General features: G+C 42.1%; 7 protein-coding genes, 1 long non-coding RNA gene and 1 pseudogene across 9 annotated transcripts in view; 2 read left to right on the top strand and 7 right to left on the bottom strand.

Moving 5' to 3' along the window:
• The window catches only part of LOC139410968 (butyrophilin subfamily 1 member A1-like), a 22,291-nt gene extending 9,211 nt beyond the window's left edge, over positions 1-13,080 (top strand). Inside the window, exons 2-6 of the mRNA XM_071156751.1 lie at positions 1,693-1,704; positions 9,386-9,478; positions 9,852-10,202; positions 10,347-10,628; positions 12,947-13,080. Of these exons, the coding sequence (XP_071012852.1) occupies positions 1,693-1,704; positions 9,386-9,478; positions 9,852-10,202; positions 10,347-10,628; positions 12,947-13,080 (872 nt within the window). The remainder of the gene's footprint in view (positions 1-1,692; positions 1,705-9,385; positions 9,479-9,851; positions 10,203-10,346; positions 10,629-12,946) is intronic.
• A 40,193-nt stretch (positions 13,081-53,273) lies between these two features.
• On the top strand, positions 53,274-54,560 carry LOC139418182 (butyrophilin subfamily 2 member A1-like). Its single transcript, XM_071167442.1, has 3 exons — positions 53,274-53,506; positions 53,708-54,058; positions 54,197-54,560. The coding sequence occupies exons 1-3, from the start codon at positions 53,419-53,421 to the stop codon at positions 54,484-54,486; spliced, it is 729 nt and encodes a 242-aa protein (XP_071023543.1). The 5' UTR covers positions 53,274-53,418; the 3' UTR covers positions 54,487-54,560.
• A 22,766-nt stretch (positions 54,561-77,326) lies between these two features.
• Positions 77,327-123,608, bottom strand: LOC139410912 (butyrophilin subfamily 2 member A1-like; annotated as a pseudogene).
• A 1,462-nt stretch (positions 123,609-125,070) lies between these two features.
• LOC139410854 (aftiphilin-like) lies at positions 125,071-140,092 on the bottom strand. Its single transcript, XM_071156484.1, has 6 exons — positions 140,016-140,092; positions 139,299-139,415; positions 135,413-135,482; positions 132,156-132,240; positions 131,854-131,987; positions 125,071-125,255 (listed from the first exon to the last, which is right to left on the bottom strand). The coding sequence occupies exons 2-6, from the start codon at positions 139,410-139,412 to the stop codon at positions 125,071-125,073; spliced, it is 588 nt and encodes a 195-aa protein (XP_071012585.1). The 5' UTR covers positions 139,413-139,415; positions 140,016-140,092.
• An 8,146-nt stretch (positions 140,093-148,238) lies between these two features.
• On the bottom strand, positions 148,239-176,492 carry LOC139413662 (butyrophilin subfamily 2 member A1-like). The gene is made up of 7 exons (XM_071161301.1): positions 176,414-176,492; positions 174,226-174,576; positions 173,804-174,085; positions 170,894-171,007; positions 167,147-167,188; positions 150,898-150,924; positions 148,239-148,796 (listed from the first exon to the last, which is right to left on the bottom strand). Exons 1-7 carry the CDS (start codon positions 176,478-176,480, stop codon positions 148,267-148,269), a joined length of 1,413 nt encoding a protein of 470 aa, XP_071017402.1. The 5' UTR covers positions 176,481-176,492; the 3' UTR covers positions 148,239-148,266.
• A 9,859-nt stretch (positions 176,493-186,351) lies between these two features.
• Positions 186,352-190,475, bottom strand: LOC139418178 (uncharacterized). The gene is made up of 3 exons (XR_011635282.1): positions 190,349-190,475; positions 189,632-189,748; positions 186,352-187,325 (listed from the first exon to the last, which is right to left on the bottom strand). It is a non-coding gene; the product is annotated as an uncharacterized lncRNA (long non-coding RNA).
• A 13,473-nt stretch (positions 190,476-203,948) lies between these two features.
• LOC139413670 (butyrophilin subfamily 1 member A1-like) lies at positions 203,949-236,121 on the bottom strand. Its single transcript, XM_071161313.1, has 8 exons — positions 236,027-236,121; positions 235,818-235,886; positions 234,934-235,284; positions 234,509-234,790; positions 232,562-232,675; positions 232,256-232,292; positions 213,361-213,407; positions 203,949-206,135 (listed from the first exon to the last, which is right to left on the bottom strand). Exons 2-8 carry the CDS (start codon positions 235,882-235,884, stop codon positions 205,606-205,608), a joined length of 1,428 nt encoding a protein of 475 aa, XP_071017414.1. The 5' UTR covers positions 235,885-235,886; positions 236,027-236,121; the 3' UTR covers positions 203,949-205,605.
• Positions 236,122-250,153: 14,032 nt separating this feature from the next.
• Positions 250,154-270,900, bottom strand: LOC139418168 (aftiphilin-like). Its single transcript, XM_071167425.1, has 10 exons — positions 270,714-270,900; positions 259,920-260,391; positions 258,602-259,716; positions 257,722-257,984; positions 257,462-257,588; positions 256,633-256,689; positions 255,144-255,260; positions 252,975-253,044; positions 250,481-250,565; positions 250,154-250,316 (listed from the first exon to the last, which is right to left on the bottom strand). The coding sequence occupies exons 2-10, from the start codon at positions 260,356-260,358 to the stop codon at positions 250,166-250,168; spliced, it is 2,424 nt and encodes an 807-aa protein (XP_071023526.1). The 5' UTR covers positions 260,359-260,391; positions 270,714-270,900; the 3' UTR covers positions 250,154-250,165.
• A 9,189-nt stretch (positions 270,901-280,089) lies between these two features.
• LOC139418159 (galectin-related protein B-like) overlaps positions 280,090-288,358 on the bottom strand; it is an 8,438-nt gene continuing 169 nt past the window's right edge. The window contains exons 2-5 of one of the 2 annotated variants that reach the window (XM_071167406.1): positions 287,736-287,819; positions 287,451-287,539; positions 284,306-284,492; positions 280,090-282,158 (exon numbers count right to left, since the gene is read on the bottom strand). In XM_071167406.1, the coding sequence (XP_071023507.1) occupies positions 282,015-282,158; positions 284,306-284,492; positions 287,451-287,539; positions 287,736-287,819 (504 nt within the window). In that variant the 3' untranslated portion in view covers positions 280,090-282,014. The remainder of the gene's footprint in view (positions 282,159-284,305; positions 284,493-287,450; positions 287,540-287,735; positions 287,820-288,358) is intronic. The other variant, XM_071167416.1, reaches the window with a different exon arrangement.

Genomic DNA, 288,358 nt, shown 5'->3' with positions numbered 1-288,358 from the left:
AGCGTTATTAAACCACCATCAACTGGAATCCTACCTGTCTGACATCTGTGTCCTTACTAGTGTAACAGTATAACTTTAGACCGTCCCCTCGCCCAGACCCGGGCACGAACCAGGGACCCTCTGCACACATCAACAACAGTCACCCTCGAAGCATCGTTACCCATCGCTCCACAAAAGCCTCGGCTTCAAGGTCAAGGTCTCAGAGAAAGTGACTTCACCGATTGAAATGCTATTTAGCGCGCACCGCTAACTAAGCTAGCCGTTTCACATCCGTTACACTAGCACAAGGGAGAGAACACATGAAGTCAAATCTAACCTAAATAATACACAGTCCACCAAGTCCTCACTTACAACTCATAACAACCTAAGCATTACGAAACTTCAAATAAGCCTCACGTGTAACAAAATAGCAATTGATGTTTATCTTGACTAGCCTGCAATCGACACTCTCGTATCGCCCATATACAAAACTCATCACCTCCTTAATAATTAAGTATCTGCTTAACACAAACCGATTTTGTCCATAGATAGTTCTGAAAGAGCGGCACGGCCCATTGGAGCTACCACATCACAAAGTCCAAACCCAAGCGTATTTCTACAATTTGTCTTCTTAAAATGTGATTTTAAACCAAACCTAAACCTCACTTCATAACCTTATGCCTAACTCTAACCTCGAATTAAGACTAAAAAGCAATTTTTTGTTTTTTGTTACATTTTCAAGACAGACCACTTTGTGGCTGTGCTATCTAGTGGAAACCCATAGGCCACGTTACACCGTGCTTCAAGGACTGAAAGGCTCATTTCATTTTCACTCTCCACACCTTTTTCTTTTCCCACGCGCTGTAAAGACAGTGAAGATACAGTTAAAAGTGGTTTATGTTAAGGATTTCCTTGTCAGTAATCCTTAAAAAAATACAAAAATAAAGCAGAGCTCTATAGCATAGTTAGGCCAATCATAGTGAAACATGAAAAGTTGAACATCCTGTGAAATGGAAAACTGTAAATTGCCATGCTATGTCTTTTCTAAGGTATTAATTTGATAATTAAAAAAAAAGTACTATCAAACCACTTCAAATGTTTTTATTTTATTGTAGACAAAGAAATGTTAATTGGAATTAGGCTACTGTATAATCACTCTTATCTGTTGATTTTCAAATTAAATGGAGCATAGTACTGTAGTCAAGTTTACTGGTTAATATCTGTTCTTGAACCATCAACCTTAACAAAGAACCCTTGAAGAAACCTCTTTTATAACTGTATAATGTTACAGTTGGTGGCCAACCTGTAAAAAAGGCCGTCTTTCTCCTCTCCTCTCTACATAACTTCCCCTCACAGTCTTACCTGAGTTCTCTCAGAGCCCTGCCATTTCCAACCAATCAGAGCGTTTGGAAATGTATATATGAACACTGCACCAGCCCACTCAGGTCAGAGCGTTATCGTCGTCTGATGGGAGAGGACACGTGTTTCTGAGGACTTTTTATTGTCGATAGTAACAAAAAAACGTCTGAACATTGCGCGGGCATCGAATTGTAAGTTGTAGGGTGGGGGAGTTATTGTTTTTTTTTACATGCTGTGTAATAAGAGGTCATTACCACTAATTACTTCATGTTACTTTGATTGGTTTCAGCCAAATCAAAATCCGATTTGTATTGTTCACATACACATATTTAGCTGATGTTATTGCATCTGTAGTGGAATTATTGTGTTCCAACAGTATCTACAACAGTGCAGTAGTATATAACAGTTCACCACAATACACACACATCTAAAAGTAAAATGATGGAATTAAGAAATATATAAATATTAGGATTAGCAATGTCGGAGTTGCATCGACTAAAATGCAGTAGATTAGAATACAGTACATACATATGAAATGAGTAAAGCAGTATGTAAACATTGTTAAAGTGACTAGTGTTCCATTGTTAAATTGACCTGTGATTCCATGTCTATGTATATGGGGCAGCAGCCTCTAAGGTGCAGGGTTGAGTAACCGGGTGGTAGCTAGTGATGGCTATTTAACAGTCTGATGACCTTGAGATAGAAGCTGTTTTTCAGTCTTTCGGTCCCAGCTTTGATGCACCTGTACTGACCTCGTCTCCTGGATGATAGAGGGGTGAACAGGCAGTGGCTCGGGTGGTTGATGTCCTTGATGATCTTTTTGGCCTTCCTGTGACATCGGGTGCTGTAGGTGTCTTGGAGGACAGGCAGTGTGCCCCCGGTGATGCTTTGGGCAGACCACACCACCCTCTGGAGAGCCACTGTGGTTGCGGGCGGTGCAGTTGCCGTACCAGGCGGTGATACAGCCCGACAGGATGCTCTCAATTGTGCATCTGTAAAAGTTTGTGAGGGTCTTAGGGGCCAAGATTAATTTCTTTAGCCTCCTGAGGTTGACGAGGCGCAGTTGCACCTTCTTCACCACACTATCTGTTAGGGATGCCTTATTCCCTATATATAGTGCACTACTATGGGCCCTGGTCAAAAGTAGTTCACAAAATAGGGGATAGGGTACCATTTGGGATAGGGATGCACGATATATCGGTAAGCACATCGGAATCGGACGATATTAGCTAAAAATGCCAACATCGGCATCGGCTTGATGTATAGTTCAACGTCGATGTGAAAAACCGATGTCAAAGCTGGAGTGCATACCTACAGTATATAACGTAGGTAGATGACGTACATACCTATATAACGTAGGTAGATGATGTACATACCTATATAATGTAGGTAGATGATGTACATACCTATATAACGTAGGTAGATGATGTACATACCTACATAACGTAGGTAGACGATGCACATACCTATATAACGTAGGTAGATGACGTGCATACCTACAGTATATAACGTAGGTAGATGACCTACATACCTATATAACGTAGGTAGATGACGTACATACCTACATAACGTAGGTAGATGATGTACATACCTATATAACGTAGGTAGATGATGTACATACCTATATAACGTAGGTAGATGATGTACATACCTATATAACGTAGGTAGATGATGTACATACCTATATAACGTAGATAGATGATGTACATACCTATATAACGTAGGTAGATGATGTGCATACCTATATAACATAGGTAGATGATGTACATACCTATATAATGTAGGTAGATGATGTACATACCTATATAATGTAGGTAGATGATGTACATACCTATATAATGTAGGTAGATGATGTACATACCTATATAATGTAGGTAGATGATGTACATACCTACATAACGTAGGTAGATGATGTACATACCTATATAACGTAGGTAGATGACGTACATACCTATATAATGTAGGTAGATACAATGTAGGTAAATACAGCGCCTCACACAACAAAAGCTACACTTCCAACAACTGAACAAGTTCCAGTCCAGCAGTCATTTGAAAGAGTAAGAACATTTCAGCGAGACAACTCAAAGGTGAAATCCATTAACACCAAGATAATAGAATTCGTTGCCCTTGACAATCAACCGTCCTCTGTCGTGGATGAGGTTGGCTTTTGCCGACTGGTCGAGCCCCGGAACACACTATTTTTGAGATGTTCCCCTAGCGGAGTTACACAGTATTGTTGAAACTCACATCCATGAGCGTCACTGCTATTAGCTTCACGACTGACATTTGGACCAGCGATATCAGCCCCATGAGCATTATGAGTCTGACAGCACAGTGGGTCCACAAGGATTTTCTATTGAGGAAAGCCATATTGTATGGTCAATAATATATTGGTTCTCATACCGCCGCTGCCATTTCAATGCCATTTGAGAACATGTTTTGAAACTTGGAAACACGAACACTCCTAGCTTCATTCAAACAACTGACTCGAGAAATAAGCTCAACTGCGTCTGCAGCAGACATGATGCCTTCTGTCAGGGCATTGAAACGCTCAGATAAACTGCCGGCACAGACCGTGGGGTTAAAACTTACAAAATAACTCGCGATTCGGTAGCATTCCCTCTGAGCCTCTTTACTGTGTCGTCACCATGCTCAATACAAGGTACAAGGACCGCTACTTCCATGCTCAATACAAGGTACAAGGACCGCTACGTCGATGCTCAATACAAGGTACAAGGACCGCTACTTCCATGCTCAATACAAGGTACAAGGACCGCTACTTCCATGCTCAATACAAGGTACAAGGACCGCTACGTCGATGCTCAATACAAGGTACAAGGACCGCTACTTCCATGCTCAATACAAGGTGCAAGGACCGCTACGTCGATGCAGACAAGAAACAGGGTTTACCTGAAATGTTACATACACAGCTGGACAAGATGGAAACGGACACAGTGACAGTGTGCACCAAGGAAGAGAGGCCACGGACAGACAGAGCTGAAACTTCACTGCTTGACATGCGTGATGAAATCCTGGTTGAGAATGAAATGAGTAAACAAATGAAAATGAAACAGCACATCAAGTAAGTGAAAGAAATAGGTTTTGATTATGTTTAACTGGTAATTGTGACATACATAAATACCAACAAAATAACTTTTTGCTCAGTGTGGTGTGTGTGTGCGTGTGTGTGTAACCTTGTTTTAAACTAAGCAAGTCAGTTAAGAACAAATTCTTATTAACAATGACGGCCTACCCCGGCCAAAACCCGAAAGACCCTGGGCCAATTGTGCGCCCCACTATGGGACACCCAATTACGGCCTGATGTGATACAGCCTGGATTCAAACCACGGACTGTAGTGACGCCTCTTGCACAGAGATTGAGTGCCTTGGACAGCTGCGTCCGTGTGTGTTAACTGTTTAACTGTACTTGAATGCTTAAAAGGCCACAATTTTTTTTTTAAATATCGGTTATCGGTATCTGGGTTTTTTTTTGCATGGAAAATATCGGTTATCGGTATCAGCCAAAAATGTCATATCGGTGCACCCCTAATCAGAAGGTGCTCTGTAAATGTGTTCTGAAAATGAGCCATGTTGTGGATACAGTCCCTAAAGTGGTAATCTTCGTAAGGGCAAAATCTTTAAAGGGCAAAATCAGATGACCAGCGGGAGAAGTATACATCGCTGCTGCTTGCTTTGAGCTGTGAGTTTTCTCGTCGATTTGAGGATTTTCAAAAAAGTGAATTTTCAAAATGACATGCTGTTGGTTTCCTCTCCTTTCACCTTCAATGTGGACAACGCTCCCACTGACCTGCAACTTGAGCTTATCGATCTTCAGTCTGATGCGGTGATTGGAGGACTATTCAAAACAATGTCACTGACGAGGTTCTATGCATCTCTCGATGAACAAAACTTTCCAAAGAATAAGAGTCATGCTCAGAAGATGTTTGTACTGTTTAGGTCAACCTATGTATGTGAACAGACATTTTCAGTGGTGAAATATAACAAGTCAAGGCACAGATCATCTCTTACTGACTGTCACCTCTCAACAATCCTATGCATAGCAACATCAGAAACTATACCTAACTTCACTGCTCTAGTCAATGCCCATCAGAGACTTCACTCCTCACACTGATTGAGTGGTTAAATGTAATGTTGAGCTCTCTCTCTTTCTTGTGTTTTTGTGCATCCCCGTTAACAAGAGTTCTGTCCGTGGTACTGAATGCACAGTGTACCTCTGTGTAGTTCATTGCATGTTTAATAATGAAAATACCTCCCAAAAGGAGAACATGGATGTGGTTTATTTCTGTGCATGTTAAACAAGTAAAATAAGTAGCATATCTGGATGTGATTTACAGTAGATATATCTGTCAACACAGTCATACACATGATGTATCATCCTGTACTATGATTCTGGCCCGCGATGGAAAAAATATGTTCTAATGTGGCCCTCCATGGAAAATAATTGCCCAGGCCTGTTCTAGAGTCATCCCAGACAGTTCTTGGACCTAGCTCATGCACAGAGTAATATACGACCCTGTGATGCCAGGGCAGATCGGATAAGATCTCAGCCTGGCAGATTCTCACACACAGCTGTAGAGAGAGGATGACATAAATCTTGACACTGTCAATCCAAGTAATTTGTTTTTCTCTTTCTCCAAGAGGTGAATATTTATGTTTATATTGATGCTGTGTTTATAGCCCTGTTATAAGTTTAATGCCATTTGTCATCTATTCATGTTTATACAACAGGTGTGTCTAATCCTGAATGCTGATTGGTTAAAATTGCATTCCAGCCAGTGTCTATTCCACATGTTGCCACCAGCTAAATATATGACGTTAAAAGCCTACTCCACTGTCTCATCATCCCAGCCAGGCAGTGTTGTTGGCTAGCTCCTCTGAACAACAAGTGAGCACATTTTATGTGCAAGGTGAAATCGCGCCTCATTAGCTCACTGTTATGGATGTATCTAAATCAATGTCACTAGAAAACACCTTAAGCAAATGCAAATACATCTACTTTGCTGTTATTCTGGTTGTACTTTTTTGACGTGACTGTAAGTTAACCGTTGACAGCCAGTATGGCAATGGAACACTTAGATCGAACGACTGGGTCGCGTCCATAGATACAGAACAAACAGACTTAACGACTGGGTCGAGTCCATAGATACAGAACAAACAGACTTAACGACTGGGTCGAGTCCATAGATACAGAACAAACAGACTGAACGACTGTGTCGCGTCCATAGATACAGAACAAACAGACTGAACGACTGGGTCAAGTCCATAGATACAGAACAAACAGACTGAACGACTGGGTCAAGTCCATAGATACAGAACAAACAGACTGAACGACTGTGTCGCGTCTATAGATACAGAACAAACAGACTGAACGACTGGGTCGAGTCCATAGATACAGAACAAAAAGACTGAACGACTGGGTCGAGTCCATAGATACAGAACAAACAGACTGAACGACTGGGTCGAGTCCATAGATACAGAACAAACAGACTGAACGACTGGGTCAAGTCCATAGATACAGAACAAACAGACTGAACGACTGGGTCAAGTCCATAGATACAGAACAAACAGACTGAACGACTGTGTCGCGTCTATAGATACAGAACAAACAGACTGAACGACTGGGTCGAGTCCATAGATACAGAACAAAAAGACTGAACGACTGGGTCGAGTCCATAGATACAGAACAAACAGACTGAACGACTGGGTCGAGTCCATAGATACAGAACAAACAGACTGAACGACTGGGTCAAGTCCATGGATACAGAACAAACAGACTGAATGACTGGGTCACGTCCATAGATACAGAACAAACAGACGGAACGACTGGGTCGAGTCCATAGATACAGAACAAACAGACTGAACGACTGGGTCGAGTCCATAGATACAGAACAAACAGACTGAACGATTGGGTCGAGCAAATAGATACAGAACAAACAGACTGAAGGACTGGGTCGAGTCCATAGATACAGAACAAACAGACTGAACGACTGGGTCGAGTCCATAGATACAGAACAAACAGACTGAACGACTGGGTCGAGTCCATGGATACAGAACAAACAGACTGAACGACTGGGTCACGTCCATAGATACAGAACAAACAGACTGAAGGACTGGGTCGGGTCCATAGATACAGAACAAACAGACTGAACGACTGGGTCACGTCCATAGATACAGAACAAACAGACTGAACGACTGGGTCAAGTCCATAGATACAGAACAAACAGACTGAACGACTGGGTCGAGTCCATAGATACAGAACAAACAGACTGAACGACTGGGTCGAGTCCATAGATACAGAACAAAAAGACTGAACGACTGGGTCGAGTCCATAGATACAGAACAAAAAGACTGAACGACTGGGTCGAGTCCATAGATACAGAACAAACAGACTGAACGACTGGGTCGAGTCCATAGATACAGAACAAACAGACTGAACGACTGGGTCGAGTCCATAGATACAGAACAAACAGACTGAACGACTGGGTCACGTCCATAGATACAGAACAAACAGACGGAACGACTGGGTCGAGTCCATAGATACAGAACAAACAGACTGAACGACTGGGTTGAGTCCATAGATACAGAACAAACAGACTGAACGACTGGGTCGAGTCCATAGATACAGAACAAACAGACTGAACGACTGGGTTGAGTCCATAGATACAGAACAAACAGACTGAACGACTGGGTCGAGTCCATAGATACAGAACAAACAGACTGAACGACTGGGTTGAGTCCATAGATACAGAACAAACAGACTGAAGGACTGGGTCGAGTCCATAGATACAGAACAAACAGACTGAACGACTGGGTCGAGTCCATAGATACAGAACAAACAGACTGAACGACTGGGTCGAGTCCATAGATACAGAACAAACAGACTGAACGACTGGGTCGAGTCCATAGATACAGAACAAACAGACTGAACGACTGGGTCGAGTCCATAGATACAGAACAAACAGACTGAACGACTGGGTCGAGTCCATAGATACAGAACAAACAGACTGAACGACTGGGTCGAGTCCATAGATACAGAACAAACAGACTGAACGACTGGGTCGAGTCCATAGATACAGAACAAACAGACTGAAGGACTGGGTCGAGTCCATAGATACAGAACAAACAGACTGAACGACTGGGTCGAGTCCATAGATACAGAACAAAGGTTTGTGTTGGGACTATATCTTGTAGAATGATAAAATATTATGAATAAATTAATAAAAATAATGTTTTTGATGAAAATATGTCAGTCATTATTTGAATATGTTGGTAACCCATTGTATAAAAGCGATAATGCCCTTGAAGACGGTGTTTGGAGGACATATTGGCACAGTTTGACGGATCTCGACTTCGTCTCGGGACTAACAACACCTTGGCAAATATATCCTCCAACCACCTTTGGGCATTATCACATTAGCACGCAACCACTTACTTACACAACTAACTACACACAACATTACTTGTTCATAGTTTACTAATGTTAAATATATTTTTGTTATTCCTTGATCTCCATGTTGTCTCCCTTTTTGTTGTGTCGGTTTGTGGCAGCAGGTGTGTATATATAGTATATAGCAGGTGAGGGCTTTCACAGCAAACCTCTCAGATGGGTGAGAGCATACCAGCCAACAGTTTTTACATGGTCCTTCATTTCTCTGGATTTAGAGACCAATAGTTTTTACACTACCAATAATCAGTAGGCCTATAGTGTAATCTATTGGTTTTATCTGAAAGGAGCCATAGTAAGATACTGAAGGTCTATTGGTTTTACCTGAAAGGAGCCATAGTAAGATACTGAAGGTCTATTGGTTTTATCTGAAAGGAGCCATAGTAAGATACTGAAGGTCTACTGGTTTTATCTGAAAGGAGCCATAGTAAGATACTGAAGGTCTACTGGTTTTATCTGAAAGGAGCCACAGTAAGATACTGAAGGTCTATTGGTTTTATCTCAAAGGGGCCATAGTAATCTACTGAAGGTCTACTGGTTGATATCTGGTTCAGATCTTTATAATTGATGTTTATTTGTTAGACCTATTGTCTCTTTCAGGAATAATGGAGTCTGGACCAGACAGTCTGTTTGTGACTCTCCTGCTTCTCCTCCACAGTTCACACTCTGAGTCTGGTAACTACACTGCTAATTCCCTCTGTGTATGGTAACTACACTGCTAATTCCCTCTGAGTCTGGTAACTACACTGCTAATTCCCTTTGTCTGGTAACTACACTGCTAATTCACTCTGAGTCTGGTAACTACACTGATAATTCTCTCTGTCTGGTAACTACACTGCTAATTCCCTCTGTGTCTGGTAACTACACTGCTAATTCCCTCTGTGTGTGTGTGGTGACCCATGCAGCAACTATTGCTTCCTCTTTGTGTGTGTGCATTATTACGTATATTTTGAATGGCACGTTTCTATGAATTACATTTGACTGTCTGTGTGTCTTTAGTGGTGGGTAATGTCCTAAATACTCCTTCATTTCTGTCTGTTCTCTTCAGAGAGGTTTGAGGTTCTTGGTCCAACCGATACCATTGTTGCTGTGGCTGGTGATGACATCATTCTGCCCTGCTACCTCAAACCCAACATCAGCGCTGAGGACATGACAGTGGACTGGCTGAACCTGGACTTCAAAGATGGTCGTGTCTATCGTTACCAAAACAGAAAAATCATACGAGAGGATCAGATTCCCTCCTACATTGGAAGAACGTCACTGTTTGAAGAGGAACTATGGAGGGGCAACACCTCTTTAAAACTGTCCAGGGTACAAGGCACTGATGAGGGACATTACAAATGCTTTATTAAGGCAAAGAGCTGGGATCATGATCTCATTATTCAAGTCCTCGTTAAAGGTGAGGTTTATTTTCATGTTCATTTAATAATCTAACTACAGTACAATGACATCACCTCTTTCCTTCATATTACTGGATACAGTATGTGTCTATTTGTTCACAGCCTGTCACCAGGTAACATCCAGTCTGTCTGTGGGTCTGTAGCTGTAGGATCCAAGCCAGTGGTGTCCATTGTGGGACACAGAGAGGGAGGGATGGGTCTGCTGTGTGAATCAGAAGGCTGGCACCCTGAGCCTGAGCTGGTGTGGTGGGACAGTAAAGGAGTCCATCTCTCTGCTGGTCCTCCTGAGATACATAGAGACTTCAAGGGATTCTACACAGTCAAACAACATGTCATTGTCCAGGAGACTGACACCAACCGCTTTACCTGCAGAGTCCAACAGAGCCAGATCAATGAGAAGATGGAGACAGAGGTTCACCTCCCTAGTGAGTAACACAACATAATATTATTTAGACATTGTTAGATATTACTACACTGTTGGAACTAGAAACACAAGCAATTCGCTACACACGCTTTAATATGTGACCAACAGTTTTTTACATGGTCCGTCATTTCCCCCGGATTTAGTGACCAATAGTTTTTACACTACCAATATTCAGTAGGCCTATAGTGTTATCTATTGGTTTTATCTGAAAGGGGCCACAGTAAGATACTGAAGGTCTATTGGTTTTAACTGAAAGGGGCCATAGTAAGATAATGAAGGTCTACCTGAAAGGGGCCATAGTAAGACACTGAAGGTCTATTGGTTTTAACTGAACCGGGCCATAGTAAGATACTGAAGGTCTATTGGTTTTAACTGAAAGGGGCCATAGTAAGATACTGAAGGTCTATTGGTTTTAGCTGAAAGGAGCCATGTGATTTGATTTGACATTAAACGCTGGAGAAATGTATGTGTTAATGTCCAGTATGTGTTTTAACCAAAGGCTTTGAGACGACAATACAGAAGGAGAGTATTTATTATGATACACTCCACTGCTGTGTGGTAGTATTAGTACCAAACCCTGTTGTTGATGTGTGGTAGTATTAGTACCAAACCCTGTTGTTGATGTGTAATGATGTGTGGTAGTATTAGTACCAAACCCTGTTGTTGATGTGTGTAGTATTAGTACCAAACTCTGTTGTTGATGTGTGGTAGTATTTGTACCAAAACCTGTTGTTGATGTGTGGTAGTATTAGTACCAACCCCTGTTGTTGATGTGTAATGATGTGTGGTAGTATTAGTACCAAACCCTGTTGTTGATGTGTAATGATGTGTGGTAGTATTAGTACCAAACCCTGTTGTTGATGTGTGGTAGTATTAGTACCAAACCCTGTTGTTGATGTGTTATATGTGTGTGGTAGTATTAGTACCAAACCCTGTTGTTGATGTGTAATATGTGTGTGGTAGTATTAGTACCAAACCCTGTTGTTGATGTGTGGTAGTATTAGTACCAAACCCTGTTGCTGATGTGTGGTAGTATTAGTACCAAACCCTGTTGTTGATGTGTAATGATGTTTGGTAGTATCAGTACCAAACCCTGTTGTTGATGTGTAATGATGTGTGGTAGTATTAGTACCAAACCCTGTTGTTGATGTGTAATGATGTGTGGTAGTATCAGTACCAAACCCTGTTGTTGATGTGTGGTAGTGTTAGTACCAAACCCTGTTGTTGATGTGTGGTAGTATTAGTACCAAACCCTGTTGTTGATGTGTGGTAGTGTTAGTACCAAACCCTGTTGTTGATGTGTAATGATGTGTGGTAGTATCAGTACCAAACCCTGTTGTTGATGTGTAATGATGTGTGGTAGTATTAGTACCAAACCCTGTTGTTGATGTGCAATGATGTGTGGTAGTATTAGTACCAAACCCTGTTGTTGATGTGTGATAGTATTAGTACCAAACCCTGTTGTTGATGTGTAATGATGTGTGGTAGTATTAGTACCAAACCCTGTTGTTGATGTGTAATGATGTGTGGTAGTATTAGTACCAAACCCTGTTGTTGATGTGTAATATGTGTGTGGTAGTATTAGTACCAAACCCTGTTGTTGATGTGTGGTAGTATTAGTACCAAACCTTGTTGTTGATGTGTAATATGTGTGTGGTAGTATTAGTACCAAACCCTGTTGTTGATGTGTGGTAGTATTAGTACCAAACCCTGTTGTTGATGTGTAATGATGTGTGGTAGTATTAGTACCAAACCCTGTTGTTGATGTGTGGTAGTATTAGTACCAAACCCTGTTGTTGATGTGTGGTAGTATTAGTGCCAAACCCTGTTGTTGATGTGTAATGATGTGTGGTAGTATTAGTACCAAACCCTGTTGTTGATGTGTGGTAGTATTAGTACCAAACCCTGTTGTTGATGTGTGGTAGTATTAGTGCCAAACCCTGTTGTTGATGTGTAATGATATGTGGTAGTATTAGTACCAAACCCTGTTGTTGCTGTGTGGTAGTATTAGTACCAAACCCTGTTGTTGATGTGTGGTAGTATTAGTACCAAACCCTGTTGTTGATGTGTGGTAGTATTAGTGCCAAACCCTGTTGTTGATGTGTAGTGATGTGTGGTAGTATTAGTACCAAACCCTGTTGTTGATGTGTGGTAGTATTAGTGCCAAACCCTGTTGTTGATGTGTAATGATGTGTGGTAGTATTAGTACCAAACCCTGTTGTTGATGTGTGGTAGTATTAGTACCAAACCCTGTTGTTGATGTGTGGTAGTATTAGTGCCAAACCCTGTTGTTGATGTGTAATGATGTTTGTGTTTTAGGTGAGTTATTTGATACAACCCCATGGAAAATATCCTCTATTGTGTTATGCTGCCTGGGAGCCATCATTGGGATTGGGTTATCTCTGGCTATCTGCTGGATATCTTATAAGAAAGGTAATGGAGAGATGATATGAATGTTTCATTGTTAGAAATAAATGTCTGCAATGCTTTTTTCAACCTCACCATATTCACAGTGGTTGTATTTTATGGATACAGGATAATATACTACACCTGCAGGTGATTAATATGTTATCACTGATGAATGATTTTAACCTGCAGGTGATTAACATTGTCATCTCTTTACTATCATTAAATTGAACACTTAGTTTTATCAAAGATTCTCTGTAATTAGTATTACGCGATCAAACTTGTTAATCATGTAACTGTAATTAACTAGGAAGTCGGGGCACCAAGGAAAATATTCAGATTACAAAGTTATCATTTCCTAAAATAACTTTTCAGATATTTTATATATGATCAAATAGTCTTCTGATTAATGAATTATTTACTTTACCTCACGTTAGTCTCATTCCAAACGTCGTAAATTGTTGGTTATCTGCACGAACCCAGTCTTCACTATGAGTAATCCATACATCAATTGTCTTAAATCATTTATTTATTATTAACTAAGTAATTCACAGAAATGCATAAACAAACAAACAAAGTCAATATGGTTACAAGAAATGATAAGGGAATGTGCCCTAGTGGGCTAAACCGGCATCGCGGCTTGTTAGACAAAAGGGGAAGTGGGGGTCAACTGAGATGAGACACTACAAAGTTGATAATTATAACAATTGAAATGCTAATCCTTTGCACATGAACACTCACTCATTTGGGAACAATTGCAATCAATATATATACTTACGCTCAGTGTGTCGTCGGGATTTTTGTTGAAAAGTTTGTTTCTGTTGGAGAGTTTTGTCCGTCTCTCTCTCTCTGTATTGGTTAGAGGGGATAGTTCAGAGCGACATTCAGTCATGTTGTAGAATGGATGTTTCGGCGGTTGTCGTTCTTCGCGTTCAATGATACCGAATTCCTTGCTGCAGACTAGTAATTAATATCAAAGACTTGTTCTTATTCTGTCTGTATCGATAGTCTAAGAGTTTAACCACGTGGTATGATTAAAATATTCAGCAAAGGTCTATAACCTTTGTCCTCCCGTGATTGAGCGAAACATGGTCTGGTGATAATTTCTCAAAGTTGGGTTTTATTCGGGAATTGCAGAAAAGGGGCTGTCCCAGGATGCCTGACCCTAACTGGGCTCAGGGGCGGTCCTCTGATTTAGTTCAACTCAAAAGGGAAATGGGGTTTCCTTCATTAAACAGTCCAAAATCACATTGTAAAATTGTGTAAACAGTATCATACTCACTCATTCATCTTATACAACAATTAGATGTAAACCTCATATCTGAGGCTATTATGTAAACAGCGTTATGGTAATGTGGCCACACCGTCTCCCATGAGCTTCCCCAAGTTGTAACAAACAGACCAGTTCGTAGCTGGATTCTTCACCGATCTTTTATACTTTCTCCGGAACATGAAATTTGTTCAGACCTCCAGTTCTGTGAGGTGGAAGAAATTCCTTTGTTCTCTATGAAACTTCACTCTGTCTCTATACTGTGTGACCCTGAGGCAGGGTCTTCTCAGGAATTTACGACCTCTCTCTGACCACAGCAGCCTAGTTGAAGGAGGCAAGGGGAGGCAGGGGGAGGCAGGGGGGGCAGGGAGAGGGGGATGGGGCTTGCTGTACCCAAAGAGGGCAACGTCATGACAACATGATGACACTGATGACTGATTTTAACCGGCAGGTGATTCACATGTTAACACTGGTGACTCACTTTTCTTTTTATCTGCAGGTGTGATAATAGATGAACTCAAACTGCAGCCTGTTAATCCTCTTAAGTCTACCCCTTCCTTTTTCGAACATTCTGTTAAAAATCGCGCAACTTTTCAGCGTCCTGCTACTCATGCCAGGAATATAGTATATGCATATGATTGGTATGTGTGGATAGAAAACACTCTGAAGTTTCTAAAACTGGTTAAATCACGGCTGTGACTATAACAGATTGTGTGTTTCATTGAAAAACGCAAGAAAAACTGCTCTCTGAAAGCTAAAAATAATTTCCATAAGTCACTTTCATGGGTTGTTAAAAGGGCACAAAATTTTATATCGACCTGCATGCAATTCATACAGATTCCACACGATGTCGCCATTGTCGTCATTTTCAATGGAGTTTTTTGTTTCCAACTAACTGGATTCCGTTTCTTCCGGTCTCCACCAGGATGTTTTCAATGTGCACATTGGCAGCCATTGATTTGCAGACGAGGAGCTATTGAATATACATCGCCCTGTAATCATTTTGATAGATTATAAACGTTTACTAATACCTAAAGTTGGATTACAAAAGTATTTCGAAGTGTTTTGTGAAAGTTTATCGTCGACTTTTTTAATTTAAAAAAATGACGCAGCGTTTAAAAACAATGTTTTTTTCTGAATGACACAGCTTCCATAGAAAGCTATTTTGGGTATATATGGACCGATTTAAACGAAAAAAAGACCCAATAGTGATGTTTATGGGGCATATAGGAGTGCCAAGAAAGAAGCTCGTCAAAGGTAATGAATGTTTTATATTTTATTTCTGCGTTTTGTGTAGCGCCGGATAAGCAAAGTCTTTGTTTACGTCGCATTCAGGCATTTTGGGGTGTTGCATGCTATCAGATAATAGCTTCTCATGCTTTCGCCGAAAAGCATTTTAAAAATCTGACTTGTTGGCTAGGTTCACAACGAGTGTAGCTTTAATTCAATACCCTGCATGTGAATTTTGATAAAGGTTTGAGTTTTAACGAGTACATTTAGCATTTAGCGTAGCGCATTTGCATTTCCAGGTGTCTACTTGAGACATCTGCGTCTCAAGTAGGAGCAAGAAGTTTTAACTTGATGACGCTACCCATCCCGGTAGCGGGATAATTGTCATCAGCAACCGCTGAATAGCATAGCGCCACAGTCAAATAATATTACTAAAAAATATTCATATTCATGAAATCACAAGTGCAATATTGCAAAACACAGCTTAGCCTTTTGTTAATCCACCTGTCGTCTCAGATTTTGAAATTATGCTTTACAGCGAAAGCGTTTGTGTAAGTTTATCGATAGCATAACATAACATTATGTACACGAAGCATTAAGTAGCTAGGTCACGAAAATCAGAAAAGCAATCAAATTAATTGTTTACCTTTGATGATCTTCAGATGTTTTCACTCACGAGACTCCCAGGTACACAACAAATGTTCCTTTTGTTCCATAAAGATTATTTTTATACCCAAAATACCTCCGTTTGTTTGTCGCGTTATGTTCAGAAATCCACAGGAAAGTGCGCTCATGACAACGCAGACGTATATTCCAAATAATATCCATAATGTCCACAGAAACATGTCAAACGTTTTTTATAATCAATCCTCAGGTTGTTTTTAAAATGTATATTCGATAATATATCAACCGGGTGTGTAGATTTTTCAATAACACCGGGAGAAACAATGGCCGCTTTACTCTGTAGCGCAAAACTCACTCTGAGAGCCCCCACCTATCCACTTACGCAATGTGATCTTTCACGCTCATTTTTCAAAATAAAAGCTTGAAACTATGTCTAAAGACTGTTGACACCTTAGGGAAGCCATAGAAAAATGAATTTAGTTGATATCCCTTTAAATGGAGGATAGGCATGCATAGGAACAGAGGAACAGGAACAGTGCCTCAAAATAAGAGGCACTTCCTGATTGGATTTTCTTCAGGTTTTCGCCTACAATATCAGTTCTGTTAAACTCACAGACAATATTTTGACAGTTTTGGAAACTTTAGAGTGTTTTCTATCCTAATCTGACAATTATATGCATATTCTAGCTTCTGGGGATGTTTCAAATGGGTACGTTTTTAGCCAAAAACAAAAATACTGCCCCCAACATGCAAAAGGTTAAGTAGTGGTTTTATTGTTCCTGACCCAGATTACACACATGCATGTAAAGATTCACAACGCAGACTAAACCATATAATTGACATGTTTATTGAATGACATTAAGAGGTGGTAGGGTAGAATATCTTTATTGGGGAATTTGTCTCAAAGGTACGCTGGACTCATTTAGGTGGTGGAACTCAGTTAGGATTTGTGCCATTAGTGAAGTGATATGAGACAAGGAGTCCCAGAGAGAGACTACATCTTCTAGTGTTCAGGTTAATGATGTTCTCACTGTCTTCCATCTACTCTACATGTTCACAGATGACCTCACTAGGAAGCTAGGTAAGTAGTGGTTTTATTGTCCCTAACCCAGATTACACACGACTGTAAAGATTCACTAAGCAGGCCACAGCTTCCAATTGACATATTCATTGTTATTGCATTGTTAAACCTGCAAGTAAGCATGGACAGTGAATACCATGTGTATCCCGTACATACATCAAATGAAACTGGAAACTTGAAGTGGTATATCCCAGTGCCTTATTAGTGTCAGTATCTTCAGACCATAGATTGATGTTCTAGAACAGGATGTGTTGAGGCTGTAGAGGACCACTAGACTAGAGAGAGGTAGTCTCTGATACACCTGGATCACTGATACCTGTCACATGTATTGAGTGAATTTAAGAGGTAAATGATAATGTTGTAGATCTCTATTGGAGAGAGGATGTCTCACACACAGAGGTAAGCTAGACTCATTTAGGTGTGTGGAACTCAATTTAGATTTGTCCCATAGTATGATATTAAAGAAGTGATATGAGACAAGGAGTCCCAGAGAGAGACTACATCTTATAGTGTTCATGTTGATGATGTTCTCACTGTCTTCCATCTACTCTACATATTTGCAGATGAACTCAAGGCAGAAAAGGGTAAGTAGTGGTTTTATTTTCCCTAACCCAGATTGCATATTTAACCAGGTAGGCTAGCTGAGAACACCTTTATTTAACCAGGTAGGCTAGTTGAGAACAAGTTCTCATTTACAACTGCGACCTGGCCAAGATAAAGCATAGCAGTTCGACACATACAACAACACAGAGTTACACATGGAATAAACAAACATACAGTCAATAATACAGTAGAACAAAAGGAAAACGTTAATATGCAGTGAGCAGAAATGAGGTGAGTTAAGGGAGTTAAGGAAATAAATAGGCCATGGTGGTGAAGTAATTACAATATAGCAATTAAACATTGGAATGGTAGATAATGGTAGATGTGCAGAAGATTAATATGCAAGTAGAGATACTGGGATGCCAAGGAGCAAGGTAAATATATAAGTACAGTATGGGGATGAGGTAGATAGATAGATGGGCTGTTTACAGATGGGCTATGTACAGCTGCAGTGATCTGTGAGCTGCTCTGACAGCTGGTGCTTAAAGCTAGTGAGGGAGATATCAGTCTCCAGCTTCAGTGATTTTTGCAGTTCGTTCCAGTCATTGGCAGCAGAGAACTGGAAGGAAAGGCGAACAAAGGAATAATTGGCTTTGGGGGTGACCAGTGAGATATACAGTGCCTTGCGAAAGTATTCGGCCCCCTTGAACTTTGCGACCTTTTGCTACATTTCATGCTTCAAACATAAAGATATAAAACTGTATTTTTTTGTGAAGAATCAACAACAAGTGGGACACAATCATGAAGTGGAACGACATTTATTGGATATTTCAAACTTTTTTAACAAATCAAAAACTGAAAAATTGGGCGTGCAAAATTATTCAGCCCCCTTAAGTTAATACTTTGTAGCGCCACCTTTTGCTGCGATTACAGCTGTAAGTCGCTTGGGGTATGTCTCTATCAGTTTTGCACATCGAGAGACTGACATTTTTTCCCATTCCTCCTTGCAAAACAGCTCGAGCTCAGTGAGGTTGGATGGAGAGCATTTGTGAACAGCAGTTTTCAGTTCTTTCCACAGATTCTCGATTGGATTCAGGTCTGGACTTTGACTTGGCCATTCTAACACCTGGATATGTTTATTTTTGAACCATTCCATTGTAGATTTTGCTTTATGTTTTGGATCATTGTCTTGTTGGAAGACAAATCTCCGTCCCAGTCTCAGGTCTTTTGCAGACTCCATCAGGTTTTCTTCCAGAATGGTCCTGTATTTGGCTCCATCCATCTTCCCATCAATTTTAACCATCTTCCCTGTCCCTGCTGAAGAAAAGCAGGCCCAAACCATGATGCTGCCACCACCATGTTTGACAGTGGGGATGGTGTGTTCAGCTGTGTTGCTTTTACGCCAAACATAACGTTTTGCATTGTTGCCAAAAAGTTCAATTTTGGTTTAATCTGACCAGAGCACCTTCTTCCACATGTTTGGTGTGTCTCCCAGGTGGCTTGTGGCAAACTTTAAACTACACTTTTTATGGATATCTTTAAGAAATGGCTTTCTTCTTGCCACTCTTCCATAAAGGCCAGATTTGTGCAATATACGACTGATTGTTGTCCTATGGACAGAGTCTCTCACCTCAGCTGTAGATCTCTGCAGTTCATCCAGAGTGATAATGGGCCTCTTGGCTGCATCTCTGATCAGTCTTCTCCTTGTATGAGCTGAAAGTTTAGAGGAACGGCCAGGTCTTGGTAGATTTGCAGTGGTCTGATACTCCTTCCATTTCAATATTATCGCTTGCACAGTGCTCCTTGGGATGTTTAAAGCTTGGGAAATCTCTTTGTATCCAAATCCGGCTTTAAACTTCTTCACAACAGTATCTCGGACCTGCCTGGTGTGTTCCTTGTTCTTCATGATGCTCTCTGCGCTTTTAACGGACCTCTGAGACTATCACAGTGCAGGTGCATTTATACGGAGACTTGATTAGACACAGGTGGATTGTATTTATCATCATTAGTCATTTAGGCCAACATTGGATCATTCAGAGATCCTCACTGAACTTCTGGAGAGAGTTTGCTGCACTGAAAGTAAAGGGTCTGAATAATTTTGCACGCCCAATTTTTCAGTTTTTGATGTGTTAAAAAAGTTTGAAATATCCAATAAATGTCGTTCCACTTCATGATTGTGCCCCACTTGTTGTTGATTCTTCACAAAAAAATACAGTTTTATATCTTTATGTTTGAAGCATGAAATGTAGCAAAAGGTCGCAAAGTTCAAGGGGGCCGAATACTTTCGCAAGGCACTGTACCTGCTGGAGCGCGTGCTACGAGTGGCTGCTGCTATGGTGAGATAAGGCAGGGCGTTACCTAGCAGAGACTTGTAGATATCCTGTAGCCAGTGGGTTTAGCGACGAGGGCCAAGCAAAACAAAACGGATGGCACTGTGATAGACTGCATCCAATTTGTTGAGTAGAGTGTTGGAGGCTATTTTATAAATGACATCGCCGAAGTCTAGGATCGGTAGGATGGTCAGTTTTACGAGGGTATGTTTGGCAGCATGAGTGAAGGATGCTTTGTTGCGATATAGGAAGCCGATTCTAGATTTAATTTTGGATTGGAGATGCTTAATGTGAGTCTGGAAGGAGAGTTTACAGTCTAACCAGACACCTAGGTATTTGTAGTTGTCCATGTATTCTAAGTCAGAGCCGTCCGGTGTAGTGATGCTGGACGGGCGGGCAGGTGCGGGCAGTGATCGATTGAATAGCATGCATTTAGTTTTACTTGCATTTAAGAGCAGTTGGAGGCCACGGAAGGAGAGTTGTATGGCATTGAAGCTCGTCTTGAGGTTAGTTAACACAGTGTCCAAAAAGGGGCCAGAGGTAAACAGAATAGTGTCGTCTGCATTAGAGGTGGATCAGAGAATCACAAGCAGCAAGAGCGACATCATTGATGTATACAGAGAAGAGAGTCGGCCCGAGAATTGAACCCTGTGGCACCCCCATAGAGACTGCCAGAGGTCCGGACAACAGGTTCTCCGATTTGACACACTGAACTCTGTCAGAGAAGTAGTTGGTAAACCAGGCGAGGCAATCATTTGAGAAACTAGGGCTGTCGAGTCTGTCAATAAGAATGTGGTGATTGACAGAGTCGAAAGCCTTGGCCAGGTCGGTGAATAAGGAGTCCCAGAGAGAGACTACATCTTCTAGTGTTCATGTTAATGATGTTCTCACTGTCTTCCATCTACTCTACATATTTACAGAGGTCCTCAGGATGGAGAATGGTAAGTAATGTCTTCAGATCATCACTGCTAGATTTACGTAATCCATTTTATGTTTATTTTTTGTTGTTGAGCACAGAGGTAATTGGTAATTGATACATCAATTTTTGGACTAATAAATTAATTATATGTACACATTGATTCTTGAAGAATATAACTTATACATTATTAAAGAGCTTAGTTAAACTGTTGTACCCCTTCAGAATCCAACATATAACCTTGTTTTATCTCAATGCTTGTAAACAAAGTAAATATATGAAACACTATACAGTCTAAAACCTATTTAAAACTATAATTTTGTTGTCATGAATGGTCAGTCCTTGCATCCATAGCTCTGTCTATGAATTTGAGAGTGATGTTAGTTCTCCAGCCCCTCCCTCAGCAAAACAACAGTGGCTGGGTTCACACTTTGTTATTGTTTCAACTTCTGATTGGCCCTAGATGTTCCTTCTGATGTTGGAACAGTGGTATGAAAAAGGGTCGGGATTCAATTCAAGTCACATTACAACACAGCACACTATAACAGACTTTTACAGGTATTTTACACTTGAGACGACATGTAAAGTGTTTACCATAAATGTGATCTCTGTGAATGCCGGTGGAAAATGCATTTAAAAACTGAATTTTCAGCTGTGAAGTACCCTGCAGTATAGCTGTTGAAGGAATTTAATTCCTCTGTTTTAATTCCCAATCAAAATTAAACACTCTGTCAATGCATAAGGGTTTGTAAGACCCTTATTTTATAAGAGCCCCGGTCTTAAAAGTCAAGTAACAGCCTTTACTCAAGAGAGTACTGAGTACTTACACATTTTACCACAGGTTATAAACTGAAAATGACGTCAGCGTTTTCTAAATGTTCCGTCTCTTCTTGACACTGGTAGAAAGGCCCTATAGTTCTCAAGCCTTCCCTCCTCGCCTAGAGCCAAGGTCAGTCAGTGTAGATAAGCATTCTAGACAGTCTGGAGATAGTTCATTCATTTGTACAAAGGAACAGACCGTCATTGTTCTAACTTTTGCCCACGTTCACACACACACACACACTATTTTCAGCACTGGGATCAAGAATGAAAACTCATACATATACAGTAACATTTAGTATTCTGATTAGTACATGTATAGTAACATAATAGTATTCGGATTAGTCAGTCCTGATTGAAATGTATACATAATTAGTCATCATTGATAAAAATTCCCTTAACAATAGCGCACATTGGCTTGAATCCCGACCCAGGAGTCCCAGAGAGAGACTACATCTTCTAGTGTTCATGTTCATGATGTTCTCACTGTCTTCCATCTACTCTACATATTTACAGAGGACTTCAAGAAGAAGTGTAAGTAGTGTCTTCAGATCAGCACTTTTATATATATACATCTTCTAGTGTTCATGTTAATGATGTTCTCACTGTCTTCCATCTACTCTACATATTTACAGTTAACTTCGAGAACCTCTGGAACCAGAATAGTAAGTACTGTCTTCAAATTATTACTTTATGTAAACCACAAAAATACAATTTTCCATAATTTACAGACTTTAAGTAAGAAAACATTTAAAGAAGGCTATTCTTAGCATATATAAGATGCTCCTTCTGATGTTGGATCATTGATATGAGACAAGGAGTCCCAGAGAGAGACTACATCTACTAGTGTTCATGTTAATGATGTTCTCACTGTCTTCCATCTACTCTACATGTTTAAAGATGACATCACTAAGAAGCTAGGTAAGTAGTGTCTTCTGATCATCACTTTGCTGGAATTATGTCAAACAATTATGCTAATTTTATTTATGTAATCTCAACTGTAATCCAGGTAATTTGGTTCTGCTATTAGATATAGCACAGGGATATTCACATTAATCTGTTGTATAAATAAACAACATATCTGACATTGTATTCCCATTTCAACTTGTTTGTGCTTTAAATTAGTTGAAAGATAGATATTTTTTTTTAAATCCAACATTTGTTTTTCCACTGGAATTTGGTTTTAGATGGTTGAAAGGATAGAGATAACACATTAGAAATTAAACTAATGTTTGGCTCTTTTTGAGTGGGTGAACATACTGTAGGTTGTAATATCATTGATCAACGTCTCAACCAAATACTACAATTATCCACGGTGAAATTACGTAGTGTGCCCAGTGGTTAATTTCTGATATACCTGGATCACTGATAGACCAGTCCCATTTATTTAATGAAATTAAGAAGTGGTGGCAGAGTAGAATATCTTTATTGGAGAAGTTGTCTCACAGAGACTGGACTCATTTAGGTGGTGGAAGTCAACTAGGATTTGTGCCATTAGAGAAGTGATATGAGTCAAGGAGTCCCAGAGAGAAACTACATCTTCTAGTGTTCATGTTGATGATGTTCTCACTGTCTTCCATCTACTCTACATATTTACAGATGAACTCATTGGGAAGTTAGGTAAGTAGTGTCTTCAGATCATCACTTTGTTAGAATTAAGGTCAACCATTTTATGTTTATTTATTTGTATTTAATCTCAACTACAATCCAGATCCTTTGTCTCTGCTATTAGATGAAGCACAAGGATATTCACATGAATCTGTTGTATAAATAAACAACATATCTGACCTTGTATTCCCATTTGAACTTTTCTGTGCTTTAGTTGAAAGCGCAGTGACAGACATTTGGGTGACAACAAAACCATAAATCCAACGTTGTTTTTCTACTGGGATTTGGTTGTGCTTTTAGATGGTTGAAAGGATAGGGAAAACACATTGGGAATTCAACTAACTTTTTGTCTTTTTGAGTGGGTGAATATACTGTAGGTTGTAATCTGATTGATCAACTTCTCAACCAAATATTACCCAGTTATCCACGTTGAAATGATGTAATATGCACAGAGGGTAGTTTCTGATACACCTGGATCACTGATGGACCAGTCACATTTATTTAATGAAATAAGAAGTGGTGGTAGGTAGAAAATCTTCATTGGAGAAGTTGTCTCACCGAGATACGCTGGACTCATTTAGGTGGTGGAACTCAATTAGGATTTGTGACATTAATGAAGTGATATGAGTCAAGGAGTCCCAGAGAGAGACTACATCTTCTAGTGTTCATGTTGATGATGTTCTCACTGTCTTCCATCTACTCTACATGTTTACAGATGACCTCACTAGGAAGCTAGGTAAGTAGTGGTTTTATTGTCCCTAACCCAGATTCCCAGTCACATTAATGTTGATGTGCTAGAACAGGATGTGTTGAGGCTGTAGAGGCCCACTAGACTAGAGAGAGGTAGTATCTGATACACCTGGATCACTGATGGACCAGTCACATAAATGTTGATGTGTGTGTTGAGGCTGTAGAGGACCACTAGACTAGAGAGAGGTAGAATCTGATATACCTGGATCACTGATGGACCAGTCACATTAATGTTGATGTTCTAGAACAGGATGTGTTGAAGTTGTAGAGGCCCACTAGACTAGAGAGAGGTAGAATCTGATACACCTGGATCACTGATGGACCAGTCACATTAATGTTGATGTTCTAGAACAGGATGTGTTGAGGCTGTAGAGGCCCACTAGACTAGAGAGAGGCAGTATCTGATACACCTGGATCACTGATGGACCAGTCACATTTAATGAATGAAATTAAGAAGGGGTGGTGTGTAGAATATATTTTGGAGAAATTGTCTCTCAGAGGTACGCTGGACTCATTTAGGTGGTGGAACTCAATTAGGATTTGTGACATTAGACAAGTGATATGAGTCAAGGAGTCCCAGAGAGAGACTACATCTTCTAGTGTTCATGTTAATGATGTTCTCACTGTCTTCCATCTATTCTACATGTTTACAGATGACAACAAGAAGGGGAGCAGTAAGTAGTGTCTCCAGATCATCACTTTACTAAAATTATGTCAACCATTTCATGTTTTTACTTTTTTCCAGAGCACGTTAAAGAGGTTCTTTCTGATGTTAGAACAGAAAACTAACTTTTGGCTGTCTTTTTGAGTGGGTGAATATACTGTAGGTTGTAATCTCATTGATCAAAATCTCAACCAAATATTACCCAATTATCCACGTTAAAATTACCGGGTGTGCCCAGTGGGGGCGGCAGGTAGCCTAGTGGGCCAGTAACCGAAAGGTTGCTGGCTCAAATCCCTGAGCTGACAAGGTAAAAATCTGTTGTTCAGCCCTTGAGCAAGGCAGGTAACCCACTGTTCCCCGGGTGCTGAAGACATGTATGTCAATTAACGCAGTCCCCTGCACCTCTCTGATTCAGAGGAGTTGGGGTAAATGCGGAAAACACATTTTGGTTGGAAACTCACTAGGCATCCCCCTTTCACCTGTGGGTTGTTTCTGACACACCTGAATAACTGATGGACCAGTCACATTAATGTTGATGTGCTAGAACAGGATGTGTTGAGGCTGTAGAGGCCCACTAGACTAGAGAGAGGTAGTATCTGATACACCTGGATCACTGATGGACCAGTCACATAAATGTTGATGTGTGTGTTGAGGCTGTAGAGGACCACTAGACTAGAGAGAGGTAGAATCTGATATACCTGGATCACTGATGGACCAGTCACATTAATGTTGATGTTCTAGAACAGGATGTGTTGAAGTTGTAGAGGCCCACTAGACTAGAGAGAGGTAGTATCTGATACACCTGGATCACTGATGGACCAGTCACATTTAATGAATGAAATTAAGAAGGGGTGGTGTGTAGAATATATTTTGGAGAAATTGTCTCTCAGAGGTACGCTGGACTCATTTAGGTGGTGGAACTCAATTAGGATTTGTGACATTAGACAAGTGATATGAGACAAGGAGTCCCAGAGAGAGACGACATCTTCTAGTGTTCATGTTGATGATGTTCTCACTGTCTTCTATCTACTCCACATATTTAGAGGGGCCTCGGGAAGGAGAGGGGTAAGTACAGTACATACATACAAACATGATATCCCACTGTCTTATCATTGTCAATGTCCTTAGACCATATAGAACAGGATGTGTTGAGTATGTAGAGGCCCACTAGACTCTAATAGAAGTTTCCTGGAGGCACCTTTAGAGGTGATTACTCAGATTGCAACAATGGCAACAAGGTGCTTCCAGGAAACTTATCCATATGGATCCTTTTAAAAGGGGTGTTACGTTTCCTGTAGGAACCTTTTATGTCCCATGTTCTATGTTAATAATAATAATAATATTAATAGATGGTAACTTAACAAGTAAAGTTTTGGGCATGCTAAAGCTCTTTTTTTGTGGTAGTCTTAGAAGTTTAAACATTTTACTTGACTATGTAAAGCAAAAAAGTATTTATGGTTTTGAAAAACTCTATAGTCGTGGTAGTGGTAGTGTCTGCAGTAGTAATTGTGGTGTCTGGTTATAGTTGAAATAGTAGGTAGATGTGTCACGTTCTGACCTTTATTTCCTTTGTTTTGTCTTTATTTAGTATGGTCAGGGCGTGAGTTGGGGTGGGCAGTCTGTGTGTTTTTCTATGTTGGGGTTTTGAGTTCGGTCTAGTATGGTTCTCAATCAGAGGCAGCTGTCTATCGTTGTCCCTGATTGAGAATCATACTTAGGTAGCCTGGGTTTCACTTTTGAGTTGTGGGTGTTTGTCTTCCGTGTCAGTGTTTGTCGCCACACGGGACTGTTTAGTTTTTTCAAGTTTATTGTTTTGTTCCAGTGTTCCGTTGTGTTTTGTTATTAAATCAATATGAACACTTACCACGCTGCATTTTGGTCCGATCCCCGCTACACCTCCTCAGATGAAGAGGAGGAAATCCGTTACAAGATACATTTAGAATAGTCTGAGAATATGAATGTTAGTTTGCTATATCTATCTTGAATGGTTCAAGACTAACTCTTGGTGGGTTGCCTTTTGCTCATTTATGGTAATGTTATTTGTTAATGGTAGAGTTATTTGTTAATAAAAGTTTTAATGAATTTTAAGTTAGCATAGTCTGAACATATGAAAGATGGTTTTGTTTTAACTAGCTTAAACGGTTCAAGAGTTAAAATTATTGTTGGTACTATTTCAGTAGTTATAATTTATCTAGCTCGAGTGCAAGCCAGAGCTAGATAGCTACAACCAGGACAAGAGTGAGCTAGCTACACCCAGGACCAGCGCGAACTAGCTACACCCAGGACAAGAGCGAGCTAGCTACACCCATGACAAGAGAGAGCTAGCTACACCCAGGACCAGAGCGAGCTAGCTACACCCAGGACCAGAGCGAGCTAGCTACACCCAGGACCAGAGCGAGCTAGCTACACCCAGGACCAGAGCGAGCTAGCTACACCCAGGACCAGCGCAAGCTAGCTACACTCAGGTCCAGAGCTAGATAGCTACATCCAGGACCAGAGCTAGATAGCTACACCCAGGACCAGAGCGAGCTAGCTACACCCAAGACCAGAGCGAGCTAGCTACACCCAGGACAAGAGCAAGCTAGCTACACCCAGGACAAGAGCGAGCTAGCTACATCCTTGACCAGAGCTGGACCAGAGCTAGTGCAGACCAGAACAGTAGTTGTGGTCAGTCGTTATGATCAGTTGTTGTGTGGTTCCCGGTCAGTAGTTTTGTGGTCGTGGTCAGTAATTGTGGTCAGCAGTTGTTTTCTTGTGGTCTTTAGTTGTATTCATTAGTTTTGGTCAGTAGATGTGGTTTGTAGTTCTGTTCAGTAGTGGTCAGTAGTTTTGGTCAGTAGATGTGGTTTGTAGTTTGTAGTTGTGTTCAGTAGTGGTCAGTAGTTTTGAGGTTGGGGTCAGTAGTTTTGTGGTTGTGGTCAGCTGTTCTGGTCAAAGGTTGTGTGGTTATGGTCAGTAGTTAGATATGTGATCCGTAGTTGTGTGGCCAGACATTGTGTGGTTGTGGTCAGTAGTTGTGGTCAACATTTCTGTAGTTGTGGTCAGTAGTTCTGGTCAACAGTTGTGGTTGTGGTCGGTAGTTGTGTGGTCAGAAGTTGTGTGGTTGTGTTCAGTAGTTGTGTTGTTGTGGCCAGACATTGTGTGGTTGTGGTCAGTAGATGTGGTCAGAGTGAGGCAAATACACGTTTATTCAATAGAGGATGTTGACAGGGTTCTAGTAAGGTATGGATGGCTGTCTTCTGACTTATAAAATGGTGGGAAATCAATTAAATAAGTCATGTAAGCATATACATATTATTTTTTCAGTAATTCTAGTGCCCGATTGCAGGGACTGTCAGCATATTTAAGGAGAACAACAAGCACAAGTAAAGATGTTACAGCTGCTGTATTTGAAGCGCAACTTCCTTCTGCCCAGTTTCACTGATGTTGCTACGGCAACTCGAGCTGTTTTTACCATCAATGTAACTGTTCAATGTAACTGTTCAATGTAACTGTTCAATGTAACTGTTGCTTCTGCAGAGAGATTATTTTCTAAACTAAAACACATAAAGAACTATCTAAGAAGCATTAGTCTCTCGGTCTGATATGCGCTTTTGAACACCTAACAAAGCTCCACTCATTACACTGGTGCTGTCGTAGCCTTGACCACAGCATCTGTTCAATGATTTATCCCCTCATACTATCAATCAGTTTATTTTTGTTCTTTTTTTACTTTTTTCAGTCACATTCCTGAAACCCAGGAAACAAATATTTAGCTTCTTAGTACATATGGAAATGAAAAAGGTTTATGGAATTACTTTTTGGAGGGTTACTGTCAAAATGATGCATTATATATACAGTACCAGTCAAACGTTTGGACACACCTACTCATTCAAGGGTTTTTCTTTATTTTTACTATTTCTATATTGTAGAATAGTTGGTGCTATAATGTTTTGTTATATCCATCAGTATGTTGCTAATTTTCACAACCAACAGTCTCTCACTCTATATTTCAGATGTTGAAACCATCAGAAGACATGCAGGTGTGTTTTATACTATGTGACTCTAGCTGTATTTTAGGGAGGAATTAGTGTCCTCACTGTCCTGTTGGTCCAAACTCATCAATACTCTACATCCAGTGTATTAGTCTGGGATAACTATCATGTATGTACTGTGATCACCAGCCATGTGTCTTTGACAGCTGTAAGCATGGGCAAGTAAGGCTAAATCATGTATTAATATTAGTTTAGAGGTTGTCACACATGACCTAATGAGAAGTGCTATAGGATCTCCTGTTATCTCTACCTCAGTTACACATGGACCACTAATAGTGAAGACCGTATGATGTGTCAGAGATCAATACAGTAACATGTTGTCCTCCACTTGTTTTATACCCTCTGATGTCATTGTGTTTACCATAGTGTATTATAACCACTGATGATGATGTCATTGTGTTTACCAAAGTGTATTATACCCACTGATGATGATGTCATTGTGTTTACCATAGTGTATTATACCCACTGATGTCATGATGTCATTGTGTTTACCATAGTGTATTATACGACTGATGATGATGTCATTGTGTTTACCATAGTGTATTATACCCACTGATGTCATGATGTCATTGTGTTTACCATAGTGTATTATACGACTGATGATGATGTCATTGTGTTTACCATAGCGTATTATACCCACTGATGATGATGTCATTGTGTTTACCATAGTGTATTATACCCTCTGATGTCATGATGTCATTGTGTTTACCGTAGTTTATTATACCCTCTGATGTCATGATGTCATTGTGTTTACCATAGTGTATTATACCCTCTGATGTCATGATGTCATTGTGTTTACTATAGTGTATTATACCCACTGATGATGATGTCATTGTGTTTACTATAGTGTATTATACCCTCTGATGTCATGATGTCATTGTGTTTACCATAGCGTATTATACCCTCTGATGTCATGATGTCATTGTGTTTACCATAGCGTATTATACCCACAGATGATGATGTCATTGTGTTTACCATAGTGTATTATACCCTCTGATGTCATGATGTCATTGTGTTTACCATAGTGTATTATACCCTCTGATGTCATGATGTCATTGTGTTTACTATAGTGTATTATACCCACTGATGTCATGATGTCATTGTGTTTACCATAGTGTATTATACCCATTGATGATGATGTCATTGTGTTTACCATATTGTATTATACCCACTGATGATGATGTCATTGTGTTTACCATAGTGTATTATACCCACTGATGATGATGTCATTGTGTTTACCATAGTGTATTATACCCACTGATGATGATGTCATTGTGTTTACCATAGTGTATTATACCCACTGATGATGATGTCATTGTGTTTACCATAGTGTATTATACCCATTGATGATGATGATGTCATTGTGTTTACCATAGTGTATTATACCCACTGATGTCATGATGTCATTGTGTTTACCATAGTGTATTATACAACTGAAATTGATGTCATTGTGTTTACCATAGTGTATTATACCACTGAAATTGATGTCATTATGTCATTGTGTTTTGCAATAATATATGTTTCTCTCCACAGTGGATGTGACTCTAGACCAGGAGTGCTCAAGTACTATTTGAGACGGTCCGGTGACACACATTTCCTAGGTGGCAAAGGATCAGATTTATTTAGCTGTTTTATAGCTCATGTGCTGCAATTCTCCACATTCCTCCATGTCTTATGTGTGTTTATATGATACCAGGGGTCAAAGCCCGACCTTGTAAAATAAAAGAGCCCATTCTGCTCCTTCACTGAGAAACGCTCCATTCTTCATCCCTGGTATTATTGATAGTATCTCAGTGGTCATCTGTCCTGTAGATGTCACTGTCTGACTGTTTTAAAACAAACAATGCAGGTATAAACAGTCAGCAAAAGCATGTAATAGGAGAGTTCATGTACATGAGTCCTCAGATTTCCTGTCAATCTTTGTTGTTGTTGTAGAGTCGGCCAGTTGATTGTTTATTGGATTGGACAGAGAGGTAAAGAGTGAAGGTAGGAATGTTGAAAGATAAATTGGATGGTTCTGAACGCCTGCTGGTACTGGACCATCCCAGACCACTGATTTCTTGTTAATGTTTGACGAATCTTTGACGTGTCTTTCACCCGTCCCTTGGACTGTTCTGTCTTGAGGAGAATGTGCTACATATTTTTATTCTCTGTGTTTTCTAACAGTATTTGTTGTTTTATCCATTCTGCTGTGTGCTTCTATATTTAAATAAGAATGTATTTGATTATAACATTTTCAAATAAAGTGTGTTTAAAATAGTTTTATCTCTATCATTGCCATCAGATAGACTCGTGTACTACCGCATCCCTAGTCTCTAGTCTCTAGTGGCCATCCTTCCTAATCCCATCTCATTCACTATTGAAGTATGAAGAACTTCAGTTTTGCATTTTGAGTTTCAATGGGAGTGTCGGCATTCAACATTGGCATTTTGATTGGCTCTAAGTATTTTACTTGTTACCTATGCAGCATTCATTTGGTCTGTTATGCATGCTAACGTGTTACAAGTTTGAAACTCCAACGATGCAAGATACTTGATTGGTTTGATAAGTGGCCACTCGTCACTAGTTTCCATCTAGACTCTGCTCTACTCCACCCTTTTGATCTTCTTTTTTTCCCAGGTTTCCAAAGGTACACTACATGACCAAATGTATATGGACACCTGCTCGTTGAACATCTCATTCCAAAATCATGGGCATTAATACAGAGTTAGTCCCCCCCGTTGCTGCTATAACAGCCTCCACTCTTCGGGGAAGGCTTTCCACTAGATGTCGGAACATTGCTGTGGGGGCTTGCTTCCATTGAGCCACGAGCTTTAGTGAGATTGGGCTCTGATGTTGGGCAATTAGGCCTGGCTCGCAGTCGGCGTTCCAATTCATCCCAAAGGTGTTTGATGGGGTTGAGGTCAGGGCTATGTGCAGGCCAGTCAAGTTCTTCCACACCACTCGACAAACCATTTCTGTATGGACCTCGCTTTGTGCACTGGGCATTGTCATGCTGAAACAGCAAAGGGCCTTCCCCAAACTGTTGCCACAAAGTTGGAAGCACAGAATCATCTAGAATGTCAATGTACGCTGTAGAGTTAAGATTTCCCTTCACTGGAACTAATGGGTTTCATGAACCATGAAAATCAGCCCCAGACCATTATTCCTCCGCCACCTAACTTTACCGTTGGCACTAGGCATTCGGGCAGGCAGCATTCTCCTGGCATGCGCCAAACCCAGATTTGTCTGTCGGATTACCAGATGGTAAGTGTGATTCATCACTCCAGAATGCATTTCCACTGCTCCAGAGTCCAATGGTGACAAGCTTTACACCACTCCAGCCATTGTGCATGGTGATGTTAGGCTTGTGTGTGGCTGCTCGGCCATGGAAAACCATTTCATGAAGCTCCCAACGAACAGTTATTGTGCTGACGTTACTTCCAGAGGCAGTTTGGAACTCGGTAGTGAGTGTTACAACCGAGGACAGACGATTGTTACGCGCTTCAGCACTCGGCGGCCCCATTCTGTGAGCTCGTGGCCTACCACTTTGCGGCTGAGCCGTTGTTGCTCCTAGAAGTTCACAATAACAGCACTTACAGTTGACTGACTTGTTTGAAAGGTGACATCCTATGACGGTGCCGTGTTGAAAGTCACCAAGCTCTTCAGTAAGGCCATTCTACTGACAGTGTTTGTCAATGGAGATTGAATGGCTGTGTGCTCGATTTTTATACACCTGTCAGCAACGGGTGAGACTGAAATAGCTGAATCCCCTAATTTTGGCCATGTAGTGTCTGTGAGAAGCCTGGTCTTCCAAGGCTATTGCATCCTCTGTCACCTCTGTCTAGCCACACTACGGCCTGACGCTGCCCATCATTCGACTGTGTCTCCTAATAATATCTCCTGAAGTGGCCACTCGTTCACTACTCCCCAGATATTTAAAAGCCTTTGGATTGGTGTAGGCATGAGGGCTAGAGGGAGTTTACATATACCAGTAACTTCCTTTCATTTCTATAAAGGGAAGTGAACAAGTGCACACTTTAGGAGAAAGAGATTATTGGGATGCAACAAGAGTTTAAGTTCTCAGATTCCAGTCAGAAGAGGGCATCAGTGTGGGTGGTTACAGCAGTGTGGTGTTATGGCAGTGTGGGTGTTACATTAATGTGCGTAGCGATAGAGGACTAATTTCTTTGTTTTGTTTTATCTGTGCCATTATCGCACCTATGACAGCATGGGCAGCACTCTAGAGGCTATCTCCATTTTAAACTGGTCAATTTTCTTATTCACGATTGGCTGATCCTTCCTGATGATCCGGTTAGACATGAATCCAACGGGGTCACTAGGAGGCATCAGCCAATGTAGTTGAAAATCCCACCAAGTTGACTACTTCTCAACACATGCTTTTTTGGCTTTTTGGCCACTAGAGGTCTTCATCATGCTCTATGGTAGCACTGTTCATTTGGTCGACGAGGAGAGGGTGTGTCTATGTTCTCTGTGCAGCAGACCTGGGTTCAGATACTGTTTGAAATCATTTTAAAATACTTTTTCCTGTGCTTGCCTGGCAAAATGGAGTGTCATGACTGGCCTGTGAGGATCAGGTTACAATGGATCACAATTCTACAGAGATCTCTCTTCCGCAGAGGGGGAGAGGTGTATTTAAAAAAACATTTTTAACTAGGAAAGTCAGTTAAGAACAAATTCTTATTTACAATGACAGCCAAGGAACAGTGGGTTAACTGCCTTGTTCAGGGGCCAAACAACAGATTTTTACCTTGTCAGCTCGGGGATTCAATCTAGCAACCTTTTGGTCACTGGCCCAACACTCTAACCACTAGGCTACCTGCCACCACTAGGCTACCTGTCACTACTACTAGGCTACCTGCCACCACTACTAGGCTACCTGCCACCACTACTAGGCTACCTGCCACTACTACTAGGATACCTGCCACCACTACTAGGCTACCTGCCACCACTACTAGGCTACCTGCCACCACTACTAGGCTACCTGCCACCACTGCTAGGCTACCTGCCACTACTACTAGGCTACCTGCCACTACTACTAGGCTACCTGCCACCACTACTAGGCTACCTGCCACCACTACTAGGCTACCTGCCACCACTACTAGGCTACCTGCCACCACTACTAGGATACCTGCCACCACTACTAGGATACCTGCCACCACTACTAGGCTACCTGCCACCACTACTAGGCTACCTGCCACTACTACTAGGCTACCTGTCACCACTACTAGGCTACCTGCCACCACTACTAGGCTACCTGCCACCACTACTAGGCTACCTGCCACCACTACTAGGATACCTGCCACCACTACTAGGATACCTGCCACCACTACTAGGATCCCTGCCACCACTAGGCTACCTGCCACCACTACTAGGCTACCTGCCACTGTAACAGATGTGAAACGGCTAGCTTAGTTAGCGGTGGTGTGTGCTAAATAGCGTTTCAATCGGTGACGTCACTTGCTCTGAGACCTTGAAGTAGTAGTTCCCCTTGCTCTGCAAGGGCCGTGGCTTTTGTGGAGCGATGGGTAACGATGCTTCGTGGGTGACTGTTTTTAACTAGGAAAGTCAGTTAAGAACAAATTCTTATTTACAATGACAGCCAAGGAACAGTGGGTTAACTGCCTTGTTCAGGGGCCAAACAACAGATTTTTACCTTGTCAGCTCGGGGATTCAATCTAGCAACCTTTTGGTCACTGGCCCAACACTCTAACCACTAGGCTACCTGCCACCACTAGGCTACCTGTCACTACTACTAGGCTACCTGCCACCACTACTAGGCTACCTGCCACTACTACTAGGATACCTGCCACCACTACTAGGCTACCTGCCACCACTACTAGGCTACCTGCCACCACTACTAGGCTACCTGCCACCACTACTAGGCTACCTGCCACTACTACTAGGCTACCTGCCACCACTACTAGGATACCTGCCACCACTACTAGGCTACCTGCCACCACTACTAGGCTACCTGCCACCACTACTAGGCTACCTGCCACTACTACTAGGCTACCTGCCACCACTACTAGGATACCTGCCACCACTACTAGGCTACCTGCCACCACTACTAGGATACCTGCCACCACTACTAGGATACCTGCCACCACTACTAGGCTACCTGCCACCACTACTAGGCTACCTGCCACCACTACTAGGCTACCTGCCACCACTACTAGGATACCTGCCACCACTACTAGGATACCTGCCACCACTACTAGGCTACCTGCCACCACTACTAGGATCCCTGCCACCACTAGGCTACCTGCCACCACTACTAGGCTACCTGCCACTGTAACAGATGTGAAACGGCTAGCTTAGTTAGCGGTGGTGCGTGCTAAATAGCGTTTCAATCGGTGACGTCACTTGCTCTGAGACCTTGAAGTAGTAGTTCCCCTTGCTCTGCAATGGCCGCGGCTTTTGTGGAGCGATGGGTAACGATGCTTCGTGGGTGACTGTTGTTGATGTGTGCAGAGGATCCCTGGTTCGCGCCCGGGTATGGGCGAGGGGACGGTCTAAAGTTATACTGTTACACCACCACTACTAGGCTACCTGCCACCACTACTAGGCTACCTGCCACCACTACTAGCCTACTTGCCACCACTACTAGGCTACTTGCCACCACTACTAGGCTACCTGCCACTACTACTAGGATACCTGCCACCACTACTAGGCTACCTGCCACCACTACTAGGCTACCTGCCACCACTACTAGGCTACCTGCCACCACTACTAGGCTACCTGCCACCACTACTAGGCTACCTGCCACTACTACTAGGCTACCTGCCACCACTACTAGGCTACCTGCCACCACTACTAGGCTACCTGCCACCACTACTAGGCTACCTGCCACCACTACTAGGATACCTGCCACCACTACTAGGCTACCTGCCACCACTACTAGGATCCCTGCCACCACTACTAGGCTACCTGCCACCACTACTAGGCTACCTGCCACTGTAACAGATGTGAAACGGCTAGCTTAGTTAGCGGTGGTGCGTGCTAAATAGCGTTTCAATCGGTGACGTCACTTGCTCTGAGACCTTGAAGTAGTAGTTCCCCTTGCTCTGCAAGGGCCGCGGCTTTTGTGGAGCGATGGGTAACGATGCTTCGTGGGTGACTGTTGTTGATGTGTGCAGAGGGTCCCTGGTTCGCGCCCGGGTATGGGCGAGGGGACGGTCTAAAGTTATACTGTTACACCACCACTACTAGGCTACCTGCCACCACTACTAGGCTACCTGCCACCACTACTAGGCTACTTGCCACCACTACTAGGCTACTTGCCACCACTACTAGGCTACTTGCCACCACTACTAGGCTACTTGCCACCACTACTAGGCTACCTGTCGGTATAGAGGGGGCGCACCTCATGCCCATTGTAAATCTTAAGGCAGCAGACGAGTCCTTGTTCCTTTAGTTTTCGGGACTGGAATGTCTGTGTGGTCCTTATGGAGAATCTACCTAACTGTTTGTAACGAGAATTTCTATCCCAATGTTCTAACTGAATTACTTTATATCTCTGTCTAATTCCTGAAGGCTGTAAAGCTCCAGTTCAAAGAAATAGACAGAGTCTCAGCCTGCAAGAGATCAATTCTTTATTCAGAGAGCACTCTCCCCCCCCCCCCTTTTGAAATTTGAAAGAACGAGCATCTGCGATATCGTCCAATTGATCAGTGACAAATCTGCGTCACGGAAGAAAGTTCCTTGTTAGTTTTCGCATCCCACATCCTGTTGACAGACACCACAATGTCAGTTACGTAACATGTGTCTGTGTACGGGAGATTAGAAATACAATTTTTCCCAGTTTGAGATCTATGACGATGGTTTACACTGTCCTAAACTGAACTGGGGAGAGGACTGGGGACCAGTGATGGAGTCTGTGTCCCATATGACACCCTATTCCCTATGTAATACACTACTTTTGACCAAAGCCCTCCTCAGTCAAAGGTGAGGAGCGATATCAAGAATAAGGTGCCATTTTGGGACGTACCTAGATTATCTTGTTATCTTGTCTCTTCTTAGTGACAGTCAAATCAAATCAAATCAAATTTTATTTGTCACATACACATGGTTAGCAGATGTTAATGCGAGTGTAGCGAAATGCTTGTGCTTCTAGTTCCGACAATGCAGTAATAACCAACAAGTAATCTAACTAACAATTCCAAAACTACTGTCTTGTACACAGTGTGAGGGGATAAAGAATATGTACATAAGGATATATGAATGAGTGATGGTACAGAGCAGCATAGGCAGATACAGTAGATTGTATTGAGTACAGTATATACATATGAGATGAGTATGTAAACAAAGTGGCATAGTTAAAGTGGCTAGTGATACATGTATTACATAAGGATACAGTCGATGATATAGAGTACAGTATATACGTATGCATATGAGATGAATAATGTAGGGTAAGTAACATTATATAAGGTAGCATTGTTTAAAGTGGCTAGTGATATATTTACATCATTTCCCATCAATTCCCATTATTAAAGTGGCTGGAGTTGAGTCAGTGTCAGTGTGTTGGCAGCAGCCACTCAATGTTAGTGGTGGCTGTTTAACAGTCTGATAGCCTTGAGATAGAAGCTGTTTTTCAGTCTCTCGGTCCCAGCTTTGATGCACCTGTACTGACCTCGCCTTCTGGATGATAGCGGGGTGAACAGGCAGTGGCTCGGGTGGTTGATGTCCTTGATGATCTTTATGGCCTTCCTGTGACATCGGGTGGTGTAGGTGTCCTGGAGGGCAGGTAGTTTGCCCCCGGTGATGCGTTGTGCAGACCTCACTACCCTCTGGAGAGCCTTACGGTTGAGGGCGGAGCAGTTGCCGTACCAGGCGGTGATACAGCCCGCCAGGATGCTCTCGATTGTGCATCTGTAGAAGTTTGTGAGTGCTTTTGGTGACAAGCCGAATTTCTTCAGCCTCCTGAGGTTGAAGAGGCGCTGCTGCGCCTTCTTCACAATGCTGTCTGTGTGAGTGGACCAATTCAGTTTGTCTGTGATGTGTATGCCGAGGAACTTAAAACTTGCTACCCTCTCCACTACTGTTCCATCGATGTGGATAGGGGGGTGTTCCCTCTGCTGTTTCCTGAAGTCCACAATCATCTCCTTAGTTTTGTTGACGTTGAGTGTGAGGTTATTTTCCTGACACCACACTCCGAGGGCCCTCACCTCCTCCCTGTAGGCCGTCTCGTCGTTGTTGGTAATCAAGCCTACCACTGTTGTGTCGTCCGCAAACTTGATGATTGAGTTGGAGGCGTGCGTGGCCACGCAGTCGTGGGTGAACAGGGAGTACAGGAGAGGGCTCAGAACGCACCCTTGTGGGGCCCCAGTGTTGAGGATCAGCGGGGAGGAGATGTTGTTGCCTACCCTCACCACCTGGGGGCGGCCCGTCAGGAAGTCCAGTACCCAGTTGCACAGGGCGGGGTCGAGACCCAGGGTCTCGAGCTTGATGACGAGCTTGGAGGGTACTATGGTGTTGAATGCCGAGCTGTAGTCAATGAACAGCATTCTCACATAGGTATTCCTCTTGTCCAGATGGGTTAGGGCAGTGTGCAGTGTGGTTGAGATTGCATCGTCTGTGGACCTATTTGGGCGGTAAGCAAATTGGAGTGGGTCTAGGGTGTCAGGTAGGGTGGAGGTGATATGGTCCTTGACTAGTCTCTCAAAGCACTTCATGATGACGGAAGTGAGTGCTACGGGGCGGTAGTCGTTTAGCTCAGTTACCTTAGCTTTCTTGGGAACAGGAACAATGGTGGCCCTCTTGAAGCATGTGGGAACAGCAGACTGGTATAGGGATTGATTGAATATTTCCGTAAACACACCGGCCAGCTGGTCTGCGCATGCTCTGAGGGCGCGGCTGGGGATGCCGTCTGGGCCTGCAGCCTTGCGAGGGTTAACACGTTTAAATGTCTTACTCACCTCGGCTGCAGTGAAGGAGAGACCGCAAGTTTTCGTTGCAGGCCGTGTCAGTGGCACTGTATTGTCCTCAAAGCGGGCAAAAAAGTTATTTAGTCTGCCTGGGAGCAGGACATCCTGGTCCGTGACTGGGCTGGATTTCTTCCTGTAGTCCGTGATTGACTGTAGACCCTGCCACATGCCTCTTGTGTCTGAGCCGTTGAATTGAGATTCTACTTTGTCTCTGTACTGACGCTTAGCTTGTTTGATAGCCTTGCGGAGGGAATAGCTGCACTGTTTGTATTCGGTCATGTTACCAGACACCTTGCCCTGATTAAAAGCAGTGGTTCGCGCTTTCAGTTTCACACGAATGCTGCCATCAATCCACGGTTTCTGGTTAGGGAATGTTTTAATCGTTGCTATGGGAACGACATCTTCAACGCACGTTCTAATGAACTCGCACACCGAATCAGCGTATTCGTCAATGTTGTTGTCTGACGCAATACGAAACATGTCCCAGTCCACGTGATGGAAGCAGTCTTGGAGTGTGGAGTCAGCTTGGTCGGACCAGCGTTGGACAGACCTCAGCGTGGGAGCCTCTTGTTTTAGTTTCTGTCTGTAGGCAGGGATCAACAAAATGGAGTCGTGGTCAGCTTTTCCGAAAGGGGGGCGGGGCAGGGCCTTATATGCGTCGCGGAAGTTAGAGTAACAATGATCCAAGGTCTTTCCACCCCTGGTTGAGCAATCGATATGCTGATAAAATTTGGGGAGTCTTGTTTTCAGATTAGCCTTGTTAAAATCCCCAGCTACAATGAATGCAGCCTCCGGATAAATGGTTTCCAGTTTGCAAAGAGTCAAATAAAGTTCATTCAGAGCCAACGATGTGTCTGCTTGGGGGGGGATATATACGGCTGTGATTATAATCGAAGAGAATTCTCTTGGTAGATAATGCGGTCTACATTTGATTGTGAGGAATTCTAAATCAGGTGAACAGAAGGATTTGAGTTCCTGTATGTTTCTTTCATCACACCATGTCACGTTAGTCATAAGGCATACCTAAGACGCCCCTCTTTTTACCAGAAAGATGTTTTTTCCTGTCTGCGCGATGCGTGGAGAAACCTGTTGGCTGCACCGCTTCGGATAGCGTCTCTCCAGTAAGCCACGTTTCCGTGAAGCAAAGAACGTTACAGTCTCTGATGTCCCTCTGGAATGCTACCCTTGCTCGGATTTCATCAACCTTGTTGTCAAGAGACTGGACATTGGCAAGAAGAATGCTAGGGAATGGTGCACGGTGTGCCCGTCTCCGGAGTCTGACCAGAAGACCGCCTCGTTTCCCTCTTTTTCGGAGTCGTTTTTTTGGGTCGCTGCATGGGATCCACTCCGTTGTCCTGTTTGTAAGGCAGAGCACAGGATCCGCGTCGCGAAAAGCGTATTCTTGGTCGTACTGATGGTGAGTTGACGCTGATCTTATATTCAGTAGTTCTTCTCGACTGTATGTGATGAAACCTAAGATGACCTGGGGTACTAATGTAAGAAATAACACGTAAAAAAACAAAAAACTGCATAGTTTCCTAGGAACGCGAAGCGAGGCGGCCATCTCTGTCGGCGCCGGAAGTTTGATAGTCTCTATGACTTGGTTCATACAGGTGGTACCCAGAGTCTCCTGTTATCTTGTCTCTTCTTGGTGACAGTTTAATAGTCTCTGTGACTTGGTTCATACAGGTGGTACCCAGAGTCTCCTGTTATCTTGTCTCTTCTTAGTGACAGGCTGATAGTCTCTGTGACTTGGTTCATACAGGTGGTACCCAGAGTCTCCTGTTATCTTGTCTCTTCTTGGTGACAGTTTAATAGTCTCTGTGACTTGGTTCATACAGGTGGTACCCAGAGTCTCCTGTTATCTTGTCTCTTCTTAGTGACAGGTTGATAGTCTCTGCGACTTGGTTCATACAGGTGGTACAGATGTACAACACATCTGACACTTCAGTTGTGACACAAATAATACTTTTTAGTATTTAAAAAATGTTGAGTTTGTATGCATTTGTTTTGTCTCCACAAAAAAAGTGCAGATAAAAAAATGGTGATCTTTGTATCAAGACTGTGTGTGTGTGTTGTACCACCTGGGTGAACCTGGCCTATAAGGTCAATGTATCATTTTGACTGGTCCACCTATCCATTGTTCTTGTCAGTAACCTCCAGTATAGTGATTGACATTGTATTCTATAGCTATCTCTGTCACTACTTTGGTAATTTTCCAGTACCCATGTTGGAGAGTCTCCAGTCACCTGGTACTATTTCCTTTGAAGTAGGAAGAAGAAGCAATATGAGGTTAAACATTAGACATGTGTAAGTAGAATAAAGGTTGAAACAATGTGAATGTGCAGGAGTGGTCCAAGAGTTAACCATTAGACATGAAGAAACATGACTAAGAAGTATCTATGTGAATAAGCTAAGCTGAACTAACCTAGACCAGACTGTCTGGGGCCACATAGAATCTAGTCAAGGCTACTAGACAGGTACATGAGTTAATCATTTCCAAGTGACACAGACTTGAACTGGTGTGGGACAGTGACTATGCATTTTTACCAACTAATACAGGGGCCACAAGCTATGTATATGTATTGGGAAGACATGGTTGTATTCATTAAAAACTATTGGAAATGTACTTATAATGGGAACATATATATGTAATAAATGTATTATTTTATATAGTAAACCTGTGGTGGCGCCACCAATATAATCTAAACTGAGTCAGATGTGGGCGTAAACAAGCCAGAATTAAAACAGAAAGATAATGGTGGCGCAAGGCCAAGTGGAGTTAATCATTTACATAGAAAGGAGGGGACATGTCTGGTGGAAACGTATTAATAATGATGTTTTGAACAAAATGGAATTTCTCGGCTTCTGTTACTCTTGTAATAAAGTATTTTTGAATTTACAAGTTCCGGTCTCTGAGAAATATTTGATTCAATATTTCCATGACAAATTGCATCCGGCCGTTGTCTCATACCACTGTTCCAACATCAGAAGGAACACCTGGGGCCAGTCAGAAGTTGAAACAATAACACAGCGTGATCCCCACCACTGTTGTTTGGGTAACTGAGGGAGGGGCTGGAGAAATAATATCACTCTCAAATTCATAGACAGAGCCATGGATGTAAGGACTGACCATCCGTGGAATTAAAATTATAGTTTTAAATATGTTTTACAATGTATAGTGTTTCTTACATTTCCTTTGATTACAAGCATTGAGATAAAACAAGTTTATATTTTGGATTCTTAGGGCAATGGTCTAGCTTCCTGAATTTCCACCTGACTGACGTGCCCAAAGTAAACTGCCTGTTACTCAGGCCCAGAAACCAGAATATGCATATAATTGGTAGCGTTGGATAGAAAACACTTTGAAGTTTCTACAAATGTTCATGTCTCAGACTATAACAGAATTGATATGGCAGGCGAAAATCCGAAGATAAACCACCAGAATATCTTTTTTTTTATGTCCCAGGCTCTTATAATGGAAAGCTATGGATCCTATGTAAGTCTGGCTCCCAGTTTGCAATTCCTATGGCTTCCACTAGATGTCAACAGTCTTTGTTCATTGTTTCAGGCTTGTTTCTTCAAAAACGAGCAAGAATTTTGAGTTTTTGCATAGAGACCACCTGAACAATATCAGTCTTTGGGTGCACGCGCTTACTAATTTTACTTTCCTATTGAACATATTACTTTCCATATGAAATATTATAGTTTATTTACATTTTAGGGTACCTGAGGATTAGATAGAAATGTTGTTTGACTTGTTTGGATGAAGTTTAGCGGTAGCTGTTTGGATTCCTTTGTCTGCATGTTGAACAAGTGGATTACTGAAATCGATGGCGCCAACTAAACTGTATTTTTGGGATATAAAGAAGGATTTTATCTAACAAAATTACCATTCATGTTGTAGCTGGGACGCTTGGGATTGCAAAGTGGAAGATTTTCAAAAGTAAGTGATTTATTTAATCGCTATTTGTGATTTTGTGAACCCTGTGCTGGTTGAAAAATATGTTGATGTGGGGCGCCGTCCTCAAACAATCACATGGTATGCCTTCGCTGTAAAGCCTATTGTAAATCGGACAGCAGAGTTAGATTAACAAGATTGTAAGCTTTTAAATTATGTAAGATACTTGTATGTTCATGAATGTTTAATATTACGATTATTTATTTGAATTGCGCACCCTCCAATTTCACCGGATATCGTCGACTGGTGTCCCGCTAGAGGGATGACAAGCCTTAATTAATCTCAGCTCTTTAATAATTTATAAGTTTATTCTTCAAGAATAAATGGGTACATATAATTCGTACATGTCCAAAAATGAATGAATGTAGCATACTGGTTGCCACCTTGTGCTCAGCAAAAAAAAAGAAACGCAAAATGGTTGACATAAATCTAGCAAAGTGATGATCTGAAGACTCTACTTACCTCTCTCCTTCTTGAGGACATCTGTAAATATGTAGAGTAGATGGAAGACAGTGAGAACATCATTAACATGAACACTAGAAGATGTAGTCTCTCTCTGGGACTCCTTGTCTCATATCACTTGTCTAATGTCACAAATCCTAATTGATTTCCACCACCTAAATGAGTCCAGCATACCTCTGTGAGACAACTTCTACAATTAAGATATTCTACCCTAGCACCACTTCTTAATTTCATTAAATAAATGTGACTGGTCCATCAGTGATCCAGGTCTATCAGAGACTACCTCTCTCTAGTCTAGTGGGCCTCTACAGCCTCAACACATCCTGTTCTAGAACATCAACATTAATGTGACTGGTCCATCAGTGATCCAGGTGTATCAGAGACTACCTCTCTCTCCTCTAGTGGGCCTCTACAGGCTCAACACATCCTTTTCTAGAACATAATGGGCTCTATGTTAAGCTGGTGTTAAGCGATAGTGTCAAATGCACATTAGTTTGCAATGTCGTCATGTAAAAACTGACGCACTGGCATTTTCCAGCCCTAATGGCAGGTTCTGGCAGTTTATACAGTAAGGTTGCGCTCAGATGGGCGGAGTGAAAATATTTGAGGGGTGTCCTTAAAAACATGATCCAGAGTGCTAATTTCAGGCAGCGCTGATATGGATATTAAGACCAACCAAAAGCTGTTATTAGCGGTAACGCAGTTGGTTATGCCATGAATTTTGCGGAAACGCAGCTTATCCAGCCGTGACACATACTGCCCATATGTGCATGGAACAAGAGTAATGTGCTTTTGGTGCCTGTATACTTCGGTTTTTAGAAACATTTCGTTTTATTTAATTAAAAACCAAGCTTAGCCTACCATCCTCTCAATTAAGCCATTTTTTTGTCTTCCCATTGCAATCGCAAAGTAGTCAAGACTGTCGATAAAGGGTATGGCACCTGAAACCTCTTGGAAATAAATCTTAAATCACCAAAGCTTTATTAAAATATTAAGTTTGAGAGGAGTAAAACAGTGAGCTGAAATTCCCTTTTCATCTACGCATTGTAGGCAGACACACGTAATTTTAGCCATGCTGGTCCCGTTTTGGACGTGCGTAAAACCCCCTCCACGATGTAGGCTACGTGTCCTAACCCATCATGAAATGAGAGATGAGAACCTCTGTGAATACCAGTGAACCTCATATTTAGTGATCTGTAACATGTAAAAATCGCTTGTTTTCCATTTCATATGTTCAAAACCTAAGCCCTCCCTTAGGTTCAACAGCTATGCGTGTCTTTTTTTAAATCCTGGCCGTTTTATGATATCATTACATTTTACATGTATTTATTGTTGTTGTTGTATTTTAAAAACCGATAGCTTGTTTTTCGTTTGTTTTTACTACAACCAGACTTATTAGAATGATTCACCTTCCTGGTATTATGGTGAAATCGTTAGTGGTGCGCTTGCAATGCAACTTCTGGAGATGTGGGAATTAGAAAACTGTTTGGATGTGCGTAAAAACCCCCATAGTCTGCGTTGTTTTAATATTACATGCCCACGGGGAGACATTATGGAACCAGTAACTGTGACATAGCCTATTTAAAATAAGTTGTTGTTTCGTTTTGTTTAGAATTTGATTAGAATTGTTTATCTTTTTAGGCCTTATTAATAATTAATTGAATCTTGCTTATTGCCAATGTTTGGCATGTCCATGCTCAGCCATAATGTTATTTACAGTAGGCCTAACCCCTATATCAGTGTGAATGCCATTGAAGACATGCAGTTAATTAGAACAACGTGGACTGCAAATGGGTTCAAGATACAGTAGGTCTACATTTATTTATTTTGTTTCTGTTAGCCATTTAACTACCTATGAGGCCTAACATTGGAATTGGAGTTGATTCCAAGGCAAAACATAAAAGACTGTAAATACACAAGTTGAAACAACCACATATTTAACCATGGAGCACGTTCTGATTGGCCAGTGAGGGGCCAAACCTTGACACACCTACAACTTGTTAATTAATCCAAACCCAGGCCTTTGGCGCCAACACCAGCCAGTGCTCCGATAATTGTGATGGTGAAAATAGTAAACATTTTTCTGACACACCCCTCAACATGTAGCGCTACTGCTTGCGCTGAGATGGACCATTGCGGTAGGTTTGTTAAATAGAGCCCAATGTGTTTTTCTTCTTCTCTTGAAGTTAGTGCCTTCAGAAAGTATTCACATTGTGTTACAGCCTGAATGTATTTTGTGTCACTGGCCTACACACAATACCCCATAATGTCAAAGTGTAATCATGTTTTCAGAATGTTTTACTAATTCATTAAAAATGTCTTTAGTCAATAGGTATTCAACCCATTTGTCATGGTAAGCCTACATACTTTCAGGAGTACTTAACAAATCACATAATAAGTTGCATGGACTCACTCTGTGTGCAATAATAGTGTTTCATTTTTGAATGACTACCTCATCTCTGTACCCCACACATTCAGTGCATTCAGAAAGTATTCAGACCCCTTGACTTTTTCCACATTTTGTTGCATTACAGCCTTATTCTAAAATGGATTAAATTGTTTTTTCTCTCTCATCAATCATCACACAATAACCTATAATGAAAAAGCAAAAACGGTTATTTTTTTCTTCTCTGCAGATCCTCTCAAGCTCTGTCAGGTTGGATGTGAAGCTTCACTGCACAGCTATTTTCAGGTCTCTCCAGAGATGTTCGATCCAGGCTCTGGCCCACTCAAGGACATTCCGAGACTTGTCACAAAGCCACTCATGTGTTGTCTTGGCTGTGTGCTTAGGGTCATTGTCCTGTTGGAAGGTGAACCTTCACCCCAGTCTCAGGTCCTGAGTGCCCTGGAGCAGGTTTTCATCAAGGATCTTTCACTCATCACCACCGTAATAATGAAGTATCAGCTTAACATAGAGAGATTTTGGGCAGAGCTAGTTCTGAAAGAGCGGCGCGGCCCATTGGAGCGGTTGTTACTAGTTACCACAGCCACAAAGTCAAAACCCACGCAACCCGGCGCGCTGTAAAGACAGTCAGAATATTTGTAAATACAGTTCAAATTAGGTTATGTTAAGGCTTTCCTCGTCAATAATCCTTATAACAAAATTAATCATAGTTGATCATGAAAAGTTAAACATCCTGTTAAATGGCAACCTGTAAATTACCATGTTATGTATTTTCTAAGTTATTCATTTTATCATAAAAGAAAGTACTACCAAAGTACCACTTCAAATGTTTTTATTTTATTATAGACAAAGAAATGTTAATTGGAATTAGGCTACTGTATAATCACTCTTATCTGTTGATTTTCAAATTAAATGGAGCATAGTACTGTAGTCAAGTTTACTGGTTAATATCTGTTCTTGAACCATTAGAAGAAAGAACCCTTGAAGAAACCTCTTTTATAACTGTATAATGTTACAGTTGGTGGCCAACCTGTAAAAAAGGCCGTCTTTCTCCTCTCCTCTCTACATAACTTCCCCTCACAGTCTTACCTGAGTTCTCTCAGAGCCCTGCCATTCCCAACCAATCAGAGCACTTGGAAATACATATCTGAACACTGCACTCGCCCACTCAGGTCAGAGCCTTATCATCATCTGATGGGAGAGGACGCATGTTTCTGAGGAATTTTTATTGTTGATCATAACACTGAACATTGTGCGTGCATCGAAATGTAAGTTGTAGGGTGGGGGAGTTATTGGGTTTCTTACATGCTGTGTAATTGTATTTTTATTTTACTAGGCAAGTCAGTCAAGAACAAATTCTTATTTTCAATGAGGCCTAGGAACAGTGGGTTCCAGTGTTCAGGGGCAGAACGATACATCTTGTCAGCTCAGGGATTTGATCTTGCAACCTTTCGGTTACTAGTCCAACACTCTAACCACTAGGCTACGCTGCCGTAATAATAGGGAATTGCCACTAATTACTTCATGTTACTTTGATTAGTTTCAGCCAAATCAAAATCAAATTGTATTGGTCACATACACATATTTAGCTGATGTTATTGCATCTGCAGTGGAATTATTGTGTTCCAACAGTATCTACAACAGTGCAGTAGTATATAACAGTTCACCACAATACACACACATCTAAAAGTAAAATGATGGAATTAAGAAATATATAAATATTAGGACAGCAATGTCGGAGTTGCATCGACTAAAATGCAGTAGATTAGAATACAGTACATACATATGAAATGAGTAAAGCAGTATGTAAACATTATTAAAGTGACTAGTGTTCCATTGTTAAATTGACCTGTGATTCCATGTCTATGTATATGGGGCAGCAGCCTCTAAGGTGCAGGGTTGAGTAACCGGGTGGTAGCTAGTGATGGCTATTTAACAGTCTGATGACCTTGAGATAGAAGCTGTTTTTCAGTCTTTCGGTCTCAGCTTTGATGCACCTGTACTGACCTTGTCTTCTGGATGGTAGCGGGGTGAACAGGCCGTAGCTCGGGTGGTTGTTGTGCTTGATGATCTTTTTGGCCTTCCTGTGACATCGGGTGCTGTAGGTGTCTTGGAGGGCAGGCAGTGTGCCCCCGGTGATGCGTTGGGCAGACCACACCACCCTCTGGAGAGCCACTGTGGTTGCGGGCGGTGCAGTTGCCGTACCAGGCGGTGAAACAGCCCGACAGGATGCTCTCATTTGTCCATCTGTAAAACTTTGTGAGGGTCTTAGGGTCCAGGATTAATTTCTTCAGCCTTCTGAGGTTGAAGAGGCGCAGTTGCACCTTCTTCACCACACTATCTGTTAGGGATGCCCTATTCCCTATATATAGTGCACTACTATCGGCCCTGGTCAAAAGTAGTGCACAAAATAGGTACAAGGACCGCTACTTCGATGCAGACAAGAAACAGGGTTTATGTGAAATGTTACTTACACAGCTGGACAAGATGGAAATGGACACAGTTACAGTGTGCACCAAGGAAGAGAGGCCACGGACAGACAGAGCTGAAACTTCACTGTTTGACATGCGTGATGAAATCCGGCCAATTCCGGCCAAATCCAGACGGCGCTGTGGGAGTCCCAATAATGGTCGGATGTGATACGGCCTGGATTTGAACCAGTGACTGTAGTGACGCCTCTTGCTGCGTCCATGTATGTGTGTGTGTGGTAACTATTTAACTGTACTAGAATTCTTAAAAGGAAGCAGAAATTGTAAATATCGGTATTGGTATCTGTTTTTTTGGGGCAAGGAAAACATTGGATATTCATGGCCCTCATGAATGAACTGAATTACAAACTACAAGGGAAGGGCCTTGTTGCACATCAGATGTACAGCCTTGTTATTAAGGCCTTCAAGGGAAAATTACTCCTCCTGATCCGCCAAGTAGAAACCAACGATCTCACCCACCTTCTGACACTACTAGTCTGTTCCCTATCAGATGACAACAATCTCACCCACCTTCCGACACTACTAGTCTGTTCCCTATCAGATGACCAGCGGGAGAAGTATACATTGCTGCTGCGTGCTTTGAACTGTGCGTTTTCTCGTCGTTTTGAGGATTTCAAAGTGTTGGGAAATGACATGCTGTTGGTTTTCTCTCCTTTTCTCTCCTTTCACCTTCAATGTGGGGCGGCAGGGTAGCCTAGTGGTTAGAGCGTTGGACTAGTAACCGGAAGGTTGCGAGTTCAAACCCCCGAGCTGACAAGGTACAAATCTGTCGTTCTGCCCCTGAACAGGCAGTTAACCCACTGTTCCCAGGCCGTCATTGAAAATAAGAATTTGTTCTTAACTGACTTGCCTGGCTAAATAAAGGTAAAAAAAATAAATAAATAAAAAAATTAAAAAAAAATTTAAAAAAAAAAAATGTGGACAACGCTCCCACTGACCTGCAACTTGAACTTATCGATCGATCTTCAGTCTAATGCAGTGATTGGAGAACTATTCAAAACAATGTCACTGACGAGGTTCTATGCATCTTTCAAAACTTTCCAAAGATTAGGAGTCACGCTCAGAAGATGTTTGTACTGTTTGGGTCAACGTGTGTATGTGAACAGACATTTTCAGTGGTGAAATATAACAAGTCAAGGCACAGATCATCTTTTACTGACTGTCACCTCTCAACAATTCAGCGCATAGCAACATCAGAAACTCTACCTGACTTCACTGCTCTAGTCAATGCCCATCAGAGACTTCACTCCTCACACTGATTGAGTGGTTAAATGTAATGTTGAGCTCTCTCTCTCTTTCTTGTGTTTTTGTGCATACCCGTTAACAAGAGTTCTGTCCGTGGTACTGAATGCACAGTGTACCTCTGTGTAGTTCATTTCATGTTTAGTAATGAAAATACCTACCAAAAGGAGAACATAGATGTGGTTTATTTCTGTGCATGTTAAACAAGTAAAATAAGTAGCATATCTGGACGTGATTTACAGTAGATATACAGTGCCTTGCGAAAGTATTCGGCCCCCTTGAACTTTGCAACCTTTTGCCACATTTCAGGCTTCAAACATAAAGATATAAAACTGTATTTTTTTGTGAAGAATCAACAACAAGTGGGACACAATCATGAAGTGGAACGACATTTATTGGATATTTCAAACTTTTTTAACAAATCAAAAACTGAAAAATTGGGCGTGCAAAATTATTCAGCCCCCTTAAGTTAATACTTTGTAGCGCCACCTTTTGCTGTGATTACAGCTGTAAGTCGCTTGGGGTATGTCTCTATCAGTTTTGCACATCGAGAGACTGAATTTTTTTCCCATTCCTCCTTGCAAAACAGCTCGAGCTCAGTGAGGTTGGATGGAGAGCATTTGTGAACAGCAGTTTTCAGTTCTTTCCACAGATTCTCGATTGGATTCAGGTCTGGACTTTGACTTGGCCATTCTAACACCTGGATATGTTTATTTTTGAACCATTCCATTGTAGATTTTGCTTTATGTTTTGGATCATTGTCTTGTTGGAAGACAAATCTCCGTCCCAGTCTCAGGTCTTTTGCAGACTCCATCAGGTTTTCTTCCAGAATGGTCCTGTATTTGGCTCCATCCATCTTCCCATCAATTTTAACCATCTTCCCTGTCCCTGCTGAAGAAAAGCAGGCCCAAACCATGATGCTGCCACCACCATGTTTGACAGTGGGGATGGTGTGTTCAGCTGTGTTGCTTTTACGCCAAACATAACGTTTTGCATTGTTGCCAAAAAGTTCAATTTTGGTTTCATCTGACCAGAGCACCTTCTTCCACATGTTTGGTGTGTCTCCCAGGTGGCTTGTGGCAAACTTTAAACGACACTTTTTATGGATATCTTTAAGAAATGGCTTTCTTCTTGCCACTCTTCCATAAAGGCCAGATTTGTGCAATATACGACTGATTGTTGTCCTATGGACAGAGTCTCCCACCTCAGCTGTAGATCTCTGCAGTTCATCCAGAGTGATCATGGGCCTCTTGGCTGCATCTCTGATCAGTCTTCTCCTTGTATGAGCTGAAAGTTTAGAGGGACGGCCAGGTCTTGGTAGATTTGCAGTGGTCTGATACTCCTTCCATTTCAATATTATCGCTTGCACAGTGCTCCTTGGGATGTTTAAAGCTTGGGAAATCTTTTTGTATCCAAATCCGGCTTTAAACTTCTTCACAACAGTATCTCGGACCTGCCTGGTGTGTTCCTTGTTCTTCATGATGCTCTCTGCGCTTTTAACGGACCTCCGAGACTATCACAGTGCAGGTGCATTTATACGGAGACTTGATTACACACAGGTGGATTGTATTTATCATCATTAGTCATTTAGGTCAACATTGGATCATTCAGAGATCCTCACTGAACTTCTGGAGAGAGTTTGCTGCCCTGAAAGGAAAGGGGCTGAATAATTTTGCACGCCCAATTTTTCAGTTTTTTATTTGTTAAAAAAGTTTGAAATATCCAATAAATGTCGTTCCACTTCATGATTGTGTCCCACTTGTTGTTGATTCTTCACCAAAAAATACAGTTTTATATCTTTATGTTTGAAGCCTGAAATGTGGCAAAAGGTCGCAAAGTTCAAGTGGGCCGAATACTTTCGCAAGGCACTGTATCTGTCAACACAGTCATACACATGATGTATCATCCTGTAATATGATTCTGGCCCGCGATGGCAAAAATATGTTCTAATGTGGCCCTCCATGGAAAATAATTGCCCAGGCCTGTTCTAGAGTCATCCCAGACAGTTCTTGGACCTTGCTCATGCACAGATTAATTTACGACCCTGCGACACCAGGGCAGATCTGATAAGATCTCAGCCTGGCAGATTCTCACACAAGGCTGTAGAGAGAGGATGACATAAATCTTGACACTTTGTCAATCCAAGTAATTAATTTATATCTTTCTCCAGGTGAAGGTGAATGAGAGGTGAATGTTTATGTACATATTGATGCTGTGTTTATAGCCTTGTTATACGTTTAATGCCATTTGCCATTTATTCATGTTCATACATGTTTATACAACAGGTGTGTCTAATCCTGAATGCTGATTGGTTAAAATTGCATTCCAGCTGGTGTCTATTCCACATGATGCCACCAGCTAAATATATGATAGATAGATAGATACAGAACAAACAGACTGAACGACTGGGTTGAGTACATTGATACAGAACAAAAAGACTGATTGAATGTGTCGAGTTTACCAAAATCAGATGACCAAAATCAGATGACCAAAATCATATAAACATTCTCAAATGGAAACAGCTGTGTCTGTGTGTGGTGGTGACTTTCAAGAGTATAGTGATGGACCTGAACATCATGTTCTAACTGGTCAGCACTACAGAGGACAGAACCAAACCAATCAGTTATAAGTATATACAGTAGCGAGCGGGTGAGGGCATTCACAGCAGACCTCTCAGACGGGTGAGGCTATACCAGCCAACAGTTTTTACATGGTCCTTCTAGCCATATTCAGTGACCAATAGTTTTTTACATAGTCCTTCTAGCCATACTTAGTGACCAATAGTTTTTACATGGTCCTTCTAGCCATACTTAGTGACCAATAGTTTTTACATGGTCCTTCTAGCCATATTTAGTGACCAATAGTTTTTTACATAGTCCTTCTAGCCATACTTAGTGACCAATAGTTTTTTACATAGTCCTTCTAGCCATACTTAGTGACCAATAGTTTTTTACATAGTCCTTCTAGCCATACTTAGTGACCAATAGTTTTTACATGGTCCTTCTAGCCATACTTAGTGACCAATAGTTTTTACATAGTCCTTCTAGCCATATTTAGTGACCAATAGTTTTTTACATAGTCCTTCTAGCCATACTTAGTGACCAATAGGTTTTACATGGTCATTCTAGCCATACTTAGTGACCAATAGTTTTTACATAGTCCTTCTAGCCATACTTAGTGACCAATAGTTTTTTACATAGTCCTTCTAGCCATACTTAGTGACCAATAGTTTTGTACATGGTCATTCTAGCCTTATTTAGTGACCAATAGTTTTTACATGGTCCTTCTAGCCATACTTAGTGACCAATAGTTTTTACATAGTCCTTCTAGCCATACTTAGTGACCAATAGTTTTTACATGGTCCTTCTAGCCATACTTAGTGACCAATAGTTTTTACATGGTCATTCTAGCCATACTTAGTGACCAATAGTTTTTACATGGTCCTTCTAGCCATACTTAGTGACCAATAGTTTTTACATAGTCCTTCTAGCCATACTTAGTGACCAATAGTTTTTACATGGTCATTCTAGCCATACTTAGTGACCAATAGTTTTTACATGGTCATTCTAGCCATACTTAGTGACCAATAGTTTTTACATGGTCATTCTAGCCATACTTAGTGACCAATAGTTTTTACATGGTCCGTAATTTCTCTGGATTTAGAGACCAATAGTTTTTACACTATCAATAATCAGTAAGCCTATAGTGTAATCTATTGACTTTAGCTGAAAGGGGCCATAGTAAGATACTGAAGGTCTATTGGTTTTATCTGAAAGGAGCCATAGTAAGATACTGAAGGTCTACTGGTTTTATCTGAAAGGAGCCATAACAAGATACTGAAGGTCTAATGGTTTTATCTGAAAGGAGCCACAGTAAGATACTGAAGGTCTATTGACTTTATCTGAAAGGAGCCACAGTAAGATACTGAAGGTCTATTGGTTTTATCTGAAAGGAGCCATAGTAAGATACTGAAGGTCTACTGGTTGATATCTGGTTCTGATCTTTATAATTGATGTTTATTTGTTAGATCAAATGTCTCGTTCAGGAACAATGGAGACTGGACCAGACAGTCTGTTTGTGACTCTCCTGTTTCTCCTCCACAGTTCACTCTCTGAGTCAGGTAACTACAGTGTTAATTCCCTCTGTGTGTGTTTGGTGTCTCATGCAACAGCAAATGCTCCACATTTGTGTCTGTGCATTATTGCATAGATTTTTAGATGTTTTGAATAAGACGTTTCTCTCAATTACATTTGACTGTCTGTTTGTCTTTAGTGGTGGGTAATGTACTAAATACTCCTTCATTTCTGTCTGTTCTTTTCAGAGAGGTTTGAGGTTCTTGGTCCAACTGATCCCATTGTTGCTGTAGCTGGTGATGACATCATTCTGCCCTGTCACCTCAAACCCAACATCAGCGCTGAGGACATGACAGTGGACTGGCTGAACCTGGACTTCAAAGATGGTCGGGTCTTTCGTTACCAAAACAGAAAAATTATACGAGAGGATCAGATTCTCTCCTACAAAGAAAGAACTTCACTGTTTCAAGAGGAACTGTGGAGGGGCAACACCTCTTTAAAACTTACCAGGGTACAAGGCACTGATGAGGGACATTACAAATGTTTTATTAAGGCAAAGAGCTGGTATGATGATTTCACTATTCAAGTCCTCGTTGAAGGTGAGACTTACTTTCATGTTAATGTAATAATCTAACTGTACAATGACTTCACCTCTTTCCTTCATATTACTGGATACAGTATGTGTCTATTTGTTCACAGCCTGTCACCAGTTAACATCAGTCTCTGTGTGTCTGTAGCTGTAGGATCCAAGCCAGTGGTGTCCATTGAGGGACACAGAGAGGGAGGGATGGGTCTGCTGTGTGAATCAGAAGGCTGGCACCCTGGGCCTGAGCTGGTGTGGCTGAACAGTAAAGGAGTCCATCTCTCTGCTGATCCTCCTGAGATACATAGAAGTTTCAAGGGATTCTACAGAGTCAAACAACATGTCATTGTCCAGGAGACTGACACCAACCGCTTTACCTGCAGAGTCCAACAGAGCCGGATCAATGAGAAGATGGAGACAGAGATTCACCTCCCTAGTGAGTAACAACATAATATTATTTAGACATGAAACACTGGAGATATTGATGTGTTAATGTCCAGTATGTGTTTTAACCCAAGGCTTTGAGACGACAATACAAAAGGATAGTATTTATTATGATACACTCCACTGCTGTGTGGTAGTATTAGTACCAAACCCTGTTGTTGATGTGTAATGATGTGTGTGGTAGTATTAGTACCAAACCCTGTTGTTGATGTGTGGTAGTATTAGTACCAAACCCTGTTGTTGATGTGTGGTAGTATTAGTACCAAACCCTGTTGTTGATGTGTGGTAGTATTAGTACCAAACCCTGTTGTTGATGTGTAATGATGTGTGGTAGTATTAGTACCAAACCCTGTTGTTGATGTGTAATGATGTGTGTGGTAGTATTAGTACCAAACCCTGTTGTTGATGTGTGGTAGTATTAGTACCAAACCCTGTTGTTGATGTGTGGTAGTATTAGTACCAAACCCTGTTGTTGATGTGTGGTAGTATTAGTACCAAACCCTGTTGTTGATGTGTAATGATGTGTGGTAGTATTAGTACCAAACCCTGTTGTTGATGTGTAATGATGTGTGTGGTAGTATTAGTACCAAACCATGTTGTTGATGTGTGGTAGTATTAGTACCAAACCCTGTTGTTGATGTGTGGTAGTATTAGTACCAAACCCTGTTGTTGATGTGTGGTAGTATTAGTACCAAACCCTGTTGTAGATGTGTAATGATGTGTGGTAGTATTAGTACCAAACCCTGTTGTTGATGTGTAATGATGTGTGGTAGTATTAGTACCAAACCTTGTTGTTGATGTGTAATGATGTGTGTGGTAGTATTAGTACCAAACCCTGTTGTTGATGTGTGGTAGTATTAGTACCAAACCCTGTTGTTGATGTGTGGTAGTATTAGTACCAAACCCTGTTGTTGATGTGTAATGATGTGTGGTAGTATTAGTACCAAACCCTGTTGTTGATGTGTAATGATGTGTGGTAGTATTATTACCAAACCCTGTTGTTGATGTGTAATGATGTGTGGTAGTATTAGTACCAAACCCTGTTGTTGATGTGTAATGATGTGTGGTAGTATTATTACCAAACCCTGTTGTTGATGTGTGGTAGTATTAGTACCAAACCCTGTTGTTGATGTGTGGTAGTATTAGTACCAAACCCTGTTGTTGATGTGTAATGATGTGTGTGGTAGTATTAGTACCAAGCCCTGTTGTTGATGTGTAATGATGTGTGGTAGTATTAGTACCAAACCCTGTTGTTGATGTGTAATGATGTGTGGTAGTATTAGTACCAAACCCTGTTGTTGATGTGTAATGATGTGTGGTAGTATTAGTACCAAACCCTGTTGTTGATGTGTGGTAGTATTAGTACCAAACCCTGTTGTTGATGTGTGTGGTAGTATTAGTACCAAACCCTGTTGTTGATGTGTAATGATGTGTGGTAGTATTAGTACCAAACCCTGTTGTTGATGTGTAATGATGTGTGGTAGTATTAGTACCAAACCCTGTTGTTGATGTGTAATGATGTGTGGTAGTATTAGTACCAAACCCTGTTGTTGATGTGTAATGATGTGTGGTAGTATTAGTACCAAACCCTGTTGTTGATGTGTGGTAGTATTAGTACCAAACCCTGTTGTTGATGTGTAATGATGTGTGGTAGTATTAGTACCAAACCCTGTTGTTGATGTGTGGTAGTATTAGTACCAAACCCTGTTGTTGATGTGTGGTAGTATTAGTACCAAACCCTGTTGTTGATGTGTGGTAGTATTAGTACCAAACCCTGTTGTTGATGTGTAATGATGTGTGGTAGTATTATTACCAAACCCTGTTGTTGATGTGTGGTAGTATTAGTACCAAACCCTGTTGTTGATGTGTGGTAGTATTAGTACCAAACCCTGTTGTTGATGTGTAATGATGTGTGGTAGTATTAGTACCCAACCCTGTTGTTGATGTGTAATGATGTGTGGTAGTATTAGTACCAAACCCTGTTGTTGATGTGTAATGATGTGTGGTAGTATTAGTACCAAACCCTGTTGTTGATGTGTAATGATGTGTGTGGTAGTATTAGTACCAAACCCTGTTGTTGATGTGTAATGATGTGTGGTAGTATTACTACCCAACCCTGTTGTTGATGTGTGGTAGTATTAGTACCAAACCCTGTTGTTGATGTGTAATGATGTGTGGTAGTATTAGTACCAAACCCTGTTGTTGATGTGTAATGATGTGTGGTAGTATTAGTACCCAACCCTGTTGTTGATGTGTAATGATGTGTGGTAGTATTAGTACCAAACCCTGTTGTTGATGTGTAATGATGTGTGGTAGTATTAGTACCAAACCCTGTTGTTGATGTGTAATGATGTGTGGTAGTATTAGTACCCAACCCTGTTGTTGATGTGTAATGATGTGTGGTAGTATTAGTACCAAACCCTGTTGTTGATGTGTAATGATGTGTGGTAGTATTAGTACCAAACCCTGTTGTTGATGTGTAATGATGTGTGTGGTAGTATTAGTACCAAACCCTGTTGTTGATGTGGAATGATGTGTGGTAGTATTACTACCCAACCCTGTTGTTGATGTGTGGTAGTATTAGTACCAAACCCTGTTGTTGATGTGTAATGATGTGTGGTAGTATTACTACCCAACCCTGTTGTTGATGTGTGGTAGTATTAGTACCAAACCCTGTTGTTGATGTGTGGTAGTATTAGTACACAACCCTGTTGTTGATGTGTAATGATGTGTGGTAGTATTAGTACCAAACCCTGTTGTTGATGTGTAATGATGTGTTTGTTTTAGGCGAGTTGTTTGATTACGCAACCCCGTGGAAAATTACCTCTATTGTGTTATGCTGTCTGGGAGCCGTCACTGTGATTGTTTTATCTCAGACTATCTACTGCATCTACTGGAAACTCAATACGAAAGGTAATGGAGAGATGATATGAATGTTTAATTGTTAGAAAAAAATGTCTGCAATGCTTTTTTCATCCTCACCACATTCACAGTGGTTGTATTCTATGGATACAGGATAATATACTACACCTGCAGGTGATTCACATTTTAACACTGATGACTGATTTTAATCTACAGGTGATTAACATGTTAACACTGATGACTGATTTTAACCTGCAGATGATTAACATGTTACACTGATGACTGATTTTAATCTGCAGGTGATTAACATGTTACACTGATGACTGATTTTAATCTGTAGGTGATTCACATGTTACACTGATGATTGATTTTAATCTGCAGGTGATTAACATGTTAACACGGATGACTGATTTTTTACCTGCAGGTGATTAACATGTTAACACTGATGACTGATTTTTAATCTGCAGGTGTGATAATAGATCAACTCAAACTGCAGCAGGGAAAGTAGTGGTTTTATTGTCCCTAACCCAGATTACACACGACTGTAAAGATTCACTAAGCAGACTACACCTTGTAATTTACATGTTTATTGAATGAAATTAAGAAGTGTTGGAAGAGTAGAATATCTTCATTGAAGAAATTGTCTCACAGAGGTACACTGGACTCATTTAGGTGGTGGAACTCAATTAGGATTTGTGACATTAGTGAAGTGATATGAGACAAGGAGTCCCAGAGAGAGACAACATCTTCTAGTGTTCATGTTAATGATGTTCTCACTGTCTTCCATCTACTCATGTTTACAGAGGTCCTCAGGAAGGAGTGGGGTAAGTAGTGTCATCAGATCAACACATTGATAACATTATGTAAACAAATGTCTCTTCTATAGATGTAACTTCTAGTGAAGTAGAAAACACTTCATGTTGATCATATTAATGTTCCCTGACTTTTATCTGATGTTGGAACATTGATATGAGACAAGGAGTCCCAGAGAGAGACTACATCTTCTAGTGTTCATGTTAATGATGTTCTCACTGTCTTCCATCTACTCTACATGTTCACAGTGGACCTTGCAGGGAAGCTAGGTAAGTAGTGTCTTCAGATCATCACCTTAATAACAACATTATGTGAACCAATGTCTCTTCTATAGATGTAACTTCTAGGGAAATAGAAAACACATTTAATATTGATGTTCTAGAACAGGATGTGTTGAGGCTGTAGAGGCCCATTAGACTAGAGAGAGGTAGTCTCTGATACACCTGGATCACTGATGGACCAGTCACAGAGAAACACATGTTAAACTGACACTATTACAGGAACAGGCTTAAGCCATTATATAGATGCCTCACCTGTCTGCATAGACTCTAGACTTGCTGACTTCCACAGATTCATATGCACATACAGTATGATCTATTGAGTTAGATGATGTAAATTATTAAATATGATTAGAGCTAGATTAATCATCATTGGAGAATGAAGTCAAGAGATGGTAGGAAGAACCATCTTTATTGGATCAGTCTCCTCTACAGAGGAACCCTGGACTCGTTTAGGGTTAGAGGTGGTGGTAGGGAGGAACATCTTTATTGGGTCAGTCTCCTCTACACAGGAACCCTGGACCCAGTTAGGGTTAGAGGTGATGGTAGAGAGGAACATCTTTATTGGGTCAGTCTCTCTCTACAGAGGAACCCGGGACTCAGTTAGGGTTAGAGGTGATGGTAGAGAGGAACATCTTTATTGGGTCAGTCTCCTCTACAGAGGAACCCGGGACTCAGTTAGGGTTAGAGGTGATGGTAGAGAGGAACATCTTTATTGGGTCAGTCTCCTCTACAGAGGAACCCGGGACTCAGTTAGGGTTAGAGGTGATGGTAGAGAGGAACATCTTTATTGGGTCAGTCTCCTCTACAGAGGAACCCTGGACCCAGTTAGGGTTAGAGGTGATGGTAGAGAGGAACATCTTTATTGGGTCAGTCTCTCTCTACAGAGGAACCCGGGACTCAGTTAGGGTTAGAGGTGATGGTAGAGAGGAACATCTTTATTGGGTCAGTCTCTCTCTACAGAGGAACCCCGGACTCAGTTAGGGTTAGAGGTGATGGTAGAGAGGAACATCTTTATTGGGTCAGTCTCTCCTCACTGGGAAGCTAGGTAAGTAGTGTCCTCAGATCATCACTTTACTAACATTATATAAACCAATATATATTCTATGTACCTTCTAAAGAAGTAGAAAACACATAATGTTGTTAATGTGAATGTTTTCTGACTTGTATCTTATGTATGTCTACAGAAAAGATTGAAAAGAATCTCACTAGTCAACCGGGTAAGTAGTGTCCTTCATATCCCAGTGTCTTCAGACCATAGAATGATGTTCTAGAACAGGATGTGTTGAGGCTGTAGAGGACCACTAGACTAGAGAGAGGTTGTCTCTGATACACCTGGATCACTGATACCAGTCACAAGTATTGAATGAATTTAAGAGGTAGTGATAGTGTGGGAGATCTTTATTGGAGAAAGGATATCTTACCCACAGAGGTAGGCTAGACTCATTTAGGTGTGTGGAACTCAATTTAGATTTGTCCCATAGTGTGACATTAGAGAAGTGATATGAGACAAGGAGTCCCAGAGAGAGACTACATCTACTAGTGTTCATGTTAATGATGTTCTCACTGTCTTCCATCTACTCTACATGTTTACAGAGGTCCTCAAGATGGAGAATGGTAAGTAGTGTCTTCAGATCATCACTGCTAGATTTACGTAAACCATTTTATGTTTATTTTTTGTTGTTGAGCTCAAGAAGGCAATTGGTAATTGATACATCAATTTTTGGACTTATAAATGAATTATATGTACCCATTGATTCTTGAAGAATATAACTTATACATTATTAAAAAGCTTAGTTTAAATATTGTACTCAATCAGAACCCATAATATATCCTTATTTTATCTCAATGTTTGTATACAAAGTAAATGTAAGAAACACTATAGTCTAAAACATACATAAAACTATAATGTTGGCATCATGGATGGTCAGTCCTTACATCCATAGCTCTGTCTATGAATTTGAGAGTGATATTATTTCTCCAGCCCCTTCCTCAGCTTTTTACCAAAACAACAGTGGCTGGGATCACACTTTGTTATTGTTTCAACTTCTGATTGGCCCTAGATGGTCCTTCTGATGTTGGAACAGTGTTATGAGACAAGGGCCGGGATTCAATTCAAGGCACATTACAACACAGCACACTATAACAGACTTTTAAAGGTAGTTTACGCTTGAGACGACATGTGCAGTATTTACCATGAGTGTGATCTCTGTGAATGCCGGTGGAAAATGCCTTTAAAAAGTGCATTGTTAGGTGTGAAGTGCCCTGACGTTTATCACACATTGGATTGAATCCCAACCAAGGAGTCCCAGAGAGAGACGACATCTTCTAGTGTTCATGTTAATGATGTTCTCACTGTCTTCCATCTACTCTACATGTTCACAGTGGACCTTGCGAAGCTCTGGAACCAGAATAGTAAGTACTGTCTTCAGATGATCATTTTGTTAACAGTATGTAAACCACAAAAGTAAAATTCTCAAATTTACTGACTTTAAGTAAGAAAACATTTTAAGGATGCCTTTCTTAACATATATACGATGTTTCTTCTAATGTTGGAACATTGATATGAGACAAGGAGTCCCAGAGAGAGACTACATCTTCTAGTGTTCATGTTAATGATGTTCTCACTGTCTTCCATCTACTCTGCATGTTCACAGATGACATCACTAAGAAGCTAGGTAAGTAGTGTCTTCAGATCATCACTTTGCGGGAATTATGTCAAACAATTATGCTAATTTTATTTATGTAATCTCAACTGTAATCCAGGTCATGTGATTCTGCTATTAGATGAAGCACAGGGATTAAACAGGGATTAAACAGGGATTAAACAGGGATTAAACAGGGATTAAACAGGGATTAAACAGGGATATTAACATGAATCTGTTCTATAAATAAACAACATATCTGACATTGTTTTCCCATTTGAACTTTGCTGTACTTTAAATTAGTTGAAACCGCAGATATAGATATCAGATGGGTGACAACAAAACCATAAATCCAACGTTGTTTTTCCACTGGAATTTGGTTGTGCTTTTAGATGGTTGAAAGCGTAGGGATAACACATTGGAAATTCAACTAACTTTTGGCTGTCTTTTTGAGTGGGTGAATATACTGTAGGTTGTAATCTCATTGGTCAACTTCTCAACCAAATATTACCCAGTTATCCACGTTGAAATTATGTAATATGCACAGAGGGTAGTTTCTGATACACCTGGATCATTGATGGACCAGTCACATTTATTTAATGAAATTAAGAAGTGGTGGTGGGTAGAATATCTTTATTGGAGAAGTTGTCTCACAGAGGTAGTTGTCTCACAGAGGTAGTTGTCTCACAGAGGTAGTTGTCTCACAGAGGTAGTTGTCTCACAGAGGTAGTTGTCTCACAGAGGTAGTTGTCTCACAGAGGTAGTTGTCTCACAGAGGTAGTTGTCTCACAGAGGTAGTTGTCTCACAGAGGTAGTTGTCTCACAGAGGTAGTTGTCTCACAGAGGTAGTTGTCTCACAGAGGTAGTTGTCTCACAGAGGTAGTTGTCTCACAGAGGTAGTTATCTCACAGAGGTAGTTGTCTCACAGAGGTAGTTGTCTCTCAGAGGTAGTTGTCTCACAGAGGTAGTTGTCTCACAGAGGTAGTTGTCTCTCAGAGGTAGTTGTCTCACAGAGGTAGTTGTCTCACAGAGGTAGTTGTCTCACAGAGGTAGTTGTCTCACAGAGGTAGTTGTCTCACAGAGGTAGTTGTCTCACAGAGGTAGTTGTCTCACAGAGGTAGTTGTCTCACAGAGGTAGATATCTCACAGAGGTAGTTGTCTCACAGAGGTAGTTGTCTCACAGAGGTAGTTGTCTCTCAGAGGTAGTTGTCTCACAGAGGTAGTTGTCTCACAGAGGTAGTTGTCTCACAGAGGTAGTTGTCTCTCAGAGGTAGTTGTCTCACAGAGGTAGTTGTCTCTCAGAGGTAGTTGTCTCACAGAGGTAGTTGTCTCACAGAGGTAGTTGTCTCACAGAGGTACGCTGGACTCATTTAGGTGGTGGAAGTCAATTTAGATTTGTGACGTTAGAGAAGTGATATGAGACAAGGAGTCCCAGAGAGAGACTACATCTTCTAGTGTTCATGTTAATGATGTTCTCACTGTCTTCCATCTACTCTACATGTTTACAGATGAACACAAGGAGAAGTTAGGTAAGTAGTGTCTTCAGATCATCACTTTGCTGGAATTATGTCAGCCATTTTATTTATGTTTTCTCTGAGAACATTAGATGTTCCTTCTGATGTTAGAACAGTGGTATGAGACAAGGTCCGGGATTCACTGCAGGGCGCATTACAACACAGCACACTATAACAGACCTTTAAAAGTATTTTACGCTTGAGTCGACATGTGCAGTGTTTACCATGAATGTGATCTCCGTATATACTGGTGGAAAAATACTTTTAAATAGTGAATTGTCATCTGTGAAGTACCCATGTGGTACACTGCACATGAATCCCGACCAAGGAGTCCCAGAGAGACACTACATCTTCTAGTGTTCATGTTAATGATGTTCTCACTGTCTTCCATCTACTCTACATGTTTACAGATGACCTCACTAAGATGCTAGGTAGGTAGTGTCTTCTGATGTTGGAACATTGAAATGAGACAAGGAGTCCCAGAGAGAGATTCCATTTTCTAGTGTTAATGATGTTCTCACTGTCTTCCATCTACTCTAAATGTTTACAGGTAAACTCAAGGAGAGGGGTAAGTAGTGTCTTCAGATCATCACTTTATTATGTCAACCATTTTATGTTTATTGATATTTCAACTGTAATCCATGTCATTTGATTCTGCCATTAGATTGAGCACAGGGATATGAACATTAATCTTAAACATTATGTCGGGCCTCCCGGGTGGCGCAGTGGTTAAGGGCGCTGTACTGCAGCGCCAGCTGTGCCATCAGAGTCCCTGGGTTCGCACCCAGGCTCTGTCGCGACCGGGAGGTCCGTGGGGCGACGCACAATTGGCCTAGCGTCGTCCGGGTTAGGGAGGGTTAGCTACTGGATACCACAAAATTGGGGAGAAAAAGGGGTAAAAATAAAAAAACATTTTGTCACGTTCGTTATATGAATCGGACCAAGGCGCAGCGTTGTATGTGTACATTCTATATTTATTAAAAGAATGAACACTGAACAAGACAACAAAACAAACCGTGAAGCTAATATGAATAGTGCAGACAGGCAACAAAACATAGAACAAGAACACAAGAACACAAAAGGGGAAATGGCTACCTAAATATGATCCCCAATCAGAGACAACGATAAACAGCTGCCTCTGATTGGGAACAATATCAGGCCACCATAGACATACAAATGACCTAGACCTACAAAACACCTAGACCTATAAAACCCCTAGACATACCCTAGACAATACAAAAACTAGCATACCCACCCTCGTCACACCCTGACCTAACCAAAATATAAAGAAAACAGAGATATCTAAGGTCCTATTTGTACTTTGCTGTGCTTTAAATTAGTTTAAAGCCCAGGTGTTGACATTTTTACAACAACAAAACCAAAAATAAAACATTGTTTTTCCAATTGAGATTGGATGTGCTTTTAGATGGTTGAAAACATAGCTACTAATTCAACTAACTTCTGGCTGGGAACCAGTTTATATAGGCAATATGTAATCCAATTCAAAACTTATCTTGAGGCCACAGGTATGTGATGTCGACGTCAGACACGCTTCCAACCACAAAACAGGGAACCCAAAGCTCCGATAATCTGTAAAATACATTTGTTTGTTTTTACACTAAGGCTCCACGTTTCCAAAACACAGGTAATTTCATAGGCTACAGAGTCCATCCATGATCAAAGCAAAGATGATCGGATTTCAACATAGAACAAAAGGGTATATAGTAGCAGCTTTCTTAGTTCATGTACTAGTGATACAAATAAAAATGATGATAACTCCATACCTGAGTCCTAGCTGACCCATAATGTATGGTAACGCCATACCTGAGTCCTAGCTCACCTATAATGTGTGGTAACTCCATACCAGAGTCTTAGTTGACCCATAATGTATGGTACCTCCATACCTGAGACCTAGCTGACCCATAATTTATGGTAACTCCATACCTGAGTCTTAGTTGACCCATAATTTATGGTAACTCCATACTTGAGACCTAGCTGACCCATCATTTATGGTAACTCCATACCTGAGTCCTAGCTCACCTATAATGTGTGGTAACTCCATACCTGAGTCTTAGTTGACCCATAATTTATGGTAACTCCATACCTGAGTCTTAGTTGACCCATAATTTATGGTAACTCCATACCTGAGACCTAGCTGACCCATAATTTATGGTAACTCCATACCTGAGTCTTAGTTGACCCATAATTTATGGTAACTCCATACTTGAGACCTAGCTGACCCATCATTTATGGTAACTCCATACCTGAGTCCTAGCTCACCTATAATGTGTGGTAACTCCATACCTGAGTCTTAGTTGACCCATAATTTATGGTAACTCCATACCTGAGTCTTAGTTGACCCATAATTTATGGTAACTCCATACCTGAGACCTAACTGACCCATAATGTATGGTAACTCCATACCTGAGTCTTAGTTGACCCATCATTTATGGTAACTCCATACCTGAGACCTAACTGACCCATAATGTATGGTAACTCCATACCTGAGTCTTAGTTGACCCATCATTTATGGTAACTCCATACCTGAGACCTAACTGACCCATAATGTATGGTAACTCCATACCTGAGTCTTAGTTGACCCATAATTTATGGTAACTCCATACCTGAGTCTTAGTTGACCCATAATTTATGGTAATGGACTTTTAAAGGTATTTTACACTTGAGTCGACATGTAAATGCCTTTAAAAACTGAATTGTCAGCTGTGAAGTGCCCTGCGGTATAGAGCACATTGGATTGAATCCCGACCAAGGAGTCCCAGAGAGAGACTACATCTTCTAGTGTTCATGTTAATGATGTTCTCACTGTCTTCCATCTACTCTACATTTTTAGAGGGAACTCGTTAAGGTGAAAGGTAAGTAAGGTACTGTCGTGTCTTTGGCTATGCTGAATTAAGTGATATGACATGCTATTCTATAAAATTAATATTACCTGATTGAGCTAATCATGTAAATGTAATTAACTAGAGAGTCGGGCACCACAAAATAATATTTATAGAGCTGTTATCTTCCGAATAAACTCTTAAAGACCTAGTAATATTTTACATCAATAGCAGTCAATATTAATCGTCACCTTAATTCAGTCTCATCTGAAAGTTTCAAATTCTTGGTTATCTTCACAAACCCTGGCTAACAAGTTGAATCAGCAATACAAAATTGGGTTTAATTATTTATTTACTAAATACCTAACTAATCACACAGAATCACACATACACATCATTAATCATAACTTGATTACAAATGACATCATAAAGGAAAACGTCCCTAGCGGGCAGAACAGATATGACAGCTTGTTACACAAAAGAAAAGGGGCTGGGTTTGAGTGAAAGAGCAGGAAGACTGAGTAACAAAGGAAGGAGCTGTGCTATCGTAAATACAGTATCTTATGCATTCTAAATTACCGCCCATATGGAATAAGAAAATGCAATAAATATTTACTCTGAGATGCGCTTCGGTAGGTTGGTGGTAGATGGAAGGCCGTGTTGCCAAACCGAGTCCTTTGTCCTTTGAAGAATGTCTCTGGTGGTCAATTGGATACGTTGTAGTAACGTCATTGTGTGATAGACGGGATACTCTGTCTGTTCCTTCCTAACCCTCGTTTGCAGCTGCTGTTGCTAACCCAACGGCTAGGAGGTATCACTCTGCAGTGAGTAAGAGGTCAAAGTTCATACCATTCGCAACCAAAGCTCACGCTGAGGTTGGCTTAGTTCTGTAGTTGACATGTTCGTCCTTTTAAACGCAGAGGCTGCAGACCTCGGGTACTTGGAAAAGGTTACATACTCGTCAAGGCTTTATATAGTGGATCTGGATCACTGATGGACCAGTCACATTAATGTTGATGTTCTAGAACAGGATGTGTTGAGGCTCTAGAGGACCACTAGACTAGAGAGAGGTAGTCTCTGATACACCTGGATCACTGATACCTGGATCACTATACTATTTAAAGCGAAACAGTTTTAAAGTATGTATGGTTATGAAAAACTTCATAGTGGTGTCTGCAGTAGTAATTGTGTAGACTGATTATAGTTGAAAAAGTGGGTAGATGAAAGTTAGAATAGCCTGAGAAGATGAAATTTGGTTTGCTATATCTAGCTTGAACGGTTCTGTTGGTGGAGAATTTGGAGAATTTGAACTTAGGATAGCCTGAACATGTGAACGTTGGTTTTGTGGATCTAGCTTGAACGGTTCAACAGTTACAGTTATTGTTTGTAGGAATTATATATATATATATATATATATATATACAGTGCCTTGCGAAAGTATTCGGCCCCCTTGAACTTTGCGACCTTTTGCCACATTTCAGGCTTCAAACATAAAGATATAAAACTGTATTTTTTTTGTGAAGAATCAACAACAAGTGGGACACAATCATGAAGTGGAACGACATTTATTGGATATTTCAAACTTTTTTAACAAATCAAAAACTGAAAAATTGGGCGTGTAAAATTATTCAGCCCCCTTAAGTTAATTCTTTGTAGCGCCACCTTTTGCTGCGATTACAGCTGTAAGTCGCTTGGGGTATGTCTCTGAAATGTTTTCCCATTCCTCCTTGCAAAACAGCTCGAGCCCAGTGAGGTTGGATGGAGAGCATTTGTGAACAGCAGTTTTCAGTTCTTTCCCACAGATTCTCGATTGGATTCAGGTCTGGACTTTGACTTGGCCATTCTAACACCTGGATATGTTTATTTTTGAACCATTCCATTGTAGATTTTGCTTTATGTTTTGGATCATTGTCTTGTTGGAAGACAAATCTCCGTCCCAGTCTCAGGTCTTTTGCAGACTCCATCAGGTTTTCTTCCAGAATGGTCCTGTATTTGGCTCCATCCATCTTCCCATCAATTTTAACCATCTTCCCTGTCCCTGCTGAAGAAAAGCAGGCCCAAACCATGATGCTGCCACCACCATGTTTGACAGTGGGGATGGTGTGTTCAGCTGTGTTGCTTTTACGCCAAACACAACGTTTTGCATTGTTGCCAAAAAGTTCAATTTTGGTTTCATCTGACCAGAGCACCTTCTTCCACATGTTTGGTGTGTCTCCCAGGTGGCTTGTGGCAAACTTTAAACGACACTTTTTATGGATATCTTTAAGAAATGGCTTTCTTCTTGCCACTCTTCCATAAAGGCCAGATTTGTGCAATATACGACTGATTGTTGTCCTATGGACAGAGTCTCCCACCTCAGCTGTAGATCTCTGCAGTTCATCCAGAGTGATCATGGGCCTCTTGGCTGCATCTCTGATCAGTCTTCTCCTTGTATGAGCTGAAAGTTTAGAGGGACGGCCAGGTCTTGGTAGATTTGTAGTGGTCTGATACTCCTTCCATTTCAATATTATCGCTTGCACAGTGCTCCTTGGGATGTTTAAAGCTTGGGAAATCTTTTGTATCCAAATCCGGCTTTAAACTTCTTCACAACAGTATCTCGGACCTGCCTGGTGTGTTCCTTGTTCTTCATGATGCTCTCTGCGCTTTTAACGGACCTCTGAGACTATCACAGTGCAGGTGCATTTATACGGAGACTTGATTACACACAGGTGGATTGTATTTATCATCATTAGTCATTTAGGTCAACATTGGGTCATTCAGAGATCCTCACTGAACTTCTGGAGAGAGTTTGCTGCACTGAAAGTAAAGGGGCTGAATAATTTTGCACGCCCAATTTTTCAGTTTTTGATTTGTTAAAAAAGTTTGAAATATCCAATAAATGTCGTTCTACTTCATGATTGTGTCCCACTTGTTGTTGATTCTTCACAAAAAAATACAGTTTTATATCTTTATGTTTGAAGCCTGAAATGTGGCAAAAGGTCGCAAAGTTCAAAGGGGCCGAATACTTTCGCAAGGCACTGTATATATATGCTAATCATTTTTGGTTCAAATGCCAGATTTGAGGAGCAGAGAAGTAAACAAAGATGTAAACCCTAACTCTGTCTAAGTTGTTGCAAAGTGGTCAAAGTATCAGATTTGTCAAAAGTTGCATTATTGCATTTACAGTGAATACTAGTTTCACTTTTTAATGTTTGTAGCTTAAACGATGTTAGAGAAGTAGTTATTTTGTGCTTTTTGCTTAATAAATCAATGAATGGCGGAGTGGGATGGACACACATGTCCTTGTCAGAGGATTCATGTATTGGTGCGCAACGGGTTCTTGTACCCTCTTTTATTTATTATGCATTGATACTACCTCAGTCACATGACTTAATGAAAAGTGCTATATGATGTCCTGTTATCTCTACCTCAGTCACACATGGACCACTAATAGTGAAGACAGCATGATGTGTCAGATATCAATACAGTAACATGTTGTCCTCCACTTGTATAAAAAATACCCACTGATGTCATGATGTCATTGTGTTTACCATAGTGTATTATACCACTGATGTTGATGTCATTGTGTTTACCATAGTGTATTATACCCCTGATGATGATGTCATTGTGTTTACCATAGTGTATTATACCCCTGATGATGATGTCATTGTGTTTACCATAGTGTATTATACCCCTGATGATGATGTCATTGTGTTTACCATAGTGTATTATACCCCTGATGATGATGTCATTGTGTTTACCATAGTGTATTATACCCCTGATGATGATGTCATTGTGTTTACCATAGTGTATTATACCCCTGATGATGATGTCATTGTGTTTACCATAGTGTATTATACCACTGATGTTGATGTCATTGTGTTTACCATAGTGTATCATACCACTGATGTTGATGTCATGATGTCATTGTGTTTACCATAGTGTATTATACCACTGATGTTGATGTCATGATGTCATTGTGTTTACCATAGTGTATTATACCCACTGATGTCATGACGTCATTGTGTTTACCATAGCGTAATACACCACTGATGATGATAATGTCATTGTGATTACCATAGTGTATTATACCACTGATGATGATAATGTCATTGTGTTTACCATAGTGTATTATACCCACTGATGTTGATGTCATGATGTCATTGTGTTTACCATAGTGTATTACACCCCTGATGTTGATATCATGATGTCATTGTGTTTACCATAGTGTATTATACCACTGATGTTGATGTCATGATGTCATTGTGTTTACCATAGTGTAGTATACCACTGATGTTGATGTCATTGTGTTTATCGTGGTTTATTATACCACTATTGTTGATGTCATTGTGTTTACCATAGTGTATTATACCACTGATGTTGATGTCATTGTGTTTACCATAGTGTATTATACCCACTGATGTCATGATGTCATTGTGTTTACCATAGTGTATTATACCACTGATGTTGATGTCATTGTGTTTACCATAGTGTATTATACCACTGATGTTGATGTCATTGTGTTTACCATAGTGTATTATACCCCTGATGATGATGTCATTGTGTTTACCATAGTGTATTATACCCCTGATGATGATGTCATTGTGTTTACCATAGTGTATTATACCACTGATGTTGATGTCATTGTGTTTACCATAGTGTATCATACCACTGATGTTGATGTCATGATGTCATTGTGTTTACCATAGTGTATTATACCACTGATGTTGATGTCATTGTGTTTACCATAGTGTATTATACCCACTGATGATGATGTCATTGTGTTTACCATAGTGTATTATACCCCTGATGATGATGTCATTGTGTTTACCATAGTGTATTATACCACTGATGTTGATGTCATTGTGTTTACCATAGTGTATTATAACCACTGATGTTGATGTCATTGTGTTTACCATAGTGTATTATACCACTGATGTTGATGTCATTGTGTTTACCATAGTGTATTATACCCACTGATGATGATGTCATTGTGTTTACCATAGTGTATTATACCCCTGATGATGATGTCATTGTGTTTTCCATAGTGTATTATACCCCTGATGATGATGTCATTGTGTTTACCATAGTGTATTATACCACTGATGTTGATGTCATGATGTCATTGTGTTTACCATAGTGTATTATACCACTGATGTTGATGTCATTGTGTTTACCATAGTGTATTATACCACTGATGTTGATGTCATTGTGTTAATAATGTATGTTTCTCTCCACAGAGGATGTGACTCTAGACCAGGGATACTCAAGTCCTATTTGAGACGGACCGGTGACACACATTTCCTAGGTGACAAAGGATCAGATGGAGAATCAGCGTAGTATCAACCCCCCAACTCACAACCCCACGCAAACTGTTCACACCCCTCTTGTTGGCGACGAGAACATGTTGCAGTTTTAAAGCTGATTTCCTGCAATTCTACACATTTTGCATGGGGGCAGAGATTTCTTTAGCTGTTTTATAGCTGATTTCCTGCAATTCTCCACATTCCTCCATGTCTTATGTGTGTTTATATGATACCAGGGGTCAAAGCCCGACCTATTAAAAAAATAAAGAGCCCATTCTGCTCCTTCACTGAGAAACGCTCCATTCTTCATCCCTGGTATTATTGATAGTATCTCAGTGGTCATCTGTCCTGTAGATGTCACTGACTGACTGTTTTAAAACAAACCAGGCTGGTATAAACAGTTAGCAATAGGAGAGAGTTTATTTAACCTTTATTTAACTAGGCAAGTCAGTTAAGAACAAATTCTTATTTTCAATGAAGGCCTAGGAACAGTGGGTTAACTGTATTGTTCAAGGGCAGAACGACAGATTTTTACAGCTCAGGGATTCAGCTCAGGGATTCAATCTTGCAACCTTCTGGTTACTAGTCCAACACTCTAACCACTAGGCTACCTGCCTCTAACCACTAGGCTACCTGTACATGAGTCCTCAGATTTCCTGTCAGTCTTTGTTGTTGTTGTAGACTGGGCCAGTTGATTATTTATTGGATAGGACAGAGAGGTAAAGGTAGGAATGTTGAAAGATAAATTGGATGGTTCTGAACGCCTGCTGGTACTGGACCATCCCAGACCACTGATTTCTTGTCAATGTTTGACGAATCTTTGACGTGTCTTTCACCCGTCCCTTGGACTGTTCTGTCTTGAGGAGAATGTGCTACATATTTTTATTCTCTGTGTTTTCTAACAGTATTTGTTATGTATCCATTCTGCTGTGTGCTTCAATATTTAGGTAAGAATTTAGCACCAACACAAAATACATGTTTATGAATGTATCATTTGATTATAACATTTTCCAAATAAAGTGTGATTAAAAGAGTTTTATCTCCATCATTGTCAACAGATAGACTAGTGTACTACCGCATCCCTAGTCTAAAATGGCCATCCCAAGTCTCAAATGGCTGCCCCAAGTCTCAGGTGGCTGTCACCTAGTCTCAGGTGGCTATCCCTAGTCTCAAGTGGCCATCCCTAGTCTCAAGTGGCCATCCCAAGTCTCAAGTAGCCATCCCAAGTGGCCGTCCCTAGTCTCAAGTGGCCGTCCCTAGTCTCAAGTGGCCGTCCCTAGTCTCAAGTGGCCGTATCTAGTCTCAAGTGGCTGTCCCTAGTCTCAAGTGGCCGTCCCTAGTCTCAAGTGGCCGTCTCAAGTAGTCGTCCCAAGTCTCAAGTTTAATTTTATCTCATACGCAGGAATCAGGAGGATAGAATTATGGTCAGATTTAGCAAATGGAGGGTGAGGGAGAGCTTTGTACGTATCTCTGTGTGTGGAGTAAAGGTGGTTCAGAGTTTTTTCCCTCTGGTTGCACATTTAACATGCTGATAGAAATTTGGTAAAACGGATTTAAGTTTCCCTGCATTAAAGTCCCCGGCTACTAGGAGCGCCGCCTCTGGGTGTCACGACTTCCGCGGAAGTTGGCTCCCCTGCCTGTTCGGGCGGTGCTCGGCGGTTGTCGTCACCGGCCTACTAGCCGCCACCGATCCCTTTTCCTTTTTCTGTTTGTTTTGTCTTATTAGTTGCACCTGTGTCTAATTATGTTTTTCAGATGTGCTTCTTTATTTTAGGTTAGTGAACCCGCCCTTGTTTTGTGCGGGATTGATTTTGTGTTACGTGTTGTTGTCGTTGGGTGGGTTCGTACTCCAGACCGTGTACCCTGTGTTTTGGGTTGGTCAGTATTTTTCGCGCCCTGTGTTTTGGGCATTGGATTTTGGTGCCATATTAAAGTGCACTTTTTCCCTGTGGAACTCTCTGCGCCTGATTCTTACCTCACAAACCCAGTCTCGTGACACTGGGTGAGTGTTTTCTTGTTTGCTTATGGCGTAATATAGCTCATTCAATGCTGTCTTAGTCCCAGCCTCTGACTGTGATAGTATGTAAACAGCTACAAAAAATACAGATGAAAACTCTCTCGGTAGGTAGTGTGGTCTACAGGTTATCATGAGATACTCTACCTCAGGCGAGCAATAGCTCGAAACTTCCTTAGATATCGTGCACCAGCTGCTATTCAACCAAAATACATAGTCCTCCACCACCAGACGCAGCTGGTATCCTGCCGGTACAGCGTATAACCAGACAGCTGTATGTTGATAGTGTTGTCGTTCAGCCACGACTCCGTGAAGCATAAGATGTTACAGTTTTGAATGTCCCGTTGATAGTTTAATCTTCCGCGTAGGTCATCTATTTTATTTTCCAAAGATAAAGGAAACCACACACTGCTCTTGATAGTATCACTGATCTTTAATAAGCTTACGTATCGGCCTCACCGCCTTCATCACAGCTTTTGTGATTTAATGATTTTTTTTGCACCCTTATGTAGACCTAACCCTAACCCTAACCCTAACCCTTATGCAGACCTAACCCTAACCCTAACCCTAACCCTTATGCAGACCTAACCCTAACCCTAACCCTAACCCTTATGCAGACCTAACCCTAACCCTAACCCTAACCCTTATGCAGACCTAACCCTAATCCTAACCCTAACCCTTATGCAGACCTAACCCTAACCCTAACCCTAACCCTTATGCAGACCTAACCCTAACCCTTATGCAGACCTAACCCTAACCCTAACCCTAACCCTTATGCAGACCTAACCCTAACCCTAACCCTTATGCAGACCTAACCCTAACCCTAACCCTAACCCTAACCCTTATGCAGACCTAACCCTAACCCTAACCCTAACCCTAACCCTTATGCAGACCTAACCCTAACCCTAACCCTAACCCTAACCCTAACCCTTATGCAGACCTAACCCTAACCCTAACCCTTATGCAGACCTAACCCTAACCCTAACCCTAACCCTTATGCTGACCTAGCCCTAACCCTAACCCTAACCCTTATGCAGACCTAACCCTAACCCTAACCCTAACCCTTATGCAGACCTAACCCTAACCCTAACCCTAACCCTTATGCAGACCTAACCCTAACCCTAACCCTAACCCTTATGCAGACCTAACCCTAACCCTAACCCTAACCCTTATGCAGACCTAACCCTAACCCTAACCCTAACCCTTATGCAGACCTAACCCTAACCCTAACCCTAACCCTAACCCTTATGCAGACCTAGCCCCACCCACATCCGTTCCACGCATCGAAAGGGGTTGAGGTGAAGGAAAAACAAGTGCAAGTACCAAATATAACAATATACATTTCATAAATATTAGAATAAAGTGTGTAAATAAGACGTATTAAACACGTCTGTAAAACCACAATGAGGATATAGACCTACCGAGCAAGTTTTCATTAATCATTGGTTACATCATACGAAAAACAGAGTAATCTTAAATAGGAGCATGTTCAAATTCACGACATAACATACATAGGTATTTCATCATTAAGACCTTTAGGAAATAATGTCTGGAGGGTGAAAATCCCCAAACATTCTCTTTTACTCAGAGTATTATTAATATCTCCTCCCCTGTCTGATATCTTAACTTTCAAAATATAAAGGTAGAAATGTCATGCCTTAGGTCATTAAAATGTACTGCGACTGGATAATCCCTGTCGTTTCTCCTGATTGAACTTTTATGTTCACTGATTCTCTGTTTTAGAGAACGAGAGGTTTTACCTAAATAGCACAGCCCACATGGACATTTCATAATGTCCATTGGGAAATACCGGGACTTTCTACAAGCAACAACGATCAAGAAATGTCAGCGAGACACGGAGGACTACCTGCTCAACCAGGTGTAGACATGGGAAGGCATGGGATTCTGTTGAATCTGACAATTCATCTTAATGGTTGTACAGTCGTCTCAAATAAAACTGTGAAGGACCTCGGCGTTACTCTGGACCCTGATCTCTCTTTTGAAGAACATATCAAGACTGTTTCAAGGACAGCTTTTTTCCCATCTACGTAACATTGCAAAAATCAGAAACTTTCTGTCCAAAAATTATGCAGAAAAATGTATCCATGCTTTTGTCACTTCTAGGTTAGACTACTGCAATGCTCTACTTTCCGGCTACCCGGATAAAGCACTAAATAAACTTCAGTTAGTGCTAAATACGGCTGCTAGAATCCTGACTAGAACCCCAAAATTTGATCATATTACTCCAGTGCTAGCCTCCCTACACTGGCTTCCTGTTAAGGCTAGGGCTGATTTCAAGGTTTTACTGCTAACCTACAAAGCATTACATGGGCTTGCTCCTACCTATCGCTCTGATTTGGTCCTGCCGTACATACCTACATGTACGCTACGGTCACAAGACGCAGGCCTTCTAATTGTCCCTAGAATTTCTAAGCAAACAGCTGGAGGCAGGGCTTTCTCCTATAGAGCTCAATTTTTATGGAATGGTCTGCCTACCCATGTGAGAGGCGCAAACTAGGTCTCAACCTTTAAGTCTTTACTGAAGACTCATCTCTTCAGTGGGTCATATGATTGAGTGCAGTCTGGCCCAGGAGTGTGAAGGTGAACGGAAAGGCTCTGGAGCAACAAACCACCCTTGCTGTCTCTGCCTGGCCGGTTCCCCTCTTTCCACTGGGATTCTCTGCCTCTAACCCTATAACAGGGGCTGAGTCGCTGGCTTACTAGGGCTCTTTCATACCGTCCCTAGGAGGGGTGCGTCACTTGAGTGGGTTGAGTCACTGATGTGATCTTCCTGTCTGGTGTTGGCGCCCCCCCTTGGGTTGCGCCGTAGCGGAGATCGTTGTGGGCTATACTCTGCCTTGTCTCAGGATGGTACGTTGGTGGTTGAAGATATCCCTCTAGTGGTGTGGGGGCTGTGCTTTGGCAAAGTGGGTGGGGTTATATCCTTCCTGTTTGGCCCTGTCCGGGGGTGTCATCGGATGGGGCCACAGTGTCTCCTGACCCCTCCTGTCTCAGCCTCCAGTATTTATGCTGCAGTAGTTTGTGTCGTGGGGCTAGGGTCAGTTTGTTATATCTGGAGTACTTCTCCTGTCCTATCCGGTGTCCTGTGTGAATTTAAGTATGCTCTCTCTAATTCTCTCTTTCTCTCTTTCTTTCTCTCTCACTGAGGACCTGAGCCCTAGGACCATGCCTCAGGACTACCTGACATGATGACTCCTTGCTGTACCCAGTCCACCTGGCTGTGCTGCTGCTCCAGTTTCAACTGTTCTGCCTGTGATTATTATTATTTGACCAATACTGGTAATTTATGAACATTTGAACATCTTGGCCATGTTCTGTTATAATCTCCACCCGGCACAGCCAGAAGAGGACTGGCCACCCCACATAGCCTGGTTCCTCTCTAGGTTTCTTCCTAGGTTTTGGCCTTTCTAGGGAGTTTTTCTTAGCCACCGTGCTTCTACACCTGCATTGCTTGCTGTTTGGGGTGTCACAAAGTGCTATACAGAAACCCAGCCTAAAACCCCAAACAGCAAGCAATGCAGATGTAGAAGCACAGTAGTCTGTCTGATACAATAGTATGTCTGATACAGTAGTCTGATGGTTAGTCTGTCGTATACAGTAGTCTGACTGATATACTACTCTATCAGACTACTCTGTCTGACACATTAGTCTTTCTGATACAGTAGTCTGATGGTTAGTCTGTCGTATACAGTAGTCTGACTGATAGACTACTCTATCAGACTACTCTGTCTGACACATTAGTCTTTCTGATACAGTAGTCTGATGGGGTAGTCTGTCGTATACAGTAGTCTGACTGAGAGACTACTCTATCAGACTACTCTGTCTGACACATTAGTCTTTCTGATACAGTAGTCTGATGGGGTAGTCTGTCGTATACAGTAGTCTTTTCTGATGGCAATGATGGAGATGAAACTATTTTTAAACCCTCTTTCAGAACATTTAATTATCAAATGATCAATATGTTGAACACATTTTTTTTGTGCTGTTGCTACATTGTTACCTAAATGTAGGAGCACACAGCAGAAAGGTTACACAACCAGTTGCAATTTTAGCATGTAAATCTTGTGCATTCCAGCAACGCCACTACACAACACAACACTAAACAATACATGAATTGCACGGTAACGGTTACAAACGGTGCCCACAAACTATCAGGACCTACATTAAGCTGTCCCATCAGCAGAGTCCCAACAGCAGAGTCCCAACAGCAGAGTCCCAACAGCAGAGTCCCATCAGCAGAGTCCCAACAGCAGAGTCCCAACAGCAGAGTCCCAACAGCAGAGTCCCATCAGCAGTCCCAACACCTTACCACTACACCTGGCTATCAGCCATGTCTGGCAGTGAAACGGGGTAGCCTAGTGGTGAGAGCGTTGGACTAGTAACCGAAAGGTTGCAAGTTCAAACCCCTGAGCTGACAAGGTACAAATCTGTCGTTCTGCCCCTGAACAGGCAGTTAACCCACTGTTCCTAGGCCGTCATTGAAAATAAGAATTTGTTCTTAACTGACTTGCCTAGTTAAATAAAAGATTTAAAAAACAATCTGCCTCATTTTCTGCCTTCTTAAAAAATATAGCTCATATGGCTGACTTGTTTAAACAAATGTGGTTTCTACTGACAATTGAGATGTACAAACTATGGCATAAGGGAACGAGGAGCGGATAAGAGACAATCCGTAATTTCGATTAAGACATAAATGAGCGAGCTAGGACAGACGTTGTCAATATAACTACTTGTTCAGCACTTTTTTTTAAATTATATACAGTATATTTACTGCACATTAGTAGAGTAACAAGCATTTCACAAATAACAATTGCACCCTGTTTGATTTAAAACAGTCAGTCAGTGGCATCTACAGGACAGACGACCAGTGAAATACTATCTGAACCACCAGGGTTGAAGAATGGATGGAGTTTCTCAGTGAAGGAGCAGCCAGTGAAAGAGTAGATATGAGACCTGTCCTCCACATTGTAGAAGGAGACCTGACCCTTCTCATAATCCACAAACACCCCCACTTTCAGGGGCTTCTCTCTCAGTAAGAGGGTGAGAGGGGAATCTGCATTAGCTGTGCACTCTCCATCCTTCAGCTCCACAGTCCAATATCCATTATGAGGGATCGATCTAAACCTTTCATTCCTATTGATGGACTGTATGACCACCCCCAAAGTCCACTCAGTCTTCCCCTCCACTTTCACCTCATAGTAGAACTTCGCTGAGAAGCCCTCGATTCCCAGGACACAGGACCAATTTGTAAACCTCTTCCCGTTGTCAGAGAGAACCTGATCTAGTTCTCCATGTCTCACTTGTTTCCCGTCATCAGACAGGATGAGTTTACAATGTGCAGAATCAGGGTCTAGAGTCACATCCACTGTGGAGAGAAACATACACTATGGTAAACACAATGACATCACCATCCGTGGTATAATACACTATGGTAAACACAATGACATCATGACATCAACATCAGTGGTATAATAGACTATGGTAAATACAATGACATCATGACATCAACATCAGTGGTATAATAGACTATGGTAAACACAATGACATCATTACATCACCATCAGTGGTATAATAGACTATGGTAAACACAATGACATCAACATCAGTGGTATAATACACTATGGTAAATACAATGAAATCGTGACATCACTGGTTTAAAACACTATGGTAAACACGATGACATCAACATCAGTGGTATAAAACACTATGGTAAACACGATGACATCAACATCAGTGGTATAAAACACTATGGTAAACACAATGACATCAACATCAGTGGTATAATACACTTTGGTAAACACAATGACATCAACATCAGTGGTATAAAACACTATGGTAAACACAATGACATCATCATCAGTGGTATAATAGACTATGGTAAACACAATGACATCAACATCAGTGGTATAAAACACTATGGTAAATACAATGAAATCGTGACATCACTGGTTTAAAACACTATGGTAAACACGATGACATCAACATCAGTGGTATAAAACACTATGGTAAACACAATGACATCATGACATCAACATCAGTGGTATAATACACTATGGTAAACACAATGACATCACTACTATTATTCTGTAAGTAAATCCTAGACACTCTATTTGGTATAATATGTCACGTTTCATATGGTATGTATTAATTTGTGGATGTCACAGAGTATAAAACACACCTTCATGTCTTCTGATGGTTTCAAAATCTGAAATATAAAGTAAGAGACTGTTGGTTATGAAAATTAGCGACATACTGATGGATATCACAAACAACTGTAAGTGCACATTTGTGTTGTTCAACCCAGACCTCAAACTATGAAGACCTATAATAATTTGAATCTTAGTGAACATATGGGGAGAAACACTGGCATATCTGACACCCAGCAGTGCCAGGAAGGTGGGGAGACCAAGAGCCAATTTGTTATACAGTATACGCACAGTATATATAATAAATCATTTTGACAGTAACCCTCCATTAATTCATTCATAAACCTTTTTCTTTTCCATATGTGATAGGAAGCTAAATGTGTTTTTTTTGGCTTCAGGAATGTGACTGAAAAAGTGAAAAAGTGAAAAAGAAACTGATTGATAGTTTGATGGGATAGTCAGGGATGGTAGAAACAGCTTGAGTTGCCGTAGCAACATCATTGAAACTGCGCAGAAGGGAGTTGTACTTCAAATACAGCAGTTCAGTAACATCAATAATTAACTAATATTTGTTTTATTTAACTTCTATTTAACTATGCAATTCAGTTAAGAAACAAATTCTTATTTTACAATGAGGGCCTACCCCGGCCAAAACCTCCCCTAACCCGGACGACGCTGGGCCAATTGTGCGCCGTCCTATGGGACTCCCGATCACAGCCAGTTGGGATACAGCCCGGGATCAAACCATGTAGTGACGCCTCTAGCACTGAGATGCAGTGCCTTAGACCGCTGCGTCACTCGGGAGCCCACAAGCTGACAGTCCCCGAAAACAGGCACTAGAATTAGTTTACATGACTTATTTGTTTATGTTTACATGACTTCTTTGTTTATGTTTACATGACTTCTTTGTTTATGTTTACATGACTTCTTTGTTTGATTTCCCACCGTTTTATAAGTCAGAAGACCATCCAGACCTTACTAGGACCATGTCAACATCCTCAGTAAAATAAACGTGTATTTGCCTCCCTCTGGTGGTAGAAAGTATCACTACATCCATGTATTTTACTTCACTGCAATGTTACTTCAAAGGGGCAGTCCTTGGAAAAACATTTTTTAATTCATAGTTCTTTATTAAACATTTTAATCTAGGCGTTCACTGCCAAATGTTTTTTTTTTTTAATCAGCCGTGCAATGATGGGCTGCTCCTTCACACAACAACTCCTTTGGCAGAGGTCCCCTAAAATGCTACTTTAATGAACTACAGATTTCAGCAAACAAAGAAAGGCAACACAATTACACAGCACAAACAGGTTCACGGTAAGAGTTTAAGAATAGACATTTTTACAAGTATCGACTGATAGTCGGAGGTACAGTCCACACACACTCATCACCACTCAACTCCATTGACAAAGCTAACATTTATAAGCCATCATATACAGTAGGTAACAAAGCCTTAATACTTACCCAGCTGAGAAGTCAGGATTTCTACAGATAAACACATACATATAGTCAATTAGACACATCAGTGGTGTCCAAGGGGGAATCAACATGTGTTAGCTACCTCTCTAGTCTACACTCTAAAAATAAAAGGTTCCTGTATGATCTTTTTGGATAATATAAGGTTTAAAAAAAACAAAAAAACCTTACGGTTAATTTAAGAACCTATACTCTGCCATCAGGTCGTATTTTATTTTGTGTATTTGACCCCTTTTTCTCCCCAGTTGGTAGTTACAGTCTAGTCTCATCGCTGCAACTCCCGTACGGACTCGGGAGAGGCAAAGGTCATTTTTTCCATTTGTTCCGAAACACAACCCAACCAAATCACACTGCTTCTTGACACAATGCCCACTTAACCCGGAAGCCAGCCGAACCAATGTGTCGGAGGAACCACCGTACAGCTATCAACGGTGTCAGCGTGCATGCGCCCGACCCGCCACGGGACGAAAGGTTTATGAGCATGATCCCTCATCAGACCGGAGGTAAAGAGGCGAACATGTCATCTGACCAAGATAAAAATAATGTCGCTCCTCAACTGTAAATGAATGTTCCCTGTGACAGTGTTAGAAGTGACTGATGCTATTGAAGCTCTGTGACTGTTTGATTTGCGCTTTTCACTGTGAATAAAGGTGAGAGAATTGTGGTTGTTCTTCCGTTTTGGTTCTGCTCTATGTGTTGGATGAATTTGTGGAACTTGTAAGCTTGGAATCGATCGCTCGTGGAGCTTGGAATCGATCGCTCGTGGAGCTTGGAATCGATCGCTCGTGGAGCTTGGAATCGATCGCTCGTGGAGCTTGGAATCGATCGCTCGTGGAGCTTGGAATCGATCGATCGCTCGTGGAGCTTGGAATCGTGTATGTCTTTTGTTTGCACGCTGAGTTGAGAACTCATTGTGGAGCGGTGAAAAGAGGACGCTTTGCTGATTTGCTGCTGTGTCTGAGTTGTGATGATGTAGTTTTTGGCTCATTCATTAACCTATGCCGTGCTAAAATGTGTTCATACCGTGCTGATGGTTGCAAATCAATGGAATTGAATGGGATTTGATGTTCAGTGCTCTTACCTGCCTTTACAATGGATCCAATTGAAACTTTGCAAAAGTTAAAATGATCGAGAAGTGCTAAGTTGGGTGCACTTACTAAAAGAGAAATGGGATCACACAACTTATGGGAGATGATGGACATTTTGAAATCTTTGCTGACACAAAGATTACTCAAAGTTGGTTAAGTTGGTGCATGATCTCAATGAGTCCATAAAGGCTTTGTTATCTGCTGAGAAGGCAAGTGTAATGTTGAACGGTATGGCCCAAACGCAGCAACACTGGATCGTTTTGCAACCATTTTGGACACATGGATGGAAGAAGCACAGTAATAAACAATGGCTAAAAAAAACTGATGAGGAGGTCCAGCCAAGTTTCTCCAATGTCTCATCAGAACATGTAAATAGATCACAACACAGCAGGCACTCAGGACAATCCATCACGTCTTCTACCAGGCTCTATTTGAAGGCTGAAAGGGAATCCTTACTGGTTAAAGCTGAAGCATTGAAAAGTAAACAAGCACTGGAGAAACAGGAGGCTCAACTCAAGGCACAAAAGAAAGGTTTGGAGCTTGAAGCTGAAATATTGGCTAACAGTGCTGAGATGAATGCATTCCATGAGTATGAAGCCACTCAAGGAATGGGAAACAAATCAGATGATTTAATGAACGATACCTGAATGCAATGGGAAGGCCTTATAGACTTCTGATGGAACGGAACCAGCACTGACATTTCCTCTCTTACAGTCCAGCAAATCCCCAGGAGACGATGGCTTTCCAGCAGGGTTTTATAAGGAGTTAAAGGATTTGCTTATTCCTCTCTTGATGGATGTTCTAAATTTAGCTGCTGAGACGCAGAGCCTGCCGGACTCCTTTTCCATGGCTATTATAACAGTTATGCATAAAAAAAGAAAGATCCTCTACAATTATCTTCCTGTAGGCCGATCTCGCTCCTCAATGCCAACTATAAATTGATTTCTAAGGCGATGGCTAATAGATAAGGACAATATTTGCCAAACCTGATTAACACCGATCAAACAGACTTTATACAGAAAAGATCCTCCACCAATAATTTGTGCAGGTTATTCAACGTAATTCACATGGCCAGTGTGAGGAGTATAGCAGTATCTCTTAACGCTGAAAAGGCCTTTGATTGGCTGGAGTGGCCATACCTATTCAAGGTCCTTGCTAAATTTAACTTTGGTCCTTCGTTGTCAACTGGGTTAAGACTTTATACCATAAACGGCACGCCAATATCACCACGAATGCTATGATGTCAGCCACATTCCCACTCTTTAGAGGTAGTAGACAGGGCTGTTCACTTTCCCCACTCCTTTTTGTGCTAGCCATAGAACCCCTGGTGGAGGCCATAAGAACGGATCCTGGCATAAAAGGCTTTCAGGTGGGCCAGATAACGCACAAGATGTCATTGTTTGCAGACAACATTATTTTGTTCCTCTATGACCCGACCGGATCCCTCTCAAAACTACAGACGCTTATGGGTACATACAGCTCTATATCAGGTTACAAAGACAATATGGACAAAAGTTAAATACTTCCACTGACTCGTTTAACTATAGCATCTGTGAATGAACAGGTCCCTTCAGATGGTTCAAATATCTAGGAATCACAATTGATAATGACTTAAGAAACTTGTACAAGCTTAACTACTCTGTCTTGGTTTAAAAGGTGGTGGATGACTTGAATAGATGGAGAGATCCGCCTCTTCCATTCTTTTGGAGAACAAAACTCTGCCATGGCATGTAATTCGTAACTTATTTGATCTAAAACCAGACTTGTCACCCAAAGAAACCCTGTGGCAAAACAAACTCCTGCCAATGATCTTGGATAGCAACATTGTTCAGCATTGGCATGAGTATGGAATGAGTAATTTTTGAAAGTGTTATATAGATGGGGTACTTATGTCATTTGAGCAACTGAAAGAGAAATATCAGTTATCCAATAATCATTTACTTTGTTATTTACAGTTAAGAAACTTTCTCAGAAGCATTCTTGGAGATATGACTTTACCAAATCTATCAACTACTGAACAACTACTCCATGATAATCATGACACAAAAATATTTATATCCAGAGTGTACTCATTGCAAATGCAATAATGCCAAAAAACAGATGTACATAAGTCAAGAGAGCGATGGGAATCCGATTTGAATTCTACAATTGATGAGGGTCTATGGTCAGACCTATGCCAAGATAGTGTGTAAGCAACCATCAACTCTAGATACAGACTTCTACATTACAACATCCTCCACCAACTCTCTGACACTTCAGAGATGTAACCCTGAAATATCAGAAATGTGTTTTAGATGTGGAACAACAGAAGGCACTTTTTTGCATTGTACTTGGCAGTAAACTAAATTACAAGCCTTCTGACATGATATTACACCCTGGCCTTTATTATGGAGGTCCCTTTCCCACTTGACCCTGAAATATGCCTTCTGGGTAACTTCACAAATGTGAATTTGAGGAATAACTTCAACATCAAATTGACAGAAAATCGCCTTTGCCCCTGCAAGAAAATGTGTTGCATTGACATGGAAATCAGATTCCCCTCTCCCAATTACAAGATGGCTCTCTGAAACGAATACGTGTATTCCTTTGGAGAAGAGTGCATTTGCATTAAGAAAATTTAAACTCCTTTGTGAAAATATGGCAACCCTTCCTGGACTATATGTAAACACTTCCATTGGGGTTGGTGGGTGTGAGCTTGTAGATCGATGTAGCTATTGTCTCTCTGTAATGTACTGTTTCTATTGCTTTGTGTCTATGTTGGTCTCTCTTGTCATTTGTCTTATTTAGTAATTATTATTATTACTATTCTAATTTATTTTGTAATTTTTCATTGTTTTAATAAATGTTTTATTACCTTTTGAATTACCTTTTGTCATAGTTCTTACTCTTGCTGCATTGTACTGTTCTGTTGTTGAATAACAATAATAAAATAATAAAACACTATCAACAACCAGGAAGTCATGAGTACCTTTGTTGTCTCTGGCTTGGAGATAAGCAACCTTGATGACAGCAGTGTTGTTGAAATCCTTGCAGTTTTCACACAGAAGGAAATCCCAGTAACTAAGAAGAACATTCCTACCAGTGGCAGCTGGTGGTAGGAGCTATAGGAGGATGGGCTCATTGTAATGGCTGGAGTGAAATCAATGGAATGGAGTTAAACATGAGGTTTTCCATGTGGTTTCCACAAGCAATAACAACTGCTAAATATGTGAATGGCACCAATAAAATTCAATTTTATATGATTGATGTTTAATACCGTTCCATTTATTCCACTACAGGCATTACAATGAGCCTGTCCTCTTATAGCTCCTAACATCAGCCTCCACCAATTCCTAACCAGACAGATGTGAACATATGACCATATTTTTAAAAGGTGCCTCTCAAGCAGATTGATTCTGATGTTGTATTGTATTGCTGACAAACATACCTCAGGCCATTGAGCCATGGATGGTCATAAACAGCCAAGGAAATGGCCCATACGCTGTGAAAACCACTCTGGTCTGGATTGTGAATGGGATTCTAAGAAAGGGGAATGTCTCCACCTATGGGCGGTTTCACGTAATGTCATACAGAATCTCTGCTGTAGAGCTGGAAGAGCTGCTGCAGCAAAAGGTCCAGCATGATTTCCCAGAGCACCACCATGAGGAGCAGCTTGAAATATCAAGAGAAGAGCATCGCTTTATGGAGCGTGTCAGACAAGCTAGTGGATGTCCACTATAGGATATGCCTCCCACTGAGGAATGAGGATGCTGAATTTCCCAACAACTGCTGTGAGGCAGTACATCGTGCTCTCAACCTGAAACAGAAAGGATCCCTGGTCCTGTAAGGACTATACCAACTTCATGGCAGACATCCTGGACAAAGGCTTTGCAGTGATCATGCCAATAGACTTACAGAACGACAGCAGCAAGATATTTTGGTATATTCCTCACCAGAGAGTATATCATCCTAAGAAGCACAATCTGAGGGTGGTACTAGACTGTGGAGCCACCTAACAAGAGACATCACTGAATGCTCAGCTTCTACAGGGTCCAGACTTGACAAACCATATCATTGGTGTTTTGTCCAGATTCCACCAAGAGCCTGTTGCCTTCTTGACAGATACTGAAGTCATGTTCCACCAGGTGAGAGTTCCAGAGCAGGACACAGACCTGAGATTTCTCTGGATTTTCTCTGAACTTACTCAGGACAGCACGTCGGTGTGTTCTAAGGGAGGCTTTAGACTGAACAAATAGATCAGTCAAGTTGTTGCCGTTGTTGTATTCCTGAAGAGGAGAAAGCAAAGGAGATAAAGGATCTGGACTGGGATCAGAACATGCTACCAGTAGAAAGAGCCCTTGAGGTACAATGGTGCATTGAATCAGACTCAATAAAGTTACAAATATCCATTCAGGACAGACCACTTACCAGAAGAGGCATTCTATCTATGCTGGGCTCTGTTTACGACCCGCACAGTTAACTAGGCCAATAACTCGCTAACTAGCAAAGAATATAAACAAAATGTGTCCACACTCTGATCTGCACTGATCTGAAAAGCACATTCACTGGTGGGTGATTGAAAGGTTTTCAGGTACTTTCGGAAGATGGGCAGGAACTCTGCTGTCCTAGCTTCAGAGGCAGCTGGTTCCACCATTGGGATGCCAGGACAGAGAAGAGCGTGGACTGGACTGAGCGGGAGGGCCATGAGACCAGAGGTGGCAAAACGGAGTGCTCGGGTTGGGGTGTAGGGTTTGCTCATAACCTGAAGGTAGGGAGGGGCAGTTCCTATTGCTGCTACGTAGGCAAGCACCATGATCTTGTAGTGGATGCAGGATTTGACTGGAAGCCATTGGAGTGTGCAGAGGAGCGGGTTGACATGGGAGAACTTGGGATGGTTGAAAAACAGGTGGGCTGTAGCATTCTAAATAAGTTGCATGGGTTTCATGGCACAAGCAGAGAGCCCAGTCAACAGAGATTTCTATTAGTCAAGACGGGAGATGACAAGTGCCTGGATTAGGACCTGTGCCACTTCCTGTGTGAGGTATGGTCGTATGGATGTTGTAGAGCAGGAATCTGCAGGAGCGAGTCACTGCTTTGATGTTTTTAGAGAACGACAGGGTGCTTCACGTCAAGGTTCTTTGCACTCTGGGAGGGCGACAATGTGGAGTTGTCAATTGTGATGGAGAGGTGTGAGTACACTTCAACTATGAGAGACGGAATCTAAAACAAAAATGTAGAAAATCACATTGTATGATTTTTAAGTAATTAATAGCTCTAGGCGACCAGTTTTGATAGCCTTTAGCCGCACCCTCATCCTACTCCTCCTCTGTTCCTCGGGTGATGTGGAGGTAATTTGTTGACTTCTGTGATCAAAAAACCTTGGTTTCATGCATGTCAACATCAGAAGCCTCCTCCCTAAGTTTGTTTTACTCACTGCTTTAGCACACTCCGCCAACCCTGATGTCCTTGCCGTGTCTGAATCCTGGATTAGGAAGGCCACCAACAATTCTGAGATATACATACCCAGCTACAACATTTTCCATCAAGATAGAACTGCCAAAGGAGGAGGAGTTGCAATCTACTGCAGAGATAGCCTGCAAAGTTCTGTCATACTTTCCAGGTCTATACCCAAACAGTTTGAACTTCTAATTTGAAAAATTAACCTCTCCAAAAATAAGTCTCTCAGTGTTGCCGCCTGCTATCAACCCCCCTCTGCTCCCAGCTGTGCCCTGGACACCATTTGTGAATTGATCGCCCCCTATCTAGCTTCAGAGTTCATTCTGTTAGGTGACCAAAACTGGGATATGCTTAACACCCCGGCAGTCCTACAATCTAAGCTAGATGCCCTCAATCTCACACAAATCACCAAGGAACCCACCAGGTACAACCCTAAATCCGTAAACATGTGCACCCTTATAGACATTATCCTGACCAACTTGCCCTCCAAATACACCTCCGCTGTTTTCAATCAGGATCTCAGCGATCACTGCCTCATTACCTGTATCCGCTATGGGTCCGCAGTCAAACGACCACCCCTCATCACTGTCAAACGCTCCTTAAAACACTTCTGTGAGCAGACCTTTCTAATCGACCTGGCCCGGGTATCCTCAGTCGAGGATGCCTGGTCATTCTTTAAAAGTAATTTCCTCACCATCTTAGATAAGCATGCCCCGTTCAAAAAATGCAGAACGAAGAACAGATATAGTCCTTGGTTCACTCCAGACCTGACTGCCCTTGCCCAGCACAAAAACATCCTGTGGCAGACTGCCATAGCATCGAATAGTGGCCACGATATGCAACTGTTCAGGGAAGTCAGGAACCAATATACGCAGTCAGTCAGGAAAGCAAAGGCTTCATTTTTTATCTAGCAGAAATTCACATCCTGTAGCTCTAACTCCAAAAAGTATTGGGACACTGTAAAGTCCATGGAAAACAAGAGCACCTCCTCCCAGCTGCCCACTGCACTGAGGCTAGGTAACACGGTCACCACTGATAAATCCATGATAATCGAACATTTCAATAAGCATTTCTCAATGGCTGGCCATGCCTTCTTCCTGGCTACTCCAACCCAGGCCAACAGCTAACAGCTCCCCCCCCCCTGCAACTACTCGCCCAAGCCTCCCCAGCTTCTCCTTCACCCGTATCCGGACAGCTGACGTTCTGAAAGAGTTGCAAAACCTGGACCCGTACAAATCAGCTGGGCTAGACAATCTGGACCCTCTCCTTCTAAAACTGTCCGCCGCCATTGTTGCAACCCCTATTACCAGCCTGTTCAACCTCACTTTCGTATCATCTGAGATCCCCAAGGATTGGAAAGCTGCCGCGGTCATCCCCCTCTTCAAAGGGGGTGACACCCTAGACCCAAACTGTTACAGACCTATATCCATCCTGCCCTGCCTATCTAAAGTCTTCGAAAGCCAAGTTAACAAACAGATCACTGACCAATTTAAATCCCACCGTACCTTCTCCGCTGTGCAATCCGGCTTCCGAGCCGATCACGGGTGCACCTCAGCCACGCTCAAGGTACTAAACAATATCAAAACCACCATTGATAAAAGACAGTACTGTGCAGCCGTCGTCATCGACCTGGCCAAGGCTTTTGACTCTGTCAATCACCGTATTCTTATTCGGCAGACTCAATAGCCTTGGTTTTTAATGACTGCCTTGCCTGGTTCACCAACTACTTTGCAGACAGAGTTCTGTGTGTCAAATCGGAGGGCATGTTGTCCGGACCTCTGGGGGTACCACAGGGTTCAATTCTCGGGCCGACTCTTTTCTCTATATATCAAAGATGTTGCTCTTGCTGCGGGTGATTCCCTGATCCACCTCCACGCAGATGACACCATTCTGTATACTTCTGGCCCTTCCTTGGACACTGTGCTAACTAACCTCCAAACGAGCTTCAATGCCATACAACACTCCTTCCGTGGCCTCCAATTGCTCTTAAATGCTAGTAAAACCAAATGCCTGCATATCAACCGTTCGCTGCCCGCACCCGCCCGACTAGCATCACCACCCTGGACGGTTCCGACCTACAATATTTGGACAACTGTAAATACCTCGGTGTCTGGCTAAACTGTAAACTCTCCTTCCAGACTCATATTAAACATCTCCAATCCAAAATCAAATCTAGAATCGGCTTTCTATTTCGCAACAAAGCCTCCTTCACTCCTGCCGCCAAACTTCCCCTAGTAAAACTGACTATCCTACCGATCCTCGACTTCGGCGATGTCATCTACAAAATAGCTTCCAACATTACTCAGCAAACTGGATACAGTCTATCACAGTGCCATCCGTTTTGTTACTGTTGTAGTTATTGTTACATATAGAGACAGATATGACACTATTGAGCAAAGATAGGTATACATTAGACCACAAACAGAAAGCGGACAGGAAACCAAAGATTAAACAGACGTAAGTGTAATGGCTGAAGCCATACGTGCCTTAAAGTGCATAAGGGCTTATGGCAAAGAGGAGGAGGTGACACTTAAATACATTATCTATTATGGAAAGAGCAGGACACCATTATAAAGATTAGATAGAGAGGAACAAACATAAGTGCTTAGGGTAAAGACCATAAGTGCTTAGGGTAAAGGACATAAGTGCTTAGGGTAAGATAGACATATATTAATTTTAGGACACGAGAGGGTCCTGCCAACATTGTAATCTAATCAAGAGCGGATACAGGCGTTATTAGGCATGAACAAGCTGGAAGCCTGGACTGAACGATAATGGTGGCCGATGACCTGAGGGAAGTAACTTAATTAACATATGGAATGGACTCATATACTGTGTGTGTATAAATACAGAGCCAGTGCTCTGGGAAAGTGTGTGTTCCGCGGACCATCTAGGCTTCTGATATGTTTGTATTAAAAGCCTATATTGAATTCACAAGTTCTTGTAAGTGTTATATTTTGAAACGATCCTCCACGACATTACCAAATCACCTTATACCACCCACCACTGCGACCTGTATGCTCTAGTCGGCTGGCCCTCGCTACATATTCGTCACCAGACCCACTGGCTCCAGGTCATCAATAAGTCTATGCTAGGTAAAGCTCCGCCTTATTTCAGTTCACTGGTCACGATAACAACACCCACCCATTGCACATGTTCCAACAGGTATATCTCACTGATCATCCCCAAAGCCAACACCTCATTTGGTCGCCTTTCCTTCCAGTTCTCTGCTGCCAGTGACTGGAACGAATTGCAAAAAAATCGCTGAAGTTGGAGACTTTTATTTCCCTCAACAACTTTAAACATCAACTATCTGAGCAGCTAACCGATCACTGCAGCTGTACATAGTCTCTCTGTAAATAGCCCACCCAATCAACCCCATACTGTTTTATTTTATTTACTTTTCTGCTCTTTTGCACACCAGTATCTCTACTTGCACATCATCATCTGCTCATTTATCACTCCAGTGTTAATCTGCTAAATTGTAATTATTCACTCCTATGGCCTATTTATTGCCTTACCTCCTCATGCCTTTTGCACACACTGTATATATACACTTTCTTTTTTCTACTGTGTCATTGACTTGTTTGTGTTATTGGCTTGTTTGTTGTTTACTCCATGTGTAACTCTGTGTTGTTGTCTGTGTCACACTGCTTTGCTTTATTTTGGCCAGGTTGCAGTTACAAATGAGAACTTGTTCTCAACTAGCCTACCTGGTTAAATAAAGGTGTTCTCAACTAGCCTACCTGGTTAAATAAAGGTGTTCTCAACTAGCCTACCTGGTTAAATAAAGGTGTTCTCAACTAGCCTACCTGGTTAAATAAAGGTGTTCTCAACTAGCCTACCTGGTTAAATAAAGGTGTTCTCAACTAGCCTACCTGGTTAAATAAAGGTGTTCTCAACTAGTGTACCTGGTTAAATAAAGGTGTTCTCAACTAGCCTACCTGGTTAAATAAAGGTGTTCTCAACTAGCCTACCTGGTTAAATAAAGGTGTTCTCAACTAGCCTACCTGGTTAAATAAAGGTGTTCTCAACTAGCCTACCTGGTTAAATAAAGGTGTTCTCAACTAGCCTACCTGGTTAAATAAAGGTGTTCTCAACTAGCCTACCTGGTTAAATAAAGGTGTTCTCAACTGGCCTACCTGGTTAAATAAAGGTGTTCTCAACTAGCCTACCTGGTTAAATAAAGGTGTTCTCAACTAGCCTACCTGGTTAAATAAAGGTGTTCTCAACTAGCCTACCTGGTTAAATAAAGGTGTTCTCAACTAGCCTACCTGGTTAAATAAAGGTGTTCTCAACTAGCCTACCTGGTTAAATAAAGGTGTTCTCAACTAGCCTACCTGGTTAAATAAAGGTGTTCTCAACTAGCCTACCTGGTTAAATAAAGGTGTTCTCAACTGGCCTACCTGGTTAAATAAAGGTGTTCTCAACTGGCCTACCTGGTTAAATAAAGGTGTTCTCAACTAGCCTACCTGGTTAAATAAAGGTGTTCTCAACTAGCCTCCCTGGTTAAATAAAGGTGTTCTCAACTGGCCTACCTGGTTAAATAAAGGTGTTCTCAACTAGCCTACCTGGTTAAATAAAGGTGTTCTCAACTAGCCTACCTGGTTAAATAAAGGTGTTCTCAACTAGCCTACCTGGTTAAATAAAGGTGTTCTCAACTAGCCTACCTGGTTAAATAAAGGTGTTCTCAACTAGCCTACCTGGTTAAATAAAGGTGTTCTCAACTAGCCTACCTGGTTAAATAAAGGTGTTCTCAACTAGTGTACCTGGTTAAATAAAGGTGTTCTCAACTAGCCTACCTGGTTAAATAAAGGTGTTCTCAACTAGCCTACCTGGTTAAATAAAGGTGTTCTCAACTAGCCTACCTGGTTAAATAAAGGTGTTCTCAACTAGCCTACCTGGTTAAATAAAGGTGTTCTCAACTAGCCTACCTGGTTAAATAAAGGTGTTCTCAACTAGCCTACCTGGTTAAATAAAGGTGTTCTCAACTAGCCTACCTGGTTAAATAAAGGTGTTCTCAACTAGCCTACCTGGTTAAATAAAGGTGTTCTCAACTAGCCTACCTGGTTAAATAAAGGTGTTCTCAACTAGCCTACCTGGTTAAATAAAGGTGTTCTCAACTAGTGTACCTGGTTAAATAAAGGTGTTCTCAACTAGCCTACCTGGTTAAATAAAGGTGTTCTCAACTAGCCTACCTGGTTAAATAAAGGTGTTCTCAACTAGCCTACCTGGTTAAATAAAGGTGTTCTCAACTAGCCTACCTGGTTAAATAAAGGTGTTCTCAACTAGCCTACCTGGTTAAATAAAGGTGTTCTCAACTAGCCTACCTGGTTAAATAAAGGTGTTCTCAACTAGCCTACCTGGTTAAATAAAGGTGTTCTCAACTAGCCTACCTGGTTAAATAAAGGTGTTCTCAACTAGCCTACCTGGTTAAATAAAGGTGTTCTCAACTAGCCTACCTGGTTAAATAAAGGTGTTCTCAACTAGTGTACCTGGTTAAATAAAGGTGTTCTCAACTAGCCTACCTGGTTAAATAAAGGTGTTCTCAACTAGCCTACCTGGTTAAATAAAGGTGTTCTCAACTAGCCTACCTGGTTAAATAAAGGTGTTCTCAACTAGCCTACCTGGTTAAATAAAGGTGTTCTCAACTAGCCTACCTGGTTAAATAAAGGTGTTCTCAACTAGCCTACCTGGTTAAATAAAGGTGTTCTCAACTAGCCTACCTGGTTAAATAAAGGTGTTCTCAACTAGCCTACCTGGTTAAATAAAGGTGTTCTCAACTAGCCTACCTGGTTAAATAAAGGTGTTCTCAACTAGCCTACCTGGTTAAATAAAGGTGTTCTCAACTGGCCTACCTGGTTAAATAAAGGTGTTCTCAACTAGCCTACCTGGTTAAATAAAGGTGTTCTCAACTAGCCTACCTGGTTAAATAAAGGTGTTCTCAACTAGCCTACCTGGTTAAATAAAGGTGTTCTCAACTAGCCTACCTGGTTAAATAAAGGTGTTCTCAACTAGCCTACCTGGTTAAATAAAGGTGTTCTCAACTAGTGTACCTGGTTAAATAAAGGTGTTCTCAACTAGCCTACCTGGTTAAATAAAGGTGTTCTCAACTAGCCTACCTGGTTAAAAAATAAAACATCTTGCAGCACAACGGGGGACTGTGAAGAGACAGACATTTTTATTTGTTTTGTATTGTATTTTATAGTGTTATGTAAAGTATGGATTTTATTGTTGTTTTTTGTTTTGAGTTTGGAACCCTGGAAGAGAAGCCGTTGCCTTGGCAAAATAGTAAATACAGCTAGGACTCAGGTATGGAGTTACCATACATTATGGGTCAGCTAGGACTCAGGTATGGAGTTACCATACATTATGGGTCAGCTAGGACTCAGGTATGGAGTTACCATACATTATGGGTCAGCTAGGACTCAGGTACGGAGTTACCATACATTATGGGTCAGCTAGGACTCAGTTATTGGAGTTACCATACATTATGGGTCAGCTAGGACTCAGGTATTGGAGTTACCATACATTATGGGTCAGCTAGGACTCAGGTATGGAGTCACCTTACATTATGGGTCAGCTAGGACTCAGGTATGGAGTTACCATACATTATTGGTCAGCTAGGACTCAGGTATGGAGTTACCATACATTATGTGTCAGCTAGGACTCAGGTATTGGAGTTACCATACATTATGGGTCAGCTAGGACTCAGCTATTGGAGTTACCATACATCAAGGTTCAGCTAGGACTCAGGTATTGGAGTTACCATACATTATGGGTCAGCTAGGACTCAGGTATGGAGTTACCATACATTATGGGTCAGCTAGGACTCAGGTATGGAGTTACCATACATCAAGGTTCAGCTAGGACTCAGGTATTGGAGTTACCATACATCAAGGTTCAGCTAGGACTCAGGTATTGGAGTTACCATACATTATGGGTCAGCTAGGACTCAGGTATTGGAGTTACCATACATTATGGGTCAGCTAGGACTCAGGTATGGAGTTACCATACATTATGGGTCAGCTAGGACTCAGCTATTGGAGTTACCATACATCAAGGTTCAGCTAGGACTCAGGTATTGGAGTTACCATACATTATGGGTCAGCTAGGACTCAGGTATGGAGTTACCATACATTATGGGTCAGCTAGGACTCAGGTATTGGAGTTACCATACATTATGGGTCAGCTAGGACTCAGGTATGGAGTTACCATACATTATGGGTCAGCTAGGACTCAGGTATGGAGTTACCATACATTATGGGTCAGCTAGGACTCAGGTATGGAGTTACCATACATCAAGGTTCAGCTAGGACTCAGGTATTGGAGTTACCATACATTATGGGTCAGCTAGGACTCAGGTATTGGAGTTACCATACATTATGGGTCAGCTAAGACTCAGGTATTGGAGTTACCATACATTATGGGTCAGCTAAGACTCAGGTATTGGAGTTACCATACATTATGGGTCAGCTAGGACTCAGGTATTGGAGTTACCATACATTATGGGTCAGCTAAGACTCAGGTATTGGAGTTACCATACATTATGGGTCAGCTAGGACTCAGGTATTGGAGTTACCATACATTATGGGTCAGCTAAGACTCAGGTATTGGAGTTACCATACATTATGGGTCAGCTAGGACTCAGGTATTGGAGTTACCATACATTATGGGTCAGCTAAGACTCAGGTATTGGAGTTACCATACATTATGGGTCAGCTAGGACTCAGGTATTGGAGTTACCATACATTATGGGTCAGCTAAGACTCAGGTATTGGAGTTACCATACATTATGGGTCAGCTAGGACTCAGGTATTGGAGTTACCATACTAGTCTTGACCAAACATGAACAAAAAAATAAATGCTACTATACACCATTATGTTTTCTCTTTAAATCTGACTATTTTGTTCTGATCATGGATGGACTCTGTAGCCTATAAAATGATCTGTGTTTTGGAAACGTGCTTTTACCCTATCAGAGATTTGTATTCCCTGTTTTGGGATTACTTTGAAGTCGCCTCTGACGGCGATATCACCTTGGGGCCTCAACATAAGTTTTGAATTGGATTATGAATAGCCTTTATTAAATGGTTCACATAATTCTGTCAAAGTGATGATCTGAGACTCCTTGTCTCATATCACTTCTCTAATGTCACAAATACTAATTGACTTCCACCACCTAATTGAGTCCAGTGTACCTCTGTGAGACAACTTCTCCAGTAAAGATATTCTACCCTACTACCACTTCTTAATTTCATTAATTAAATGTGACTGGTCCATCAGTAATCCAGGTGTATCAGAGACTACCTCTCTCTAGTCTAGTGGGCCTCTACAGCCTCAACACATCCTGTTCTAGAACATCAACATTAATGTGACTGGTCCATCAGTGATCCAGGTGTATCAGAGACTACCTCTCTCTAGTCTAGTGGGCCTCTACAGCCTCAACACATCCTGTTCTAGAACATCAACATTAATGTGACTGATCCATCAGTGATCCAGGTATATCAGATACTACCTCTCTCTAGTCTAGTGGGCCTCTACAGCCTCAACACATCCTGTTCTAGAACATCAATCTATGATCTGAAGATTGTGAGATATGAAGGACAATACTTACCCAGTTTACTGGTGGGATTGTTTTCAACCTCTGTAGACATAGATAATATGATAAAAGTCAGGGAACATTAATGTAAACAACATTATGTGTTTTCCACTTCTTTAGAAGTTACATGGAAGAGGCATTGGTTTACATAATGTTAGTACGGTGATGATCTGAAGACACTACTTACCTAGCTTCCCAGTGAGGTCAACTGTAAATATGTAGAGTAGATGGAAGACAGTGAGAACATCATTAACATGAACACTAGAAGATGTAGTCTCTCTCTCTGGGACTCCTTGTCTCATATCACTTCACTAACATCACAAATCCTAATTGAGTTCCACCACCTAAATGAGTCCAGCGTACCTCTGTGAGACAACTTCTCCAATGAAGATATTCTACCCTACCACCACCTCTTAATTTCATTAAATAAATGGGACTGGTCTATCAGTGATCCAGGTGTATCAGAAACTACCCACTGGGCAAACTACGTAATCTCAATGTGGATATTTGGGTAATATTTGGTTGAGATGTTGATCAATGAGATTACAACCTACAGTATATGTAAAGACTGGCAAAAGTTAGTTGAATTTCCAATGTGTTATCACTAGGTTTTCAACCATTTAAAATCACAACCAAATGACAGTGGAAAAACAATGTTAGATGTTTTTGTTTGGTTGTCACCCAAATGTCTATCACTGCACTTTCAACTCATTGAAAGTACAGCAAAGTTCAAATGGGAATACAATGTCAGATATTTTGTTTATTTATACAACCGATTAATGTGAATATCCATGTGCTTCAACTAATAGCAGAGACAAATGACCTGGATTGCAGTTCAAATGTTAAAAACATAATATGGTTGACATAATTCTAGCAAAGTGATGATCTGAAGACACTACTTACTTAGCTTCCTAGTGAGGACATCTGTAAACATGTAGAGTAGATGGAAGACAGTGAGAACATCATTTACATGAACACTAGAAGATGTAGTCTCTCTCTGGGACTCCTTGTCTCATAACAATGTTCCAACATCAGAACTAACATCTTCAATGAGCTGTAAATAACCTTCTTAAAGTGTTTTCCTACTTGAAGTCAGTAAATTAAAGAAAATGTTACTTTTTGTGGTTCAAATAATGTTATCAACGTGATTATCTGAAGACTGTACTTACTATTCTGGTCCCAGAGGTTACCTGTAAATATGTAGAGTAGATGGAAGACAGTGAGAACATAATTAACATGAACACTAGAAGATGTAGTCTCTCTCTGGGACTTCTTGGTTGGGATTCAATCCAATGTGTGCAGTATACCGCAGGGCACTTCACATCTGACAAAGCACTTTTAAAGGCATTTTCCACCGGCATTCACAGAGATCACATTCATAGTAAACATGTCGACTCAAACTACCTTTAAAAGTCTGTCATAGTGTGCTGCGTTATAATGCGCCTTGAATTGAATCTCAGCCCTTGTCTCATACCACTGTTCCAACATCACAAGGACCATCTAGGGCCAATCTGAAGCTGAAACAATATCAAAGTGTGATCCCAGCCACTGTTGTTTTGGTAAAAGCTGAGGGAGGGGCTGGAGAAATGTCACTCTCAAATTCATAGACACAGAGCTATGGATGCCATGTTTACAAACATTGGGGTAAATAAAGAGCCATTTAGTAATTTGAAAGGCTGGTCATGGCTTACATCAACACCATCATCCCAGAAACCCTAGACCGACTCCAATTTGCATATCGCGCCAACAGATCCACAGATGATGTAATCTAAAACTCACTCCACACTGCCCTTTCCCACCTGAACAAAAATAACACCTATGTGAGAATGCTGTTCAATGACTACAGCTCAGTTTTCAATACCACAGTGCCCTCGAAGCTCATCACTAGCTAAGGACCCTGGGTTCCCTGTTTACCTACCCTTACCACGGGCCGCACCCCAGGTGGTAAGGATAGGTAGCAAAACATCTGCCACACTGATCCTCAATACTGGGCCCCTCAGGAGTGCGCGCTTAAACTATCATGGTCCAAACATACCAAGACAGTCGTAAAGAGGGCAAGACAACACCTTTTCCTCCCCTGGAGACTGAAAAGATTTGGCACGGGTCTCCAGATCCACAAAAGTTCTACAGCTGTACCATCGAGAGCATCCTGACCAGTTGCATCACCACATTGTATGCCAACTGCTTGGCATCTGACAGTAACCGTACATCACTGGGACCAAGCTTCCTGCCATCCAGAACCTACGGTCAGGTCCATAAATATTTGAACATTGACCAAGTTATTATTATTTTAGCTGTCTACCACAGCATATTGGAGTTGAAATTAAATAATGAAAGTGAGCTGAAAGTGCAGACTCCCAGCTTTAATTTGAGGGTATTTACATTCAAATGTTGTGAACAGTGTAGGAATTACAGCATTTTTATGTTGACCCCCCCCCCTTTTTTTAAGGGACCAAAAGTCATTGGACAATTGGCTGCTCAGTTGTTCCATGGCCAGGTGTGTGCTTTTCCCTCATTAGATCATTTACAAGTAAGCAGATAAAAGGTCTAGAGTTGATTTGTGGCATTTGCATTTGGAATCTGTTACTGTTAACCCTCAATAAGAAGTCCAAAGAGCTGTCACTGCCAGTGAAGCAAGCAATCATTAGGCTGAGAAATCTTAACAAACCCACCAGAGAGATAGCAAAACCATTCGGTGTGGCCAAATCAAACTTTTGGCACATTCTTAAAAAGAAAGGACACACTGGTGAGTTCAGGGACACCAAAAGGCCTGGAAGACCATAGAAAACAACTGTGGTGGATGATAGAAGAATTCTATCCCTGGTGAAGAAAAACCCCTTCACAACAGTTGTCCAGATCAAGAACACCCTCCAGGAGGTAGGCGTATCGGTGTCAAAGTGACTTCACCAGAGTAAATACAGAGGGTTTACAACAAGATGTAAATCATTGATAAGCCTCAAAAACAGGAAGACCAGATTAGAGTTAGCCAAAAAACATGTAAAAAAGCCTGTACATTTCTGGAACAACATCCTATGGTCAGATGAAACAAAGATCAACTTGTACCAGAATGATGGGAAGAGAAGAGTATGGAGAAGGGAAGGAACAGATCATGATCCGGAGCATACCAACTCATCTGTGAAGCATGGTAGAGGTAGTGTTATGGGGTGGGCATGTACGGCTGCTAATGGAACTGGTTCCCTTGTATTTATTGATGATGTGACTGCTGACAAAAACAGCAGAATGAATTCTGAAGTGTTTAGGGCTAATGTTATTATCTGCTCAGATTCAGCCAAGTGCTTCAAAACTTGGCTGAACAAAATGGAAGGCGCTTCACAGTGCAGATGGACAATGACTCGAAACATACTGCAAAAGCAACCCAATACTTTTTTAAGGCAAAGAAGTGGAATGTTCTGCAATGGCCAAGTCAATCACCTGACCTGAATCCAATTGAGCATACATTTTTCTTGCTGAAGGTAAAAATGAAGGCAAAACACCCTGAGAACAAGCAGGAACCGAAGACAGCTGCAGTAAAGGCCTGGCAGAGCATCACCAGGGAAGAAACCCATCATCTGGTGATGTCTATGGGTTCCAGACTACAGGCAGTCATTGACCGCAAAAGGATTTGCAAGCAAGTATTAAAACTCGCAATTTAATTTATGATTATGTTAGTTTGTCCAATTACTTTTGAGACCCTAAAATTAGGGGGACCACATATAAGAAGTGCTGTAATTAACACTGTTCACCCAATTAGGATGTAAATACCCTCAAAATAAAGATGAAAGTCTGCACTTTCAGCTCATCTTGATTGTTTCCCTTCAAATCCATTGTGGTGGCGGTCAGAGCCAAATTGATAATAACCAAATATTTATGGACCTGACTATACAGTATATACTAGGTGGTGTCAGAGGAAGGCCCAAAAAACTGTCAAAGACTCCAGTCACCCAAGTCATAGACTGTGCTCCTTGATACCGCACGGCAAGCAGTAAAGGAGCACCAAGTCCAGGTCCAAAAGGCTCCTTAACAGCGTCTACCCCGAAGCTATAAGACTGATGAACAATTAATCAAATAGCCACTCGGACTACTTACATTGACCCCCCCCCCCTTTGTTTTTACACTGCTGCTATTCGCTGTTTATTATCTATGCATATTCACTTTACTCCTACCTACATGTACAAATGACCTCTGACCTGTACCCCGGCACACTGACTCGGTACCGGTACCCCTGTATATAGCCTAGTTATTGTTATTTTATTGTGTAACTTTTTTAATCATATTTTTTATTTAGTTTATTTAGTAAACATTTTCTTAACTCTATTTTCTTAAAACGGCATTGTTGGTTAAGGGCTTGTAAGTAAGCATTTCCCGATAAGGTCTACACCTTGTTGTATTCAGCGCATGTGACGACAACTATTTGATTTGATTTAAAACAAGTTTATATTTTGGCATCTGAGGGGGTATAACAGTTAAACTAAGCTCTTTAATCATTTATGTGTTATACTCTTCAAGAATCAATGGGTACACATATCATTCGTCTAAGTCCAAAAATGGATGTCTCAACTACCGATTGGCCCTTTGTGCTCAGCAAAAGAAAATATGTAAAATACTTCACGTCATTCTAACAAAGTGATGATCTGAAGACGCTACTTACCCCTCTCGTTCCTGAGGTCATCTGTAAGCATGTAGAGTAGATGGAAGACATTGAGAACATCATTAACATGAACACTAGAAGATGTAGTCTCTCTCTGGGACTCCTTGTCTCAGATCACTTATCTAACGTCACAAATCCTAAATCAGTTCCACCACCTAAATGACTCCAGCGTACCTCTGTGAGACAACTTCTCCAGTAAAGATATTCTATCCAACCACTTCTTATTTTCATTCATTAAATGTGACTGGTCCATCAGTGATCCAGATGTATCAGAGACTACTTCTCTCTAGTCTAGTGGACCTCTACAGCCTCAACACATCCTGTTCTAGAACATCATTATATAGTTGGAAGACACTGGGATATGAAGGACACTACTTACCCAGTTTACTGGTGAGATCATTTTCAACCTTATCTGTAGACATAGATAATAAGAAAAGTCAGGGAACATTAATGGGAAAAACATTATGTGGGTTCTACATCTTTAGAAGTTATACAGTGCCTTGCGAAAGTATTCGGCCCCCTTGAAATTTGCGACCTTTTGCCACATTTCAGGCTTCAAACATAAAGATATAAAACTGTATTTTTTTGTGAAGAATCAACAACAAGTGGGACACAATCATGAAGTGGAACGACATTTATTGGATATTTCAAACTTTTTTAACAAATCAAAAACTGAAAAATTGGGCGTGCAAAATTATTCAGCCCCTTTACTTTCAGTGCAGCAAACTCTCTCCAGATATTCAGCGAGGATCTCTGAATGATCCAATGTTGACCTAAATGACTAATGATGATAAATACAATCCACCTGTGTGTAATCAAGTCTCCGTATAAATGCACCTGCACTGTGATAGTCTCAGAGGTCCGTTAAAAGCGCAGAGAGCATCATGAAGAACAAGGAACACACCAGGCAGGTCCGAGATACTGTTGTGAAGAAGTTTAAAGCCGGATTTGGATACAAAAATATTTCCCAAGCTTTAAACATCCCAAGGAGCACTGTGCAAGCGATAATATTGAAATGGAAGGAGTATCAGACCACTGCAAATCTACCAAGACCTGGCCGTCCCTCTAAACTTTCAGCTCATACAAGGAGAAGACTGATCAGAGATGCAGCCAAGAGGCCCATGATCACTCTGGATGAACTGCAGAGATCTACAGCTGAGGTGGGAGACTCTGTCCATAGGACGACAATCAGTCGTATATTGCACAAATCTGGCCTTTATGGAAGAGTGGCAAGAAGAAAGCCATTTCTTAAAGATATCCATAAAAAGTGTAATTTAAAGTTTGCCACAAGCCACCTGGGAGACACACCAAACATGTGGAAGAAGGTGCTCTGGTCAGATGAAACCAAAATGGAACTTTTTGGCAACAATGCAAAACGTTATGTTTGGCGTAAAAGCAACACAGCTCATCACCCTGAACACACCATCCCCACTGTCAAACATGGTGGTGGCAGCATCATGGTTTGGGCCTGCTTTTCTTCAGCAGGGACAGGGAAGATGGTTCAAATTGATGGGAAGATGGATGGAGCCAAATACAGGACCATTCTGGAAGAAAACCTGATGGAGTCTGCAAAAGACCTGAGACTGGGACGGAGATTTGTCTTCCAACAAGACAATGATCCAAAACATAAAGCAAAATCTACAATGGAATGGTTCAAAAATAAACATATCCAGGTGTTAGAATGGCCAAGTCAAAGTCCAGACCTGAATCCAATCGAGAATCTGTGGAAAGAACTGAAAACTGCTGTTCACAAATGCTCTCCATCCAACCTCACTGAGCTCGAGCTGTTTTGCAAGGAGGAATGGGAAAAAATTTCTGTCTCTCGATGTGCAAAACTGATAGAGACATACCCCAAGCGACTTACAGCTGTAATCGCAGCAAAAGGTGGCGCTACAAAGTATTAACTTAAGGGGGCTGAATAATTTTGCACGCCCAATTTTTCAGTTTTTGATTTGTTAAAAAAGTTTGAAATATCCAATAAATGTCGTTCCACTTCATGATTGTGTCCCACTTGTTGATTCTTCACAAAAAAATACAGTTTTATATCTTTATGTTTGAAGCCTGAAATGTGGCAAAAAGTCGCAAAGTTCAAGGGGGCCGAATACTTTCGCAAGGCACTGTAGATAGAAGAGACATTGGTTTACAAAATGTTATCAACGTGATGATATAAAGACACTACTTACCCTTCTCCCCCCTGAGGCGATCTGTAAACATAGATGTAGAGTAGATGGAAGACAGTGAGAACATCATTAACATGAACACTAGAAGATGTAGTCTCTCTCTGGGACTCCTTGTCTCAGATCACTTATCTAACGTCACAAATCCTAAATCAGTTCCACCACCTAAATGAGTCCAGCGTACCTCTGTGAGACAACTTCTCCAGTAAAGATATTCTATCCAACCACTTCTTATTTTCATTCATTAAATGTGACTGGTCCATCAGTGATCCAGGTGTATCAGAGACTACTTCTCTCTAGTCTAGTGGGCCTCAACACATCCTGTTCTAGAACATCATTATATAGTTGGAAGACACTGGGATATGAAGGACACTACTTACCCAGTTTACTGGTGAGATCATTTTCAACCTTATCTGTAGACGTAGATAATAAGAAAAGTCAGGGAACATTAATGGGAAAAACATTATGTTGGTTCTAAATCTTTAGAAGTTATAGATAGAAGAGACATCGGTTTACAAAATGTTATCAACGTGATGATATAAAGACACTACTTACCCTTCTCCCACCTGAGGCGATCTGTAAACATAGATGTAGAGTAGATGGAAGACAGTGAGAACATCATTAACATGAACACTAGAAGATGTAGTGGCAAATAAAAACAGAATGGAGCTAAGCAACAAAAAAAACCTAGAGGAAAAAAAAACCTAGAGGAAAACCTGGTTCATTCTGCTTTCCAACAGACACTGAGAGACAAATTCACCTTTCAGCAGGACAATAACCTAAAACACAAGGCTAAATCTACACTGGAGTTGCTTACCAAGATGACATTGAATGTTCCTGAATGGACTAGTTACCGTTTTGACTTAAATCTGTCAGGATTTGGCCAGGGTTGTTCCGGTTTTGGTCACTAGATGCCCCCATTGTGCTTTTTGACCCTTTTGTTTTCCCTTGTTCCCAGTTATTATTTGCACCTGTGCCTCGTTTCTCTTGATTGTATTTAAACCCTTAGTTTTCCTCAGTTCTTTGCTCTGTGTTTGAATGTTAACACCCAGCCCTAGCGATGCTGTGAACTTTTGTTGCGCCAGTTGGACTCTCTTGAGGTACTCTGTTTTTGTTCTCGTTGATTTATTTTTGATTATCTTTTGAGGCTTTTTTCTGCTGTACCTACCACCTTGTGGATTTACCTTTTGACTTGGAGGATTACCTTTGACGTTGTGGATTTATATTTTCGCCTGAACTTTCCTTTTTACTTTATTAAAACACCGTCTCAAGTATTGCTGTGTCTGCCTCATCTTCTGGGTTCTGTCGAATATTAGTGGCTCAGTTTGCTAAGTGACTGTTTCTCACACCGGAGACCCGAGTTCGTACCGGGTCCTGACAAAATCAGGTTGAAAATCTATGACAGAGCTTGAAGAATATTTAAAACAATAAATGGGCCTATATTGTACAATCCTGATGTGCAAGGCTTTTAGAGTCTTACCCAAAAAGAATCACAGCTTTAATTGCTGCCAAAGATGTTTCTAACATGTATTGAATCAGGGGGTTGAATACTAATCTAATAAAGATACTGTACATTAGTGTTTTTATTTCTCAATCATCTGTAATACATGTTAGAATTTTTCTACTCCAATATTTTGTGTAGATCATTAACCAAAAATGACAATTAAACACATTTGAAACCTATTTTGTAACAACAACAACATGTGTAAAAAGTCAATGGGTATGAATACTTTCTGAAGAAACTGTACGTCTATAGCAGAGACATTGGTTTACATAGGTAGCAGCGTGATGATCTGAAGACACTACTTACCCCTCTCTTCCTTGAGGAAATCTGTAAATATGTAGAGTAGATGGAAGACAGTGAGAACATCATTAACATGAACACTAGAATATGTAGTCTCTCTCTGGGACTCCTTGGTCAGGATTCAATCCAATGTGCAGTATACAGCAGGACACTTCACAGCTGACAATTCACTTTTTAAAGACATTTTCCACCGGCATTCACAGAGATCACATTAATGATAAACACTGCACATGTCGACTCAAACATAAAATATCTTTAAAAGTGCTGCGGTATAATGCACCTTGAATTGAATCCCGGCCCTTGTCTCATACCACTGTTCCAACATCAGAAGGAACAACTAGGGCCAATCAGAAGTTGAAACAATAACAAAACGTGATCCCAGCCACTGTTTTGGTAAAAAGCTGAGAAAGGGGCTGGAGAAATATCACTCTCAAATTCATAGACAGAGCTATGGATGCAAGGACTGACCATCCATTTATACAGTATTAACATTATAGTTTTAAATATTTTACATTCTTCAAGATTAAATGGGTACATATAATTAATTTATAAGTTAAAAAAATGTGTTTTTGGTAAATGTATCAGAGTGATGATCTGAAGACACTACTTACACTTCTCCTCCCTGAATTCATCTGTAAACATGTAGAGTAGATGGAAGACAGTGAGAACATCATTAACATGAACACTAGAAGATGTAGTTTCTCTCTGGGACTCCTTGTCTCATATCAATGTTCCAACATCAGATAAATGTCAGGGAACATTAATATGATCAACATGATGTTTTTCTACTTTACTAGAAGTTACATCTATGGAAGAGACATTGGTTTATATAATGTTATCAAAGTGATGATCTGAAGACAGTACTGTACTTACTATTCTGAGCCCAGAGGTCCTCTGTAAACATGTAGAGTAGATGGAAGACAGTGAGAACATCATTAACATGAACACTAGAAGATGTAGTTTCTCTCTGGGATTCAATGGTCAGGATTCAATCTAATATGCAGTATAACGCAGGGCACTTCACAGCTAACAATGCACTTGTTAACCTGTTGAGTGTAGGGGGCAGTATTTTGATGTCTGGATGAAAAACGTACTCAAATGAAACTGCCTATTTCTCAGGCCCAGAATCTAGAATATGCATATAATTGTCAGATTAGGATAGAAAACTGTCAAAATATTGTCTGTGAATATAACAGAACTGATATTGCAGGCGAAAACCTGAGGAAAATCCAACCCGGAGGTGCTGTTTTTCCTGAAAGCTCTCTGTTCCACTGCCAGCCTTCGCTCCATTTAAAGGGATATCAACCAGATTCCTTTTCCTATGGCTTCCACATGTTGTGAACAGTCTTTAAACATAGTTTCGGGCTTTTGTTTTGAAGAATGAGCGAGAAAGATCACATCGCGTCATTGGATGGCTGGGTGCCAGTAGCGTTTTGCAACAGCTTGGAGCAGATATTTTCTCTCTCTTTCCTATTGAAGAAGGTACAGTCCGGTTGAAATATTATTGATTATATATTGTAAAAACAACCTGAGGATTGATTATAAAAAACGTTTGACATGGAATTTGTCTGCCCGGTCGTGACGCTCGAGCCTGTCGATTTCTGAACATAACACGCAAACAAATGGAGGCATTCTGGATGTAAAAATAATCTATATGGAACAAAAGGACCATTTATTGTGTAACTGGGAGTCTCGTGAGTGCAAACATCCGAAGATCATCAAAGGTAAGCGATTCATTTTATTGCTTTTCTGACTTTCGTGACCAATCTACTTGGCAGCTAGCTGTTTGTAATGTTTTGTCTGCTGAGAGAGATGTCCTTACATAAACGCTTGGTATGCTTTCGCAGAAAAGCTTTTTTGAAATCTGACACGCCAGGTGGATTAACAACAAGCTAAGCTGTGTTTTTCTATATTGCACATGTGATTTCATGAAAATTAAATATTTTTAGTAATTTAATTTGAATTTGGCGCTCTGCAATTCAGCGGATGTTGACGAAAATGATCCCGCTAACGAGATGGGGGCATCAAGAACTTTAAGGCATTTTCCACCAGCATTCACAGAGATCACCTTCATGATAAACATTGCACATGTCGACTCAAACATAAAAAAGCTTTAAAAGTCTGTTATAGTGTGCTGCATTATAATGCAACATGAATTGAATCCCAGCTCTTGTTTCATACCACTGCTATAATATCAGAAATAACATATTAAATGTGATCAGCAACAAAAACATACTTTATATGCTTCACATAATTCTAGCAAAGTGATGATCTGAAGACACTACTTACTCCTCTCGTTCTTCAGGTCATCTGTAAACATGTAGAGTAGATGGAAGACAGTGAGAACATCATTAACATGTTACAGGGTCAACAGGAAATCACAGACTACAAAAACAAAAACAGCCACGTCACTGATACTGAAGTCACGCTTCCAGACAAACTAAACACCTTCTGTGCCCGCTTTGAGGATAATACAGTGCCACCGTCGCCCATCGCGGCTCGCTAACAAAGACTGTGGTTCCCCCTCTCCTTCTCAGTGGTTGACGTGAGTAAAACATTTAAACGTGTTAACCCTCGCAAGGCTGCTGGCCCAGACGGTATCTAAAGCCGCGTACTCAGAGCATGCGCAGACCAGCTGGCTGGTGTGTTTACAGACATATTCAATCGCTCCCTATCCCAGTCTGTTGGCCCCACATGCTTCAAGATGGCTACCACTGTTGCTGTACCCAAGAAGGCAAAGATAACTGAACCAAATAACTACTGCCCGTAGCACTCACTTCTGTCATCATGAAGTGCTTTGAGAGGCTAGTCAAGAATCATATCACCGCCACCTTACCGGCCAGCCTAGACCCACTTCAGTTTTTATACCGCCCCAACAGGTCCACAGATGACCCAATCGCCATCTCACTGCACACTGCCCTAACCCATCTGGACAAAAATGATACTTATGTAAGAATGCTGTTTATTGACTTCAGCTCAGCATTCAACACCATAGTACCCTCCAAGCTCATCATCGAGCTGGGGGCCCTGAGTCTCAACCCCGCCCTGTGCAACTGGATCCCGGATTTTGTGACGGGCCGCCCCCAGGTGGTGAAGGTAGGAAACAACATCTCCACTTAGCTGACCCTCAACACTGGGGCCCCACAAGGATACGTGCTCAGGGCTTTCCTGTACTCCCTGTTAACCCACAACATCGTGGCCACGCACGCCTCCAACTCAATCATCAAGTTTGCAGACGACACAACAGTAGTGGACTTGATAACCAACAACAATGAGACAGCCTACAGGGAGGAGGTGAGGGCACTTGGAGTGTGGTGTCAGGAAAACAACCTCTCACTCAACATCAACAAAACATAGGAGATGATCGTGGACTTCAGGAAACAGCAGAGGGAGCACCCCTGTATCCACACCGAAGGGACAGCAGTGGAGAAGGTGGAAAGTTTAAAGTTCCTGTGCGCACTCCTCACAGACAAACTGAAATGGTCCACCCACACAGACAGTGTAGTGAAGAAGGTGCAACAGTGCCTCTTTAACCTCAGGAGGCTGAAGAAATGTAGCCTGTCACCCAAAACCCTGACTAACTTTTACAGATGCACAATTGCGGGCATCCTGTCGGGCTGTATCACAGCCTGGTATGGCAACTGCAGCGCCCACAACCGCATGGCTCTCCAGACGGCGGTCTGCACAACGCATCACTGGGGGCAAACTACCTGCCCTCCAGGACACCTACACCACCCGATGTCATAGGAAGGTCAAAAAGATAATCAAGGACAACAACCACCCGAGCCACTGCCTGTTCACACCACTATCATCCAGAAGGCGAGGTCAGTACAGGTGCATCAAAGCTGGAACTGAGAGACTGAAAAACAGCTTCTATCTCAAGGCCATCAGACTGCTCAACAGCCATCACTAACTCAGAGAAACTGCTGCCTACACTGAGACAAAATCACTAGACACTTTAATAAAGGGATCACTAGTCACTCTAAATAATGCCACTTTAATAATGTTTACATATCTTACTTTACTCATATCATATGTATATACTGTATTTTATACCATCTACTGCACCTTGCCGATGCCGCTCGGCCATAGCTCATCCATGTATTTATTTGTACATATTCTCATTCAACCCTTTAGATATGTGTGAAGTAGGTAGTTGGTGGGAATTGTTAGATATTACTGCACTGTTGGAACTAGAAGCACAACACATCACTACACTCACATTAACATCTGCTAACCATGTGTATGTGACTAATAAAATTTGATTTGAACATGAGCACTAGAAGATGTAGTCTCTCTCTGGGACTCCTTGTCTCAAATCACTTCCCAAACGCCACAAATCCTAATTTAGTTCCAGGCACCTAAATGAGTCCAGTGTACCTCTGAGACAACTTTTCCACTGAAGATATTCTACCCTGCCACCATGTCTTAATTTCATTCATTAAATGTGACTGGTCCATCAGTGATCCAGGTTTATCAGATTCTACCTCTCTCTAGTCTAGTGGTCCTCTACAGCTTCAACACATCTTGTTCTAGAACATCAACATTAATGTGACTGATCCATCAGTGATCCAGGTGTATCAGAGACTACCTCTCTCTAGTCTAGTTGGCATCTACAGTCTCAACACATCCTGTTCTAGAACATCAATATTAAATGTGTTTTCTACTTCCCAAGAAGTTACATCTATAGAAGAAACATTGGTTCACATAATGTTGGTATTAAGGTGATGATCTGAAGACACTACTTACCTAGCTTCCCTGCAAGTTCATCTGTAAACATGTAGAGTAGATGGAAGACAGTGAGAACATCGTTAACATGAACACTAGTAGATGTAGTCTCTCTCTGGGACTCCTTGTTTCATATCGGGGCGGCAGGTAGCCTAGCGGTTTTAGCGTTGGACTAGTAACCGAAAGGTTGCAAGATCAAATCCTCGAGCTGACAAGGTGAAAATCTGTCATTCTGCCCCTGAACAAGACAGTTAAACCAAAGTTCCTAGGCCGTCATTGAAAATAAGAATTCGTTGTTAACTGACTTGTCTAGTTAAATAAAGGTAAAATAAAATAAATATCAATGTTCCAACATCAGAAGGAACATCTTCAATATGCTCAAAATAACAGTACATTTTTCCTACTTAACGTCAGTAAATGAGAGAAAATGCTACTTTTTTGGTTCTAATAATGTTATCAAAGTGATGATCTGAAGACACTACTTACCCTTCTCCTTCCTGAGGACATCTGTAAATATGTAGAGTAGATGGAAGACAGTGAGAACATCATTAACATGAACACTAGAAGATGTAGTGGCAAATAAAAACAGAATGGAGCTAAGCAACAAAAAAAACCTAGAGGAAAAAAAACCTAGAGGAAAACCTGGTTCATTCTGCTTTCCAACAGACACTGAGAGACAAATTCACCTTTCAGCAGGACATTAACCTAAAACACAAGGCTAAATCTACACTGGAGTTGCTTACCAAGATGACATTGAATGTTCCTGAATGGACTAGTCACCGTTTTGACTTAAATCTGTCAGGATTTGGCCAGGGTTGTTCCGGTTTTGGTCACTAGATGCCCCCATTGTGCTTTTTGACCCTTTTGTTTTCCCTTGTTCCCAGTTATTATTTGCACCTGTGCCTCGTTTCCCTTGATTGTATTTAAACCTTAGTTTTCCTCAGTTCTTTGCTCTGTGTTTGAATGTTAACACCCAGCCCTAGCGATGCTGTGAACTTTTGTTGCGCCAGTTGGACTCTCTTGAGGTACTCTGTTTTTGTTCTCGTTGATTTATTTTTGATTATCTTTTGAGGCTTTTTTCTGCTGTACCTACCACCTTGTGGATTACCTTTTGACTTGGAGGATTACCTTTGACGTTGTGGATTTATATTTTTGCCTGAACTTTCCTTTTTACTTTATTAAAACACCGTCTCAAGTACTGCTGTGTCTGCCTCATCTTCTGGGTTCTGCCGACTATTAGTGGCTCAGTTTGCTAAGTGACTGTTTCTCACACCGGAGACCCGAGTTCGTACCGGGTCCTGACAAAATCAGGCTGAAAATCTATGACAGCGCTTGAAGAATATTTAAAACAATAAATGGGCAAATATTGTACAATCCTGATGTGCAAGGCTTTTAGAGTCTTACCCAAAAAGAATCACAGCTTTAATTGCTGCCAAATATGTTTCTAACATGTATTGAATCAGGGGGTTGAATACTAATCTAATAAAGATACTGTACATTAGTGTTTTTATTTCTCATTTCATCTGTAATACATGTTAGAATTTTTCTACTCCAATATTTTGTGTAGATCATTAACCAAAAATGACAATTAAACACATTTGAAACCTATTTTGTAACAACAACATGTAAAAGTCAATGGGTATGAATACTTTCTGAATAAACTGTACATCTATAGCAGAGCCATTGGTTTACATAGGTAGCAGCATGATGATCTGAAGACACTACTTACCTCTCTCTTCCTTGAGGAAATATGTAAATATTGTGAGTAGATGGAAGACAGTGAGAACATCATTAACATGAACACTAGAATATGTAGTCTCTCTCTGGGACTCCTTGTCTCATATCAATGTTCCAACATCAAAAGGAACATATTCAATGTGCTCAAAATTACCTTTTTACATGTTTTCCTACTTAAAGTCTGTAGATTAGAGATAATTAGACTTATGGTTCTAATGTTATCAAAATAATGATCTGAACACACTACTTACTATTCTGGGCCGAGAGGTTAGCTGTAAATATGTAGAGTAGATGGAAGACAGTGAGAACATCATTAACATGAACACTAGAAAATGTAGTCTCTCTCTGGGACTCCTTGTCTCATATTAATGTTCCAACATCAGATAAAAGTCAGGGAACATTAATATGATCAACATGATGTTTGTCTACTTTACTAGAAGTTACATCTATAGAAGAGACATTGGTTTATATAATGTTATCAAAGTGATGATCTGAAGACAGTACTGTACTTACTATTCTGAACCCAGAGGTCATCTGTAAACATGTAGAGTAGATGGAAGACAGTGAGAACATCATTAGCATGAACACTAGAAGATGTAGTCTCTCTCTGGGACTCCTTGGTCGGGATTCAATCCAATGTGCGCTATACCACAGGGCACTTCACAGCTGACAATGCACTTTTAAAGTCATTTTCCACTGGCCTTCATTTCACATTTATGGTAAACACTGCACATGTCAACTCAAGTCTAAAATACCTTTAAAAGTCTGTTATAGTGTGCTGTGTTTCAATGCGTCTTAAATTGAATCCCGGCCCTTGTCTCATACCACTGTTCCAACATCAGAAGGAACAACTAGGGCCAATCAGAAGTTGAAACAATAACAAAGTGTGATCCCAGCCACTGTTGTTTTGGTAATAAGCTGAGGGAGGGGCTGGAGAAATAATATCACTCTCAAATTCATAGACAGAGCTATGGGTGCAAGGACTGACCACCCATTATACAGTATTAACATTATAGTTTTAAATATGTTTGGAGGCTGTACAGTGCTTGCTTACATTTACTTTGTTTACAAACATTGAGATAAAGCAAGGTTATATTCGGGGTTCTGATGGGGTACAACAGTTAAACTAAGCTCTTTAATCATTTAGAAGTTATATTCTTCAAGAATCAGTGGGTACATGTAATTAATTTATAAGTCAAAAAATTGATGTAGCAACTACCGATTGTCCCTTTGTGCTCAAAACAATTGTGTTTACGTAAATCTAGCAAAGTGGTGCTCTGAAGACACTACTTACCCATCTCCTCCTTTAAGTAATCTGTAAACATGTAGAGTAGATGGAAGACAGTGAGAACATCATTAACATGAACACTAGAAGATGTAGTCTCTCTCTGGGACTCCTTGTCTCATATCAACGTTCCAACATCAGATAAAATTCAGGAAACATGAATATGCACAACATGAAGTGTTTTCTACTTCACTAGAAGTTAAATCTATAGAAGAGACATTGGTTTACATAATGTTATCCAAGTGGTGATCTGAAGACACTATTGTACTTATTATTCTGGGCCCAGAGGTAAAACAAGGTTATATTTTGTGTTCTGATGGGATACAACAGTTTAACTAAGCTGTTTAATCATGTAAAAGTTATATTCTTCAAGAATCACATATTACATTTATAACAATACATTTGATGTAGCAACTACCGATTGTCCCTTTGTTCTCAACAACAAAAAATCTACACAGAATGGTTTTAGTAAATCTAGCAAAGTGATGATCTGAAGACACTACTTACCCTTCTCCTTCATGAGGACATCTGTAAACATGTAGAGTAGATGGAAGACAGTGAGAACATCATTTACATGAACACTAGAAGATGTAGTCTCTCTCTGGGACTCCTTGTCTCATAGCACTTCTCAAACGTTGCAAATCCTAATTGAATTCCACCACCTAAATGAGTCCAGCGTACCTCTGTGAGACAACTACCTCTGTGAGACAACTACCTCTGTGAGACAACTACCTCTGTGAGACAACTACCTCTGTGAGACAACTACCTCTGTGAGACAACTACCTCTGTGAGACAACTACCTCTGTGAGACAACTACCTCTGTGAGACAACTACCTCTGTGAGACAACTACCTCTGTGAGACAACTACCTCTCTGAGACAACTACCTCTCTGAGACAACTACCTCTGTGAGACAACTACCTCTGTGAGACAACTACCTCTGTGAGACAACTACCTCTGTGAGACAACTACCTCTGTGAGACAACTACCTCTGTGAGACAACTACCTCTCTGAGACAACTACCTCTGTGAGACAACTACCTCTCTGAGACAACTACCTCTGTGAGACAACTACCTCTGTGAGACAACTACCTCTGTGAGACAACTACCTCTGTGAGACAACTACCTCTGTGAGACAACTACCTCTGTGAGACAACTACCTCTGTGAGACAACTACCTCTGTGAGACAACTACCTCTGTGAGACAACTACCTCTGTGAGACAACTACCTCTCTGAGACAACTACCTCTCTGAGACAACTACCTCTGTGAGACAACTACCTCTGTGAGACAACTACCTCTCTGAGACAACTACCTCTGTGAGACAACTACCTCTGTGAGACAACTACCTCTGTGAGACAACTACCTCTGTGAGACAACTACCTCTGTGAGACAACTACCTCTGTGAGACAACTACCTCTGTGAGACAACTACCTCTGTGAGACAACTACCTCTGTGAGACAACTACCTCTGTGAGACAACTACCTCTGTGAGACAACTACCTCTGTGAGACAACTACCTCTGTGAGACAACTACCTCTGTGAGACAACTACCTCTGTGAGACAACTACCTCTGTGAGACAACTACCTCTGTGAGACAACTACCTCTGTGAGACAACTACCTCTCTGAGACAACTACCTCTGTGAGACAACTACCTCTGTGAGACAACTACCTCTGTGAGACAACTACCTCTGTGAGACAACTACCTCTGTGAGACAACTACCTCTCTGAGACAACTACCTCTGTGAGACAACTACCTCTGTGAGACAACTACCTCTGTGAGACAACTACCTCTGTGAGACAACTACCTCTGTGAGACAACTACCTCTGTGAGACAACTACCTCTGTGAGACAACTTCTCCAATAAAGATATTCTACCCACTACCACTTCTTAATTTCATTAAATAAATGTGACTGGTCCATCAGTGATCCAGGTGTATCAGATACTACCTCTCTCTAGTGATCCTCCACAGCCTCAACACACACATAAACATTAATGTGACTGGTCCATCAGTGATCCAGGTGTATCAGATTCTACCTCTCTCTAGTGATCCTCCACAGCCTCAACACACACATAAACATTAATGTGACTGGTCCATCAGTGATCCAGGTGTATCAGATTCTACCTCTCTCTAGTGATCCTCCACAGCCTCAACACACACATAAACATTAATGTGACTGGTCCATCAGTGATCCAGGTGTATCAGATTCTACCTCTCTCTAGTGATCCTCCACAGCCTCAACACACACATAAACATTAATGTGACTGGTCCATCAGTGATCCAGGTGTATCAGATTCTACCTCTCTCTAGTGATCCTCCACAGCCTCAACACACACATAAACATTAATGTGACTGGTCCACCAGTGATCCAGGTGTATAAGATTCTACCTCTCTCTAGTGATCCTCCACAGCCTCAACACACACATAAACATTAATGTGACTGGTCCACCAGTGATCCAGGTGTATAAGATTCTACCTCTCTCTAGTGATCCTCCACAGCCTCAACACACACATAAACATTAATGTGACTGGTCCACCAGTGATCCAGGTGTATAAGATTCTACCTCTCTCTAGTGATCCTCCACAGCCTCAACACACACATAAACATTAATGTGACTGGTCCATCAGTGATCCAGGTGTATAAGATTCTACCTCTCTCTAGTGATCCTCCACAGCATCAACACATCCTGTTCTAGAACATCATTCTATGGTCTGAAGACACTGGGATATGAAGGACACTACTTTCCCAGTTTACTGGTGAGATCATTTTCAACCTTATCTGTAGACATAGATAATAAGAAAAGTCAGGGAACATTAATGGGAAAAACATTATGTGGGTTCTACATCTTTAGAAGTTATAGATAGAAGAGACATCGGTTTACAAAATGTTATCAACGTGATGATATAAAGACACTACTTACCCTTCTCCCACCTGAGGCGATCTGTAAACATAGATGTAGAGTAGATGGAAGACAGTGAGAACATCATTAACATGAACACTAGAATATGTAGTGGCAAATAAAAACAGAATGGAGCTAAGCAAAAAACAAACTAGAGGAAAAAAAAACCTAGAGGAAAACCTGGTTCATTCTGCTTTCCAACAGACACTGAGAGACAAATTCACATTTCAGCAGGACAACAACCTAAAACACAAGGCTAAATCTACACTGGAGTTGCTTACCAAGATGACATTGAATGTTCCTGAATGGACTAGTTACCGTTTTGACTTAAATCTGTCAGGATTTGGCCAGGGTTGTTCCGGTTTTGGTCACTAGATGCCCCCATTGTGCTTTTTGACCCTTTTGTTTTCCCTTGTTCCCAGTTATTATTTGCACCTGTGCCTCGTTTCCCTTGATTGTATTTAAACCTTAGTTTTCCTCAGTTCTTTGCTCTGTGTTTGAATGTTAACACCCAGCCCTAGCGATGCTGTGAACTTTTGTTGCGCCAGTTGGACTCTCTTGAGGTACTCTGTTTTTGTTCTCGTTGATTTATATTTTATTTTATATTATCGAACAAAACAAATGTATTGTGTGACATGTCATATGACTGTCACCTGATGAAGATTTTCAAAAGGTTAGTGAATCATTTTATCTCTAATCCTGCTTTTGTGATTTTATCTTTGGCTGGAAAAAATGGCTGCGTTTTTTCTTTGATTTGGTGGTGGTCTAACATAAATGTGTTTTCGCTGTAAAACATTTTGAAAATCTGACATGATGGGTAGATGAACAAGATGTTTATCTTTCATTTGAGGTATTGGACTTGTTAATGTGTGAAAATGAAATATTTCTAAAGAATATTTTTGAATTCCCTGCGCCACCTTGTCAGCTGAACGGGGGGGTGGAGTTCCCTGAGGGGAACTCCTCGCCATAACAGGTTTTAAGAACAAATTCTTATTTTCAATGACCGCCTAGGAACAGTGGGTTCCTAGCTGCCTTGCTCAGGGGCAGAAAAACACATGTTTGCCTTGTCAGCTTGAGGATTTGATCTTGGAACCTGTCAGTTCCAAATCCAACGCTCTAACCACTAGGCTACCTGCCACCCCTGCCTCCCCCAGGTAAGGATAATCCTTTCCCCACTGCAGATTGAGTTGATCTATTATCACACCTGATTAGCATGTTAATCACCTGATGGTTAAAATCAGTACTCAGTGTCAACATGTTATTCACCTGGAGATTAAAATCAGTCATCAGTGTTAACATGTGAATCACCTGCAGATTAAATCAGTCTTCAGTGTCAACATGTTAATCACCTGCAGGTGTAGTATATTATCCTGTGATTACTTGGCTACATAGCTGATGCCTGCTGGACTGTCCATTAATCACGGTACTCCATTCTGTTTATGTTTTATCTGTCGGCCCCAGCCGTGAACTCAGGCTCTGTGTGTAGTTAATCCGACCCTCTCTGCCTAGTCAACGCCATTTTACCTGCTGTTGTTGTGCTAGCTGATTAGCTGTTGTCTCACCTACTGGTTTAACTAGCTCTCCCAATCAACACCTGTGATTACTGTATGCCTCGCTGTATGTCTCTCTCAAATGTCAATATGCCTTGTATACTGTTCAGGTTAGTTATCATTGTTTTAGTTTACAATGGAGCCCCTAGTTCCACTCTTCATACCCCTGATACCTCCTTTGTCCCACCTCCCACACATGCGGTGACCTCATCCATTACAACCAGCATGTCCAGAGATACAACCTCTCTTATCATCACCCAGTGCCTGGGCTTACCTCCGCTGTACCCGCACCCCACCATACCCCTGTCTGCGCATTATGCCCTGAATATATTCTACCATGCCCAGAAATCTGCTCCTTTTATTCTTTGTCCCCAACGCTCTAGGCGACCAGTTGATAGCCTTTAGCCGCACCCTCATACTACTCCTCCTCTGTTCCGCGGGTGATGTGGAGGTAAACCCAGGCCCTGCATGTCCCCAGGCACCCTCATTTGTTGACTTCTGTGATCAAAAAACCTTGGTTTAATGCATGTCAACATCAGAAGCCTCCTCCCTATGTTTGTTTTACTCACTGCTTTAGCACACTCTGCTAACCCTGATGTCCTTGCCGTGTCTGAATCATTGAATCCTGGCTCAGGAAGGCCTCCAAAAATTCTGAGATTTCCATACCCAACTATAACATTTTCCGTCAAGATAGAACTGCCAAAGGGGGAGGAGTTAGCCTGCAAAGTAATATCATACTTTCCAGGTCCATACCCAAACAGTTCGAACTACTAATTTTAAAAATGACTCTCTCCAGAAATAAGTCTCTCACTGTTGCTGCCTGCTACTGACCCCCCTCAGCTCCCAGCTGTGCCCTGGACACGATTTGTGAATTGATTGCCCCCCATCTAGCTTCAGAGTTTGTTCTGTTAGGTGACCTAAACTGGGATATGCTTAACACCCTGGCAGTCCTACAATCTAAACTAGATGCCCTCAATCTCACACAAATCATCAAGGAACCCACCAGGTACAACCCTAAATCTGTAAACAAGGGCACCCTCATAGACGTCATCCTGACCAACTGGCCCTCCAAATACACCTCCGCTGTGTTCAACCAGGATCTCAGCGATCACTGCCTCATTGCCTGTATCCGCTACGGATCCGCAGTCAAACGACCACCCCTCATCACTGTCAAACGCTCCATAAAACACTTCTGTGAGCAGGCCTTTCTAATCGACCTGGCCCGGGTATCCTGGAAGGACATTGACCTCATCCCGTCAGTTGTGAATGCCTGGTCATTCTTTAAAAGTAACTTCCTCACCATTTTAGATAAGCATGCTCCGTTAAATGCAGAACTAAGAACAGATATAGCCCTTGGTTCACTCCAGACCTGACTGCCCTCGACCAGCACAAAAACATCCTGTGGCGGACTGCAATAGCATCGAATAGTCCCCGCGATATGCAACTGTTCAGGGAAGTCAGGAACCAATACACGCAGTCAGTCAGGAAAGCAAAGGCCAGCTTCTTCAGGCAGAAATTTGCATCCTGTAGCTCTAACTCCAAAACGTCCTGGCTACTCCAACCTCGGCCAACAGCTCCGCCACCCCCCCCCCCCCCCCCCCCCCCCCCCCCCGCAGCTACCTGCCCAAGCCTCTCCAGGTTCTCCTTTACCCAAATCCAGATAGCAGATGTTCTGAAAGAGCTGCAAAACCTGGACCCGTACAAATCAGCTGGGCTTGACAATCTGGACCCTCTATTTCTGAAACTATCCGCCGCCATTGTCGCAACCCCTATTACCAGCCTGTTCAACCTCTCTTTCATATCGTCTGAGATCCCCAAGGATTGGAAAGCTGCCGCAGTCATCCCCCTCTTCAAAGGGGGAGACACCCTGGACCCAAACTGTTACAGACCTATATCCATCCTGCCCTGCCTATCTAAGGTCTTCGAAAGCCAAGTCAACAAACAGGTCACTGACCATCTCGAATCCCACCGTACCTTCTCCGCTGTGCAATCTGGTTTCCGAGCCGGTCACGGGTGCAACTCAGCCACTCAGCTCAAGGTACTAAACGATATCATAACCGCCATCGATAAAAGACAGTACTGTGCAGCCGTCTTCATCGACCTTGCCAAGGCTTTCGACTCTGTCAATCACCATATTCTTATCGGCAGACTCAGTAGCCTCGGTTTTTCTGATGACTGCCTTGCCTGGTTCACCAACTACTTTGCAGACAGAGTTCAGTGTGTCAAATCGGAGGGCATGCTGTCCGGTCCTCTGGCAGTCTTTATGGGGGTGCCACAGGGTTCAATTCTCGGGCCAACTCTTTTCTCTGTATATATCAATGATGTTGCTCTTGCTGCGGGCGATTCCCTGATCCACCTCTACGCAGACGACACCATTCTGTATACTTCCGGCCCGTCCTTGGACACTGTGCTATCTAACCTCCAAACGAGCTTCAATGCCATACAACATTCCTTCCGTGGCCTCCAACTGCTCTTAAAAGCTAGTAAAACCAAATGCATGCTTTTCAACCGTTCGCTGCCTGCACCCGCACGCCCGACTAGCATCACCACCCTGGATGGTTCCGACCTAGAATATGTGGACATCTATAAGTACCTAGGTGTCTGGCTAGACTGTAAACTCTCCTTCCAGACTCCTATCAAACATCTCCAATCTAAAATCAAATCTAGAGTCGGCTTTCTATTCCGCAACAAAGCCTCCTTCACTCATGCCGCCAAACTTACCCTAGTAAAACTGACTATCCTACCGATCCTCGACTTCGGCGACGTCATCTACAAAATAGCTTCCAACACTCTACTCAGCAAACTAGATGCAGTTTATCACAGTGCCATCCGTTTTGTTACTAAAGCACCTTATACCACACACCACTGCGACCTGTATGCTCTAGTCGGCTGGCCCTCGCTACATATTCGTCGCCAGACCCACTGGCTCCAGGTCATCTACAAGTCCATGCTAGGTAAAGCTCCGCCTTATCTCAGTTCACTGGTCACGATGGCAACACCCACCCGTAGCACACGCTCCAGCAGGTGTATCTCACTGATCATCCCTAAAGCCAACACCTCATTTGGCCACCTTTCGTTCCAGTTCTCTGCTGCCTGTGACTGGAATGAATTGCAAAAATCGCTGAAGTTGGAGACTTTGATCTCCCTCACCAACATCAAACATCTGCTATCTGAGCAGCTAACCGATCGCTGCAGCTGTACATAGTCTATCGGTAAATAGCCCACACAATTTTACCTACCTCATCCCCATACTGTTTTTATTTATTTACTTTTCTGCTCTTTTGCACACCTCTACCTGTACATGACCATCTGATCATTTATCAATCCAGTGTTAATCTGCAAAATTGTAACTATTCGCCTACCTCATGCCTTTTGCACACAATGTATATAGACTCTCTTTTTTTCTACTGTGTTATTGACTTGATAATTGTTTATTCCATGTGTAACTCTGTGTTGTCTGTTCACACTGCTATGCTTTATCTTGGCCAGGTCGCAGTTGCAAATGAGAACTTGTTCTCAACTAGCCTACCTGGTTAAATAAAGGTAAAAAAAAATATATATATTTTTTTTTTAAATCCTGTATCCATAGAATACAAACAATGTGGTGAGATTGAAAAAAGCAATGCAGATATTTCATTCCAACAATTCAACGTTCATATCATCTCTCAATTACCTTTCTTATTGCATATGCAGTAGACAGCCAGAGCTAACCCAATCACAGTGACGGCTCCCAGACAGCATAACACAATGAAGGTCATTCTCCATGGGGTTGTATCAAATAACTCACCTAAAACACAAACATCATTACACATCAACAACAGGGTTTGGTACTAATACTACCACACATCAACATCAGGGTTTGATACTAATACTACCACACCATTACACAGGGTTTGGTACTAATACTACCACACATCAACAACAGGGTTTGGTACTAATACTACCACACATATTTACACATCAACAACAGGGTTTGGTACTAATACTACCACACATCAACATCAGGGTTTGATACTAATACTACCACACATCATTACACATCAACAACAGGGTTTGGTACTAATACTACCACACATCATTACACATCAACAACAGGGTTTGGTACTAATACTACCACACACATCAACAACAGGGTTTGGTACTAATACTACCACACATCATTGCACATCAACAACAGGGTTTGGTACTAATACTACCACACATCATTACACAACAACAGGGTTTCTACACCTGCATTGCTTGCTGTTTGGGGTTTTAGGCTGGGTTTCTGTACAGCACTTTGAGATATCAGCTGATGTACGAAGGGCTATATAAATAAATTTGATTTGGTACTAATACTACCACACAGCAGTGGATTGTGTCATAAAACACTCTCCTTTTGTATTGTCGTCTCAAAGCCTTTGGTTAAAACACATACTGTACATTAACTTTTTATTCCATTTCCTGTTTTTTTTTCTGGAGGTGGCAGATTTTCAACCAAGGTCTCACTGAAATTACAGTGAGATATGGATGTTTTCACTTCCTACGCCTTCCACTAGATGTCAGCAGTCAATATAACTGTGTCTGATGACTAATGTGAAGGGGGGTCGATTGACACAGGAGATAGTCCCCACAGCCATGAGTGGACCATGCTTTCACCAGGCGCGTTTACAGGGGAAGGACCTGCGTTCCACCGCTCATCTGAAGTAATTCTAATTCTCCGGTTGGAACGTTATTCAAGATATATGTAAACAACATCTACTGACTGTTACGGAATTTTTGGAAATTTCATCACGTTATAGTGGACACACTTTGTGACTTTGGAATTGTTAACCAAATGCGCTAACCAAAGTAGCTAATTGGACATAAATAACGGACATTTTTGAACAAATCTAGCATTTATTGTGGACCTGGGATTTCTAGGACTGCATTCTGATGAAGTTCATCAAAGATAAGGAAACATTTATTATGTATTTTCTGGTTTCTGTTGACTCCAACATGAAGGCTAATTTGGCGACTGTTCTCAGACTGTCTCAGATTATTGCATGGGTTGCTTTTTCCGTAAACATTTTTTGACATCTGACACAGCAGGTTGCATTAAGGAGAGGTATATCTATAATTCCATGTGTATAACCTGTATTATCATCTACATTTATGATGAGTATTTCTGTTGAAATGATGTGGCTATGCAAAATCACTTGATGTTTTTGGAACTAGTGAATCTAACGCGCCAATGTAAACTCAGATTTTTTTTATTTAAATATGAACTTTATCAAACAAAACATGCAGGTATTGTGTAACATGAAGTCCTATGAGTGTCATCTGATGAAGATAATTCAAGGTTAGTGATTAATTTTATCTTTATTTATGCTTTTTGTGAATGCTATACTTTGCTGGAAAATGGCTGTGCTTATTGGTGGTTTGGTGGAGACCTAACATAATCGTTTGTAGTGCTTTCGCTGAAAAGCCTAAATCGGACACTTTGGTGGGATTAACAATGAGAATAGCTTTAAAATGATATAAAACACATGTATGTTTAAGGAATTTGAATTATGAGATTTCTGTGGCTTGAATTTGGTGACCTCTATTTTCACTGGTAGTTGTCATATCGATCCCGATATCGGGATTGCAGCCATAACAGGTTAACACATCAATATCTCCAGTGTTTCATGTCTAAATAATATTATGTTGTTGCTCACTAGGGAGGTGAATCTCTGTCTCCATCTTCTCATTGATCTGGCTCTGTTGGACTCTGCAGGTAAAGCGGTTGGTGTCAGTCTCCTGGACAATGACATGTTGTTTGACTCTGTAGAATCCCTTGAAGTCTCTATGTATCTCAGGAGGACCAGCAGAGAGATGGACTCCTTTACTGTCCAGCCACACCAGCTCAGGCTGAGGGTGCCAGCCTTCTGATTCACACAGCACACCCATCCCTCCCTCTCTGTGTCCCTCAATGGACACCACTGGCTTGGATCCTACAGCTACAGACACACAGAGAGACTGGATGTTAACTGGTGACAGGCTGTGAACAAATATACACATACTGTGTCCAGTAATATGAAGGAAAGATGTGATGTCATTGTACTGTAGTTAGATTATTAAATGAACATGAAAATAAACCTCACCTTCAACGAGGACTTGAATAGTGAAATCATCATACCAGCTCTTTGCCTTAATAAAGCATTTGTAACGTCCCTCATCAGTGCCTTGTACCCTGGTCAGTTTTAAAGAGGTGTTGCCCCTCCACAGTTCCTCTTCATACAGTGAAGTTCTTCCTCTATAGGAGGGAATCTGATCCTCTCGTATGATTTTGCTGTTTTGGTAACGAAAGACACGACCGTCTAAGAAGTCCAGGTTCAGCCAGTCCACTGTCATGTCCTCAGCACTGATGTTGGGTTTGAGGTAACAGGGAAGAATGATGTCATCACCAGCTACAGCAACAATGGGATAAGTTGGACCAAGAACCTCAAACCTCTCTGAAGAGAACAGACAGATTAACAGTTTCAATAGTTTACAGTGGTTTCCTCTCATCTGCACAGATCTGAAATACACAGTAGTATATACTAGTACTATAGGGTGGATGTCTACAGAAGAGTTGGATTCACCTTTAGTTTGATTTTTACATCAGTGCAGAGGAAGGAAAGGAGACTAGGAGAGGAATCCACCTTAGGTTATGCACCTTAACACTACACAAGCAACTAAAGACACAATACGATCATATGAATCACACACACACACACACACACACACACACACACCAGTACAGATGAAGGAAAGGAGACTAGGAGAGGAAATCACCTTAGGCCAGACACCCTAAAGGGATCTCCAGTTTACACAATGGAGCCGACGGACAATAGAAGAACTATGTAGACAGAGAAGCAAAAGGACCTCCTTCTGCTCCGTTTGATTAGACTGTGTAGAACCCTTAAGACCACAATAGTGACTAAAGACACAATGAGATGATATTGATCACACACACAGAGGTATTGAAGGCAGTGAGATATTAAATATGTATTCTACTGTACCAGAGCCTGCTGTGTGTAGGAGATGTAGAAGAATCAGACACAGACAGTCTAGTTGAGTCACCTTCATCCCTGAAGAAGACCATTATATTCATCATAAAGAGAAAGACTAACACAACTTGAAACCAGGAAAGCAATACTGTAGCATTAATTATACAATAACAATGGATAATATAGTATAACACATTTCAATAGCAAACTAGCTGATCCATTTACCTGGTTGAATCGGTCCTATTGAGGCACTGCAGTCTGATAAATGTACTAGTGTTCTGTGATCAAACTATTGTGATGTGATCAAACTACCTTCTTATTCTTTCTATTCCTTGGAACAAGAACCTGTTCAACTGCATAGCTGCACACAACTGTTGCATAGTGAGCTCAGAATCTGATAACATGGGTGTGAACTGTGGTGGTAAGTTTTGGTTGTGGATTCCAAGCCTGGCTGATGTGTAGACCATGTGACACAGAGAGGTCTATAACCCAAGCAAAACATGATAGTTTACTTAAATCTGTGCCACTCCATTTACATAGTATGATATGTTTATGTTAGGTTACATTAATAGACTAGATGTAACTTAGTAAACATAAATCCAGAACACTTAAATTAGTATAAGTCATGTTTGATATGGTCACATAAGACAGATGGTTATTTAAGGCAAAACTGAAAGGAGGGTGGTTGGTCGAGATGGAAGTATAACATAAACATCTAGTGTAATAATCTAGTGTTAACGTGTTTGAATCTCACCACGGACAAACACACGTTCACACTCATGTACCTCTTCTAAATCATTTCCATTTGAGTGTACATTAAAAGGAACAGCCAAGGAGAGCAAGGCTTTCAAACCTTTCTAGAGGCTCTTTAATGTCTTGTGTTTTTCCACAGGAAGTCCCTTACATTTTACAGTCCATAGTTTTCCTCCACAGATCTTATTATTCAGCACCAGTGAACTACAGGTCACATTCATTTCATATCTTTAGAATGTGATCTTATTATTCAGCACCAGTGAACTACAGGTCACATTCATTTCATATCTTTAGAATGTGATCTTATTATTCAGCACCAGTGAACTACAGGTCACATTCATTTCATATCTTTAGAATGTGATCTTATTATTCAGCACCAGTGAACTACAGGTCACATTCATTTCATATATTTAGAATGTGATCTTATTATTCAGCACCAGTGAACTACAGGTCACATTCATTTAATATCTTTAGAATGTGATCTTATTATTCAGCACCAGTGAACTACAGGTTACATTCATTTAATATCTTTAGAATGTGATCTGATTATTCAGCACCAGTGAACTACAGGTCACATTCATTTCATATCTTTAGAATGTGATCTTATTATTCAGCACCAGTGAACTACAGGTCACATTCATTTCATATATTTAGAATGTGATCTTATTATTCAGCACCAGTTAACTACAGGTCACATTCATTTAATATCTTTAGAATGTGATCTTATTATACAGCACCAGTGAACTACAGGTCACATTCATTTCATATATTTAGAATGTGATCTTATTATTCAGCACCAGTGAACTACAGGTCACATTCATTTAATATCTTTAGAATGTGCAAAGGCCTCCTTGAACATGTAGACAGGCAGCGGGAACAAGTGTGAGAAAAAACTGTCACAAACCCGGTTAAATAGGTCTGGACTGGGGAGACCAACCCACCTCTCCAGTCTGTCCAGTAGGACATCATGGTCAACAGTGTCATATGCAGCACTTAAAGGACAGAGAGCTCTTTGGCATCTGTGTTGGCTCTAAGATAATTGACCTCTTTAACTAAGGCTGTCTCTGTGCTGTGCTGGGCATGAAAACCAGATCGGAGCACGTCGCCATCCACATCGACGGGGCCGCAGTTGAGCAGGTCGAGAGCTTCAAGGTCCTTGGTGTCCAAATCACTATAGACTTAAAATGGTCCAAACACACGCGTACAGTCAAGAAGAAGGCGCGACAGTGCCTCTTCCCCCTCAGGAGGTTGAAAAAGTTTGGTATGGTTCCTCAAATCTTAAAAAAGTTCCATTGAGAGCATGTTGACTGGCTGGTTGGACACTGTATATAGTACAGTACTGGAACTGACCCTGTATATAGTATGGTACCACGTTGTCTCCCTTTTGTTACGGGCTTTCAGACGGTTCGTGACAACTGGAACTGACCCAGTATATAGTACAGTACTGAAAATTACCCTGTATATAGTATGGTACTGGTACTGACCCTGTATATAGTATGGTATTAACTGACCCTGTATATAGTATGGTATTGAACTGACCCTGTATATAGTATGGTATTAACTGACCCTGTATATAGTATGGTATTAACTGACCCTGTATATAGTATGGTATTAACTAACCCTGTATATAGTATGGTATTGTAACTGACCCTGTATATAGTATGGTATTACCTGACCCTGTATATAGTATGGTATTAACTAACCCTGTATATAGTATGGTATTGTAACTGACCCTGTATATAGTATGGTATTACCTGACCCTGTATATAGTATGGTATTGTAACTGACCCTGTATATAATATGGTATTGAACTGACCCTGTATATAATATGGTATTGAACTGACCCTGTATATAATATGGTATTGAACTGACCCTGTATATAGTATGGTATTGAACTGACCCTGTATATGGTATGGTATTGAACGCAGCTAAAGGTGGCACAACCAGTTATTGAGTGTAAAAGGAGCAATGACATTTTCCCACTGGGGAGTTTGGTGTTGCATAACGATTAAATAAATAAAATAAGTAGACAAAACTTTTTAAGCTATACATTCGTTTAGCTATACATTTGTTTAGCTATACATTTGTTTAACAATACATTCGTTTAGCTATACATTCGTTTAGCTATATATTTGTTTAGCTATACATTTGTTTAACAATACATTCGTTTAGCTATACATTCGTTTAGCTATACATTCGTTTAGCTATATATTTGTTTAGCTATACATTTGTTTAACAATACATTTGTTTAACAATACATTTGTTTAGGTTCCATTTATATAATATTAGGTTTTCTTGAAGATCTGATTACATTCAGTATTACAAATCAGAAAGTGGGAAAATACTTTTTCACAGACTGTAGGTACATTACCCACCACTAAAGACATACAAACTGTAGGTACATTACCCACCACTAAAGACATACAAACTGTAGGTACATTACCCACCACTAAAGACATACAAACTGTAGGTACATTACCCACCACTAAAGACATACAGACTGTAGGTACATTACCCACCACTAAAGACATACAAACTGTAGGTACTTTACCCACCACTAAAGACATACAAACTGTAGGTACATTACCCACCACTAAAGACATACAGACTGTAGGTACATTACCCACCACTAAAGACATACAAACTGTAGGTACATTACCCACCACTAAAGACACACAAACTGTAGGTACATTACCCACCACTAAAGACATACAAACTGTAGGTACATTACCCACCACTAAAGACATACAAACTGTAGGTACATTACCCACCACTAAAGACATACAAACTGTAGGTACATTACCCACCACTAAAGACATACAGACTGTAGGTACATTACCCACCACTAAAGACACACAGACTGTAGGTACATTACCCACCACTAAAGACACACAAACTGTAGGTACATTACCCACCACTAAAGACACACAAACTGTAGGTACATTACCCACCACTAAAGACACACAGACTGTAGGTACATTACCCACCACTAAAGACACACAAACTGTAGGTACATTACCCACCACTAAAGACAGACTGTAGGTACATTACCCACCACTAAAGACACACAGACTGTAGGTACATTACCCACCACTAAAGACACACAGACTGTAGGTACATTACCCACCACTAAAGACACACAGACTGTAGGTACATTACCCACCACTAAAGACATACAAACTGTAGGTACATTACCCACCACTAAAGACATACAAATTGTAGGTACATTACCCACCACTAAAGACACACAAACTGTAGGTACATTACCCACCACTAAAGACATACAAACTGTAGGTACATTACCCACCACTAAAGACAGACTGTAGGTACATTACCCACCACTAAAGACATACAGACTGTAGGTACATTACCCACCACTAAAGACACACAGACTGTAGGTACATTACCCACCACTAAAGACACACAGACTGTAGGTACATTACCCACCACTAAAGACACACAAACTGTAGGTACATTACCCACCACTAAAGACACACAGACTGTAGGTACATTACCCACCACTAAAGACACACAGACTGTAGGTACATTACCCACCACTAAAGACATACAAACTGTAGGTACATTACCCACCACTAAAGACACACAAACTGTAGGTACATTACCCACCACTAAAGACACACAAACTGTAGGTACATTACCCACCACTAAAGACACACAAACTGTAGGTACATTACCCACCACTAAAGACATACAAACTGTAGGTACATTACCCACCACTAAAGACATACAGACTGTAGGTACATTACCCACCACTAAAGACATACTAACTGTAGGTACATTACCCACCACTAAAGACAGACTGTAGGTACATTACCCACCACTAAAGACAGACTGTAGGTACATTACCCACCACTAAAGACATACAGACTGTAGGTACATTACCCACCACTAAAGACACACAGACTGTAGGTACATTACCCACCACTAAAGACACACAGACTGTAGGTACATTACCCACCACTAAAGACACACAGACTGTAGGTACATTACCCACCACTAAAGACACAGACTGTAGGTACATTACCCACCACTAAAGACACACAGACTGTAGGTACATTACCCACCACTAAAGACATACAAACTGTAGGTACATTAACCACCACTAAAGACACACAAACTGTAGGTACATTACCCACCACTAAAGACACACAAACTGTGAGACGTCACTTATTTTAATGTGCATTCAAAACATTTAACCAAAATGCAGGTGTCGTACACACACACAGGGAATTATCAGTGTAGTTACCAGACACAGAGGGAATTATCAGTGTAGTTACCAGACACACAGGGAATTATCAGTGTAGTTACCAGACAGAGGGAATTAGCAGTGTAGTTACCAGACCAAGGGAATTAGCAGTGTAGTTACCAGACACAGAGAATGAACTGTGGAGGAGAAACAGGAGTCAAAAACAGACTGTCTGGTCCAGTCTCCATTATTCCTGAAAGAGACAATAGGTCTAACATAGAAACATCAATTATAAAGATCAGAACCAGATATCAACCAGTAGACCAGCATCTTATTCATTATCAGCCTTACTATGCTATTATAGAGAACACTGCTTTCTCAATCTAGGTGTTCGTTTTTTAAGAGTAATGGAAAATAAAAAGGTTTAATATAACCCACTTAATGTTATTGATAAATATTCTTACCCTCTTTACAGCACGTCAGAAAATACAATGGTGTGGAGAGTGAAAATTAATTCATTAAAAATAGTACAAATGTTGTTTGAGCATTTTGATGATTTAACAAGAGAGTACAGAGGTCAGAGGGCAGAGGTCATCCTGGGTGGTTGGGATGATCATTGGTTGTAAGCGCCTGTAACACCTGACATTCACAGAGTACAAAATCACACACATTCATTTAACCCTTCTTAAATAGATTTTTATTTGTATGTACACTAAAATAAATAGCTACATTCACACTAGTTTAAACAAGACCCCAAGACATGTATTGAAACCTTTCCATAGGCTCTTTAGTCTTTTTCCAGAACAAGTCCCTTACATTTTACAGTCCATAGTTTTCCTCCACAGATCTTATTGTTAAGCACCAGTGAACTATAGGTCACATTAATTTAATATCTTGAGAATGTGCAAAGGCATCCTTGAAAATATATACAGACAGCGGGAACAAGTATGAGAAACTGTCACAAACTGTGGAAAGAACTGAAAACTGCTGTTCACAAATGCTCTCCATCCAACCTCACTGAGCTCGAGCTGTTTTGCAAGGAGGAATGGGAAAAAATTTCAGTCTCTCGATGTGCAAAACTGTTAGAGACATACCCCAAGCGACTTACAGCTGTAATCGCAGCAAAAGGTGGCGCTACAAAGTATTAACTTAAGGGGGCTGAATAATTTTGCACGCCCAATTTTTCAGTTTTTGATTTGTTAAAAAAGTTTGAAATATCCAATAAATGTCGTTCCACTTCATGATTGTGTCCCACTTGTTGTTGATTCTTCACAAAAAATACAGTTTTATATCTTTATGTTTGAAGCCTGAAATGTGGCAAAAGGTCGCAAAGTTCAAGGGGGCCGAATACTTTCGCAAGGCACTGTATACAGTGGGGAGGAAAAGTATTTAGTTAGCCACCAATTGTGCAAGTTCTCCCACTTAAAAAGATGAGAGAGGCCTGTAATTTTCATCATAGGTACACTTCAACTATGACAGACAAAATGAGAAAAGAAATCCAGAAAATCACATTGTAGGATTTTTTATTTATTTATTTGCAAATTATGGTGGAAAATAAGTATTTGGTCACCTACAAACAAGCAAGATTTCTGGCTCTCACAGACCTGTAACTTCTTCTTTAAGAGGCTCCTCTTTCCTCCACTCGTTGCCTATATTAATGGCACCTGTTTGAACTTGTTCTCAGTATAAAAGACACCTGTCCACAACCTCAAACAGTCACACTCCAAACTCCACTGTGGCCCAAGACCAAAGAGCTGTCAAAGGACACCAGAAACAAAATTGTAGGCCTGCACCAGGCTGGGAAGACTGAATCTGCAATAGGTAAGCAGCTTGGTTTGAAGAAATCAACTGTGGGAGCAATTATTAGGAAATGGAAGACATATAAGACCACTGATAATCTCCATCAATCTGGGGCTCCCCGTGGGGTCAAAATGATCACAAGAACGGTGAGCAAAAATCCCAGAACCACACGGGGGGACCTAGTGAATGACCTGCAGAGAGCTGGGACCAAAGTAACGAAGCCTACCATCAGTAACACACTACGCCACCAGGGACTCAAATCCTGCAGTGCCAGACGTGTCCCCCTGCTTAAGCCAGTACATGTCCAGGCCCGTCTGAAGTTTGCTAGAGAGCATTTGGATGATCCAGAAGAAGATTGGGAGAATGTCATACGGTCAGATGAAACCAAAATAGAACTTTTTGGTAAAAACTCAACTCGTCGTGTTTGGAGGACAAATAATGCTGAGTTGCATCCAAAGAATACCATACCTCCTGTGAAGCATGTGTGTTCAAACATCATGCTTTGGGGCTGTTTTTCTGCAAAGGGACCAGGACGACTGATCCGTGTAAAGGAAAGAATGAATGGGGCCATGTATCGTGAGATTGAGTGAAAACCTCCTTCCAATATGAAAAACCCCGGTGGAGCGCATTCGCCACCTGTTGGATTTTTGAAGTGTTACAACTGGCACTTGCCATATGGCATTTGCAATCAACTTTGCATGGATCAACGCCACATTGGGTGGTATTGGACACCGTGTATATGGTTTGTCCAATGCCAATGTTTTGCCATTCATTTTTGTCCATTTCAGGGGGGTATTCCCTTACATCAGCAAGGGCATTGAAGATTAAACGTGGCTGGGTCTTTCAGCATGACAATGATCCCAAACACACCGCCCGGGCAATGGTAGGAGTGGCTTCGTAAGAAGCATTTCAAGGTCCTGGAGTGGCCTAGCCAGTCTCCAGATCTCAACCCCATAGAAAATCTTTGGAGGGAGTTGAAAGTCTGTGTTGCCCAGCAACAGCCCCAAAACATCACTGCTCTAGAGGAGATCTGCATGGAGGAATGGGCCAAAATACCAGCAACAGTGTGTGAAAACCTTGTGAAGACTTACAGAAAAGGTTTGACCTCTGTCATTGCCAACAAAGGGTATATAACAAAGTATTGAGAAACACTTTTGTTATTGACCAAATACTTATTTTCCACCATAATTTGCAAATAAATTCAATCAAAATCCTACAATGAGATTTTTTATTTTTTTTCTCATTGTGTCTGTCATAGTTGAAGTGTACCTATGATGAAAATTACAGGCCTCTCTCGTCTTTTTAAGTGGGAGAACTTGCACAATTGGTGGCTGACTAAATACTTTTTTGCCCCACTGTATCATATAAATATTGTTATAACCAATCTGTTATGTAAATATTAAATATAATATATTTGCTATGGATTTATGACGAATTCACATGAATAAACTATACACACATTAAGAATAAATACATGAAGATAAAATGTCCATCTTGAAAAGAGAAACAGGAAATTGATCTAATACCACTGGGGGAACGAGGCAGATGACTGGAGGTAAGTGTGGCTCAGTCTTAGACCTCAACCACTGTGTCACAACATAAATACATCAATACATTCAGAACAAAAGACTAACTATTTCACCATATTACTGATTATCAACATTTTGACTTTGCATCAATGTTCAATCAAGCTTTGAAGCGGACAAGTCTTCTGTGTTTATGTGTATGTGCATCCATCCATGTGTATGTGCATCACTCTAGCAGTGTACCAGAGCCAGCGGCTGGTGTGAGGGTGATGGGGAACATTAGGACCTTAGCCTTCATGAAGGACAGGTCAGCCAGCCCACAGATCACCCTGGCTGCCTCCTCACTCAGCTGGTCCTCCTCATCCCTATGGGGTTTCCTGACACAAACACACAACACATTAAGATGGAAAAACACAGAGGCGACATTTGATTGCAGGTGAGTTTTCCATGCAAAGCTCTTTCAGACCTGGCAAAGCACGATATAAAACCAATCGATTATGCTTGATTAGCAATTATTGATCACTACGTGTGTGTGTCAGTCTGACCTGGTGGAGGTGGTGGTGTTCTCCATAGTAGACATGAGGTGGTTCAGGGTGTCAGCTGGACGGCTGCTGGTGTCACTGTCTAGCTCTGGTCCACCACATCACACACACACACACACACACACACACACCATACATATGTACACACACATTGCACCTGTGTTTAGAGTTCAAAACAAAAATACCACCATGGCACTTCTGTCCTTGGTCCAAATAAAAGGTGTACAAACTACTAGCAAGTGGTGAAGAAACCATCAAGAATTTGGTCTTTCAACACAGTGGGTGGCAGTATGGAGCTGGAATAAGATTCGACAGAACAGAGGAAAGCAGCATAGAGTTGGATAGAGGGCTCTTCCTTACATCTTTGCCATTCTGGCTTCCGTGACAGCATGGGCAGCAATATTGAGGGCTCTCTCCATTTTACTTAAATTAGTTAATTGACAAACTGAAAGGGTTTGCATACTGCCTCCTGGAGTGTATTGTCTGAACAGGCATTAAGGCCAAGGTGGGTGATTTACAGCCACATCCAGGTATGGGATGTTTCCTCAGGAGTATAATTCATTGGCAGATCCTTCCTGCTAACCTGGATGGAATTCTGTGATCCTTACTTATCCTATAGAAATTCCCACCCAGTTGACTGCTTCCTTATGGTGAACGGCCTCAATGGCACTGCCCATGTTAAACCAGGATGTGTTATATCTATCCATGTCTATGGAGGAAAGTCGTCAGTGCAGTGATAGAACAGCCAGAGAAAACCAAGAGGCAGGACAGCTCAGATAGGTGTAATATATTAGAAAGAGGTTTATTCACGTATTTACAACAGTGTTTATTGCAACCACACTGAAAGAACCTTAAAACATCTCATTGGTTGGGGGGATCTAAAAAGAAATATAAAAACATATTCAAGCTAAATCAAATTGTATTTTCTTTTGCAGATATTGTGTTTATATAATCACAGTGATTGTAAAGATCAGTTTCAGTTTACTGAATATATATATATATATATATATATGTCCTCTTTATTTTACAAAGAAAATGAAAAGTAAAGATACAGAAGAATATAAGAAAACACAGAATAGCAGCTTAAACAGAAAACAGTAAGAGGATCCTGGCTTTCTCTATCCTGGGTACCAGTAAGAGGATCCTGGCTTTATCTATCCTGGGTTTCTCTATCCTGGGTACCAGTAAGAGGATCCTGGCTTTCTCTATCCTGGGTACTAGTAAGAGGATCCTGGCTTTATCTATCCTGGGTTTCTCTATCCTGGGTACCAGTAAGAGGATCCTGGCTTTCTCTATCCTGGGTACTAGTAAGAGGATCCTGGCTTTATCTATCCTGGGTACCAGTAAGAGGATCCTGGCTTTCTCTATCCTGGGTTTCTCTATCCTGGGTACCAGTAAGAGGATCCTGGCTTTCTCTATCCTGGGTACCAGTAAGAGGATCCTGGCTTTATCTATCCTGGGTACCAGTAAGAGGATCCTGGCTTTCTCTATCCTGGGTACCAGTAAGAGGATCCTGGCTTTATCTATCCTGGGTACCAGTAAGAGGATCCTGGCTTTCTCTATCCTGGGTACCAGTAAGAGGATCCTGGCTTTATCTATCCTGGGTACCAGTAAGAGGATCCTGGCTTTATCTATCCTGGGTACCAGTAAGAGGATCCTGGCTTTCTCTATCCTGGGTACTAGTAAGAGGATCCTGGCTTTCTCTATCCTGGCTTTCTCTACCCTGGCTTTATCTATCCTGGGTACCAGTAAGAGGATCCTGGCTTTATCTATCCTGGGTACTAGTAAGAGGATCCTGGCTTTATCTATCCTGGCTTTCTCTATCCTGGGTACCAGTAAGAGGATCCTGGCTTTCTCTATCCTGGCTTTCTCTACCCTGGCTTTCTCTATCCTGGGTACTAGTAAGAGGATCCTGGCTTTATCTATCCTGGGTACCAGTAAGAGGATCCTGGCTTTCTCTATCCTGGCTTTCTCTATCCTGGGTACTAGTAAGAGGACCCTGGCTTTCTCTATCCTGGGTACTAGTAAGATGATCCTGGCTTTCTCTATCCTGGGTACCAGTAAGAGGATCCTGGCTTTCTCTATCCTGGGTACAGTAAGAGGATCCTGGCTTTCTCTAGCCTGGGTACTAGTAAGAGGATCCTGGCTTTCTCTAGCCTGGGTACTAGTAAGAGGTTCCTGGCTTTCTCTATCCTGGGTTCTAGTAAGAGGATCCTGGCTTTCTCTATCCTGGGTACTAGTAAGAGGATCCTGTATTTCTCTATCCTGTGTACTAGTAAGAGGATCCTGGCTTTCTCTATCCTGGGTACTAGTAACAGGATCCTGTATTTCTCTATCCTGGGTACAAGTAAGAGGATCCTGGCTTTCTCTAGTCTGGATACCAGTATGTTTGTGCTAATATTCCACTTCATGTCATGCCAAACATCATTTTTGGCATATGACAAAGTACAAGGAGTGGAATGTCAGTACAGAACAGGTCTGGATTTCAGGCTTTTTCACATGAGCTTATTTCTACTACAACCAAAATGCAGCTACTGGGGGGATTCCCTTTAGGCTATGGCCACACATTCATCTATATGGCTTGACTTGTCTTTGCCCCATTTCCTCCACTAATACTGAAAGATCTCTCGCCCAGTGCAATAAGAAACAGTGTTTGGATCAATGATGAAGGGTAACAACATGTGAGAAACCTCATCAGCATCACTCAATACAGGGCAGACGAGGTAGCCGGTTAAGTTAGACGTATAGAGAGAGAGCCTTGGGATTCCACAGTACAAGATACAATTAAAGGGACAGTAGGTCATGAAAATGAGTAGTACCATCTAGAGGGAAACGTCAGTGTGAAGAGAGGAGCAGAGGAGAGATGGAGGGGGAGAGGGGGGGAGTGATAGGGACCATGTTCCAAAGTCCACACTTGCATATGACTTACTTAGAATGCATGTCCAACACATTGATTCATTATAGGTGGCAGTCTAGTATGTCCAACACGTTGATTCATTATAGGTGGTAGTCTAGTATGTCCAACACATTGATTCATTATAGGTGGTAGTCTAGTATGTCCAACACATTGATTCATTATAGGTGGTAGTCTAGTATGTCCAACACATTGATTCTTTATAGGTGGTAGTCTAGTATGCTGGTGTGGACATTGGAAGCAAAGAGAGCAACAGGAGTCAGGTAGCAGCAGAGTCGGAGGAGAGAGTGTGTTCAGCAGCCTCATCTCTGGCCCTGTAGGTAGGGGGCTCAGTGGGAGGACGTACCATCCAGACGGTTGACGCCAAGGCCACTGCTGCTCCAGTCAAACTGGGACCAAGGCTGGGGGGCCCCCTGCTGCCGGAAGGAACAAACTGGAGTGAGGCTCAGCAGTGTGCCCTCTATTCAACACAGTCTCTTGAAAGCCCATACTCACAAAAGCACATCAGACAAAGGAGTGCTGATCTAGAATCAGGTCCCCCTGGTTCTTGTTATCTTATTGATTATGAGTTAAAAGACTGATCCTAGATCAGCACTCCTACTCCAAGACGCATTGTGAATATGGCCAGGTCTTCGAGATGGATAGAGGACAGCACAGAGGAATTGGGTGTTAGTTAGTCTAGGGTCAGATATTGTCATTATCCTCCTAATGCTAAGATTAGGATCTGCGGTAAGGATATCTGATCATAGGTCAGAGTTTAGGGTTAACTTCATTGCCAAGGAAGTGTAAAATATAGTGCCCAATGTAGCCCTGTTTGTGTTGGGTATACTGTGTGAGTCACAGGCTGTCTGGAAACATTACCAACTGTCACATCCTAGCCACCGACTGTCTGGAAACATTACCAACTGTCACATCCTAGCCACAGGCTGTCTGGAAACATTACCAATGGTCACATCCTAGCCACAGACTGTCTGGAGACATTACCAACTGTCACATCCTAGTCAGGCTGTCTGGAGACATTACCAACTGTCACATCCTAGTCAGGCTGTCTGGAGACATTACCAACTGTCACATCCTAGCCACAGACTGTCTGGAGACATTACCAACTGTCACATCCTAGCCACAGACTGTCTGGAAACATTACCCACTGTCACATCTTAGCCACTGACTGTCTGGAAACGTTACCAACTGTCACATCCTACCAATTACCAATGTAAACGTTACCAACTGTCACATCCTAGTCAGACTGTCTGGAAACATTACCAACTGTCACATCCTACCAATTACCAATGTAAACGTTACCAATTGTCACATCCTAGCCACAGACATCCTAGCCACAGGCTGTCTGGAAATGTTACCAACTGTCACATCCTAGCCACAGACTGTCTGGAAACATTACCAACTGTCACATCCTAGCCACAGGCTGTCTGGAAACATTACCAACTGTCACATCCTAACCACAGACTGTCTGGAGACATTACCAACTGTCACATCCTAGCCACAGGCTGTCTGGAAACATTACCAACTGTCACATCCTAGCCACAGGCTGTCTGGAAACATTACCAACTGTCACATCCTAGCCACAGGCTGTCTGGAAACGTTACCAACTGTCACATCCTACCAATTACCAATGTAAACGTTACCAATTGTCACATCCTAGCCACAGACATCCTAGCCACAGGCTGTCTGGAAACATTACCAACTGTCACATCCTAGCCACAGACTGTCTGGAGACATTACCAACTGTCACATCCTAGCCACAGGCTGTCTGGAAACATTACCAACTGTCACATCCTAGCCACAGGCTGTCTGGAAACGTTACCAACTGTCACATCCTAGCCACAGACTGTCTGGAAACATTACCAACTGTCACATCCTAGCCACAGACTGTCTGGAAACATTACCAACTGTCACATCCTAGCCACAGACTGTCTGGAAACATTACCAACTGTCACATCCTAGCCACAGGCTGTCCGGAAACATTACTAACTGTCAAATCCTAGCCACAGGCTGTCTGGAAATGTTACCAACTGTCACATCCTAGCCACAGACTGTCTGGAAACATTACCAACTGTCACATCCTAGCCACAGGCTGTCTGGAAACATTACCAACATTCACATCCTAGCCACAGGCTGTCTGGAATTGTTACCAACTGTCACATCCTAGCCACAGACTGTCTGGAAACATTACCAACTGTCACATCCTAGCCACAGACTGTCTGGAAACATTACCAACTGTCACATCCTAGCCACAGACTGTCTGGAGACATTACCAACTGTCACATCCTAGCCACAGGCTGTCTGGAAACATTACCAACTGTCACATCCTAGCCACAGGCTGTCTGGAAACGTTACCAACTGTCACATCCTAGCCACAGACTGTCTGGAAACATTACCAACTGTCACATCCTAGCCACAGACTGTCTGGAAACATTACCAACTGTCACATCCTAGCCACAGACTGTCTGGAAACATTACCAACTGTCACATCCTAGCCACAGGCTGTCCGGAAACATTACTAACTGTCAAATCCTAGCCACAGGCTGTCTGGAAATGTTACCACTGTCACATCCTAGCCACAGACTGTCTGGAAACATTACCAACTGTCACATCCTAGCCACAGGCTGTCTGGAAACATTACCAACATTCACATCCTAGCCACAGGCTGTCTGGAATTGTTACCAACTGTCACATCCTAGCCACAGACTGTCTGGAAACATTACCAACTGTCACATCCTAGCCACAGACTGTCTGGAAACATTACCAACTGTCACATCCTAGCCACAGGCTGTCTGGAAACATTACCAACTGTCACATCCTTGCCACAGGCTGTCTGGAATTGTTACCAACTGTCACATCTTAGCCACAGACTGTCTGGAAACATTACCAACTGTCACATCCTAGCCACAGACTGTCTGGAAACATTACCAACTGTCACATCCTAGCCACAGGCTGTCCGGAAACAATACTAACTGTCACATCCTAGCCACAGGCTGTCTGGAAATGTTACCAACTGTCACATCCTAGCCACAGACTGTCTGGAAACATTACCAACTGTCACATCCTAGCCACAGGCTGTCTGGAAACATTACCAACTTTCACATCCTAGCCACAGGCTGTCTGGAATTGTTACCAACTGTCACATCCTAGCCACAGACTGTCTGGAAACATTACCAACTGTCACATCCTAGCCACAGACTGTCTGGAAACATTACCAACTGTCACATCCTAGCCACAGGCTGTCTGGAAATATTACCAACTGTCACATCCTAGCCACAGACTGTCTGGAAACATTACCAACTGTCATATCCTAGCCACAGGCTGTCTGGAGACATTACCAACTGTCACATCCTAGCCACAGGCTGTCTGGAAACATTACCAACTGTCACATCCTAGCAACAGACTGTCTGGAGATGTTACCAACTGTCACATCCTAGCCACAGACTGTCTGGAAACGTTACCAACTGTCACATCCTAGCATAAGACTGTCTGGAAACATTACCAACTGTCACATCCTAGCCACAGACTGTCTGGAAACATTACCAACTGTCATATCCTAGCCACAGGCTGTCTGGAGACGTTACCAACTGTCACATCCTAGCCACAGGCTGTCTGGAAACATTACCAACTGTCACATCCTAGCAACAGACTGTCTGGAGATGTTACCAACTGTCACATCCTAGCCACAGACTGTCTAGAAACGTTACCAACTGTCACATCCCAGCAACAGACTGTCTGGAAACATTACCAACTGTCACATCCTAGCATAAGACTGTCTGGAAACATTACCAACTGTCACATCCTAGCCACAGACTGTCTGGAAACATTACCAACTGTCACATCCTAGCCACAGGCTGTCTGGAAACGTTACGAACTGTCACATCCTTGCCTCTTCTGTCCTCAATTCAAAGAACAGAACTATTCTTACCTCTCTCTCAAAGTTCATTTTGAAGAGAGTATCTAAGGTCCCTCCTCTCAAACCTCCTCCTCCAATGAGCTTTGAGAAAGGGGTGCGGGATTGAGGAACAAAGCCGGAGGAGAGTTTAACAGCTGGTAACATGTTCACACACAGCTGTGGTGTGCCTGTTGCTCTGGAGTGAAGTTTCCCCTAGGTACAGACCTAGGATCTGCATCACCTCCCGCAATTCTAACTGTAACCATTTGCAGGGAAAATGCTAAACTGACCACATATCAGCATCTAGGACAACTTCTCCCTGCACCTGTTTCTGTACCTGTATTGACGAGGTTGTGGTGGTTTCCTGTGACCCAGGAAGTGCTTGTGCTGTTGCAGCAGTCTTCTCCGCAGTTGAAGCTGGTCTCAGTGGCTCTTTGGTGGGCTCTAACATTCCCTGAGAGAGAAAGAGGGGAGAGGGGGTGAAAGAGAGAGAGGAGAGAGGGGGGATAACGGGGGAAAGAGAGAGAGAGAGGAGAGAGGGGGGATAACGGGGGAAAGAGAGAGAGATGGGAGAGGGGGGATAACGGGGGAAAGAGAGAGAGATGGGAGAGCGATAGGGAATAAAAGGTGAAGGGGAAAGGCAGAGAAAGAAAGAGGTCACCATGGAACACTTGGTCACATGATGAAAGGTTTGGAGAGGGAGAAAGCAATATGGCCGACTGCCAAGTCATCATCTTATTGCTTTACACCTACCCAGTAGTTTTAGATCTGTGAACATTAAGGGTCTATCAGCATACAAGTCTAAGGGAAGGTAGCCTGGTCCCAGATCTGTTTGTGCTATCATGTCAACTCCTGGTCATGTTTGGCATGACAAGGAGTGGCATAACGGAACAAACTGACTGGTACACATGCTTAGGGGGAGGATCTAGGGACAGAAATGGAACTAGGGCCACCATGGTCTGTGTCCATATGGGCCCTGGTCTAAAGTAGTGCACTGTATAGGGAACAGGGTGCCATTTGGGACACAGTACAGTATCTGCATCAGTCCACTCACCAGGCTGGCTGCAAACACAGGAACTATGACAGGCTGCTTTCTCTGACCAGTGAACAACTGTGGAGGAGAGACAGAATCAGAAATCACCAAGTAACTTTACCTGTAGCAGGAATTCAAGCTGGTGAAACGGTGCTGCTTTTACACCAATAAACAGAATATACAGACAGAATAACATGATATTATAGATGAAGAATTGACATATAATCCACATACAGCATGTACACTATAGATACAGCAACAACAGAACACTTCTACACAGTAAAGGGGATATACAGACACATTTACAGTAGATGATGTACAATATGGAAATATGGGGAGGAAGGAGGGGCTTAGACAGACAAGACAAGACAGACAGACACTTTACTTACTACATCATTGATGTGGTTGTTGTCAAAGACAGGTGGCTTCATGTTTTATTTAGTTATGTTGCTCTGATGGAAAGTCCTTCATTGAGCACTATATATGTAGATGTTTTAAAGTCATGTGAAATGCCATCCATCCATTTTGTTACTGTTTGTTGACATCTGCTGTTATTCTGTTGGGGAGGCTGTGGCTCACTCTGCTACGCATGGAGCCATTCACATAACTACAGAGTGTGGTTTTAAACTGAAAAGAGGCCGTTACCATGTTTCTGGTGTCCATCCGCAGACAGTGGAGCAGGGCACTGTTGCTATGGGAGCCGCCCCAATGGAACCCCAGGCCCACAGCACCGTGGAGGTCCTGAGGCTGCCGCCACGTGCCCCTAGGAACCCTGGGTAAAGCAAACAACGAGGCGGTAAGCAGTAAGCACAGTAAGCAAAAGACTAAATCAAAATTGTTTCAGGCCTTATCAGGAGTAGAGCTTGCCAATGTGTTTGTTGTGCATTGAGGCTAGATAAGCCTGGGGTGTATTCATTAGTCGCAAACCGTAGCAAAAGGTATGGCTTGTTGCGTTCTGCAACGTAAACCGTTTACTCAGTAAGGGGAGGGTATGTATGACTAAACACTTCGCAAAAGGGGACCTTCACCATCAAGGCCAGAGGCTGCATCGCAACCGTGCTTCACGGTTGGGATGGTGTTTTAGCTTGCAAGCCTCCCCCTTTTTCCTCCAAACATAACGATGGCCAAACAGTTCTATTTTTGTTTCCATCAGACCAGAGGACATTTCTCCAAAAAGTATGATCTTTGTACCCATGTGCCGTTGCAAACTGTAGTCTGGCTTTTTTATTGCGGTTTTGGAGCAGTGCTGAGTGCTATTCAGGTTATGTCGATATAGGACTCATTTCACTGTGGATATACAGGTTTTCCTACTTACAAAGCATGTAGAGGTCTGTAACTTTATCATAGGTACACCTTAACTGTGAGAGACGGAATCTAAAACAAAAATCCAGAAAATCACATTGTATGATTTTTAAGTCATTAATTTGCATTTTATTACATGACATAAGTATTTGATACATCAGAAAAGCAGAACTTAATATTTGGTACAGAAACCTTTGCAATTGCAATTACAGAGATCATATGTTTCCTGTAGTTCTTGACCAGGTTTGCACACACTGCAGCAGGGATTTTGGCCCACTCCTCCATACAGACCTTCTCCAGATGCTTCAGGTTTCGGGGCTGTCGCTGGGCAATACGGACTTTCAGCTCCCTCCAAAGATTTTCTATTGGGTTCATGTCTAGAGACTGGCTAGGCCACTCCAGGACCTTGAGATGCTTCTTTACAAAGCCACTCCTTAGTTGTCCTGGTTGTGTGTTTCGGGTCGTTGTCATGCTGGAAGACCCAGCCACAACCCATCTTCAATGCTCTTACTGAGGGAAGGAGGTTGTTGGCCAAGATCTCGCGATACATGGCCCCATCCATCCTCCCCTCAATACGGTGCAGTCGTCCTGTCCCCTTGGCAGAAAAACATACGCCAAAGAATGATGTTTCCACCTCCATGCTTCACGGTTGGGATGGTGTTCTTGGGGTTGTACTCATCCTTTTTCTTCCTCCAAACACGGCGAGTGGAGTTTAGACCAAAAGGCTATATTTTTGTCTCAGCAGACCACATGACCTTCTCCCATTCCTCCTCTGGATCATCCAAATGGTCATTGGCAAACTTCAGACGGGCCTGGACATGTGCTGCCTTGAGCAGGGGTACCTTGCGTGCGCTGCAGGATTTTAATCCATGATGGCGTAGTGTGTTACCAATGGTTTTCTTTGAGACTGTGGTCCCAGCTCTCTTCAGGTCATTGACCAGGTCCTGCCGTGTAGTTATGGAGGTTGGAGTCTGTTGAGTGTGTGGACAGGTGTCTTTTATACAGGTAACGAGTTCAAACAGGTCCAGTTAATACAGTTAGCCTAGCATAGCATTATGTCAAGCTAGCAGCAGGTAACTTGGCCACGAAAATCAGAAAAGCAATCAAATTAAATGGAGAACAGGAGGGATTCTTAAAGAAAAACTAACAGGTCTGTGAGAGAAGGAATTCTTACTGGTTGGTAGGTGATCAAATACTTATGTCATGCAATAAAATGCAAATGAATTACTTAAAAATCATACAATGTGATTTTCTGGATTTTTGCTTTAGATTCTGTCTCTCACAGTTGAAGTGTACCTATTCCAAATTAGCTCCATAATATCGACAGAAACATGGCAAACGTTGTTTATAATCAATCCTCAAGGTGTTTTTCAAATATCTATTCAATAATATATCCACCGGGAAAATTGGTTTTTCAGTAGGACCGATTGGAAAAATGACTACCTGTATTTTACGCGAGAATCACTCTGAGAGCAATCAGGTGACCACCGCTTACGGGTATTCTTCAACATAAATGCGTAAAACTACGTCACAATGCTGTAGACACCTTGGGAATACGTAGAAAAAGTAATCTGGTTGATAGCCCATTCACTGCTCAATAGGGACGCATTGGAACGCAGAGCTTTCAAAACATGAGGCACTTCCGGATTGGATTTTTCTCAGGCTTTCGCCTGCAAAATCAGTTCTGTTATACTCACAGACACTATTTTTACAGTTTTGGAAACTTTAGAGTGTCTTCTATCCTAAGTTGTCAATTATATGCATATTCTAGCAATTTGTCCTGACAAAATATCCCGTTTACTTTGGGTACATTATTTTTCCAAAAATGAAAATACTGCCCCTAGTCACAACAGGTTTTAATGTGGCCAATGATATCATGTCTGTAGGTAGGCAGCCGCCTCTCTGTGCTAGTGGTGGCTGTTTAACAATCTGAAAGCCTTGAGATAGAAGCTGTTTTTCAATCTCTCTCCCAGGTGTGATGCACCTGTACTGACCTCACCTTCTGAATGGAATGGGATAGTGGCTCTGATGGAACAGGTTGTGGCTCGGGTGGTTATTATCCTTGCCTTCCTGTGACATTAGGTGTTGTAGGTGTTCTGTGGGCAGGTAGTTTGCCCCTGGTGATGTTTTGTGCAAACCGCACCAACATCTGAAGAGCCCTGTGGTTGTGGGCGGTGCAGCTGCCGCCTGGGCCGGCAGCCTTGCAAGGGTTAACATGTTTAAATGTTTTACTCACGGTGGCCATGGAGAAGGAGAGTCCGTAGTCTATGGTAGCAGTCTAGGATAGTAGGGTTAGTCAAAAAACTATGTTTTACAAACACATGAACACATACACACAAAAATCAGTTCCATGGACAGCCACATGATATTTAGCAACATTGACTGGACTAAATTGTTTTTGGTATCTTTAAGTTTGTTTTCAGTGTATTAAACTAAGCATACATAGCCTTCTTGATTTGAGTGTTTACATTTTTAAGTGTAAATGGTGCTGGAATAGCGGAGGCAGTGCTCATGTTGTCTTTTGTTGATTTGAGGTAAGTCTGTGTTTCTAAATCAGTGGTTGTTAGTAAACTGTCAAACATTAACTGGCTTGAACTTGCTGTAGACTTCTGTGACTGTTGTCTTTTTATTGTCACGGCCTTATTGTATATCATGGTGGTGTATGAACGAATGGGTTATAGAGCAAACAACGCAATTATCACAACGTAGGTTGTAATATGGCTTTATTTACTGGCTTGACTTCCTCAGTGATTTTACCCACACACCTCTACTGGTCATAACTAGCTAACTGATGTAAAATGTTGCTTGTCCTTGTGTTAGAGTTCTGATGTCTATGGTATGAAACCATGCTGATATTGGCTAGCTAGCTACTTGCACCAAGATGGCTGCTGTAGCATGGATCTGACATGCACCAAGATGTCTGCTGTAGCATGGATCTGACATGCAACAAGATGGCTGCTGTAGCATGGATCTGACATGCACCAAGATGTCTGCTGTAGCATGGATCTGACATGCACCAAGATGGCTGCTGTAGCATGGTTCTGCAGCAAGGAGAAACAGCCATGTATGAGTCACATGCTAAATGCCACCACCATCACTTCAATAGAGCATGCTAGCTAGTTGTTCATACAGCAATAATATCAAAATGCATGGCTAGAATTACATCAAACTCTAACAGGATACTGTAAATATAGCTAATATACATGGTGAACTCATACACATCGTAAATATTAAAATAGAACACAGCACTTCAGAACATGACCTACCGCTTGCATGTCAATATCAGACTGGGAAAAATATATGTTTGCGATCTCATCCTATCTGCAACCATAGCCAATGACATTATCCCTTATTGATATCTGACGTAAACCAACCAATTAGAATAAATAAACATTAAATACACATGTCTGCTTTGGCGTGGGGAACATAACTAACCACGTTACACAAGCATGATACATTTATGGATTTTTTAAAGTTTCTTCGTACGTCTTGACTAGGTCTCTCATTGTGGGGTCCATGCTTCCTTTAACCTGTTAATTACTACAATATTAATTACTCTTTTCTGTAAGCCTTTATAAGGACTTCATAAATGGCAGTGGAAATGCACAAGCTTGAATTAACAGAACCATAGACAACTTAAACTGGTACAAGCCTTCCACTCACAAGTTGCCAAAAAGTACTGATGCCACGGCCCAACTAAGCCACGTCTCCAATGATTGTACCTTTATATTCAAAACAATTTATCATTTGGTATTCTTTATTAGGATCCCCATTAGCTGTTGTGAAAGCAACAGCAACTCTTCCTGGAGGTACACACAAAACATGGTATAATATCGAACATTAATAGACAAGAACAGTTCAAGGACAGAACTCATTTAAAAAAGGCACACGTAGCCTACATCTCAATACATACACACAAACTATCTAGGTCAAATAGGGGAGAGGCGTTGTGCCTTGAGGAGCTTTATCTGTTTTTTAAACCATTATAATACATTATCCACACATGTACTCATTATCCACACATGTACTCATTATCCACACATGTACTCATTATCCACACATGTACTCATTATCCACACATGTACTCATTATCCACACATGTACCCTTAAAGGTACCAAATAGTACCATGTCAGATCATGTGTACATCTGAAGGTACATGATGTGTATTTTGATCTTTTTGCACCCCAGGGAACAATACTCTCCATCCCACAGTCATACAGTCTAGTATCCATCATCAGGACTCAGTGTAATCCTCTCTGTTCTCTCCATCCCACAGTCATACAGTCTAGTATCCATCATCAGGACTCAGTGTAATCCTCCCTGTTCTCTCCATCCCACAGTCATACAGTCTAGTATCCATCATCAGGACTCAGTGTAATCCTCCCTGTTCTCTCCATCCCACAGTCATACTGTCTAGTATCCATCATCAGGACTCAGTGTAATCCTCCCTGTTCTCTCCATCCCACAGTCATACTGTCTAGTATCCATCATCAGGACTCAGTGTAATCCTCCCTGTACTCTCCATCCCACAGTCATACAGTCTAGTATCCATCATCAGGACTCAGTGTAATCCTCCCTGTACTCTCCATCCCACAGTCATACAGTCTAGTATCCATCATCAGGACTCAGTGTAATCCTCCCTGTTCTCTCCATCCCACAGTCATACTGTCTAGTATCCATCATCAGGACTCAGTGTAATCCTCCCTGTACTCTCCATCCCACAGTCATACAGTCTAGTATCCATCATCAGGACTCAGTGTAGGAACACTGGAATGTGAGATGTAATCTACACCTTCATTAGGATGATAGAAATCCTCATTATTTTCTTGAATTTGAGAGCAATTTTGTCTGTATAGCCTTCACTCTCTCTTTCTGACTTCTGAAGCCAGTGGGGTGGGTGGAGCTTCATGACAATGATCAAGAGCAGCTGCTCACCGATTGACACCTCCAACGCAGTTCCACCTCGATCACTGCCAAAATATCCCCTATGTGGGTGTCTGCTATCTCTGGTTAACGCTTGATCTGATTGACTCTTGGCCTCAGCCTTACTTACCCATAATTACAGCTGTCAAAGACACATGGCTGGTGATCAAAGTACATACATGATAGTTATGTCAGGATAATACTCTGGCTTGTAGAGTATTGATGAGTTTGGACCAGATCAACAGGACAGTGAGGACACTATTCCACTGGACGAAAAAGTACCCAATTGTCATACTTAAGCTTTAAAAGTAAAGATGCCTTAATAGAAAATGACTCAAATAAAAGTAAGTCACCCAGTAACATTCTACTTGAGAAAAGGCTAAAAGTATTTCATTTAAAATGTACTTAAGTTTAACAAAAGTAAATGTAATTTCTGAAATATACTTGAAATATATAAGTTAAAGTATAAATCATTTCAAATTCTGTATATTAAACAAACCGAATGGCACCATTTTCTTGTTTTTTAAATTTACGGTTAAACCAGAGGCACAGTCCAACATTCAGACATCATTTACAAACAAAGCATGTGTTTAGTGAGTCCGCCAGATCAGAAGTAGTAGGGATGACCAGGGATGTTCTCTGTTTACTGAGTCCGCCAGATCAGAAGTAGTAGGGATAACCAGGGGTGTTCTGTTGATAAATGCGTGAATTGGACCATTGTCCTGTCCTGCTAATCATTCAAAATGGAACTAGTACTTTTGGGTGTCAGGGAAAATGTATGGAGTAAAAAGTACATTATTTTCTTTAGGAATGTAGTGAAGTAAAAGTAAAAGTAGTCAAACATATGAATAGTAAAGTAGAGTACAGATACTCCAACTAATTAATTAAGTAATACTTTAAAGTATTTTTTCTTAAGTGCTTTACAAAACTGCACTATTTCTCCCTAAATACAGCTAGAGTCACATAGTATAAAACAGACCTTCATGTCTTCTGATGGTTTCAAATTTAGTACAGTAGTCTGTCTAATTCAGGAGTCTGATACACTAGTCTGTCTGATACAGTTGTCTGATACAATAGTCTGATACACTAGTCTGTCTGATACAATAGTCTGTCTGATACAATAGTCTGATACAATAGTCTGATACACTAGTCTGTCTGATACAATAGTCTGATACACTAGTCTGTCTGATACAATAGTCTCTCAGATAAAGTAGTCTGATACATTAGTCAGTCTGATACAGTAGTCTGATAAAGTAGTCTGAAACAGTAGTCTGAAACACTAGTCAGTCTGATACAGTAGTCTGATACACTAGTCTGTCTGATACAACAGTATGTATGATAGAGTAGTCTGATATAGTAGTCTGATACTGTTGTATCAGACAGACTAGTGTATCAGACTACTATATCAGACTACTGTATCAGACTGACTAGTGTATCAGACTACTCTATCATACATACTGTTGTATCAGACAGACTAGTGTATGTATGATACAGTGGTCTGATAAAATCAATTAATAAATCACATTTATATATAAAGCTCTTTTTTCATCATCCGATGTCACAAAGTGAAATACAGAAACCCAGCCTAAAACCCCGAACAGCAAGCAATGCAGATGTAGAAGCACAGTAGTCTGTCTGATACAATAGTCTGATACAATAGTCTGTCTGATACAATAGTCTGATACAATAGTCTGTCTGATACAGTAGTCTGTCTGATACAGTAGTCTGTCTGATACAGTAGTCTGTCTGAAACTGTAATCTGTATGATGACAATGATGGAGATTAAACTATTTTTAAACCCTCTTTCAGAACATTTAATTATCAAATGATCAATGGTCCAGTACCAGAATGGGTTCAAATCCAACCCATTGCTCTTTCAACATTCCTACCTTTACCTCTCTGTCTTATCCAATAAACAATCAACTGGCCCACTCTACCACAACACAGATTGACAGGAAATCTATAACGAAGATCTCATGTACATTAAGTCTCTCAATAGGAGTTACTGCTGTTTATACTGTTTCTGCCCTGTTTGATTTAAAACAGTCAGTCAGTGGCATCTACAGGACAGATGACCAGTGAAATACTATCTGAATCACCAGGGTTGAAGAATGGATAGAGTTTCTTAGAAAATTTGGAGCGTGTGAAAGAGTAGATATGAGACCTGGCCTCCACATTGTAGAAGGATACCTGTCCCTTCTCATAATCCACAAACACCCCCACTTTCAGGGGCTTCTCTCTCAGTAAGAGGGTGACAGGGGAATCAGCGTGAGCTGTGTACTTTCCATCCTTCAGCTCCACAGTCCAGTATCCTTTATAAGGGATCGGTCTAGACCTCTCATTCCTATTGATGGACCTTCTGACCACTCCCAAAGTCCACTCAGTCTTCACCTCCACCTTCACCTCATAGTAGAACTTCCTTGAGAAGCCCACATTTCCGAGGACACCGGACCAATTTTTATACCTCTTTCTGTTGTCAGAGAGAACCGGATTTAGTTCTCCATGTCTCACTTGTTTCCCGTCATCAGACAGGATGAGGTTACGATGTGCAGTATCAGGGTCTAGAGTCACATCCACTGTGGAGAGAAACATACACTATGGTAAACACAATGACATCACCATCCGTGGTATAATACACTATGGTAAACACAATGACATCACCATCCGTGGTATAATACACTATGGTAAACACAATGACATCATGACATCAGAGGTATAATACACTATGGTAAACACAATGACATCATGACATCAACATCAGTGGTATAATAGACTATGGTAAACACAATGACATCAACATCAGTGGTATAATACACTATGGTAAACACAATGACATCATGACATCAGTGGAATAATACACTATGGTAAACACAATGACATCATCATCAGTGGTATAATACACTATGGTAAACACAATGACATCATCATCAGTGGTACAAGACACTATGGTAAACACAATGACATCATCATCAGTGGGATAATACACTATGGTAAACACAATGACATCATCATCAGTGGTATAATACACTATGGTAAACACAATGACATCATTACATCAGTGGTATAAAACACTATGGTAAACACAATGACATCATCATCAGTGGTACAAGACACTATGGTAAACACAATGACATCATGACATCAGTGGTATAAAACACTATGGTAAACACAATGACATCATCATCAGTGGTACAAGACACTATGGTAAACACAATGACATCATCATCAGTGGTATAATACACTATGTAAACACAATGACATCATGACATCACATCAGTGGTATAATACACTATGGTAAACACAATGACATCATTATCAGTGGAATAATACACTATGGTAAACACAATGACATCATCATCAGTGGTATAATACACTATGGTAAACACAATGAAATCATGACATCACTGGTATAAAACACTATGGTAAACACAATGACATCATCATCAGTGGTATAATACACTATGGTAAACACAATGACATCATGACATCACTGGTATAAAACACTATGGTAAACACAATGACATCATCATCAGTGGTATAATACACTATGGTAAACACAATGAAATCATGACATCACTGGTATAAAACACTATGGTAAACACAATGACATCATCAGTGGTATAATACACTATGGTAAACACAATGACATCATGACATCACTGGTATAAAACACTATAGTAAACACAATGACATCATCATCAGTGGTATAATACACTATGGTAAACACAATGACATCATGACATCAGTGGAATAATACACTATGGTAAACACAATGACATCATCATCAGTGGTATAATACACTATGGTAAACACAATGACATCATCATCAGTGGTACAAGACACTATGGTAAACACAATGACATCATCATCAGTGGGATAATACACTATGGTAAACACAATGACATCATCATCAGTGGTATAATACACTATGGTAAACACAATGACATCATTACATCAGTGGTATAAAACACTATGGTAAACACAATGACATCATCATCAGTGGTACAAGACACTATGGTAAACACAATGACATCATGACATCAGTGGTATAAAACACTATGGTAAACACAATGACATCATCATCAGTGGTACAAGACACTATGGTAAACACAATGACATCATCATCAGTGGTATAATACACTATGTAAACACAATGACATCATGACATCACATCAGTGGTATAATACACTATGGTAAACACAATGACATCATTATCAGTGGAATAATACACTATGGTAAACACAATGACATCATCATCAGTGGTATAATACACTATGGTAAACACAATGAAATCATGACATCACTGGTATAAAACACTATGGTAAACACAATGACATCATCATCAGTGGTATAATACACTATGGTAAACACAATGACATCATGACATCACTGGTATAAAACACTATGGTAAACACAATGACATCATCATCAGTGGTATAATACACTATGGTAAACACAATGACATCATGACATCACTGGTATAAAACACTATAGTAAACACAATGACATCATCATCAGTGGTATAATACACTATGGTAAACACAATGAGATCATGACATCACTGGTATAAAACACTATGGTAAACACAATGACATCCGAGACACTCTATTTGGTATAATATGTTACGTTTCGTATGGTATGTATTAATTTGTGGATGTCACAGAGTATAAAACACACCTTCATGTCTTCTGATGGTTTCAAAATCTGAAATATAAAGTAAGAGACTGTTGGTTATGAAAATGAGCAACATACTGATGGATATCACAAACAACTGTAAGTGTTAACTTGTGTTGGTCAACCCAGACCTCAAACTATGAAGACCTATAATAATTTGAATCTTAGTGAACATATGGGGAGAAACACTGGCATATCTGACACCCCAGCAGTCCCAGGAAGGTGGGGAGACCAAGAGCCAATTTGTTATACAGTATACGCACAGTATATATAATAAATCATTTTGACAGTAACCCTCCATTAATTCATTCATAAACCTTTTTCTTTTCCATATGTGATAGGAAGCTAAATGTAGTTTTTTTGACTTCAGGAATGTGACTGAAAAAGTGAAAAAGAAACTGATTGATAGTATGAGGGGAGAGTCAGTGAACAAATGCTGTTGTCAAGGCTACGACAGCGCCAGTGTAATGAGTGGAGCTTACTGAGGTGTTCAAAAACTCATATCAGACCGAGAGCCTAATGTTTCTTAGATAGTTCTTTATGTGTTTTAGTTTAGAAAATTATCTCTCTGCAGAAGCAACAGTTACAGGGATGGTAAAAACAGCTTGAGTTGCCGTAGCAACATCAGGGAAACTGGGCAGAAGGGAGTTGTACTTCAAATACAGCAGTTCAGTAATATCTATAATCAATTAATAATGTTTTTTATTTAACCTTTATTTAAACTATGCAATTCAGTTAAGAAACAAGACGGCCTACAGGGAGGAGGTGAGGGCCCTCGGAGTGTGGTGTCAGGAAAATAACCTCACACTCAACGTCAACAAAACTAAGGAGATGATTGTGGACTTCAGGAAACAGCAGAGGGAACACCCCCCTATCCACATCGATGGAACAGTAGTGGAGAGGGTAGCAAGTTTTAAGTTCCTCGGCATACACATCACAGACAAACTGAATTGGTCCACTCACACAGACAGCATTGTGAAGAAGGCGCAGCAGCGCCTCTTCAACCTCAGGAGGCTGAAGAAATTCGGCTTGTCACCAAAAGCACTCACAAACTTCTACAGATGCACAATCGAGAGCATCCTGTCGGGCTGTATCACCGCCTGGTACGGCAACTGCTCCGCCCTCAACCGTAAGGCTCTCCAGAGGGTAGTGAGGTCTGCACAACGCATCACCGGGGGCAAACTACCTGCCCTCCAGGACACCTACACCACCCGATGTCACAGGAAGGCCATAAAGATCATCAAGGACATCAACCACCCGAGCCACTGCCTGTTCACCCCGCTATCATCCAGAAGGCGAGGTCAGTACAGGTGCATCAAAGCTTGGACCGAGAGACTGAAAAACAGCTTCTATCTCAAGGCCATCAGACTGTTAAACAGCCACCACTAACATTGAGTGGCTGCTGCCAACACACTGACACTGACTCAACTCCAGCCACTTTAATAATGGGAATTGATGGGAAATGATGTAAATATATCACTAGCCACTAAACAATGCTACCTTATATAATGTTACTTACCCTACATTATTCATCTCATATGCAAACGTGTATATACTGTACTCTATATCATCGACTGTATTCTTATGTAATACATGTATCACTAGCCACTTTAACTATGCCACTTTGTTTACATACTCATCTCATATGTATATACTGTACTCGATACCATCTACTGTATCTTGCCTATGCTGCTCTGTACCATCACTCATTCATATATCCTTATGTACATATTCTTTATCCCCTTACACTGTGTACAAGACAGTAGTTTTGGAATTGTTAGTTAGATTACTTGTTATTACTGCATTGTCGGAACTAGAAGCACAAGCATTTCGCTACACTCGCATTAACATCTGCTAACCATGTGTATGTGACAAATAAAATTTGATTTGATTTGATTTACATTAATTATCTATCATACTATAACTGCAAACAAGATTCCAAGAATAGGTACATTCAAAATATTAGAAATCAGTTCTTCCTTTACCTGGACTCCAGTTTGTGTTCACAAAATCTGTGGAGACATTATATTTAACCAATATTAATCATTAAAATATACAGGTTTTTCATCACTGTACACAAATGTTTAGACATTGTCAATGCATTATTGATGTACTGGAAGCCAGCATATACTGAAGCTATAGTTTAGAAGCCTGTAATAAGGACATCTTCCATAATGAGTTCTAGAGAGATGCACCCAGAAGAGTGTACCGTCACTACATCCAGTCACTCACTAGTTCATACTTGTCCATACTTGTAAATCCCCATTCTTTAATGCTTTCCTTGTACCTGTGTGTGTCCTGTGTAACTGTGTGCCTTTTTTGTTTGCTGAAATCTGTAGTTTTGGATAAAAACGGTTATAATCACAATGGAGTAAAACATTGACTTCAATCAGGCACGACAACTTAATGCTCTTAAACATATCCATTATCTCCATTACATATCCATTATTTAACTGTATTACTGTGTAGCTGTGCTTATCCTTGTCCTGATTGTTATAGAGTTGTCAGTTGGACTGGAAATCCATAGTTTTTCGTTAAACATTTTAGTCTAGGTGTTCACTGCCAAATGTTTTTTTTTTTTAAATCAGCCGTGCAATGATGGGCTGCTCCTTCACACAACAACTCCTTTGGCAGAGGTCCCCTAAAATGCTACTTTAATAAACTACAGATTTCAGCAAACAAAGAAAGTCACACAATTACACAGGACAAACAGGTTCACGGTAAGAGTTTAAGAATTGACAAGTATCGACTGATAGTCGGAGGTACAGTCCACACACACTCATCACCACTCAACTCCATTGACTAAGCTAACATTTATAAGCCATCATATACAGTAGGTAACAAAGCCTTAATACTTACCCAGCTGAGAAGTCAGGATTTCTACAGATAAACACATACATATAGTCAATTAGACACATCAGTGGTATCCAAGGGGGAATCAACATGTGTTAGCTACATGTGTCTACACTCTAAAAATAAAAGGTATGATCTTTTAGGATAATAAGGTTAAAAAAAATAAACTTAAGATTAATTTAAGAACCTATACTCTGCCATCAGGTCGTATTTTATTTTGTGTATTTTACCCCTTTTTCTCCCCAACAGTCTAGTCTCATCGCTGCAACTCCCGTACGGACTCGGGAGAGGCAAAGGTCGAGGTAGTTTCTTCCGTTTCTTCTGAACCACAACCCAACCAAGCCGCACTGCTTCTTGACACAATGCCCACTTAACCCGGAAGCCAGCCGAACCAATGTGTCGGAGGAACCACCGTAGAGCTAGCGACGGTGTCAGCGTGCAATGCGCCCGGCCCGCCACAGGAGTTGCTGGTACACGATGGGACAAGGACATCCCTGCCGGCCAAACCCTCACCTAACCCAGACGATGCTGAGCCAATTGTGCGCCTCCCCATTGATCTCCCGGTCGCGGCCGTCTGCGACAGAGCCTGGACTCAAACCCAGAATCTTTAGTGGCAAAGCTATCACTGCCTTGTGCCACTCGGGAGGCCCAGCAATTATTTTTTTTTAACCTTTGTAGACTTAAGGGGAGCTTTGAAGAACCTTTTCAAAATTTCTTTTTGGAACCAGTAAGTGACTAAATTCCAACTCGTGCGTATAATTCAAATTGAGAATGTTGGCATTTTGGGTCAGCTAGGACTCAGGTAATGTGTTACAATACAGTTTTTTAATCACTATTACATGAACTAAGAAACCTACTATATACTCTTTTGTTTTCTAGCCTATGAAATCTGTGTTTTGGAAACGTGGATCCTTTGTCTGGCAAATGCATTTCTGTTGTTATGCTATAGGAGTGTTGGATTCCCTGTTTTGTGGATACTTTGGAATGGAGACATCACATGACTGGATTACTAATTGCCTTTAAATTTGACAAAAGACCTCGCTGAATGGAACGCTGACGAAAGGTTTATGAACGTGATCACTCATCAGACCGGAAAAGAGGCGAACATTTCATCTGACCGGAGGTAGAACTAGTGGCGCTCCTCAACTGTAAATGGATGTTCCCTGTGACAGTGTTAGAAGTGACTGATGCTATTGAAGCTCTGTGACAGTTTGATTTGCGCTTTTCACTGTGAATAAAGAGGAGAGAATTGTGGTTGTTCTTCCGTTTTGTCTCTGCTCTATGTGTTGAATGAATTTGTGGAACTTGTAAACTTGGAATCGATCGCTCCTGTAGCTTGGAATCGTGTGTGTCTTTTGTTGTTGGATTTGCGCGCTGAGACAAGAACTCATTGTGGAGCGGCAAAAAGAGGACGCTTTGCTGATTGGCTGCTGTGTCTGAGTTGTGATGACTTCATTTTTGGCTCATTTTAACCTATGCAGTGCTAAAATGTGTTCACACCGTGCTGACGGTTGCAAATCAATGGAATTGAATGGGATTTGATGTTCAGTGCTCTTATCTGCCCTTACAATGGATCCAATTGAAACATTGCAAAAGTATAAAGGATCTAGAAGTGCTAAGTTGGGTGCACTTACTAAAAGAGAAATGGGATCACACAACTTATGGGGGATGATGGAAATGTTGAAATCTTTGATGACACAAAGATTTCTCAAAGTTGGTTAAGTTGTTGCATGATCTCAATGAGTCCATAAAGGCTTTGTATTCTGCTGAGAAGGCAAAAAAGTATCAGGTTGAATGGTATTGCCCAAACGCAGCAACACGGAATTGTTTGGCAACCAATATGGACATTAGAAGCACAGTAAAGCACAGCAGCAAAAAAAACTGATGAGGATGTCCAGACAAGGGACAGTATCTCCAATGTCTCATCAAAACTGATGAGGAGGACCAGACAAGGGACAGTATCTCCAATGTCTCATCAAAACTGATGAGGAGGTCCAGCCAAGGGACAGTATATCCAATGTCTCATCAAAACTGATGAGGAGGACCAGACAAGGGACAGTATCTCCAATGTCTCATCAAAACATGTAAATAGATCACAACACAGCAGGCACTCAGGACAATCCACCACATCTTCTATCAGGCTCTATTTGAAGGCTGAAAGGGAAGCCTCACTGGTTAAATCTGAAGCATTGAAAAGTAAACATGCATTGGAGAAACAGGAGGCTCAACTCAAGGCACAAAATAAAGGTTTGGAGCTTGAAGCTGAAATATTAGCTAACAGTGCTAAGCCGCATGTATTCCATGAGTAGGAAGCCACTCAAGAAATAGGGAAACAAAGCAGATGATTTAATGAACGATACCTGAATGCAATGGGAAGGCCTGAAGATACCATGGGGAAGGTTACTCAAAGTAAAATGGTGACCACCACCACTCAGGTTGTCACAGGTCTCCATATCACACAGTCACGCATCTTGGCTGACCTGGGATCCCCATTGTTCACCACATCTGTTCATACTGCACAGGGCCAGGGTCAATATACTGTGTAGTATGTTATAACTACCACCACATACAGCTCTGTTCATACTGCACAGGGCCAGGGTCCAAGTACTATGTTATAACTACCACCACATACAGCTCTGTTCATACTGCACAGGGCCAGGGTCCAAGTACTATGTTATAACTACCACCACATACAGCTCTGTTCATACTGCACAGGGCCAGGGTCCAAGTACTATGTTATAACTACCACCACATACAGCTCTGTTCATACTGCACAGGGCCAGGGTCCAAGTACTATGTTATAACTACCACCACATACAGCTCTGTTCATACTGCACAGGGCCAGGGTCCAAGTACTATGTTATAACTACCACCACATACAGCTCTGTTCATACTGCACAGGGCCAGGGTCCAAGTACTATGTTATAACTACCACCACATACAGCTCTGTTTATACTGCACAGGGCCAGGGTCCAAGTACTATGTTGTAAATAAGTACTATCACCATATACAACTGTTCATCATAGGTCAACTAACACACTGTTGTAAGACCAAAAGGTAGGCAGCTGTAACTTCCAACTAGGGGAGGAAGGCCTTTCAACCCAGATCAGGGTGGAGCTGACAACACGGACAGTATTGTCAACATTTTGCTACACCAAAATGCTATCACTGAAAGGCTGGTAAGGCAGCAAAGGTTGTCTTCATTACCACCTCTTAGTGTACGACTGGGTGACCCACTACACTACAGGTTATTTGTACTAGTGTTTAAGGGTGACCAACTAGACGACAGGTTCTTTGTACATGGCTTTGAACATGCTATCGAAGACCGGACCGAGAACAGCAAAGATAGGTTGTACCTTTTGAAGAAATTCACCATGGGGCAACTCAAATTTGAGCTCAACTCATTTGTCTTACTGAAGTCGAGGTAGAGGTTGTTGTCCTGTCACCACACTGCCGGGTCTCTGACCTCCTCCCCAAGGCTGTCTCATTGTCTTTGGTGATCAGGCCTACCACCGTATTGGAGTTCTGAGTGTCCATGCAGTCATGAGTGAACAGGGAGTACCCAAGGGGACTAAGCACGCACCCCTGAGGGGCCCCTGTGTTGAGGGCCAGCATGGCGGATGTGCTGTTGTCTACCCTAACCACCTGGGGGCGACCCGTCAGGAAGTCCAGGATCCAGTTGCAGGGGGAGATGTTCAGTCCCAGGGACCTTAGCTTAGTGATGAGCTTGGTGGTGTTGTAATCTGAGCTGTTGTCAATGAACAGAATTCTCACGTAGGTGTTTATTTTGTCCAGGTGGGAAAGGGCAGACTGTGGAGTGCAATAGAGATTGTGTCATCTGGGGTTCTGTTGGGGTGGTATGCGAATTGGGGTGGGTCCAGGGTGTCTTGAATGATGGTGTTGACGTGAGCCATGATCAGCCTTTCAAAGCATTTCAAGGATATTGATGTGAGTGCTAAGCAGTGATAGTCATTTAGGCAGGTTACCTTGGTGTTGTTGGACACAGGGACTATGGTGGTCTGCATTTGATTGGATTTGAATAATAATAATAATTAAAAATGTTAAAAAATAAAACACTATCAACAACCAGGAAGTCATGAGTACCTTTGTTGTCTCTGGCTTGGAGATAAGTAGCCTTGATGACAGCAGTTTTGTTGAAATCCTTGCAGTTTTCACACAGGAAGAAATCCCTGTAACTAAGGAGAACATTCCTACCAGCGGCGGCTGGTGGGAGGAGCTATAGGAGGATGGGCTCATTGTAATGGCTGGAGTGAAATCAATGGAATGGAGTCAAACATGAGGTTGTCCATGTGGTTTCCACAAGCAATAACATCTGCTAAATATGTGTATGGGACCAATCAAATTGGATTTAATAGGATTGATGTTTGATACCATTCCATTTATTACATTCCAGGCATTACAATGAGCCCGTCCTCCTATAGCTCCTCCCACCAGCCTCCACCGATTCCTAACCAGACAGATGTGAACATATGGCCATATTTGGAAAAGGTGCATCTCAAGCAGATTGATTCTGAAGTTGTATTGTTGACAAACATACCTCAGGCCATTGAGCCATGGATGGTCATAAACAGCCAAGAAGATGAGGCCCATACGCTGTGAAAACCACTCTGGTCTGGATTGTGAATGGGCTTCTAAAAAAGGGGAATGTCTACACCTATGGGCGGTCTCACGTAATGTCACACAGAATCTATGTGGCAGAGCTGGAAGAGGTGCTGCAGCAACAGGTCAAGCATGATTTCCCAGAGCACCACCATGAGGAGCAGCTTGAAATATCAAGAGAAGATCATCTCTTCATAGAGAGTGTATCTGTCAGCCAAGCTGGTGGTGGTCACTATATTATTTGCCTCCCACTGAGGAGTGAGGATGCTGAATTTCCCAACAACTGCTGTGTGGCAGTACAGCGTGCTCTCAACTTGAAATGGAAACTCAGTAAGAATCCCTGGTCCTGTAAGGACTATACCAACTTCATGGCAGACATCCTGGACAAAGGCTTTGCAGTGATGGAGCCAATCGACTTACAGAACGACAGCAGCAAGATATTTTGGTATATTCCTCACCACAGAGTATGTCATCCCAAGAAGCACAATCTGAGGGTGGTATTACACTGTTACACTGCCACCTAACAAGAGACATCACTGAATGCTGAGCTTCTACAGGGTCCAGACATGACAAACCATATCATTGGTGTTTTGTCCAGATTCCACCAAGAGCCTGTTGCCTTCATGACAGATGTTGAAGTCATGTTCCACCAGGTGAGAGTTCCAGAGCAGGACACAGACCTGAGATTTCTCTGGATCTGGAAAAGGAGCTGGAGGATTGGAGGTGCTCTTCTATGTGGATGACTGTCTAAAATCAGCAGCAAGTGAGGAAGAAGCCTTGACACTTACTCAGGACCGCACATCACTGTGTTCTAAATGAGGCTTTAGACTGAACAAATGGATCAGCAACAGTCAAGTTGTTGCCTCTATTCCTGAAGAGGAGAAAGCAAAGGAGATAACGGATCTGGACTGGGATCAGAACATGCAACCAGTAGAAAGTACAATGGTGCATTGAAGCAGACTCAATAAATTTACAAATATCCATTCAGGACAGACCACTTGCCAGAAGAGGCGTTATATCTACGGTGGGCTCTGTTTACGACCTGTACAGTTAACTAGGCTAATAACTTACTAACTAACAAATAATATATGCACACACTCTGATTTGCACTGATCTGAAAAGAGCATTCACTGGTAGGTGATTGAAAGGTTTTCAGGTACTTTCGGAAGATGGGCAGGGACTCGGCTGTCCTAGCTTCAGGGGGAAACTGGTTCCACCATTGGGGTACCAGGACAGAGAAGAGCTTGGACTGGACTGAGCGGGAGCTGCCCTCCCGGAGGGGTGGGAGGGCCAAGAGACCAGAGGTGGCAGAACAGAGTGCTCGGGTTGGGGTGTAGGGTTTGAGCATAGCCTGAAGGTAGGGAGGGGCTATATGAGGTATAGAGTAACCATACATTATGAGTCAGCTAGGACTCAGGTATAGAGTAACCATACATTATGGGTCAGCTAGGTCTCAGGTATAGAGTAACCATACATTATGAGTCAGCTAGATCTCAGGTATAGAGTAACCATACATTATGGGTCAGCTAGGTCTCAGGTATAGAGTAACCATACATTATGGGTCAGCTAGTTCTCAGGTATAGAGTAACCATACATTATGGGTCAGCTAGGACTCAGGTATGGAGTTACCATACATTATGGGTCAGCTAGGACTCAGGTATGGAGTTACCATACATTATGGGTCAGCTAGGTCTCAGGTATGGAGTTACCATACATTATGGGTCAGCTAGGACTCAGGTATGGAGTTACCATACATTATGGGTCAGTTAGGTCTCAGGTATGGAGTTACCATACATTATGGGTCAGCTAGGACTCAGGTATGGAGTTACCATACATTCTGGGTCAGCTAGGACTCAGGTATTGGAGTTACCATACATTCTGGGTCAGCTAGAACTTTTTATTTATTTATTACATGAAGATAAAATATTCTGCTATATATAATTTTGTTTTCTATTTAAATTCTCATGTTTGCTTTGATCATGGACTCTGTAACCTGTGAAATGACCTGTGTTTTGTATACGTGGAGCCTTTGTCTGGCAAATACATTTCTGTTTGTTTTTACACTATTCGAGATTTGTATTCCATCTTTTGTGCTTACTTTGAAAGCGTGTATGACGGCAGCATCACATACCTGGAGCTTCAACGTAAGTTTTGAATTGGATTACGAAGAGCCTTTATAAAATGGTTCACATAATTCTTTCAAAGTGATGATCTGAAGACACTACTTACCTAGCTTCCCATTGTGGTCATCTGTAAACATGCAGAGTAGGTGGAAGACAGTGAGAACATCATTAACATGGACACTAGAAGATATAGTCTCTCTCCGGGACTCCTTGTCTCAAATCACTTCTCTAACGTCACAAATCCCAATTGAGTTCCACGCACCTAAATAACTCCAATGTGAGACAACTTCTCCAATGAAGATATTCTACCCTGCCACCACTTCTTATTTCATTAAATAAATGTGACTGGTCCATCAGAGATCCTGGTCCATCAGAAACTACCCACTGGGCAAACTACGTAATCTCAACGTGGATATTTGGGTAATATTTGGTTGAGATGTTGATCAACGAGATAACAACCTACAGTATATTCACCCACTCATAAAGACTGCCAAAAGTTAATTGAATTTCCAGTGTGTTATAAAAAAGTTTTCAACCATCCAGCACAACCAAATTACAGTGGAAAAACAGTGTTTGATGGTTTTGTCACCATCATGTCCATCACTGCACTTTAAACTAATTTAAAACACAGAAAAGTTCAAATGGGAATACAATGTCAGATATTTTGTTTATTTATACAACAGATTCATGTGAATGTCCATGTGCTTCATCTAATAGCAGAACCAAATGACCTGGATTACAGTTTAAAAATGTAAAACGTCAAATGGTTGACATAATTCAGGTAAAGTGATGATCTGAAGATACTACTTACCTAGCTTCCTAGTGATGTCATCTGTAAACATGTAGAGTAGATGGAAGACAGTGAGAACATCATTAACTTCTTTGGGATAGGGTGCAGCATTTTTCACTTTGGATGAATAGCGTGCCCAGAGTAAACTGCCTCCTACACAGTCCCAGAATCTAATATATGCATATTATTAGTAGATTTGGATAGAAAACACTATAAAGTTTCTAAAACTGTTTGAATGATGTCTGTGAGTGAAAGATTAGTGGAATCTGTGTGGGTAGCTGGACAGGTAGGATGACTGACAGTGAAGGTGACAGAGGAATGGATGAGACTGAGGCAGGAATTCCTTTAACCATAAAGTGGTATATTTAGAGTAGTCTGTGGTGGATTCATGGATGCACAGAACTTCTGGATCAGACGGAGTTAAGGAAGAGAAAGCAGCGAGATCAGGCGATGGCAATTTCCTCCTTTTATGGAGTTTTATAGATCTGCCGGACAATTCCACCTGACCTAATTAAAGTGCCCCTGGCCCAGCTGAGTAAGTGGCAATGAATTAAAGGATTATTCCACCAACTCCATGTGCCTTTTCTACAGTGAGTATAACAGAACTCATTTGGCAGGCGAAAACCTGAGAAAATCCAACCAGGAAGTGGGAAATCTGAGGTTTGTAGTTTTTCAACACTTGGCCTATCGAAAACAGTGTCTATGGGTCAATTTGCACTTCCTAAGGCTTCCACTAGATGTCAACCGTCTTTAGAAACTTGTTTTAAGCTTCTACTATAAAGGAGGGGGGAATTGTCATGTATTGTCATATTATGTCTTGTTCCTGTTCTTTCTCTTCACTCCGTCTCCCTCTGCTGGTCGTATTAGGCTACCTCCTTCCCCCAGCTGTTCCTCATCTTCTCTAACTACCTCGTTCACCCTTTTCCCACCTGTTCCCTTTTTTCCCTCTGATTAGGTCTCTATTTCTCTCTCTGTTCCTGCTTCTGTCTTTGTCAGATTCTCGTTTGAGTTTCTCATGCCAGAACCAAACTATCGTCTCGTTTGCTTCAACCTTGTCCTGTCCTGTCGGAATCTGCCTGTTCATCTGAGGCTACGTGTGATCAGGTACCTCTGTCCTCTACAACCCAGCTAATCTCCTCTGCTGCTAGAAGGGGACTCTAACCCAGCTATTCTCCTCTGCTGCTAGAAGGGGAACTCTTCTGTGATATTCAGAAGGACTTTATGTTTCATTTGTCGCCCTCTCTGCGGGTTGTTTATTTTGCCATCATATACATTTGAAGAGGATCTATGTCTTACCTGTGTTTTGACATTAAAGAACTCTGTTTTTGTTAAACCGCTTTTGGGTCCTCACTCACGTGCATAACAGGAATGGGAGCTCTTTGATTCATGGGTCTGGCAGAGTACCACAGGCTCATGACGCTCAGTCACGAGAGAGTTAGCTCTCATTCCATGGCTTTTCTACAGACAATGGAATTCTCCGGTTGGAACATTATTGAACAATTATGATAAAAACATCGTAAAGATTGATTCTATACAATGTTTGATATGTTTCTACGACCAGTAATCTAACTTTTTGGAATTTTCGTCCGACCTTTCCGCTAGAAGTTGCACGCGCTTTTTGATTTGTTTACCAAACGCTCTAACAAAAGGATGTATATGGGCAGAATTGATGAACTTTATCGAACAAATCAAACATTTATTGTCAAACTGGGATTCCTGAGAGTGCATTCTGATGAAGATCATCAAAGGTAAGTGAATATTTCTAATGCTATTTCTGACTAATGTTGACTACGCAACATGGTGGATATTTCTTTTGGCTGGTTTGGGCTCTGATCTCCGTACTCAGATTATCGCATGGTATGCTTTTTCCGTAAAAAAAAAATAAAATCTGACACAGAGGTTGCATTAAGGAGAAGTGGATCTAAAGTTCCATGCATAACACTTGTATTTTCATCAACATTTATAATGAGTATTTCTGTAAATTGATGGCTCTCTGCAAAAATCACCACATGTTTAAGAACTACTGAACATAACACGCCAATGTAAAATGAGATTTCTGGATATAAAAATGCACTTTATAGGACAAAACATACATGTATTGTGTAACAAGATGGCGTAGCAGTCAGACGTCTTGTCCTGTCCCTTGTATATATAGTTTTTACATATTTTTCTTCGCATATCTTTCTAAATATTTTGCTAAACCTCAACATCTAAATACTCTCCTGCAACCCGCCTCACCCAATGTAGCGTGGATCTGCTTTTTTTTAAAGTATTTATAATTACTTCGGATCTGGAACCCCTCAACTGAAGCTAGCCAGCTAACTACCAGCTATCAGTCAGTAAACCATTGCTAGTGTTCATCAGCTAACGTTTAGCTCGGAAAGCTCTCGCCAGTTCGAACAACGCGACTCTAACCAGAGCATAACTGACCTATTATTTTTATCCCCGGATTCCCACCGCAAACATACTTTTTATCTGGATCTTCACAACTAGCTAACCGCAACCCCGGATGACTACTCCTGGCTAGCTTTTCCATCCACTTAGCTTGAAGCTAGCCCAGCCAGAGCTCCTGTGCTACCACCGAAGCATACACCTGGGCTACAATATCCGGACCCCTTCTATAGCCGGTACGGGGCATGGAACCCCGCAGATCCCCTACGACTCGAATACCGACATAATCTGCCTGAGGACTCAGGCGCGACGCCCGCTGAAGGCCCATTATGCTAACCAGCTAGGCCTGCTTAGCTACCTAGAGCTATTTGGAACCCTACTAATTCCACGACCGGTCTATCGATGTCACCGCATGAAGAGGCATAAACAGACTTAACCCCATCGCGACGTCCCCCAAAGGCTAACTTTCTAGCCCTTGCTATCTGCTTGCTTGCTAATTCAGCCTGCTAACTGCTAGCCTGCCCCGGTCTACTAACTTTTAACTTGTTTAGCCCCGGTCTGCTAACTGTCTGAATCGCCGTGTCCCCAGCCAGCCCAACCACTCACGGGACCCATATTTATTTTCAATCTCTTTTAGATTTTTAATTAGATTATACCTTCCGGTAACCTGCCTCACCCAATGTGATACGGAATCGCTATTATTTTTAATTTTAGAACACATTCAAGAACCTCCAGAAGCTAACCAGCTAACTAGCTACAAGCTATTTAGTCATTGTTAGCCACTGCTAGCGGCTTTTACCTTCTGCACAGCCAGACAGTTTTTTTAGCCTGGATAATACTCGCCAGTCTACCAGTATCGAACTGTCTCTCCACAACAATGCCAGATTCCTGCCGTAATCCCTGGACCCCTACTTCTGATCTTCACAGCTAGCTTGCACCCAGTACCGAAGCTATCCCTGAGGCCCACTTCCCGGCCTACTCAGCTGTTCACCCGAACCACACTCATACACAGCTAGAGCCCAATACTCCACCGGATCCTTGCTGTAAACTCTGGACCTTGGCTAACGCCACTGCTACGAAGCTAGCACCAGTTAGCCGTGAGCCAGGCACATCTCCCTGCTAGCAGGCACATCTCCCTGCCAACCCCCCCTACCACCCCCGGGCAACTAACTTTAAACGCTGTGTCGCTAGCGTAGTGGCGTCTTCCCTGTCCCATCTACTGCTGCCCCCTGGACACTGTGATCACTTGGCTACATAGCTGATGCCTGCTGGACTGTCCATTAATCACGGTACTCCATTCTGTTTTTTTATGTTTGTATCTGTTGGCCCCAGCCGCGAACTCAGGCTCTGTGTGTAGTTAATCCGACCCTCTCTGCCTAGTCAACGCCATTTTACCTGCTGCTGTTTTGCTAGCTCTCCCAATCAACACCTGCGATTACTGTATGCCTCGCTGCATGTCTCTCTCAAATGTCAATATGCCTTGTATACTGTTGTTCAGGTTAGTTATCATTGTTTTAGAGTACAATGGAGCCCCTAGTTCCACTCTCTGATACCTCCTTTGTCCCACCTCCCACACATGCGGTGACCTCACCCATTACAACCAGCATGTCCAGAGATACCTCTCTTATCATCACCCAGTGCCTGGGCTTTCCTCCGCTGTACCCGCACCCCACCATAACCCTGTCTGCGCATTATGCCCTGAATATATTCTACCATGCCCAGAAATCTGCTCCTTTTATTCTTTGTCCCCAACGCTCTACGCGACCAGTTTTGATAGCCTTTAGCGGCACCCTCATACTACTCCTCCTCTGTTCCGCGGGTGATGTGGAGGTAAACCCAGGCCCTGCATGTCCCCAGGCACCCTCATTTGTTGACGTTTGTGATCGAAAAAGCCTTGGTTTCATGCATGTCAACATCAGAAGCCTCCTCCCTAAGTTTGTTTTACTCACTGCTTTAGCACACTCTGCTAACCCTGATGTCCTTGCCGTGTCTGAATCCTGGCTTAGGAAGGCCACCAAAAATTCTGAGATTTCGATACCCGACTATAACATTTTCCGTCAAGATAGAACTGCCAAAGGGGGAGGAGTTGCAGTCTACTGCAGAGACAGCCTGCAAAGTAATGTCATACTTTCCAGGTCCATACCCAAACAGTTCGAACTACTAATTTTAAAAATTACTCTCTCCAGAAATAAGTCTCTCACTGTTGCCGCCTGCTTACCGACCCCCCCCCACAGCTCCCAGCTGTGCCCTGGACACCATTTGTGAATTGATCGCCCCCCATCTAGCTTCAGAGTTTGTTCTGTTAGGTGACCTAAACTGGGATATGCTTAACACTCCGGCAGTCCTACAATCTAAGCTAGATACCCTCAATCTCACACAAATCATCAAGGAACCCACCAGGTACAACCCTAAATCTGTAAACAAGGGCACCCTCATAGACGTCATCCTGACCAACTGGCCCTCCAAATACACCTCCGCTGTCTTCAACCTGGATCTCAGCGATCACTGCCTCATTGCCTGTATCCGCTACGGGTCCGCAGTCAAACGACCACCCCTCATCACTGTCAAACGCTCCCTAAAACACTTCTGCGAGCAGGCCTTTCTAATTGACCTGGCCCGGGTATCCTGGAAGGATATTGACCTCATCCCGTCAGTTGAGGATGTCTGGTCATTCTTTAAAAATAACTTCCTGGGCCTCCCGGGTGGCGCAGTGGTTAAGGGCGCTGTACTGCAGCGCCAGCTGTGCCATCAGAGTCCTGGGTTCGCGCCCAGGCTCTGTCGTAACTGGCCGCGACCGGGAGGTCCGTGGGGCGACGCACAATTGGCCTAGCGTCGCCCGGGTTAGGGAGGGCTTGGTCGGTAGGGGTGTCCTTGTCTCATCGCGCACCAGCGACTCCTGTGGCGGGCTGGGCGCAGTGTACGCTAGCCAAGGTGCACGGTGTTTCCTCCGGCGCATTGGTGCGGCTGGCTTCCGGGTTGGGTGTGCGCTGTGTTAAAGAAGCAGCGGCTTGGTTGGTTGTGTATCGGAGGACGCATGACTTTCAACCTTCGTCTCTCCCGAGCCCGTACGGGAGTTGTAGCGATGAGACAAGATAGTAGCTACTACAACAATTGGATACTACGAAATTGGGGAGAAAAAATAAAAAAATAAAAAAATAAAAAAATAAAATAACTTCCTCACCATTTTTGATGAGCATGCTCCGTTCAAAAAATGCAGAACTAAGAACAGATACAGCCCTTGATTCACTCCAGACCAGACTGCTATTGCAGTCCTGTAGTCCCCGCGATATGCAACTGTTCAGGGAAGTCAGGAACCAATACACGCAGTCAGTCAGGAAAGCAAAGGCCAGCTTCTTCAGGCAGAAATTTGTAGCTCTAACTCCAAAAAGTTCTGGGACACTGTAAAGTCCATGGAGAACAAGAGCACCTCCTCCCAGCTGCCCACTGCACTGAGGCTAGGTAACACGGTCACCACCGATAAATCCATGATTATCGAAAACTTCAACAAGCATTTCTCCTTTACCCAAATCCAGATAGCAGATGTTCTGAAAGAGCTGCAAATCCTGGACCTGTACAAATCACAATCTGGACCCTCTATTTCTGAAACTATCTGCCGCCATTGTCGCAACCCCTATTAGCAGCCTGTTCAACCTCTCTTTCATATCGTCTGAGATCCCCAATGATTGGAAAGCTGCCGCAGTCATCCCCCTCTTCAAAGGGGGAGACACCCTGGACCCAAACTGTTACAGACCTACAGTATATCCATCCTGCTCTGCCTATCTAAGGTCTTCGAAAGCCAAGTCAACAAACAGGTCACTGACCATCTCGAATCCCACCGTACCTTCTCCGCTGTGCAATCTGGTTTCCGAGCCGGTCACGGGTGCACCTCAGCCACGCTCAAGGAACTAAACGATATCATAACCGCCATCGATAAAAGACAGTACTGTGCAGCCGTCTTCATCGACCTGGCCAAGGCTTTTGACTCTGTCAATCACCATATTGTTATCGGCAGACTCAGTAGCCTCTGTTTTTCTAATGACTGCCTTGCCTGGTTCACCAACTACTTTGCAGACAGAGTTCAGTGTGACAAATCGGAGGGCATGTTGTCCGGTCCTCTGGCAGTCTCTATGGGGGTGCCACGGGGTTCAATTCTCGGGCTGACTCTTTTCTCTGTATATATCAATGATGTTTCTCTTGCTGCGGGCGATTCCCTGATCCACCTCTACGCAGACGACACCATTCTGTATACTTCTGGCCCTTCCTAGGACAACGTGCTATCTAACCTCCAAACGAGCTTCAATGCCATACAACACTCCTTCCGTGGCCTCCAACTGCTCTTAAACGCTAGTAAAACCAAATGCATGCTTTTCAACCGTTCGCTGCCTGCACCCGCACGCCCGACTAGCATCACCACCCTGGATGGTTCCGACCTAGAATATGTGGACTATAAGTACCTAGGTGTCTGGCTAGACTGTAAACTCTCCTTCCAGACTCATATCAAACATCTCCAATCTAAAATCAAATCTAGAGTCGGCTTTCTATTCCGCAACAAAACCTCCTTCACTCACGCCTCCAAACTTACCCTAGTAAAACTGACTATCCTACCGATCCTCGACTTCGGCGATGTCATCTACAAAATAGCTTCCAATACTCTACTTAGCAAACTAGATGCAGTTTATCACAGTGCCATCCGTTTTGTTACTAAAGCACCTTATACCACCCACCACTGCGACCTGTATGATCTAGTCAGCTGGCCCTCGCTACATATTCGTCGCCAGACCCACTGGCTCCAGGTCATCTACAAGTCCATGCTAGGTAAAGCTCCGCCTTATTTCAGTTCACTGGTCACGATGGCAACACCCACCCGTAGCACGCGCTCCAGCAGGTGTATCTCACTGATCATCCCTAAAGCCAACACCTCATTTGGCCGCCTTTCTTTCCAGTTCTCTGCTGCCGGTGACTGGAACGAATTGCAAAAATCGCTGAAGTTGGAGACTTTTATCTCCCTCACCAACTTCAAACATCTGCTATCTGAGCAGCTAACCGATCGCTGCAGCTGTACATAGTCTATCGGTAAATAGCCCACCCAATTTACCTACCTCATTTATCACTCCAGTGTTAATCTGCAAAATTGTAATTATTCGCCTACCTCCTCATGCCTTTTGCACACAATGTATATAGACTCTTTTTTTTCTACTCTGTTATTGACTTGTTTATTGTTTACTCCATGTGTTGTCTGTTCACACTGCTATGCTTTATCTTGGCCAGGTCGCAGTTGCAAATGAGAACTTGTTCTCAACTAGCCTACCTGGTTAAATAAAGTTGAAATAAAAAAATAAAAAATAATAAATGAGTGTCACCTGATGAAGATCATCAAAGGTTAGTGATTAATTTTCTCTCTTTTTGTGCTTTTTGTGACTCCTCTCTTTGGCTGGAAAAATGGCTGTGTATTTCTGTTGGTGACCTAACATAATCGTTTGTGGAGCTTTCGCTGTAAAGCATTTTTTAAATCAGACACAGTGACTGGATTAACGAGAATTGTATCTTTAAAATGGTGCCTAATACTTGTATGTTTGAGAAATTTGATTTATGAGATTTCTGTTGATTTGTATTTGGCGCCCTGCAATTTCATTGGCTGTTGGCGAGGGGTTCCGCTGTCCAAATACCCAGACAGATTAACATGAACACTAGAAGATGTAGTCTCTCTCTCTGGGACTCCTTGTCTCATATCACTATTCCAACATCAGAAGGAACATGTTCAATGAGCTCAAAATAACCTTCCTAAAATGTTGTCATACTTGAAGTCGGGAAATAAAAAAATAAAAAAAACTTTTGTGGTTCTAATAATATTATCAAAGTGATGATCTGAAGACACTACTTACTATTATCCTTCTTGAGGTCATCTGTAAATATGTAGAGTAGATGGAAGACAGAGAGAACATCATTAACATGAACTTTAGAAGATGTAGTCTCTCTCTGGGACTTCTTGGTTAGGATTCAATCCAATGTGCAGTATATCGCAGGGCACTTCACATCTGACAATGCACTTTTAAAGGCATTTTCCACCGGCATTCACAGAGATCACATTCATAGTAAACACTGTACATGTCGATTCATGTGTAAAATACCTGTAAAAGTCTGTTATAGTGTGCTGCGTAATAACGTGCCTTGAATTGAATCCCGGCCCTTGTCTCATACCACTGTTCCAACATCAGAAGGAACATCTAGGGCCAATCAGAAGTTAAAACAATAACAAAGCGTGTTCCCAGCCACTGTTGTTTTGGTAAGAATAAATGTGCTCAGCAACCAAAAAATACTTTAAATGCTTCAAATAATTCTTGCCAAGTAATTTTTATTTTTTATTTTACCTTTTTATTTTACCTTTATTTACAAGTCAGTTAAGAAAAAAATCTTATTTTCAATAACGGCCTAGGAACAGTGAGTTAACTGCCTGTTCAGGGGCAGAATGGCAGATTTGTACCTTGTCAGCTTGGGGATTTGAACTTGCAACCTTCCAGTTCCTAGTCCAACACTCTAACGACTAGGCTACCCTGCCATACCAATATATGAAGACACCACTTACCTCGCTGCTCAGTGAGGTCATCTGTAAATATGTAGAGTAGATGGAAGACAGTGAGAACATCATTAACATGAACATTAGAAGATGTAGTCTGTCTCTGGGACTCATATCACTTCTCAAACGTCGCAAATTCTAATTGAGTTCCACCATCTAATTGAGTTCCAGAGTACCTCTGTGAGACAACTTCTCCAATGAAGATATTCTACCCTACCACCACTTCTTAATTTCATTAAATAAATGTGACTGGTCCACCAGTGATCCAGGTGTATCAGATACTACCTCTCTCTAGTCTAGTGGTCCTCTACAGTCTCAACACATCCTGTTCTAGAACATCAACATTAATGTGACTGGTCCATCAGTGATCCCGGTGAATCAGAGTTAAGGACAATAAAACTACTACTTTTCCCACTGCAGTTTAAATTGAACTATTATCACACCTGCAGATTAAAATCAGTCGTCAGTGTTAACATGTAAATGACCTGCAGATTAAATCAGTCATCAGTGTCAACATGTGAATCACCTGCAGGTGTAGTATATTATCCTGTATCCGTATAATACAACCACAGTGATGTGGTGAGGTTGAAAAAAACATTGCAGACATTTCATTCCAACAATTAAATGTTCATATAATTTCTCAATTACCTTTCTTATTGCATATGCAGTAGACAGCCAGAGATAACCCAATCACAGTGACGGCTCCCAGACAGCATAACACAATGAAGGCCATTCTCCATGGGGTTGGATCAAATAACTCACCTAAAACACACACATAATTACACACCAACAACAGGGTTTGGTGTTAATACTACCACACATCAACAACAGGGTTTGGTACTAATACTACCACACACCAACAACAGGGTTTGGTACTAATACTACCACACATCATTACACATCAACAACAGGGTTTGGTACAAATACTACCACACATCAACAACAGGGTTTGGTACTAATACTACCACACATCAACAACAGGGTTTGGTACTAATACTATCACACATCATTCAACAACAGGGTTTGGTACTAATACTACCACACATCAACAACAGGGTTTGGTACTAATACTACCACACATCACAACAGGGTTTGGTACTAACACTACCTCACACATCATTACACATCAACAACAGGGTTTGGTACTAATACTACCACACATCATTACACATCAACAACAGGGTTTGGTACTAATACTACCACACATCAACAACAGGGTTGGGTATTAATACTACAACACAAATCATTACACATCAACAACAGGGTTTGGTACTAATACTACCACACATCATTACACATCTACAACAGGGTTTGGTACTAATACTACCACACATCATTACACATCAACAACAGGTTTTGGTACTAATACTACCACACATCATTACACATCACCAACAGTGTTTGGTACTAATACTACCACACACATCAACAACAGATTCTGGTACTAATACTACAACACATCATTACACATCAACAACAGGGTCTGGTACCAATATTACCACACATCAAACAACAGGGTTTGGTACTAATACTACCACACATCAATACACATCAACAACCGGGTTTGGTACTAATACTACCACACATCAACAACAGGGTTTAGTACTGATACTACCTCACACATCATTACACATCAACAACAGGGTTTGATACTAATACTACCACACATCATTACACATCAACAACAGGGTTTGGTACTAATACTACCACACATCATTACACATCAACAACAGGGTTTGGTACTAATACTACCACACATCATTACACATCAACAACAGGGTTTAGTACTGATACTACCTCACACATCATTACAGATCAACAACAGGGTTTGGTACTAATACTACCACACATCATTACACATCAACAACAGGGTTTGGTACTAATACTACCACACATCATTACACATCAACAACAGGGTTTGGTACTAATACTACCACACATCATTACACATCAACAACAGGGTTTAGTACTGATACTACCTCACACATCATTACACATCAACAACAGGGTTTGATACTAATACTACCACACATCAACAACAGGGTTTGGTACTAATACTACCACACACATCATTACACATCAACAACAGGGTTTGGTACTAATACTACCACACATCAACAACAGGGTTTGGTACTAATACTACCACACATCAACAACAGGGTTGGGTACTAATACTACCACACATCATTACACATCAACAACAGGGTTTGGTACTAATACTACCACACATCAACAACAGGGTTGGGTACTAATACTACCACACACATCAACAACAGGGTTTGGTACTAATACTACCACACATCATTACACATCAACAACAGGGTTTGGTACTAATACTACCACACATCATTACACATCAACAACAGGGTTTGGTACTAATACTACCACACATCAACAACAGGGTTTGGTACTAATACTACCTCACACATCAACAACAGGGTTTGGTACTAATGCTACCACACACATCAACAACAGGGTTTGGTACTAATACTACCACACACATCAACAACAGGGTTTGGTACTAATACTACCACACACATCAACAACAGGGTTTGGTACTAATACTACCACACACATCAACAACAGGGTTTGGTACTAATACTACCACACACATCAACAACAGGGTTTGGTACTAATACTACCACACATCATTACACATCAACAACAGGGTTTGGTACTAATACTACCACACATCTACAACAGGGTTTGGTACTAATACTACCACACATCAACAACAGGGTTTGGTACTAATACTACCACACACATCAACAACAGGGTTTGGTACTAATACTACCACACACATCAACAACAGGGTTTGGTACTAATACTACCACACACACCAACAACAGGGTTTGGTACTAATACTACCACACACATCAACAACAGTGTTTGGTACTAATACTACCACACACATCAACAACAGGGTTTGGTACTAATACTACCACACACATCAACAACAGGGTTTGGTACTAATACTACCACACACATCATCAACAGGGTTTGGTACTAATACTACCACACACATCAACAACAGAGTTTGGTACTAATACTACCACACACATCAACAACAGGGTTGGGTACTAATACTACCACACACATCAACAACAGGGTTTGGTACTAATACTACCACACATCAACAACAGGGTTTGGTACTAATACTACCACACATCAACAACAGGGTTTGGTACTAATACTACCACACATCAACAACAGGGTTTGGTACTAATACTACCACACATCAACAACAGGGTTTGGTACTAATACTACCACACATCATTACACATCAACAACAGGGTTTGGTACTAATACTACCACACATCAACAACAGGGTTTGGTACTAATACTACCACACATCAACAACAGGGTTTGGTACTAATACTACCACACATCAACAACAGGGTTTGGTACTAATACTACCACACAGCAGTGGATTGTGTCATAATAAATACTATCCTTTTGTATTGTCGTCTCTAAGCCTTTGGTTAAAACACATACTGGACATTAACACATCAATATCTCCAGTGTTTCATGTCTAAATAACATGATGTTGTTACTCACTAGGGAGGTGAATCTCTGTCTCCATTTTCTCATTGATCCGGCTCTGTTGGACTCTGCAGGTAAAGCGGTTGGTGTCAGTCTCCTGGACAATGACATGTTGTTTGACTCTGTAGAATCCCTTGAAGTCTCTGTGTGTCTCAAGAGTTCGAGCAGAGAGATGGACTCCTTTACTGTCCAGCCACACCAGCTCAGGCTCAGGGTGCCAGCCTTCTGATTCACACAGCAGACCCATCCCTCCCTCTCTGTGTCCCTCAATGGACACCACTGGCTTGGATCCTACAGCTACAGACACACAGATTGGATGTTAGCAGGTGACAGGCTGTGAACAAATAGACACATACTGTATCCAGTAATATGAAGGAAAGAGGTGATGTCATTGTACTGTAGTTAGATTATTACATTAACATGAAAATAAAGCTCACCTTTAACGAGGACTTGAACAGTGAAATCATCATACCAGCTCTTTGACTGAATTAAGCATTTGTAATGTCCCTCATCAGTGCCTTGTACCCTGGTCAGTTTTAAAGAGGTGTTGCCCCTCCATAGTTCCTCTTCATACAGTGAAGTTCTTCCTCTATAGGAGGGAATCTGATCCTCTTGTATGATTCTGTGGTTTTGGTAACGAAAGACACGACCGTCTAAGAAGTCCAGGTTAAGCCAGTCCACTGTCATGTCCTCAGCACTGATGTTGGGTTTGAGGTAACAGGGCAGAATGATGTCATCACCAGCTACAGCAACAATGGGATCAGTTGGACCAAGAACCTCAAACCTCTCTGAATAGAATAGACAGATGAACAGTTTCAATAGTTTCAATTGTTCTCCTCTGTCATCTGCTCTGATCTGAAATACACTGTAGTATATATAGTAGTAATATACACTGTAGTATATATAGTAGTAATATACACTGTAGTATATATAGTAGTACTATACACTGTAATATATACTGGTGGCAGGTAGCCTAGTGGTTAGAGTGTTGGATTAGTAACCTAAAAATTGCAAGATCGAATCCCCGAGCTGACAAGGTAAAAATCTGTCAATTTGCCGCTGAACATGGTAGTTAACCTACTGAGTTTGAGTTTATTTTTATTTTTACAGGGACAGTGCACATTAATCAACGTTTCAGTAAAAGTGCCGGTTTTAGCCAGCCGGCTAATTTTCAACCGCAGTCCCTGGGCAGGTTATTAAAAACAATTACAATATAGACAATAGCAGCATAGAACAAGCAAGACATAGCAACATAGGACAAGCAAGACATAGCATACAGACAGAGCAACATAAAACAAAAAGCAGCAAGACAAAATTCATAAAAGCAACAAAGTGTTTCCACACCTCACAAGCTACAGACAACAGACAACATGGAAAGCGGCAACACACAGCTAGGGACCATGTTCACAAATCTGATTGACCTTTGTTCCTAGGCCATCATTGAAAATAAGAATTTGTTCTTAACTTGCCTAGTTAAATAAAGGTTAAATAAAAAATATATAAACTGTAGTATTTAAAGTAGTATTATACTGTGGTACACTATAGTATATACAGTACTATACACTGTAGTATATATACACTGCTCAAAAAAATAAAGGGAACACTTAAACAACACAATGTAACTCCAAGTCAATCACACTTCTGTGAAATCAAACTGTCCACTTAGGAAGCAACACTGATTGACAATAAATTGCACATGCTGTTGTGCAAATGGGATAGACAACAGGTAGAAATGATAGGCAATTAGCAAGACACCCCCAATAAAGGAGTGGTTCTGCAGGGGGTGATCATAGACCACTTCTCAGTTCCTATGCTTCCTGGCTGATGTTTTGGTCACTTTTGAATGCTGGCGGTGCTTTCACTCTAGTGGTAGCATGAGACGGAGTCCAGGATGGCACATCAATGCGAGCTGTGGCAAGAAGGTTTGCTGTGTCTGTCAGCATAGTGTCCAGAGCATGGAGGCGCTACCAGGAGACAGGCCAGTACATCAGGAGATGTGGAGGAGGCCGTAGGAGGGCAACAACCCAGCAGCAGGACCGCTACCTCCACCTTTGTGCAAGGAGGAGCAGGAGGAGCACTGCCAGAGCCCTGCAAAATGACCTCCAGCAGGCCACAAATGTGCATGTGTCTGCTCAAAAGGTCAGAAACAGACTCCATGAGGGTGGTATAAGGGCCCGACGTCCACAGGTGGGGGTTGTGCTTACAACCCAACACCGTGCAGGACGTTTGGCATTTGCCAGAGAACACCAAGATTGGCAAATTCGCCACTGGTGCCCTGTGCTCTTCACAGATGAAAGCAGGTTCACACTGAGCACATGTGACAGACGTGACAGAGTCTTGAGACGCCGTGGAGAACGTTCTGCTGCCTGCAACATCCTCCAGCATGACCGGTTTGGCGGTGGGTCAGTCATGGTGTGGGGTGGCATTTCTTTGGGGGGCCGCACAGCCCAATAGTAGTAGAACTATGTAGACAGAGAAGCAAAAGGACCTCTGTCGGCTCCGTTTGATTAGACTGTGTAGAACCCTTATGACCACAATAGTGACTAAAGACACAATGAGATCATATTAATCACACACACAGAGGTATTGAAGGCAGTGAGATATTAAATATGTATTCTACTGTACCAGAGCCTGCTGTGTGTAGGAGATGTAGAAGAATCAGACACAGACAGTCTAGTTGAGTCACCTTCATCCCTGAAGAAGACAATTCCATTCATCATAAAGAGAAAGACTAACACAACTTGAAACCAGGAAAGCAATGCTGTAGCATTAATTATACAATAACAATGGATAACATAGTATAACACATTTCAAAAGACAACTAGCTGATCCATTTACCTGGTTGAATCGGTCCTATTGAGGCACTGCAGTCTGATAAATGTACTAGTGTTCTGTGATCAAACTATTGTGATGTGATCAAACTACCTCCTTCTTTCTATTCCTTGGAACAAGAACCTGTTCAACTGCATCGCTGCACACAACTGTTGCATAGTGAGCTCAGAATCTGATAACATGGGTGTGAACTGTGGTGGTAAGTTTTGGTTGTGGATTCCAAGCCTGGCTGATGTGTAGACCATGTGACACAGAGGTCTATAACCCAAGCAAAACACATTATAGTTTACTTAAATCTGTGCCACTCCATTTATATAGTATGATATGTTTGTTAGGTTACATGACTAGACTAGATGTAACTTAGTAAACATAAATCCAGAACATTTAAATTAGTATAAGTTACGTTTGATATGGTCACATAAGACAGATGTTTATTTAAGGCAAAGCAGAAAGGAGGTGGTTGGTCGAGGTGGAAGTATAACATAAACATCTAGTGTAATAATCTAGTGTTAACGTGTTTGAATCTCACCACGGACAAACACACGTTCCAACTCATGTACCTCTTCTAAATCATTTCCATTTGAATGTACATTAAAAAGAACAGCCAAGAAAAGCAACGCTTTCAAACCTTTCTAGAGGCTCTTTAATGTCTTGTGTTTTTCCACAGGAAGTCCCTTACATTTTACAGTCCACAGTTTTCCTCCACATATCTTATTATTCAGCACCAGTTAACTATAGGTCACATTCATTTCATATCTTTAGAATGTACAAAGGCATCCTTGAAAATGTAGATAGGCAGCGGGAACAAGTGTGAGAAACTGACAAACCCAAATATCAAGCACACAAAACAGAAATAAGAAATCAAATAAATTAATATTGCTCCTGTGAGCACCACCATATGATCCTTAAAGGGGCAATCTGGGATTCAAACAACTAAATGGCCGCCCACCACTTTCTTTGGGTAAACAGCTGGGATGGAGCTGGAGAAATTAAACCACTCAAATTCAAAGATGAAGCAAGGATGGATGCAAGGACTGACCATCCAGGAGATCAAAATGATAGTTTAACCACATTCTGAAGCTATACAGTGTTAGTTACCAATTACATTATTTACAAGCAATGTAGTGAAACAAGCTGATCATTTGGGTTCTGATTGGGGAAGACATTTGAACTAAACTCATGTTAAATTCTCTAACAATCAATGGCTATATATCATTCATTTAAAGGTTAAAAAAAATGGATGTACCAATACTGGATTGTCCCTTTAATGGCAGATCATCTCAACACACAGGACTCTTTCCCCTGAGACTGTTACGGTTTTCTTCGGTTGAAAGAGAGTCGGACCAAAACGCAGCGTGGTAATTTTGATACATGTTTAATGAAGACGAAACACGATCAATACAAAAACAATAAACGTAACGTGAAAACATATACAGCCTATCTGGTGACAACAAACACAGAGACAGGAACAATCACCCACGAAACACTCAAAGAATATGGCTGCCTAAATATGGTTCCCAATCAGAGACAACGATAATCACCTGCCTCTGATTGAGAACCAATTCAGACAGCCATATACTTTGCTAGAGAACCCCACTAAGCCACAATCCCAATACCTACTAAAACCCCAAGACAAAAAACACCACATAAATAAACCCATGTCACACCCTGGCCTGACCAAAATAATACAGAAAACACAAAATACTTCGACCAGGGCGTGACAGAAGGTGCGGACTCCCGGACGCACATCAAAAACAATAGGGAGGGTCCTGGTGGGCGTCTGTCCATGGTGGCGGCTCCGGCGCGGGACGTGGACCCCACTCTATCAATGTCTTAGTCCCTCCTCTTCGCATCCTAGGATAGTCCACCCTCGCCGCCGACCATGGCCTAGTAGTCCTCACCCAGAATCCACCTGGACTGAGGGGCAGCTCGGGACTGAGGGGCAGCTCGGGACTGAGGGGCAGCTCGGGACTGAGGGGCAGCTCGGGACTGAGGGGAAGCCCAGCACTGAGAGGAAGCCCAGCACTGAGAGGAAGCTCAGGCAGGTAGTTGGATTTGGCAGATCCTGGCTGGCTGGCGGTTCTGGCAGATCCTGGCTGACTGGCGGATCTGGAAGAGTCTGGCTGACTGGCTGCTCCATGCAGACTGGCAGCTCTGGCTGCTCCATGCAGACTGGCAGCTCCATGCAAACTGGCAGCTCCATGCAAACTGGCAGCTCCATGCAAACTGGCAGCTCCATGCAGACTGGCAGCTCCATGCAGACTGGCAGCTCTGGCTGCTCCATGCAGACTGGCAGCTCTGGCTGCTCCATGCAGACTGGCAGCTCTGGCTGCGCTGAACAGGCAGGAGACTCCGGCAGCGCTGGAGAGGAGAAAGGCTCTAACAGCGCTAAACAGGCGGGAGACTCCGACAGCGCTGGAGAGGAGGAAGGCTCTGACTGCGCTGAACAGGCGGGAGACTCCGGCAGCGCTGTAGAGGAGGAAGGCTCTGGCAGCGCTAGATAAGCGGGAGACTCCGGCAGCGCTGGAGAGGAGGAAGACTCTGGCAGCGCTGGACAGGCGAGGCGCACTGTAGGCCTGATGCGTGGTGCTGGCACTGGTGGTACTGGGCCGAGAACACGCACAGGAAGGCCGAGAACACGCACAGGAAGCCTGGTGCGGGGAGCCGCCACCGGAGGACTGGTGTGTGGAGGTGGCACAGGATGGACCGGACCGTGAAGGCGTACTGGAGAGCTTGAGAGCAGGGCTGGCACAGGACGTGTAAGGCTAGGGAGGTGCACAGGAGGCCTAGTGCGTGAGGCTGGCACAGGACGTGCAAGGCTAGGGAGGTGCACAGGAGGCCTAGTGCGTGAGGCTGGCACAATCTTCACCTGCCGACTAACACGCACCTCAGGACAAGTATGGAGCACTGACCCAGGTGCCATTAAATCCCTGACACGCTCCGTCGGGCGAATATCGTACCTAAAGCACCAACACAGCAACTCCCTCATAACTCTCTCCTCCAATTTCCCCATTAACTCCTTCACAGTCTCTGCTTCGCTCACCTCCAACTCTGGTTCTGGTCTCCTTCTTGGCTCCTCACGATAAACAGGGGGAGTTGGCTCAGGTCTGAACCCTGACTCTGCCACACTCTCCCTGAGCCCCCCCCAAGACATTTTTGGGGCTGACTCTCGGGCCTCCTTCCGCGCCGCCGTGCTTGTTTCTCCAATTCCAATCTCCTATAGCCCTCTTCGCACTGCTCCAGCGAATCCCAGGCGGGCTTCGGCACTCTCCCTGGGTCGACCGCCCACCTGTCTATTTCCTCCCAAGTCGTGTACTCCAGACTTCGTAGCTCCTGCTGCCGATGCCTGTCACCACGCCGCTTGGTCCTGTAGTGGTGGGTGATTCTGTTACGGTTTTCTTCGGTTGAAAGAGAGTCGGACCAAAACGCAGCGTGGTAATTTTGATACATGTTTAATGAAGACGAAACACGATCAATACAAAAACAATAAACGTAACGTGAAAACCTATACAGCCTATCTGGTGACAACAAACACAGAGACAGGAACAATCACCCACGAAACACTCAAAGAATATGGCTGCCTAAATATGGTTCCCAATCAGAGACAACGATAATCACCTGCCTCTGATTGAGAACCAATTCAGACAGCCGTAGACTTTGCTAGAGAACCCCACTAAGCCACAATCCCAATACCTACTAAAACCCCAAGACAAAAAACACCACATAAATAAACCCATGTCACACTCTGGCCTGACCAAAATAATAAAGAAAACACAAAATACTTCGACCAGGGCGTGACAGAGACACTAATCAAAAATAGTAGGGTTCTATTCATTAAGACTTGTGCTATTGTATTCTTTAATAGTAGTTAACCCCATGATGATAGGTGTTTGTCCCAAATGGCACTCTATCCCCTATGTAGTGCACTACTTTTCACAACGGCCCATATGGCTCTGGACAATAATAGTGCACTATATAGGGAATAGTGTGCCATTTAAGAGGAAATCACACTCTGGATCAACAACACAAACATATATCATATAAATATTGTTATTTCCAAACTGTTATGTAAATATTAAATACAGTATATTTCCTATGGATTTATGATGAATTTACATGAATAACTATACACACATTAAGAATAAATACATGAAGATAAAATCACCATCTTGAAAAGGGAAACAGGAAATTGATCTAAGACCACTGGGGAAACGAGGCAGATGACTGGAGGTAAGTGTGGATCAGTCTTAGACCTCAACCACTGTGTTACAACATAAATACATCAATACATTCAGAACAAAAGACTAACTATTTCACCATATTACTGATTATCAACATTTTGACTTTGCATCAATGTTCAATCAAGCTTTGAAGCGGACAAGTCTTCTGTGTTTATGTGTATGTGCATCCATCCATGTGTGTGTGCATCACTCTAGCAGTGTATCAGAGCCAGCGGCTGGTGTGAGGGTGATGGGGAACATTAGGACCTTAGCCTTCATGAAGGACAGGTCAGCCAGCCCACAGATCACCCTGGCTGCCTCCTCACTCAGCTGGTCCTCCTCATCCCTATGGGGTTTCCTGACACAAAACACACACAATACATTAAGATGGAAAAACACAGAGGTGACATTTGATTGCAGGTGAGTTTCCCCCCTTTCCATGCAAAGCTCTTTCAGACCTGGCAAAGCACGATATAAAACCAATCGATTATGCTTGATTAGCAATTATTGATCACTACGTGTGTGTGTGTGTGTGTCAGTCTGACCTGGTGGAGGTGGTGGTGTTCTCCATAGTAGACATGAGGTGGTTCAGGGTGTCAGCTGGACGGCTACTGGTGTCACTGTCTAGCTCTGGTCCACCACATCACACACACACACACACACACACACCATACATACAGTGCCTTGCGAAAGTATTCGGCCCCCTTGAACTTTGCGACCTTTTGCCACATTTCAGGCTTCAAACATAAAGATATAAAACTGTATTTTTTTGTGAAGAATCAACAACAAGTGGGACACAACAATGAAGTGGAACGACATTTATTGGATATTTAAAACTTTTTTAACAAATCAAAAACTGAAAAATTGGGCGTGCAAAATTATTCAGCCCCTTTACTTTCAGTGCAGCAAACTCTCTCCAGAAGTTCAGTGAGGATCTCCGAATGATCCAATGTTGACCTAAATGACTACTGATGATAAATACAATCCACCTGTGTGTAATCAAGTCTCCGTATAAATGCACCTGCACTGTGATAGTCTCAGAGGTCCGTTAAAAGCGCAGAGAGCATCATTAAGAACAAGGAACACACCAGGCAGGTCCGAGATACTGTTGTGAAGAAGTTTAAAGCCGGATTTGGATACAAAAATATTTCCCAAGCTTTAAACATCCCAAGGAGCACTGTGCAAGCGATAATATTGAAATGGAAGGAGTATCAGACCACTGCAAATCTACCAAGACCTGGCCGTCCCTCTAAACTTTCAGCTCATACAAGGAGAAGACTGATCAGAGATGCAGCCAAGAGGCCCATGATCACTCTGGATGAACTGCAGAGATCTACAGCTGAGGTGGGAGACTCTGTCCATAGGACAACAATCAGTCGTATATTGCACAAATCTGGCCTTTATGGAAGAGTGGCAAGAAGAAAGCCATTTCTTAAAGATATCCATAAAAAGTGTCGTTTAAAGTTTGCCACAAGCCACCTGGGAGACACACCAAACATGTGGAAGAAGGTGCTCTGGTCAGATGAAACCAAAATTTAACTTTTTGGCAACAATGCAAAACGTTATGTTTGGCGTAAAAGCAACACAGCTGAACACACCATCCCCACTGTCAAACATGGTGGTGGCAGCATCATGGTTTGGGCCTGCTTTTCTTCAGCAGGGACAGGGAAGATGGTTAAAATTGATGGGAAGATGGATGGAGATAAATACAGGACCATTCTGGAAGAAAACCTGATGGAGTCTGCAAAAGACCTGAGACTGGGACGGAGATTTGTCTTCCAACAAGACAATGATCCAAAATATAAAGCAAAATCTACAATGGAATGGTTCAAAAATAAACATATCCAGGTGTTAGAATGGCCAAGTCAAAGTCCAGACCTGAATCCAATCGAGAATCTGTGGAAAGAACTGAAAACTGCTGTTCACAAATTCTCTCCATCCAACCTCACTGAGCTCGAGCTGTTTTGCAAGGAGGAATGGGAAAAAATGTCAGTCTCTCGATGTGCAAAACTGATAGAGACATACCCCAAGTGACTTACAGCTGTAATCGCTACAAAGTATTAACTTAAGGGGGCTGAATAATTTTGCACGCCCAATTTTTCAGTTTTTGATTTGTTAAAAAAGTTTGAAATATCCAATAAATGTTGTTCCACTTCATGATTGTGTCCCACTTGTTGTTGATTCTTCACAAAAAAATACAGTTTTATATCTTTATGTTTGAAGCCTGAAATGTGGCAAAAGGTTCAAGGGGGCCGAATACTTTCGCAAGGCACTGTATGTACACACACATTGCACCTGTGTTTAGAGTTCAAAACAAAAATACCACCATGACACTTCTGTCCTTGGTCCAAATAAAAGGTGTACAAACTACTAGCAAGTGGTGAAGAAACCATCAAGAATTTGGTCTTTCAACACAGTGGGTGGCAGTATGGAGCTGGAATAAGAATCGACAGAACAGAGGAAAGCAGCATAGAGTTGGATAGAGGGCTCTTCCTTACATCTTTGCCATTCTGGCTTCCGTGACAGCATGGGCTGCAATATTGAGGGCTCTCTCCATTTTACTTAAATTAGTTAATTGACAGTCGGTTAACAAACTGAAAGGGTTTGCATACTGCCTCCTGGAGTGTATTGTCTGAACAGGCATTAAGGCCAAGGTGGGTGATTTACAGCCACATCCAGGTATGGGACGTTTCCTCAGGAGTATAATTCATTGGCAGATCCTTCCTGCTAACCTGGATGGAATTCTGTGATCCTTACTTATCCTATAGAAATTCCCACCCAGTTGACTGCTTCCTTATGGTGAACGGCCTCAATGGCACTGCCCATGTTAAACCACGATGTGTTATATCTATCCATGTCTATGGAGGAAAGTCGTCAGTGCAGTGATAGAACAGCCAGAGAAAACCAAGAGGCAGGACAGCTCAGATAGGTGTAATATATTAGAAAGAGGTTTATTCACGTATTTACAACAGTGTTTATTGCAACCACACTGAAAGAACCTTAAAACATCTCATTGGTAGGGGGATCTAAAAAGAAATATAAAAACATATTCAAGCTAAATCAAATTGTATTTTCTTTTGCAGATATTGTGTTTATATAATCACAGTGATTGTAAAGATCAGTTTCAGTTTACTGAATATATATATATACATGTCCTCTTTATTTTACAAAGAAAATGAAAAGCAAAGATACAGAAGAATATAAGAAAACACAGAATTGCAGCTTAAACAGAAAACAGTAAGAGGATCCTGGCTTTCTCTATCCTGGGTACCAGTAAGAGGATCCTGGCTTTATCTATCCTGGCTTTATCTATCCTGGGTACCAGTAAGAGGATCCTGGCTTTATCTATCCTGGGTTTATCTATCCTGGGTACTAGTAAGAGGATCCTGGCTTTATCTATCCTGGGTTTCTCTATCCTGGGTACCAGTAAGAGGATCCTGGCTTTATCTATCCTGGGTACCAGTAAGAGGATCCTGGCTTTATCTATCCTGGCTTTCTCTATCCTGGCTTTCTCTATCCTGGGTACCAGTAAGAGGATCCTGGCTTTCTCTATCCTGGGTACCAGTAAGAGGATCCTGGCTTTCTCTATCCTGGGTACCAGTAAGAGGATCCTGGCTTTCTCTATCCTGGGTTTCTCTATCCTGGGTTTCTCTATCCTGGGTACCAGTAAGAGGATCCTGGCTTTCTCTATCCTGGCTTTATCTATCCTGGGTACCAGTAAGAGGATCCTGGCTTTATCTATCCTGGGTACCAGTAAGAGGATCCTGGCTTTCTCTATCCTGGGTTTCTCTATCCTGGGTTTCTCTATCCTGGGTACCAGTAAGAGGATCCTGGCTTTATCTATCCTGGGTTTCTCTATCCTGGGTACCAGTAAGAGGATCCTGGCTTTATCTATCCTGGGTACCAGTAAGAGGATCCTGGCTTTCTCTATCCTGGCTTTCTCTACCCTGGCTTTCTCTATCCTGGGTACTAGTAAGAGGATCCTGGCTTTATCTATCCTGGGTACCAGTAAGAGAATCCTGGCTTTATCTATCCTGGCTTTCTCTACCCTGGCTTTCTCTATCCTGGGTACTAGTAAGAGGATCCTGGCTTTATCTATCCTGGCTTTCTCTACCCTGGCTTTCTCTATCCTGGGTACTAGTAAGAGGATCCTGGCTTTATCTATCCTGGGTACCAGTAAGAGGATCCTGGCTTTCTCTATCCTGGCTTTCTCTATCCTGGCTTTCTCTATCCTGGGTACCAGTAAGAGGATCCTGGCTTTCTCTATCCTGGGTTTCTCTATCCTGGGTACTAGTAAGAGGATCCTGGCTTTATCTATCCTGGGTACCAGTAAGAGGATCCTGGCTTTCTCTATCCTGGCTTTCTCTATCCTGGGTACTAGTAAGATGATCCTGGCTTTCTCTATCCTGGCTTTCTCTATCCTGGGTACTAGTAAGAGGATCCTGGCTTTCTCTATCCTGGGTACCAGTAAGAGGATCCTGGCTTTCTCTATCCTGGCTTTCTCTATCCTGGCTTTCTCTATCCTGGGTACCAGTAAGAGGATCCTGGCGTTCTCTATCCTGGCCTTCTCTATCCTGGGTTTCTCTATCCTGGGTTTCTCTATCCTGGGTACCAGTAAGAGGATCCTGGCTTTCTCTATCCTGGGTACTAGTAAGATGATCCTGGCTTTCTCTATCCTGGCTTTCTCTATCCTGGGTACTAGTAAGATGATCCTGGCTTTCTCTATCCTGGCTTTCTCTATCCTGGGTACTAGTAAGAGGATCCTGGCTTTCTCTATCCTGGGTACTAGTAAGATGATCCTGGCTTTCTCTATCCTGGGTACTAGTAAGATGATCCTGGCTTTCTCTATCCTGGCTTTCTCTATCCTGGGTACTAGTAAGAGGATCCTGGCTTTCTCTATCCTGGGTACCAGTAAGAGGATCCTGGCTTTCTCTATCCTGACTTTCTCTATCCTGGGTACTAGTAAGAGGATCCTGGCTTTCTCTATCCTGGGTACCAGTAAGAGGATCCTGGCTTTCTCTATCCTGGGTACAGTAAGAGGATCCTGTATTTCTCTATCCTGGGTACTAATAAGAGGATCCTGGCTTTCTCTATCCTGGCTTTCTCTATCCTGGGTACTAGTAAGAGGATCCTGGCTTTCTCTATCCTGACTTTCTCTATCCTGGGTACTAGTAAGAGGATCCTGGCTTTCTCTATCCTGGGTACAGTAAGAGGATCCTGTATTTCTCTATCCTGGGTACTAATAAGAGGATCCTGGTTTTCTCTATCCTGACTTTCTCTATCCTGGGTACTAGTAAGAGGATCCTGGCTTTCTCTATCCTGGGTACTAGTAAGAGGATCCTGTATTTCTCTATCCTGGGTTCTAGTAAGAGGATCCTGGCTTTCTCTATCCTGGGTACTAGTAAGAGGATCCTGTATTTCTCTATCCTGTGTACTAGTAAGAGGATCCTGGCTTTCTCTATCCTGGGTACTAGTAAGAGGATCCTGTATTTCTCTATCCTGGGTACTAGTAAGAGGATCCTGGCTTTCTCTAGTCTGGATACCAGTCTGTTTGTGCTAATATTCCACTTCATGTCATGCCAAACATAATTTTTGGCATATGACAAAGTACAAGGAGTGGAATGTCAGTACAGAACAGGTCTGGATTTCAGGCTTTTACACATGAGCTTATTTCTACTACAACCAAAATGCAGCTACTGGGGGGATTCCCTTTAGGCTATGGCCACACATTCATCTATATGGCTTGACTTGTCTTTGCCCCATTCCCTTCACTAATACTGAAAGATCTCTCTCCCAGTGCAATAAGAAACAGTGTTTGGATCAATGATGAAGGGTAACAACATGTGAGAAACCTCATCAGCATCACTCAATACAGGGCAGACGAGGTAGCCGGTTAAGTTAGACGTATAGAGAGAGAGCCTTGGGATTCCACAGTACAAGATACAATTAAAGGGACAGTAGGTCATGAAAATGAGTAGTACCATCTAGAGGGAAACTTCAGTGTGAAGAGAGGAGCAGAGGAGAGATGGAGGGGGGGTAGTGATAGGGACTATGTTCCAAAGTCCACACTTGCATACGACTTACTTAGAATGCATGTCCAACACATTGATTCTTTATAGGTGGTAGTCTAGTATGTCCAACACATTGATTCATTATAGGTGGTAGTCTAGGATGTCCAACACATTGATTCATTATAGGTGGTAGTCTAGTATGTCCAACACATTGATTCATTATAGGTGGTAGTCTAGTATGTCCAACACATTGATTCTTTATAGGTGGTAGTCTAGTATGCTGGTGTGGACATTGGAACCAAAGAGAGCAACAGGAGTCAGGTACCAGCAGAGTCGGAGGAGAGAGTGTGTTCAGCAGCCTCATCTCTAGCCCTGTAGGTAGGGGGCTCAGTGGGAGGACGTACCATCCAGACGGTTGACACCAAGGCCACTGCTGCTCCAGTCAAACTGGGACCAAGGCTGGGGGGCCCCCTGCTGCCGGAAGGAACAAACTGTAGTGAGGCTCAGCAGTGTGCCCTCTATTCAACACAGTCTCTTGAAAGCCCATACTCACAAAAGCACATCAGACAAAGGAGTGCTGATCTAGAATCAGGTCCCCCTGGTTCTTGTTATCTTATTGATTATGAGTTAAAAGACTGATCCTAGATCAGCACTCCTACTCCAAGACGCTTTGTGAATATGGCCAGGTCTTTGTGATGGATATAGGACAGCACAGAGGAATTGGGTGTTAGTTAGTCTAGGGTCAGATATTGTCATTATCCTCCTAATGCTAAGATTAGGATCTGCGGTAAGGATATCTGATCATAGGTCAGAGTTTAGGGTTAACTTCATTGTCAAGGAAGTGTAAAATATAGTGCCCAATGTTGCCCTGTTTGTGTTGGGTATACTGTGTGAGTCACAGGCTGTCTGGAAACATTACCAATGGTCACATCCTAGCCACAGGCTGTCTGGAAACATTACCAACTGTCACATCCTAGCCACAGACTGTCTGGAGACGTTACCAACTGTCACATCCTAGCCACAGACTGTCTGGAAACATTACCCACTGTTACATCCTAGCCACTGACTGTCTGGAAACGTTACCAACTGTCACATCCTACCAATTACCAATGTAAACGTTACCAACTGTCACATCCTAGTCAGACTGTCTGGAAACATTACCAACAGTCACATCCTACCAATTACCAATGTAAACGTTACCAACTGTCACATCCTAGTCAGGCTGTCTGGAAACATTACCAACTGTCACATCCTAGCCACAGACTGTCTGGAGACATTACCATCTGTCACATCCTAGCCACAGACTGTCTGGAAACATTACCAACTGTCACATCCTAGCCACAGACTGTCTGGAAACGTTACCAACTGTCACATCCTACCAATTACCAATGTAAACGTTACCAACTGTCACATCCTAGTCAGACTGTCTGGAAACATTACCAACTGTCACATCCTACCAATTACCAATGTAAACGTTACCAACTGTCACATCCTAGTCAGGCTGTCTGGAAATGTTACCAACTGTCACATCCTAGCCACAGACTGTCTGGAAACATTACCAACTGTCACATCCTAGTCAGACTGTCTGGAAACATTACCAACTGTCACATCCTAGCCACAGACTGTCTGGAGACGTTACCAACTGTCACATCCTAGCCACAGACTGTCTGGAAACATTACCAACTGTCACATCCTAGCCACAGACTGTCTGGAGACATTACCAACTGTCACATCCTAGCCACAGACTGTCTGGAAACATTACCAACTGTCACATTCTAGCCACAGACTGTCTGGAAACATTACCAACTGTCACATCCTAGCCACAGACTGTCTGGAAACATTACCAACTGTCACATCCTAGCCACAGACTGTCTGGAGACATTACCAACTGTCACATCCTAGCCACAAACTGTCTAGAAACGTTACCAACTGTCACATCCTAGCCACAGACTGTCTGGAGACGTTACCAACTGTCACATCCTAGCCACAGGCTGTCTGGAAACATTACCAACTGTCACATCCTAGCCACAGGCTGTCTGGAAACATTACCAACTGTATCATCCTAGCCACAGGCTGTCTGGAATTGTTACCAACTGTCACATCCTAGTCACAGACTGTCTGGAAACATTACCAACTGTCACATCCTAGCCACAGACTGTCTGGAAACATTACCAACTGTCACATCCTAGCCACAGGCTGTCTGGAAACATTACCAACTGTCACATCCTAGCCACAGACTGTCTGGAAACGTTACCAACTGTCACATCCTAGCCACAGACTGTCTGGAAACATTACCAACTGTCACATCCTAGCCACAGGCTGTTTGGAAACGTTACCAACTGTCACATCCTAGCCACAGACTGTCTGGAAACATTACCAACTGTCACATCCTAGCCACAGGCTGTCTGGAAACGTTACCAACTGTCACATCCTTGCCTCTTCTGTCCTCAATTCAAAGAACACAACTATTCTTACCTCTCTCTCAAAGTTCATTTTGAAGAGAGTATCTAAGGTCCCTTCTCTCAAACCTCCTCCTCCGATGAGCTTTGAGAAAGGGGTGCGGGATTGAGGAAACAAAGCCGGAGGAGAGTTTAACAGCTGGTAACATGTTCACACACAGCTGTGGTGTGCCTGTTGCTCTGGAGTGAAGTTTCCCCTAGGTACAGACCTAGGATCTGCATCACCTCCCGCAATTCTAACTGTAACCATTTGGAGGGAAAATGCTAAACAGGCCACATATCAGCATCTAGCACAACTTCTCCCTACACCTGTTTCTGTACCTGTATTGACGAGGTGGTGGTGGTTTCCTGTGACCCAGGAAGTGCTTGTGCTGTGGCAGCAGTCTTCTCCGCAGTTGAAGCTGGTCTCAGTGGCTCTTTGGTGGGCTCTAACATTCCCTGAGAGAGAAAGAGGGGAGAGGGGGTGAAAGAGAGAGAGGAGAGAGGGGGGATAACGGGGGAAAGAGGGAGAGAGGAGAGAGGGGGGATAACGGGGGAAAGAGAGAGAGAGAGGAGAGAGGGGGGATAACGGGGGAAAGAGAGAGAGATGGGAGAGCGATAGGGAATAAAAGGTGAAGGGGAAAGGCAGAGAAAGAAAGAGGTCACCATGGAACACTTGGTCACATGATGAAAGGTTTGGAGAGGGAGAAAGCAATATGGCCGACTGCCAAGTCATCATCTTATTGCTTTACACCTACCCAGTAGTTTTAGATCTGTGAACATTAAGGGTCTATCAGCATACAAGTCTAAGGGAAGGTAGCCTGGTCCCAGATCTGTTTGTGCTATCATGTCAACTCCTGGTCATGTTTGGCATGACAAGGAGTGGCATAACGGAACAAACTGACTGGTACACATGCTTAGGGGGAGGATCTAGGGACAGAAATGGAACTAGGGCCACCATGGACTGTGTCCATATGGGCCCTGGTCTAAAGTAGTGCACTGTATAGGGAACAGGGTGCCATTTGGGACACAGTACAGTATCTGCATCAGTCCACTCACCAGGCTGGCTGCAAACACAGGAACTATGACAGGCTGCTTTCTCTGACCAGTGAACAACTGTGGAGGAGAGACAGAATCAGAAATCACCAAGTAACTTTACCTGTAGCAGGAATTCAAGCTGGTGAAACGGTGCTGCTTTCCCACCAATAAACAGAATATACAGACAGAATAACATTATATTATAGATGAAGAATTGACATATAATCCACATACAGTATGTACACTATTGATACAGCAACAACAGAACACTTCTACACAGTAAAGGGGATATACAGACACATTTACAGTAGATGATGTACAATATGGAATTATGGGGAGGAAGGAGGGGCTTAGACAGACAGACAGACAGACAGACACATTACTTACTACATCATTGATGTTGTTGTTGTCAAAGACAGGTGGCTTCATGTTTTATTTAGTTATGTTGCTCTAATAGAAAGTCCTTCATTGAGCACTATATATGTAGATGTTTTAAAGTCATGTGAAATGCCATCCATCCATTTTGTTACTGTTTGTTGACATCTGCTGTTATTCTGTTGGGGAGGCTGAGGCTCACTCTGCTACGCATGGAGCCATTCACATAACTACAGAGTGTGGTTTTAAACTGAAAAGAGGCCGTTACCATGTTTCTGGTGTCCATCCGCAGACAGTGGAGCAGGGCCCTGTTGCTATGGGAGCCGCCCCAATGGAACCCCAGGCCCACAGCACCGTGGAGGTCCTGAGGCTGCCGCCACGTGCCCCTAGGAACCCTGGGTAAAGCAAACAACGAGGCGGTAAGCAGTAAGCACAGTAAGCAAAAGACTAAATCAAAATTGTTTCAGGCTTTATCAGGAGTAGAGCTTGCAAATGTGTTTGTTGTGCATTGAGGCTAGATAAACCTGGGGTGTATTCATTAGTCGCAAACCGTAGCAAAAGGTATGGCTTGTTGCGTTCTGCAGCATAAACCGTTTACTCAGTAAGGGGAGGGTATGTATGACTAAACACTTCGCAAAAGGGTAGAGGACCTTCACCATCAAGGCCAGAGGCTGCATCGCAACCGTGCTTCACGGTTGGGATGGTGTTTTAGCTTGCAAGCCTCCCCCTTTTTCCTCCAAACATAACGATGGCCAAACAGTTCTATTTTTGTTTCCATCAGACCAGAGGACATTTCTCCAAAAAGTATTATCTTTGTCCCCATGTGCCGTTGCAAACCGTAGTCTGGCTTTTTTATTGCGGTTTTGGAGCAGTGCTGAGTGCTATTCAGGTTATGTCGATATAGGACTCATTTCACTGTGGATATACAGGTTTTCCTACTTACAAAGCATGTAGAGGTCTGTAACTTTATCATAGGTACACCTTAACTGTGAGAGACGGAATCTAAAACAAAAATCCAGAAAATCACATTGTATGATTTTTAAGTCATTAATTTGCATTTTATTACATGACATAAGTATTTGATACATCAGAAAAGCAGAACTTAATATTTGGTACAGAATCCTTTGCAATTGCAATTACAGAGATCATATGTTTCCTGTAGTTCTTGACCAGGTTTGCACACACTGCAGCAGGAATTTTGGCCCACTCCTCCATACAGACCTTCTCCAGATGCTTCAGGTTTCGGGGCTGTCGCTGGGCAATACGGACTTTCAGCTCCCTCCAAAGATTTTCTATTGGGTTCATGTCTGGAGACTGGCTAGGCCACTCCAGGACCTTGAGATGCTTCTTTACAAAGCCACTCCTTAGTTGTCCTGGTTGTGTGTTTCGGGTCGTTGTCATGCTGGAAGACCCAGCCACAACCCATCTTCAATGCTCTTACTGAGGGAAGGAGGTTGTTGGCCAAAATCTCGCGATACATGGCCACATCCATCGTCCCCTCAATACGGTGCAGTCGTCCTGTCCCCTTGGCAGAAAAACATTGCCAAAGAATGATGTTTCCACCTCCATGCTTCACGGTTGGGATGGTGTTCTTGGGGTTGTACTCATCCTTTTTCTTCCTCCAAACACGGCGAGTGGAGTTTAGACCAAAAGGCTCTATTTTTGTCTCAGCAGACCACATGACCTTCTCCCATTCCTCCTCTGGATCATCCAAATGGTCATTGGCAAACTTCAGACGGGCCTGGACATGTGCTGCCTTGAGCAGGGGTACCTTGCGTGCGCTGCAGGATTTTAATCCATGATGGCGTAGTGTGTTACTAATGGTTTTCTTTGAGACTGTGGTCCCAGCTCTCTTCAGGTCATTGACCAGGTCCTGCCGTGTAGTTCTGGAGGTTGGAGTCTGTTGAGTGTGTGGACAGGTGTCTTTTATACAGGTAACGAGTTCAAACAGGTCCAGTTAATACAGGTAATGAGTGGAGAACAGGAGGGATTCTTAAAGAAAAACTAACAGGTCTGTGAGAGCCGGAATTCTTACTGGTTGGTAGGTGATCAAATACTTATGTCATGCAATAAAATGCAAATTCATTACTTAAAAATCATACAATGTGATTTTCTGGATTTTTGCTTTAGATTCTGTCTCTCACAGTTGAAGTGTACCTATGATAAAAAATTACAGACCTCTACATGTCTTGTATAAGTAGGAAAACCTGCAAAATTGGCAGTGTATCAAAAACTTGTTCTCCCCACTGTAGATACTTTTGTACCTGTTTCCTCCAGCATCTTCACACTTGTCATGGCTTTAGAAGCTTCTGATAGGCTAATTGACATCATTTTCTGGAATTTTCCAAGCTGTTTAAAGGCACAGTCAACTTAGTGTATGTAAAATACTGACCCACTGGATTTGTGACACAGTGAATTATAAGTGAAATCTGTCTGTAAACAATTGTTGAAAAAAATTACTTGTCATGCACAAAGTAGAGAGAGAGAGAGAGAGAGAGACTCTTTATTTTCATGGTGATTCTGATCTAACCATAAATGCATATGTTGTGCCACTGGCCTGAGATGATTGAAGTTCAATATGTAGCCTTGATGGAGCCTAGTAGGCTCACGTTAACTAGCTAGCTAACTTAGCTGGTTCATTGTTGCCCATGCGAGGAAGTCAGGCTGGCAAGCATTCTAGCTAGGTAGCCTGTGACAACAAAAACTAAATAGCATACAGTACGACAGAGGCATAGACATATTATTGATCACATAGACATGGTTAGCAGGTGTTATTGCGAGTGTAGCGAAATGCTTATCCTTCTAGATCCGACAGTGCAGCAGTATCTAACAGGTAATATCTAACAATTCCACAACAAAACCTAATAAACACAATCTAGTAAAGGAATGGGATGAGAATACATAAGTATAAAATATATGGATGAGCAGTGACAGAGCAGCCAAGATACAATAGATAGTAAAGAATAGATAGTGAAGGATACAGTATATACATATGAGATGAGTAATGCGAGATAAGTAAACATTCTTAAAGTGGCATTATTAAAGTGACTAGTGTTCCATTTAAAACCTCTAGTGACACCCCATCCCGGGTCCGGGAGCGTAATCATCAACTGACACTAATTAGCATAACGCAACGGACATAATTATTACTAGAAAGTATTCCTATTCATGAAAATCACAAGTGAAATATATTGAGACACAGCTTAGCCTTTTGTTAATCACCCAGTCATCTCAGATTTTCAAAATATGCTTTACAGCAAAAGCAAGACAAGCATTTGTGTAAGTTTATCGATAGCCTAGCATAGCATTATGTCCAGCTAGCAGCAGGTAACTTGGCCACGAAAATCAGAAAAGCAATCAAATTAAATTGTTTACCTTTGATGAGCTTCGGATGTTTTCACTCACGAGACTCCCAGTTAGATAGCCAATGTTCCTTTTTTCCCAAAATTTTTTTTTTGTAGGTGAAATAGCTTCGTTTGTTCTTCACGTTTGGCTGAGAAATCGACCGGAAATTGCGATCACGAAAACGCCAAAAAATATTCCAAATTAGCTCCATAATATCGACAGAAACATGACAAACGTTGTTTATAATCAATCCTCAAGGTGTTTTTCAAATATCTATTCGATAATATATCCACCGGGAAAATTGGTTTTTCAGTAGGACCGATTGGAAAAATGACTACCTCTGTATTTTACGCGAGAATCACTCTGAGAGCAATCAGGTGACCACTTACACAATGGAGCCGCTTACGGGTATTCTTCAACATAAATGCGTAAAACTACATCACAATGCTGTAGACACCTTGGGGAATACGTAGAAAAAGTAATCTGGTTGATAGCCCATTCACTGCTCAATAGGGAAGCATTGGAACGCAGAGCTTTCAAAACATGAGGCACTTCCGGATTGGATTTTTCTCAGGCTTTCGCCTGCAAAATCAGTTCTGTTATACTCACAGACAATATTTTTACAGTTTTGGAAACTTTAGAGTGTCTTCTATCCTAAGCTGTCAATTATATGCATATTCTAGCAATTTGTCCTGACAAAATATCCTGTTTACTTTGGGTACGTTATTTTTCCAAAAATGAAAATACTGCCCCTAGTCACAACAGGTTTTAATGTGGCCAATGATATCATGTCTGTAGGTAGGCAGCCGCCTCTCTGTGCTAGTGGTGGCTGTTTAACAATCTGAAAGCCTTGAGATTGAAAAATAGCTTCTATCTCTCTCCCAGGTGTGATGCACCTATACTGACCTCACCTTCTGAATGGAATGGGATAGTGGCTCTGATGGAACAGGTTGTGGCTCGGGTGGTTATTGTCCTTGCTTTCCTGTGACATTAGGTGTTGTAGGTGTTCTGGGAGGCAGGTAGTTTGCCCCTGGTGATGTTTTGTGCAAACCGCACCAACATCTGAAGAGCCCTGTGGTTGTGGGCGGTGCAGTTGCCGTACCAGGCAGCGATACAGCCCGATAGGATGCTCTAAATTGTGCACCTGTACAATTTGTTCCGCCTTCTTCACCACACTGTCTGTGTGCGTGGACCATTTCAGTTTGTCGGTGATATGTACACGAGGAACTTAAAACTTTACACCTTCTCCACTGCTGTCTCGTTGATGTGGATAGGGGGGTGCTCCCTCTGCTGTTTCCTGAAGTTCACGATCATCTCTTTTGTTTTGCTGACAAAAATAAGTTATTCTCCTGAAACCACACTCAAAGGGCCCTTACCTCCTCCCTGTAGTCTGTCTCGTCATTGTTGGTAATCAAGCCTATCACTGTATTGTCGTCTGCAAACTTCATGATTGAGTTGGAGGCGTGCGTGTGTAACGGATGTGAAACGGCTAGCTTAGTTAGCGTGGGCGCTAAATAGCGTTTCAATCAGTGACGTCACTTGCTTTGAGACCTTGAAGTAGTAGTTCCCCTTGCTCTGCAAGGGCCGTGGCTTTTGTGGCGCGATGGGTAACGATGCTTCGAGGGTGACTGTTGATGTGTGCAGAAGGTCCCTGGTTCGCGCCCGGGTATGGGCGAGGGGACGGTCTAAACTTGTACTGTTACACGTGGCCACGCAGTCGTGGGTGAACAGGGAGTACAGGAGAGGGCTGAGAACGCACTCTTGTGGGGTCCCAGTGTTGAGGATCAGTGGGGTGGAGATGTTGTTTCCTACCTTCACCACCTGGGGGCGGCCAGGCAGGAAGTCCAGGACCCAGTTGCACAGGGCGGCGTTGAGACCCGGGGTCTCAAGCTTCATGATGAGTTTGGAGGGTACTGTGTTGTTGAATGCTGAGCTGTAGTCAATGAACAGCATTCTTACATAGGTATTCCTCTTGTCCAGATGGGATAGGGCAGTGTGCAGTGTGATGGTGATTGCACCGTCTGTGGACCTATTGGGGCGATAAGCAAATTGGAGTGGTTCTAGGGTGTCAGGTAGGGTGGAGGTGATATGGTCCTTGACTAGTCTCTCAAAGCACTTCATGATGACAGAAGTGAGGGCTACTGGGTGATAGTCATTTATTTCAGTTACCTTAGCTGTCTTGGGAACAGGAACAATGTTGGCCGTCTTGAAGCATGTGGGAAGAGCAGACTGGGACAGGGATTGATTGAATATGTCTGTAAACACACCAGCCAGCTGGTCTGCGCATGCTCTGAGGACACGGCTAGGGTTGCCGCCTGGGCCGGCAGCCTTGCAAGGGTTAACATGTTTAAATGTTTTACTCACGGTGGCCATGGAGAAGGAGAGTCCGTAGTCTATGGTAGCAGTCTAGGATAGTAGGGTTAGTCAAAAAACTATGTTTTACAAACACACAAACACATACACACAAAAATCAGTTCCATGGACAGCAACATGATATTTAGCAACATTGACTGGACTAAATTGTTTTTGGTATCTTTAAGTTTGTTTTCAGTGTATTAAACTAAGCATACATAGCCTTCTAGATTTGAGTGTTTACATTTTTAAGTGTAAATGGTGCTGGACTAGCGGAGGCAGTGCTCGTGTTGTCTTTTGTTGATTTGAGGTAAGTCTGTGTTTCTAAATCGGTGGTTGTTAGTAAACTGTCAAACATTAACTGGCTTGACCTTGCTGCAGACTTCTGTGACTGTTGTCTTTTTATTGTCACGGCCTTATTGTATATCATGGTGGTGTATGAACGAATGGGTTATAGAGCAAACAACGCAATTATCACAACATAGGTTGTAATATGGCTTTAATTACTGGCTTGACTTCCTCAGTGATTTTACCCACACACCTCTACTGGTCATAACTAGCTAACTGATGTATAATGTTGCTTGTCCTTGTGTTAGAGTTCTGATGTCTATGGTATGAAACCATGCTGATATTGGCTAGCTAGCTACTTGCACCAAGATGGCTGCTGTAGCATGGATCTGACATAAAACAAGATGTCTGCTGTAGCATGGATCTGACATGCAACAAGATGGCTGCTGTAGCATGGATCTGACATGCACCAAGATGTCTGCTGTAGCATGGATCTGACATGCAACAAGATGTCTGCTGTAGCATGGATCTGACATGCAACAAGATGGCTGCTGTAGCATGGATCTGACATGCACCAAGATGTCTGCTGTAGCATGGATCTGACATGCACCAAGATGGCTGCTGTAGCATGGATCTGACATGCACCAAGATGTCTGCTGTAGCATGGATCTGACATGCACCAAGATGGCTGCTGTAGCATGGATCTGACATGCACCAAGATGGCTGCTGTAGCATGAATCTGACATGCACCAAGATGGCTGCTGTAGCATGGATCTGACATGCACCAAGATGACTGCTGTAGCATGGATCTGCAGCAAGGAGAAACAGCCATGTATGAGTCACATGCTAAATGCCACCACCATCACTTCAATAGAGCATGCTAGCTAGTTGTTCACACAGCAATAATATCAAAATGCATGGCTAGAATTACATCAAACTCTAACAGGATACTGTAAATATAGCTAATATACATGGTGAACTCATACACATCGTAAATATTAAAATAGAACACAGCACTTCAGAACATGACCTACCGCTTGCATGTCAATATCAGACTGGGAAAAATATATGTTTGCGATCTCATCCTATCTGCAACCATAGCCAATGACATTATCCCTTATTGATATCTGACGTAAACCAACCAATTAGAATAAATAAACATTAAATACACATGTCTGCTTTGGCATGGGGAACATAACTAACCACGTTACACAAGCATGATACATTTATGGATTTTTTAAAAGTTTCTTCGTACCTCTTGACTAGGTCTCTCATTGTTGGGTCCATGCTTCCTTTAACCTGTTAGTTACTACAATATTAATTACTCTTTTCTGTAAGCCTAAAATTCATAAATGGCAGTGGAAATGCACAAGCTTGAATTAACATAACCAGAGACAACTTAAACTGGTACAAGCCTTCCACTCACAGGTTGACAAAAAGTACTGATGCCACGGCCCAACTAAGCCACGTCTCCAATGATTGTACCTTTATATTCAAAACAATTTATCATTTGGTATTCTTTATTAGGATCCCCATTAGCTGTTGTGAAAGCAACAGCAACTCTTCCTGGAGGTACACACAAAACATGGTATAATATTGAACATTAATAGACAAGAACAGTTCAAGGACAGAACTCATTTAAAAAAGGCACACGTAGCCTACATCTCAATACATACACACAAACTATCTAGGTCAAATAGGGGAGAGGCGTTGTGCCTTGAGGTGCTGCTTTATCTGTTTTTTAAACCATTATAATACATTATCCACACATGTACTCATTATCCACATATGTACTCATTATCCACACATGTACTCATTATCCACACATGTACTCATTATCCACACATGTACTCATTATCCACACATGTACTCATTATCCACACATGTACTCATTATCCACACATGTACTCATTATCCACACATTTACTCATTATCCACACATGTACTCATTATCCACACATGTACTCATTATCCACACATGTACTCATTGTCCACACATGTACTCATTATCCACACATGTACTCATTGTCCACACATGTACTCATTATCCACACATGTACCCTTAAAGGTACCAAACAGTACCATGTTAGATCATGTGTACATCTGAAGGTACATGATGTGTATTTTGATCTTTTTGCACCCCAGGGAACAATACTGTAACTTAACCAGGGGCGGACTTAGTGATTTGGAGGCCCCAGGCAGAGTCCAGTCTGAGGCCTTCACCGGACAAAGCATCTGAGTGAGCGAAACAGCGCCACTCTTTACTAAAGAAATGCATTATCTATTAACTGAGTAAATTCCTGTAATGTATATTGTATTATTCTTGTTAAACTGTTTAGGTTTGTATTGTTTTTCTGGACATTTTAATTATATTCAGTACCAGTCAAAAGTTTGGACACATCTACTCATTCATGGGTTTATCTTTATTTCTACTATTTTCAACATTTTAGACTCATAGTAAAAATAGTACAAATAAAGAAAAACCTTTGAATGAGAAGGTGTGTCCAAACTTTTGACTGGTACTGTATATTTACACTGGCAGAATACAAGCATTTCACAAATACCAAATGCATGTGTTTGATTTAAAACAGTCAGTTGGTGACATCTACAGGACAGTTGAGCAGTGAGACTCTATCTGAACCACCAGGGTTGAAGAATGGATAGAGTTTCTTAGTGAAGGTGCAGCCAGTGAAAGAGTAGATATGACACCTGTCCTCCACATTGTAGAAGGAGACCTGACACTTCTCATAATCCACAAACACCCCCACCTTCTGGGGCTTCTCTCTCAGGGAGAGGGTGACATGGGCGGGTAGTAGAATCCCTGTACTCTCCATCCCACAGTCATACAGTCTAGTATCCATCATCAGGACTCAGTGTAATCTTCCCTGTACTCTCCATCCCACAGCCATACAGTCTAGTATCCATCATCAGGACTCAGTGGAATCATCCCTGTACTCTCCATCCCACAGTCATACAGTCTAGTATCCATCATCAGGACTCAGTGTAATCCTCCCTGTACTCTCCATCCCACAGTCATACAGTCTAGTATCCATCATCAGGACTCAGTGTAATCCTCCCTGTACTCTCCATCCCACAGTCATACAGTCTAGTATCCATCATCAGGACTCAGTGTAATCCTCCCTGTACTCTCCATCCCACAGTCATACAGTCTAGTATCCATCATCAGGACTCAGTGGAATCATCCCTGTACTCTCCATCCCACAGTCATACAGTCTAGTATCCATCATCAGGACTCAGTGTAATCCTCCCTGTACTCTCCATCCCACAGTCATACAGTCTAGTATCCATCATCAGGACTCAGTGTAATCCTCCCTGTACTCTCCATCCCACAGTCATACAGTCTAGTATCCATCATCAGGACTCAGTGTAATCCTCCCTGTACTCTCCATCCCACAGTCATACAGTCTAGTATCCATCATCAGGACTCAGTGTAATCCTCCCTGTACTCTCCATCCCACAGTCATACAGTCTAGTATCCATCATCAGGACTCAGTGTAGGAACACTGTAATGTGAGATGTAATCTACACCTTCATTAGGAACACTGTAATGTGAGATGTAATCTACACCTCCATTAGGAACACTGGAATGTGAGATGTAATCTACACCTTCATTAGGAACACTGTAATGTGAGATGTAATCTACACCTTCATTAGGAACACTGTAATGTGAGATGTAATCTACACCTCCATTAGGATGATAAAAATCCTGATTCTTTTCTTGAATTTGAGAGCAATTTTGTCTGTATAGCCTTCACTCTCTCTTTCTGACTTCTGAAGCCAGTGGGGTGGGTGGGGCTTCGTGACAATGATCAACAGCAGCTGCTCACCGATTGACTCCTCCAACGCAGTTCCACCTCGATCACTGCCAAAATATCCCCTATGTGGGCGTCTTCTATCTCTGGTTAATGCTTGATCTGATTGACTCTTGGCCTCAGCCTTACTTACCCATAATTACAGCTGTCAAAGACACATGGCTGGTGATCAAAGTACATACATGATAGTTATGTCAGGATAATACTCTGGGTTGTAGAGTATTGATGAGTTTGGACCAGATCAACAGGACAGTGAGGACACTATTCCAGTTGTGGAAAAAGTACCCAATTGTCATACTTAAGCTTTAAAAGTAAAGATACCTTAATAGAAAATGACTCAAATAAAAGTAAGTCACCCAGTAACATTCTACTTGAGAAAAGGCTCAAAGTATTTAATTTACAATGTACTTAAGTATAACAAAAGTAAACGTAATTTTTGAAATATACTTGAAATATATAAGTTAAAGTATAAATCATTTCAAATTCCGTATATTAAACAAACCGGATGGCACCATTTCTTGTTTTTTTAATTTACGGTTAAACCAGAGGCACAGTCCAACATTCAGACATCATTTACAAACAAAGCATGTGTTTAGTGAGTCCGCCAGATCAGAAGTAGTAGGGATGACCAGGGATGTTCTCTGTTTAGTGAGTCCGCCAAATCAGAAGTTGTAGGGATGACCAGGGATGTTCTGTTGATAAATGCGTGAATTGGACCATTGTCCTGTCCTGCTAATCATTCAAAATGGAACTAGTACTTTTGGGTGTCAGGGAAAATATATGGAGTAAAAAGTACATTATTTTCTTTGGGAATGTAGTGAAGTAAAAGTAAAAGTAGTCAAACATATAAATAGTAAAGTAGAGTACAGATACTACAACTAATTAATTAAGTAATACTTTAAAGTATTTTGTCTTAAGTGCTTTACAAAACTGCACTATTTCTCCCTAAATACAGCTGAAGTCACATAGTATAAAACAGACCTTCATGTCTTCTGATGGTTTCAAATTTAGTACAGTAGTCTGTCTAATTCAGGAGTCTGATACACTAGTCTGTCTGATACACTAGTCTGATACAATAGTCTGATACACTAGTCTGTCTGATACAATAGCCTGATACACTAGTCTGTCTGATACAATAGTCTGATACACTAGTCTGTCTGATACAGTAGTCTGATACACTAGTCTGTCTGATACAATAGTCTGATACACTAGTCTGTCTGATACACTAGTCTGATACAATAGTCTGATACACTAGTCTGTCTGATACAGTAGTCTGATATAGTAGTCTGAAAAAGTAGTCAGATAAAGTAGTCTGAAACAGTAGTCTGATACACTAGTGTGTCTGATACACTAGTCAGTCTGATACAGTAGTCTGATACAGTAGTCTGTCTGATACAGTAGTCTGATACAGTAGTCTGTCTGATACAGTAGTCTGTCTGATACAGTAGTCTGTCTGATACAGTAGTCTGTCTGATATAATAGTCTGTCTGATACAATCAATTAATAAATCACATTTATATATAAAGCTCTTTTTTCATCATCCGATGTCACAAAGTGAAATGCAGAAACCCAGCCTAAAACCCCAAACAGCAAGCAATACAGATGTAGATGCACAGTAGTCTGTCTGATATAGTAGTCTGTCTGATACAGTAGTCTGTCTGATACAGTAGTCTGTCTGATATAGTAGTCTGTCTGATATAGTAGTCTGATATAGTAGACTGATACAGTAGTCTGTCTGATACAATAGTCTGTCTGATATAATAGTCTGTCTGATACACTAGTCAGTCTGATACAGTCGTCTGTCTGATATAGTAGTCTGATACAGTAGTCTGATACAGTAGTCTGTCTGATACAGTAGTCTGATACAGTAGTCTGATACAGTAGTCTGATACAATAGTCAGTCTGATACAGTAGTCTGATACAGTAGTCTGATACAGTAGTCTGATACAATAGTCTGTCTGATATAATAGTCTGTCTGATACACTAGTCAGTCTGATACAATAGTCAGTCTGATACAGTAGTCTGATACAATAGTCAGTCTGATACAGTAGTCTGTCTGAAACTGTAGTCTGTCTGATACACTAGTCAGTCTGATACAATAGTCAGTCTGATACAGTAGTCTGAAACAATAGTCAGTCTGATACAGTAGTCTGATACAGTAGTATGATACAATAGTCAGTCTGATATAGTAGTCTGTCTGAAACTGTAGTCTGTCTGATACAGTAGTCTGTCTGATATAATAGTCTGTCTGATACAATCAATTAATAAATCACATTTATATATAAAGCTCTTTTTTCATCATCCGATGTCACAAAGTGAAATACAGAAACCCAGCCTAAAACCCCAAACAGCAAGCAATACAGATGTAGATGCACAGTAGTCTGTCTGATATAATAGTCTGTCTGATACAGTAGTCTGTCTGATATAGTAGTCTGTCTGATACAGTAGTCTGTCTGATACAGTAGTCTGTCTGATATAGTAGTCTGTCTGATATAGTAGTCTGTCTGATACAGTAGTCTGTCTGATACAGTAGTCTGTCTGATACAGTAGTCTGTCTGATATAGTAGTCTGTCTGATACAGTAGTCTGTCTGATACAGTAGTCTGATACAGTAGTCTGTCTGATACAGTAGTCTGTCTGATATAGTAGTCTGTCTGATACAGTAGTCTGATACAGTAGTCTGTCTGATACAGTAGTCTGTCTGATATAGTAGTCTGTCTGATACTGTAGTCTGTCTGATACAGTAGTCTGTCTGATACAGTAGTCTGTCTGATATAGTAGTCTGTCTGATATAATAGTCTGTCTGATACAGTAGTCTGTCTGATAAAGTAGTGTGATACAATAGTCTGTCTGATACAGTAGTCTGATACAATAGTCTGTCTGATACAGTAGTCTGTCTGATACAGTAGTCTGTCTGATATAATAGTCAGTCTGATACAGTAGTCTGATACAGTAGTCTGATACAGTAGTCTGTCTGATACAATCAATTAATAAATCACATTTATATATAAAGCTCTTTTTTCATCATCCGATGTCACAAAGTGAAATACAGAAACCCAGCCTAAAACCCCAAACAGCAAGCAATACAGATGTAGATGCACAGTAGTCTGTCTGATATAGTAGTCTGTCTGATACAGTAGTCTGTCTGATATAGTAGTCTGTCTGAAACTGTAGTCTGTCTGATACAGTAGTCTGTCTGATATAGTAGTCTGTCTGAAACTGTAGTCTGATATAGTAGTCAGTCTGATACAGTAGTCTGTCTGAAACTGTAGTCTGTCTGATATAGTAGTCTGTCTGATACAGTAGTCTGTCTGAAACTGTAGTCTGTCTGATATAGTAGTCTGTCTGATATAGTAGTCTGTCTGAAACTGTAGTCTGTCTGATACAGTAGTCTGTCTGATATAATAGTCTGTCTGATATAGTAGTCTGTCTGAAACTGTAGTCTGTCTGATATAGTAGTCTGTCTGATATAGTAGTCTGTCTGAAACTGTAGTCTGTATGATGACAATGATGGAGAGGAAACTATTTTTAAACACACTTTCAGAACATTTTGTTATCAAATGATCAATATATAAAACACATGCATTTTGTGCTGCTGCTATATTGTTACCTGAATGTAGGAGAACACAGCAGAAAGGTTACACAACCAGTTGCAATTTTAGCATGTAAATCTTGTGCATTCCAGCAACGCCACTACACAACACAACACTAAACAATACATTAATTGCAAGATAACGGTTACAAATGGTGCCCACAAACTTTCAGGACCTACTTAAAGCTGTCCCAAAAGCAGAGTCCACACAGCAGAGTCCCAACAGCAGAGTCCCAACACCTTACCACTGCTACACCTGGCTATCAGCGGAGCCTTGTCTGGCAGCGAAACGGTTCATTCAGCCTCATTTACTGATTTAAAAAAAAACATAGCTGATATGGCTGACTTGTTTAAACAAATGTGGTTTCTACTGACAATTGAGATGTACAAACTATGGCATAAGGGAACGAGGAGCGGATAAGAGGCAATCCGTAATTTCGATTAAGACATTAATGAGCGAGCTAGGACGGATGTTGTCAATATAACTACTTGTTCAGCACTTTTGAAATTTACAAAAAAGGGAAAAGGGACCAGATGATTAGCGTGAGGAACATGGACTACTAACAGCTTACTACACAACATACACTTAGTATTACTTTCTCACCTACAGTCTATATGTCTCACTGGCATATTACATCATTTATGCAGCAGCATACAACACATTTTTGGGCTCACCTTGTTGTGCTGTGAGCACTTCCTTCCAAACCACTCATTGTTGAATTTCTAACTTGTTGTGTAATGTTTATGTCCAATGGCCGATAAGCACCGACATGTTTTATCTATAATTTCACTCCATTATTTATCTTCATATGACAAGGATTAAAAATGATTTGCCAGTAGATTGTCGACTTGATTCATGATATTGACTGCCAGCTAAGATTTTGAAAGAATGATGTTGACATGATCTGTCCAATCAAAGCTGCTGTACATGTAACATGATTTGACGTCATTTTATCAATGACCTTGAGCCTTCTTGGATGGGCACTTCTATTGTAACTCTATGGCAGCACCCAAAGGGCTAGAATTTTGGAAGTCTACCCATCGACTTCGAGGTGACGTAGTGTCCCCATGAGAGACAGAATACTGAGCCAATCACGGCACAACGCTCAGTATTTGTTGCTGGCTTGCCCCACCACCACAGAAAGCACTATACTTTTAGAAAACACAGAGAATAAAAATATATATAGCACACTCTCATGAAGACAGAACACTCCAAGGGATTTGTGAAAGAAACGTCAAAGATTAGTCAAACATGAACAAGAAATCAGTGGTCTGGGATGGTCCAGTACCAGAATGGGTTCAAATCCAACCCATTGCTCTTTCAACATTCCTACCTTTACCTCTCTGTCTTATCCAATAAACAATCAACTGGCCCACTCTACAACAACAACAAAGATTGACAGGAAATCTATAACTAAGATCTCATGTACATTAAGTCTCTCAATAGGAGTTACTGCTGTTTATGCTGTATCTGCCCTGTTTGATTTAAAACAGTCAGTCAGTGACATCTACAGGACAGATGACCAGTGAAATACTATCTGAATCACCAGGGTTGAAGAATGGATAGAGTTTCTCAGTGAAGGAGCAGCCAGTGAAAGAGTAGATATGACACCTTGCCTCCACATTGTAGAAGGAGACCTGACACTTCTCATAATCCACAAACACCCCCACCTTCTGGGGCCCCTCTCTCGGGGTGAAGGTGACAGGGGAATCAGCATGAGCTGTGTACTCTCCATCCTTCAGCTCCACAGTCCAGTATCCATTATTAGGGATTGGTATAAAACTCATATTCCTATTGATGGACTGTATGACCACCCCCAAAGTCCACTCAGTCTTCCCCTCCACCTTCACCTCATAGTAGAACTTCCCTGAGAAGCCCACATTTCCGAGGACAGAGGACCAATTTGAAAACCTATTTCCGTTGTCAGAGAGAACCTGATCTAGTTCTCCATGTCTCACTTGTTTCCCGTCATCAGACAGGATGAGGTTATTATGTGCAGAATCAGGGTCTAGAGTCACATTCACTGTGGAGAGAAACATACACTACGGTAAACACAATGACATCATTACATCATCATCAGTGGTATAATACACCATGGTAAACACAATGACATCATGATCAGTGGTATAATACACTATGGTAAATACAATGACACCAACATCAGTGGTATAATACGCTATGGTAAACACAATGACATCAACATCAGTCGTATAATAGACTATGGTAAACACAATGACACCAACATCAGTGGTATAATACACTACGGTAAACACAATGACATTATCATCAGTGGTATAATACACTATGGTAAACACAATGACATCATCATCAGTGGTATAATACACTATGGTAAACACAATGGCATCATGACATCATCATCAGTGGTATAATACACTATGGTAAACACAATGACATCATCATCAGTGGTATAATACACTATGGTAAACACAATGATATCATCATCGGTGGTATAATACACTATGGTAAACACAATGACATCATCAGTGGTATAATACACTATGGTAAACACAATGACATCATCATCAGTGGTATAATACACTATGGTAAACACAATGACATCATCAGTGGTATAATACACTATGGTAAACACAATGACATCATCATCAGTGCTATAATACACTAGGGTAAACACAATGACATCAACATCAGTGGTATAAAACACTATGGTAAACACAATGACATCATGACATCAACGTCAGTGGTATAATGCACTATGGTTAACACAATGACATCATCATCAGTGGTATAATACACTATGGTAAACACAATGACATCATCATTAGTGGTATAATACACTATGGTAAACACAATGACATCATCATCATCAGTGGTATAATACACTAGGGTAAACACAATGACATCATGACATCAACATCAGTGTTATAATACACTATGGTATAAACAATGACATCATGACATCAACATCAGTGGTATAATACACTATGGAAAACACAATGACATCATCATCAGTGGTATAATACACTATGGTAAACACAATGACATCATCATCATCAGTGGTATAATACACTAGGGTAAACACAATGGCATCAACATCAGTGGTATAATACACTATGGAAAACACAATGACATCATCATCAGTGGTATAGTACACTATGGTAAAAACAGTGACATCATCATCAGTGGTATAATACACTATGGTAAACACAATGACATCATGACATAATCATCAGTGGGTATAATGCACTATGGTAAACACAATGACATCATCATCAGTGGTATAGTACACTATGGTAAAAACAGTGACATCATCATCAGTGGTATAATACACTATGGTAAACACAATGACATCATCATCAGTGGTATAATACAGTATGGTAAACACAATGACACAATGACATCAACATCAGTGGTATAATACACTATGGTAAACACAATGACATCATCATCAGTGGTATAATACACTATGGTAAACACAATGACATCATGACATCATCATCAGTGGTATAATACACGATGGTAAACACAATGATATCATCATCGGTGATATAATACACTATGGTAAACACAATGACATCATCAGTGGTATAATACTCTATGGTAAACACAATGACATCATCATCAGTGCTATAATACACTAGGGTAAACACAATGACATCAACATCAGTGGTATAATACACTATGGTAAACACAATGACATCATGACATCAACGTCAGTGGTATAATGCACTATGGTTAACACAATGACATCATCATCAGTGGTATAATACACTATGGTAAACACAATGACATCATCATTAGTGGTATAATACACTATGGTAAATACAATGACATCATCATCATCAGTGGTATAATACACTATGGTAAACACAATGACATCAACATCAATGGTATAATACACTATGGTAAACACAATGACATCAACATCAGTGGTATAATACACTATGGTAAACACAATCACATAATGACATCAACATCAGTGGTATAATACACTATGGAAAACACAATGACATCATCATCAGTGGTATAATACACTATGGTAAACACAATGACATCATGACATCATCATCAGTGGGTATAATGCACTATGGTAAACACAATGACATCATCATCAGTGGTATAATACACTATGGTAAACACAATGACATCATCAGTGGTATAATACACTATGGTAAACACAATGACATCATCAGTGGTATAATACACTATGGTAAACACAATGACATCATCATCAGTGCTATAATACACTAGGGTAAACACAATGACATCAACATCAGTGGTATAAAACACTATGGTAAACACAATGACATCATGACATCAACGTCAGTGGTATAATGCACTATGGTTAACACAATGACATCATCATCAGTGGTATAATACACTATGGTAAACACAATGACATCATCATTAGTGGTATAATACACTATGGTAAACACAATGACATCATCATCATCAGTGGTATAATACACTAGGGTAAACACAATGACATCATGACATCAACATCAGTGTTATAATACACTATGGTATAAACAATGACATCATGACATCAACATCAGTGGTATAATACACTATGGAAAAAACAATGACATCATCATCAGTGGTATAATACACTATGGTAAACACAATGACATCATCATCATCAGTGGTATAATACACTAGGGTAAACACAATGACATCATCATCAGTGGTATAATACACTATGGTAAACACAATGACATCATCATTAGTGGTATAATACACTATGGTAAATACAATGACATCATCATCATCAGTGGTATAATACACTATGGTAAACACAATGACATCAACATCAGTGGTATAATACACTATGGTAAACACAATCACATAATGACATCAACATCAGTGGTATAATACACTATGGAAAACACAATGACATCATCATCAGTGGTATAATACACTATGGTAAACACAATGACATCATGACATCATCATCAGTGGGTATAATGCACTATGGTAAACACAATGACATCATCATCAGTGGTATAATACACTATGGTAAACACAATGACATCATCAGTGGTATAATACACTATGGTAAACACAATGACATCATCAGTGGTATAATACACTATGGTAAACACAATGACATCATCATCAGTGCTATAATACACTAGGGTAAACACAATGACATCAACATCAGTGGTATAAAACACTATGGTAAACACAATGACATCATGACATCAACGTCAGTGGTATAATGCACTATGGTTAACACAATGACATCATCATCAGTGGTATAATACACTATGGTAAACACAATGACATCATCATTAGTGGTATAATACACTATGGTAAACACAATGACATCATCATCATCAGTGGTATAATACACTAGGGTAAACACAATGACATCATGACATCAACATCAGTGTTATAATACACTATGGTATAAACAATGACATCATGACATCAACATCAGTGGTATAATACACTATGGAAAACACAATGACATCATCATCAGTGGTATAATACACTATGGTAAACACAATGACATCATGACATCAACGTCAGTGGTATAATGCACTATGGTTAACACAATGACATCATCATCAGTGGTATAATACACTATGGTAAACACAATGACATCATCATTAGTGGTATAATACACTATGGTAAACACAATGACATCATCATCATCAGTGGTATAATACACTAGGGTAAACACAATGACATCATGACATCAACATCAGTGTTATAATACACTATGGTATAAACAATGACATCATGACATCAACATCAGTGGTATAATACACTATGGAAAACACAATGACATCATCATCAGTGGTATAATACACTATGGTAAACACAATGACATCATCATCATCAGTGGTATAATACACTAGGGTAAACACAATGACATCATCATCAGTGGTATAGTACACTATGGTAAAAACAGTGACATCATCATCAGTGGTATAATACACTATGGTAAACACAATGACATCATGACATAATCATCAGTGGGTATAATGCACTATGGTAAACACAATGACATCATCATCAGTGGTATAGTACACTATGGTAAAAACAGTGACATCATCATCAGTGGTATAATACACTATGGTAAACACAATGACATCATCATCAGTGGTATAATACAGTATGGTAAACACAATGACACAATGACATCAACATCAGTGGTATAATACACTATGGTAAACACAATGACATCATCATCAGTGGTATAATACACTATGGTAAACACAATGACATCATGACATCATCATCAGTGGTATAATACACGATGGTAAACACAATGATATCATCATCGGTGATATAATACACTATGGTAAACACAATGACATCATCAGTGGTATAATACTCTATGGTAAACACAATGACATCATCATCAGTGCTATAATACACTAGGGTAAACACAATGACATCAACATCAGTGGTATAATACACTATGGTAAACACAATGACATCATGACATCAACGTCAGTGGTATAATGCACTATGGTTAACACAATGACATCATCATCAGTGGTATAATACACTATGGTAAACACAATGACATCATCATTAGTGGTATAATACACTATGGTAAATACAATGACATCATCATCATCAGTGGTATAATACACTATGGTAAACACAATGACATCAACATCAATGGTATAATACACTATGGTAAACACAATGACATCAACATCAGTGGTATAATACACTATGGTAAACACAATCACATAATGACATCAACATCAGTGGTATAATACACTATGGAAAACACAATGACATCATCATCAGTGGTATAATACACTATGGTAAACACAATGACATCATGACATCATCATCAGTGGGTATAATGCACTATGGTAAACACAATGACATCATCATCAGTGGTATAATACACTATGGTAAACACAATGACATCATCAGTGGTATAATACACTATGGTAAACACAATGATATCATCATCAGTGGTATAGTACACTATGGTAAAAACAGTGACATCAGCATCAGTGGTATAATACACTATGGTAAACACAATGACATCATCATTAGTGGTATAATACACTATGGTAAACACAATGACATCATCATCATCAGTGGTATAATACACTAGGGTAAACACAATGGCATCAACATCAGTGGTATAATACACTATGGTAAACACAATGACATCAAAATCAGTGGTATAATCCACTATGGTAAACACAATGACATCATCATCAGTGGTATAATACACTATGGAAAACACAATGACATCATGACATCAACATCAGTGTTATAATACACTATGGTATAAACAATGACATCATGACATCAACATCAGTGGTATAATACACTATGGAAAACACAATGACATCATCATCAATGGTATAATACACTATGGTAAACACAATGACATCATCATCATCAGTGGTATAATACACTAGGGTAAACACAATGGCATCAACATCAGTGGTATAATACACTATGGTAAACACAATGACATCAACATCAGTGGTATAATACACTATGGAAAACACAATGACATCATCATCAGTGGTATAATACACTATGGTAAACACAATGACATCATGACATAATCATCAGTGGGTATAATGCACTATGGTAAACACAATGACATCATCATCAGTGGTATAATACACTATGGTAAACACAATGACATCATCAGTGGTATAATACACTATGGTAAACACAATGATATCATCATCAGTAGTATAGTACACTATGGTAAAAACAGTGACATCAGCATCAGTGGTATAATACACTATGGTAAACACAATGACATCATCATCAGTGGTATAGTACACTATGGTAAAAACAGTGACATCATCATCAGTGGTATAATACACTATGGTAAACACAATGACATCATCATCAGTGGTATAATACAGTATGGTAAACACAATGACACAATGACATCAACATCAGTGGTATAATACACTATGGTAAACACAATGACATCATCATCAGTGGTATAATACACTATGGTAAACACAATGACATCATGACATCATCATCAGTGGTATAATACACGATGGTAAACACAATGATATCATCATCGGTGATATAATACACTATGGTAAACACAATGACATCATCAGTGGTATAATACTCTATGGTAAACACAATGACATCATCATCAGTGCTATAATACACTAGGGTAAACACAATGACATCAACATCAGTGGTATAATACACTATGGTAAACACAATGACATCATGACATCAACGTCAGTGGTATAATGCACTATGGTTAACACAATGACATCATCATCAGTGGTATAATACACTATGGTAAACACAATGACATCATCATTAGTGGTATAATACACTATGGTAAATACAATGACATCATCATCATCAGTGGTATAATACACTAGGGTAAACACAATGGCATCAACATCAGTGGTATAATACACTATGGTAAACACAATGACATCAACATCAGTGGTATAATACACTATGGTAAACACAATCACATAATGACATCATCATCAGTGGTATAATACACGATGGTAAACACAATGATATCATCATCGGTGATATAATACACTATGGTAAACACAATGACATCATCAGTGGTATAATACTCTATGGTAAACACAATGACATCATCATCAGTGCTATAATACACTAGGGTAAACACAATGACATCATCATCAGTGGTATAATACACTATGGTAAACACAATGATATCATCATCAGTGGTATAGTACACTATGGTAAAAACAGTGACATCAGCATCAGTGGTATAATACACTATGGTAAACACAATGACATCATCATCAGTGGTATAGTACACTATGGTAAAAACAGTGACATCATCATCAGTGGTATAATACACTATGGTAAACACAATGACATCATCATCAGTGGTATAATACACTATGGTAAACACAATGACATCATGACATCAACATCAGTGGTATAATACACTATGGTAAACACAATGACATCCTCATCAGTGGGTACAACATGTTACTGTATTGATCTCTGACACATGATGCTGTCTTCCACGATTAGTGGTCCAGTTTTCATTACGTCATGGGTAAGAACCTGGTTAACTAATATTAATACATGATTTAGGGTTCGATTCAATCAGATCTGCTTTACACATAGCGGTTGTTTTGACAGTGTCGGAGGTGGAACTGCGTTAAGAGCTGTCAAATCCACCGAAGTGGTCGCATTTGCTATTATTCTGTAAGTAAATCCTAGACACTCTATTTGGTATAATATGTTACGTTTCGTATGGTATGTATTAATTTGTGGATGTCACAGAGTATAAAACACACCTTCATGTCTTCTGATGGTTTCAAAGTCTGAAATATAAAGTAAGAGACTGTTGGTTATGAAAATGAGCAACATACTGATGGATATCACAAACAACTGTAAGTGCACATTTGTGTTGTTCAACCCAGACCTCAAACTATGAAGACCTATAATAATTTGAATCTTAGTGAACATATGGGGAGAAATATCTGACACCCCAGCAGTCCCAGGAAGGTGGGGAGACCAAGAGCCCATTTTTTATATACGTATATATTATAAATCATTTTGACAGTAACCCTCCATTAATTCATTCATAAACCTTTTTCTTTTCCATATGTGATAGGAAGCTAAATGTAGTTTTTTTGGCTACAGGAATGTGACTGAAAAAGTGAAAAAGTAAAAAACAAACTGATTGATAGTATGAGGGGAGAGTCAGTGAACAAATGCTGTTGTCAAGGCTACGACAGCGCCAGTGCAATGAGTGGAGCTTACTGAGGTGTTCAAAAACTCATATCAGACCGAGAGACTAATGCTTCTTAGATAGTTCTTTTTGAGTTTTAGTTTAGAAAATTATCTCTCTGCAGAAGCAACAGTTACATTGATGGTAAAAACAGCTTGAGTTGCTGTAGCAACATCAGGGAAACTGGGCAGAAGGGAGTTGTACTTCAAATACAGCAGATCAGTAATATCTATAATTAATTAATAATGTTTTTTATTTAACCTTTATTTAAACTATGCAATTCAGTTAAGAAACAAATTCTTACTTTACAATTTGTATTTATTTTTTATTTTACCTTTATTTTACTAGGCAAGTCAGTTAAGAACAAATTCTTATTTTCAATGACGGCCTACCCCGGCCAAAACCTCCCCAAACCCGGACAACGCTGGGCCAATTGTGCGCCGCCCTATGGGACTCCCCATCACAGCCGGTTGTGATACAGCCCGGGATCAAACTAAGTAGTGACGCCTCTAGCACTGAGATGCCGTGCTTAGACCGCTACGTCACTCGGGGGCCCACAAGCTGACAGTCCCCGAAATCAGGCACTAGAATTACTTTAAAATATTTTTGTTTACATGACTTCTTTGTTTATGTTTACATGACTTCTTTGTTTATGTTTACATGACTTCTTTGTTTATGTTTACATGACTTCTTTGTTTATGTTTACATGACTTCTTTGTTTATGTTTACATGACTTCTTTGTTTATGTTTACATGACTTCTTTGTTTATGTTTACATGACTTATTTGTTTGATTTCCCACCGTTTTATAAGTCAGAAGACCATCCAGACCTTACTAGGACCATGTCAACGTCCTCTGTCGAATTAATGTGTATTTTCCTCCCAATGGTGGTCGAAAGAATCACTACATTTCTTTTATTTTATTTATTATTTATTTATTTATTTTACTTCACTGCAACGTTAAGTCAAAGGGGCAGTCCTTGGAAAAACATTTGTTTTATTTTACCTTTATTAAACTAGGTTTATTAAACTACCAATGAACATTTATCCATTAGCCAAAGCTAAGCCTTGGCACCACAGAAAGCCCATCGTCGATTCGATAGGCATGCAGCCGCATAGACATGTTGCGATTTCAGCACCATGGTCAGTGATCGGTAGTCTATACTTCAATTTTAATTTTAGGGGGGGGGGGGGTGGGGGGGGGTGAACTCCGACCTTGCGGGGATCCAGAGAAACTGTGTTATGCCAGTGGTGAGATTGATGGTAACTTCAGTCAAATGTTGTGCCAAACACACAGACACAATGTAATAAAACATTTACTACATTAATTATCTAACATACTATAACTGCAAACAAGATTCCAAGAATAGGTACATTCAAAATATTAGAAATCAGTTCTTCCTTTACCTGGACTCCAGTTTGTGTTCACAAAATCTGTGGAGACATTATTTTTAACCAATAATAATAATTGAGATATACAGTTTTTTCATCACTGTACACAAACGTTTAGACATTGTCAATGTATTATTGATGTACTGGAAGCCAGCATATACTGAAGCTATAGTTTAGAAGCCTGTAATAAGGACATCTTCCATAATGACTTCTAGAGCGATGCACCCAGAAGAGTGTACCGTCACTACATCCAGTCACTCACTAGTTCATACTTGTCCATACTTGTAAATGCTCATTCTTTAATGCTTTCTTTGTACCTATGTGTGTCCTGTGTAACTGTGTGCCTTTTTTGTTTGCTGAAATCTGTAGTTTTGGATAAAAACGGTTATAATCGCAATGGAGTAAAAAATTACGACTTCAATCAGGCACGACAACTCAATGCTTTCATACATATCCATTATTTAACTGTATGTATTACGTACTGTGTAGCTGGTCTTATCCTTGTCCTGATTGTTATAGAGTTGTCAGTTGGACTGGAAATCCATAGTTTTTCGTTAAACATTTTAGTCTAGGTGTTCACTGCCAAAACCTTTTTTAAATCATCCGTACCTTCACCATAAAATCATCCGCTCCTTCACCATAAAATCATCTGCTCCTTCACCATAAAATCATCCGTACCTTCACCATAAAATCATCCGCTCCTTCACCATAAAATCATCCGTACCTTCACCATAAAATCATCCGCTCCTTCACCATAAAATCATCCGTACCTTCACCATAAAATCATCCGCTCCTTCACCATAAAATCATCCGTACCTTCACCATAAAATCATCTGCTCCTTCACCATTAACAAACAACGTCTCCTTTGGCAGAGGTCACATAAATTGCTACTTTAATGAAGTACAGATTTCAGCCAACAAAGAAAGTCTCACAATTACACAGGACAAACAGGTTCACGGTAAGAGTTTAAGAATTTACATTTTTACAAGTATCGACTGATAGTCGGAGGTACAGTCCACAGTGTCAGGTGCGTGAATGAGGACCCAAAAGCGAATTAACAAAACAGAGTTTCTTTAATGACGAAACACACGTAGGCTCAGATGGACAGGCAGATTCCGACAGGACAGGACAAGGTTAGATGAACCGGCAGATTCCGACAGGACAGGACAAGGTTGCAGCAAACACGACGATAGTCTGGTTCAGGCATGAGAAACACAAACGAGAATCCGACAAAGACAGAAGCAGGAACAGAGAGAGATATAGAGACCTAATCAGAGGGAAAAAGGGAACAGGTGGGAAAAGGGGTGAACGAGGTAGTTAGAGGAGACAAGGAACAGCTGGGGGAAGGAGGGTAAGAAAAGGTAACCTAATACGACCAGCAGAGGGAGACAGGGTGAAGAGAAAGAACAGGAACAAGACACAACATGACAATACATGACAGTACCCCCCCACTCACCGAGCGCCTCCTGGCGCACTCGAGGAGGAAACCTGGCGGCAACGGAGGAAATCATCGATCAGCGAACGGTCCAGCACGTCCCGAGAGGGAACCCAACTCCTTTCCTCAGGACCGTACCCCTCCCAATCCACTAGGTACTGATGACCACGGCCCCGAGGACGCATGTCCAAAATCTTACGGACCCTGTAGATAGGTGCGCCCTCGACAAGGATGGGGGGGGGGGGGGGGGGGGGGGAAGACGAGCGGGGGCGCGAAGAACGGGCTTAACACAGGAGACATGGAAGACCGGGTGGACGCGACGAAGATATCGCGGAAGAAGAAGTCGCACTGCGACAGGATTAATGATCTGAGAAATACGGAACGGACAAATGAACCGCGGGGTCAACTTGCGAGAAGCTGTCTTAAGGGGAAGGTTCTGAGTGGAGAGCCAAACTCTCTGACCGCGACAATATCTAGGACTCTTAGTTCTACGCTTATTAGCAGCTCTCACAGTCTGCGCCCTATAACGGCAAAGTGCAGACCTGACCCTCTTCCAGGTGCGCTCGCAACGTTGGACAAAAGCCTGAGCGGAGGGGACGCTGGACTCGGCGAACTGAGATGAGAACAGCGGAGGCTGGTACCCGAGGCTACTCTGAAAAGGAGATAGCCCGGTCGCAGACGAAGGAAGCGAGTTGTGGGCGTATTCTGCCCAGGGGAGCTGTTCTGACCAAGACGCAGGGTTACGAAAAGAAAGACTGCGTAAGATGCGACCAATAGTCTGATTGGCCCGTTCTGCTTGACCGTTAGACTGGGGGTGAAAGCCAGAAGAGAGACTGACGGAAGCCCCAATCAAACGGCAAAACTCCCTCCAAAATTGAGACGTGAATTGCGGACCCCTGTCCGAAACGACGTCTGACGGAAGGCCATGAATTCTGAAAACATTCTCGATGATGATTTGTGCCGTCTCTTTAGCAGAAGGAAGCTTAGCAAGGGGAATAAAATGAGCCGCCTTAGAGAACCTATCGACAACCGTAAGAATAACAGTCTTCCCCGCTGACGAAGGCAGTCTGGTGATAAAATCTAAGGCGATGTGAGACCACGGTCGAGAGGGAATGGGAAGCGGCCTGAGACGGCCGGCAGGAGGGGAGTTACCGGACTTAGTCTGCGCGCAGACCGAACAAGCAGCCACGAAACGACGCGTGTCATGCTCCCGGGTGGGCCACCAAAAACGCTGGCGAATGGAAGCAAGCGTACCCCGAACGCCAGGGTGGCCGGCTAACTTGGCAGAGTGAGCCCACTGAAGAACGGCCAGACGAGTAGGAACGGGAACGAAAAGAAGGTTCCTAGGACAAGCGCGCGGCGACGGAGTGTGAGTGAGTGCTTGCTTTACCTGCCTCTCAATTCCCCAGACAGTCAACCCGACAACACGCCCCTCAGGGAGAATCCCCTCGGGGTCAGTGGAGGCTACTGAAGAACTGAAGAGACGAGATAAAGCATCAGGCTTGGTGTTCTTAGAGCCCGGACGATAAGAAATCACGAACTCGAAACGAGCGAAAAACAGCGCCCAACGAGCCTGACGCGCATTAAGTCGTTTGGCAGAACGGATGTACTCAAGGTTCCTATGGTCAGTCCAAACGACAAAAGGAACGGTCGCCCCCTCCAACCACTGTCGCCATTCGCCTAGGGCTAAGCGGATGGCGAGCAGTTCGCGGTTTCCCACATCATAGTTACGTTCCGACGGCGACAGGCGATGAGAAAAATACGCGCAAGGGTGGACCTTGTCGTCAGAGAGGGAGCGCTGAGAAAGAATGGCTCCCACGCCCACCACTGACGCGTCAACCTCGACAACGAACTGTCTAGAGACGTCAGGTGTAACAAGGATAGGTGCGGATGTAAAACGATTCTTGAGGAGATCAAAAGCTCCCTGGGCGGAAACGGACCACTTAAAGCACGTCTTGACAGAAGTAAGGGCTGTGAGAGGAGCTGCCACCTGACCGAAATTACGGATGAAACGACGATAGAAGTTCGCGAAGCCGAGAAAGCGCTGCAGCTCGACGCGTGACTTAGGGACGGGCCAATCAATGACAGCTTGGACCTTAGCGGGATCCATCTTAATGCCTTCAGCGGAAATAACAGAACCGAGAAATGTGACGGAGGAGGCATGAAAAGTGCACTTCTCAGCCTTCACAAAAAGACAATTCTCTAAAAGGCGCTGGAGGACACGTCGAACGTGCTGAACATGAATCTGGAGTGACGGTGAAAAAATCAGGATATAATTAAGGTAAACGAAAACAAAGATGTTCAGCATGTCTCTCAGGACGTCATTGACTAACGCCTGAAAGACAGCTGGAGCGTTAGCGAGGCCGAAAGGAAGAACCCGGTATTCAAAGTGCCCTAACGGAGTGTTAAACGCCGTCTTCCACTCGTCCCCTTCCCTGATGCGCACGAGATGGTAAGCGTTACGAAGGTCCAACTTAGTGAAAAACCTGGCTCCCTGCAGGATCTCGAAGGCTGAAGACATAAGAGGAAGCGGATAACGATTCTTCACTGTTATGTCATTCAGCCCTCGATAATCTATGCAGGGGCGCAGAGACCCGTCCTTCTTTTTGACAAAAAAGAACCCCGCTCCGGCGGGAGAGGAGGAGGGGACTATGGTACCGGCGTCAAGAGCTACAGACAAATAATCTTCGAGAGCCTTACGTTCGGGAGCCGACAGAGAGTATAGTCTACCCCGGGGGGGAGTGGTTCCCGGAAGGAGATCAATACTACAATCATACGACCGGTGTGGTGGAAGAGAGGTGGCCCTGGACCGACTGAACACCGTGCGCAGATCGTGATATTCCTCCGGCACCCCTGTCAAATCACCAGGCTCCTCCTGTGAAGAAGAGACAGAGGAAACAGGAGGGATAGCAGACATTAAACATTTCACATGACAAGAGACGTTCCAGGAGAGGATAGAATTACTAGACCAATTAATAGAAGGATTATGACAAACTAGCCAGGGATGGCCCAAAACAACAGGTGTAAAAGGTGAACGAAAAATTTAAAAAGAAATGGTTTCGCTATGATTACCAGAGACAGTGAGGGTTAAAGGTAGCGTCTCACGCTGAATCCTGGGGAGAGGACTACCATCCAAGGCGAACAAGGCCGTGGGCTCCCTTAACTGTCTGAGAGGAATGTCATGTTCCCGAGCCCAGGTCTCGTCCATAAAACAGCCCTCCGCCCCAGAGTCTATCAAGGCACTGCAGGAAGCTGAGGAACCGGTCCAGCGTAGATGGACCGACAAGGTAGTGCAGGATCTTGAAGGAGAGACAGGAGTAGTAGCGCTCACCAGTAGCCCTCCGCTTACTGATGAGCTCTGGCTTTTACTGGACATGAAGTGACAAAATGACCAGCGGAACCGCAATAGAGACAGAGGCGGTTGGTGATTCTCCGTTCCCTCTCTTTAGTCGAGATGCGGATACCTCCCAGCTGCATAGGCTCAGCACCCGAGCCGGCAGAGGAAGATGGTAGTGATGCGGAGAGGGGGGCAACGGAGAACGCGAGCTCCTTTCCATGAGCTCGGTGACGAAGATCAACCCGTCGCTCTATGCGAATAGCGAGTTCAATCAAGGAATCCACGCTGGAAGGAACCTCCCGGGAGAGAATCTCATCCTTTACCTCCGCGCGGAGACCCTCCAGAAAACGAGCGAGCAAAGCCGGCTCGTTCCAGTCACTGGAGGCAGCAAGAGTGCGAAACTCAATAGAGTAGTCTGTTATGGATCGATTACCTTGACATAGGGAAGACAGGACCCTGGAAGCTTCCTCCCCAAAAACAGACCGATCAAAAACCCGTATCATCTCCTCCTTAAAGTCCTGATACTGGTTAGTACACTCAGCCCGTGCCTCCCAGATTGCCGTGCCCCACTCACGAGCCCGTCCAGTAAGGAGAGATATGACGTAGGCGATACGAGCAGTGCTCCTGGAGTAAGTGTTGGGCTGGAGAGAAAACACAATATCACACTGGGTGAGGAACGAGCGGCATTCAGTGGGCTCCCCAGAGTAACACGGCAGGTTATTGATTCTGGGCTCCGGAGATTCGAAAGCCCTGGAAGTGGCCGGTGGATCGAGGCGGAGATGGTGAACCTGTTCTGTGAGGTTGGAGACTTGGGCGGCCAGGGTCTCAACGGCATGTCGAGCAGCAGACAATTCCTGCTCGTGTCTGCCTAGCATCGCTCCCTGGATCTCGACGGCTGAGTGGAGAGGATCCGAAGTCGCTGGGTCCATTCTTGGTCGGATTCTTCTGTCAGGTGCGTGAATGAGGACCCAAAAGCGAATTAACAAAACAGAGTTTCTTTAATGACGAAACACACGTAGGCTCAGATGGACAGGCAGATTCCGACAGGACAGGACAAGGTTAGATGAACCGGCAGATTCCGACAGGACAGGACAAGGTTGCAGCAAACACGACGATAGTCTGGTTCAGGCATGAGAAACACAAACGAGAATCCGACAAAGACAGAAGCAGGAACAGAGAGAGATATAGAGACCTAATCAGAGGGAAAAAGGGAACAGGTGGGAAAAGGGGTGAACGAGGTAGTTAGAGGAGACAAGGAACAGCTGGGGGAAGGAGGGTAAGAAAAGGTAACCTAATACGACCAGCAGAGGGAGACAGGGTGAAGAGAAAGAACAGGAACAAGACACAACATGACAATACATGACACACAGCCACTCATCACAACTCAACTCCATTGACTAAGCTAACATATACAGTATAAGCCATCATATACAGTAGGTAACAAAGCCTTAATACTTACCCAGCTGAGAAGTCAGTATTTCTACAGATAAACAGATACATATAGTCAATTAGACACATCAATGGTGTCCAAGGGGGAATCAACATGTGTTGGCTACCTCTCTAGTCTACACTCTAAAAATAATGTAAAACATAATGTTCCTGTATGATCTTTTCGGATAATATAAGGTTAAAAAAAATAAACTTAAGATTAATTTAAGACCTATACTCTGCCATCAGGTCGTATTTTATTTTGTGTATTTTACCCCTTTTTCTCCCCAGTTGGTAGTTACAGTCTAGTCTCATCGCTGCAACTCCCGTACGGACTCGGGAGAGGCAAAGGTCGAGGTTGCTCTTCCGTTTCTTCTGAACCACAACCCAACCAAGCCGCACTGCTTCTTGACACAATGCCCACTTAACCCGGAAGCCAGCCGAACCAATGTGTCGGAGGAACCACCGTACAGCGAGCGACGGTGTCAGCGTGCAATGCCCCCAGCTTGCCACAGGAGTCGCTGGTACAAGGACATCCCTGCCGGCCAAAGCCTACACTAACCCGGACGATGCTGTGCGGTCTCCCGGTCGCATCACTCGGGAGGCCCATCAGTTCGTTTTTTAACCTTTGTAGACTTAAGGGGAGCTTTGAAGAACCTTTTCAAAAGGGGAGTTTCTTTTTGGAACCAGTAAGTGACTAAATTCCAACTCGTGTGTGTATAATTCAAATTGAGAACGTTGGCATTATGTGTCAGCTAGGACTCAGGTAATGTGTTACAATACAGTTTATCACTATTACATGAACTAAGAAACCTTCTACTATATACTCTTTTGTTTTCTAGACTATGAAATTATCTGTGTTATTATCTTTTGGAAACGTGGAGCCTTTGTCTGGCAAATACATTTATGTTGTTATGCTATAGGAGCGTTGGATTCCCTGTTTTGTGGTTACTTTGGAATGGCGACATCACATGACTGGATTACGAATTGCCTTTAAATTTGACAAAAGACGTCGCTGAATGGAATGCTGACGAAAGGTTTATGAACGTGACCACTCATCAGACCGGAGGTAAAGAGGCGAACATTTCATCGGACCGGAGGTAAAACTAGTGGCGCTCCTCAACTGTAAATGGATGATCCTAGTGTTAGAAGTGACTGATGCTATTGGAAGCTCTGTGACTGTTTGATTTGCGCTATTCACTGTGAATAAAGAGGAGAGAATTGTGGCTGTTCTTCCGTTTTGGCTCTGCTCTATGTGTTGAATGAATTTGTGGAACTTGTAAGCTTGGAATCGATCGCTCGTGTAGCTTGGAATCGTGTGTGTCTTTTGTTGTTGGATTTGCGCGCTGAGACAAGAACTCTTTGTGGAGCGGCTAAAAGAGGACGCTTTGCTGATTGGCTGCTGTGTCTGAGTTGTGATGATGTAGTTTTTGGCTCATTCATTAACCTATGCAGTGCTAAAATGTGTTCACACATGCTGATGGTTGCAAATCAATGGAATTGAATGGGATTTGATGTTCAGTGCTCTTACCTGCCTTTACAATGGATCCAATGGAAACATTGCAAAAGTTCAAATGATCGAGAAGTGCTAAATTGGGTGCACTTACTAAAAGAGAAATGAGATCACACAACTTATGGGGGATGATGGAAATGTTGAAATCTTTGCTGACACAACATTTCTCAAAGTTGGTTAACTTTGCCATAAAGGCTTTGTTATCTGCTGAGAAGGCAAAAAAGTATCAGGTTGAATGGTATTGCCCAAACGCAGCAACACGGTATTGTTTTGCCATCCAATATGGACACATGGATGGAAGAAGCACAGTAACGCACAGCAGCAAAAAAAAACTGATGAGGATGACCAGACAAGGGACAGTATCTCCAATGTCTCATCAAAACTGATGAGGAGGACCAGACAAGGGACAGTATCTCCAATGTCTCATCAAAACTGATGAGGATGACCAGACAAGGGACAGTATCTCCAATGTCTCATCAAAACTGATGAGGAGGACCAGACAAGGGACAGTATCTCCAATGTCTCATCAAAACTGATGAGGAGGACCAGACAAGGGACAGTATCTCCAATGTCTCATCAAAACTGATGAGGATGACCAGACAAGGGACAGTATCTCCAATGTCTCATCAAAACTGATGAGGAGGACCAGACAAGGGACAGTATCTCCAATGTCTCATCAAAACTGATGAGGAGGACCAGACAAGGGACAGTATCTCCAATGTCTCATCAAAACTGATGAGGATGACCAGACAAGGGACAGTATCTCCAATGTCTCATCAAAACTGATGAGGAGGACCAGACAAGGGACAGTATCTCCAATGTCTCATCAAAACTGATGAGGAGGACCAGACAAGGGACAGTATCTCCAATGTCTCATCAAAACTGATGAGGATGTCCAGACAAGGGACAGTATCTCCAATGTCTCATCAAAACTGATGAGGAGGACCAGACAAGGGACGGTATCTCCAATGTCTCATCAAAACTGATGAGGAGGACCAGACAAGGGACAGTATCTCCAATGTCTCATCAAAACTGATGAGGAGGACCAGACAAGGGACAGTATCTCCAATGTCTCATCAAAACTGATGAGGATGACCAGACAAGGGACAGTATCTCCAATGTCTCATCAAAACTGATGAGGAGGACCAGACAAGGGACGGTATCTCCAATGTCTCATCAAAACTGATGAGGAGGACCAGACAAGGGACGGTATCTCCAATGTCTCATCAAAACTGATGAGGAGGACCAGACAAGGGACAGTATCTCCAATGTCTCATCAAAACTGATGAGGAGGACCAGACAAGGGACAGTATCTCCAATGTCTCATCAAAACTGATGAGGATGACCAGACAAGGGACAGTATCTCCAATGTCTCATCAACACTGATGAGGATGACCAGACAAGGGACAGTATCTCCAATGTCTCATCAAAACTGATGAGGATGACCAGACAAGGGACAGTATCTCCAATGTCTCATCAACACTGATGAGGATGACCAGACAAGGGACAGTATCTCCAATGTCTCATCAAAACTGATGAGGATGACCAGACAAGGGACAGTATCTCCAATGTCTCATCAAAACTGATGAGGATGACCAGACAAGGGACAGTATCTCCAATGTCTCATCAACACTGAGGAAGAGGTCCAGCCAAGTATCTCCAATGTCTCATCAAAATATGTAAATAGATCACAACACAGCAGGCACTCAGGACAATCCACCACATCTTCTATCAGGCTCTTTTTGAAGGCTGAAAGGGAAGCTTTACTGGTTAAACCTGAAGCATTGAAAAGTAAACAAGCATTGGAGAAACAGGAGGCTCAACTCAAGGCACAAAATAAAGGTTTGGAGCTTGAAGCTGAAATATTGGCTAACAGTGCTAAGCCGCATGTATTCCATGAGTAGGAAGCCACTCAAGAAATAGGGAAACAAAGCAGATTATTTAATGAACGATACCTGAATGCAATGGGAAGGCCTGAAGATACCATGGGGAAGGTTACTCAAAGTAAAATGGTGACCACCACCACTCAGGTTGTCACAGGTCTCCATATCACTCAGTCACACATCATGGCTGACCTGGGATCCCCATTGTTCACCACGTCTGTTCATACTGCACAGGGCCAGGGTCAATATACTATGTTATAACTACCACCACATACAGCTCTGTTCATACTGCACAGGGCCAGGGTCCAAGTACTATGTTATAACTACCACCACATACAGCTCTGTTCATACTGCACAGGGCCAGGGTCAAAGTACTATGTTATAACTACCCCCACATACAGCTCTGTTCATACTGCACAGGGCCAGGGTCAATATACTGTGTAGTATGTTATAACTACCACCACATACAGCTCTGTTCATACTGCACAGGGCCAGGGTCAAAGTACTATGTTATAACTACCACCACATACAGCTCTGTTCATACTGCACAGGGCCAGGGTCAAAGTACTATGTTATAACTACCCCCACATACAGCTCTGTTCATACTGCACAGGGCCAGGGTCATTATACTATGTTATAACTACCACCACATACAGCTCTGTTCATACTGCACAGGGCCAGGGTCAAAGTACTATGTTATAACTACACCCACATACAGCTCTGTTCATACTGCACAGGGCCAGGGTCAATATACTATGTTATAACTACCACCACATACAGCTCTGTTCATACTGCACATGGCCAGGGTCAAAGTAGTATGTTGTAAATAAGTACTATCACCATATACAACTGTTCATCATAGGTCAACTAACACACAACTAACACACTGTTGTAAGACCAAAAGATAGGCAGCTGCAACTTCCAACTAGGGGAGGAAGGCCTTTCAACCCAGATCAGGGTGGAGCTGACAACACGGACAGTATTGTCAACATTCTGCTACACCAAAATGCTGGTAAGGCAGCAAAGGTTGTCTTCATTACCACCTCTTAGTGTACGACTGGGTGACCCACTACACTACAGGTTCTTTGTACCAGTGTTTAAGGGTGACCCACTAGACTACATATCTTTGTACCAGTGTTTAAGGGTGACCCACTAGACTACAGGTTCTTTGTACATGGCTTTGAACACGCTATCGAAGACCGGACCGAGAACAGCAAAGATAGGTTGTACCTTTTGGAGAAATTCACCATTGGGCAACTCAAATTTTAGCTCAACTCCTTTGTCTTACTGAAGTCGAGGTAGAGGTTGTTGTCCTGTCACCACACTGCCGGGTCTCTGACCTCCTCCTAAGGCTGTCTCATTGTCTTTGGTGATCAGGCCTACCACCGTGTTGGAGTTCTAAGTGTCCATGCAGTCACGAGTGAACAGGGAGTACCCGAGGGGACCAAGCACGCACCCCTGAGGGGCCCCTGTGTTGAGGGCCAGCATGGCGGATGTGTTATTGTCTACCCTAACCACCTGGGGGCGACCCGTCAGGAAGTCCAGGATCCAGTTGCATTTTATTTGATTTAAATAATAATAATAATAAAAAATAAAACACTATCAACAACCAGGAAGTCATGAGTACCTTTGTTGTCTCTGGCTTGGAGATAAGTAGCCTTGATGACAGCAGTTTTGTTGAAATCCTTGCAGTTTTCACAAAGAAAGAAATCCCTGTAACTAAGGAGAACATTCCTACCAGCGGCGGCTGGTGGGAGGAGCTATAGGAGGATGGGCTCATTGTAATGGGTGGAGTGAAATCAATGGAATGGAGTCAAACATGAGGTTGTCCATGTGGTTTCCACAAGCAAAAACATCTGCTAAATATGTGTATGGTACCAATCAAATTTGATTTAATATGATTGATGTTTGATACCGTTCCAATTATTACATTCCAGGCATTACAATGAGCTATATTACTATAGCTCCTCCCACCAGCTTCCACCGATTCCTAACCAGACAGATGTGAAACAACGGCCATATTTGGAAAAAGTGTCTCTCAAGCAGATTGATTCTAAAATTGTATTGTTGACAAACATACTTCAGGCCATTGAGCCATGGATGGTCATAAACAGCCAAGAAGATAAGGCCCATTGCGCTGTGAAAACCACTCTGGTCTGGATTGTGAATGGGCTTCTAAAAAATGGGAATGTCTCCACTTATGGGCGGTCTCATGTAATGTCACACAGAATCTATGTGGCAGAGTTGGAAGAGCTGCTGAAGCAACAAGTCAAGCATGATATCCCAGAGCACCACCATGAGGAGCAGCTTGAAATATCAAGAGAAGATCATCTCTTCATGGAGAGTGTATCTGTCAGCCAAGCTGGTGGTGGTCACTATATTATTTGCCTCCCACTGAGGAGTGAGGATGCTGAATTTCCCAACAACTGCTGTGTGGCAGTACAGCGTGCTCTCAACCTGAAATGGACACTCAGTAAGAATCCCTGGTCCTGTAAGGACTATACCAACTTCATGGCAGACATCCTGGACAAAGGCTTTGCAGTGATGGAGCCAATAGACTTACAGAACGACAGCAGCAAGATATTTTGGTATATTCCTCACCACAGAGTATGTCATCCCAAGAAGCACAATCTGAGGGTGGTATTAGACTGTGGAGCCACCTAACAAGAGACATCACTGAATGCTCAGCTTCTACAGGGTCCAGACATGACAAACCATATCATTGGTGTTTTGTCCAGATTCCACCAAGAGCCTGTTGCCTTCATGACAGATATTGAAGTCATGTTCCACCAGGTGAGCGTTCCAGAGCAGGACACAGACCTGAGATTTCTCTGGATCTGGAAAAGGAGCTGGAGGATTGGTGGTGCTCTAATATATAGATGACTGTCTAAAGTCAGCAGCAAGTGAGGAAGAAGCCTTGACACATACTCAGGACCGCACATCACTGTGTTCTAAAGGAGGCTTTAGACTGAACAAATGGATCAGCAACAGTCAAGTTGTTGCCTCTATTCCTGAAGAGGAGAAAGCAAAGGAGATAACGGATCTGGACAGGGATCAGAACATGCTACCAGTAGAAAGTACAATGGTGCATTGAATCGGACTCAATAAATGTACAAATATCCATTCAGGACAGACCACTGACCAGAAGAGGTGTTATATCAACGGTGGGCTCTGTTTACGACCCGTACAGTTAACTAGGCTAATAACTTACTAACTAGCAAAGAATATATGTACACACTCTGATTGGCACTGATCTGAAAAGAGCATTCTGTCCTAGCTTCAGGGGGAAACTGGTTCCACCATTGGGGTGCCAGGACAGAGAAGAGCTTGGACTGGGCTGAGCGGGAGCTGCCCTCCCGGAGGGGTGGGATGGCAAGGAGACCAGAGGTGGCAGAACGGAGTGCTCGGGTTGGGGTGTAGGATTTGAGCATAGCCTGAAGGTAGGGAGGGGCAGTTCCTCTTGCTGCTACGTAGGCAAGCACCATGATCTTGTAGTGGACAAATAATTCGGGTTGACATGGGAGAACTTGGGAAGGTTGAAAACCAGGCGGGCTGTAGCATTCTGTATCAATTGCAGGGGTTTCATGGCACAAGCAAAGAGACCAGCCAACAGAGATTTCTATTAGTCAAGACGGGAGATGACAAGTACCTGGATTAGGACCTGTGCCACTTCCTGTTTGAGGTATGGTCATATGGATGTAAACCATGAATCTGCAGTAGCGAGACACTGCTTTGATGTTTTCAGAGAATGACAGGGTGTTGTCCAGGTTCACGCCAAGGTTCTTTGCACTCTGGGAGGACGACACTGTGGAGTTGTACATTTTGATGGAGAGGTGTGAGGATATGATGAAGCCAAGTGACTTGGTGTATAGAGAGAAGAGGAGAGGAACTAGAACAGAGCCATGGGGGACACCAGTAGTGAGAAAACATGGTGCAGACCCAGATCCTCTCTACTGATGGTTTCCAGTGTCGAAGGTAGTGGATAGATCTAGGAGGATGAGAACAGATGAGAGAGAGTCTGCTTTGGCAGTACGGAGAGCCTCCGTGACACAAAGAGCAGTCTCGGTTGAGTGACCCGTCTTGAAGCTTGACTGGTTAGGGTCAAGAAGATTGTTCTGAGAGCGATAACAAGAGAGTTGATCAGAGATAGAACGCTCAATTGTTTTGGAAAGAAAAGAAAGGGGTACAGGTCTATAGATTGATGTCAGAAGAGTCAAGTGTTGGTTTCTCAACAGTTTTCCGTGTGTATCAAGAATGGTCCACCACCAAAGGATGTCCAGCCAACTTGACACATCTGTGGGAAGCATTGGAGTCAACATGGACCAGCATCCTTTGGGAAAGCTTTTGACACCTTGTAGAGTCCATGCCCTAACGAATTGAGGCAAAATTGGGTGCAACTCAATATTAGGAAAGTGTTCCTAATGGTTTGTACTCTCAGCGTATGTCAGACTTGTTCTGGAAGAGGTGGACCAAAGAGTATCTTCCTGAGTTGCAGGAGCAACAAAAATTAACAAGAGAAGAAACTTCGTCCACGGAGATATGGTTCTCATCGGAATGACTCTTGTCTCTGTACGAAGTGTTGATGGGTTAAAGGTTCCAAACTCTCTGTTCAAGCAGTTGACACACAGTTAGGACACCCATCCGTACCACTCAAGACATGTAGCAGAGGTCTCTTCACAGTCCCCAGGGCCAGAACAGAGGCTGGGAAATACAGAGTATTAAATAAAGCCATGACTACATCACAGGAAGTTTGTGGCACCTTATTTGGTGAGAACAGGCTCGTGGTAAAATCTGGAGCAGAATAAGTGAAATGGTATCAAATACATCCAACACATGGTTTCCAGTTGTTTGTTGACATTCCATTTGCTCCGTTCCAGTCATTATTATGGTATTATTCAGGTATGGAGTTACCATGCATTATGGGTCAGCTAGGACTCAGGTATGGAGTTACCATACATTATGGGTCAGCTAGGACTCAGGTATGGAGTTACCATACATTATGGGTCAGCTAGGACTCAGGTATGGAGTTACCATACATTATGGGTCAGCTAGGACTCAGGTATGGAGTTACCATACATTATGGGTCAGCTAGGACTCAGGTATGGAGTTACCATACATTATGGGTCAGCTAGGACTCAGGTATGGAGTTACCATACATTATGGGTCAGCTAGGACTCAGGTATGGAGTTACCATACATTATGGGTCAGCTAGGACTCAGGTATGGAGTTACCATACATTATGGGTCAGCTAGGTCTCAGGTATGGAGGTAACATACATTATGGGTCAGCTAGGACTTTTTTTATCGCTTTTACACAAACAAGAAAAAAATACTACTATATATCATTTTCAATTTCTTTAAATAATTATTTTGCTTATTTTTCAATTTCTTTAAATTATTATTTTGCTTTGATCATGGAAAGACTCTGTAGCCTGTGAAATGACCTGTGTTTTGGAAACGTGGAGCCATTGTCTGGCAAATACATATCTGTTTGTTTTTACACTATTCGAGATTTGTATTCCCTGTTACTTTGAAAGAGCATCTGACGGCAACATCACATACCTGGGGCCTCAACGTAAGTTTTGAAATGGATTACGAATAACCTTTATAAAATGGTTCACATAATTCTTTCAAAGTGATGATCTGGGACTCCTTGTCTCATATCATTTCTCTAATGTCACAAATCCTAATTGAGTTCCACCTCCTAAATGAGTCCAGCGTACCTCTGTGAGACAACTTCTCCAATAAAGATATTCTATCCACCACTTCTTAATTTCATTCATTAAATGTGACTGGTACATCAGTGATTCTGGTCCATCAGAAACTACCCTCTGGGCAAGCTACGTAATCTCAACGTGGATATTTGGGTAATATTTGGTTGAGATGTTGATCAATGAGATTACAACCTACAGTATATGCAAAGACTTCCAAAAGTGAGTTGAATTTCCAATGTCTTATCACTATGTTATCAACCATCCAAAAGCACAACCAAATGACAGTGGAAAAACAATGTTTTATTTTTTTGTTTGGTTGTCACCCAAATGTCTGTCACTGCTCTTTCAACCAAACAATACTTTAAATGCTTCAAATTATTTTAGCAAAGTGATGATCTGAAGAGACTACTTACCGAGCTCCACAGTGAGGTCATCTGTAAACATGTAGAGTATCAGCTCAATGACCTCAAAATAACCTTCTTAAAATGTTTTTGTACTTGAAGTCGGTAAATTAAAGAAAATTTTACTTTTGTGGTTCTAATAATGTTATCAAAGTGATGATCTGAAGACACTACTTACAGAACCTCTCCTTGTTATTGTCTGTAAACATGTAGAGTAGATGGAAGACAGTGAGAACATCATTAACATGAAGACTAGAAGATGTAGTCTCTCTCTGGGACTCCTTGTCTCATATCAATGTTCCAACATCAGATAAAAGTCAGGGAACATTAATATGCACAACATGAAGTGTTTTCTACTTCACTAAAAGTTACATCTATAGAAGAGACATTGGATTATATAATGTTATCAATGTGATGATCTGATGACAGTACTTACGATTCTGCTCCCAGAGGTTATCTGTAAACATGTAGAGTAGATGGGAGACAGTGAGAACATCATTAACATGAACACTAGAAGATGTCGTCTCTCTCTGGGACTCCTTGGTCGGGATTCAATTCAATGTGCGCTATACTGCAGGGTACTTCACAGCTAACAATGCACTTTTTTAAAGACATTTTCCACCAGCAATCATGGAGATTGTATTCATGGTAAACACTGCACATGTCGACTCAAGTGTAAAATACCTCTAAAAGTCTGTTATAGTGTGCTGTGTTATAATGCGCCTTGAATTGAATCCCGGCCCTTGTCTCATACCACTGTTCCAACATCAGATGGAACAACTTAAAATGTGCTCAGCAACCAAAAAATACTTTAAATGCTTCAAGTAATTCTTGCCAATGATCTGAAGACACTACTTACCACTTTCCTTCTTGAGGTGAACTGTAAACATGTAGAGTAGATGGAAGACAGTGAGAACCTCATTAACATGAACACTAGAAGATGTAGTCTCTCTCTGGGACTCCTTGTCTCATATTACTTCTCTAATGTCATAAATCCTAATTGAGTTCCACCACCTAAATGAGTCCAGCGTACCTCTGTAAGACAACTTCCCCAATGAAGATATTCTACCCTACCACCACTTCTTAATTTCATTAAATAAATGTGACTGGTCCATCAGTGATCCAGGTGTATCAGAGTTCATTTGACCTTTATTTAACTAGGCAAGGCAGTTAAGAACAAATTCTTATTTTCAATGACCGCCTAGGAACAGTGGGTTAACTGCCTGTTCAGGGGCAGAAAAACATATTTTTGCCTTGTCAGCTTGGGGATTTGATCTTGGGACCTGTCAGTTCCAAATCCAACGCTCTAACCACTAGGCTGCCTGCCACCCCTGCCTCCCCCAGGTAAGGATAATACTTTTCCCACTGCAGATTGAGTTGATCTATTATCACACCTGATTAGCATGTTAATCACCTGATGGTTAAAATCAGTACTCAGTGTTAACATGTGAATCACCTGGAGATTAAAATCAGTCATCAGTGTTAACATGTTAATCACCTGCAGGTTAAAATCAGTCATCAGTGTTAACATGTTAATCACCGACAGGTGTAGTATATTATCCTGTATCCATAGAATACAACCACTGTGAATGTGGTGAGGATGAAAAAAGCAATGCAGACATTTCATTCCAACAATTCAACATTCATATAATCTCTCCATTACCTTTCTTATAACATATGCAGAAGATAGCCAGAGATAACCCAATCACAGCGATGGCTCCCAGACAGCATAACACAATGAAGGCCATTCTCCATGGGGTTGTATAAAATAACTCACCTAAAACACAAACATCATTACACATCAACAACAGGGTTTGGTACTAATACTACCACACATATTTACACATCAACAACAGGGTTTGGTACTAATACTACCACACATCATTACACAGGGTTTGGTACTAATACTACCACACATCATTACACATCAACAACAGGGTTTGGTACTAATACTACCACACATCAACAACAGGGTTTGGTACTAATAATACCACACATCATTGCACATCAACAACAGGGTTTGGTACTAATACTACCACACATCAACAACAGGGTTTGGTACTAATACTACCACACATCAACAACAGGGTTTGGTACTAATACTACCACACATCAACAACAGGGTTTGGTACTAATACTACCACACATCAACAACAGGGTTTGGTACTAATACTACCACACATCACTACACACCAACAACAGGGTTTGGTACTAATACTACCACACATCAACAACAGGGTTTGGTACTAATACTACCACACTTCAACAACAGGGTTTGGTACTAATACTACCACACATCATTACACATCAACAACAGGGTTTGGTACTAATAATACCACACATCATTACACATCAACAACAGGGTTTGGTACTAATACTACCACACATCAACAACAGGGTTTGGTACTAATAATACCACACATCATTGCACATCAACAACAGGGTTTGGTACTAATACTACCACACATCAACAACAGGGTTTGGTACTAATACTACCACACAGCAGTGGATTGTGTCATAATAAACACTAATCTTTTGATTGTCGTCTCAAAGCCTTTGGTTAAAACATATACTTTACAATAACACATTGTTAAGGGAATTTTTATCAATGATGACTAATTATGTATACATTTCCATCAGGACTGACTAATCAGAATACTATTATGTTACTGTATATGTACTAATCAGAATACTAAATGTTACTGTATATGCATGAGTTTTCTTTCTTGATCCCAGTACTGAAAATAATGTGTGTGTGAATGTGGTCAAGAGTTTAGAACAATGACGGTCTGTTCCTTGGTACAAATGAATCAGACTGGCTAGAGTGCTTATCTACACAAGAAAACCTTGAAACGTAAATTATATTAAATTGGTAGGGAGACGGATGTGGGAAGGCTTGATACACAGCCTTGGTACTGGAACGGAGATGGCACGGGGTAGTGTTAGAACTAATGACGTCATTTTCAGTTTATAACCTGTGTGGTAACCTGTATTGTGGCAGTATTCTCTTGAATAAAGGCTGTTACTTGACTTTTAAGACCGGGCTCTGACCATTCCTATAAAATAAGGGTCTTACAAATTCTTATGAATTGACAGAGTGGTTTAATTTTAATTGGGAATTAAAACAGAGGAATTAAATTCCTTCAACACACATCAATATCTCCAGTGTTTCATGTCTAAATCATATTATGTTGTTACTCACTAGGGAGGTGAATCTCTGTCTCCATTTTCTCATTGATCCTGCTCTGTTGGACTCTGCAGGTAAAGCGGTTGGTGTCAGTCTCCTGGACAATGACATATTGTTTGACTCTGTAGAATCCATTGAAGTCTCTGTGTGTCTCAGGAGGATCAGCAGAGAGATGGACTCCTTTACTGTTCAGCCACACCAGCTCAGGCTCAGGGTGCCAGCCTTCTGATTCACACAGCAGACCCATCCCTCCCTCTCTGTGTCCCTCAATGGACACCATTGGCTTGGATCCTACAGCTACAGACACACAGACAGACTGGATGTTAACTGGTGACAGGCTGTGAACAAATAGACACATACTGTACATTAACATATCAATATCTGCAATGTTTCATGTCTAAATCATATTATGTTGTTACTCACTAGGGAGGTGAATCTCTGTCTCCATCTTCTCATTGATCTGTCTCTGTTGGACTCTGCAGGTAAAGTGGTTGGTGTCAGTCTCCTGGACAATGACATGTCGTTTGACTCTGTAGAATCCCTTGAAACTTCTATGTATCTCAGGAGGACCAGCAGAGAGATGGACTCCTTTACTGTTCAGCCACACCAGCTCAGGCTCAGGGTGCCAGCCTTCTGATTCACACAGCAAACCCATCCCTCCCTCTCTGTGTCCCACAATTGACACCACTGGCTTGGATCCTACAGCTACAGACACACAGACAGACTGATGTTAACTGGTGACAGGCTGTGAACAAATAGACACATACTGTGTCCAGTAATATGAAGGAAAGAGGTGATGTCATTGTACTGTAGTTAGATTATTACATTAACATGAAAATAAACCTCACCTTTAACGAGGACTTGAACAGTGAAATCATCATACCAGCTCTTTGACTGAATTAAGCATTTGTAATGTCCCTCATCAGTGCCTTGTACCCTGGACAGTTTTAAAGAGGTGTTGCCCCTCCATAGTTCCTCTTCATACAGTGAAGTTCTTCCTCTATAGTAGGGAATCTGATCATCTCGTATGATTCTGTGGTTTTGGTAACGAAAGACACGACCGTCTAAGAAGTCCAGGTTAAGCCAGTCCACTGTCATGTCCTCAGCACTGATGTTGGGTTTGAGGTAACAGGGCAGAATGATGTCATCACCAGCTACAGCAACAATGGAATCAGTTGGACCAAGAACCTCAAACCTCTCTGAAGAGAACAGACATATTAACAGTTTCAATAGTTTACAGTGGTTTCCTCTCTCATCTGCACTGATCTGAAATACACTGTATTATATATAGTAGTACTATACACTGTAGTATATATAGTAGTACTAGACACTGTAGTATATATAGTAGTACTAGACACTGTAGTATATATAGTAGTACTAGACACTGTAGTATATATAGTAGTACTATAGGGTGGAGGCCTACAGAAGAGTTGGATTCACCATTAGTTTAGTTTTTACACCAGTGCAGATGAAGGAAAGGAGACTAGGAGAGGAAATCACCTTAGGCCATGCACCCTAAACGGATTTCCACAGTTTACACAATGGAGCCGACAGACAAAAGTAGTAGAACTATGTAGACAGAGGAGCAAAAGGACCTCCGTTGGCTCTGTTTGATTAGACTGTGTAGAACCCTTAAGACCACAATAGTGACTAAAGACACAATGAGATGATATTAATCACACACACAGAGGTATTGAAGGCAGTGAGATATTAAATATGTATTCTACTGTACCAGAGCCTGCTGTGTGTAGGAGATGTAGAAGAATCAGACACAGACAGTCTAGTTGAGTCACCTTCATTCCTGAAGACAATTACATTCATCATAAAGTGAAAGACTAACACAACTTGAAACCAGGAAAGCAATACTGTAGCATTAATTATACAACAACAATGGATAACATAGTATAACACATTTCAATGCAAACTAGCTGATCCATTTACCTGATTGAATCGGTCCTATTGAGGCACTGCAGTCTGATAAATGTACTAGTGTTCTGTGATCAAACTATTGTGATGTGATCAAACTACCTCCTTCTTCTTTCTATTCCTTGGAACAAGAACCTGTTCAACTGCATCGCTGCACACAACTGTTGCATAGTGAGCTCAGAATCTGATAACATGGAACTGTGTGAACTGTGGTGGTAAGTTTTGGTTGTGGATTCCAAGCCTGGCTGATGTGTAGACCACATGACACAGAGAGGTCTATAAACCCAAGCATAACACATGATAGTTTACTTAAATCTGTGCCACTCCATTTACATAGTATGATATGTTTATGTTAGGTTACATGACTAGACTAGATGTAACTTAGTAAACATAAATCCAGAACATTTAAATTAGTATAAGTTACGTTTGATATGGTCACATAAGACAGATGGTTATTTAAGGCAAAGCTGAAAGGAGGTGGTTGGTCGAGGTGGAGGTATAACATAAACATCTAGTGTAATAATCTAGTGGTAACGTGTTTGAATCTCACCACAGACAAACACACGTTCACACTCATGTACCTCTTCTAAATCATTTCCATTTGAGTGTACATTAAAAGGAACAGCCAAGGAGAGCAAGGCTTTCAAACCTTTCTAGAGGCTCTTTAATGTCTTGTGTTTTTCCACAGGAAGTCCCTTACATTTTACAGTCCATAGTTTTCCTCCACAGATCTTATTATTCATCACCAGTGAACTACAGGTCACATTCATTTAATATCTTTAGAATGTGATCTTATTATTCAGCACCAGTGAACTACAGGTCACATTCATTTCATATCTTTAGAATGTGATCTTATTATTCAGCACCAGTGAACTACAGGTCACATTCATTTAATATCTTTAGAATGTGATCTTATTATTCAGCACCAGTGAACTACAGGTCACATTCATTTCATATCTTTAGAATGTGATCTTATTATTCAGCACCAGTTAACTACAGGTCACATTCATTTAATATCTTTAGAATGTGATCTTATTATTCAGCACCAGTGAACTACAGGTCACATTCATTTAATATCTTTAGAATGTGATCTTATTATTCAGCACCAGTGAACTACAGGTTACATTCATTTCATATCTTTAGAATGTGCAAAGGCCTCCTTGAAAATGTAGACAGGCAGCGGGAACAAGTGTGAGAAAAAACTGTCACAAACCCGGTTAAATAGGTCTGGACTGGGGAGACCAACCCACCTCTCCAGTCTGTCCAGTAGGACATCATGGTCAACAGTGTCATATGCAGCACTTAAAGGACAGAGAGCTGTTTGGCATCTGTGTTGGCTCTAAGATAATTGACCTCTTTAACTAAGACTGTCTCTGTGCTGTGCTGGGCACGAAAACCAGATCGGAGCACGTCGCCATCCACATCGACTGGGCCGCAGTTGAGCAGGTCGAGAGCTTCAAGTTCCTTGGTGTCGAAATCACTATAGACTTAAAATGGTCCAAACACACGCGTACAGTCAAATCAAATCAAATGTATTTATATAGCCCTTCGTACATCAGCTGATATCTCAAAGTGCTGTACAGAAACCCAGCCTAAAACCCCAAACAGCAAGCAATGCAGGTGTAGAAGCACGGTGGCTAGGAAAAACTCCCTAGAAAGGCCAAAACCTAGGAAGAAACCTAGAGAGGAACCAGGCTATGTGGGGTGGCCAGTCCTCTTCTGGCTGTGCCGGGTGGAGATTATAACAAAACATGGTCAAGATGTTCAAATGTTCATAGATGACCAGCATGGTCAAATAATAATAAGGCAGAATAGTTGAAACTGGAGCAGCAGCACAGTCAGGTGGACTGGGGACAGCAAGGAGTCATCATGTCAGGTATTCCTGGGGCATGGTCCTAGGGCTCAGGTCCTCCGAGAGAGAGAAAGAAAGAGAGAATTAGAGAGAGCATATGTGGGATGGCCAGTCCTCTTCTGGCTGTGCCGGGTGGAGATTATAACAGAACATGGCCATGATGTTCAAATGTTCATAAATGACCAGCATGGTCGAATAATAATAAGGCAGAACAGTTGAAACTGGAGCAGCAGCACAGCCAGGTGGACTGGGGACAGCAAGGAGTCATCATGTCAGGTAGTCCTGGGGCATGGTCCTAGGGCTCAGGTCCTCCGAGAGAGAGAAAGAGAGAAGGAGAGAATTAGAGAACGCACACTTAGATTCACACAGGACACCGAATAGGACAGGAGAAGTACTCCAGATATAACAAACTGACCCTAGCCCCCCGACACATAAACTACTGTAGCATAAATACTGGAGGCTGAGACAGGAGGGGTCAGGAGACACTGTGGCCCACTCCGAGGACACCCCCGGACAGGGCCAAACAGGAAGGATATAACCCCACCCACTTTGCCAAAGCACAGCCCCCACACCACTAGAGGGATATCTTCAACCACCAACTTACCATCCTGAGACAAGGCTGAGTATAGCCCACAAAGACCTCCGCCACGGCACAACCCAAAGGGGGGGGGGCGCCAACCCAGACAGGATGACCACATCAGTGACTCAACCCACTCAGGTGACGCACCCCCTCCAGGGACGGCATGAGAGAGCCCCAGTAAAGCCAGTGACTCAGCCCCTGTAATAGGGTTAGAGGCAGAGAATCCCAGTGGAAAGAGGGGAACCGGGCAGGCAGAGACAGCAAGGAAGGAAGAAGGAAGAAGAAGGCGCGACAGTGCCTCTTCCCCCTCAGGAGGTTGAAAAAGTTTGGTATGGTTCCTCAAATCTTAAAAAAGTTCCATTGAGAGCATGTTGACTGGCTGGTTGGACCCTGTATATAGTACAGTACTGGAACTGACCCTGTATATAGTATGGTACCACGTTGTCTCCCTTTTGTTACGGGCTTTCAGACGGTTCGTGACAACTGGAACTGACCCAGTATATAGTACAGTACTGGAAATAACCCTGTATATAGTACGGTACTGGTACTGACCCTGTATATAGTACGGTATTGAACTGACCCTGTATATAGTATGGTATTGAAATGACCCTGTATATAGTACGGTATTGAACTGACCCTGTATATAGTATGGTATTGAACTGACCCTGTATATAATATGGTATTGAACTGACCCTGTATATAGTATGGTATTGAACTGACCCTGTATATAATATGGTATTGAACTGACCCTGTATATAGTATGGTATTGAACTGACCCTGTATATAGTATGGTATTGAACTGACCCTGTATATAGTATGGTATTGAACTGACCCTGTATATAGTATGGTATTGAACTGACCCTGTATATAGTATGGTATTGAACTGACCCTGTATATAGTATGGTATTGAGCTGACCCTGTATATAGTATGGTATTGAACTGACCCTGTATATAGTATGGTATTGAACTGACCCTGTATATAGTATGGTATTGAACTGACCCTGTATATAGTATGGTATTGAACTGACCCTGTATATAGTATGGTATTGAACTGACCCTGTATATAGTATGGTATTACACTGACCCTGTATATAGTATGGTATTGAACTGACCCTGTATATAGTATGGTATTGAACTGACCCTGTATATAGTATGGTATTGAACTGATCTTGTATATAGTATGGTATTGAACTGACCCTGTATATAGTATGGTATTGAACTGACCCTGTATATAGTATGGTATTGAACTGACCCTGTATATAGTATGGTATTGAACTGACCCTGTATATAGTATGGTATTGAACTGACCCTGTATATAGTATGGTATTGAACTGACCCTGTATATAGTATGGTATTGAACTGACCCTGTATATAGTATGGTATTGAGCTGACCCTGTATATAGTATGGTATTGAACTGACCCTGTATATAGTATGGTATTGAACTGACCCTGTATATAGTATGGTATTGAACTGACCCTGTATATAGTATGGTATTGAACTGACCCTGTATATAGTATGGTATTGAACTGACCCTGTATATAGTATGGTATTACACTGACCCTGTATATAGTATGGTATTGAACTGACCCTGTATATAGTATGGTATTGAACTGACCCTGTATATAGTATGGTATTGAACTGACCCTGTATATAGTATGGTATTGAACTGACCCTGTATATAGTATGGTATTGAACTGACCCTGTATATAGTATGGTATTGAACTGACCCTGTATATAGTATGGTATTTAACTGACCCTGTATATAGTATGGTGTTGAACTGACCCTGTATATAGTATTGAACTGACCCTGTATATAGTATGGTGTTGAACTGACCCTGTATATAGTATTGAACTGACCCTGTATATAGTATGGTATTGAACTGACCCTGTATATAGTATTGAACTGACCCTGTATATAGTATGGTATTGAACTGACCCTGTATATAGTATGGTATTGAGCTGACCCTGTATATAGTATTGAACTGACCCTGTATATAGTATGGTATTGAACTGACCCTGTATATAATATGGTATTGAACTGAACCTGTATATAGTATGGTATTGAACTGACCCTGTATATAGTATGGTATTGAACTGACCCTGTATATAGTATGGTATTGAACTGACCCTGTATATAGTATGGTATTGAACTGACCCTGTATATAGTATGGTATTGAACTGACCCTGTATATAGTATGGTGTTGAACTGACCCTGTATATAGTATGGTATTAACTGACCCTGTATATAGTATGGTATTGAACTGACCCTGTATATAGTATGGTATTGAACTGACCCTGTATATAGTATGGTATTGAACTGACCCTGTATATAGTACGGTATTGAACTGACCTTGTATATAGTATGGTATTGAACTGACCCTGTATATAGTATGGTATTGAACTGACCCTGTATATAGTATGGTGTTGAACTGACCCTGTATATAGTATGGTATTGAACTGACCCTGTATATAGTACGGTATTGAACTGACCCTCTATATAGTATGGTATTGAACTGACCCTGTATATAGTATGGTATTGAACTGACCCTGTATATAGTATGGTATTTAACTGACCCTGTATATAGTATGGTGTTGAACTGACCCTGTATATAGTATTGAACTGACCCTGTATATAGTATGGTGTTGAACTGACCCTGTATATAGTATTGAACTGACCCTGTATATAGTATGGTATTGAACTGACCCTGTATATAGTATTGAACTGACCCTGTATATAGTATGGTATTGAACTGACCCTGTATATAGTATGGTATTGAGCTGACCCTGTATATAGTATTGAACTGACCCTGTATATAGTATGGTATTGAACTGACCCTGTATATAATATGGTATTGAACTGACCCTGTATATAGTATGGTATTGAACTGACCCTGTATATAGTATGGTATTGAACTGACCCTGTATATAGTATGGTATTGAACTGACCCTGTATATAGTATGGTATTGAACTGACCCTGTATATAGTATGGTATTGAACTGACCCTGTATATAGTATGGTATTGTACTGACCCTGTATATAGTATGGTATTGTACTGACCCTGTATATAGTATGGTATTGAACTGACCCTGTATATAGTATGGTATTGAACTGACCCTGTATATAGTATGGTATTGAACTGACCCTGTATATAGTATGGTATTGAACTGACCCTGTATATAGTATGGTATTGAACTGACCCTGTATATAGTATGGTATTGAACTGACCCTGTATATGGCAGGATTTCAAACAAGCAGTTCATTCCTCAAAACCCACATTTGTCACGAGTTTAACCAGTTCAGCACGCAAGAGTGGGCCAAAATTCCTCCACAGCGATGTGAAAGACTGATTAACAACTACAGGAAGCATTTGGCTGCAGTCATTGGTGCTAATGGTGGCAGAACCAGTTATTGAGTGTGAGGGGGAAATTGCCTTTTCACACTGGGGAGTTGGGTGTTGCATAACTGCTAAATAAATAAAATAAGTAGACAATATTTTTTTCATATATATTTATAAACTCAGGATCCATTTATCTAATATTAGGTTTTGGTTGAAGATCTGATTACATTCAGTATTAAAAATATGCAACTGTAGGTACACAGACTGTAGGTACATTACCCACCACTAAAGACACACAGACTGTAGGTACATTACCCACCACTAAAGACACACAGACTGTAGGTACATTACCCACCACTAAAGACACACAAACTGTAGGTACAATACTCACCACGAAAGACACACAGACTGTAGGTACATTACCCACCACTAAAGACACACAAACTGTAGGTACATTACCCACCACTAAAGACACACAGACTGTAGGTACATTACCCACCACTAAAGACATACAGACTGTAGGTACATTACCCTGGAGCAACGAACCGCCCTTGCTGTCTCTGCCTGGCCGGTTCCCCTCTTTCCACTGGGGTTCTCTGCCTCTAACCCTATTACAGGGGCTGAGTCACTGGCTTACTGGGGCTCTCTCATGCCGCCCCTGGAGGGGGTGCGTCACCTGAGTGGGTTGAGTCACTGATGTGGTCATCCTGTCTGGGTTGGCGCCCCCCCCTCTTTGGGTTGTGCCGTGGCGGAGGTCTTTGTGGGCTATACTCAGCCTTGTCTCAGGATGGTAAGTTGGTGGTTGAAGATATCCCTCTAGTGGTGTGGGGGCTGTGCTTTGGCAAAGTGGGTGGGGTTATATCCTTCCTGTTTGGCCCTGTCCGGGGGTGTCCTCGGAATGGGCCACAGTGTCTCCTGACCCCTCCTGTCTCAGCCTCCAGTATTTATGCTGCAGTAGTAGTTTATGTGTCGGGGGGCTAGGGTCAGTTTGTTATATCTGGAGTACTTCTCCTGTCCTATTCGGTGTCCTGTGTGAATCTAGGTGTGCGTTCTCTAATTCTCTCCTTCTCTCTTTCTCTCTCTCGGAGGACCTGAGCCCTAGGACCATGCCCCAGGACTACCTGACATGATGACTCCTTGCTGTCCCCAGTCCACCTGGCTGTGCTGCTGCTCCAGTTTCAACTGTTCTGCCTTAATATTATTCGACCATGCTGGTCATTTATGAACATTTGAACATCTTGGCCATGTTCTGTTATAATCTCCACCCGGCACAGCCAGAAGAGGACTGGCCATCCCACATATGCTCTCTCTAATTCTCTCTTTCTTTCTCTCTCTCGGAGGACCTGAGCCCTAGGACCATGCCCCAGGAATACCTGACATGATGACTCCTTGCTGTCCCCAGTCCACCTGACTGTGCTGCTGCTCCAGTTTCAACTGTTCTGCCTTATTATTATTCGACCATGCTGATCATTTATGAACATTTGAACATCTTGACCATGTTTTGTTATAATCTCCACCCGGCACAGCCAGAAGAGGACTGGCCAACCCACATAGCCTGGTTCCTCTCTAGGTTTCTTCCTAGGTTTTGGCCTTTCTAGGGAGTTTTTCCTAGCCACCGTGCTTCTACACCTGCATTGCTTGCTGTTTGGGGTTTTAGGCTGGGTTTCTGTACAGCACTTTGAGATATCAGCTGATATACGAAGGGCTATATAAATAAATTTGATTTGATTTGATTACCCACCACTAAAGACATACAAACTGTAGGTACATTACCCACCACTAAAGACATACAGACTGTAGGTACATTACCCACCACTAAAGACACACAGACTGTAGGTACATTACCCACCACTAAAGACATACAGACTGTAGGTACATTACCCACCACTAAAGACATACAGACTGTAGGTACATTACCCACCACTAAAGACATACAGACTGTAGGTACATTACCCACCACTAAAGACACACAGACTGTAGGTACATTACCCACCACTAAAGACATACAGACTGTAGGTACATTACCTACCACTAAAGACATACAGACTGTAGGTACATTACCCACCACTAAAGACATACAAACTGTAGGTACATTACCCACCACTAAAGACACACAGACTGTAGGTACATTACCCACCACTAAAGACATACAGGCTGTAGGTACATTACCCACCACTAAAGACACACAAACTGTAGGTACATTACCCACCACTAAAGACATACAGACTGTAGGTACATTACCCACCACTAAAGACACACAGACTGTAGGTACATTACCCACCACTAAAGACATACAGACTGAAGGTACATTACCCACCACTAAAGACACACAAACGGTAGGTACATTACCCACCACTAAAGACACACAGACTGTAGGTACATTACCCCCCACTAAAGACACACAAACTGTAGGTACATTACCCACCACTAAAGACACACAAACGGTAGGTACATTACCCACCACTAAAGACACACAAACGGTAGGTACATTACCCACCACTAAAGACACACAAACGGTAGGTACATTACCCACCACTAAAGACACACAAACTGTAGGTACATTACCCACCACTAAATACACAGACTGTGAGACTTCCTTTGTTTTTTAATGTGCATTCAAAACATTGAACAAAAATGCAAGTGTTACACACTCACACACACACAGGGAATTAGCAGTGTAGTTACCAGACACAGATGGAATTAGCAGTGTAGTTACAAGACACACAGGGAATTAGCAGTGTAGTTATCAGGCACAGAGGGAATTAGCAGTGTAGTTACCAGACACACAGGGAATTAGCAGTGTAGTTACCAGACACACAGGGAATTAGCAGTGTAGTTACCAGACACACAGGGAATTATCAGTGAGTGTAGTTACCAGACACACAGGGAATTATCAGTGTAGTTACAAGACACAGAGTGAATTATCAGTGTAGTTACCAGACACACAGGGAATTAGCAGTGTAGTTACCAGACACACAGGGAATTAGCAGTGTAGTTACCAGACACACAGGGAATTAGCAGTGTAGTTACAAGACACAGAGGGAATTAGCAGTGTAGTTACCAGACACAGAGGGAATTAGCAGTGTACTTACAAGACACAGAGGGAATTAGCAGTGTAGTTACCAGACACAGAGGAAATTAGCAGTGTAGTTACCAGACTCAGCGTGAACTGTGGAGGAGAAACAGGAGTCACAAACAGACTGTCTGGTCCAGTCTCCATTATTCCAGAAATAGGCAACGTCTAACAAATAAACATTGATTATAAAGATCAGAACCAGATATCAACCAGTACCCCAGCATCTTATTCATTATCAGCCTTACTATGCTATTATAGAGAACACTGCTTTGTCAATCTAGGTGTTCGTTTTTTAAGAGTAATGGAAAATAAAAGGTTTAATATAACCCACTTAATGTTATTGATAAATATTCTTACCCTCTTTACAGCAAGTTAGAAAATACAATGGTGTGGAGAGTGAAAATTAATTCATTAAAAATAGTACAAATGTTGTTTGAGCATTTTGACGATTTAACAAGCGAGAGCAGAGGTCAGAGAGCAGAGGTCATCCTGGGTGGTTGGGATGATCATTGGTTGTAAGCGCCCGTAACACCTGACATTCACAGAGTACAAAATCACACACATTCATTTAACCCTTCTTAAATAGATTTGTATTTGTATGTACACTAAAATAAATAGCTACATTCACACTAGTTTAAACAAGACCCCAAGACATGTATTGAAACCTTTCCATAGGCTCTTTAGTCTTTTTCCAGAACAAGTCCCTTACATTTTACAGTCCATAGTTTTCCTCCACAGATCTTATTGTTAAGCACCAGTGAACTATAGGTCACATTAATTTAATATCTTGAGAATGTGCAAAGGCATCCTTGAAAATATATACAGACAGCGGGAACAAGTATGAGAAACTGTCACAAACCCAAATATCAAGCACACAAAACGTCATCTTTTTTTATATTGCTCTTTACCCGTGAGCATCCTTAAAGGGGCAATCTGGGATTCAAGCAACTAAATGGCCGCCCGCTACTTTCTTTTGGTAAACAGCTGAGGGATGGAGCTGGAGAAATTAAACCACTCAAATTCAAAGATGAAGCAATCCACGAGATCAACATGATAGTTTTAACCATGTTCTGAAGCTCTACAGTGTTAGTTACTAATTACATTGTTTTACAAGCAATGTAGTGAAACAAGCTGATCATTTGGGTTCTGATGGGGTAAGACTGAGCTCATTTATACGTTAAATTCATTAACAATCAATGGCTATATATCATTCATTTAAAGGTTAAAAAAAATGGATGTACCAATACTGGATTGTCCCTTTAATGGCAGATCATCTGAACACACAGGACTGTGTTCCCCCGAGACACTAATCAGAAATAGTACGGTTCTGGAAGCCCTATTCATTAAGACTTGTGCTATTATATTTTAACAGTAGTTACCAGTAGTTAACAGTAGTATATTTTAACAGTAGTTAACCCCATGATGATAGGCTTTGTCCCAAATGGCACCCTATCCCCTATGTAGTGCACTACTTTTCACCGGGTCCCATATGGCTCTGGTCAATAATAGTACACTATATAGAGAATAGGGTGCCAATTAAGAGGAAATCACACTCTGGATCAACAACACAAACATATACAGTGGGGGGGGAAAGTATTTAGTTAGCCACCAATTGTGCAAGTTCTCCAACTTAAAAAGATGAGAGAGGCCTGTGTTCATCATAGGTACACTTCAACTATGACAGACAAAATTAGAAAAAAAATCCAGAAAATCACATTGTAGGATTTTTAATTTATTTATTTGCAAATTATGGTGGAAAATAAGTATTTGGTCACCTAAAAACAATCCAGATTTCTGGCTCTCACAGACCTGTAACTTCTTCTTTAAGAGGCTCCTCTTTCCTCCACTCGTTGCCTGTATTAATGGCACCTGTTATCAGTATAAAAGACACCTGTCCACAATCTCAAACAGTCACACTCCAAACTCCACTGTGGCCCAAGACCAAAGAGCTGTCAAAGGACACCAGAAACAAAATTGTAGACCTGCACCAGGCTGGGAAGACTGAATCTGCAATAGGTAAGCAGCTTGGTTTGAAGAAATCAACTGTGGGAGCAATTATTAGGAAATGGAATACATACAAGACCACTGATAATCTCCCTCGATCTGGGACTCCATGCAAGATCTCACCCCGTGGGGTCAAAATGATCACAAGAACGGTGAGCAAAAATCCCAGAACCACACGGGGGGACCTAGTGAATGACCTGCAGAGAGCTGGGACCAAAGTAATGAAGCCTACCATCAGCAAGGGCATTGAAGATGAAACGTGGCTGGGTCTTTCAGCATGACAATGATCCCAAACACACCACCCGGGCAACGAAGGAGTGGCTTCGTAAGAAGCATTTCTAGGTCCTGGAGTGGCCTAGCCAGTCTCCAGATCTCAACCCCATAGACAATCTTTGGAGGGAGTTGAAAGTCTGTGTTGCCCAGCAACAGCCCCAAAACATCACTGCTCTAGAGGAGATCTGCATGGAGGAATGGGCCAAAATACCAGCAACAGTGTGTGAAAACCTTGTGAAGACTTACAGAAAAGGTTTGACCTCTGTCATTGACAACAAAGGGTATATAACAAAGTATTGAGATACACTTTTGTTATTGACCAAATACTTATTTTCCACCATAATTTGCAAATAAATTCATTCAAAATCCTACAATGAGATTTTCTGGATTTTTTTTCTCATTTTGTCTGTCATAGTTGAAGTGTACCTATGATGAACATTACAGGCCTCTCTCGTCTTTTTAAGTGGGAGAACTTGCACAATTGGTGGCTGACTAAATACTTTTTTGCCCCACTGTATCATATAAATATTGTTATAACCAATCTGTTATGTAAATATTAAATACAATATATTTGCTATGGATTTATGACGAATTCACATGAATAACTATACACACATTAAGAATAAATACATGAAGATAAAATGTCCATCTTGAAAAGGGAAACAGGAAATTGATCTAATACCACTGGGGGAACAAGGCAGATGACTGGAGGTAAGTGTGGATCAGTCTTAGACCTCAACCACTGTGTCACAACATAAATACATCAATACATTCAGAACAAAAGACTAACTACAGTATTTGATCCCCTGTTCGCCCACTGACAAAGAAATGATCAGTCTATAATTTTAATGGTAGGTTTATTTGAACAGTGAGAGACAGAATAATAACAAAAAAATCCAGAAAAACGCATGTCAAAAATGTTATAAATTGATTTGCATTTTAATGAGGGAAATAAGTATTTGACCCCCTCTCAGTCAGAAAGATTTCTGGCTCCCAGGTGTCTTTTATACAGGTAACGAGCTGAGATTAGGAGCACACTCTTAAAGGGAGTGCTCCTAATCTCAATTTGTTACCTGTATAAAAGACACCTGTCCACAGAAGCAATCAATCAATCAGATTCCAAACTCACCACCATGGCCAAGACCAAAGAGCTCTCCAAGGATGTCAGGGACAAGATTGTAGACCTACACAAGGCTGGAATGGACTACAAGACCATCGCCAAGCAGTTTGGTGAGAAGGTGACAACAGTTGGTGAGATTATTTGCAAATGGAAGAAACACAAAAGAACTGTCAATCTCCCCCGGCCTGGGGCTCCATGCAAGATCTCACCTCGTGGAGTTGCAATGATCATGAGAACGGTGAGGAATCAGCCCAGAACTACACGGGAGGATCTTGTCAATGATCTCAAGGCAGCTGGGACCATAGCCACCAAGAAAACAATTGGCAACACACTACGCCGTGAAGGACTGAAATCCTGCAGCGCCCACAAGGTCCCCCTGCTCAAGAAAGCACATATACATGTCCGTCTGAAGTTTGCCAATGAACATCTGAATGATTCAGAGGACAACTGGGTGAAAGTGTTGTGGTCAGATGAGACCAAAATGGAGCTCTTTGGCATCAACTCAACTCACCGTGTTTGGAGGAGGAGGAATGCTGCCTATGACCCCAAGAACACCATCCCCACCGTCAAACATGGAGGTGGAAACATTATGCTTTGGGGGTGTTTTTCTGCTAAGGGGACAGGACAACTTCACCTCATCAAAGGGATGATGGACGGGGCCATGTCCCGTCAAATCTTGGGTGAGAACCTCCTTCCCTCAGCCAGGGCATTGTGGATGGATATTCCAGCATGACAATGACCCAAAACACACTGCCGTGGCAACAAAGGAGTGGCTCAAGAAGAAGCACATTAAGGTCCTGGAGTGGCCTAGCCAGTCTCCAGACCTTAATCCCACAGAAAATCTGTGGAGGGAGCTGAAGGTTCGAGTTGCCAAACGTCAGCCTCGAAACCTTAATGACTTGGAGAAGATCTGCAAAAAGGTGAGACAAAATCCCTCCTGAGATGTGTGCAAACCTGGTGGCCAACTACAAGAAACGTCTGACCTCTGTGATTGCCAATGTAACAGTTTTTTCTTTAGACCGTCCCCTCGCCCATACCCGGGCGCGAACCAAGGACCCTCTGCACACATCAACAACAGTCACCCACGAAGCATCGTTACCTATCGCTCCACAAAAGCCATGGACCTTGCAGAGCAAGGGGAACTACTACTTCAAGGTCTCAGAGCAAGTGACGTCACCGATTGAAACGCTATTTAGCGCGCACCACTAACTAAGCTAGCCGTTTCACATCCGTTACACTCACCCCCCTTTTGACCACCTCCTTTTTCCGCGCAACCAGTGATCCGGGTCACGGCACCAATGTAACAGTATAACTTTAGACTGTCCCCTCGCCCATACCCGGCGCGAACCAGGGACCCTCTGCACACATCAACAAGTCACCCACGAAGCGTCGTTACCCATCGCTCCACAATAGCCACGGCTCTTGCAGAGCAAGGCGAACTACTACTTCAAGGTCTCAGAGCAAGTGACGTCACCGATTGAAACACTATTTAGCACGCACCGCTAACTAAGCTAGCCGTTTCACATCCGTTACACCAACAAGGGTTTTCCCACCAAGTACTAAGTCATGTTTTGCAGAGGGGTCAAATACTTACTCATTAAAATACTTCCCTCATTAAAATGCAAATTAATTCATAACATTTTTGACAGGTGTTTTTCTGGATTTTTGTTGTTGTTATTCTGTCTCTCACTGTTCAAGTAAACCTACCATAAAAAGTATAGACGGATCATTTCTTTGTCAGTGGGCAAACGTACAAAATCAGCAGGGGATCAAATACTTTTTCCCCTCACTGTATTTAACCATATTGCTGATTATCAACATTTTGACTTTGCATCAATGTTCAATCTAGCTTTGAAGCGGACAAGTCTTCTGTGTTTATGTGTATGTGCATCCATCCATCCATGTGTGCATCACTCTAGCAGTGTACCAGAGCCAGCGGCTGGTGTGAGGGTGATGGGGAACATTAGGACCTTAGCCTTCATGAAGGACAGGTCAGCCAGCCCACAGATCACCCTGGCTGCCTCCTCACTCAGCTGGTCCTCCTCATCCCTATGGGGTTTCCTGACACAAACAACACATTAAGATGGAAAAACACAGAGGCGACATTTGATTGCAGGTGAGTTTTCCATGCAAAGCTCTTTCAGACCTGGCAAAGCACAATATAAAACCAATAGATTATGCTTGATTAGCAATTATTGATCACTACGTGTGTGTGTCAGTCTGACCTGGTGGAGGTGGTGGTGTTCTCCATAGTAGACATGAGGTGGTTCAGGGTGTCAGCTGGACGGCTGCTGGTGTCACTGTCTAGCTCTGGTCCACCACATCACACACACACACACACACACACGCCATACATATGTACACACACATTGCACCTGTGTTTAGAGTTCAAAACAAAAATACCACCATGGCACTTCTGTCCTTGGTCCAAATAAAAGGTGTACAAACTACTAGCAAGTGGTGAAGAAACCATCAAGAATTTGGTCTTTCAACACAGTGGGTGGCAGTATGGAGCTGGAATAAGAATCGACAGAACAGAGGAAAGCAGCATAGAGTTGGATAGAGGGCTCTTCCTTACATCTTTGCCATTCTGGATTCCGTGACAGCATGGGCAGCAATATTGAGGGCTCTCTCCATTTTACTTAAATTAGTTAATTGACAGTCGGTTAACAAACTGAAAGGGTTTGCATACTGCCTCCTGGAGTGTATTGTCTGAACAGGCATTAAGGCCAAGGTGGGTGATTTACAGCCACATCCAGGTATGGGACGTTTCCTCAGGAGTATAATTCATTGGCAGATCCTTCCTGCTGACCTGGATGGAATTCTGTGATCCTTACTTATCCTATAGAAATTCCCACCCAGTTGACTGCTTCCTTATGGTGAACGGCCTCAATGGCACTGCCCATGTTAAACCAGGATGTGTTATATCTATCCATGTCTATGGAGGAAAGTCGTCAGTGTAGTGATAGAACAGCCAGAGAAAACCAAGAGGCAGGACAGCTCAGATAGGTGTAATATATTAGAAAGAGGTTTATTCACCTATTTACAACAGTGTTTATTGCAACCACACTGAAAGAACCTTAAAACATCTCATTGGTTGGGGGGATCTAAAAAGAAATATAAAAACATATTCAAGCTAAATCAAATTGTATTTTCTTTTGCAGATATTGTGTTTATATAATCACAGTGATTGTAAAGATCAGTTTCAGTTTACTGAATATATATATATACATGTCCTCTTTATTTTACAAAGAAAATGAAAAGTAAAGATACAGAAGAATATAAGAAAACACAGAATAGGAGCTTAAACAGAAAACAGTAAGATGATCCTGGCTTTATCTATCCTGGGTTTATCTATCCTGGGTACCAGTAAGAGAATCCTGGCTTTATCTATCCTGGCTTTATCTATCCTGGGTACCAGTAAGAGAATCCTGGCTTTATCTATCCTGGCTTTATCTATCCTGGGTACTAGTAAGAGAATCCTGGCTTTATCTATCCTGGCTTTATCTATCCTGGGTACTAGTAAGAGGATCCTGGCTTTCTCTAGCCTGGGTACTAGTAAGAGGTACTAGTAAGAGGATCCTGGCTTTCTCTAGCCTGGGTTAATCTATCCTGGGTACCAGTAAGAGGATCCTGGCTTTATCTATCCTGGCTTTATCTATCCTGGGTACCAGTAAGAGAATCCTGGCTTTATCTATCCTGGCTTTATCTATCCTGGGTACTAGTAAGAGGATCCTGGCTTTCTCTAGCCTGGGTACTAGTAAGAGGATCCTGGCTTTCTCTATCCTGGGTTCTAGTAAGAGGATCCTGGCTTTCTCTATCCTGGGTACTAGTAAGAGGATCCTGTATTTCTCTATCCTGTGTACTAGTAAGAGGATCCTGGCTTTCTCTATCCTGGGTACTAGTAAGAGGATCCTGTATTTCTCTATCCTGGGTACTAGTAAGAGGATCCTGGCTTTCTCTAGTCTGGATACCAGTATGTTTGTGCTAATATTCCACTTCATGTCATGCCAAACATAATTTTTGGCATATGACAAAGTACAAGGAGTGGAATGTTAGTACAGAACAGGTCTGGATTTCAGGCTTTTTCACATGAGCTTATTTCTACTACTACCAAAATGCAGCTACTGGGGGGATTCCCTTTAGGCTATGGCCACACATTCATCTATATGGCTTGACTTGTCTTTGCCGGTTAAGTTAGACGTATAGAGAGAGAGCCTTGGGATTCCAGAGTACAAGATACAATTAAAGGGACAGTAGGTCATGAAAATGAGTAGTACCATCTAGAGGGACACTTCAGTGTGAAGAGAGGAGCAGAGGAGAGATGGAGGGGGAGAGGGGGGGAGTGATAGGGACTATGTTCCAAAGTCCACACTTGCATACCACTTACTTAGAATGCATGTCCAACACATTGCTTCATTATAGGTGGTAGTCTAGTATGTCCAACACATTGATTCATTATAGGTGGTAGTCTAGTATGTCCAACACATTGCTTCATTATAGGTGGTAGTCTAGTATGTCCAACACATTGATTCTTTATAGGTGGTAGTCTAGTATGTCCAACACATTGATTCATTATAGGTGGTAGTCTAGTATGCTGGTGTGGACATTGGAACCAAAGAGAGCAACAGGAGTCAGGTAGCAGCAGTCGGAGGGGAGAGTGTGTACAGCAGCCTCATCTCTGGCCCTGTAGGTAGGGGGCTCAGTGGGAGGACGTACCATCCAGACGGTTGACGCCAAGGCCACTGCTGCTCCAGTCAAACTGGGACCAAGGCTGGGGGGCCCCCTGCTGCCGGAAGGAACAAACTGGAGTGAGGCTCAGCAGTGTGCCCTCTATTCAACACAGTCTCTTGAAGGCCCATACTCACAAAAGCAAATCAGACAAAGGTGTGCTGATCTAGAATCAGGTCCCCCTGGTTCTTGTTATCTTATTGATTATGAGTTAAAAGACTAGACTGATCCTAGATCAGCACTCCTACTCCAATACGCTTTGTGAATATGGCCAGGTCTTCGTGATGAATAGAGGACAGAACAGAGGAATTGGGTGTTAGTTAGTCTAGGGTCAGATATTGTCATTATCCTCCTAATGCTAAGGTTAGGATCTGCGGTAAGGATATCTGATTATAGGTCAGAGTTTAGGGTTAACTTCATTATCAAGGGAGTGTAAAATATAGTGCCCAATGTTGCCCTGTTTGTGTTGGGTATACTACTGTGTGAGACACAGGATGTCTGGAAACATTACCAACTGTCACATCCTAGCCACAGGCTGTCTGGAGACATTACCAACTGTCACATCCTAGTCAGAGTGTCTGGAAACATTACCAACTGTCACATCCTAGCCACAGACTGTCTGGAAACATTACCAACTGTCACATCCTAGTCAGAATGTCTGGAAACATTACCAACTGTCACATCCTAGCCACAGGCTGTCTGGAAACGTTACCAACTGTCACATCCTAGTCAGAATGTCTGGAAACATTACCAACTGTCACATCCTAGCCACAGGCTGTCTGGAAACGTTACCAACTGTCACATCCTAGCCACAGGCTGTTTGTAAACGTTACCAACTGTCACATCCTAGCCACAGGCTGTTTGTAAAAATTACCAACTGTCACATCCTTGCCACAGACTGTCTGGAAACGTTACCAACTGTCACATCCTAGCCACAGGCTGTTTGTAAACGTTACCAACTGTCACATCCTAGCCACAGGCTGTTTGGAAACGTTACCAACTGTCACATCCTAGCCACAGACTGTCTGGAAATGTCACCAACTGTCACATCCTAGTCAGAGTGTCTGGAAACATTACCAACTGTCACATCCTAGCCACAGACTGTCTGGAAACATTACCAACTGTCACATCCTAGCCACAGGCTGTCTGGAAACGTTACCAACTGTCACATCCTAGTCAGAATGTCTGGAAACATTACCAACTGTCACATCCTAGCCACAGGCTGTCTGGAAACGTTACCAACTGTCACATCCTAGTCAGAGTGTCTGGAAACATTACCAACTGTCACATCCTAGCCACAGGCTGTCTGGAAACATTACCAACTGTCACATCCTAGTCAGACTGTCTGGAAACATTACCAACTGTCACATCCTAGCCACAGGCTGTCTGGAAACATTACCAACTGTCACATCCTAGTCAGAGTGTCTGGAAACATTACCAACTGTCACATCCTAGCCACAGGCTGTCTGGAAACGTTACCAACTGTCACATACTAGCCACAGACTGTCTGGAAACATTACCAACTGTCACATCCTAGCCACAGACTGTCTGGAAACATTACCAACTGTCACATCCTTGCCACAGACTGTCTGGAAACATTACCAACTGTCACATCCTAGCCACAGACTGTCTGGAAACATTACCAACTGTCACATCCTATCCACAGGCTGTCTGGAAACGTTACCAACTGTCACATCCTAGCCACAGACTGTCTGGAAACGTTACCAACTGTCACATCCTAGCCACAGACTGTCTGGAAACATTACCAACTGTCACATCCTAGCCACAGACTGTCTGGAAGCATTACCAACTGTCACATCCTTGCCTTTTATGTCCTCAATTCAAGGAACATAACTATTCTTACCTCTCTCTCAAAGTTTATTTTGAAGAGAGTATCTAAGGTCCCTCCTCCTCCAATGAGCTTTGAGAAAGGGGTGCGGGATTGAGGAAACAAAGACGGAAGAGAGTTTAACAGCTGGTAACATGTTCACACACAGCCGTGGTGTGCCTGTTGCTCTGGAGTGAAGTTTCCCCTAAGTACAGATCTAGGATCTGCTTCACCTCCCGCAATTCTAACTGTAACCATTTGGAGGGAAAATGCTAAACTGACCACATATCAGCATCTAGGACAACTTCTCCCTACACCTGTTTCTGTACCTGTATTGACGAGGTGGTGGTGGTTTCCTGTGACCCAGGAAGTGCTTGTGCTGTGGCAGCAGTCTTCTCCGCAGTTGAAGCTGGTCTCAGTGGCTCTTTGGTGGGCTCTAACATTCCCTGAGAGAGAAAGAGGGGAGAGGGGGTGAAAGAGAGAGAGGAGAGAGGGGGGATAACGGGGGAAATAGAGAGAGATGGGAGAGAGGGGGGATAACGGGGGAAAGAGAGAGAGAGAGGAGAGAGGGGGGATAACGGGGGAAAGAGAGAGAGAGAGGAGAGAGGGCGGATAACGGGGGAAAGAGAGAGAGAGGGGGGATAACGGGGGAAAGAGAGAGAGGAGAGAGGGGGGATAACGGGGGAAAGAGAGAGAGAGGAGAGAGGGGGGATAACGGGGGAAAGAGAGAGAGAGAGGAGAGAGGGCGGATAACGGGGGAAAGAGAGAGAGAGAGGAGAGAGGGCGGATAACGGGGGAAAGAGAGAGAGAGAGAGGGGGGATAACGGGGGAAAGAGAGAGAGAGGGGGGATAACGGGGGAAAGAGAGAGAGAGGGGGGATAACGGGGGAAAGAGAGAGAGAGAGGGGGGATAACAGGGGAAAGAGAGAGAGAGGGGGGATAACGGGGGAAAGAGAGAGAGAGAGAGGAGAGAGGGGGGATAACGGGGGAAAGAGAGAGAGAGGGGGGATAACGGGGGAAAGAGAGAGATGGGAGAGGGGGGATAACGGGGGAAAGAGAGAGAGAGGGGGGAAAACGGGGGAAAGAGAGAGAGAGGGGGGATAACGGGGGAAAGAGAGAGAGAGGGGGGATAACGGGGGAAAGAGAGAGAGAGGGGGGATAACGGGGGAAAGAGAGAGAGAGGGGGGATAACGGGGGAAAGAGAGAGAGAGAGGAGAGAGGGGGGATAACGGGGGAAGAGAGAGAGAGGGGGGATAACGGGGGAAAGAGAGAGATGGGAGAGGGGGGATAACGGGGGAAAGAGAGAGAGAGGGGGGAAAACGGGGGAAAGAGAGAGAGAGGGCGGATAACGGGGGAAAGAGAGAGAGATGGGAGAGCGATGGGGAATAAAAGGTGAAGGGGAAAGGCAGAGAAAGAAAGAGGTCACCATGGAACACTTGGTCACATGATGAAAGGTTTGGAGCGGGAGAAAGCAATATGGCCGACTGCCAAGTCATCATCTTATTGCTTTACACCTACCCAGTAGTTTTAGATCTGTGAACATTAAGGGTCTATCAGCATACAAGTCTAAGGGAAGGTAGCCTGGTCCCAGATCTGTTTGTGCTATCATGTCAACTCCTGGTCATGTTTGGCATGACAAGGAGTGGCATGACGGAACAAACTGACTGGTACGCATGCTTAGGGGGAGGATCTAGGGACAGAAATGGAACTAGGGCCACCATGGACTGTGTCCATATGGGCCCTGGTCTAAAGTAGTGCACTGTATAGGGAACAGGGTGCCATTTGGGACACAGTACAGTATCTGCATCAGTCCACTCACCAGGCTGGCTGCAAACACAGGAACTATGACAGGCTGCTTTCTCTGACCAGTGAACAACTGTGGAGGAGAGACAGAATCAGAAATCCCCAAGTAACTTTACCTGTAGCAGGAATTCAAGCTGGTGAAACGGTGCTGCTTTTACACCAATAAACAGAATATACAGACAGAATAACATTATATTATAGATGAAGAATTGACATATAATCCACATACAGTATGTACACTATAGATACAGCAGCAACAGAACACTTCTACACAGTAAAGGGGACATATAGACACATTTACAGTAAATGATGTACAATATGGAATTATGGGGAGGGAGGAGAGAGGGAGGGGCTTACGGACAGACAGACAAGACACAGGGAGTGTTCAATGCTCACTGCTCAATGATTGTCTGTATTGTTATTGTTTTTAATAACCTGCCCAGGGACTGCGTTTGAAAATTAGCCAGCTGGCTAAAACTGGCACTTTTACTGAAACGTTGATTAATGTGCACTGTCCCTGTAAAAATAAAAAATAAACTCAACACATGACAGACAGACAGACAGACAGACAGACAGACACATGACTTACTACATCGTTGATGTTGTTGTTGTCAAAGGCAGATGGCTTCACGTTTTATTTAGTTATGTTGCTCTGATGGAAAGTCCTTCATTGAGCACTATATATGTAGATGTTTTAAAGTCGTGTGAAATGCCATCCATCCATTTTGTTACTGTTTGTTGACATCTGCTGTTATTCTGTTGGGGAGGCTGAGGCTCACTCTGCTACACATGGAACCATTCACATAACTACAGAGTGTGGCTTTAAACTGAAAAGAGGCCGTTACCATGTTTCTGGTGTCCATCCCCAGACAGCGGAGCAGGGCCCTGTTGCTATGGGAACCGCCCCACTGGAATCCCAGGCCCACGGCATCGTGGAGGTCCTGAGGCTGCCGCCACGCGCCCCTAGGAACCCTGGGTAAAGCAACCAAGGAGGCGGTCACATACAGCAGAGTAGTGCTTTGGCCAGCCTCGAATGATATCTGCTGTTATTCCACTGAACCATCATCGTTATAATCATCATCATCATCACTAGAGGTTCTCTCACCAGTGTGTAGTGTGGTTGAGCCCCTTCGTCTCCTCTTCCTCAGGCTGTGTGTCTAGAGTCTCTAGCAGAGCCCTGAGGCTGAGCACATTCAACACCTCATCCCCACTGTCCTCCACCTCCTCCTCCACCCCCGTCTCCTCCTCCTCCATGGCAGTCTCCTCCCCCTCCACCCCAGTCTCCTCCCTCTCCTGATCCAGTTCTGGGACTGCCACTGCAGGGAAGCTGGTCTGTAGGACTCTCTGTAGCCGGATAGACAGGGAGTCCTGAATGGGAGAGACAGTGCTTGTTTGAGATCTATTACAGTGCAGTCAACTATATTGTAATCAAACACAATTAATGGGAAAGATTTTTAAACTAACTATGTGCATCTACCTGATTTTGAAGCAAACTGAAGTCTGGCAGGAACTGTCTTATTCCAGCAAACTCATTTAGGTGTGAACTACCTCTAGGAGCTACCTCTAGGAGCTACCTCTAGGAGCTACCTCTAGGAGCTACCTCTAGGAGCTACCTCTAGGAGCTACCTCTAGTCGAACTGCAGTGACAATCTATTGATACAATAATAAAAAACCATCTGGGCAGAATTATTCTTGCAGAGTCAAAGGTTATGACGAACATACTACAAATGTCAGAGTGGATTTCTACCAGACGTGGGACAACTAAGTACTGTAGGATGCCTCGTCATCCAGACTCCTGGAGAATCCTGTTTGGAGTCCCAACTCTCTATCACTTTACATTTGAGCATGCGGCGGCTGACCATTCATCTCACCGGTATAAATTGTGTGTCGGCCGTGTTGGGGAAAATGTGAGGTGACGGAGCTGGGACTGTCTCTCCGGCATTACACAATATAAATCCACTCTAATAACTCAGAAGACCACTCACCTGCAGCCTGTCCCTTCGTACAGCAGCACCTCCCTGACATCTCTCTTTCCACTTCTTCTCCTCTGCCTCTTCTGTCCGCCTGGCTCTATCCTCCTCTCCAAACTCTGCCCAGGTCTCCCCCTCCGACAGACCTCTCTGGTCCCCATACGCCCCCCAGCCCTCCTCCCTCTCACCCTGCCCCTCCAGGGGAGCAGAGTGGAAGTCTGCAAAGCTGTCGCTGACAGGAAGGTCTCCATGTCCAACCTCTTCCCCACACGCCTGGGTCGGACCTGGGTCCTCAGAATAGTCCTGTTCAAAGTCACCAAAGCCCTCCTGTGTCCTGGACTCCGATTGGTTGAAGTCAGCAAAGTCCTCCTGGCTAGGGAAGGATCCAGCATCCCTGAAGATTCCAAAGTCCTCTTCTTCATCTTCCTCCTCCACCATCTTTGTCTCGGTCTCCTCCCGGAGGTCACTCCGCTGCACCTCCTCTTTCTCCTTCTCCTCCTCCCCTATTGACGAGGGAGTGAAGACCGTCTCGCCAAAGTTCCCAAACTCCTCCAAAGCGTCTGACGACACAGCCTCACCAGAGGAGGCAAACTCCTCACTCACTGACCCACTGACTGTGGTGGGGAGAGGAGAGACACTGTCCTCTGTTTCGCTCTCCTCATCTTCCTCCTCCTCCACCCTCCTCCCTCCAAGTTCTGGGTCCTGTGTAAGCACGCTATCCCTGTTGATGCTGGGTGCCCTCTCTCCAGGCTCCCCCAGCCCCTCACCCCTAGCACAGAGCACCTCTATGGGGGCTAAGAGGACAGAGTCCTGAGGGTGGCCCCTTAGCTCACAGTGTTGCTGGACTCCAGTGCAGTCCCTGTCCCCTTGCTGTGCTAAACATTGAGAGTCAGGCCCGCCAGGCTCTATTCTGGCCCGCTGCTCTATGTCCTTCTGGACCGAGTGTGCATTGCAGAAACCGTTGGTTAGGTTTGTCCCTTCCATCCTGCCGTCCTTCCTGTGCTCCGTACTGTGAGTGTGAGTGAAGCCGCAGCACCAGGGTTCCAGCTCCATCTCTGGCTCGGCGAACGCAGAGAAGTCTGCAAACCCCTGCTCCTGGCTGGGGGAGCCCAGGCCAGCCGGTACAAGACCTGTGGTGAATTAAGTAATACATTTTACTGGAACGTATTTAAAATACATATAGAGATGCCTCAGCCATTTGAGTACAACAGTACATATTAAAAATTATTGAGGATTAAAAACACAATACAACAAAAACTTGTATTACAAAGACTAAGTTGCTAGGCAACCTCACTAACAACTCCATGACAGCCCTCGGGACTAAAGTTGTTACCTGCAGACATGGTCCCCTGGGGATTCCGCTTGACAAACCCATTGGTGAGAGGGAAGTCAGGGAGGTCGCAATGACAGGGCTGCCCTTTGACCTCCAACCCCGGCCGAACCCTGCCGACCTCTGAGGTCCCAGTATTAGCGGGCTGTGATTGGTCCACCACCGGCGCCCGTGGCTTCTTCAGGTCGTCAGCTGCTCGGAACTGTTTCGAGATTCCTTTGCTATGGGTAGTTCCGGAGAAAGAGGAGGAGTTACTAACACTAAAGTGCACCGTTGATAGGGTCGGGGAGGCGGGGTCTGTTGAGGAGGGGCACGGCTGGTTGGATGACATTGCCACACCCCCAGAGAAATCCCCAAACTCGTCATCATCCTCCTCTCCCCCTGATTCGTCGTCCAGCGGAGGGGGGGAGGAGGAGTATATGCGCATCACTTCCTGTTCCATGGGAGAGCTCTCCTGGCTGAAGGCCTCATAGATCTGTAGGGAGAACACACAGACAGGTTGAGTACAGAACGGCCTACTAGAAGACAGGTTGAGTACAGAACGGCCTACTAGAAGACAGGTTGATTACAGAACGGCCTACTAGAAGACAGGTTGAGTACAGAACGGCCTACTAGAAGACAGGTTGAGTACAGAACGGCCTACTAGAAGACAGGTTGAGTACAGAACGGCCTACTAGAAGACAGGTTGAGTACAGAACGGCCTACTAGAAGACAGGTTGAGTACAGAACGGCCTACTAGAAGACAGGTTGAGTACAGAACGGCCTACTAGAAGACAGGTTGAGTACAGAACGGCCTACTAGAAGACAGGTTGAGTACAGAACGGCCTACTAGAAGACAGGTTGAGTACAGAACGGCCTACTAGAAGACAGGTTGAGTACAGAACGGCCTACTAGAAGACAGGTTGAGTACAGAACGGCCTACTAGAAGACAGGTTGAGTACAGAACGGCCTACTAGAAGACAGGTTGAGTACAGAACGGCCTACTAGAAGACAGGTTGAGTACAGAACGGCCTACTAGAAGACAGTCTGAATGTTCAATCAATCAAATAAATGTGGTGGTGGGAGAAAAATAAAAGGAAGATCTTTTTCTACATAGTCATATGTCATTATTAACAGTAGGTCTTGTTCTACATAGTTATATGTCATTATTAACAGACAGTAGGCCTTGTTCTACATAGCCATATGTCATTATTAACAGACAGTAGGTCTTGTTCTACATAGTCATATGTCATTATTAACAGACAGTAGGTCTTGTTCTACATAGTCATATGTCATTATTAACAGACAGTAGGTCTTGTTCTACATAGCCATATGTCATTATTAACAGACAGTAGGCCTTGTTCTACATAGTCATATGTCATTATTAACAGACAGTAGGTCTTGTTCTACATAGTTATATGTCATTATTAACAGACAGTAGGTCTTGTTCTACATAGTCTGGTGTCATTATTAACAGACAGTAGGCCTTGTTCTACATAGCCATATGTCATTATTAACAGACAGTAGGTCTTGTTCTACATAGTCATATGTCATTATTAACAGACAGTAGGTCTTGTTCTACATAGCCATATGTCATTATTAACAGACAGTAGGTCTTGTTCTACATAGTCATATGTCATTATTAACAGACAGTAGGTCTTGTTCTACATAGTCATATGTCATTATTAACAGACAGTAGGTCTTGTTCTACATAGTCATATGTCATTATTAACAGACAGTAGGTCTTGTTCTACATAGCCATATGTCATTATTAACAGACAGTAGGTCTTGTTCTACATAGTCTGGTGTCATTATTAACAGACAGTAGGCCTTGTTCTACATAGCCATATGTCATTATTAACAGACAGTAGGTCTTGTTCTACATAGTCATATGTCATTATTAACAGACAGTAGGTCTTGTTCTACATAGCCATATGTCATTATTAACAGACAGTAGGTCTTGTTCTACATAGTCATATGTCATTATTAACAGACAGTAGGTCTTGTTCTACATAGTCATATGTCATTATTAACAGACAGTAGGTCTTGTTCTACATAGTCATATGTCATTATTAACAGACAGTAGGTCTTGTTCTACATAGTTATATGTCATTATTAACAGACAGTAGGCCTTGTTCTACATAGTCATATGTCATTATTAACAGACAGTAGGTCTTGTTCTACATAGTTATATGTCATTATTAACAGACAGTAGGTCTTGTTCTACATAGTTATATGTCATTATTAACAGACAGTAGGTATTGTTCTACATAGTCATATGTCATTATTAACAGACAGTAGGCCTTGTTCTACATAGTCATATGTCATTATTAACAGACAGTAGGTCTTGTTCTACATAGTTATATGTCATTATTAACAGACAGTAGGTCTTGTTCTACATAGTTATATGTCATTATTAACAGACAGTAGGTCTTGTTCTACATAGTTATATGTCATTATTAACAGACAGTAGGTCTTGTTCTACATAGTTATATGTCATTATTAACAGACAGTAGGCCTTGTTCTACATAGTCATATGTCATTATTAACAGACAGTAGGTCTTGTTCTACATAGCCATATGTCATTATTAACAGACAGTAGATCTTGTTCTACATAGTCATATGTCATTATTAACAGACAGTAGGCCTTGTTCTACATAGTCATATGTCATTATTAACAGACAGTAGGTCTTGTTCTACATAGTTATATGTCATTATTAACAGACAGTAGGTCTTGTTCTACATAGTCTGGTGTCATTATTAACAGACAGTAGGCCTTGTTCTACATAGCCATATGTCATTATTAACAGACAGTAGGTCTTGTTCTACATAGTCATATGTCATTATTAACAGACAGTAGGTCTTGTTCTACATAGCCATATGTCATTATTAACAGACAGTAGGTCTTGTTCTACATAGTCATATGTCATTATTAACAGACAGTAGGTCTTGTTCTACATAGTCATATGTCATTATTAACAGACAGTAGGTCTTGTTCTACATAGTCATATGTCATTATTAACAGACAGTAGGTCTTGTTCTACATAGTTATATGTCATTATTAACAGACAGTAGGCCTTGTTCTACATAGTCATATGTCATTATTAACAGACAGTAGGTCTTGTTCTACATAGTTATATGTCATTATTAACAGACAGTAGGTCTTGTTCTACATAGTTATATGTCATTATTAACAGACAGTAGGTATTGTTCTACATAGTCATATGTCATTATTAACAGACAGTAGGCCTTGTTCTACATAGTCATATGTCATTATTAACAGACAGTAGGTCTTGTTCTACATAGTTATATGTCATTATTAACAGACAGTAGGTCTTGTTCTACATAGTTATATGTCATTATTAACAGACAGTAGGTCTTGTTCTACATAGTTATATGTCATTATTAACAGACAGTAGGCCTTGTTCTACATAGTCATATGTCATTATTAACAGACAGTAGGTCTTGTTCTACATAGCCATATGTCATTATTAACAGACAGTAGATCTTGTTCTACATAGTCATATGTCATTATTAACAGACAGTAGGTCTTGTTCTACATAGTTATATGTCATTATTAACAGACAGTAGGCCTTGTTCTACATAGTCATATGTCATTATTAACAGACAGTAGATCTTGTTCTACATAGTCATATGTCATTATTAACAGACAGTAGGCCTTGTTCTACATAGTCTGGTGTCATTATTAACAGACAGTAGGCCTTGTTCTACATAGTTATATGTCATTATTAACAGACAGTAGGTCTTGTTCTACATAGCCATATGTCATTATTAACAGACAGTAGGTCTTGTTCTACATAGTTATATGTCATTATTAACAGACAGTAGGTCTTGTTCTACATAGTCATATGTCATTATTAACAGACAGTAGGCCTTGTTCTACATAGTCATATGTCATTATTAACATACAGTAGATCTTGTTCTACATAGTCATATGTCATTATTAACAGACAGTAGGCCTTGTTCTACATAGTCTGGTGTCATTATTAACAGACAGTAGGCCTTGTTCTACATAGTTATATGTCATTATTAACAGACAGTAGGTCTTGTTCTACATAGTTATATGTCATTATTAACAGACAGTAGGCCTTGTTCTACATAGTCTGGTGTCATTATTAACAGACAGTAGGCCTTGTTCTACATAGTCTGGTGTCATTATTAACAGACAGTAGATCTTGTTCTACATAGTCATATGTCATTATTAACAGACAGTAGATCTTGTTCTACATAGCCATATGTCATTATTAACAGACAGTAGGCCTTGTTCTACATAGTCTGGTGTCATTATTAACAGACAGTATATCTTGTTCTACATAGTCATATGCCATTATTAACAGACAGTAGATCTTGTTCTACATAGCCATATGTCATTATTAACAGACAGTAGGCCTTGTTCTACATAGTCTGGTGTCATTATTAACAGACAGTAGATCTTGTTCTACATAGTCATATGTCATTATTAACAGACAGTAGATCTTGTTCTACATAGTCATATGTCATTATTAACAGACAGTAGGTCTTGTTCTACATAGCCATATGTCATTATTAACAGACAGTAGGTCTTGTTCTACATAGCCATATGTCATTATTAACAGACAGTAGGTCTTGTTCTACATAGCCATATGTCATTATTAACAGACAGTAGGCCTTGTTCTACATAGCCATATGTCATTATTAACAGACAGTAGGCCTTGTTCTACATAGCCATATGTCATTATTAACAGACAGTAGGTCTTGTTCTACATAGTCATGTGTCATTATTAACAGACAGTAGGCCTTGTTCTACATAGCCATATGTCATTATTAACAGACAGTAGGCCTTGTTCTACATAGCCATATGTCATTATTAACAGACAGTAGGCCTTGTTCTACATAGTCATATGTCATTATTAACAGTAGGTCTTGTTCTACATAGCCATATGTCATTATTAACAGACAGTAGGTCTTGTTCTACATAGTCATATGACATTATTAACAGACAGTAGGCCTTGTTCTACATAGCCATATGTCATTATTAACAGACAGTAGGCCTTGTTCTACATAGCCATATGTCATTATTAACAGACAGTAGGCCTTGTTCTACATAGCCATATGTCATTATTAACAGTAGGCCTTGTTCTACATAGTCATATGTCATTATTAACAGTAGGCCTTGTTCTACATAGTCATATGTCATTATTAACAGACAGTAGGCCTTGTTCTACATAGCCATATGTCATTATTAACAGGCAGTAGGCCTTGTTCTACATAGCCATATGTCATTATTAACAGACAGTAGGTCTTGTTCTACATAGCCATATGTCATTATTAACAGACAGTAGGTCTTGTTCTACATAGTTATATGTCATTATTAACAGACAGTAGGCCTTGTTCTACATAGCCATATGTCATTATTAACAGACAGTAGGTCTTGTTCTACATAGCCATATGTCATTATTAACAGACAGTAGGTCTTGTTCTACATAGCCATATGTCATTATTAACAGACAGTAGGTCTTGTTCTACATAGCCATATGTCATTATTAACAGACAGTAGGTCTTGTTCTACATAGCCATATGTCATTATTAACAGAAAGTAGGCCTTGTTCTACATAGCCATATGTCATTATTAACAGACAGTAGGCCTTGTTCTACATAGCCATATGTCATTATTAACAGACAGTAGATCTTGTTCTACATAGTCATATGTCATTATTAACAGACAGTAGGTATTGTTCTACATAGCCATATGTCATTATTAACAGACAGTAAGCCTTGTTCTACATAGTCATATGTCATTATTAACAGACCTACATGCTCTTCCTATTGTAAGTTAGCAGTAACAAATCAAGCAGAGTAAGTTTGGCGAAACAGAGCGACCATTTTACTCACATATGCGTCTAAATGTTTAGCTGTCTGACCTGGAATTCTATCCTAGGAGCACCAGTGTACCAAGACAGTTTTGGAATTCTAGCTGTAATATATTTCATTGTGCTTCTAAATGTATTTGTGTGCACCTACATTTTTCAACTCGGCACAAACGTGCTCCTTGTAAAAAAAAAGGTCAGTGTAGAGCCCTGCTAAATGAACATCAGGAGAAGGTCTCCAGTGGAGGAAAAAATATGATTTTTTTTTTTAAAGAGAACCTTTCAAACTTGTTTGAAAAGTGTTGGGGGAAAAAACACTTTGGCTACTCAGACATCAACTGTAATCATGTCACCCAAGTGTATGATTGAGTCCCAAATGGCACCTTACTCCCTATATAGTCAAATCTAATTTAATCTGTCACATGCTCCAAATACAACAGGTGAAATGCTTACCTACAAGCCCTTAACCAACAATGTAGTTGAAAATAAGTGAAGTAAAAAATTAAAGTAACAAATAATTAAAGAGCAGCAGTAAAATAGCAATAGCGAGGCTATATACAGGGGGTACCGAGTAGAGGTCGACCGATTAATCGGAATGGCCGATTAATTAGGGCCGATTTCAAGTTTTCATAACAATCGGAAATCTGTATTTTTGGACACCGATTTGGCCGATTTTTTTACACCTTTATTTAACTAGGTAAGTCAGTTAAGAACAAGTTCTTATTTTCAATGATGTCCTAGGAAAGGTGGGTTAACTGCCTGTTCAGGGGCAGAACGACAAATGTTTATCTTGTCAGCTCAGGGATTCAATCTTGCAACCTTACAGTTAACTAACGTTAGTTCAACGCTCTAACCACCTGCCTCTCATTGCACTCCACGAGGAGCCTGCCTGTTACACGAATGCAGTAAGAAGCCAAGGTAAGTTGCTAGCTAGCATTAAACTTATCATATAACAAACAATCAAGCAATCAATCATAATCACTAGTTATCTACACATGGTTGATGATATTACTAGTTTATCTAGCGTGTCCTGCGTTGCATATAATCGATGCGGTGCGCATTCGCGGAAAAAGGACTCCAGAGCTCTAGTATCTGGGGGAGCCTGGAACTGTCAGCTGAGTGGTTATAAACTGTGGTGAGACTCATGAGAAAATCCCTATGTTGGTGTGTATGTATGTGCGTAGGTTAGGATGGTATAAAAGGAATGTATTTGTGAAAACTTGAGAGCTCTCACAAATAAATCGGGATCTGATCAATTGTTAGCTGAGAATTCTGTCTGTTTTATTTAAGACCAGAACTTTACAACCTCTGGGTATCAGACAGATAAAGATAATTGGAATTTATGAACATTGATTACAAAATTACTTAACAGAAGTCCTTTGGACATAGACTTGGCACTCTGGTACCACTTGCCGTGCAGTAGCATAGAGAACAGTCTATGACTTGGGTGGCTGGAGTATACCAGGCAGTGATGCAACCAGTGCTCTCGATGGTGTAGCTGTAGAACTTTTTAAGGATCTGAGGCCCCATGCCAAATCTTTTCAGTCTCCTGAGGGGGAATAGGCTTCGCCGTGCCCTCTTCACGACTGTCTTGGTGTGTTTGGAACATTCTAGTTTGTTGGTGATGTGGACACCAAGGAACTTGAAGCTCTCAACCTGCTCCACTACAGCCCTGTCGATGAGAATGGGGGCGTGCTCGGTCCTCCTTTTCCTGTAGTCCACAATTACCTCCTTTGTCTTGATTGTGTTGAGGGAGAGGATGTGTCCTGGCACCACACGGCCAGTTCTCTGACCTCCTCCCTATAGGCTGTCTCATTGTTGTTGGTGATCAGGCCTACCACTGTTGTGTCAACTGCAAACTCAATGATGGTGTTGGATTCGTGCCTGGCCATGCAGTCATGAGTGAACAGGAAGTACAGGAGGGGACTGAGCACGCACCCCTGAGGGGTCCCCGTGTTGAGGATCAGTGTGGCGGATGTGTTGTTACCTACCCTCACCACCTGGGGACGGCCTGTCAGGAAGTTCAGGATCCAGTTGCAGAGGGAGGTGTTCAGTCCCAGGGTCCTGAGCTTAGTGGTGAGCATTAAGGGCACTATAGTTTTGAACGCTGAGCTGGAGTTAATGAACAGCATTGTCACATAGCTGCTCCTTTTGTCCAGGTGGGGAAGGGCAGTGTGGAGTGAGACTGCATCATCTGTGGATCTGTTGGTGCGGTATGTGAATTGGAGTGGGTCTAAGGTTTCAGGGATAATGGTGTTGATGTGAGCCATGACCATCCTTTCAAAGCACTTCACGGCTACAGACGTGATGCACTACTACCCAAGTGCACTATTATGTGGACCGTGGTCAAAAGTAGTGCAGTAGATAGGTGAACAGGATGTCATTTTGAATGCAGCCTGTGTGTCATTGACTTCCCCATGCATGACTTTGTGCTCTCACTAAACAGGAACTACAAACACAAATATGTTTGGCACGCAAAACAGCAGGAGCGAGATTTGGTTGTTAACTCTGAGTTTGGACTATGTTCAGTCTTATCCCTCAGAGGAATGGGTGTTTTATAGGCTGAAGTGGTCCTAGATAACAGCAGGTTTGTAGGTTCCCACTGGGGTTACCCATATGAGAATGTATGCACGGACTACTTTAAGTCACTATGGATAAAAGTGTCTGCTAAATGGAATATATTATTAGGCTATATTATATTATTACTAAGTAGCAGATATTAACGGCACAGTAAGCAACAGGCTAAATCAAGACTGTTTCAGGCCTTATCAGGATTAAAACTTGCCAACGTGTTATTTGTTGTGCATTAAGGATGGACTAACCTGGGGTGTATTCATTAATCGCAGACCGTAGCAAAGCGTTTGGCTCGTTTCAAAACTGTTTACTCAGTAAGGGGAGTGTATGACTGCACACTTCGAAAGAAGGGTAGAGAACCTTCCCCTTCAAGGACAGAGGGATCATTACAAATGGTGCCTTATTCCCTAGTGCACTACTTCTGACCAGGGTGAGCCCTAGGGTGCCATTTGGGACAAGGAGAGAATGTCAGAGAGATCAAGGTCACGGGGTAATCTATAACGCAGGTCTAACTAGCTACCTACTTCACTCCTCACTGATAGACTAGCTGCATCTTACACAAACACACTTTCCCCATTACGTTGCCAATTCAATTATTGAAGAATCTGTTAAATAACCTCAAAGTTAACAATTATTCTTTAGTCTCTTGCTTGCCTGTAATATCAGTTATTCTAGGACCAAAAGGCCTACTGTCTACCTCTGTCTTAGTTGTTTTCTTGTTGTTGAGGCCATTGGAATGGAAAAAGTAGCCAGGACAAAGCCTACACAACACCTCCAGTCAGCGAGCCAGCCAGCCAGTCAGTCAGCGAGCCAGCCAGCCAGTCAGTCAGCGAGCCAGTCAGTCAGTGTAAACTGATCCAGGGAATTGTATCCAGCAGCATCATTGTGCTCCACTAGTCAGCTCACAGATAGGAAGGGTGAGGGCTGCTGCTGCACCTACATAAACAGATTATGTCTCAAATGTCACCCTATTCCCTATATAGTGCACTCCCTATATAGGGCCAACGGGGCTCTGGACTGGTGAAAAGTAGTGCACTACATAGGGAACATGGTAGATCCTCTTCCACCAGAAACTCTGTACTTCATAATATTATCAGCGTGCTACCATAAAGTCAGACCATTTCTGTGTGTGAACATACAAGTATATCCCTTCACCACTAATTTACTAGGTATCAGTGAGTACATACAGAGATATAGGCATATCCATAGCTATCCAACTAATGAAGAAGCCGGTTAGCTAGCTTCCTGTAACATGATGCCAATGCACTGCACTGAATCTGAATCTACCGTCAATGGAAAATGTGAACTACAATCCCAACTCTGTGTTTTAACGTTTAGAAACGTCAATCTTCCATCAGCGTGAAAGAATCCCTTAAATATATATATATATTTTTTAAACACTCGACCTCCATCCAACAAAACTACACTTCAACTACACTTCCCGAGTTACGTTTACACTAGGTAGCTAATTTGCTGTAACATGCAGATATGACAGTTGGAACACTAACCCTATATAAAAGGTGTGTATCAATTTAACATAATTTCTCGCTGATATGAAAGATAAAGTCATTGTGCATTCAAAACCATGCGGCAAGCAATGCGTGTTAATGTCCAGCCCGAGGGTCAGGACTCAACAAAACTCCCCCCTACAGAAGACGTCTCGCTCCAATGACTCTTATGTGTAATGTAATGGACCTGAGAGTCATTAAGGGGCTAGTGTTGTTCTAACTAGCTAGATAAACCACTTGACTTTGATACCCTGTAGTAGTGGGAAATGAGGTTGATGTCTGTTGACAGTGAGATGACAACCCTGAGCTATGAGAAATGGGTCACGATGAGAAAATATATAACTAGCGAGCTTGTTGAGAAACAAATACAATTTCGTTAGCTACTAATGTTAGCTAGCTTTGAAACAACAACAGACCTATTTGAGATTAGGCAGGTGTCTTAAACTGGCAGGCTAACTAATGCTGTGATTAGATATCTAGCTAGTAAACTAGATACGTAGATCTTAATAGTTAACGTTAGCCAGTTAACTGTGAGCATAAATGAGACAGACGTGTTTGCTTTTGAAAACACCAGCAATGTTTTATTTAACTAACTCTGGTCCAAGGGCCTACGTCGGATACAGCCCATATTGCAGATCCAGAGCATGAGCTAGTGTGGTGGTAGATATAGCACTTCAGCAACATACTTACTTAAAGTAGCTATATTGAAGACAGTCACTAAACAACATGAAAAAAAATCCTTGATGGATGAATTGAAAGATTCAGGCCATTGAAGAAGGCTCTTGCGGCATAATGCCACACGTAATGCCCTGGACCAGAGCTAACAACTAGCTCGCTAATAGCTACTTGGCTAGCTATTTCCCTCTTACCTTCAGATGTTGTAGCTATGGCATGTTCATCTCACAACCGGGATGTGCAGATGAACTAAGATGTACGAAACAAAATGTTGATTTAGAGTAAATACCTGTTATGATAATTAGCGTAGCAGGTGCCTGGACTGTAGCTAGCTACACTGCCTCTCTCTATCAAGCTACTGTTACTGCATCTCTCCACTTCACTCTGTTGGCATGATAACAAACAAATACAACAATTGTGCCGATTCGTTACTTTCTGTAATGCCAGCCCAAATGTTTTAATTTGTAAAATCCTCCTTTTATTTGTTTATTTAGCTTAGATTAAATAAGAGTTAGTGTTGATTTACAAAAAAAATAAAAATCTATATTTACAAAACATGAGATCTTCTGGGTAAAGTGGGTAGGTAACTATACTTTCCTGGCATGGCATGTAGGTGTAGAGTATATATACCTGTGATGAACACATCGCTGCTCACATGGAATTGCCACATATACTTTGTTCATACTGTAATAATGTTAACATGGGTTATAGCCTACACCAGCTGTGCTGTGCTCACAGACACACCTAGACAAGTGCACCTATCAACTACTGGACTGGGATTGAAGGACGCTCATGCTGCATCTATTTTATTCAGCTGAACATGAGAAATATTGTAATTCAAGTTGAGAGGGAGATAGAGAGAGAGAGAAACAGGCAGGCAGGCAGACAGAGGCAGACAGACAGGCAAAAAGATACAGAGTTATAAATATTATTATCATGGGTTATAAGAATCCAATCCATTCAGTGAGATTGTTCTTCCATTAAGAACTGCTATGCATGGCCTCTGTAGGCTAAGTGGACTCAACGACACCCACATAGAATAAGCTATTTGTCATTTAATGTGTCTGACTGACACATTGTCAAGGTCTCAGAGAGATGAGGGTCCTTTTCCGGTCATCTGGCGTCGCTCAGCTGAAGAGAGAAAATACATTTAAACACATCTATGTTCTTGAAGGTGCCCTCAGCTCCCAGCAAATGAGACTTGGCTCCACAAGTCATTTATTCCTTGTTATAACAACACAGTCATTTTGCATCCCAAATAGCACCCGTATCCCTATGTAGTGCACTAATTTTGACCACAGCTGGTCAAAGGTAGTGCACTATATAGGTAATAGGGTGCCATTTGGGAGTCAGACACAATCAGTCCACATTCGATATTGACATCCACAAATCTGGAGCCTGCTATGGCAGCAATACACAGTCATTGACTGAGCCTCAGAACTCTATCCGGCTATTTGTGCTCATGGGACTCAGATTGGGTTGAGCAATCACTCCAACCAGATTAGATTACTGAGTAACGTTCAATCATGTCAGGTCATCTCTATAATCTTTTAGGATTACATCACATTATTACCAATGGATATCATAAAATCAGTCAAGTCATATAACAGCTGAGGTTTCCACATTATGAAGCAGACACTGCTTCAGTGACAATTAGGGTTAAGTGCCTTGCTCAAGGGCACATCAACAGATGTTTCACCTAGTCTGTACAGGGATTTAAACCAGTGACTTTTGGTTACTGGCCCAACACTCTTAACCACTCTTAGGCTACCTACCGCTACAAAAGAATGTCTATAAACAGACATCTTGAAATCATAAAAAAATTAATTAAGATAATTTTAAGTAGATAAAAAAGGTGCTACATGTTATTAATAGGAATGTGATAATGTTACTATTGAACAGTACATAGACTTACATTCCAGTGGTAACAGTTTGGTAAAGAAACAGCAGGTGGCGGTACAGAGCATAAACAAACCATCACGAGTCGTGCTGAGCATTCCATTGACAGCCCGACGAAACAAAAACGGACCCTTACCTTAACTCCAACCTTAACCCCTAACCTTTCCCTCATTTTAACAATTTTGTCTTTTAAATACCAGTTTGTATGTCAGACACATCCCGTTAGTTTTTCCCCGAGGCATCCCAGGCTGAGGAAAGCAGTTTGAAAGGGGCAATCTGTGATTGGTACAGCCCATTTTGGACTTTTAAATGAATGATAATGATAATACCCATTGATTCTTGAAGAATAGAACTTCTAAATGAGCTTATTAGTTCGTCTGTCAGAACCCATCAGAACCTAATCAGCTTGTTTTACTCAATTGTTTGTAAACAATGCAATTGTAAATCAAAACAGTCAACTGAAATACTGATCATTTTGACATCTATGGTCAGTCCTTTCATTTTGATATCATGGATGGTCAGTCCTTTCATTTTGATATCATGGATGGTCAGTCCTTTCATTTTGATATCATGGATGGTCAGTCCTTTCATTTTGACATCTATGGTCAGTCCTTTCATTTTGATATCATGGATGGTCAGTCCTTTCATTTTGATATCATGGATGGTCAGTCCTTTCATTTTGATATCATGGATGGTCAGTCCTTTCATTTTGACATCTATGGTCAGTCCTTTCATTTTGATATCATGGATGGTCAGTCCTTTCATTTTGATATCATGGATGGTCAGTCCTTTCATTTTGACATCTATGGTCAGTCCTTTCATTTTGATATCATGGATGGTCAGTCCTTTCATTTTGATATCATGGATGGTCAGTCCTTTCATTTTGATATCATGGATGGTCAGTCCTTTCATGTTGATATCATGGATGGTCAGTCCTTTCATTTTGATATCATGGATGGTCAGTCCTTTCATTTTGATATCATGGATGGTCAGTCCTTACATCCATAGCTTGGTCTATGTATTTTAGAGTGGTTACATTTCTGCAGCTCCATCCATCAGATGTTTATTGCCAAAAAAAGTGGTTGGGTAACCACTCTGTTATTGCTGATTGCTTCTTTAACCCATTCCACTGCTCCTCCACATAACTGCATAACTTCCTGTCTGTAATCACTCAGTGACTGTGACAAAGGCATTTGTGTCTGTCAGGCAAGACGTCAAATGTCAAACCAGCGGACTCTACCCTATCTCTCCTTCTCACACTGTCTCCATCCCTTCATCTCTCTCTCTCTCTCGCACTCTGTTTCAGACACATGTACACAGACTACACACACACACTCTCTCGCTCTCCCATACGTATTTTATGCACACACACACACAATCTCCTTCCTTTCCTCCTCCCTCTCTCAGCTTGGCAGGGGCAGGACACAGACTCCCTTGTTTTCCTGATGGCTCGTTGTCAAGAGCTCCATACTGTGGTTCAGCCCTGTCAGAATGAAACACATTGAGCACCGGGTACATTCCAAGATGACACATTTATTGGTCTACGAAGTAGTCGTTTTAACAGAAGCATGAGAAACGAAAACGTTTGACGAGGAAGAGAGCACAACTAGTGGAATTACTCCTTTAATGAACACAAACAAAACATGCTCTAAATGCAAAATGTTACAATTCTCCATGAATGACTCAACTTGGTTTCATTCAGTTAGGAAATAGTGTCTAATAAGTCTGTGTGTCCCAAATGACACACAATTCCCTACATAGTGCACTACATTTGACCAGTTGAAAGTAGTGCTCTATATAAAGGAATAGATTGCCCTTTGGGACACAGACAAAGAGTTGTATTGCTCCTATGGGATTGGTTATATTCAGGATCCTCTGTTGAAAACCCAGAATAGAGAATGAACCTGTTAACCAGGGATCTTCTTTCCTGAGTCAGTCAGTCAGACAACACTAGCTACATCAGACAGAAACAACCCATTTACATGTTGTAGCAGACAGACTTCTTTTACACTTCACACTAAACAACTGGATTTGGTCAAACTTCTCATCCTAAATCCTCATCTGATGTCAATTGGTGAGAGAACAACTTGGTCAAACCTAACTTCATAGATAGTCTTGTAATTCAAAAGCATTCATCTTATAATATTTAATTTAACAGGCACTGTTTTAAAAAATATATAAAAATGGTCTTGTTCTTGATAAATGAAAAGGGAAACCCTATAGTACAACATCAACAACAGCACAACCTAACCTACATATGACACTCCATAATAACTACAGTTTGCTTTTCCAAAAAAGCAATAATAATTACTGCATCCCAAATGACACCCTATTCTCTATGTACCGTAGTGCACTACTTTGAACCAGGGCCCATAGAGCTCTGGTCAAAAGAAGTGTCACTTGTAAGGAATAGGGTACCATTTGGTACATACCCATTGACTCTGGCCTTTTCCTTCCAACAGCAGTTTAATGCTTCACTAGGCTATAACACCACTGGTAGAAAGAACAAAAAGACATCTCACATGTTTTGTAAAGTCTACAAACAAAAAACTAGGAAAACCTATAATCTTGGCTTCTCAGATATACAATATGCTCAGATAGTACTTGTATTCAACAACCAGACCGGGGTTCAATTACTACTTGAAATCTTTCAAAAACATTCAGTTTGCTCTCGTCTAGTATGCCTGGAGTGCCTGATGGGCGGGGCTTGCAGTCCTTGTGACTATTCTATTGGTTCCATTGTGCCAGTCAAACTCAGTCAAGCCCAGATAAAGTATTTGAAATGATATCAAATAGTATTTAAACCCAGGTCTGTCAACAACACAGGTGTACCGAAACGCTTTGCCTATAAAGCACAGACACATTTTCTCATGTAAAAACCAAGGCCATGTTCAAAATATGCAGAAAATCGGAAGGCATGTTAACATCATCAGATTACAATCGGGGAGCAATGACATTCAGTTCAAACCAAAAGTCTTATTTTTATAAAGTCTTACTTGTTTTTCTGCTGTTTTTCTGAGGCCATTTTAGGTCAGAGTGGGTTGAATGGTATTTGTGTTGTGGCAGGCTGCAGCTGTAGACCCAAGGGCTGAGTTCAATCAAACGCGCACTGCAGGTATTTCACATTGTGGAAAAGTCCTACTAGCTCCTGTGTTCCAGCAATACACCATCTCGTTCAAATCCAATAACAGTAACTCATTCCAATCAAATCCAAACCTGATTTCTTCCAATTAGCATTGATTGATTCATCAGTATTTATACCGTTTTTTTTTTTTTGTAAAATGACCAATGTAATGTTTTTTCTGTACTGCATGTTTGCTTGAATGTCAGTCCTATTAGAGGAGTTAGGATCATGAGACACAAAGTTACAAAACAAGCCTTTTAGGGGCTTAGTCAGTAGTGGGGCGGCAGGGTAGCCTAGTGGTTAGAGCGTTGGACTAGTTGCAAGTTCATATCCCCAGCTGACAAGGTACAATTTGTCGTTCTGCCCAGTTAACAGGCAGTTAACCCACTGTTCCTAGGCGTCATTGAAAATAAGAATTTGTTCTTAACTGACTTGCCTAGTTAAATACAGGTAAAATAAAAATTAAAAGGATGCACCATTTACTAGGCCGTTGCAGATAGAGATATGAAGTATAGACTGTTCTACACAATATATTTCTATGTAAATGTTGTTGTGCCCCTCCAGAATAAGCCCCCGCCCCATGTTGTGAATCAGGAAGTGTTTGTGTTATCTCCCTCCCCCCGGTCTTCCTGGATATACAGCGCCACGGGAGTGAGTGACCTCTCAAGTTGACCCCTAGACCACAACTGACAGGCTGAACCACAGGCGAGATGCTAGAGTGACAGGCGAGATGCTAGAGTAACAGGCTGAACCACAGGCGAGATGACATGTATGACATTATTAAGAATAGAACACGTCTTTTATTCTGCCTCATGGTTTTAACCACAATTTGGTATTTTATACATAGATGTATTATTAGGTCTCTTAAGGATTTCCAATGTGAATCATATAGGCCTACTTATTTTCCCATGGGGCAACTGGATATGTGTTTGTATTTAAAATGAAGTAGTTTCACTAGGGATGTTTTCCACTCACTACAGCCAGAAGGTGTGGTTTCACAAGGGATGTTTTCCACTCACTACAGCCAGAAGTTGTAGTTTCACGAGGGATGTTTTCCCACTCACTACAGCCAGAAGGTGTGGTTTCACGAGGGACGGTTTTCAACTCACTACAGTCAGAAGTTGTAGTTTCACGAGGGATGTTTTCCCACTCACTACAGCCAGAAGGTGTGGTTTCACGAGGGATGTTTTCCCACTCACTACAGCCAGAAGGTGTGGTTTCACGAGGGACGGTTTTCAACTCACTACAGCCAGATCAGCACCGACAATGAAATCAGCCCCCCGAAACACACCCAGACTAACACAACATTAAGGATACAATACTGTTGAGGTCAGTGCATTGGGTTGGTTCATACAAACTCTCTCTCCCTGTCCTCCGTATTGCCTTCCTAATAGCCTACTGTTGTTTCCTTATGGAAATGAGTGCCTGTCATGCCAAACATAAAAAAAGAGTTCTCCATCTTAGTACCTCAGGAAAACCCTGTGTGACCATCCAGGAGAAAAAGACAGAGAGGAGGACGTTATTGCTCTCTCACAGAAAAGAAAGACCTGTGCATATGCAGCCTACTGAACAATTCTGCATCCCACAGAATATTGTCATGGATTGCCTACTGTAATGATGTTCAGAGACCGAACGTCTCATATAGCACACACACATTCATTACCAACCACTCACTATCCCCCCATGCTGAATGTGATGCACTGTTCAGGGTTCAGTCAGTGCAGTGGCCTATCTGGGCAAAACCAAGGAAGGGTCCATTTGAAGCACCTTACAGGGGTAAACCAAGGAAGGGACCATTTGAAGCACCTTACAGGGGTATTTCAAGGAAGGGACCATTTGAAGCATCTTACAGGGGTAAACCAAGGAAGGGACCATTTGAAGCACATTACAGGGGTAATCCAAGGAAGGGACCATTTGAAGCATCTTACAGGGGTAATCCAAGGAAGGGTCCATTTGAAGCATTTTACAGGGGTAATCCAAGGAAGGGTCAATTTGAAGCATCTTACAGGGGTAATCCAAGGAAGGGTCCATTTGAAGCATCTTACAGGGGTAAACCAAGGAAGGGACCATTTGAAGCATCTTACAGGGGTAATCCAAGGAAGGGACCATTTGAAGCACATTACAAAGGGATGTCTGACTACAGTAAAGAAAATAAACACCAAACCCCTCAACCTTCAAAGTTATCATCACTTAAAGGTGCTACAGCCCCAAAACCCCATTTCCCCGTAACATGAAGGAGACTCACAATTGAGCCTTTTACTTTCTGTTTTGGTCCAGCAGCTTCAAACAGCTGGAAAAACTATATATGTTTTATTATTGAACATATGTTTAGTTACACCCCTCAAACTCAACTCTGGACCTCCCAAAAAAAGCAGTGGAACTGTCTTGGACACCAGGTGGGTGATATTAATGATCAGTAAGAACAGAAAACCAGCAGGCTCTGGACTTCGTAGGGTCAGAGGTGAATACCCCTGCCCTACACTATTCAGTGTTTGTTTTCTCACATAAACTGAAATTGAGCGAACAGTGTAGAATTTTTTTAATCAAGAAATTACAGAGAGATTTCTACATTGGCCACCTGACCCGATTTCCAATAGATAACACAGCCACAAAGTCAAAACAGCTTTCCCATTTTGACAACAGATGCCTCTCCAATGGGAGAAATCATTAGGCAAATATTACAGCCATTTTTTAAATCTTGTGTAGCACCTTGAATCCAAAGTCCCTCCCTACTCATCTACAACTCAGAGCTGACTTGCTCCTAACAGGAAAGCCGCATCCCAAATGGCACCCTATCCCATACATTGGGCCCTGGTCAAAAGTAGTGCACGTAGGGTCAAACGTGTCTTGGGTTAGGGTTAAAGTTAGGGTCAAAGTTGTGCCTTATGTAGGGGCAACCGAAGAATGAGCGCTCCCTCCAACAACTAAGCCCAGTAAGAGACAATATAGAGAAGGAGAGATCCAACAACTAAGCCCAGTAAGAGACAATAGAGAAGGAGAGATCCAACAACTAAGCCCAGTAAGAGACAATAGGGAGAAGGAGAGATCCAACAACTAAGCCCAGTAAGAGACAATAGGGAGAAGGAGAGATCCAACAACTAAGCCCAGTAAGAGACAATATAGAGAAGGAGAGATGCAACAACTAAGGTTAGTAAGAGACAATATAGAGAAGGAGAGATCCAACAACTAAGGTTAGTAAGAGACAATATAGAGAAGGAGAGATCCAACAACTAAGCCCAGTAAGAGACAATAGAGAGAAGGAGAGATCCAACAACTAAGCCCAGTAAGAGACAATATAGAGAAGGAGAGATCCAACAACTAAGCCCAGTAAGAGACAATAGAGAGCTTTGATGGAGCACAATAGCTCCCCTTGGCACCATGTGATGTCTGTGTGCCCCCCGGTGAGTGAACTCTGATCCCTGTTTGTGGTGAGTAAAGTAACGCTCTATATATGCTTACGCTTAGGGTAAATGCTTACGCAGAATACAAAAGGTGTGTAAGCTGCGATCACGTGAATTTACCCTCCACTAAACCACTGAGTCATATGATGCTCCACTAAACCACTGAGTCATATGATGCTCCACTAAACCACTGAGTCATATGATGCTCCACTAAACCACTGAGTCATATGATGCTCCACTAAACCACTGAGTCATATGATGCTCCACTAAACCACTGAGTCATATGATGCTCCACTAAACCACTGAGTCATATGATGCTCCACTAAACCACTGAGTCATATGACAGTTATTGGTGAACAGTAGTAGCTCTGTGTGTTGATGAAGTGGTGGGAACTTGTCCAAAGTAGTGCACTAAATAGGTAATACACTCTTAGCAAAAAGCTATCCAAAAGGGCTCTTCTGCTGTCCCCATAGGAGAACCCATTCTGGTTCCAGGTAGAACCCAGTCTGGTTCCAGGTAGAACCCATTCTGGTTCCAGGTTAACACCCATTCTGGTTCCAGGTTAACCCCCATTCTGGTTCCAGGTTAACCCCCATTCTGGTTCCAGGTTAACCCCCATTCTGGTTCCAGGTTAACACCCATTCTGGTTCCAGGTAGATACACTCCTAGAATAAAAAGGTGCTAAGGTGCCATTTCAGATGCAGAAATTGGTTGAATCAATGTTGTTTCCACGTCATTTCAACAACCCAAAAGGTATTTGTGATGACGTTGAATCAATGTTGTTTCCACGTCATTTCAACAACCCAAAAAGTATTTGTGATGACGTTGAATCAATGTTGTTTCCACGTCATTTCAACAACCCAAAAAGTATTTATGATGACGTTGAATCAATGTTGTTTCCACGTCATTTCAACAACCTAAAAAGTATTTGTGATGACGTTGAATCAATGTTGTTTCCACGTCATTTCAACAACCCAAAAAGTATTTATGATGACGTTGAATCAATGTTGTTTCCACGTCATTTCAACAACCTAAAAAGTATTTGTGATGACGTTGAATCAATGTTGTTTCCACGTCATTTCAACAACCCAAAAAGTATTTGTGATGACGTTGAATCAATGTTGTTTCCACGTCATTTCAACAACCCAAAAAGTATTTGTGATGACGTTGAATCAATGTGGAAAACTGATTGGATTTGTAAAAAGTCACCAACAAAAGGATCTTTTTTTCACCCAATGTTTAACCTAAATCCAATGACATGGTGGGATTCTTTGTTGATTTCACGTTGAATTCACGTTGATTTCACGTTGAATTCACGTTAATTGCCAACTCAACCAAATTTAAATCAAAACTAGATTTTGAACTGATGTCTGTGCCCAGCTGGTATGCTACCATAGAAAAACATGGCTGCTGTACATTCATAACACCATTCAGTCTTCCTATTCTTCACAACAATCAACCGCTGATCGATAACCGCTAGCTAACGGAACAGTCTGTAAACTTCAAGAGGTACCGGTTACAGTTTCGGGTCAACTGTTTTTTATTTTGGGCAAAACATTTCACTTCGGTGTTCCCTAATGAATACGACCCTGGTTTAAGTGTGGAAGAGAATCCACCATTTGCATATACAGTAATAATCTGGTCTGTGATAGCGAGGTTTGACTGAATGGTTGTTTAGGCTGGCCATCGCTGGGTGTGCTTTCACTATGGGGTTTTTCTTCATTTACAAGTCAGAGTCCAGTTAAGCAAACTCCTTAAAAGGATAGTTCACTCCAAGATAAACATCCTAGCAAATTTTTCAAGCCTAGAAACACCACCTGAGTCCATATTCCACACCACGTGTTGTGTTGTCTAGACTCTGCTGTGAGCCATTGGAGAAACCTACAGTTCTCATCTAGAACCCAAAGGAATCGGAAAGATTGGCACCTCTAATTCCAGTTTATTAGCTCCACACAGAACAGTTGAGGTATAAAACACATCGGATAAACTTGGACTTTGTGGTGAACTACCCCTTTAAACGAACCAATCATTCATCACTGTTAAATATGCAATGTAAACGAAGCTCCAAATGAACGATACATTCTATTCACTACCACATAGCTCTATGTCAGTGCAATATCTATATCTACAGGAGGAGAATGGTTGCAATGAACTGAAACTGTGAGTGAGAACCACCATTAATACATTGCATACAGTTACAAGACATTTCAATCAAAAAGCTGCTACGGTACATCTTGCCGAGACTCCACAATATAATCCTCATTTCCCTTTCCAAATGGCACCCTATTCCCTACGTAGTGCAATAGTTTTGGCCAGAGCCCAATATAAGGCCCTGATCAAAGTAGTGCACTATATAGGGAATAGAATGCAATTTAGAATGCAAACTCTGTATGTAGGTCATTGAGTTAGGATGCCAATAACCATGACAACCAACCAACCAATAAAACCCAATTGAAGAACAGGGAGGGAGGGAAAAAATGGAAGCTCCCATAATACTGAGCTTGTCAACCCCACGAAATAACCCTCATTTACAGTGATGATGTTGTACGTGATAAATAGTGTTGATTCCTGAGAAACCTCCTGAGAATTGTAGGATTTCTCCACATGAAAGCAAATACTTTTGAGTGCTCTACGGCTGTGTCCCAAATAGCACTCTAGTGCCCAATAGTGCCCTATTACATTTGGAATAGGGCCCCCTCTCTCAGCAAAATCCCCATAGGATGCTTGGTAACCATGAGCAGGCGTTTATATTGTGAGATCCCTGACACACACAGAACTGAGGAAGAAAACAAAGGAATTCTTTCAGGAACAAAGACACACAGAGCTGCGTTGCATTGCAACCATTCAACCAACAATTAGGAAGGTCACAATAACGTCAGATCTTGGTTGAGACCTGACAAGATAAAGGGGAAAGTGACGGCAGAACCAAACCGGGATGGGCGAGGCCTTTCCAAAGCGCTAGGCCCACTGTTGCTGCAGTGTTGCATTGTGGGTATTGTAGTAACAGGTGTGCGTGTTCACCTGTATTGAGTTCTTGTTATGTCACACACTGGCATAGCAGCTGGGTTGGTTAACCTAGCTTGGTGATCTGTAGACCCCCTTCTATCCTCACTGTATCGATGGACGGCAAAGATTTCACTTTGTGAAAAAAGTCAAAGAGCGGATTTCCATCCACAAATATCCGGAAGCGCGTGTGTTCGCAGTGGATCTCCATCTGGAGAGAGAGAGAGGAGAGAGAGAGAGGGGGGGAGGGGGAGGGAGAGAGGAGAGAGAGAGAGAGAGGAGAGAGGAGAGAGAGAAAGAAAGAGAGAAAGAGAGAAAGAGAGAGAGAGAGGGGGAGAGAGGAGAGGTAGAGAGAGAGAGAGAGGAGAGGTAGAGAGAGAGAGGAGGTAGAGAGAGAGAGAGGAGGTAGAGAGAGAGAGAGAGGAGGTAGAGAGAGAGAGAGAGAGAGGAGGTAGAGAGAGAGAGAGAGAGAGGAGGTAGAGAGAGAGAGAGAGGAGGTAGAGAGAGAGAGAGAGGAGGTAGAGAGAGAGAGAGGAGGTAGAGAGAGAGAGAGAGAGAGAGAGAGAGGAGAGAGAGGAGAGAGAGGGGAGAGAGAGGAGAGGTAGAGAGAGAGGAGAGAGAGAGGAGAGAGAGAGGAGAGAGGGAGGAGGTAGAGAGAGAGGAGAGAGGAGGTAGAGAGAGAACAGAATAAAACACCCCATTTCTAAACAAAGTCACATTATGTGGCCATGTGGTTCTTTCTCCAAATAAAAGAGAGATTGTTAGTTTTGCATAACTTATCACATCTCTAAACCACATCCTCTGACAAATGTGTGACTGGAGCAACCTGCTTTACAATAAAACCACAACAAGGAACAATGTGTGTTCCTTATCACTGGGCTATATCTTTACATAACGTCTGTACTGAATCATATCACAGCAACTAAAGAGGAGTCAGAGAATGGTAGAGCGAGGGAGTGTATGAGATAGAGATAAGGGTGGAAGGCCAATTATCATGAAGTTAAGACCCTAGTTAACTGTGGTCCCATAGGACTCTGGTCAAACAAAGGAAGTCTACTAGAAAGGGGATGCGGTGCCATTTGGGACAAGTTGGAAAAGAACGTGAAGTGTTCTTGGTACCCTGAAGGCCTGGTCCAGTTAGGGTTATGGATTAAGGGTTAGGATTAGAGGTTAGGATTAGGGGTTAGGATTAGAGGTTAGGATTAGAGGTTAGGGTAGGGATTATAGGTTAGAGGTTAGGATTAGAGGTTAGGATTAGTGTTTGGATAAGTGTAACAGGTACCCTGAAGGGCTGGTCAGGTTAGGTGTTTGGATAAGTGTAACAGGTACCCTGAAGGGCTGGTCAGGTTAGGTGTTAGGATCAGTGTAACAGGTACCCTGAAGGGCTGGTCAGGTTAGGTGTTAGGATAAGTGTAACAGGTACCCTAAAGGGCTGGTCAGGTTAGGTGTTAGGATCAGTGTAACAGGTACCCTAAAGGGCTGGTCAGGTTAGGTGTTAGGATCAGTGTAACAGGTACCCTGAAGGGCTGGTCAGGTTAGGTGTTAGGATCAGTGTAACAGGTACCCTGAAGGGCTGGTCAGGTTAGGTGTTAGGATCAGTGTAACAGGTACCCTGAAGGGCTGGTCAGGTTAGGTGTTAGGATCAGTGTAACAGGTACCCTGAAGGGCTGGTCAGGTTAGGTGTTTGGATAAGTGTAACAGGTACCCTGAAGGGCTGGTCAGGTTAGGTGTTAGGATCATTGTAACAGGTACCCTAAAGGGCTGGTCAGGTTAGGTGTTTGGATAAGTGTAACAGGTACCCTGAAGGGCTGGTCAGGTTAGGTGTTAGGATAAGTGTAACAGGTACCCTAAAGGGCTGGTCAGGTTAGGTGTTAGGATCAGTGTAACAGGTACCCTGAAGGGCTGGTCAGGTTAGGTGTTAGGATCAGTGTAACAGGTACCCTGAAGGGCTGGTCAGGTTAGGTGTTAGGATCAGTGTAACAGGTACCCTGAAGGGCTGGTCAGGTGTTTGGATAAGTGTAACAGGTACCCTGAAGGGCTGGTCAGGTTAGGTGTTAGGATCAGTGTAACAGGTACCCTAAAGGGCTGGTCAGGTTAGGTGTTAGGATCAGTGTAACAGGTACCCTAAAGGGCTGGTCAGGTTAGGTGTTAGGATCAGTGTAACAGGTACCCTGAAGGGCTGGTCAGGTTAGGTGTTAGGATCAGTGTAACAGGTACCCTGAAGGGCTGGTCAGGTTAGGTGTTAGGATCAGTGTAACAGGTACCCTGAAGGGCTGGTCAGGTTAGGTGTTAGGATCAGTGTAACAGGTACCCTGAAGGGCTGGTCAGGTTAGGTGTTAGGATCAGTGTAACAGGTACCCTAAAGGGCTGGTCAGGGATGAAGGGGAAGTAGTCGATAGACTTCTCCTCCTCGCTCCATTTTCCCGAGACGCGGGAGTTACGCAGAAACTGGCGCTCAGCGAATCGAGCGCTGAGTTTCAGGGCCACATCCGGCTGTGGCTCCTCCTTCTCTGTGCCGCGGCCGCAAGTCAGGCTGACGTCAAAGCTGAGACGGAAAGAAACATAAAGAAAAAATAAATAGGTGTCTCTATGCTGGTTTAACAATATCCCTTTTTACCCTAGTTAACCTGTCCTTTAGTGGGAGCCCTAGTTAACCTGTCCTTTAGTGGGAGCCCTAGTTAACCTGTCCTTTAGTGGGAGCCCTAGTTAACCTGTCCTTTAGTGGGAGCCCTAGTTAACCTGTCCTTTAGTGGGAGCCCTAGTTAACCTGTCCTTTAGTGGGAGCCCTAGTTAACCTGTCCTTTAGTGGGAGCCCTAGTTAACCTGTCCTTTAGTGGGAGCCCTAGTTAACCTGTCCTTTAGTGGGAGCCCTAGGTAACCTGTCCTTTAGTGGGAGCCCTAGGTAACCTGTCCTTTAGTGGGAGCCCTAGTTAACCTGTCCTTTAGTGGGAGCCCTAGTTAACCTGTCCTTTAGTGGGAGCCCTAGTTAACCTGTCCTTTAGTGGGAGCCCTAGGATAACCTGTCCCTTAGTGGGAGCCCTAGGATAACCTGTCCCTTAGTGGGAGCCCTAGGTAACCTGTCCCTTAGTGGGAGCCATAGGTAACCTGTCCCTTAGTGGGAGCCATAGGATAACCTGTCCCTTAGTGGGAGCCCTAGGATAACCTGTCCTTTAGTGGGAGCCCTAGGATAGCCTGTCCCTTAGTGGGAGCCCTAGGATAGCCTGTAGGGGACATAGTGGAAGGCCTATAGGGATGTGGTGCTGTAGTGGGGCATAGAGGAGGGCCTATAGGGACGTGGTGCTGTAGGTGACATAGTGGAGGGCCTATAGGGACGAAGTGCTGTAGGGGACATAGTGGAGGGCCTATAGGGACATAGTGGAGGGCCTATAGGGACGTGGTGCTGTAGGGGACATAGTGGAGGGCCTATAGGGACGTGGTGCTGTAGGGGACATAGTGGAGGGCCTATTGGGACGTGGTGCTGTAGGGGACATAGTGGAGGTCCTATAGGGACGTGGTGCTGTAGGGGACATAGTGGAGGGCCTATAGGGACAAAGAGGAGGGCCTATAGGGATGTGGTTCTGTAGGGGACATAATGGAGGGCCTATAGGGACAAAGAGGAGGGCCTATAGGGCCGTGGTGTCTGTAGGGGACATAGTGGAGGTCCTATAGGGACGTGGTGCTGTAGGGGACATAGTGGAGGGCCTATAGGGACGTGGCTCTGTAGGGGACATAGTGGAGGGCCTATAGGGACAAAGAGGAGGGCCTATAGGGACGTGGTTCTGTAGGGGACATAGTGGAGGGCCTATAGGGACAAAGAGGAGGGCCTATAGGGCAGTGGTGTCTGTAGGGGACATAGTGGAGGTCCTATAGGGACGTGGTGCTGTAGGGGACATAGTGGAGGTCCTATAGGGACGTGGTGCTGTAGGGGACATAGTGGAGGGCCTATAGGGACGTGGTGCTGTAGGGGACATAGTGGAGGGCCTATAGGGACATAGTGGAGGGCCTATAGGGACGTGGTGCTGTAGGGGACATAGTGGAGGGCCTATAGGGATGTGGTGCTGTAGGGGACATAGTGGAGGGCCTATAGGGACAAAGAGGAGGGCCTATAGGGCCGTGGTGTCTGTAGGAGAAACACCACATAACTGCTGTCATTATGTTCTGCATCTGGAGGAGCAGCATGTTGACATCTCCATGAACTTTAGAACAGGCATTTAAAACTGATGTCACTAAATGTGTTTTTAAACTGACCATTAGTTTCTATTGAGGCCTATAAAGGACACACCCTAAAATGTCTCAACATGCATCGTGTCCCAACTGGAACACTATCCCCTTTGTAGCACACTACGTTTGATGAGGGCCAATGTAGCCCTAGTGGCCTACATAGGGAATAGGGTGCTATTCGGGAGATAACCCAGCTCTGCCTCAGCCTGGCCTGACTGGAGGTGAACACCCTGCCTTGCATTATGGAAAAGCCATCCTTTTTCAACACACCCACACAGTTCTCCATTTCTCCTCTTCACCTCCCCAGGCTGTTTCGTTGCCTTCTGCCATGCTGCTAATAATAAACTATTATTTTGATCTTTTTCCTTTCTGAGCCTGTGTTCAATTCTGTCTTTTACAATGCATGTTCTCTCTCCTTATTAGGCTAGAATCACATTCTTCAGCAGACATAACATAGAAAACACAGCATTTCACCAATTAAACATGTAATACACAGGCCTACAACAATTCATTCTATAGGCTACAGTCTTACAGAATCAGAACTCCACCTAAAATGGAATGGGACTTAGAATCTAATGAAAAAGCACTATATGAAAGATAAGAAGTTGGTAATGACATTCAGATAAGCCAAGGTGCAGTTGAAAAATAGACCTAGTTAGCTCTAGTCCAGGGCGCCTTCTCTTCTTCAAGAATAAGTTGAAGGCTCAGCATCAGCAAGCTGCACGTAACGACATGGACCAGAGCTAAGACCTAATGAGTGGAGGTTATATCGCCCTGGACCAGAGCTAAGACCTAATGAGTGGAGGTTATATCGCCCTGGACCAGAGCTAAGACCTAATGAGTGGAGGTTATATCGCCCTGGAGCAGAGCTAAGACCTAACGAATGGAGGTTATATCTCCGGGACCAGAGCTAAGACCTAATGAGTGGAGGTTATATCTCCCTGGACCAGAGCTAAGACCTAATGAGTGGAGGTTATATCGCCCTGGACCAGAGCTAAGACCTAATGAGTGGAGGTTATATCGCCCTGGACCAGAGCTAAGACCTAACGAATGGAGGTTATATCTCCGGGACCAGAGCTAAGACCTAATGAGTGGAGGTTATATCTCCCTGGACCAGAGCTAAGACCTAATGAGTGTAGGTTATATCGCCCTGGACCAGAGCTAAGGCCTAATGAGTGGAGGTTATATCGCCCTGGACCAGAGCTAAGACCTAATGAGTGGAGGTTATATCTCCGGGACCAAATCTAAGACCTAATGAGTGGAGGTTATAGTCTTAGCCTACCTGTCTGGCTCCAGATCAACAATGCCCATGACAATGACCTTCTTCCCAGGCCTCATACCACCTCTGATGCGGCCGGTGAATGGCACCTTCTACGAATGAAAGACAACGTTTTATTTTAAATCATCTCATTTAAATCATCATCACAACACATAATGTAGACAAAGAAAAAGGTTGTAGCCTCCCCCATCCTCCAGGGTAGGAGATGTGGTAATTATTTTATTAACGGATTATTAACACAGGCCTATATATTGATTAACGTGGGTGTTTCAGGATGAATAGTCCCACCAGAAGCCGTGTAATGTCCTCCCTATCCGGCGAGATAAGCCCGGGGTTCCCGAACGAATCGTTGTGATGGTCATCTTCAGTATTCTTCAAAACCACCAGAGACAAAAGGGGAAGAAAAAAACAACGTATTGATCAGGTACAGCCTAAATGAAAGTAGCCTACTCAATGGGCGGAGTAGCCTAGCGTTTTAAAGGGCTGCTTATTGCTCTAGATGTCTTCTCTGCGGTTGAAAAAGCCGACGGCATGGTCCTCATGCCGCTCTTCAACAATGAAAAGGTGGGGAAACCCATGGCTGTCAACACATCTGTCATGTTGTAGACTAGAGCGCGTAAGACCTGTGAGAACGGTCGGTCATTACCAACAACTCGCACATAGACAGCCACATTGTACAGTGATAACGAGAAGTAATGCACCGCTGCTGTATCAAGGTGAGCACCACACAGATACATTTTATCATGCAGAATCATAGTGAATTTGTTCCGCGCCCACATCAGAGGTCGACTCCGGCTGTGTTTGGGAATGCACGGACAGCCTATTGCCATATTACTCCCCACAATCATAGAAACTTCATGATGACATAAATTATAGCTCTCCACAAATGACACGCTTACCCGTTTTACGTG

Source organism: Oncorhynchus clarkii, chromosome 1 (genome assembly GCF_045791955.1).
Source record: "Oncorhynchus clarkii lewisi isolate Uvic-CL-2024 chromosome 1, UVic_Ocla_1.0, whole genome shotgun sequence".
Taxonomy (NCBI): Eukaryota; Metazoa; Chordata; class Actinopteri; order Salmoniformes; family Salmonidae; genus Oncorhynchus; species Oncorhynchus clarkii.
The sequence above is the reverse complement of the archived record's forward strand: the minus strand, read 5'-3'. Positions and strand labels throughout refer to the sequence as shown.

What these genes read in the sequence shown, in the direction of transcription:
- LOC139413670 (XM_071161313.1), bottom strand. Translation starts at nt 235,884, where the DNA reads ATGAAGGTGACTCAACTAGACTGTCTGTGTCTGATTCTTCTACATCTC. An exon ending in CCTACACACAGCAGGCTCTG is followed by an intron (nt 235,285 to 235,817) that starts GTACAGTAGAAT and finishes TGTTCTCTTCAG; the next exon opens with AGAGGTTTGAGGTTCTTGGT. An exon ending in CTCAATCTGCAGTGGGAAAA is followed by an intron (nt 213,408 to 232,255) that starts GTATTATCCTTA and finishes CATAACCAACAG; the next exon opens with TCTCTTACTTTATATTTCAG.
- LOC139413662 (XM_071161301.1), bottom strand. Translation starts at nt 176,480, where the DNA reads ATGAAGGTGACTCAACTAGACTGTCTGTGTCTGATTCTTCTACATCTC. An exon ending in TGTTCAAGTCCTCGTTAAAG is followed by an intron (nt 174,086 to 174,225) that starts GTGAGCTTTATT and finishes GTGTGTCTGTAG; the next exon opens with CTGTAGGATCCAAGCCAGTG. An exon ending in CTGCATATGCAATAAGAAAG is followed by an intron (nt 167,189 to 170,893) that starts GTAATTGAGAAA and finishes ATTTGGGTAAAG; the next exon opens with GAGAAATGCTTGTTGAAGTT.
- LOC139410854 (XM_071156484.1), bottom strand. Translation starts at nt 139,412, where the DNA reads ATGTTAGAGCCCACCAAAGAGCCACTGAGACCAGCTTCAACTGCGGAG. An exon ending in CCACAACCTCGTCAATACAG is followed by an intron (nt 135,483 to 139,298) that starts GTACAGAAACAG and finishes TCCTTCCGGCAG; the next exon opens with CAGGGGGCCCCCCAGCCTTG. An exon ending in TGGCGTCAACCGTCTGGATG is followed by an intron (nt 132,241 to 135,412) that starts GTACGTCCTCCC and finishes GTGGTGGACCAG; the next exon opens with AGCTAGACAGTGACACCAGC.
- LOC139418168 (XM_071167425.1), bottom strand. Translation starts at nt 260,358, where the DNA reads ATGGAACAGGAAGTGATGCGCATATACTCCTCCTCCCCCCCTCCGCTG. An exon ending in GGATGGACACCAGAAACATG is followed by an intron (nt 256,690 to 257,461) that starts GTAACGGCCTCT and finishes TCTCCTCCACAG; the next exon opens with TTGTTCACTGGTCAGAGAAA. An exon ending in TGGCGTCAACCGTCTGGATG is followed by an intron (nt 250,566 to 252,974) that starts GTACGTCCTCCC and finishes GTGGTGGACCAG; the next exon opens with AGCTAGACAGTGACACCAGC.
- LOC139418182 (XM_071167442.1), top strand. Translation starts at nt 53,419, where the DNA reads ATGTCTCGTTCAGGAACAATGGAGACTGGACCAGACAGTCTGTTTGTG. An exon ending in CAGTTCACTCTCTGAGTCAG is followed by an intron (nt 53,507 to 53,707) that starts GTAACTACAGTG and finishes TGTTCTTTTCAG; the next exon opens with AGAGGTTTGAGGTTCTTGGT. An exon ending in TATTCAAGTCCTCGTTGAAG is followed by an intron (nt 54,059 to 54,196) that starts GTGAGACTTACT and finishes GTGTGTCTGTAG; the next exon opens with CTGTAGGATCCAAGCCAGTG.